Here is a 288358-nt window from a genome sequence, read left to right as displayed (position 1 = left end):
CCTAATCCTACCAAACAGCCCGTCCATGTAATCATCTCTCATGTAGATCACCATGAGCAAATTAGTACTCTCTCCAGCTGACTAGTAGGAGAACACAAAAAATACTGTTCTCTCAGCTCTCCTCCTCCTGAGATAATTTTTTGTCCTAGGGGTAATAAAAAACCTCCTTGGTTTATGTCAAGTAGGATTTTTTTTAATCCTACCATCTCACCTCCAATCCTATCCATGTTATTCTATTGAGAAGGTGATTTAACAGAATAATATTTTGCAGAAAAGAGAGAGAGTGTGTCAAGCCATCTTGTTATTATGACACTCTTCCTTTATTGTGCTTGAAAGTCTCTGAAGGAGAAAGGACAGCATATATCCAGGGCTCTGACCAACAGCTCTAAACCAGTGTTTTTCAAACTTGGCAACTTTAAGATGTATGGACTTCAACTCCCAGAATTCATGCTGGCTGAGGAATTCTGGGTGTTAAAGTCCACACAGTTGCCAAGTTTGAAAAACATTGCTCTAAGCCATGGCTGCCAGCAGCTGGAGGCTGGGAGAGGTAGAGATAAATGCATACTTCAGACTCTAGAAATGAGACATGGAGCCCATATGAGGAGCAAGGAAAGAAATAAGGTGTGTTTGAGTCTCTGAGCTGAGAAGTGGAACTAGGCAGAAGTCCCACTGACGAAAATTCCACAAGCTCAGTTCACCTACAGCACAGCAAAGCAAAAGCAACAACAAAACTGAGCAAAAAAAACAAAAACGCAACCAAACCCCAGCTTTGCTCCAGGTTCAAATAAATTGATACTGAGTCAGCTACAAGCTGATTCAGCCCTCCAGATGAGAATTCATAGTTATCAAATATTATTTGAAATTTAGCTTGTGTTGCTTAAATATTTTGTGTAATTTTACATCGATGGGAAAGATGATTATGTTTTCTAGCTAATACAGAACGCAAGCCTACCTCTTTACTGTTTCAGCTGTACATTCACAATAGAGTGCAATAGTGTCTTCTTTCAGATGGAAATAATAGTGATTTGCTTTCTAAGGATCTCTGTATCCGAGAGGATGCATGAGGCTGCCAAACCCATTTTTAGGGGCTCTGAAGCCCATTAAGATTGAGTCTCTGACATTCAGGAATAAAACACTAGTGTCTTTGGCACAGTTTTGTGTGTTTGTTGTTGCAAAAATTAAAACCTTAATTTTTTAAAAAAATTAATTTTAAAAAATCAAAAGTTGAAAACCTAAAATTACCTATGATGTCCTAAAATACCCCACTTCAGTGATGTCACTGTGTCCACCAGCCTTAGAAGCCAAACACTTTTAAAACATCAGACTACTGTCCCCAAAACACTGACCTGTCTTACTCTCTATGAAAAGCATTGAGGAACCTGCATCCTTTCTTATACATAAAAGACATTCCTAACATTCCATCCTACTGTTCCCACATTCTGTATCAGTCTGCTGGGCCTCACCAGTGAGATCAGGAAATTGTTCTGATACCTGAGAGCAACCCCCCCCACCCCAGCCTTGATTAGCAATATTAGAGGATAAGACTATCAGTGCTTCCTCATCTTAGTGGCTGGTCTATATTACTTCCAGGATCTGAAGAGCAAGTTGGGAAAGATGAATGGGAGAGCATCATTGCACTCATGTCCTGCTTCTAGGCATCCTGTTGGCATCTGACTGAGCACTGTATGGAACAGCAGGCTGGACTAGGGAGGCCATCGATCCAATCGATATGGTTCCTCTTTTGTCCTTAAATCTCAATATATGGTAGTATTATGCAGGGGTAAAGGTATACAGATAATATAAGGCTCAGTTGTCTGTGCTTGGGGTCAGGAATTGTATTAGGTATAGAGAATAATGTTTCACAGATTTTGTACTTAAGGGGACCTTTGCTTTTCCTAGTGTAAGTTGCTCATTTCAAGGTATCTGGAATATATCCTACACAAGGGATCTTGTGAAACATGTGAAAGTCTTATTTGATTGTGGTGAGATATAAATGTAATTAAAAAACAAATAAGATATTACTGTAGTGAGGGTCTTGAAGGATATGCAGCCAATCTCTCATGATGTTCAAGGTCTTTACAAACATTATAAATCAAAACTGTGGTTATGTAGCTGGTAAAAGATACATAAGCATATCACTGTGATGAGAAGGATAGAAGAACAGAAAATGGATCACATCAGAGGTCCATCTCCTCCCATTTCCTATTTCTGAGAGCTGCTTATCTGGGTGGTACCTTGGACCATACGTTTGTCAAGTGGCTGAATACATTCAAACATGAAAGCTGCATCTTAGGTGGAAATTGGATAATTTCTCAAGAACAATACTTCTTTGCAGCCCTTTTCCAGTTTAAGCTCATTATTATTATTATTATTATTATTATTATTATTATTTAAATCTGAACTTTCTTGTTCTGGAGGACCTTTCTTATTTCTTTAAGGGTTTTACTCATATATAATTCCAGAACATTTCTTTGGGTGCTACCCAGTGACCTGTGCATGGAATCAGTGGAAGAGACAGCCTGTATTACTTTGTTTATAAGAACATATTTCCGGTGATTGATGTTGGAGCTACGGAAGTATGTTTGCAAGTGAGACTTTAAAACATGAATCAAACAATGTTTGAAATATGTACACTTCTCTGTCAAACATTTCTTTTAGTCTGGAGTCTGCCGCTAGCCTGCTTCTCCAGAGGTATAAAGGACTGCATACTGGAGTGGAGTCTAGAGCAAAATCTACTATTTTCTCCAGTGATAATCTCTTCTATATGATGATCTTCGCGGAATCCTGGGATAGCTTATAGGGACGTGTGCCCTGTGTAAGATTTATGCAGAGGTACACTTACTTCCTTTGACACTGAAAGCTACTTCTTTGGCACTGACTTGTACAAAAGTGACACATGGCCCCAAGATGCATGGTCATTCTTAAGTCTTTGGAAGTAACAATAATACTCTTCGTGACTTTAGCAAAAGGTCAATGTCCATTTTTAAACATTACTTTTTAAGGATGCAGCTCTATGCAAAACTAACTTGACAGTAAATGCCATTCATTTCTGTAGGCTAAACAAATAAGTACAGTATATATAAGATTGGCCTGTAAAGCATATAACTTTGAAAAAAATCCACTATTTACTGGTTTGCAATATAACAACTATATCTGAAATGTTTAGATGAAATAGACAAATCTGATTCAAACACCACTTTGTATGAACATCCAGTACCACTGTCGGCTATGTGAGACCAGAACTGCAAAAGATCTTGTTCACAAAAAGTAGAATGGAATAATATTAAGCTAATGATAGCAGTAATGAACTCCATCATTATTGCCATGTATACCTTATATGGGGAATCTCCGTCAAATTAAGATACAGTTTCAGTCACTTGAAGTCATCATGTCACTCTATGAATCTTGGCTTATCAAACCATGAAAACTCTTCATTCATTTCTAGTAAATTGTGCCCTTTGCATTAACAAATAAAAATCCCAGATGAAATTTAGTATTTTGTCAGGGCCTTGGTTAATATAATTCCAAGAAGTTAGGATCTGTAAGCTAGCTTCAGAATCTAATTTAAAATTGCCCCTTGTTTCTAGCTTGGATCAGAACAAATAATCACAAACCTAAATTTGATTACAACTTTCAAGTATCTTAAGTCCCTCCCTCACCTAAAAAATGTACAAGCATGGCTATTTAGTTTCCTTCCCCTTCAAGAAATCCAGATCTGTTGTACATGGCTTCTTAAGCTTTAGGTGTTTTTTGTTCATGATAAACTGGTCACCCACAAATAGGTTTCATAATAATAATAAGATCTATTAATGGCTGAATGAGTTACAACTGAGCTGGACAATTTTCATCCAGTCTCCAACTGCCCCTTTCTGGGGAATGTTGTTGAGAGGGTGGTCACCTTGTAACTCCAGAGGATCCTGGAGGAAGCAAATAAACTGGAACCCTTTCAGATGGGGTTCAGACTGGGATATAGGACTGAGATGGCATTGGTTGCACTGATGATGACCTATGGCAGGCACAGGATAGGGGAGTGCATCTATTCAAGTCCTCTTTGGCCTCTCAGTGGTTTTCAACACTATCAATCATGGTATCCCTTTGGACCAGCTCCAGGAATTGGGAGTGGGAAGTAATCTATTACGGTGGTTCTCCTTCCAGGAATGATTCCAGTCAGTATTGGTGGGAGGGGATCAGTCTAGCCCAAGGCCCCTGATTTGTAGGATGCTTCAGAGCTCTACTTCTCCTTACTTTTGTTTAACGTAAGTGGTTTCCTCCTTGAAACCATTGAAGGTAGTCATCTGTTGGTACCAAATGAAGTATTACTTTGCTGATGATACTCAGCTGTACATCTCTGCCCCAGGAGGCTGGATGGAACTGGATGGGAAGAAACAGGCTTTGACTCAATCCCAGTAAGACTGAATAGTTATAGGTTTTGGTTCCCGCAAATCCCAGAACTGGAAATTTTTCAACAGTGGTTATTGGGGGGGGGGGAGTGTTGCTCAGAGCTGGGCACACCATTTGAGGTTTCTCTTGGACTCACAGCTCTTCCTCAAGGAGCAGGTAGAAGTTGTGGCCTGGAGAACTTTTGCACAACTTCAACTGGTTTGTTAACTGCACATGTTCCTGCCTTAATCACCTCCTGGCTGGAGTACTACAATGGCCTCTACATGGAGCTGCCCTTGAAGACCATTGCAAAGCTACAATGGTCCAGAATATAACACTATGAGTAATTATGGGCATACCATGGTACCCCCATGATACCCCCATGGGATACCCCAAGGTACCCCCATGGTAGCCCAAACCAGTACTTCGCTAGCTGCACTGGCTCTCAATAGGCTTTGGGGTGCAATTAAAAGTATGGTTACCAACTATAAAGCCCTACATGCCTAACTTTGGTTATATTGTTCTGTCCTACATGTGCTTCTAAGCTGGGCATACTCCAGGTCCATTCTTTTTGCCAATGTCATCTGGTGGGAACTATGCCTTTTTCATGACAGTACGTGCCATCTAAAATGTTTTCTTCCCCTGAAATTTGATTGGCCCTGAATCTGCTAGCCTTTCAGAAAGCATTACTGTAGAAACCTGGGCATTTGAACTGGGATGTTATATATTCCAGCCTTGGAGATGGATTATATGATAGCTGGCCAGAATGTATGTTTTTTTAAAAAAAATAGTTTTGTTGATTATTGTTGTTGCTCTGGTGAGTGGGTGGCCATTTAAATTGCTTAAATCAATACCTAAAGGCATATTTTTAAAAGCAGGGATGACTTAGGAGTAAGTTGGCCTTCCTAGTAACCTAGATCACTGTAGTGTGCTCTGTGTGGGGTAGCCTTTGAAGATAACCCAAAAGTTACAATTAGTCCAGAATGCAGTGGTGAGAGTCCAAGCAGATTAATCTCACCATTGGAGAATAATAACATTACAGTAATGAAGTCACTGCACTGGTTATTAAAAGACTTTGGGCCCAATTCAGAGTGCTGGTAATGACCTATAGAGCCCTATATGGCCTAGTACTTGGTTACATCATGCACGGCCTTACCAGAATTGAATTTTCCTTCCAATGAAAACATCTTGGGAAGGTCTATTAAGAGTCCCCCATCTATCTGAAGTGAGGAAGAATGGACAAAACAGCAGATCTTCTCTGGGATGGCCCCCACAGTTTGCAACTGTTTACCCTGAGAAGTCCATAAAGTTCCCTCTCTCATGGTTTTTAGAACATCTTTAAAGACAGTTTTATTTCACCAGGCCTTCAAGCTTAGGTATATTTTATTGGCGTCCATCTTGGGGCAAGGTTGCTTTATTATTACTGTTATTTTTTACCATTTGAATTTAGTCCTATTGCTGCTTTTGTAATTTTAACATATTGTAACCTGCCCAGAGACTTTTCAAGTTGAGCCAGCTATAGAAAGGTAAAAATAAATACAGTAAATATATAAATAAGCATATACAGTAAGAAGATTCTAAGAAGACATGGGAGGACATTTTGAAATGAATCAGGATAGACTAACACCAAGAGCTTACAGTGAAAAGTATAATGGAAAGTTGCTCTAAACAGAAAGTAGGTATGTTGGTATTCTATAGGAAGAGCTGGGAATTTTCCTTTTTCCCTACAGGAAACTTCCAAAACAAGTTGCTAGATTCTGGATTTTAGGAAACTAGGAAAGAAAAACAAATGGGGAAAACATACACCAAGGACTCTTGTTCATAGTCTCTCCTAGTAATTCCTCAGTTGTGAGGACACTTAGACTCTTTTTGGGAAAACCAAGATCAGAAAAACGGTTAGCTGGGCCCTTGCGGTTTGCAGGTTTCAGTCCACAGAAAGCCACAGCTGTTATACACCACAAAATCCACTCCCTAGAAATGGCCTGAGGCCCATTTAGCCCCAGATGCAAAGTAGTGCTGGCATTTTCCCGGTTGCTCAAGCTCTTCGGACTCAGACAAAAAGAGATATTAAAAGCATTCAGCTCCTCTTGCTCAATAACTTGAAAACAATTGATCTTCATAAAGACCAGCCGCTCAGATCTCACTTTTATTGCACCCACCATTGGGAGAGTGTCACAAATGTGATGTCTTCAAGGGCTCCTGAAAGGAAACAAGAATTCATGATGAGACCATCATAGGAGGACTAGGGTGGCTTAGGTGCCTTACTCAGCCAGAAAAGTTCAGGGCTGACTTTGGTCCAGTCAGAATCTTTCCACTTGACTTACTTTGTGGGAAGGGTAAAATACTGGTTGAGAGAAGAGTTGAACTGCTTAGAGGAGTGGAGGAATATAGTTATAAAAACATGAAAATACAAATGAATGGATTTAAGTCTAATAGTAACAACAACAACAACAACAACAACTCCTTTTCTTTTGAGAAACACCTCTCCTGTTTTGGCTTACTGTAAGGGAGACCTTGTACCTGGATTACAAATGGTAGATCAGGCTTAACGTCACAGCCTTGTATGATTCTAGATGTTCTCCAGAGGAGCAAATATAAACAGAAATGAAGGCTTGTTAATCCCATTAAATCTGTTAGTCAACTCGCCAGTGCAAGAATGTCTGTGCATTACCCAACATCTGTTTTGGTAATTGGTCACTGTCAAGAAGATAACTATCACTGTCTGTATCATCTGCATTTCATTTCTTTCCGACTTTACTATTTACCATTTGTTCAACCTGCCCACGCAATTATAGAAGTATATTTACCCCTAATTTAGGATAACGGTTCATGCATCCAAGGAAATCATCTGTATTCCATAAAACTTCTGTCAGGGTGCAGTAACAACACCCAGTGCAGCACATATAATCACTGTATTGAAAAATGTACATAAGATAAACACAGGCATGTTTAGAATCTATATACCAAAGACAGTTCTATCTTTGTGATAATATGCATAGCCTTATATGGCAATTCATGATATAATAAGATACACATATACTGCTCACATGCACCCATTTGCTATACAGTATATGTTATCTAAAATTATTTTTATCAAATACATTATATTTTTAAATATATCTATGACTGAGTAACTCACCCAGAAGAGCAGCAAAATTATGCTAGGAAGCTGGAATTTGGCATGCACAAAACCCACAGTGCTCAATCCTGACAAGATTATTAAAAAAATATGTATTTTTTTCCCTCTCTCAAAACAGGAATGATCAAGTGTATCCTTAAAACATTATGATAGACAGAATGTAGATAGTTATCATAAGCTTGGTCCAAAATTACTACAGTAGTTTGAAAATGCTGTGATTTGGACTGATTGAGGTAGATCTTAATGAAATGAATGAATGGATGGATAAATAAATAAAACAAAACAGGACACATTTGTTTAGAATTGATAATATAGGTATGGTTTGTGAGGTTGAGTTGTTATATGGTACCTAGGTTTTTGCACCATAATTATTTTAATTCTGTTTTTTCTATTTGATTTATCAAAGTTTTGTTCCCTACTGCTAGGCCCAGAGTTCATATTTAAGATGGGCAGCTATATACAATTTCTGAATAAAAAAATAAGTCAAAGCTGTAAAGTTGTATCTTCAGAACATAGCACCTGCATGCAGCAAACAAAGACTACATTTCTAGATCAAGATTTAGTTGCACAACTTTGGTTCTTTAGATGAAATCATTTGTAGGTTTGAGGGAGAAAATATTTCCAGCAGCAGCTATGAATTATTTCTGTTGTTGCAGAAAAGGTATTGTGATGTTTATTAGAATGCAGGGCAAAACATGAAGAATGTGTTCTAGGTCAAATCAGATGAGACATCTTAGAACATGATTGAACCAGGGGTAGAAACAGAACAATATCTGATATCAGTTTACCACAGGAGTAGACAACCCCGGTTGCTCTCTGATGCTTTGAACTATAGCTTCCATACTCTCAACCAAAACTTTGGGAGTTGTGTTCTGAAATCTGGAGGTTACCAGTTTGCCTACTATGAACCATCATATTGGCAGTGTGAAGACCAAGGATTTACTACAACTATACTAAATGAGGGGCTAACAGTTCACTGGTTCAGAGGATGAGCTGAGGCATTTTTGGTTAAAATTCCATGTCAGTCATACATTTGCCAGGAAAGCTCAGGAAACCATTATCTCTGAAATTCTGCCATTTATTTATTTATTTATTTATTTATTTATTCATTCATTCATTCATTCATTCATTCATTCATTCATTCATTCAGATTTGTTATAGCTGCCCAGCTCAATGGACTCTGTACTATGAGAATCTTTACCAGTTGAAGTAATATTTATTAAAAGGTATGTTTATGTGAGGAGCACAAGAAATGTTAGAGTCAGCTGCCTAACAATTCTTTCTTTATCTATGACTCAGTTTCCTGTTGAGGAGAAAGGGGGAAAATGGGATTGCTATCTACCCTTAGCTGAAGGGCATCCTTATAAAAATACATTGGGTGTGGCCACTGGTGCAGCTGATTTGGAGATAACCAGGTCTAGTGGAATTAAGTGCCACAGCCCGAGGCCTCTCTTCATATCTCTTTATGGTAAGAATGAGTGAGAAGAGCTGATCCACCTTCCTCATTAGGCTGCAGTTTTAAATCAGTCTGACAAGGAAAGCTCCTTATACTGAGCAAAACTATTTGTCCAGTTAACTCAGGATTGTCTGATTCTGATTTCCCCAAATTCGTATCTTCAGTTGGGCTGGACCACAGTCGTACTCGGCACAACAGCAAGTCTCCAAAGTCTGAAGCTTGAGTCTTTCTCAATATTTATTATCTGAGTCTTTAATTCAAGAGGTCAGGCTGTATATCTGAAACATGTGCTCTGTCGTTGCCCGGAAACTGTAGGAAGCATAGGACCTATTTCTGTGTAAAACTGGACTGTGTAAATTTAGCACAAAATCAATTCTTACACATATCCCATATCAAGACACTTTGTAGTTTGGATACAGTGTGGGCCATACCAATGGGATGCTGCCAAGTTTCATCATTATTTGGTTCATAATCCAGTTTCTTTGGTCTGTCATTCCTGAATGTGTCATGAGCCGTGAGCTTGTTCCTGTGGACTTTGCTGTTTTTGTCATTCTGAGATTTATACACTATATTGACAAAGCATCCAGAGGCTGTACATTTGTGAATGTTCCAATATAACTTTCTTGTAGCACTTTCAAAGGTAGTATTAATGCCCCTTTAATAATGTACATATATTTGGAATGGTTTTATCTGAACCTTTCATTAATTCATTCATTTCTGCATTTGTATCCTGTGTTTTCTCAAAAAGGTCAAGATGGTGTTCATGATAATCTATCCTCTTTTTTTATTCTTGTGATAACAATTCTACAGTATGATGTAGTTTAGGCTGAGAGGGGGCCATTCCCCATTGCTGAGCTGAAGTACTATTCACCAATCCTTGACTTGGCAGAAAACAACACCAGTATGAAATGTGCTGTCCCATTGAAAAGACGACAGAGTTAGGAGACATGGCAACACAGCTATTACTATGGAATGTTTGTACCATTTCGATGCAGGAATGGAAAGATCCAGAACTTGACTGGCCCAGAGTATATAGCAAACTTCATGGTTCAATGGGGATTGGAACTTGGCTCTCCCCAGTTCAAATCCAACACCTGAACTATTGCACTACATTGGCTGCATGCATAAACAAACAAGTCATGGGTATCCACAGGAGCATGTTGCTTTCATTGCAATGCAGACTCCACCCCTTTCTTATCTATGTGTGACATCATGACATAGGGAAAAAAGTGGTGGGGTTTGCATGATGATACCACAATACTTGTTTCATCATTCTTCCCTCCCCCTTGCCCCCCACTTCTCCCTTCCACCCTGGACACCACTGCAAACAATTTAGAATTTGGACATCATACAGAAGGATGAGCAATCAGGTGTGTGAATTCCATAGACCTTCAAGACTGTGTCACTGAAATTTGGCAGCAAACTATAGAATAATAGGGATGTGATTTCCTGCATTTTGGTGGGGGCAAATAAAAAATGAAATAAACTCATTAAGCCTTCACTAGGCTTTACGCTCTTATTTTAGTTAAGTCCTCCCCTCCCCCCAAAAAACCATCAGAAATCCTAACTGAAGGAATAGCCTTGCTCAAACTTCTCTGTGGCACTGCTACTTCTTTCTGTTTTCCAGTGGTTCCACGTTCCTGGATTATAATAAACAAATCCATCATTTGTAAAAACTGCCAATCAGAAAAAAGGACATACAGTGATGCCTAATGCCATAGATTAGAAATTTGGCAGAGGCTGGGCCAGAGGGAGTTATGATTGGCTGTTCTCCCCAATATACACTTTGGGGGACAGATGAGTACAAGAATCCAGAAATACATTGAAAACCTGAATTAACAGAGACAATCTGTCTGAACTGATAGCATCAGAGCTGTTATATTGTGAGCTAATTGTGAGTTCTTACCATTCTTGGGTAATCAGGCAACACTGATTTCTTCATATAGAAAAAAGATTATGAATCTAGGGTATAAAGAAAGAATGAATTTTCCCTTATTAAATATGATACAAATAGATACGCTTGTGAGCAATGGTTAGCCCTGTCCATTCACCATCTGCCACTAATACAGGAATCAGCTTTTAGCATTAACAAGGGGAGTTCTGTTAAATACAGTAGAAGCATTTAAGCATGGCCAAGTGAATTTGTGATTCCGTCAATGCACAGGAAAGTTATACAGTGGGCTGCCACTGACCATATAAGTCTACTTCCCAAGAAGAATCTTAAATTTCATACTTAGAAAGCACTCATTTCTGGTTTGTAATTATTGCAAACATGTAGTTGAACATATCTGGGCAATGCTTGATGACTCTTCAGAATTGTTAAACAAGATTTCTAGAGGCACAGGTTTGGGTCTGTATGTTGTTTGTAGGTTTCCTTGACTCTTCCTAAGGGACTGAAATAATTCTCAGCAACCTGTTTGGATGTTACATCCATCATCAGTGTTCCCAGTGGAAGAATTTAGGCAGGGCAGGGTGACTGGGGGAAAAACCTTCTCAAAAGTAGAAGCATCTGTCTGGGATCACTTCCCCAAGAAACCTGACCAGAAGCCAAATCTGATGTTTTTTTCTGGCACCAGAAAAATATGGTTTTATTTATTTATTCACTAAGACCTTCCAGAACGACATACAGTCATTTTAGCCATGCAGGCAATTTTTATACATTTATTTTTCTGATTTTGGGAGGGGGGGGGGCATTCTTCTCATAATTATCTCCAATTCTGGCCAATAGGGAGATCCATAAATATTTTTACTAAACAAATAAACATAGAAGCAGACTATATTGGGGGCAATAAAGAAAGCATGTACATTTGCTTCCTGCATAATTGCTGGAGATTGCAGAATTCATGTTTTGGCAACTTTGGATAAATGGCAACACACAATTAATTTGGCTCAGCATGTTAGGACTGTATACTAATACTAGCATATACACACCTGTATAAAATCCACAGTGTTTTGGAGCATTATCTGCCCTGCATATTTTTTTCCTTCTGTTCCCTTATTTCTCTCTCAGGAATTAGGTTTAAAAGATTTCAAACCCTCTGTTTTCAGTTCATGATATGCGTATGTAAAAAAGAAAGACATCCATGTTTCCTTAACTTTGCTCATTCAAGAATCTTGTTTCATGCTTAGGCCCACAAGTGACAAATACATATGCCCCCTGCATTCATTGGCCAATCTTATGTCCTGAACAGGTGAGTGTTCATTACTTTTTAGCATGCCCAAGATGTGTTCACTTTGCAGGTATTTTTAAAGGCACTTGCCTTATAGTCAATAATTCCTAGTTTAAGAGACATTATATCCTATTTCATAGGCCTGATGAACTATGGTTGAGTGGACACTGTAATCCAGTATTTGCAGGAGCTTGCAGGATACTGATCCCATTATAATAACCAGCTACATAGGATCAGGTTACATATTGGAAGCACTTCTCAGGGTAATATGTAAGTACCTAAAATTGCTGAATGGGAGCTTTCCTGTTTGCTTCAGTGAGTCTTACAATTCATACCATGTGATGAATGAGGCTTATATCCAAGCCAAGAAGTAGGATCCTTCCCTTCCCTTCCCCTTCCCTTCCCCTTCCCTTCCTGGTGTGTGAGCCCTGGTAACAAGCAACAAAGCTGAGATAAGCAAGCTTTTTTATACCGCCCAGGCCCTGCTTCCCACTTAGAAGGCATTCACATCTGAATCAGTTATATGACTATTGCCCTGGTTAATGTATTGATGCAAGCCTGCCAGGTAACACTAAAATATTGTAGCATTAGGCATAAAGTCATCTGCAGGAAAGAATGTTTGGCATTCTGATTTATGGGCTTTTTTAGGCTATACTGATACTGAATAGTTTAAATGTATGTTGGTAGCTGATTTGTCTCTGTTGTAGCAGGAACAATAAATGAGACGGCACTCTTTCGGTATAATTCTAGCTGTGGGGAGCAAGCATACCTTTGGGAACTGCATCTGCTGCTCTCCTTTGGGTGAATACATTCATTCTTAAATTCTTTTAATTGTTTTAATTAGTAACAGTATTGATTTTTTTCTTTTATTGTGAACTGCCTTGAGTGTATTATTAAGTCAATAAATATCAATTATTAGTAACAACTTAGAGCATAAAGCAGCCAACTAATCTGTCTCTAGCCAAAAATTGTCTCTGCAGCGAAGACAGCAGCCAGATGCCCAAGAGAAAATACATGCAAATATATTTCATGTGGGTTGTAGAGGTAAATCCGGTTTTACCACTAAGGGTACTTTTATCACAGCTACTTAATCAAACAGTCAGTCTACCGGCCAACACACTGAATCAATTAAATGCATGTGGTGGGACTTATATGTGGAGCAATCCTTAACAATGAAGTTAATGGGAACACTGGCTGTATGCACACAGAACCACAGAGACAGGAACTGGTGGAGCTTTGAATAATGCCAGATTATGCCAAGTCTACAAAGGAGATTGGTGTACACAGGAGAAGTGGGAGCCCTCTGATTGGACTGGAACCAATAGACTTGGGATCTGTATGAAGCTGGTCTTTGTGGTGAGTCTATTTAGGCAGTAATGTATTTTCAGGATTTGAACTAATTCTGCCCAGCCAGGTTGGCCAGTGAATCCACTTTTTTTTTTAATGCCTTCCAGTCATTGTTGACTCCTGGTGACTGCCTGGACAGGTCCTTGCAGTTTTCTTGGCAAGTTTTTTCAGAAGTGGTTGGCCATTGCCTCCTTCCTAGGGCTGAGAGAGAGTGACTGGCTCAAGGTCACCCAACTGGCTTTGTACCTAAGGTGGGACTAGAACTCACAACCTCCCAGTTCCTAGCCTGATGCCTTAACCTCTACACCAAACTGGCTGTCCATGAATCCACCAGATAGTGAAATAGAAGATTTCCTGTCGCAATGAATCCTGGATAAATGTCAGATTTGGTAAATTCCTGGGTCCTTTGGATGTTCTTTAGTGTTGACATGATTTGTATTTGGTTCTGCATTCTGGTTTGCCCAAACTTGATTGGCTCTTTGATACTGATTTCTGACTTGCCCTTTGATCTTGCTCCTGTTTTGTCTCCAATCTTGAACTCCTGGCAACAAAAATCATCCCCCATCTTCTGAGGTATCTTGGACCACCATCAATAGTTCTGATAAGTACACATTCAAACATGGATGTACTGCAGTGTTTACTTGTAACTACTTGAACTAATAATAGTTATTGGAAATGTGCATTTCCATTGGCCCACTCATTACAGGCAATACAGGATTAGTTCTTATCATAAATAATATGTTCAACCTACTCTGTGAATCATTTCCACTGTATCAGGAGCTCAAAGTTAAGCAAATGTAATGAAGAAAAATGTGTATGTATGCTATCTTTTCAATTCCCACACAGATAGGATCATATTTATTTATAGTGTTCATTTGCTATTGAGAAACAGCTGAAAGTAGTTTTCCTTTCTATGCTGTCTTCATCATCCCTGAACATACACACTGACACAGAATAGTTGTTTGTCTAAGAAATCTTCAGGGAAAGCCATTCCCTTTGAGAGGAATGTGTTTGTAAGATTTTAGACTCTTCTGATCTGGACAATAACAGACTCTGTCGGAGCGCTGCAGAATAATTCCCCAAAGGTACCACCCAAGTCTGCAGTATTATACTTCAGTACTGTAATTAGGGATCTGCTACTGATAAGGAGGCTGACCTAAGCCACTTTCTGCTGTGGCCAGACTTCAAGAAGAGGGCAGTGAACGGAATGAGCATTAACCTTCTCCTGCTCCTAACAGAATCTCCCTGTTGGACTGAAATGGAAAGAGATGTAAACAACTGAAAATGTGTCATTGACTGCAAAAGTTTTAGATCTTTAATCGGTGGGATCTGGAGATGATAGGAATGGCAGATGGTCCATATAGTGATACAGAATCACAGTTGTTGACATTCTTTCAGTCAGGACTATAAAATGGCATGATTTACAAAAGAGGTAGTATTAACACAACTCCTACAGTGGATAAAGATAAGGTTTGCGTCAGATGCTTCTAGTCTTGTCAAAGGATACCACCAACCAGTAGGATGCAAAAGAACCCTCCTGTGGATTTTCTATGGGAGCAGATTAACAAGTTCCACCAGGAAATGTCATTGTGGCATAAATGAAGTCTGCTAGTCTTTCTTTGGACCAAAAGCCAGCCAAAAATGTTTGTGAGGGATGCATTGTGAGGGTGTTGTGCACATATAGTTTTCTTGCAATTTATGAGAACATCTACGCATGTGAGCAAAAATTGTGCTTTATGTGTTAGGAAAAGTTGCAAATGAAAGCAGCTGCAGAATGTTAAGTGATTTTTTTTAATTGAAAAAATGTAAAACCCTCCATGGACCAGAACATGGACGTACTAATGTAGACAATAAAATAAACTGAATTTATACTAATTTGCACATCTTTACCAATTAGGAAGTTCTACCCTGCCTCTTTCCCATTATTGTAATGATTCTCCAGCCTAATCCTCTGCATATTTTCCTGGAAATACGCTCCACTGAATTTGATGGGGGTTTTAGAAAATGTAAATAAGGCTGCAGTCTTAATTAAGTTTGAGGCTCATATCACTTTGGGGATTTTAAAATGAAATTTTAAAACCTAGTATAAATTAGAACCCCCATCTTACAATGACACATTTTGTTCTTGGTGGGCTCCATTTCTTTTCTTTTCTTGTTTTGTGAATTTTTTTTGTTATTATTTTTGTACTACTGCTTCTCATTTTACTATATCAGTTGAGTATTTTAATTCTTTTATTGTAAAAAGGGAATATAAACTGCTCAGATTCTTATTGGATTGGACTGACAAATGAGCCCCAACAAACAAATGAATAACAAAGATGAGACAGTTGAAAAAACACTATTGACTTTCTTGAGATAGGCTTCCTTTTTTCAGTTTGCAGGAACTAATTCCTGCTTTGCGCTGATGCCTCTTTGGACATGGCATACCAACAGGCAACTGACACATTTAACAGTGAAGGGAATGATGAAGTTTTCTTCCTTTTACAGCAGTTTGTTTCCCATGTGCTTAAAAAAAGTACACTAAAAAGGCCTAGTGTGCGGAGCATAGTTTTAAGAGGCCAAGGGTGATTTACATGAGTAATACTGTCACTTAAAAGGCAGATAAGGAGAAAGTATCACCTGACTTTTGCAAATACTTGTGGCTATTGCATAAGCCCATTGAAAGAAAAAGAGAGAATTCTTGTTCTTCCCCTCAAGCCTTTGTTTGCTGTATTTATCTGTATTTAAAGCATTTATCTGTTATCTGCTTCCACCTTCATGCTGTAGCAAAATAATCAATCATTCTGCATCTCCGTCAATGATCATAGAGTCTGAGGTTAGCTGTAGGTAGAGAATTCAGTTTCAACCTGTACTATACTTGACCCTGTAGTAACAGCTACATAGCTCATGGGGCCCAGAGGACAAATGGGGCAGTCCATACTACCAAGCTTCATATAATGAATACTGGAATATCTGCCTTTGCTCAGGACCTATTTTGGTTGTGCATTCCAGCAGGAACATGCTCTAAGGCAGAATTCCCCAATGTGATGCCCTTAGATATGTTGGAATACAATTCCCATCACTCTTGCATCACTGATAGAAATTGTAGTTCAATAGCTCCATTGGGGAAGATTGCTCCAGCACAGCTGTGCATTTTGACATTAAAATAATGTGCAATGATTTAATGTGCAGTTGAGCAATGGGATGCACACTGTCTATGCAAATGGGGATCACAACATTAAGAATGTTGTTGAATTTCCTGTGCTTTCTTCCACTCTCTCTCTCATACACAGCATTCTATGAAACTTATTACTTGCTTTAGCACTTTTAAAACTTCTAACTTACATAGTTTTCTTCTTGACACTTCTGACTTGTAACAAGGTGCAAATATAGTCTGGGCAACAAGCATTAATAGTCACAGTCCCTACATTATTAAGACTGTTGGACAGCAACCGGGGAAGTCTGGCTTCAAATCTTTTCACAGCCATAAAACTCTCTGGATGACCTTGGGCAACTCACAGCCAGGTTCACACATAGAGCTGCACCCAACAATGACTAGATGGTCTGTGAACAAAATGACCATTGTTTTTAGGGAAGTGATACAGCTGGTTCCTAACATACATAGATAACCATGTTTTCCCTTCCCTATAGCTGCAACTACTGGTCCCCTCCTGTGATAACTAGCCTTGCAGCAGTGGACTTGCGAGTCACCCCATATTTATATTTCCCATTATTTTCAGTGGGTCTTTTTTTGAAGTCTGTATGTGTGGGGGGGTGTTTGTGTGGGTGTATGAAAGCAATCACTGTTAAGCCTTTCATTTCAATGAGAAATATAATTGAAGCATATACATTTAACTTCAGGATTTCAATATCCAACCCTCTGCTTTTGGATACTGCTGTAATTCCATGCCACAAAATGCTTTAAAAGATAAAATGGTAAAAATATTCTTGATTTGAAAAGTATTTAAGAAAAGCTGGCACTTAAATAGATTTAATGATTAAATTATATATTTTTGACACAAGCCTAGTGGCATAAGCCAATGGGGTCAAACATATATTATTTAATCTTTGATTATATGCAAAATGCCATAGATTTCTAACATCCTTGGCCATGTATCTGCATTTTAAATACAAACATCCAGTTTCCACAATGGAAAAAAGAGTTTTCTTTTCCAGAAAATCTGATGTTCATAAAAGTCAATAAAAAACCATTTGTATGGAAAATGTTTGGGGAACTTATTAAAATGTTACAGTATCCCCTCCTCTTTTTCATTGAAGATCAGCCCACAAGGCTTGTAATTGCAAGATATCCTATCTAACCATAAGGTGGGCTTAGAATGGAGGGAATACCCTGCCGAGACCTTATCTGGCTTGTACACTTAATCTTTCTCTTAAGAGGCATCTGCTTAATTACTTAACTTTCCAGCTCTATTGTTTAAAGCAGGGTTTCAGGGAGCAATTCTTAGTGCGATCATTATCAAATTCTCCGCCCTCGTCTCTCCCCCCCCCTTTTGTAATCACCAGCCTGGTGCCAGGGCCCACTTCTCTTGCCTGCCAAGGGATCTGGCAGGAGCCAACCACCGGACGGTTTGGGTCGGTGTTCTCATTCCGCAGCCTTCCCCTGTCTCTTCCACTTCTGAGCTCCACCACTGAGAAAAAGCAGATATCCCCCCTCCGCCCCCAGCCCTCTACTGCAAAGTGAGCTGCTGTCAACGTGATACACATTGACTTCCATGCTGTAGTCTTGCCTGGGAGAAAACAAGGCATGCAGGGGAAAGGGAGCCCATTGAAAAGTAAGCTGTTACAGCACCTTTGTGGCATCACTGGAACCCACATTCCCAGGCAGGGGGTAGCAAGGAATCATCAAGACTTTAATTTATTCCATCAGGCCAACCGTGGAGCTTTAGATCTAAAAAGGGCTGTAGCTTCAAACACAGACCAATGGATGCAATAGAGGTGCTGTCATGGGGAGGTAGAGACATGAAAGCCCAGTGGAAAACAGCTGGATGAAAGGATTGAACAGAGGAGGTAATAATTCACTGTTTTAAACTTTTGCTAAACAAGCTACAAGCTGCTAGGAAGGGCACCTCCCTTTGCTTAGCTCTTCAAGACCAAGCTAGTATTTCACACTACTCTCTGCTGCCCTTCCTACCTCATGCTATCCAGGTCTTTGGACTGCAGTTCCCAGAATTTCTAATCTTTGGCTAAAACCATTGGGTATTATAGTATTATAGTCCAATAGCTCTGAAAAGTACCAGATCTTCATTGGCTTTAATAAAACAATCCCTGTTTTTCATAACTGGAGTTTCTATTAAAATGTAACCCAACCTGTTTGAAGTAAATTTTAGTGCCATTCTATACACTAAACAGCCAATCAGAACTTAACCAGAACAGAATCTAAGCCAAAGAGCCAAATCTAAATGCACAGGTTACATGGAATGTTCTATGGAGTTTCACTTGTTTAAAAAAAAAAGTGCACTCATTTCATTTTGGTTAGCAGGACAGATGTATTATAAAATATAGACTAAAATCAAAGAAATTTAGTTTAAAAGGTTCTCTTGCAGGGGTCATTCCTGTGGCGGTAGTGGGGAGCCAGGTGTACATTCCCAGTGTTGCATAGTTACCTGCGGCCATTGATGCCATCAAGTGTGGCGATGGTGACCAATTTAGGTGGCTGTAAAAGGAAAGAAAATCTCCTTTGACAGTAGCTGTCAGTGACTTGATGCTCTGTCCTGTCTCCTAGTTACAGGCAGCTTATCTTAAATATGGGCTACTAGGAAGCAATTGTGGAAGAGGCTGTGGTCCTGGTGCCTTGTCTCAGAGCCTTTCCCCACTTGCAGTACCCACAGCACAGGTACGCTCTGGTAATATCTTTTTTCTCCACGTCCTCATGACATTGCCTTCGTCTTATTCCCAGCACATGAGTGAAACAGGCTTAAGTCATCTTTAGATATGGTGGTCTTATTTTCCCCCATATTCCAATGCCATCCAAGGGCAACCTTGAGATATATTTAAGTAATATATCTAATCTAATCTAATCTAATCTAATCTAATCTAATCTAAATTTAAGAAATAATCTGTTAGCCTTGTCAACTATTACCTTAGAGAAAAGTCAGGTGACTGCAGTCTGGAACAGAGGCAATAAAGGCAGGATAGTGATCAGCAATGGGGAGAGCAAATGTCATGCTGGCACAGTTTTCTGAAAACTCAAGGATGTGTGGAGACTACCTCATCTCAGCAATGAGGAAAAGCCCTTTCTAAAATTAAAAATAAAAATCTTTCTGTGGAACAACAACAACAAAAAAAAGATGGATGAAGAACTAGGATTATAATATTATATAGACCCCCACTGAAAAATACTGTTCCAAGAATTGTGGGACCACATGATCACTCTTCTGTGTAATCCCATCTCCCTCTCACCATCCTATACAATAATACAGGCTTTTAAAACTATAGATGCAACACAGTGAAGAAAAGTATTAGAATGTCCAACACAAGTTAGAATGTGACCCTCCGAATCTTTACCCTAGGAGTAAGTGGGTTTTTCTTCTGAGTAAACATATATACAGAGGGACGCGGTGGCGCTGCGGGTTAAACCGCTGAGCTGTCGATCGGAAGGTCGGCGGTTCGAAACCGCGCGGCGGGGTGAGCTCCCGTTGTTAATCCCAGCTCCTGCTCACCTAGCAGTTCGAAAACATGCAAATGTGAGTAGATCAATAGGTACCGCTTCAGCGGGAAGGTAACGGCGTTCCGTGTCGTCATGCTGGCCACATGACCCGGAAGTGTCTATGACAACGCCAGCTCCAAGGCTTAGAAACGGAGATGAGCACCGCCCCCTAGAGTCGGATTCGACTGGACTTTACGTCAAGGGAAACCTTTACCTTTTAAACATATATACAGGATTACACTGATAAGCAACATTTAGGCCAACACCTATGTGTTCTTAAGAGCTCCAGGGAACTGAGTTGTACATAATTGTAAGTGGAAATATATAGAATGCTGCTATTTGTCCTACAAACTTCATTAGATAAGCCAAGCATCCAAAATGTAATATGTGTATCTTTAATTGCTTCATACCATGATAATATTTAAAAGTAAAATATTATTAGGTGATGTTAGAAATTCCCCCTAATGTTTTGTTTCCAAGTAAGCAGGGGAAATTATATTTTTTGCCCATAGATAGTGTCATACCACATGCAATTTTTTTCTATTTTGAAAGCAGCATCTCCTTTTCTGTTGCTTTCTGAGAACAGTATTCCCCCAACCCTTTTAGCAAAACAATGTCAGTTTGTGTATGTGTAATGCCATCTATAGCGTACCCACCTCAATGTCCTTTCTCAAAAGTGGACCTAGAAGGAACATGAACAGCTGACTCACATGCCCGTTACCTCTCATGCAATGGAAGCCACTGCTCTTTTTACTGTTGGCTAATGTCCTTTCACTGCATATTATATAAATAACATAAATAACTAGTCCTCAGACTTCAAACATGCCATGTCAGATGTATGGCAGGAGATTACCAAGTTTGTTAGCGCCCAAGTCTTCTATCATCTAGGCAGTTTAGACGCTGTTAACTAAAATAGAGATCAATGCTTCAATTTTATGGGGGATCTGTCCCATGTGACCAGTCCCAAATCTTTTAGTTTATGACTTGCTTATACATTAGTAGTGAAAAAAACAGTTTACATTTTGGGGCTCAGAAGCTCTCCTAAATCAGCTGCCAGGTTTTTGCAGCTGGCAGTAAAGGGAAAGGCTGTCAGCAGGCTGCCCAGAGGTGAACAAATGAGCTGAGAGGTGAGTTAGAGATGGCTTGAACGGGGCACTAAACCATTCTTCTTGGCATACAGGGCTGCTTCCGAGCCCAGCTGTGAGGACAGTGGTGTCATAAAGGGAATTGTTCACTAACTTCCCGGGTAATGCTGAGTTTTCCCACTCCAAAGCCATTACTCATGCTCACGTACCAGAGAAAGCAGCACCACCACAGACAGGGTCATACTGAAGGGGGCAACCTTGAGCTACATAGGCAGGTTTACAAAACTGTCCTATCTTTCTCAAAGGGGGCTACCCACAAGAGGACTTTGACTGCCTAGAGCAGTGTTTCTCAACCTTGGCAACTTTAAGATGTGTGGACTTCAACTCCCAGAATTCCTCAGCCAGCATGGCTGACTAGGGAATTCTGGGAGTTGAAGTCCACACATTTTAAAGTTCCCAAGGTTGAGAAACACTGGCCTAGAGGGCAAGATACTTCTGTTATGGTCATTAAAACAAAAACAAAAACAAAGCAAATGTTAGGCCCACAGCCTCCACAGGCAGAAAAGCACACCTTCCTCCAGCTCTTTTGTATATAGTGATTTATTTTGGTAGTTAAAATAAATGTAAATATGAGTTGACTGTTGTTTGCTTGGTTATGTCACAGTTATTATTCCATCCTTTTAACCTGTTTCCATCTGTTTCCTTCACTTTCTGGGCTTCCAAGGTGGCAACAAAATACCATACACAACATAACAACAACAACAACAACAACAACAACCAAACTGACTCAAAATCTGTTGTGCATCTAACACCATTTTTTAAAATTAAATCCCAAAGTCCCCCAAATGTGAACTGCTTCACTGGCCTTCCAAACACCAGGATGGAAGGCCAGGGAGAATCATTTTTTCTGTGGGAGCTCCCAGGGAAAAGATGACAACAACTTCTCTTCAAAACTTGGAGATAAATCCTTAATGATAAAAAAGCCCAAGGAGGTTCAGATGAGGACACAAGCGGTCCTTCAAAAACTCAAGTCCTTTGTATTTAAAAGTAAATACAAGGATGGCATGACAATGATATGGCAGATGTGGCTGATACCATCTGGTAACCATGCAGCCACTCTTTATTTAATTGTCCTAAACCACCCATATGTGTGTGCACACTCACATACACATTTATGTAACATGCATAGACCAGTCCTTCTGTGTCCCTTCTTTTAAGTGGATGAGGGCTACTAGTTCTGGGCTTCAAAATTCCAGATGACCACTAGATGCCAGCAAAGAGACACATAAGTCTCTAGCTCCTTGTTGCCATGTAGTGGTGAGCCATATGTTTGCAGCTCAGATCTGGAAAACAAAGAATAGAGATTTATAGGACTGCACTGTAATAAAAAAAGGAGACTGGAGTAAGACATTGACTTACCTCCCCAACATTCCACTATTGCTGGAAAAGGAAACCATAGGAGGAAGATGGAAGAACTACCACATACTTAATTTACCCTTAAAAATTTCCTTCACATCTCACCTTTGCTTTATAGTGGAACTTGCGTGTGTCTGATAAACATATACATGCTGCTTTGACCTGAACGTGAAGGATTGAGTTTAGAAAAATGGTTGAGACAGAATCTAGGATAAGTTATTTAAAATCATCAGAGTGATGGGAAAGATAATTGGGTCAGCATTAAGAAGGAATAGCTTGAATTCTAACTACATTCATTTACCGTGTAATACAATTCACTCATCCCCAGTCTAAACTGGTCAGGAAATAGATCACTCATGACCTTAGCTTTTAATTTTCAGAGTGAAGAAAATGTGGAAGGGTATTAGAAAAACACTTAAGAATTTGATTTCTGAGAGTTCAAGATACACCCCTCAGCAGAAACTGGTCTGGAAAGCAGTTGTGTGGTTGGGGGAAAACAATAATGCTGAAGTCCTCCATCTCTTGGTTCATTCTCATCCCATGAGGTATTGCCTTTTCACTTTTTTTTTTTTGGTTTTGGTTTTGGTTTTGGTCAGAATGATGTACGAACCCAATCATTATGATTTGCTAACCATGCCATATAGCTAAACATTAGGTCTATAGCTTGTTCAACCATGGCTAGAACAATTCAATATCAGAATATGAGACTATGTTTGCCTACATTATTGTTCTTTCCTTCAATAAAGTTAACTCTTCTATGTATTGGGTAGACATACCAGAACTGGGTCACAAAAATCATGGCGATCATTAGATGGCAGCAAAGCAATTCAGACAGAACTAACTCTTTGCTGTCATCCAGCAGACATTTTGATGTTTGTATCCAATGTACGGTATACTTAATACTGGGCATGGGAAAGGTGGCCCACTTAAACGTTACCTTGTGGCATGAGAAAGGGTTACTCAGTATTATAGAGCTGTGAGGTAAGAGATTCTATAGCATCAGCATCATCAAATTAATTTTATTTATTAATTTATTTATTTAAATTTGAATAATAAAATAAATAAATAATTTTAGGTCTGATCAAGGCAAAGCCACATTTCTGTTCCATCAATCTGCCTAATCATTGATTGATGGATCTTGGCAATCATGCTCATCATCATCTCTGGATCGTCCTCAGCAGGAGGTACTTAGATTGTATATACTTATCATGTCCACCTCAGTTTCAGCTTATCTCTTATTCCTTTTATTTCCCCCAAATACTATGGTAGTTGTGTGTGTGTGTGTGTGTGCGCATATATACATAAACACATAAACATACACATACATATAAGCTAAACATTCAAGATATTCCTGGTTTTCAGTGCCTTTTGCTTGAATTTGTTTTGCTTTAAATCACTAATTTTAATTTAAATTGATTTGTATCCTTTTAAAAAAAATTTAAGTATGCAAGATGACAAACAATAATTGAAATACAAAGTACATGGAACAAATTTTAAAATGGCAAACTTGCAGCATATGGTAATTTTTTTAAAAAATAGGATGTGCACAGAGGTGCGTAAAACATCTGTATCGATACTCAAGGGAGGTATATCTAGGAGAATGAACAGGAGAAAGGCAGGTTGAGGGAGGACTGATGAGAATTCCTGTGGCAAAATCTATGGAGGCAAAGCACGGCGAAACATCCACACGTGTTTCTGACTAAACAGTCAGTGAAGGCATTTCCATTCAGGATCCATGCATCACTCTACTCTGCACTTATGTGATCTCATTCCATCTCTATTTGGCAGCTCAGCCAATTTACTTTTGGCTCAGCTGAAGTATATTTCAAGCTGTAATAAAAAAAAATAGATTCTCTTTCCCTCTCTCTCTTTCTTTATGGTGTGGCTTTGTGTTTCTTCTGAGTAGTCTGTTACCTTATTTGCAGGACCCTCATCAGACCGTCTCCTTCTTTTTAGCTGTGGAGGGCAAAAGGAAGAGGGGCCAACCAAGGGCAAGGTGGATGGATGATATTCTAGAGGTGATGGACTCGTCCCTGGGGGAGCTGGGGGTGTTGACGACCGACAGGAAGCTCTGGCGTGGGCTGGTCCATGAAGTCTCGAAGAGTCAGAAGTGACTGAACGAATAAGCAACAAAGCAGGCCTTTTAAAAGGAAAAGTGGCTTGCTGTCTTTGCAGCTCCCCTTCATAGGAACTGCTGAGTTTTGTTTTGTTTTTTACATATGGCTTGACAAATACACACACTAGGAAGTAAAGATGTACCTGGGAGAGTGCAAAGTGGGGATGAGGGCATTTTTGTTCTTCTCAGGCTTAGGTAGATCAGAGTAACAATTAAATGATGATCTTTGCTCCTTGTTCTCAGCATTTGGAGAGTGGCAGAAATAATGTCGGTGGATCATCTTCAAACTGATTTTGAGGAATTGGAGGTTGTAACTGCGGGTGATGTGGTACTGCACTTACAAAAAAAAGACAGATCAAATATGGGTTAGGAATAAAGGATGAAATCATCATCATCTGGATGACCTAGGAAAGAACCATAATAAATTGGAAGACCCAAGGAAGGTCTATAATAAATTGCTACCAATGTGTATTAAAAGAGATAGAAGAGCATTCTGTGCATGAACCATTCCATCAGTGGAACCATAGATTTCAGGTGATCTGTGCCCAAACCAAAACACATGCTACAGATGGTTGGGTCTCTGCATGGGATGAAATGGGGCAGAAGTGGTTGGAGGGAGGGAGAAAAATTTGGGGGTTGAGATGAAGAGAGAAAGGAAAGCATTGGGAAGATTAGGTAGTCAGGCAAGGGCAATATGTCACACTGGGATGTTGGTGGTACCACTGGTGGCAAAACTGTTGGAAATGTTAACAAATCAGCATGCCTCATCTTAGCATATGTTTGAGTTGCTCTAGGATGCAGACTCTATGTGCGAGGAAGCTGTTTGTTGCCACTCCCACTTCCTCTCTCTCTCTTCCTCCTTCTTCCACCGACTGAGGAGGCAGCATGCATGCTGCTCTCTCTCCTTCCATCTTGGCCACATGCTTGGGCCTTGAAGAAGGATTTTTCCCATTTTCTGCACACAGCTCTTAGCAGCTATGGGGTCTAAGAGTTCATTAAGTTTAACTAACAGAAGAAACAAAGAATCTTCATTTTTCCACCAAAGATGGATGTAACTGAACCAAGAATAAAATCACTAAGACTTTTTTTACTTTTAAACCTACTTTGTCTAAGTGCGTGATTCTTTATGCTTGGGAGGGCTGAGTGTGTAAGATGAATAACATGTATTTCTCTAACGTGCTCATTAAAGCTATTTAAGATAATATTCTTTTTCTGTCCTCAGTTTCTCCACTGTGTTAAGCTCTGGTCCATTCAGTGGTCCTAGCTGTCCACTAATGGCTTCAAAAATACCCCCCCACCCCACAAACAATATGGATAAATAATTTTACACATGGGTTAATGCTAGTTAGAGCTTGTCTCCAGAATCTGCTTCCCAAATTGCCCATCCTTTGTTTTATTTTTTCCCCTGATTGTTATAAGCATCCAGATTTATGGCAAACACCAGTCTAGATATCTTCCTTTCAGTTTCTTGTATTAACAATATCCAGATTCTGGTCTCATCTAAACCTAGCTCAAATGAAATAATATTAAAAGAACATTTGCTCCTTTCAGATAAATTCCTCCCCCACTCCCCCAGCTAGTATGTTTGGGAGCTAATTGGAGCCAAAGTGTGGATAAAACAAAAAACAAACTCTTTTGCAGATTTTGTTTGCAGTCTGGACAGCTTGCTTATAGCCTATCACAAACTTTAATGTTTTTAAAAGGAATGATCATACACTCTGGCAATTACAACTGGGAAAATAGTGCTGCTAAAATATTTAAAATGCAGCATTTGGGTGGAAAATATAGGAAACACATGTTCTTCCAGATGGCCCCCTTAGTATTTGATTTGCAAAACTAGAGACTAAAATGTTTATGGGCTTATAGAATGGCAGAATTCTCTTCAGGCTATTGTTATAAAAATAGCCTTCAAGAGATTGAGAATCAGTATAAAAGAACATCTTCTGACGGCATAAGCAAAAGGACCCAGCCTTGCATGTGCTGCTCCAATTATGCCACAGAGCTAATGAGAGACATTGGCAAAGGTGTTTTTCTGATCCTCTCCTCATATGAGTTCACCCTTGAGAGAAGGGAAATACTGGTCCTCACTCCTTCCATTTCTTCACTGGGGTGGAAAAGTCTGAAGATAAAACTTCTAGCAGCTTCTGTTGGGATAAACGCCTGGCCCAAGATAGGCTGATTCTGACTGGGAGATGTGATCATGTAAGGCTTTAAAGGCTTTAAAGCCATGTAAGGCTTCAAAGATTAAAAACTGCACCTTGAAATGGACCCCAAAGTTTGTTGGTAATCAATGCAATATTGAATCTACTCCCTCCCAATAGCAGCCAAGCCATGTATTTTGAACCAATTGTACTTTCCAAGTCATCTTCAAGAACAACCGCATGTAGACAGCACTGCAGTAATCCAACAGTACTGGAACTATGAGGGCATGAGTCACTGTGGCAAGGCAACATCAAGAGGATATTGCATGTGAAAACACTTATCAGGGCATGTTCATGGCATGGTTAGGCAATGTGAGGATAAGCCCTTAAATCTTACATTGATTTTGTATTTTGAGGCCTACACTTGAGGAACTGAGCATCTTGGGACCTGCAGATGGTTAGAGGAGGATGGTAAATATATGCCCACATAATACCTCTCTGTTCTGAGTCACTGCAAACTGAATGTCTGGATTTGTGAGTGTGCTGTATCATGGTTATGTTGATTGCGCTGATTTTATCTTTATCTGTTTTTATTGCTATTATAAAGTTTACCTTGTTTTTATTCCCTGTTAGCTACCCAGAGTCATATGCTTTAGATTGGCAGCCATATAATTGAATGAATGAATAAAGGCAAGTTTATTTTCTCTTCTGGCTTTGTTGCTGTCCCTCTTAAGCATGTCACCAGTCAGAAGGGAAAATATTGAAAATGAGGCTGTGCAGGACAAATTAAGTGGGTCTGACTTCAGGAATCTGGTTGGGCTTTTCTTATATCCCAAGTAGGAATCTCCCAAATTAAATAATGAAATAAACAAACATAATGGAAATATCTCAGGGTGGAAATAGCCTCAGAATGGATGGAGGCAGATCTTATCCTGAATATGCAACCAACAATGTCCTGTTGAGTGGGTTCACTGAAACTGACTATATATCCCAGTACAACTGAATTTTTCAGGAAACTGAAGTGGGGGAAGTGATTGTTCTTGACAAATATAGAGAAACTGACAAAAAAACCCAGCAAAGGTTCATCATCCCCCCCCCTTTTTTTAAATCCGTTCAATTGTGTCCAGTTCTCGGAGAGTGCCTGGACAAGTCCCTGCAGTTTTCTGGGCAAGGTTTCTCAGAAGTGGTTTGCCCTTGCCTGCTTCCAAGGGCTGAGAGAGTGACTGGCCCAAGGTCACCCAGCTGCTTTGTGCCTAAGGTGGGACTAGAACTCTCGGTCTCCTGGGTTCTAGCCTGGTGCCTTCACCACTACACCAAACTGGCTCTCTCATCATCCCTTATTGCTGCAGTGAGGAAGAGAGGACTGCTGCATCTAAAGTAAAGATCCCATTTACACCATTTCAGATATTGTTAATATGGAATTATACAAATATGTCCCTATATTGCTCTCTCTCCAGCCCAGCAGGGTTTATATATTTATTTTATTTTTCAAATTTTATCAGCACCCATCTCCCCTGAAAAAGGGGACCCTGGGTGGTTTACAATAAAATTAACATTAAAAACCATAAACATACAAAAATACAAATAGAAATAGCCAAATAGAAATAGAAGATAAAAATAAGTATAAAATCCAAGTGGCAATAAGAACTAATTCAGTGATCTAATTCAGGGTTGGGTCACAGGTTCTTTTATATTTGGAAGCAATGACCACACCACATGAGTACTTCAGATTTTATTTCAAGACAGTATAAGAAAATAATAATCAGATAACATGAGACAGTAATCAAAGAATATACAAGAATACTGAAGAATGTAACATAACCCAAGACAGCAACCAAAGAATATTAACATAAGACAGCAATTAAAAATATTCAAGAATCCAATGAGACAAAGAAAGGAAGACCTTACGGCTCCTCTTCCAGTCAGGGAACCTGAAAGATGATGGCAGGCAGACCCCTTCAAAGCCAGGAAACATGCAGCACCCTCCTGGTTACATCTGCATCAAAGTTCCATCCCATGGAGGTTTCTGACTAACGTATATAGGCACTGAAACGTAATTGAGTGCACCTGCTTTTCAGTGGTCTCATCTCACTGGATTTTACCAAGGACGAGGAGGACTAGCCTATCTTATCTTGGAATGCTTTGCCTTCCTACCAGAAATGAGACCATCAAGGCTAAGGAGTCTTTGTTTATACCAGGTGGGGATGAGATACTCTCAAAGTTAAGAAGTATCTGTTTGTCTAGGTAAATTGGATTGAAGGCCAGAAAGATCGTCTCACTCTACACAGGTGTCTCACCAAGGACAGGGCAAAACAAGGTATAATCTTTATACTATATGATCTATATAATCATATAAAGTTCTATGTGCCATGCACCTAAGGGAAAGAGGTACACACCACTACTCAATTTCTCCTCATCAATCTTCTGGTAGGACCACCAGCCCTATAGCCCCACCTTCTTCTCTATATAAAATACTGGAGGTTTATCATTTTTGCAGTAGTGTTAACACAGATTTGGTCAGATAAATCTTTTTTTTCTTCCCCAAATAAAGTAGCAGAGCTCTGCTCTGTTCTATTTTCCTTTTGTATCAAAAATGGAGTATGGAGGGGTTGGGTATGAAAGGAATTCAGGAAAACAAATGTTAATAGAAATGGCAAATGCTGGGAGATAATGGCTGTGGCAGAGACTGACTAATAATCAGAGAAGAGAGGGCATAGCTGTACCTCCCAATATTTCCAAAATATACCAATAACAGGTCAGTTTCTCTCACTCCCAAGATAATGGGTAAAGAAGCTAGAAATTGTATATACCTTGAAACTATTGCGGGGGGGGGGAGTTTGCTGAAGGGGCACATGCTATTTTTATACCACTACATTTAGTCACAACTTAAGGCTGTTTCACTCTTGGGCTGGGGTTGAGATGAGGCTATAGTCCTGAGACCAGGAGGATCAAGTATGGTGATGCCATGGAAAACTAGGCCTAATATACCCAATCAAGCTACCTTTTGTAATGGGAAAGAGAATGATTTGTAAGATTTAATGTTCAGATTGGAAGATAGGCCCTAGTCTAACTTGCACGTTCCAATCATGTGCTGTTTCTCTAGTCAGATGTTATTGGGCCCTTCATCAAAAACATACAATAGCCATGGCATTTTCTTCAAGTATTCACTGAAATAGAATTAAATCAGCACCCCAATCTTGCCTGTGACCCTACAGTAGTAATCAGGTAACTCTACAGAAGGCAGAGCATTATCTTTTTAGACACTATTTTGTACCAGGGTGTCCTCTGGAAAGTTAAGAGAAGGAGTCCTTCTCCAACACTCCTGGTGATAGCCTAATCAGTCTGGATTCAGGCCAACTTCCTTCTATAGTCCCCATAGCAAGCTTTAACCTTCAACTGAGGATGTACTCTGGAATTGCTACACCCACTGCCATCTTCTTTCCAACTAGCTATGCCTTACTTCAGCCATACTGCTCATACTGCTAATATGTCTGCAGGTTCTCACCAGTCAAACAGAAATTCACTTTTGGTCACAGAGGCATGGAATCAAGCAGGAGGTTCAAGTACTTTCTCCAAAGCAGGATTTTTCACACAAAGCTCACTGCAGAATGACTCCCGTATCCAAAGTCTAAACCATAAAGGATCAGTAACATAAGCAGAGACTTTAAACAAACGTGCTACAAAAGCACAATATGTGGCTTGCTAATTGGGGAGGGTGTTATTTATTTTACTTATGGCTGGCCTTTTCGTATGGCTCCAAACAGCTCTGAGTGTTTAAAATAGAAAGGACAGGAAAGACACATTGGCAATATTTCCCATGTTTTACAGTCCTGTTGTTCATATCATTATGGGGTTGAAGAAAAGAAATGTGAAGCAATCAAGAGTAGCTCTGCACATTTCACCTTGGAGATTGATTGGGACATCTTTCTACATGTGTGCAGGTATATGAGTGCAGACACTGACGCTTGTGAGAAAGCCTGGCAAAAAAGGATTGATAGAAGGTGATGTTTCTGTCCCCTCTTTTTCCCCCAATGGTATCCCCAAAAGCATCTCCAGAACATCTCAGGAACCTCATGAATAAGATACTTCAGTGATGCTGCTTCCCTAGTCCATCTCATTCAAAAGGATCCTTCCAAAGAGGCTATTTGTGGTGCTGCTGGAGAAAAAAAAAAACAATGAGAAAAATATACATTTGGCCAACTTTTACTGCTGGTACAAGATCGAAGCCAATGGCAAACTATGGTTTCTTTCTCTTAACTTTTTCTTTCTTTTCTGAAAATCCTAAGGCTGGTCCTACAGTACGTGCCGATGCACTCTGCTTGCACATAGATACCGCAGCCAGTATATTAAGCAGGTTCCTAGATTTCTTAGCCCATATACCTTCTAAAATACAATAATCTAAATGGTTCTATTTTTCCATGTTAACTTTTTTAAAACTGATTATTTTAGCTCTGAAATAAACTATCAAATGTGAACAACTGTCATAGTTCATACTAGGGCTGTGCAGTTTTGGATTCAAAGGCTGAAAGGTGCTTTGAGTGCCTATTGGCACACACCTAGCACCCCTCTGCAACTCCTTAGCCCTAATGGATTTTTTCCTAGGATCCTGCTCTACCTATGGACTGCAGCTGCATGATCCTGGGAAAAGATGCCATTGCTTTAAGAAGTTGTAGAAAGGTGCTACATGAGCACTCCAGTGCAGTCCAAAGCTTTCACTTTGGCCATTGAATATGAAATGCTGTGTAGCCCTACTCCAAACTCTTCTAAGGGGTAAGAATATTTGGTATTTATGGAGTATTTTTGCTAAGTACTTAATGAACATTATATCATTATCCTGGTTATTTCTATAAAAATCCTGTAAGGTATACTAGAATGATCATCATTATACAATTGGGCAACTTAAATTATTTAAGGTCATCCAATGAATTAGTGACCAAGCTAAGTTTTAAACAAGACTTCCATGTAAGAGCATAAGAAAAAAAATGTTGATTCAGATCTAGGATCCATCTAGTATTCAGTGTCAGGGGTGGCTATGAGGAACATTCAGAAAACCATGGACACTAGGATGATGGTTCTCTCTGTCACTTTCGAGCAGCAAATATGCAGGGGACAGACTGTAGCCTCAAGGCTCATACCCATTATAAGCTTAGTCCTCCGTGAATGTATATAGTTCATCTTGAAGATTATCTAAATTCAAGGCCAATCCCTTTATATGGCAGCAAATAGCATATTGGAACAATATATTGTATAATATGCTCAGCCATAATATACTTCACCAACCTTCTAGACCATATACTGTATATGTATTTTCTGAAGGCATTCACCGTTTCATAAATATGTTTGCTATCTCAAGCTTCAGCTTACTTGGTTTACCACCTTTCTGTATTACAAAAGTAAAATGGGAAGAAGGGAGGGATGGAACTGTGGAACAATCAAGTTGCTGTTGGACAGTATCGTAACTCAATCATCTTATTGGAAGGATAAATAATTGGCCAGTTTCTCTAATTCAGCCACTTTGAAAAAAAATGTTTGTTCTTATCCTATCTGAAACAACTTCAAAGTGGCTACAGTCTAGACTGCGCCAAAATAAATTACAAACCTAAAGATCTGATATAAACCACAAAGGACAGCAGATTATTTGCATGAATGTAATTATAGTAGCAGAAAATATGCATCGTTACAGAGATGTATACAGCCTAAATCCTCACTACAAAGGAAAGAAATAGAGGCAGCTTAAGAGAAATGTGTGTGTCAGAATCAAAGATCTTAGATACCTCCAAACTCATCTGTACTATTTCTTTAAAAAGATGGAGAATGGTGCCTCCCTCAATCAGAATTTTGGCCAGGAAATCAGGCCATACCAAAGGAACCAAACTGAATACCCATCAATTGTCAAGGGATTAAAGGAAGTACAATAAATAGTAGTAAACCAAAACACTCAAGTTGTTCAAGAAAAAGCTGCAATGATTTTGTTTCTCCAAAGTCAGTCACCATTATTCTGCTGTCCAAAGGAGAAAGAGGAGGTTCCATTGACCAGTTTAATTTTAAAATACAATTATTACATATTGCTAGTAGCTCTTCCCACTAAGAAACGCGCAGTGATTTTTTAAAAAAAAATAATGGCACAATTGTGAAAAGGTTAATTTTGATTAAGATTTACAGAAATCAACAGTATTTAAATTAGTCATCATAACCAAATCAGTTTCTGAATCTGACAATCTCTATCTGTAGAATGGTCAGTGTTGGTGAAATGAATTCCTCTTTCCTCCTGCAGTCTTGGTGCTGCTCCTCAAATCTGCTTTGGAAGATTAGATGATACTCAGAATAAACCTGGAATATGTATGGAAGGTGCTGAGGGCAGAAGTGGGAAGGAGCATCCAGCTGCTTAAGCCAAAAGCTACTCAGACAATGCTGAATCTTACCTATTATTGTCAAGAAATACTCATATGACTAATTATTAAATTTTGCAACAACATACAGTGCATAAGAAACAATGATATCTCTATCTCTGTCTATTTTGAATGTGTGTGTCTCTGAGACTTTCAAACCTCAGTCCTGGAACATCTGAAATCAGATTACTGTTTTCAGAGTGACAAGATCACAGCTTCCCTTGAGATACATAAGAAATGTTTGCTACGAAGCCTAGTGCCTTTACGTTCTTTAAGAATTTTACCACTTTCTACCTGCAGCCCTCAATTCCTCAGTATTGCTTCTTGCGTTTCTGAGCCACATAAATCCAAAGGTGATAGGCTTTGAAGTTTCCAATGAGGACAGTTGTTTTGGTTTGTGGTGTTGCTTATCACTCCACTGCATCCTCCTTGTCTCCTTCTCAACCTAGCCTAGTTACTCTGTCCTAGCAGGCCTTGCAGCCAGGGACCACTGCACTGCCAGAAAGCCCTGATAAGAATGATGGATGAGGAGGAGGCTGGCTCCACTCCGGCCCTATGGTTTCCTGGGAGCTCGAGACAGTCTCTCTGCTCCAAAGCCCACTGGAATGCCTTCTTAGAAGCTGGTAAGCAGCTAAAGGAGGGGAGGGGAGGAGTAGGAGCCAAAAGAGTCATCCGTCTCCCCCTGCAGATGAAACCCAGATGGATCCTCAGCCTAAGCTAAGCTTGATTGTCAGTTTCAGCACCCTTCTATGGCAATAACCTGATCAAATGCTGACAAGGTATCTTTTCAGCATGGTCACCCTTCTGCAAGATCCTGCTGCTGCTCCTCCTGCTAGCAGTTCCTTGGTGGTTCTTGTACATACGCAGAGTTTATAAAACAACTAGCCCCTTCCCTATGATAGGATTGCCAGGTCTGGGCTGTAAAAATCAAGATGACCACTAGATGGCAGTAAAGAGACACTTGGGTCCCACCTAGTGGTTATATGGATTTTTGCAGCTCAGACCCAGTAGCCCTATTTATGACACCTCTCCAATGCATCCATATTGGATATATAGAAACCTTCAATGGCCGTCATTTCTATCATTTTCTAGTTTCTACAAAACCATCATGCTTGGCAATTGTAGAAAAGCACAAGTTGTGATTCAATTAATTAATCATGGCAATGAGCCAGATCTAGAATGCAAGCCTGTTCCTACTTACCGATGGGTGTAGGACCTATTGAACTTATCCACAGAATTTTGATTGATTGATTGATTGCAGTTTTATACTGTCTGGTAAGAGGAATTCTGTGAAGCAAATGTAAATGGAAGTAATTGGTCAAGGGTGCTGTATATGCCATTAAAGAGTCTGTGGCATTTTAAAGATTAACAAGAAAGGTATTATTGTATAAGCTTTTGCAGTAATACCTCTTGGTCTTTAAGGTGCCATGGAATTGTTGTTTTTGTTATAAAATTCTGTGGAAACCAACCATAAGCCACAGAGAGTTATGGAAAAGGTGAGATAATAATCATCAGTGAAAAAAAAGGTATTTGCGTACACTGTTTCTAGTGAAATATGTCTCAGAAAGCTGCCAAAGCTTGGACATTCATTCTATAATAGTCAAAAATGCTATAATCAGTACCAGCCAAACGGATGTGTAACCTATGATCAATGAGTTCATTTATTGCTATATGTTAACTATCAAGTTGGGGGGGGGGGTCTTTTCTCTCTCTCTCTCTCTGGCTCTAAGACATTTTGGATCATTTTAGGATGGCAAAGACCCTGCTTTACAATCCTGGGAAAACCACTGTATCCCTTTCTGATTTTATCATAAAGTGCTTTTTTAATCATAGGCTAATTATAAAGATAAGAATACAGGTAAATAATTGCACGAAAATCCAGATGAATGAATGCATTTTACCTGATTTTCGAAAGCTGCATAGGAAGAGAGTAATATATGATGAATAGTCACAGCAATCCTAATAATGTTATTTGTAAGTTGGAAGCAGTTCTCACAGTTCATTGCCTCTTTCTTGTCACTTTTCACAGGGATCCAGAAATCACAGCAGTGTAAGCTCAGCTCTTGTGTGTGGAATCTCTAGAAATCTTGAAATGCCAATAAAGCTGCCCCTGCCCTGTCTATCACAGGGTGGAATGAAGAAGGGCCATGACTTTCATCAGCTGCGGCCTGTGACATGCTGCAAAATGCTGAGCTCCTGACAGGTAAGAGGTGTGTTGCCTGAGGCGCTGACGTGTTGGCCCTGCTGCAGCTATCATTCTGCCTGATAGCTGAAGAGTGTGCAAGGCTATGTGTGGAGAACCTCACAGAAGCAGGAAGACCCTTAGCCTGTCATGCACTGGCTTGCGGGGTTTGCGGGGGGAGGTTAGTTGGCTGCCAAGTAGCTTCAGCTCAGTATGGTATTGTTTTGGCCTAAGGAGAGTTATCCCCACAAGGGCCCACTTTCTTCAGATTGCCTCCATATGTGCTCTTGCTGGCTCTGTGTGACAAAAGGAAGGAACTGTGATAACGTTGGATAAGTTTAGTATGTAGCTGTGTTTTAAGGCTGGCTTGTTCATTTTCTCAGCCTTTCTGCCAACTGTGCTAAATGAGAATTTCTCAGATGTTTGGATATTTTGATTTTTGATTGATGTATGCCATCAAATCAGTGTCAACTCTTAGCAACCTCAAAGGTAGATTTTCTCCATGATGGTCTGTCCCTAACCAGGTCCTTCAGGTCTTCCAAAGGTGCACCCATTGCCACTGTAACTGAGTCCATCCATCTTACTGCTGGTCTTGCTCTTCTTCTTGCTTATACCTTTCCCAGCATTAGAGCCTTCTCCAGAGAGCTGGGTCCTTGTATAATGTGTCCAGATAGGATAGTTTGAGCCTGGTCATTTGTGCCTCGAATGAGAACTCTGAGTTGCTTTGTTTTCTTGGCTGTCCGTGGTATTCTCAGAGGTCTTCTCCAACACCAAAGTTCAAAAGCATCAATACTCTTTCTATCCTGCTTCTTCAAAGTCTCACTTCCATAGAATGTCACAGGGGATACCGTGGCCTGTACACTTCTGATCTTTGTAGGTATAGTCACATCACCGCATCTGAATATCTTTTCCAATGCCTTCATGACTACTCTACTAAGTGCTAGCCTGCAGTGCATTTCTTGACTGCTAATTCCCTTACTGTTGATTTAAATAACTAAAATGATTGGCTCTTTTGCAGTTATGTAACATGGCAACTACAGCAAAATAGCATAAATACTATTAGAACCAGAACTGGACCACTAAGAAGGTGGAACAGGAAAAAAGAAGGGAGTCCCTCCTTCTCTGTCCTCTGATCTTTCTTGAGTAGACACAGGATTGTTGCACTGACTGGAGAGTGGGGTAGTGTCCAAGATTACAAGATGCAAAACTAGATAAATATGGTTCTTTCCAAATAGCTTAGGCACATAAGGTAACACATTTTTTTAAAGTGTAAAGTAATCTTTAAAAATTTAAATCTTTATGTAAAATCAAACTTGTAGGTTGAGATAGATTACTTTACAACAAGAAGAAAATAGAGGAAACAAGAAGAAGAAAATAGAGGAAAAAGACTGATGTGTGTCATGATAAAAACAAATAAAATAAAATTATACAACAGAGGGTTGTTCTAATTAGATTTATATAATGAGGTAGGCTATTCTAGCAAAGACTTCCTGATTTAACAGCATCTCATGAGATGGTCTTACTGGGTCCCATGGATTAGCCAGGGTCTCCAGAAACAAGCAGCCCAGCCACAAATTAACAGAAGCAGACCAGTAACAAGAACAACAGGGCATTTGATTAGTTTTTATACTGTTAAGGAGAGATGGGCCCAGCACCTCCCTGCTATTCATTAAAACAGCCATGGATTCATTCATTCATTCATTCATTCATTCATTCAGCAAATTTATATAGCTGCCTATCTCACAAAAAGCGACTCTGGGTGGTATACAATTAAATAAATAAATATTTAAAAACAAGCATTATTAAAAATACAAATCTTCAGGCACAGGAGACAGTAGATATTAACAATGATGGAGCCATCTTAAAATGTCGCTGGTCCCCTGCAGCCCCCAGGCCTGCTGACATAGCTAGGGCTTGAGGGACTTACAAAACAATAACAAGGATGGAGCTAACCTCCCTTTGGGGAAGGGGGAAGAATGTTCCATAAGGCAGGTGCCACAGCACAGAAGGCCCACCTCCTAGGACCCACAAAGTGTAAGTCCCTAGCAGATGGGATCCAAAGCATGCCCTCTCTGCCAGATCTGATGGGGTGGGCAGATGTAACTGGGGAGAGGTGGTCCTTCAGATAACCCAGCCCCATGCCATGAAGGGCTTTAAAGGTCAAACCCAGCACCATGAATTGGACTCAGAAGCAGACTGGCAACCAGTGTGGCTCATGAAGCAGAGATGTGACAGGTACTGCTCTGGAAGCACACATAACTGCCCATGACGCTGCGTTCTGCACCAGTTGAAGCCTCCAGATACTCTTCAAGGGCAGCCCAACATAGAGCACATTACAGTAGTCCAATCTGGAGGTGACTAGGACATGAGTGACTGTGAGCAGGGCTTTAAGAGTTGCATTAACTGTAATGAGTGGAAAAAGGTCAGGCTACTGTAATAAATAACAGACTGGGCTGCAGTTTCATTTTTGAAGACTGTCCAGTCCTACCTCATACCCAAATCTTTGTCTCTTCCATTGGTTTCCACAGGCCCCTCTTTTCAATCATGAGAATTCTGATTAGAATGTTGAGTCTTTGTTTGACTGTTTTGTATGTTTTGCTGCTTGCGGGGTCTAAGCTCTGCCCATTTTTAATGCAGAATTGTTCCTGATTTTATCATGCCATCTTCAATTTCTATTTCCATTGTCTGTAGTTTTCTGTTTGGGTGTTTTTTTTTTTTTTACTGTTTCTATAGTTGTTATGCTGTGGATAGTTTACTTGGTTTTTATACTATATGTAACCCACCAAAAGTCTCTGGATTGTGGTGGGGTAGAAATGTGATAGAGAGACAGAGAGATAGAACGGTTCAGAGTTGCTTCATGCAAGATGGGCAGTGACGAAATTTGAAATATAAAGAGAGAGAGAGAGAGAGAGAGCGATGCATGGTTGCATGGATAGATAGAGCCTCAGTTGCACATTGTGGCCTCCATCTTGACTTTTTTGTTTTTTACCTACCTTGTGGACATCCTTGTTTTGCTGCCTTCGTTCCTCCCTCCATTGGTTGTTGTTTTTTTGGCTCTTCTGCAAATTTTGTATTTTCACAAGTATTTGACTTCTTCCTTTTGTACTTGGATGGCAACAAAAAGGTTGGCATTAGTATTATTAGATGGAACAGTAACCATATCTAGTATATTAGAAATGTTGTTGCTTTGCTTTCATCAGATTTTCATATCTTTTCCAAATATAGAAGTTGACACATTTCATTTTCAAATTTATTTTGTCTGTTTGTGGGGGGGGGTGGGTGTATTTCCCTAAAACCCAAGAAGAGCTATGTTAAGATGAAACCCAAGGTTTACCAAATCCCAACTCACAGTGGCCAATCAGATGCCTTTAACTTACAAATGAGGGTTATCACCATAGCCCTTCTATGCTGTTGTCTCAGGCTCCACCATATTCAGAGATCTTCAAGTTTCTGATCATTAAGGTATCAGTGTAACAGCCATCTTGGCTACTCACCATTGATTATCTTACCCTTCAGTATTTTTTCCTCTGTCATTTTAAAGTTGTCTATCAATACATTGTGGTCTCAAATTCCATATTTCAGTGGGGTGCTGAGTGAAGGATTTCTTCTGGTTTGTTATGATGCACCATCCAGTTTCATTGGATAGTCTCAGCCAGTACTGTTAGGAGACATGGAGAGAAATGGAAGCGTGAGTCTTTATTCACATTCTTTATACACCATGCATAATTTATGTATTTTTAAAATCGTATTATTCCTCTCCCAGCTTTTGTTCAGCCTTTTCTTGTAGAGGAATTACTCCAGCCCTTCCTTCCTCCACTCATTTTGATTATCCCTTCCCTTTTCCAGTATTGCAATATCCTTTCTGAGTCGGGGTATTATAATTGTGCAAACTAGTTTAAATGTTACTGCATCAAAAGTTTGTATGAAAACATTAAAGAATTTTCATATTTATTTTTTAACTTTTTCCCCAATGAGTCTTATGTGGAATCAGCCTTTCTCACATCTGCACCATAGTGTCTGATTTTATTAAGTTATCCACCCAAACCCTGAATTCTCTTTCCTGGTTTAGCTACTACCAGCTCAGGCCAGATCAGTATATACCTAGTAAGGATTTTTTTTTTCTGTGTATGGGATATTCCAGTATGTACCTTAATGCTCATGGTGAACCTCATTTGCCATTTTAATGCCATTTCTCTTTTTTCCCCTTCCACCCCTCTCCCCCAATTTGGCAAGATCTTGTTGGAGCATATCACAGTTCCTTGTGTTTCTTCTACCTGAATAACCTGATTTCATCAGCAAATACTAGCCATCTCAGTGTTCTTTTTTAGTTCCAATTCATTTATGAAAACATATTGGGTAGTATATATTATCTGCTCTAATGCAGAGAAGCCAGGGAGCACATGAAAGCAGTTTTTGGATACAAAAGCAGCATTGCTACATTCGTCACTACTCCCATCACCAGTCACCTACTATTTTTGATTCAAGTGGTACATTTGCACCTTGCACGGCCCTCAAGCATGCGCCCAACTATTAGATGCAGATATGCTTAGCCAATTAATTTGGCCAATCTTGCAGTGGGTCTTTAACTGACCATCAGCTGTGAAAGTTTGATTCTTTTACCCAATGCCCATTTTTTTGTTCCACTCATTCAGCCCTAATAAAACAGTCTGATGCTTGGACAAGTGGGAATTTCAGTTAATCTAATTACTGTAGCAAAACATGAAAACAGAAATTCTGGATCACAGAATGAGGAAGATGCTGGACAGAAATGCTGACTGAAATGCTTGCCAAGTACTCAGATGTATCATTGGTACCAACAGTTAGAATATATGATAGGCTCTTTTTCCATTAACCCCAAATCTTTTTTCTCACTGGCCAGCAGTGACTGCCCCAGAATATCAGGCAGAGAAGTTTCACATTTCCTATTGACTGGAAATACCAAGGATCAAACAGATTTTTTCCATATGTTATTCAGTTCAGTATTTTCCCTCTTTTTACCCCTCTGGCAACAAACAGTGGCCTGTTTCATGCACAGTACTAAACCATGATGCAGTTTGCTTGTTTTTGGCATTCAGTGATGTACGAATCCCCTTCTGAGGGCTTAATGGTATGTGTGAATCAAACCACTGTGGCTTGTTTTTGGTTTTGGTTTTAAATCACACTTTTAAAATCTTGCCTTTGGGTTTGACTTACTATTCTACAAAATGTAAGCAACTGGAAATTCTGAACACCACCTTATCATGATCCACCACCTATCATGATTTTACTCTTTACTTGTTTAATCCGTCAAATCCCATTTAAACTCTGAGATTGCTCAGCCACCCCAAAACTGGGAGAGTAACATAGCTACACCCTCTGGAAATTGCTCTAATACAAAACCTGTGATAAATTAGTAGCAATACAGATGCAAGGATATCTTTCTTGGGCGTTGCCTGATAATGAGTTAGTCTGCAAGATGCAATTGGATCAGCAATATGGAAACCAACACTACACCAAGCAGAACCGAGTTTTCCCAATTGAGCTAATATTGATAAGATTCTGAGTCTTTGTTTCCAATTGCAGAATTTTGCCACAGCTGAACTCGGGAATTGCTCTTTTCTGGCAGTTCCAGTGTGACAGAATCCCAGCTAAACTAGACGAGTGGTTTAACTGAGGGGGAAATGGCCTTCATTGTATTGTGAGGCTCAAATGCAACCAGCCATCTAAATGGATGCATCTTAAGTATCCTTGGTACAAAATACCTGCACCCCAAAAAGAAGGTTGTGCAATGTACTTTTATGTCTGCCAGCATCCAGTTTAGCAGCTTTGGGAGCCATGCCAATCATACTGGCGTCACTCGTTTCTGGTATCTCTGCTGGCTGTGAAGCTTTCATCTGTGATTCTTTTGTTGCCAATATGCACAGCAAAGAACTGCATTTCTGGGTTCTAATCTTTGTTTCCAAATACATGGGAACTGCCTGCAGCCTCTTAATATAGCATACAGGTCTACTATGAATTTACTGTGCCCATAATCTATGGACTGCTTGTTTTTGCAATAATATTTGCCCAGTTCCCACAAAACAAAACAAAACAAAACAAAACAAAACAAAACACCTTCTTTTTTAGGGCAAATCTAGACTGAGAGTTCTAGTCCCGCCTGAGACATGAAAGCTGCTGGGTGACCTTGGGCCAGTCACTCTCTCTCAGCCCAACTCACCTCACAGGGCTGTTGTTGTGGGGAAAATAGGAGGAGGAAGGAATATTAGGTATGTTCACTGCCTTATTTATAAAGAATAATTAAGGCAGGATAATAAATAAATAAATAAATAAAATATTACTTGGAGAGCCTAATTCAGTTTATGAGGAACATGGACGGTTTTCTTCCAGATTTCTAATATATGGAAATGATGCTCATAGTAAAATAACTATCTTGGCTCTTAGGGACAGGATGAAAAGAATAGTTTAAGACATTTAAAGCAATGACTCGAACAATTCTTCTGATCTTAGAACAATTTGTGAATTTAAACAGTCCTGTTCTAAATATGCAACTTTGCTTCACAGAATCAAATAAAGATGTATGCAATATACTGAAAATGGATTGTTTCAGTTTTCCTTGATGAGAAAAAGCTACCCAACATGGGGAAAATATTAGCATTGTTAAATTTTAGGAAATCATTCTTAAAGTCTATAGAATGCAAACAAAGCTGTAAATTCTAACATTAGCATTTTTTCCAATGGAGCTGTAGCATCATGTTTGATTTTATAGTTACAACAATATAATTTCAGATGTTTTCATACTGAAATCCCTCTCTGGAAGAACTTGTGTGGGAAGAGGTTTCCATGACCACTTCAGTTAAAGAAACTTTTAAGCAAAAGGCAGTTCTGGTTGTGCTTAGCAAACTGAATGCAATGAATAACACAGTCCTGCAATAGATTTAGAATCACTATTCAGTATATTCTCCTGAGTTTTTCTTGTAACAGAATTTTGCCAGAAGAGAGGCTTTAATGTATCACCCAGTTATTTTGTCTTTTCCTGCTTAAAATGCTTTTGTGGACAAAGCGCACACCACGCTACATCCAAGAACAAACCACAAATGTAGTGTTAGGAAAACATGTTGAATAAAATTCAGCAACCATGAGCACAGAAAATAAAATATAAATTATATCTATCTATCTATCCATATAATATTTTCAATTATATATAATATTTTTAAATATATATATATATAATATTTATATCAATTTTATTTTAACAATAAAATGTTATAGAGTTAGAACAACTCAATGCCTTAGAGCAAAAACAGTTATAACAGTCTGAATGCTAGGTAAACCCTACCTACCCAACTTCTTTTGACACTTGCACTTGAGAAAGAATGACATATGGGTTGGGTATATGCAGTACATATATATGAGATGAGATACTCCTCTAAATTCTCTAGTCTTACACCATTTAGAATTTTAAACATAAACACCTCCAGATAATCATCCCAAGATATTGCTGAAATGTTATAAAGCACAAGAAATAAAATAATTTAGGAATGCCATAATATACAGTAGCTATCATGGGATAAAGCAGTAAAGAAACAACCATCCAAGTAAGAGCACAATCCCTGTAAAATAATGCTTCTAACTCTAAATTCTGAAGTGATTCGCAAGGATGCTATGATTGACAGTATCAACAGTTTCGGAAGATCCAAGAGACTCAGCAGAATTACAGTTTTCAGCAAAGCTTGTATCAAGAGTGAACAAGGCAGTTTCCGCCCCAAAATCTAAGCTAACATTGGACTGAACTGGATCTAGACAATCAGTTTTATCCCAAAGTGCCTGGAGTTGGTTGACAATAATCACTCAAGCATCTAGCCAAAAAAAGGAGATTTTTTACAATTAGAACTTTTGGACCCTCCAAATCTAAATTCAAGCTTGACTTTTCAGTTAGGTTTATCTTCCCTTACATTACCATCAGTATGGTAATCCCTACATTGTCCCGAATTATTGATTTTGCTGGCTGGGCCCATGGAAGCTGCACGTTGGGAAAAGCTAACCCAAAAGAAAAATGTGTCTGTCTTGAAATTGTATGTTAGCAATTTAGAGGGCCATTGCAGCCTAATAGATAGAGCATCCAGGATCCTATTGGGCACTGCTAATCTGTAGCTAGAGATGCTGTTAGAAAGAAATTATGTCACCATTCAGATCCTACCTCCAGTATTCCAAGGGAATGCCCTGGAAATGGTGTGTATGTATGGATGCTGAGATCCTAAGTCCTCTTGTGTCCAGGCACGCATTCCCCAACCCCCTGAACTATCCCACTGACCACAATGTGAGGAAAATAAAGAAGAAATGTAGGGAGGGGAGGGTAATGAAAAAGGTCCCTCTGTTCACTTTCTGTTCTGGCTGCAGGAAATGAGGAGAGCTTTGGATTTTGCAGTAGATCTTCCACAAAATTAACCTCTTTTACCGTAATAGGATTGCTTGGGAAGTTTTTGATAAGTCAATCAGTCCATAAAATTCATTTGATATGGCAAAACAAAAGAATGAAGGATTACTGAGGTCATGTGAACTAAATGGGAAAACATCTAATGCTTTCTTGTTCATCCTATATATCAAGGAAGATCAAGTTTATCACATATTTACCACATCTAGAACCCTTTTTATAACAGAATTTTAGAAATAAGTCAGTCTTCCATACCAGAGCAGATCAGAAGGGTTGGCTGATCACTTCCTGAATAATAATAGTTCAGTGCTGAATGCCTTGTTCAGAGAATAGAGTTACTGGGACTGTAATTAGGACTGGTGTAGTCCCTCTTCTTTTGAAAACATTTAAGCCAACATTTTGCAAAGGCTGGCCAAAACACAAGTGGGACTACCAAGTAGTTGTCTTCGTCTTTGGTGGTTAAGAATCCTCTCTTTCACCCATAAATCCAGCCTGAGTTCTGTTTATTCTGTTTACTGCAATTACCTAACCTGTGTAAGTCTGTATATAAATCATGGAGACCAATGATTTATGAGCCAACACATCATCCCGGAGGGTGTGCACAATGTCCCTACACAGAAAGCTTTTATAGAAACCTTTTTCCTCAGAGGGAGGATATAAGAGCAGTGGATGCTGTGTATCTCTCAGCCACATTTCTGTCTTCTTTAAAGAGCTCAGCAGGACCAAGAGTGCCTTAGCAGGCAAAAGAAACTCAGCCTGTTTATTTGTCAATTGTAAGTGATAGTCCACAAACTGAGTATGGCATTATAGTATACATACCAATTGACAAGCCTCCTCTTCTTCCAGATGTATAGGCACCAACTGTATTGACCTCTTCGTAGCAAAATGTCTGAAATTAAATATCATAAAATGAAAATCCCTTCCATTCCCTTCCCTTCCTTTGCCTTTGAGTCAGTTTTTGACTCTTGGTGACTCCCTGGAAAAGTCCCTGCAGTTTTCTTGGCAAGGTTTTTCAGAAGTGGTTTGCCTTTGCCTCCTTCCCAGGGCTGAGAGAGAGTGACTGGCCCAAGGTCACCCAGCTGGCTTTGTGCCTAAGGCAGAACTAGAACTCACGGTCTCCCAGTTTCAAAATGGATGGTTGCTATGGGCAATTTCTTCTCATCAATATGATAGACAGGATTTGAAGAAGAGGAGAATATTTATTTATTTAATTTTTTATCCCACCTTTATTATTTTTATAAATAACTCAAATCAGCAAGCATACCTAACACTCCTTCCTCCTCCTATTTTCCCCACAACAACAACCCTGTGAGGTGAGTTGGTCTGAGAGACAGTGACTGGCCCAAAGTCACCCAGCCGGCTTTCATGCCTAAGGCAGGACTAGACCTCACAGTCTCCTGGTTTCTAGCCCAGCACCTTAACTACTAGACCAAACTGGCTCTTAGAATACATAGGAAAAAGCTAAAATACACAGGAAAAAGCTAAAAGACAACTGAGCAATGAACAGAGGGTGTACAAATTGACAAGGACTTCTTTTAAATATGCAAGCTATGTTAGAGGTAGTCATCTTGGATTAGTTAGCCATGATTTATCAGCCTGGGAACTTAAACCCACACTCTCCTTCCTTGTTTCTGTTTTTCTCTTCTTGTACATCTGGCTTCACCATTGATTTTATGGCTACTTTAAAGCATGGTTTCCTATTACTTTATCATCAATATGGAGCTATATTTATTCTCAGGAAATCAATGTCTGGATCTCTGATGTGTTCCCTGTAGACAAGAAGGTGCCCAAACAGATAAGAGCCCCTGATGATTTTTCTTTGAACGCTCAGATGGTAAACAAACTTTCCTCACCTGATATCTGCTTCTTCCCCAAGAACTGAAACTGATAAGCCAGCCTCTTCCAGAGGACAACAGCCAGCTGTTTCTTACTAGCTTCATTCGCTTAGCAGGGACTCTTTTGGCCAGCAAGCTTGAAAGATGTTTAGAAACCGACTTGATGAGAAAGTTTAGCTAAGCGACACATATGTAACACAAGAAGTGAAAGGAAATAAAGAAATGGTGAAATGGTGGAGATTTTTAAAAGGCTGGCAAAATATGTTGTAGGTTACTCAGTTTCACATCAGCCTTCTGCTTCTAATATACTAAATTAATACAGTAATATAGATTTGTGGTCACGATTACTAAATTACCTAAGAGTTTGGAAGGAAAATATTGTATAAGTGCTTTTATCATTTTTTCAACCATGGAATCATTGCATGGTTGATTGATGGTTTAATTAATCACATGATCAATATACATAGTGCTCACTGAATCATGAAGGTTTTAAAATGGAAGGGCTGTTCTTGACCAATGGAGCTAAACATCTGGGCTTGGAGAGGAGGGGGAATGGCTTAAGTGGGAAGAAACGAATACCAGCTAAAGCTGCTTGGAAAACATTTTAATAAAGTTTGGGATAGAAATCCAACTAAGCAATAAACCTATATGGGATATATATCAACTTTTTTCTTGCTTTCAATATTTTAATGTAATATTTTAAGGCTAACATTATGATTTATCTGTATCACAGTTGATACAAAAACCATAGAAGAGCCTTCCCTACTATGGTGTCTTCCAGATGCCTTAGGGCTGCAGTGGCAGCATGGCATAGAGATTAAGGTGTGGGTCTGGTATCAAGGAGACCCAGACACAAGCCCATCCCCAGCCATGGAAGCTCACTGGGTGACTTTGGGCCAATCACTCTCAGCCCAATCTACCTCACAGGGTCATTGCTGTGGTGAAAAATGGGAGGAGAGAATGCTATGAACACAGCCTTGAGCTCCTGAACAAAATATGGGCTGCAAATTTAACAAATATATAAACAGATGTCCAGGATTCCCAGCCACCTTTCCTACTGGCTGAGCATTCTGGAGCTGTAATCCCAACACATCTGCAAGGCACCAACCTTAGGACATTAAAATCCTGAACACAGCATTACCATTAATTAAACCAAACTTTAAAAAAGATCCCTCAAAAGAGCAACACTTGAAAGCAATCCAAATATTAGTTTAAAGGTCTTCTGAAACAAGATCATCTAGGCTTGTCTAAAACATGGTCAAGCAAGGGCTACACACAGTTCCCTAGGGAGGGAATTTCATAAATAAGGAGACATCAGAAGGCATGTCCTAATATGTTTACTAGGATAATGGACAAATGCCTATAGTCTAAGAAACAAATCCTAAGTTGGTGGTTCATAGAGGTGGGGTGGGGTGGGGTGGGTGGCCAAATATTAATTTAAACCAGTGTTTTTTAAACTAAGCAGCTTTAAGATGTGTGGACCTCAACTCCCAGAATTCCTTGGCCAGCATGAGTTGAAGTCCACACCATCTTAAAGCTGCCAAGTTTGAAAAACACTGATTTAAACTTTCCCCCCACTACTCTTTGCCTCTTACTACATCCCACATCAGTGCAATACTTTCTCCCTTGTTTATCCTCCACTAAAGTCAATTGCCCAGCAAAAAGGAAGAAACTGAAATAACTCTTGTGTTTATATCTCAAGTGTGTATTTCAGATATTGAATTATACTTGGATTGGGTCTCCTTGACGAGCAGGGCTTGGGCAATTTGCTCCTCTTGCCCACTCCACCCAGCAAGGCTGCAAAGGATCTGTTGGCAATGAGGCAGAGGAGCAAAGTATTCTCGAACACTTCCCACTTAGCCGGGTGGCCTGTCTGCTTGGGACTCTCAGGCAGCCAACAGCAACCCTGCCACCAAGCAGCCATCTTGTTAATGCTGTTCTTCCCACTGTGAGACTAGGCTGAAACTGCCATAACCTAAAGATGAAGCAGGCACATAAGTGGAGAGGACAAAAAGCCAGGAATCTTGTCTATAAGATCCCTTCAGGTAGGTAGATAAGAAGGAAGCAAGTCCTTAAGGAAACAAAGGGAAAATGTCACCTGAACCAGACAAAGGAAGTTGGGTCTGAGCACATGGAAACCCCCACCCCAATCCCATCAACAGCTACCAGACTTGTAAATTAACAAGGCAGGAGTAGCTGCCAGTCTTGTGAATCGACAAAGCAGGAACTTTTGGGGATAAAAGGGGTCCCAAATCTCATCCACTCCTTGAGTCATCTCTGGATCCAGACTTGGTGGCTTTCATTCCTCTAGCTAGTGCCTGGCAGCCTAGTTGCAAAGGACATGGGTAAGTGTGGATGAGCGTGTGTGTGTGTGCGCACGCGCACGTGCACATGTGAGAAAGAGCAAATGTACCTTGCAACCAGTAAAGCTTTGCTGTTACTTTAAATTCACTGGGTCTCCATATATTCCAAAGAACCTGTTGTGCCTCAGTGTTCAGTTGGAAGTGATTTGTGTGTCCCTAATTACTTCCCCGGCTGTTGACCAGGTCTGTGTGTCTTGTCTGCTCAAGCCTCACCTATCTAGAAAACCCAGGTAGAAGGCCAGGGGGGCTGACATGATCCCCGTGCCTCAACAGGCAGTGAGAGTGAGAGTGAGTGACCATAAGCCGAACCTGGGAGTGCGTGTGTAACACCACCCCCACCACAAAGGCTTCCCGGTTGTGAGCTGCTGCCAGTTTTGATACAAACCATTGCATGCCGACTCTCCCTCCCCCTTGTTAGCAGGAATGCTCTTGTGGTAATTTCTCCTCAATAGCCTAAGTTGTCTCCTTCTATAGCGCTCGCCTCACACTGGAGAGAGACTGAGCAAAAGATCAGACTGGGTCTTGGCTGTTTAGTCTACCAATCAGATTGGTGACAAGGAGTCTAGCAGCTGGCATGGAGCACTCTGGTCCATGCACATCCGGCTGCCACCTCTTCTTCTTTTATGGGAAGGACAAGGAATGAAGATTTCTTTACCCTTTGGAGGAGGGCTCCCTGCTGGAGTCCATGTTAGAATACAAGTGCAAGAACAATGACTCAAAGCACTGAATCACAACAGGCAGAATATGTTAAAGTGTCCTTCACAAGTTGGCACTGTTGAGATACCTGGGACTACCGCTGCCATTGATCTAGCCAAGATGTGGCCTGGAGATAATGAAAAATGAAGATCAATGCATCTTGATGGCATCATGTTGGGGATATCTATCTATCTATCTATCTATCTATCTATCTATCTATCTATCTATCTATCTATCTATCTATCATCTATCAGCTTTCAGAATTCAAATTTTGTTGTGATATCACAACCATTAACAGTCTTAGGCCACTGGTTTCCTCCTGGATCTCAGCTGGTTATCCGCAAATTATTACAGCTACCTTTCCTGACCTTGGGTCCTTCAGATGTTGGACAAAAACTCCCATCATCTCATGCTTGCTTATAAAATGAAAGGATATATAATAGTATTAGCATTTTCATTTCGTAATGTTTATTTTGCAGCTTACAAGCAGACAACAATAAATATCATAACTTGGTATAAAACAGATTATATATACATGAAGAAAGGAATCAAGTTTACAAATGTTTTCTAACCCTATAATTACCATAATTTAGTTTAAATTACATCTTCTGATGTTTAAAAATGGTCTGTCCTAACAGTCAGAAATCACGCTGAGACAAGGAGTAGGTCTCTAGTGCTTATTACTGCTACATCAGACAGAAAACCCTAACAAACTGAAGAAGCGTGGGAAAAACCCAGACAGATAAACCCCAAAAGTCAAGGTGGGTCTGATCTGTGTCTCTTTGAATGGCTGCTCAACTCCTCACCACTACGCATGCGTTTTCCCCCCTGGATAGGGGCCCCCTCCTGCTCACCATCAGTACTCATGACATGGTCCTTGAAATGCTTTTTTCCTGCCTGGATCTTTCTGAAACTGGAAGAACTTTCCTTTTTGGTGGTACTATCCAACTAGTTAGATAGTTAGATAGTAGTTAAATAGTACCACCAAAGAGGAAAGTTCTTCCAGTTTCAAAGAGATCCAGGCGGGAAAAAAGCATTTCAAGGGCCTTTTTTAAACATCAGAGGATCAGAATCCCAATGTAAGTTGAAGGGGAGTCAATTTCAAAGAAAATGATCTAGATGAGCAATTAATTTTTACTTATGAAGGTGCTGTGGCTTTGCATGTTCTTTGCAGGCGTAACCTAGACAGCCCAAAGTAGGTTGCTGAACAGTGACAGAATTCTGTCATAGCAGTGTGATGGCTACTTGTCTATAAAATGTAGGGATGTTTAGTTGGAAACAACCATGTGGTCACCAGGCACTAAGGCTAAACAATATTTAGCCCAGCAATGTTTCTTGGTTGGCCAAGGAACTTTTCTTATATGGAAGAACTCTGTTGGTATACATATGGGATCCTTTCTCAGCCACTGATCATATTAAGAAATTGGAAAAGTGATATTATTCCAGATGTCAAGGAATGGTTGTCAGAAATGAGTGATCTACCTGTTTTGGAAAAGGCAATATTTTCTACCAATCAAAGGACGCAGTTTTATCTATTGTTATGGCAGAGATTTTGTGATATCTTACAATAATATCTTGTATTGTTTATATTATAGTAGTGAATTCATTAGTAAACCAGTGACTAGCGATAAGTATAAAATATAAGACAGATTTTTTTTCCTTCTTAGTTTGTACCTTTAGTCTGAATTTTTAATTCTTTTTAAGTTTCTTTTTTGTAAGAGTAAATATTGTATTGTTAAAAATAAAAATATTAAATAAAAAAACGAAAGACAAAGTTAATGTTTATTTGTTGGGGCAAAGCTACTCTTACTACAAGGCTACACACATGATATTTTGTTTTGTTTGGGGGAGCAGGGGTTAGCCTTTAATTAAACAGAAAAAAGAGAAAGGAGGAATATATATACATGTATATATCTTCTTTCTCATGTATGAATGGCAACGGATATATGTACAGTAAAAGGTAAAGGTAAAGGTTTCCGTTTAGTCGTGTCTGATACTAGGGGGCGATGCTCATCTCCGTTTTATGGCTGAAGAGCCAGCGTTGTCCAAAGACACCTCTGCGGTCATGTGGCCAACATGACAGTCACAGAACACTGTTACCTTCCCTCCGAAGCGGTACCAATTTATCTACTCGCATTTGCATGCTTTCGAATTGCTAGGTTGGCAAGAGCTGGGGCGAGTGCGGGAGCTCACTCCATCATGTGGCGCTCAGGTCTCAAACCACTGAATTTGCAACTTTCCGGTCGACAAGCCTGACATCTTAACCACTGAGCCACCACGCCCCTTACATGTACAGTATATACGTATAAAATATTTTTGCACAAAAGTTTCAATAAAGGATACATATTTTACTGTAACCTTCAATACACAGTCTACATATGTAAGCAATTTCTTCATTAGTCACAGGTAATATCAGGCATTCCATCCATTAAGTAATTGGAGCCATAAATATTGTTGAATGTGTCATAGTCTAAGATGTATATTTGATGCATTATTTAGACAAAATGGAGATCTAAATTCAGCCTTTGATATTTGCATATCAAGTTGTATTTATTGAGAATTATTTATAAAACTAATTGTAGCTTCTTTAGTCTCATAAGCATGCTGGCCGGGAAATTCTGAGAGCAGACATCCACATATCTTAAAGTTGTCAAGGTTGAGAAACACTGATTTAATGTGCCACTCCTGCTTCTGAGCTCACAGGGTCCTTGAGGCCATTTCTATCATCTGTTTAAAAGATTTACATACCTCCCAGGGAGCATTGTTATGGGATGGCCTATAAAAATAATGTAAGTAAACTTACCAACGAACAGTGAATGCAATGTAAACAACATATGAGGTCAGAATACCTAAGGAGGAAGTTCAGATTCAAAATTTGTCTGAATGTGAATTCATCAACATTTGATGAATGTGCCATTAATTCAATAAAATATGAGATCTGCTGTCATGAAAGGCAAAGAGGGTGGATCGAAAAGTAGGCATTCATACAGGGATACCACTTCTAACACCAATTGGGTTTATGTGCCATAGCTCCCATAGTTCAGGATGTGCTCAGGGCAAATCACATGCCCTCCATCAGAAGACTCCGTTATGGGGGACAACAAATTGAAGAGAACTGGGGGATGCAATCTCTCTCTCCTGCCCATGTATGGTTAGGATTTCCACAACAGTAAATGACTCTTTTAAGAGAAGCTGACCATTATAGTACAGTACATTTATTGTTGTTTAAAAAAGACCTAGCTCTGAGAAGTGGTGCCTTTGAAGATAGAGAAGCAAGGCATGAGGAAACAGATTAATTTATTGTATATATTTCAGTGACTTCCATGACATAAATTACAACACTTGACAATGGACAATTTGTACACTGGAGTGATTTCTGTGGCTATGTGAAGAGTTTCCCATCAACAGGAACTGGCTCTATGCATTCAAATCATTTGAACCCTTCCCTCACCTGAAACATTTTATGTTGAGGTCTCCATTTTAAAAAATACTTAAGGCTTATGAAACTCCATGTTAAAATAAATGTACTGCCTTTATTTTATTTTATTTCCTTTTCTTTTCCACCAGTAAAATACAGTAGTGAGGAAGGGATATGCTTTTAGAGAGGAAGAGGACAAGAGATAGAGAAGCTTCCCACTCTTTATGATATTTGCACACCTATTTTTTCAGATTATACTTCTCAGCTCTGCCCAGATATTTACCTAATTAGGTAAATGGAGATGACTCCACTGAATTTTTCCTACTCCAAGTCTCCCTGTCTGGCCTATGGAGAGTGGAAATCCCTTCCCCATCCTCTTTTCCCAGTCCCCAGAGGAAAGGACTGATTTCCTCTTTTCTTTTAGAGCACAGGAAAAGTCACTATCTCCCCCTCCAAATAAAAGAAGCTTTCTTTCTGCCAAGAAAGGGGTGGAGTTTCAGGGGAACTGGCTGGGTTTCTAGGAAGAAAAAGATCTACTATAGGTCTAACATAACTAGGTTGGAAGGAGCCAGATGACCAAAAGAAGGCAGGAAAGAGAGACAGAAAATTCTTTGCTGCCACCTAGTGGCCATTTAGATTTTTGCAGCCTAGTTATGATTGGTCTCCAGTAGGGGAATGGCCCCTTTGAGCTTCACCTTTATGGTATGGGAAGGCTCTCATAGCAGTGGTGACGGAAGACCTATGAATGGGAGTTAGGAAAGCTCCCTGCCTAGTTCATAATCAGACACTGGGGAAGCAAAAACAGCCTAGAGTGTTGTGTTTAATTATTTGGTGACATTTTTGCAACCCAGTTATGGTAAACCTAAACTACAGCAGCTAAGGAATTGATCTATGGCATTAGCATTATGCTAAGATCTTAAGATCAGGGATTCATTCCATGTTTTCATCAAGCCTAAAAGGTGTGAATGTAAGGCAAACTGTCTGCTTTTGTATAACAACTACTCCACTGGAGAAAGAGAGTGCAAGCTTGAAGACTTCACAAGAAGCTTCTCTTGGTTGACTAGACAAAGACAAGGTCAAATCTGACCTGACTGATCCTGATCACACTCCTTGCTATATCAGCTCAAGGGCCTGCTTTCTAATTCCAGCCATATGAAACTTAGCTGCCCTTCATTACAATCTGTTTTATAGAAGGTTTCTATTTAGTTCTGAGGTCTATGGACATTTCAAAGAGAAGGAGAAGGTGAGGGTGTGGGGAGAGAAAGACTGAAGCCTATTAAACGTTTAAGTTAAACTGATGCTACAAAAAGTCTTTTTCCAGCATGTATGAATGTGTGACTAAGAGCTAGTGCATGAAAGCATGAAAGCATGGATGTTGTTTTATCCAGACCTTATGATTGTAGACTTATTAATAATTTTGCCAGGAGCTTTTAAAGTCTGCAAATCAAATTTTAATACCAAGAAACATGTTAACTTCTCTAGAGTGCCTGATAAAACTTTGAAGAGCAAAATGATGGTGATGATGATGATGAATAATGGTTAAAGATGATTAATAAGATCTGTTAGCATGAACCTGGTGTGCTTAATAGCTGAAGATGGATGCCATGTAGCAGCCTGGGCTAAGAACGGGAATCTGGAGCTCTGGATGAATGACCTTAGAAGCCAGTTAGTCTGACAACCAACTGGAATACAGCACATCTGCATGCATTTGGGTGCATCCATACTTCTGGGATCTAGCCTATGTGTTTGTGTCTTTTCAGCCTATGGTAGTCTCCTGCCCATTTTCAAAGAAAACAACAAGAATGGGACACATGCCTGTTGCACAATCCAAGATAGTCACATCAATTAATGATGCTCACACACTTCTTTGCAGGAAAACATCTCCAAACATCCTGTTCATTATGAGGGATGTTGCCAAAGGACCACTAGTTGTTTTATATAACACAGAATGTGTCATATTTCAAATGTACCAAATTTGCATAGGATGTTTTCCCCTGTTTTTGTTGTGTTTGCTTCATTCTCTGCTCTTTCTTTTTGGGGTGGGGTAGGGATAGGGGCCATCTTAAAGTCAGAATTGTCTTTCTTGGACATAAATGATGGAGTCTATATGCCGCAATCCTTACAAACATTAGTATTTTTGTAAAATAGACTAGCATTTTATTATTACTCCAATATGCAGAAGCGGAAGTAGATATGAAACTGAGAAATGGGTGACTTGCCTTCTGCCCCTTAAATGCAAAGCTTAAAACCAAGTGTAACTTTACAATAAAGAAATTATTTATTGCCCTGTTCCACTTAACTTTTACTTAATTGCAGTCAATAGCATAATCTGGATTAGGATTATCAACATGGAAAGGGAGAAGTGTAATCCTTCTCCCAGAACTCTTTGCTTTTAAAAAGAATTCTTCCCTATGTGGATCCAGAGTTTAAAAACAATGTTTTAGATTAAAACTAGTTTGTGTGTTATCTACTGTTTATAGATTGATTATAAAACATTTTCCAGGGAGATAGACATGTTAGTGCATTGAAACAAAAATAATAAGAACCTTGAAGCAATTGAGATACCAATAATTTATCATTGCATAATCTCTTATGGATCATAGCCCACTTCATCAGTGCACAGAATAAGTAAGTAAGTAAGTAAACTGCATTCTTGGAGAGGGAGCACAATCTCCCATATGAATATTTGCATTCCATCATTTTCTAAAATGGGAAGCACGTGGTGTTGCTTCCTCAATAATTCCTGTAATGCCACAATATAACCCAGAATGGAAATCTTAATCTTCCAAAGAATAGATTTATTTAAAACAGATTTATTATGCATGCTTCCCTGAGAGTACATATTTATAAATATATTTATTTTCAAATACTTGGAGGCCGTCCCTCCACTCCATGACAATTCAAGATGGGATCCAAATAAAAAGACTGAAAATAGGTAAAGCACAAAACAAACAAGGTTCACTTTTCGAATGATACAAACAGAGATGATGAAAACAGAAAAAATAGTATTAACTATGAAAGACTAAGAGGGAAAAAAATTCCATGGTGTCTTCACCAGCCAATTTTTTTTATTAATCATGTTTAGCATTCCACTATCAGTCAATATACCAGAAGTCAGTGTTGTGGCAAGTAGATTTATCTAGCAGGAAAGCATGATTTACTAACAACTTCCCCTGTGAATATTTAACCTCATATTCCAGGAATTATGCTAATTTAGATGAAGTGGACTGTTCATTTCAGAGACCCACTCAGCCACCTGTACCATTTTTTTAAAATTAGATATGTTCAGGGAACACCTATTAATGATTAATTCTATTTATACACTGTAATGCTTAAACTTGTTCTTAATTTTCTATATTGAGCTGGAACTGTCTCCCTTTTCCTCTGCTGAGAATCCCAGATCCAGCTGAACAGGGAAGGGATGAAAAGAGGATGGACATTCTGTAGAAGCAAAAAAGGTAAGAAAAGTCAGGCATACCCTAGAACAGAGAGATTCTTGAAGGACTCTGAATCTTCAAAAGAAACTCCTTCCTCACTAGCCCATTTGAAAAAGGACCCGACTAAGGGACTGGGACTGGCTTTCAGCATTTCATACAAATGGATTCTTCTCCCAGTCCTCTGGGTCAATTTAAAATGCAAGAAGTAGACCATGGGGGCTGCTGAGATAGCCATTTTGCATGTGCATGTGAACCACCCAGCTCTCTCTCATGATCCATCTATTTGATCTGCCCTGGAAATTCCCCATTTATCTTCCCTCCTACTCCCATTCAAGGCTGCCTCCTGGTCCACCCGTCTTCCATGCCTGCCTGCCAGGGCCTCATGAATAAAGGGTTTTATCTGCCCGAGTGGCAGGGCTCTATAATCAAAGAACAGCATAGGGGAGGCAGGATTAACCCTGGAGGTGGAAGAAAATCCCTCTAGAGCCTCCTGTCAGATACATCAAAAGTAACATACCAAATGCTAATCTAGTGTATCATACAATGGTTAATCACAGAGGAATCACAGGGGAATCATAGCTGGACAAAAGACCACTTGGTTAGCTAGACCTTCTGACAGTATTGCTGGGGTGACCCAAGATATTTCACTGCCTTTAGTTAATCGCCTGATAAGAGAAAATATCACAAGCATCCTTCTCCTATTCAAAATACAATAATAATAAATTGAATAACCAAACATTTGCTGCTTTATAGTGATATCCCAAATCAACTATGTGATGGCACAATCATGACACAATTGCTTAGGCCTACACTCAGGAATTACTTTTCTTAACATTAAATATTGCCTGCTATTAAGATATATCCACTCTTCATAATTACAAATATGTCATATGTGATCAATAGGAAATCAACATTTTAGTCATGCATAGGGGTCCCATATCAGCTCAGTCACATAAAGAAACTAACTCTAAGCCACATAGCAAAATATTATTGCTTACCAAATACTGCCAGATGTTGACTATGATCTTCCAAATATCAAAAGCCAGTTATTAAAAACTGCAAGGCATTGAAATAAGCCCTCATATGTTGAATACAAGTGTAAAACGTATTTGGGAAATATGATAGGAAAGTTCACAGAGGAAGATAGTGATGGGAATTGAAGGGGAAATATTAACTCTGAAGAGTCATTGCTGTGAAACGGATGCCATTCATCCAGTCTAAGCCCAATTGGAGTAAAGTGGAAAATAAATTATGTAAATTAAATAAATTAAAAGGAAGAACATAAAAGGAATTCTACTAGTTCAGACTGATGGTCTATCTTGCCATCATCTCATTTTCCATATTGATCAATGAAATGCTTAGGACAAAAGGAAGACATGAGTATCTCCTTCTGCTTGCCTTCCTCTGTAAATGATACTGGATGATAAATAAAGAGACATCAGGACTACTAGCCACTGATAGTTTCTTAAGCAGAAGTTAGAACTTTGGACATGTTCCTATGATCAAAGAATGTCAGTCAGCTTGACATCCATCCATCACTGTCCTGCATTCATGCATGGGCTAAAATTAGACAGTGATATCGCCGAGACTATAAGTTCAAACATCACAGTTGTTCAGACTAGCACCAAGAATCTTCTTACGTACATCCCAGATGAGTAGTGTTCAGTGTTCTCTTCATGGATCCATTCCCTTGAATTGATTTCCTCTCTGAAGGGATAGAACAGCATCCTTGTTCTCCTAAGCAGACATTTCCCTTCCTTTCATTTGGGCAGTGAAAATATAAATACATAGACATACACACACATGCATGCACACACACATGCATCAAACTCAGCAGGTATCTCTCAGGGCTGTAGGGATTTTCTGTTAGGTTGATTTCCTCCCTCCCTTCCTATATAGTACTCCTCCCAGGCAGAGTGTCCCCTAATCAGCAATTCATAGTTTGGGGAGAACCATTCTGAGGACAGGATGAGCCAGAATCTATCATCTCCATTTGCCTTGTGGGTTCAACCTCATCAGAGTAGACAAGACGGTCTGACTCAGTCCAATTGTTACAATGGCTGCTGCTTTAAATACAGTTGGGATAACTCTGGAAGCACTGAGTCAATACTGTTTGTGATTAATAGTCATTGGTGATGAGCAAGATCTTTCTTCTCCCATCCCATCATATCTCCAACTTTTATGAATGTTCATTTTAAATGTGTATTTTTCCCCTTTTGGTCACTGTGCACTAGGGCCATGCAAAGCTGTAGTGGGATGATTCAGTACTAAAGTGATCCAATTGAATCAAAGCAGATCCACAAAGCAAAATGGCACATTTACTTACCAAATTGGATTAGCCATGCCACTTTGCTCTGTCTAGTTCTCTGGCCCTTCTATGATGTACTGCACATGCACAGCCCATGTACAGAAACCACTTGCTCAAAATAAGTAGAAGTCTAGGTGGATGGGGTCCACCTTGAAGCTTTAAAATGCACAGTGTGTTGCCTCCAACAATTTAAATCACATTATTTCTGACACTTGAAATAAGCCACAAGGTAGATCACTTTGCATAGGCCTACTACTAATTTCCTTTCCCTTTATAACTTTATTATGTATTATTAAATCTGTGTCAACTCTTAGCAACCACATGAATAAACCACCAGGATGATCTGTCCCCAACCTGGTCCTTCAGGTCAGCCAATGGTGCACCCATCACCACTGTAATTCAGCCCACCCACCTTGCTGCTGGTTGTTCTTTTCTCACCTCCGCATTTCCCAGCATTATGGGTTTCTCAAGACAGTTAGGACTTTGCATAATGTATCCAAAATACTATAACAAGAGCCTGATCATTTGTCCCTTATCTGAGAACCCTGGACTAATATTTAGGATGTTTAACAACTTTAGTAATATGAAAGTTATGCATCCCTTTTCGGTATGAAAAAGCAGTTGCAGTGGAATTAGAGTGCAGCATGATATGCTTGTTGTATTGCAAAAAAATATCCCCAATAATCTTTTTCTTCAAAAAAAAAAAAAAACCCTGAGAATCTGAGATGAGAAATGAATTACAATCAGAAATAGGGGGGGGGGGTGTTTGCATTTCCTCTGAAGGCCTCAAGATAAAGGCTGTTGTAAATGTTGTAGAGCATTAATTATCTCTCTTTTTAAAGAAAAATGTACTGTTATTTTAATATTTTGCTAGTTCAGTTAAATATTTTAAAATTTTTAAAAGCTGGCCAATTGCACCATCTGTTGGTACATTGATGAAGCAGCGGTCTCATACGAAATCTAGCACAGATTCGAGGCTGTTGCAGATGCCACTCATTTCTGCATATCAGAGTGCTTTGTGGGAAGAATCTAGTACAAAATGCATGCATGTCAATTCTGAAGAGCACTTGCAGGTATGATGTGCTACCTGTCACTCTGAAAGACACAAAGGTGAATAAATTGCTGCCACTTACGAGCCCAAACCAACTGGTGTGGTGTTTTTATTATGTGGAGGGAATGCTGCTTGTGGCATGGATGCAACTAACGCTGGTGACCTAGTCTATCTTTTTCTCTGTCATTCTAAAGAGCATTATGTGATAGGACGGTATCAACTGACCAAAGCCTTGTTGGGGGCAGATAGCACATGGAAACTAGATTTAGTTAGATTTCCTTTTCTTTTCTCCTGTTCCCATTTCTTTAACTTACTATTTCTCACTCTTCTTGTGCACTTCACATAACATTGCTTATCCCAGGGGTATGTACTGTATACATGTATGCAACTAGTCAAAAGCAGTACATGTAAACCAGGAACATCTCACCATGTAAGGTTTTATTTTATTTATTGGACCATTTAAACATCGCCTTTCCTCTTTACCTAGGGTTACCAGATGACCAGCAAAAGGAGAACATGTCCTCCTTTTTGTCCTCATGTCCTCCATCTGGCAGGCATAGCCTTAAAATGAAATATTGTCCAGGTTTTTGAGTGTCTTTTTTTTTTAATGGCCTTTTTGCACAACAGTTTTCAAATTTTCATGTATTGTGACCTTGTAAATTGTCTGCTTCTCTCTTTCCCTCATCCATTGACAGACTCAACAGCCTAGATTTACATCATTTATTTCCTGATTCCAGCAACCGGCTTCAATCCAGCCCCTTCAAATCTATGATCGCTGTTGCCTGTAGGTCACATGACTCGTCATACGTTTCTATGGTGAAATTTGGAAAGCATGTCGTAGTTAATTCTATATTATCACTAGGATATGTTCTTGAAAATAAAGATTTGTTGGAAAAATATTGCCGTTGAAAAAACAGTCTTTCTGATGATAGAAAATGTAATTTCATAGACATGGAGACCTAAGTACTTTTTATTTTTGCAATTTTTTGCTACAATTTGTGTTGCAGTTGCCAAGAAAGCTAAACAGTTAATATGTCCTCCTTTCCCCCCTATTTGTCCTCTTTTCTAATTGTCTGTGTCCTTGTTTGCCTGTTCAGATATCTGGTAACCCTACATTTACCAAGCTCCCAAAGCAGACAAGAACCACGATTTTTTTTAAAATTAAAATTATTAGACCAGTGTTTCTCAATCTTGGCATCTTTAAGATGCCCGGACTTCAACTCCCAGAATTCTGAGAGTTGAAGTCCATGCATCTTAAAGATGCCAAGGTTGAGAAACACTGCATTAGACTATCATCTAATTAGACAGACATCACTCTTAGCACTGAGCAGGGCAAAGAAAGTACAAGTGCAAGGGCCCAGGTAATTCTAAAAAGGCAGAAGTGGCAAAGCCCCCACAACTGGATACTGGAGTTGCTTCAGCTTTACACAACATTTGTAAAGGGGAAAGGTGGCTGTTTGGTTTCTGGATCCAACACTTTTTCCTCCCTCCTGGAATTGTTTTACAGCCCTGCACAGGCCTGCCTATACAGACTATAAGCGTTCACATCTGGTTTCCATCCCCTAGTGGGCCTTAATTGCCAACGATTCTTTAGGAGCCCTTCTCAATTATAAAAATGAAACCAAGGCCTATAAAAAGAAGGCAGCCTGCACCAACAGATCCAGCAGTCAAATGATTTTATGAACTTGCTGGCTGTAAATTTCTTACCAAACAAATAGCAAGTTTTGAGTTTCTCCTTTCTTAAAACCCTTCCTTTGTTCCTGACTGCTGGGATTGTTTTCATGTGCTAATCAGTGCAATCCCAGCCACACCACCATCTGATAGAAGGCCTTCAGCTTCTCTGCTGAGAGGTTGTCCACACACTCAATTTTTCAGCAGCACAAGAGCTCTTAGGCATCTTTTAACTCCTGGGGTCCTATGGAGAATCCATTTGCTGCCTTTGGCCAATGAGGAGTTAACAATCCAAGTGAAAACCATAATACTTGCCTAGCAATATGGTGGAAGAAAAATCTGAGCTGTTTGCTTCATCTTGAGCCCCTATTCACTGAGAAGAAGCAACCATGATGGCAGAGCAATGAAGTTCTTGAAGTATCAGCTCTGCTCTGAGCTGTTCTATGCCTCTGGCACCATTGACATATTAGATATGAAAGTCCATGATGCAAGGAAACCATTTATGCACTGCAAAACAAGCTGATGAACAAATGAATGCAATCTTCTCGTTCTTTATCTCATTCCTGCCCCATCACTTTGCTTTGTTCTACCTTCTTTGTAAATTCTTTCACCCATTTATTTACAACCAAGCTCAGAATCTCTTGATGTCTTTTTCTTTTGGCCCAAGCAAAAACTTCACAAACCTTTCTTTGAGCCTTTCTTTATTAGTTACTTACAGCATCACCAAAATGGCACAACAACCTCAATTTTACTCCTCTCCTCATGACACTGGCTTTGCCTCATTCCCATGCATGATTTTTCTCACTGTTTTCCATACTGTAAAGCACCCACCAGTTTGGCATAGTGGTTAAGGCATCAGGCTAGAAACCAGGAGACGGTGAGTTGTAGTCCCGCCTTAGGCATGAAAGCCAGCTGGGTGACCTTGGGCCACTCACCCTCCCTCAGCCCTAGGAAGGAGGCAAGGGCAAACCACTTCCAAAATCTTGCCAAGAAAACTGCAGGGACTACTCCAGACAGTGGCCAGGAATCAAAACTGACTCGAAGACACACATACACAGACACATGGACACAAAAAAGCACCTATCAGCTGCAAAATACAGACAAGAGTGAAGAGGATCAGGACAATGCACTGTTATGTGGGCAGCTCTTTTATCAGCACAGCAAGGGCTGAGATTCATAAGAATCACTATGGAGAGAAGGCTCTTTCATTTTATTTTCCCCTGCCTGCTGCAGTTTGACATCTGTCTCATGGCACTTTCATATTGCCATTTTCTTCATTCCTCAAATTCAGCGCTGGTGTGGTTGAAACCACTGCAAATCTAGGAGTTCTTTGGAGAGGCTTTTTTTCCCTTTAAGGTGTTACAGCTGTTTCCCCATTGGCAACATTTCCTACTGGCTCCAGCATTTCAGATCCTGTAAGAGAAATGCCAGCTTGGCAGCTTTGCACCTCCCCCTCAGTAGTAGTCCAGAAGAGAAATGAAACAGATAAATATTTTGACAGTTTCCCTATTTTGTTCACTCCCGTTTTCCTTTCATTCTTTCTTTCCCTTTTGTGTGGCATGTGGGTCAGAGATTTCTGTTCCTTGTTCTCAGTTTTTCAAAGTGGCAGAAAGGATCACATATCACTTTGAAACTGTTCCCTTTATGCAGTTCCTATAATCATCTCAGAGTACTTCCATACGGGCAGCCCTCCAATCTGTTTTGAAGCTGGCATAGTTCACTCCAGCAGAACTTGGACTAAAGAGTATAGACTGAGAATCCCATGCAGGAATCAGTGATCTTCCTCCAGTAGGTGGATGCAAGAAACGCATTTAATGAGTGCCCCACCCAAGCTACTGCAGGGCCTGGAGCAACAAAAAATATTTCACCTCTATCAAACACAACAAGGACATGAAATAAATGGTTAGTACGCTGCCTCCCATTCATGTTTCTAGGTCATATTGTATATATTTGTCTTTTTCCAGCGGGTGATGGTAGAGGAAAGAGCATTTGCTGCAAGGATGATAGATGCACAGCCGTCACGTATCTATTGCATTTAAGAGCCTATCGCTAGATATGGTCCAAAAACAAACCAAGGTAACAATGAATCAGGAAGGGACTTTGGATTCAAGGAACTGTTGTTTGAATAGATACAAATAATCAAGTTCATCTAGAACACTATCGGGAGTTTATATTTTATTTCAGCATCATTAAATGCTTTACTATCTCTGAGATTCTAGCCTTTGTGCTTATTCATTGTAGTTTCATACTCTCTGATGTTATGTGATTTGCATGGTTCTCTTTATGCCTCTTGGAACCTCTGAGTGCTTCCAAATAAGAGTAAGCCAGGAACCCGTCACATGAGCTGCTCCACAGTCTTATTTCTCCTTTGTACCATTTGATGGGCAATTATTTTTAATACACTCCTTGTGATTTTATTTATATTTTTATTTATCAAATTTTTATCACCACCCATCTCCCCCACACGGGGGATCCTGGGTGGTTCACAATAAATAATTTTAGCCAGTGTTATAGGAGCATTTTCTCCAACAGTTATCATAATAGGTTGTTTAAAGTGGAAGGGAAAGTTTTATGTTTTCTTTTATTTATAATCAAACTTAATTTACAGTTAAAGCTTATTGTATTATTTTGACTCCCAAAGGAAGGGGTGGCTTTTCCCTAGGATGTGGTTCAAGGAGACATTCCTTACCTTTCACCTTATGGGCCTAGCAGAGGCCATTACAAAATCAATCATATATGCATTTAAAATGGAATCAGCAGGGGATGTGCATTGGTCTGGTTTCACACACACAAAAAAACACGAACAAATCTGAGTGATTCCTGTGCACCAGGACCATCATGTGAAATCATCATGCCACCTTGCCCCTTTAAGGACCCATGAACAGAATTCTACATCAGCTGAATCCCCTAAGATGGGATGAGATAAGAGTTCATTCCAATAGATTACCTAACTTTCAGGGGTTTACTCAAATTACTGTTGTGAAATGTCTAGTAGTTGAACTGCATTGGGTTTGCCATTACTTTTTAATTGTTATTGGCTATGTTTCATGGTTCCACTGAATAACAAAATACTCGATCACATGATGGTCCAGTACACAGTCCAGCCGGTGTACTTTGGTTTGATGTCAGGTGTGAATCAGGAAAATTGGGTTAATTTAATGAACCATGAATAAAACAACATGGGTATGTCCTGAGAACAAACTTCTGGGATCTTTTTAGGGTAACTTAAATTATATTTTAAGCCAATTTCAAAAGTGATTTACTGCCATGGTTAATGGCGCCTAAAGAAACCCTGACAAAACATTCTGTGACAGAGGTCTGAAAAGAGGATTCTTGGTATGTGTCAGCCCTTCAGTGTAGAGCAGATCAGGAAACAGAGTCCACAGGAAAACTAGAGCTCTATTTTATTGAGATTGGCTATGAAAACACAAACAGGCCTGATTGTGTTTTACTTCCCCTCCCTCATAATTCCCAGTGAATCAGGGAGGATGCTGCCTGAGTCTCTTCCAAATACTACCTTTTTTCCCCAGGGCTAAAGAACTGTTTCAACCCACTTTGCTTATACAACAGTTCTTGCCTATTTTCTTCAAGGTTATCTCACTGATTCTCTACAGTGTATCTGGCTCTCAGGGTCTTTTAATAGTTGTGGAGCAAGAAGAAAGAGTTAAGACATTCTCAATTTGGACAGATTAGTTTCTATATTATGTATAGATATATAGATGTATATATGGATGGTGCCTTCCTACGCATATGACTTCAATGCTCCTTATATTTCTACTTGGCCTTGAATGTGTTGGATGAGTATTATTAGGTGAAATCCAGAAGTAGATAGGCAGCATTTTTTCCTGAGCCTCCAAACTTTCCTAAGTATAGAATTATGTACATCAGGTTATTCCTCTCCCTTCTAATATACCACTGACTTTGTAGCTTATAAAAGGAAAATATGTTTAAAGTGCAATGTCCTAAACAAATCATGAAACAAGCGACTTTCAATAGTGGCCCTATTCCTACTGTGCAAGTGACCACAGCACCATCACTCCTTGACAGCACTAATCAGTTGGCCTCATCTCACCCCAGACATAGACTTAACTCATCACTAGGACCTTTTCCCACTACCAAGTTATAACGCTATCCCTGTATTGGCCTAAAATATACCATCATGAAATTTGTTATCCATATCACTGATCCTTATCCTGGCTGTACTGCCGTTGTTCCCGATTACTATACTTACCTGAATACCCAAAGTAACAAGTGACAAAACCTAATAGATGTTATCCAAATTGAGTCTGTCCTTGGATGGTGTTCAGATAAGAGGAAAATACTACTTTAAGACTGATATAGCTAAGAACAATTTAAGCTTGTCTCACTCACAGACTGGAGTGGCAGAAAAATGAGGTTGCTACAACATGTTTGTGCCATGGTTAGGTTCAAGTGGGGAAAAGCCCACAGAAGTACAGCCAAGGAGAATTTGGGGGCTTTCCCCAGTTGCAACATCACAGCACAAACATGCCCTGGCAACCCCATTGTTCTGTCCTTATATTGCTTTCATCTCATCTCCAACCCTTACCTGAATCAGCAATTCTTAACCATTCTAGTGCTAAGGAGGTGCTTTCCCCAGGCAGTAAACAGTGTCAGTTTTGCTATAGATGCAGTCTGATGTTAATTCTGTGGATAGTAGAGGTATTATCAAGCCAGGACCAACTGATTACATTAGGCTGTTGTGGGCATGCCTCCTCTTCTCCAATCTCTGGCACCGTCTTCCAGAGCTATTCTGCTTTGGGTAGTGGGACAGCCTGATTCTTTCAAACCTAATTATATTCCTGTGCGCACAAAATCTGCAAGTCAATCCTCAGCTTGAAAACCTTGTTCAGCCTGGACAGAAGCTGATCGGTGGTGGTGGTGGTGGGTGGACTGCATGGTGAAGCAAATCTGTTTTGCTGCTTCATGGCACACTGTTCTCATGTCTCTCAGCTGTTGTTTGGGCTGGGTTTTTTTTTTAACACAAGTTTAGTTTGCTTCTAGAATAGCATTAAACCCATCTCCAAAAGGCGCCTGACTATCAGTCAGCAGAAGATGGGAGAATGCAGCAGCAAAGACAGAACTTTCTCTCCTGGTTTCACTGTGCCCTTACCACCACCACACATCAGTGAGCTACTATTCAAACTGATCTGGGGCTGAACCAAGGATCAAAATTCTAGCAGGCACAGGAGATAACACCAGGGTTTAGTGCCATTCTAGCATAGCACTATTACAAAATAGTACTATTCTGGAATAGCACTAAAGCCATGTGCTAATGGATTCTTTGAACACACCCCATGCAAAATAACTTGCAGAAAACTAGACTAAACCTGCCATGTGTTCAAACTCACTTCCTTCCCACCCCCATCCATATTAAGGAGAGTGGTTGGTGGATGTTTTTCTACCAGCTAGTAATGTTTGATGGGAGGGGAGATTAAAAAATCCAGGGGAACCCACTAATCCTTGTCCTTAATGTGACCTGTACACAGTACATAAGGGCAACAGCATTTGCTGGCATTGGGCCTGTGGAACACAGGAACTACCACTGGTGGCAGCAAATGTTATGTCGGTATAATTTTCTGCAGGCTGAAGAACCAGTAGACGGCAGCTCTAGTCACTAGCCCAGCTCCACTGTGCCCATTTCTCTCCTAACACTTGCCTTCCGTATTTGGAATTTTGCCAGCCCTCAAGATCTGCAGAGAGGAAGCAGAAAAGATAAGCCATATAGCAGTTTTTCAGCAAAGGGATCACATAAATGTTTCCCAATATTTTTAGAAAGCTGGTGTGATCCTTATTTTCCTTCCCTGCACAAAAAGGCACCAAGGGCATGCCCACAGGCAGCTCCCGGAAAACTCAACTTGAAAACAAATCCCAGCTATACCTAATACCAAGCAGACACAGTTGGCTGTCCTGATCCACACTGCTTTGCATTGGCCACAGCTTTAGCCAATTAACATTCCTGAAGAGTTTTGAGACCCCTTCACTCTCACCTAGTAAATGTCAAAACCAGCAATCTGAACAAGCTATTGCTGTGGGGTAATCCCATCTGAAGCTGGTTGCTCCTTGCCTGAGGCACACACTGTCCCCCCCACCACCTGCCCAAAGGCTAATGATCAAACCAGCCCCAAGAAAGTGTGTGGGCGGGGGAGAGACCAACACAGATGCCAGCAAGGAAAGCTCACATGTCAACATGCAGATTGTTTTGGCTAACCAGTATCAAATGTGTGGCAGGGAAATGTACAACCTCTGGCCTGAAACTTAAAGCCATTGGCTTCCTAGAACCATGACCTAAGCTCAGTAGATTTCCCACAAAGTCTTCAGGTTAGTTTACTTCCTATTGTGGATTGTTTTAGCAGCAATCAGAGAAGGAGAGAAATTGAACCAAATCAGACAAATGACCAATTTTTGGAAACCTGTCAATGAATTATCAGGAAGCTGCACACATTTCTTTCCTTTTTTCATAAATTATTGTCCTTGCAAAATTGGATATTTGGAAAGAATTTCCAGTTTTTGCATTCACAGCAAGCTCACTGGCTGGTTGACGCATCCCACCAAGCCATAATACGATTTGACATTGACTTAGAATAATGCTTGAACATAGCCATAATTTCTAGCTTAGTGTTGTGTATGAATCAGGCCACCATGGTATGTTCAACCATGGGTTCACACAATATGTGAAGCCAGCTAAAGCCCAATGAGATGTACATCCACGGAAGTGAGCATAGGATTCCAGCCAATCAAGAACAAGTGAGTTTATAAAGATTTGAGGAAGAAAAGTTATTTTTTTCCTGATGGGAAAAAAAGCCTGAATACGTTTAGAAGATATACAAGAACCTTGTGAAGATAAAGGATGGGTAGTAACCCTCCAAGTCTGGGGATGAAATTCAAGGAGAGTGGGAGAAATACGGGACACAAGAGTGAAATTGGTGCTTTAATTAACACAGAGTGATGTGTCTTTGCTCCTGAGATAAGGCAGGTAGAAAATAGTGGAGCTACATAATAAATGGGATAACTACAGCTTTTCTTTCACTGCTTTGTTGTTGCTGTTGCAGAGGCATATTTATATCATTTTCTCATTCAGGTTTTCCCAGTGTGTCAAATAAGGAATAGGATACTAGGCTAACTAGGTATGAGTCTGACGTTAGCATGCAAACTTAGAAGGATTTCCCTGGTCAGGATAGTAGAGTTAGTCTCTTTGAAACAGTCCAAGCACTGTTTCTTCAAACTGCTGCTTTAAGAATCTCTGTACTGTAGCAACACAGTAGAGAATATCCAAGTTACAGAGCAAAATTACCTCCTAGCAAGGCCCCTGCGAACTTCGGGGCTGGTTGTTGTCCCTCTAGGGGCTGCAAAGAAATGTGTTTCAGGCTTTTTAGGTGCTGATAATCAGGCAAACGGAGAGAGAGTCACCATGTGTCAAGACTGAGAGAAGCGGAGATGTCGAAGACTGTAATCCTTTACCTGCTTTGTTTACTAAGCTTCATTGAATCTCATTGTAGTAGAACTTCCTTACTGGTGCAGTGATGATCATTTTAAACCAAAAAGGGCTTGGAATTTCAAAGAACCACCCATAAGAAGGTGCAAAGTGTGAGTACTGTTCCTTCTTTTCTTGCTTTTTTTTAACAATCTGAATGAAATATGGATGCACAAGCACTTTTTGATATATATCCTAGGATATTCAGTGAAGAAACTTGATCCGTCCTCAGTTTGATGAGGAGACAGTATTTCTGATCTGAAGGAAAGATCATGGCTCGATTGCAGAGTATCTGCTTTTTGGGCAAATTTTGTGTTCAGCCACTAGCACTACATGCTAAAACGATGTGGTAAAAGGTGATGGAAGAGTGACTACTTGAGAAATGATATCAAGCAGGGTAGATAATAGTTAAAAGAATAAATATTCTCACGTGGTATCAGGCAGCTCTTTCATATGGCTTCTGCATACCAACAAAGCTCTTTAAGCATTTAAAATATTATGGTCTATATTTCTTTTAGAGGTTGTTGAAGTATTCTATTATGGGGCCTTCATTGGTTTAACTAATTAAATGCTGTTGTTCTAAACAAAAACTTCAATTACATTGGGTAAAAAAAAAAACATTCTAATCAATTCTATGAAAGTTTAGGCAGAAATCCTATTGTGAGTTCCATGGTATTGACTCGTAGTAACTGAGCATCCAAAATGACATGTAGCACAAGTGTCTTTTCTCCCCCAGAAATTTATCTCTTGAACTTTGTTTCTCTCAAGATTGCCCACAATTCTGGCATACAAGTGTGCACTCCGCTTATCCCTCATAAATAGATACATTGCTATATGTCCTGTATTATCCCCCTTCCAGCACTGTCCCCCCTTGCAGTGTATCCTATCCCATTGCATCCCCACAAAGCTTAGTCTGCTCTCACCTCTGCCCACCAAGGTGATTTGGCTCACTAATGCCCTTTATTCTCTTTCTATTCTAACCTGGGTGGCTGGACTTCCCACAGATGAATAAGAATGGTAGCTAGATGGAGGCAGGTGGTGTGTGGCTGCCCAAGGTAATAGATTAAAATGAAATAGGCTATAATGATGGGGGGGGGGGAGTGCACTCAGAGAGGAGACTGAAGGCATTGTGCCCTTCTCCCCTTTGCATTAAAGAAAATGGGGCTAGGTTAATCTTCCTTTAGTTTTTCCCCTCTTCTTTGAAGTTCTCCAAATACTATTTGTCTTATCTGATTGAAATGCGTTTTAATTCTTCTAGTTTGGCCTTACTGTGCAGCCCTTCACCTACCAGAGAGAGTCAGAAGTGGAGGGGGCTACAAGAATCTGGATGACCACATCTGGACTTTTTAACCCTGATCTGGCAGTCGTATATTTGGTGTGCAATTTAGCGATGACAAAAAACAAAACAAAACAAAAATTGGGGAGCTCCCAAAGGTGTCATTTTCTGGATGAAAAACATGGTGTAGCTTTCAGGCCAATTAAAATTATGCTCTTCTGTTCTGTTGAATCATTCCCCACTGCTTTTAAGAGTCAAGCAGCACCAAATGCCAGGCATTCTATGTTATTTATAATAAAGCATTTTCAATATGTAACATTTACTTCAGAGACAGCGCAGGGATGGGTTCTAATCAGTCTGGAGGAATTATGACTCTTCGAGTTGTGATATAGGACAGAGGTTCATATATAAGCAATGTTTATCTTCCAGGATTACTATGGGAAGATATTTTTTTGTTTTTCCACTGATGCTCTAAGCAGCCAACATTTTTGCTATGTGCATGCAGCCAGTTCTAGTGAATCTATTGATCTCTCTAATAGATGGATACTGTTGAGTAAACAGCATGGAATTCCCTCTTTTAAATTCAGCAAGAGAGGTTCTTGTTGGAAACTCCAGCATCAGGAAGAAGTACAGTTCTTTGCCCTTCTGCATTTCCAAGTATCAGCCTAAAAGGTAGTCAGGTAGACCTACGGCCTAAAGACAGCCTCAGCATATTTGAAAGCATGAATTAGGGTTCTGAGTAATGTGTCTCTGAGCATACAGTATTCACATTATAAATCACTTTGACATTTGGGCTGGAAATCCTGAGAGCTAGTACAGAGCTAGGTGAGCTGAGGTTTTGACTCACTATCAGATAATTTGTGTTCCATTTCAATGTGCATAATTTTGAGATGGGGATTGTTTGTTTAATGGGTTCAGTTTGCTCTTTGCAGAATTATAGCTGGTCAGAAATCCTGATCTGCCACCTTGTGGGCAGTAAAAGAATACCTCCCGACAAAGTTTAATTCAGGAAAAAAAACCGCTTAGTTTATGTGGACATGAAAGTGGAGGAGCCATATTTTAAGAGAGAGTTGCATAGCCATTCTTCCGTTAGCAACCATATTTCCTCAGAGAAAAGGCAGAGTGTTGAACTAAGCTGGGTAACAGCTCCTTTCTCTTTCTTCCATCCCATCTGAGCTGATAAATTTGCAAAAAGCCCTCCCCCCCCGCCGCTCTATTTATTTGGCTCCGCTCTTTTTTGCCTTCTGCCTCCACCCCTCTATGAAATTAAGCCAAGGCCAGCAGCTTGGGAACCTGCAACCTCCACTTTTCCTGCAAGGATTACTGAAAAAGAGGTAGGGAACAAGGGAAGAGACCTTCATGTGAAGGATTGTGCTTAATGTTTTTGTTGGTGATACTTGGTGTTTTTGCTTTGCTCCCAGCTGGCCTTTAATTAAGATGCAAGCCATGTTAGGAGAAAAGTAACTTCGGGATGTGAACATGGTTGCTCTAGAGCAGTGTTTCTCAAAATGTGGTCCCAGAATCCTTGGGGGTCCCCCAAGACCCTCTCAGGGGCCTGTGAAATCAAAATTATTTACAGACTATGTTGAAAAATAATACAATATTAAAATCCCATCAAACAATTGTGAGAAGTGGCAGCAAATGCATCAATTTTAGTTTTTAATAATGTAAATATCAATAAATGTATCCCATACAAACAAAATATTTTTTGAGGTCCTCCACAATTTTTAAAAGGGGGAAGGGGTCTGAGAGAAAAAAAGTTTAAGAAACACTGTTCTAGAGTAAGTTATAATAAAATTTGACAAATAAAATAAAGTTAAATAATTACCTGTTCCCACATAACGGAGGATTGTCTTAACCATGGTTTGCCAAATAAACTCCAGTGGTCTTACTTACCTCTCATAACTAAGGCATAAACCGTATTTAGTTTAGCACAATGTGAACTCAACCAATTTGTCTAAATGGCTCTTCAGAGACTGAAAATCTTTCTAATCACCAGCTACCTCATCTTTTTTCACATACATTTTTTGGAGATGGAAATGCCAAGGATTGAGCCTGGCCTCCCCTCCTTTGATTCCTTTTGTCCCTGGTGTCACCCTTCTCTTTGTCAATACCACCTGCTAGTGGGAGACTTATACAACTCAGGGGACTGTAACAAGGGGCTCTGCATCTGATCTGATGCCATTTCACTTTTCCTCAGTTCTGCTTTGCATAAATCTGCCTCTTCCCTCCCTTCTTTTTAGTGACTTGTGGTACTTTAAAGCAGGAGCTAAAAATCTTGAACATTTGGAAGGCAAAAGTACCTAGATTACATAAAGGAAAGCTGTTGAAACTGACCAGCAACCTTCGGGCATTTGAAAACATTTCTTTCTCCCTTTTGGAGTTCCTCCATGCCTAATCTCATCTCTGTGTAAAACCACCCCTTTTCTGGATTTTGTTGCAGTAGGTTGTTGTGTTTGTGTATGGGACTGGGGCAGCTAGAGAGAGAGAAGTGGGTTGGACTTAAGTGGGAAGGCCATTTAGCTGATGACCAGAGGGAAAGGAACATGATTACACATCTGGGTACACCTGCATTTATGGCATCAGAAGCAGTTTACCTGACCTGGTTGCCTTGAAATTGGGAAATGGCACAGATTTTACCCTATTTATATTGCTGTAGTATCACCAAGCTACTTCTAATTTGGAATGTGAAGTAGCAAGAGAAGGCTGATTAATTCTGGGCTGAGATCTAGATAAGGCCAGTGTTATAGATCCAAGAAGACTTTTGGAGTTGCCAGGATATATTGGAGCTAGTATAGATTACAAGTGGGTAAAGGCCTCATAAGTTATTCTTCTACAACTCAGGTTTTTGTCATAGGTTCTTACTCTGACATAATTTCCTGTTGATCAAGGGGAGAAGGAAAGCCTTTGTCTGGAACTTGGGTTCAAGCATTCCATAGATGAATGTCCTTGTGCTTCTTATTTATAGATTGGTTTGGATTATGGAGAACAGGCTCATGTCTCCTTCCAAAATTTATACTGGATAGCACAACTAATGGTTCCTTGTCATTTCCAAATACCCCATCTGTCCATAATAGGGCTTGTGAAGTCTTTGTAGCTATCAACCATGTTCATTCGTAGTTTAATATACAGAGATATTGCAAATGAGTGATATGTATCATATTAAAAAGTTACTTCAGATGCTGCAGGTGAAATAACCTATTTCCCAGGCCCCTGATTTACATAGTGTACTGACATTTTCCCCACCAAGCTGTTCTATCCCATAATTATCCTATGAAAGTTTGAAAATGCAGTAATATGTTATAGTTGAAGAACATACATACGGTTTCTTAACTTTGAGTATACAGGTGTACACTGTTACTGAATAGGAAGTCTAATTAGTTCTTTGAAGTATTTTTACTGTTAATCTCTTATTGAGTAAAGCTGATTCTTATATGCATTTTAATGTTTGTATTATTCAAAACAATTTGTTTTTATGTACTTTTATATCCTTAAAATATAATCTGGATAAGAGAAAAAATAAGTTTCTCTGTCTTGTATGTAGGCTCTCAACTTGGAAGCTGAATGAAAGTTTCTTGTTTATCAGGGATATGAGCTTCTGAAAACAATGAAGCCATGCTAGAAAAGAAATGCAGAAGAAGAAAATATAAGGCATTGGACTTCATACTCAGATTGCAATTTCCTAGCCTTTCCTAGATTTTAGAGCTGTTTTGTGGCTTCACTACTGGCTTAACAAAATGATAAAGATAGGATCAGGCTAACATTTGGTGGGATTTATGGATTTCATTAAAGTTGTTCCCCCCATACATGGAGCACTACATGGACTTGAAATGTGTTGTGCCTGGGGCTTCCTGCCCAGATTTAAAACCTCATCATAATGCAGACATCTAGGCTCATTTAAAAGTGGTATTTATGGATGTGCATATCTATACATTTACCCTATTTGGTATATGTTAAAGTAGATGTGTATTTTGAGCTAGAATATAGATAATTGCTATTTTTTATTTTTCTATTTTTTTGGTCGGAAAATATTGCTTTTGGTGCAAACTCAAACTCCGAAATCTCAGAATAGCAGCTTTGATGTCAGTTTAATATTACAGAGTTCATGGATCTGGTGGAAATGTTTCAGGATATATATTTACATTGCTTTTGTTCAACTGTAACTGCAATTTCAGACATGCTTTGTATTCCGGATCAGGGCAGAACTGGACAAAATTAGGGCATTTCAACCTGTACTACAGTACGTGCTTGTGAATACACTAAGAAGGCAGGTTGCAAAGATCCTGGAGCAATTCCTTGTACGATCCCTTGCTCTCCATGTTCATGGGATGAAATTGTTTGGTCCCTTTATGGCATTCCATACTTTTATCAAACTTTGTCTATAAGTCCTTTTAAGTTTTTATCCTCCTCTGTGTTTCTGTAAGTATCTATCTATAAGTATCTATGAAGTCCATTAGCTAAACCAGCCCCCTGCAAAATTGCCATTCTACTACAGTATTTGGAGATTTTATCCCCTCTGTTATCCATGGCAGGTAACTTGCTTTATGATACAGTTTTAGATTTGAAAGGACAAGACCACCTCTCTCTTGGGAATCTTGTAAAAAAAAAATTTTAAATTCTGGGTCTTTTCCCACTCCATATGAATTTACTGACAGTTTCTTGCCATTCTTGTAAGATTTTCTCTGAAATTCTAAGCAGACACCTAGATTTCTAATCTGCTCAAAAATCTACTTACATCTGCTCCTGTTGCATTCTCTTTTTATTTTAACCTCCATATTCTCTTGGCAAATATTTGGGACTCATCCTCATGCTCTTCTCACTGCAGTATTAACATGCTATAGGAACCATTTTTATGTGCCATGTCCTAATGACATTGCTTTTATCTCACTTCTAGCCCATAGCTGGGACAAGTTGAAGTTATCCATTGCTGATATGGTCAGGGTTGGGATATGCCCAGCTTCTACTGGCGATACTAGGCTGCTGTGGGCATGTCTTCTTTCCTCCTGCTCTCCACAGCCATTTTGACTGGGACTGTGGAAGAGACTGAACACCTGGCTTCCACAGAACCAGCTGCCTGAAAATGCCCAAGCAGCATTTTCCAAATGGTTGTTAGATCTCCTCCATGTTTCTAATGTACAAAGGTTTGGTATTCATTTGAAAGTATGCTAGATCTCTGTTTAAAAAGCAGGTGCAGCAGTCTCTTGAGAGCATGCTGCACAGAAGGTCCATTTAAAGAGCTGGGAAAGAGCTGGTTTCTGCCAGCTATCACAGGTGAGTGCATTACTGGTTTTCCACTGCTGACAAGGGTGTTCACATGACCATACTTAAACAAAATACATCCATACTTTTTACTGTTTGTGCTATTTTTGTGCAATGGCTCCGTTGTGCCCACCCCTACATCAGGGTGCCTTCTCTGGTAGCCACAGCCCTTTGTTGTCTTTCCTTGTAGAAGTCGATAGAGATGCAGCTTGCTTGTTACTGATCACTGCTTCCCATTTCACCCCACATCCCTCCATGGCTAGCCTGCTAGCCTGTCTGGCAGGTCAGAGGTGCAGATTATAGACAGGGACTGAAGCAGGCGGAGGGAAGCTCTCCCAATGCCCCTAGTAGAAGAGCTCCCTCCTGCTTCATCCCATATCCCTCCTTCAGGCTTGCCATCTGCCAGCCTGGCTATTTTTGAACATGGATTTAAGCATTATTTCAAAGTACCCATTTACCCTTGCCCACCCACTTTCCTTAACTTTTCCCATATTAAACCCATAAGAGAAGACCCACTTGCCTGCTTTGTTACTGAGGGAGAATAAGGCTCAGCAGGTAAGGCAACAATTTTTATTTTGGCATACAGTATCTTTCTGCCAGCTCATGGACTGCTCTTTAATGTGATTGCTTGGACATGCCCTTATGGAACTGCTGTATGCCATTATAGCCATCAGGTGGCAGCAAAGTCAATCTTCATTTGTATGTCTCTTTACAATATATCTACTTAGCCTTGGCTACCTTGTGTTTTTTTTAAATTTGGGGCAAAGCAGTGGTAAATCAGCCAGGGATGTTCTAAAGGCTTGTGGACTGCAGCTCCCATTTTCCACAGCTACCAGGCCCATCCTGTGTAAGAATATGGGAGCTGTAGTTTGACCTATGCAAAGCACAGCAGGCTGCATAAGTTTGTTCTAAAGCATGCTGAACACATTTGGATGTTATTTTCATGCTCAGTACTGATCACACATTACATTTGTGGTAGCATTCATACTATTTACCAGCACAGCTGCTCCATCAGTGTGACATCTTCTGGTGGAAAGCTGTCATCATAGGAACAGCAAAGAGATTTTGCCCTCTTCCTTATTCAAATCAATGGATCCCTCCAGCATTCTCTGGATCGGAAGATGATAGCTCAGTTGCCAAATTCAATCCCTGAGTCCTCTGATTAAAATACTCTTACATGAGACCCTTGGCAAACTGTTGTCAGTCTGAAAAATCATGCCATTACATCACTTCGACCATGTCAGAGTTGACTTTGCTCTAATAAGAGTGAAATTTACATCTCTTATTTCAGACCTGAAGAATATACACACACTGAAGTCAGCTTCACCTGTGTATATCTCTCAGAAGAAGCACAGTTCCCTTATGAAATACACTTGACACATGGTGATCCACCTTTCCCGAGAGACTTGGCATGATGGTTAGTTGATATTTGTTTTATTGTAGTCACTCATGGATCTGTTTAAGTTACAGGTGGTATCATATGACCAATAACCAACTTGAATTGGTGGGTGGGTCTTGATGGACAAATCCAGAATGTGCCTTCAGCTGCAGAGTAACCGTGGACAGTTGAGCACTGGGTTAAAGCAAGCTCTCTGCAACTCATAAGAGATGGAACAGCCTCTCTCTTGTCGTGATGTTTTCCCTGGAAGACTGCTGATGGATGAGGCCGTAATGCACTATCTTTCAGCTCTCCAATCATCCAGACTAAAATGGCTCTCTGTGTATTATGGCAGGAGTTTGATAAGTCCTTAAATGCTGTCCAATTTTTTCAGACCACCTAGGATCTATCTTTAGCCCTATTGTGTATCCCTTCTCAGCATTTTAGCTATTTATTTGTCAAGTAAATCTGTGGCTGTTCTAGATCAAACTGCAAAGTAGTAATGGATACTGGTAAACGGATTGAAGACCAATGTTTAGAAGATGCCCAGGGATATATATCAAAATATACCTGTTAGAGGAATATTCGTTATTCCTCCTGTATTCAAAGTTTATATCCATTGTGGATAACAGCACAAAAGATCTTGGCTGTGTAGTTATGGATCAAAAGAAGGAAAGCCTCCTTGGCAGTCACTCTTAGGTGCACCCTCTTGGCTGAATTGTGTCATGGACTCTTTCCATACACTGGGAAGCAATGAATGCTCAGCCCTCACAAAAAGCTCCACTGAAATAATGCAATTTATGTTCTGGAGCAGAACAGAGCAGACAAGAGATAGTGTTCCTACCTTTAATAAATGCCTGTTAATCCTGGTTGGTAACAGCATATGCTGAGCAATTCCCAGTCCCAGGAAACTAATCTTCTCAGGTGTGTGTGTGTGTCTGTGTATACATTATATTTACTCAAATGTGCATAATAAACTACATATATGACAGAGGAAAGATAAACTGCACAAGGATAAATGACAATGAAAATAAAGTCATTTTGAACAACCACATCTTGTATAAGACTCTATAAAACCCCTGCTCTGTCAAAATTCTGGTAAGAAATCCCGAATTACTTTCAGATAAGTAAATTAAAATGCAAGTATGCAAAGCACTGATGTTAATTACTCGGTGCAGCATTCTCCAACATCCTGTCTGGATTCTGAATGTCATGTTCCATGATTCCAAAGTTTTTATTCTCTGAGGTTCCTGGGAACTGAAGCCCAAAGTACATTGTTGATGAAAAGCACACCACAATCAAAATGGAAACAATTAGACAATTCTAAAGTGTTATGTACGTTTATGCTTTTCAGTCATCCCCTTTTCTGAACTTTTGAAAACTGCCTGCCCCATCTGGCCTTTGGCAAAGGCACAGCTTGCCTTCCTTTGGACAAGACTTTCCCAACCTACTGCATACCACATGAGCTGGACTACCATTTGAAGCATTCTCAGCCTTCATGGCTACAGATGTGAGGACCAACATATCAACAGAACACTAAGTTGGGAAATATTTGTTATCTGTTCCTCAGTAGTTGGAGCACACTAAAGGAAGAATTGCTTTTTTTTTTTTGCTTCCAACACCCCCTTTTTCTTCATGTATAGATCTAGTATGCTTTTGTCATATTAGTGATGATGGTGGCACCCTTTGACGAAAAGCATAAATATGCAGTCAGCTGCTACTCTAGCAGTTGGTCATGATTAGGTCTTTGAGGTCTCCCTGCTAAAAGGGGCCAGCAGTGTGACATTCTTCCAGCTGTATGCAGTGTCATTGCTCTCCTCCCATTTCTGCCCTGTCCTGAGCTATCTCAGAGTTATTGGATGTTCACTTTCTGTAACCCAACCCAGCCTGATCAGCCTGAGATGAAGTTAACTGTGTCTGTCCTACACTGATTATAAGCTTAGTACGGAATTTTGTGGAGCTGGTTCTTTATCATGGACAGAGTCCTGCTGGTTCTTCCATTCATCATCGTTTGTGGAGCTGCTTTTAAACAACAATATTGAAAGTGTACAAGGTGGTCTTTATCTTCCTTTAAAAAGCTGACATGGAAGCCTGTCTTGAAGAGGAACAGTAGTTTTTTCCTCCTCTGTTGATTTGCCTTCCCCAAACTGTGGCAGCCTTTTCTCCGTTTCCCCAGCATAGCCAACTGGGAATTCTGAGAATTGCAATCCAAACACATTTGGAGACAGTCAGGATGAGGAAACAAACGTTGCCACAGGATAAGGATAGTCTGATTTTACATTAGTATTACTTCAGTGAAATTGCCTGCTATGATGTCATTGTAAAACTGGAGGAAAGCCTCAGGGCAGATTTCACAAACGTAATCCTCATTTATGCAGGGACATAGAATGTGTTGTACATATAATGAAGTTAATAATACATGACTAAACATTTTGGGGATTTTTACTCCATGCAATTTAGAAGAGATCTCTTCCACACACCAATCCTGAATTAACTCCCTATTTCCATTATCCCATGCTGCCATCTGCTTTCAGCAGCTGGGCTAATTTTCTTCAGGCATAACAACTGCAGTAAAAGAAGATGTGCTTTGAAGCTGGTTTTCAACTGGAAATGCTGGAGCTTTGAAAACATTGGGGATGTACCATTCCTGCATTGGAGGGAACTCTTCTGGCTCCTGAGCTACAACTGACCTGACAGGTCCTTTAAGTAGAATGTTGGCTTGACAGCTTTGCATCTCCCTTAATCCCAGTAGCCCAAACTAATCAAGGAGGATAGCATTGGTAAGATTCTTTCTCCTCTCTTCCTGAGAGGAGAGTAATGAGAAATGTTGGGCTGCCTGGGGTTTTTGTTGTGGCAGTTATTTAAATTAATTTTATTAAAATTTTGTATGGACAAGGGGTGAGAATTGTTGTTGCTGTGGCATATTGGAGCAGGACGGTGATTTTTGTTTTTGTTCTCAATGTTTCTGGGTCAGCAAGTTGAAAACATTTGCTGGATATTTTTAAATTGCATTTGAGGGACATGAGAGTAGAATAGGTGGCAGTGTGGAAGTACCCGCAACCCAAGTCAACAAATTATACTAAACATTGTGGTGTTGCAGTTCCATTGCCAAAGATGAGGCAATGAAAAATAGCAGGGATTTGGCATTGATGATCATATACAGTAGTGCTTAATCACGCCATTTAAGCCGGATGTGATATGAGCAGCCTACAATGACATGCCAGCCACATTCATCTCTTTCTCCATATTTCTCTCTTCATAGTACAGACTATCTTAGATAGTTTTCTTAAGGGAAAAAAAAGTGCCTCGTCATTGCAAGGACTGAGGATTCTTAATGCACTTTAGGAATTGGAGTCTGGCTTTTGAGTTATGAATCCTTTGAGGGCTTGGAGTTTACCCGCTGGCAGCTGCAAGAAGTATGGAGGGTAATTGTGAGAGAATAGCCAATTGTTTCATCTAAGCTGGAATTACAGCCAGCATTTGTAAAGCAAAAGGAAGAAGGAAGATTGGGTTAGGGAAGTATTTCAAGGCAAGAGGGTAATGGCTGTTTCCATGGAAAAATCAGAAGGGCAGCCATCCTGAGTACACATAGGGCACCCTTAACAACTTAAAATCTCAATGGGAGTTATAAAGATAATGGATATTTTTCAGGGGGCTAGATTTCATGAATACCTTGCAAATGTATCATAAAAAAATGGAAACCTGTGAGGGGAAAATAAGCTGGAGGGAAGCAATGTAGTGCAGGAAAATGGACAGAAAGGAAAGCTTGCTTGCTTTCCTTCTCCTCCCCCATGTCTATAGTATCAGTTACTTATCAGAACACTGTATCCTGGGGAAGACAGGAAGGAGGTTCCAAATTCACTTTCCACCCACCAAGATGTCTAGCTATCTCACACAAGACTGAATTTTATAGGAATTCCCAGCAAGATTTGGGAGAAATTTTGGTGCAACCTGACGTGTGCCTGTCCCTAATAAGACTGAATTTGCATGTCTGCAGGTTCTCCCAACATCAAAGATTGTAACCTGGGACGGACATGGGTTAAGTAGTATCACATTCTCCTCATTTTCCCCCCTTTCTTTCCTCCCTAAATTTCAACTACTTTACCTGAAGAATTCTTGGAAAACTTGAAAGCTTGAAATTATTTTTAAAACATTCTCTGACCTAATAATGATATTGCCTTGACTTTTTCCCTCTCATAGTCAAACCAGCTGCTGCATTCAGTTATGTGTAATACAGTATGTAGTGAGCCCTGACAATGCAAAAGATGCAGAGGTTTCCTAAGTGCCAAACTCAAACTAATGTAGTTGTGTTGCTTTGTCTGTTTCTGAGAAGCCAAGCACAACAATTGCTGCAGCTCTGTTTGCTGTCCTCTTAAAAGTTCAAAGTAGAATCCACTATTTCTTTTCCCCACACACGCAAACACACACACACTGCCAAGCTTCCTGTTCGTTTGCTTTTGCCAGCTGTCATTGGTCTCTGGCCACACTCAGCTGTGAATAAGACTACTTGGATAGAATTAATTTACTGGATGTTCTTTAGGGTCATCATGTGGGATTCCCCCATATCTTAGAAAAGCTTTTCCCAACCTCATGTTTTCCTGATGTGATGGACTACCATCCCCATCATTCACCGGCTACACTTGGAATGTTGAACCTATACATCATCATTTATGTGCATGCCTGTGTGTTTATTCATTGAAACCAAAAGCAACCAGGAGAATCTGCAACCATAAGTGGGGGACAACCAAAGGTGTTGCTTAACCTTTTCTGTGCCTGATATGATCCTCTTTCCTTCTAGTTCATTCCATGCCTCCAACCCATATAGGAAAAACAATATTTTGATGAACAGAAAACCAGCTGTGGGAGAGGGTTATATGGTACATGCAGCTTTTTCTACCACACCAGTCTCTGATGACTGCTTTTGATTTACAAATAATTGGTGATGGAAACTTACTTCTAAATGTTGATAGCAACTAAGCTAGATGAATCTGGAAAATGTTAGAGAAATTAATGGGAATTTATCAATAGTTGCTTCTCTCTTAAGTTTTTATAGATCACCTCTGTTAGTCTGCCTCTAACATCAGATGCTGAGAAACATTAGTGGTAGTTTGCTATTGTGCTCAAGTCAGGCTCAGGAGCTTCTTGCAGAAATCTGGCTGGCCCTGTGAGAAATAGGATTCTGGACTAGACAGGGCTTTGGTATGATAAGCAGGGTTCTTTGTATGTTCATAAATTCTGTATGTCCTGGGGACAATCCTTGAACCAAACTTTTCCTAAATGATTTGCCAGGGAAATAGATTAAGGGAATATTCAGACTAGTGATGCCATTGAAATTTGCAACTGTCCATCTCATAGACCTAGCTTGACTGTTCCAGATAGGATATAATTACAAAAATTATTTGACACCATCATGTTTTGTCTTGGATCCTTTCTGTCATATTCACAGGGTTTGTTGCAAATGGGGAACTTCGTCTTTTAGGAAGTAGAGGTCACTGAGGATGTGGTGGCGCTGCATGGGTTGTATTGTCCAAGTTAATCTTGGCAGCCTCAGTGATACCTGGCTTGCCCTCATCTTCCAGCTCCTGATATCCTAGCATGGCAGCAGGAACTGAGGACTGCAAGAAGATGCCAACTAGTACAGGAGGTTCAGTGATTTTCCTTCTCTTGACAAATTCCTGTGTTGTTCGTTCTCTCTCTCTCTCTCGGTACAGAGTGAGAAGGAGCTTGTGCTTTCTCATGAAAATGAGAGGACAGTTGAAGCACTCCATTCTGCTGGCTGCCCAGAAAAGGCAAGCTCTGATTGGGTGTCCGTTCTTTGTTAGCACTGTTGACTTGTAAAAAAACTAAGATTCCTGTTCTGGTGAATATAAATAAACACAACAGCCCGTTCAAGGCTTGCTTTGTTTTCATTCTGAAATCACATGGCTTCAATGACCAGAGGTTTGGTTGTCTAGAAGTGCGCCACCTAACTCTGGCCCACCATAACAGTAGTATTTTCTTCATTATAGCTAATATTCTGTCTCCTCCTCCTTCCATGGTTTGTGCATTAACCTACTCAACTCAGCACCCATTGTTTTTGTGCAGGTGCTACTTACCTCAAGCCGTAAGTTACTCCATATCAATCTCCTCACTGTATAAGGCAAACATACCACATTAACTCCAAACAAAGGTGAACTTGGCATTTAGGTTAGTCTCACCAAAAAACAGATTAGACAGAATATTTGATACATCTCTCCAATAAGAGATTTTCAGCTAATGCAAGATAATCCACCCATTTTAAATGTAACTGGGGGAAAACAGTCTTCCTTCCAGGTGAATACATTATGTGAGCAATCAGAAGTTGCTGCCCCATCGCACATAATGTTGTTACAGAGGGGAGCAGTAAAGAAGCAATGCATTAGGCATGCCACCTACTCAAGGTGCACCTTGGCATCGTACATGCACTATAAACATTAGGTATGAATGCTAAATTCAGAATATAGAAGAGTTTTCTTCTAAGATTTCATTTGGCTAGGTTTGTAACTTACAGTCTCAACAGGATCAGCGCATCCATTACTAGTCTTAATACCAAATTTGCAGAATTTGTGACGTATAAGATAGGTTAGCAGAGATTTGATGGAAGCCTTGTTCTTGCTGCCTGCCTCAGTCTGCCAAAAATGGGCAGGGAGATAGTCAATTTATTTAGCTTCTGCCAGATCATAATATGTTGCTAGTTGACTGCATTTAGTTTGATGACAAATTGTCCAAGCCTACTAAGCAGTATCTCTATTGAAGAAATCAAGAGAGTCTTCCTACTGCAAAAAAATCACATGTTGGGATCACCATGTCAATGTATAACCATATCTATCTATGATGATAATTCCAGTATAAATATTAATGTGCTGATATTGCCACTATTTTAAATTTCAGGAAGCTGTGCTATATTAGGTAATTTGGTTCTTGGTGATTAAATGAGCACATCCATGCTGTTTCTTCCAATGGCTTGCCATTGCCCTTTTCTGTTACTTATTTTTTTCATGATTGATAAATAAATAAATAACAAAATGAACAAGCAAGCAACAGGAGGAAAGGAAAAAATGATACAAAAATATATCTATAAATGAACAAAGGAATTACTAAGTTTATACAGTTAGGTTTCAATACATTTTTATGGTTAATTTCTCATCAATAAAGTACACTAAATTCTTTAACAGAGTAAGGATTTAAATCTCTGAGCTAAGTGTCAGGATCTCCATTATTTGTTATTTAAGAATATAAAAGCTACTAAAACAGTATAGATAAATATTAGTTTCTAACTTCCCCTTTGTTGTACTCTGATTAATATACAGTATTTATAGACATTTAAAATTTTTGTGTTTATTTCAATTCTTCAGTTCTTTTTCCTGTTAAAAACTATTCTATAGATACTTATATTTGCTTTCCTGCATAATAGAAGCCATTCTTGCTTAAATTTGGTTAGACTTCTGTTGTTAATATATATGCTGTTAATTTTGCCATTACTGCATATTCTCCAAGTTTAAGTTACGAGTCTGATATCTTCAGTAACATATCTCTTTTCCAATACTCTGGTTTTCCTTCAGATTGTATAAGTCTTTTGTCTTTTACTGAGATTTTTTTACAACTTCCCAGTCTAGCTCATAGTCTTAGGATTCCCTGGTGATTTCCCATCAAAGTATTAACCAGAACCAATCCTGCATAGCCTTTCTAGAATCAGTCTGTTGGAATTATCAGGGGTCAACTCAGCATTGGGGGTCTCATAAGCATAAGGGCGTCTTTCTAGTAAACACATCTCTATTATGCTTGTGGGATGTCACATGAGTCACCTGATTTCCACTTCCTCCTCCTCCTTGGGTTTGGGGATTAACAATCTCCATTACCTCTTGGGCACACCTGCAAGCAGGAGGTGCTGCAGAATGCAGCTCTCGTCCTCTCATCTCACTTGCATGCAGACTTTCTATTTCCATAGAAAGTGTCTACAAAGAACCAGTAATGAATAAGTGCTTTCTACTATTAAGCTACTTGTATCCAGATCTACTGAATAAATGTAAGCTACCTTTTTTTCTCTTCCTCTAACTACTGTGTGAAGACTGAATTTTATTTCTGAATGTAATTAAGCTTAATGTGCAAGTTTCTTTTTGGTTCACGCTTCTACTTTGCAAGATTGTTGTTAGCTGCTTGGAGTTCTTTTATTAAACTTTAAAAACTCCATCACAGTCATGATCACATTAAGGAAAAAAACATTTACAGCATCCCAACATGCAGATGCAGGTAAAGGCAGTTTATTTTCTCATGAGAAAGAAAAGTTTTTCTCTTTCTAACATAGGGGGGATTGAAAAAAGTCAAAAAGGCAGCCACAACCATGTGACTGAAGCCCCACCACTTTTTTACAGGTCTTGACTTTTTTGACTCCCCTGCTGCTAACACCCCTGTTCTTACTTAAAATAGCCCAGTCCAAAGGTTATTTACTGTATATACCTATCCTGGACAGACAGATGTAACTGAATCACAATCACAACCGGAATGCATCAAGCAAAAAACAGGAGGAGGGCCTTGACAAGATCAGAATGTTTTCTCTTCAGCAGTGCAGGTGTTAACAGGTGTTCGAGGCATTGTTGTGGTCAGGTAACGGGAAGGCAAGTTCAGGCAAGAGGGAAAATAAAGCTTTTTAGGAAAAGAGAAAAAGAGAGGATTCAGTTTAAACATTTCTACACAGTCAGCTAAGTGTTGCCAGCTCTTCTGACCTCTTAAGACCTACAAATATGTTTATATTTAATCAAGGGATATTGCTTCATGATTGTCATCATTCCTGTCTTTGCTTGTGTACATAAATTGCAATTGGGGAATAATAATAGCCTGTATAAGAACAATATTAGACTGCCTTTCCCTTCAGAAGACGATGGCGGGGCTCTTCATTCCAGGATTACAAGTAAAGCTCATTGGTGCATCCTCTGGAAGAATGCTAGCCATTTATTGTTTGCAACCCATTCCCACCTCTTAGAGGGAACATCTGGAGCGTATACCGGCATATTAAGAGTGGGAAAGGAACAGAGGGGAGAATGGAAACATGCGTTATGCTCTGCACATTGTTTCTCCTTTCCCTGTATACAGAGAGACAGAGCATTGGGCCAATTTACTCCCAACTCAGAAAAAACAGCCAAGTCAAAGGTTAAAGTCCAATCTGTTGAAGGGAAGACACTTTTAAAGGCATCCCTTTAAATTATTTATCCATGCACCACAGAAAGCACAAAGCACATTTATGCAGTGTCTCATCATGGGAAGTATTAAATATAGATATAACGATCACCTGTTGCATACAGATAAAGGCCAATAATGTAATAAAGATGTAGCTGTTAGTCACTGAGCAATGCCTTCTTTTGAATCTTTTACCATGATCTGCTTGTGGCTCTTTTTGCACCCTAGAAAACATTCTGCTAACACTTGTTGGTAAACCACCAAGAAACAAGGTGAGACTGTGCATAATTTAAAAAAGTTTCTTGCTTACATATATACATACACGCGCACACACCTTAAGAGTTCACTTAACCACCCCTGGAAATCCAATCTGTTTCACTTCAGTTATTTTACCATGGAACATTCTACCCTTTGTGGTTCTTGGCTGCCACCCTGCACCCTAATTAGTAAAAATGTGTACAGTCATAGCTGCAAGGATTACCGAGGTAATTAGATAAAGCACTTTGATAACTTACGAAGGCTGCGAAATGCTAACAGTTGTTAATGCATCTTTATGTTTGTCAAATGGGAAAGTAATACTCATCTAGCCCACCTTTCATGCTGAAAGTATGACATACAATGTTTTTATAGCATAGTCACTCAGGGTGCATTCACATATCCTGCTTAGTTACAAACCATGGTTTATACAACTAAATGGCTATCTTCACACAACAGGCTAAACCAAGAACAACAAACCACACTGCAGCTTAATCTAATATGTGATGCCAGTTCCAGAACTGCATGTATCAAACAGGCAACATCATCCTCCATTTATAACCTTCCCACTTCTTCTGTCATTTTCATTAAGAATACAAACATAAGAACTACAAATGCCTGTTGATTAGTAGCCTTAGGAGCAATTATAGAATTACGGTGTTGGCAGGGACTATGAGAATACCAATAGAAGAGAATATATGTAGCTCAGGGTTGAATTGTGGCATCCTTGGTGCTCTCCAAGCTTGGTTGTTTGCTTGCAGACATTTCATTACTTGACTACGTAACATCATCAGTGCTAATGTGGGGTGTACTCCCTGTTTATATACAGTAGCTTGCCCTTCCAGTGTTGGTGGGGGTATGGTTTTCTCCTTGGTAGTTCCTTGATTCTTCAGCTAAGGATCGTTACCTTGTCATGGTGCTGGAGCTTGAGCACCTCAATGATGCCATGAGCTAAACCGTGAAGGACCACCCAAGACGGGAAGGTCATGACAGAGAGGTCAGACTAAATGCGATCCCTGGGGAAGGTAATAGCAACCCACCCCAGTATTCTTGCCGTGAAAACTAAATGGATCACTACAACCAGAGATATGTTGGTATACCATCGGAAGATGAGACCCCCAGGTCGGAAGATGGTCAAAATGCTACTGGGGAGGAACAGAGGATGAGTTCAACTAGCCCCAGATGTGATGACGCAGCTAGCTCAAAGCCAAAAGGACGGTTAGTGGCCGACGGTGCTGGTGGTGAACGGCGAATCCGATGTTCTAAGGATCAACACGCCATTGGAACCTGGAATGTAAGATCTATGAGCCAGGGCAAATTGGATGTGGTTATTGGTGAGATGTCAAGATTAAAGATAGACATTTTGGGCATCAGTGAACTGAAATGGACTGGAATGGGCCACTTCACATCAAATGACCACCAGATCTACTACTGTGGACAAGAGGACCACAGAAGAAATGGAGTAGCCTTCATAATTAATAGTAAAATGGCTAAAGCAGTGCTTGGATACAATCCAAAAAACGATAGAATGATCTCAATTCGAATTCAGGGCAAGCCATCTAACATCACAGTGATCCAAATATATGCCCCAACCACAGATGCTGAAGAAGCTGAAGTAGAGCAGTTCTATGAGGATCTGCAGCACCTACTGGACAATTCGCCTAAAAGAGATGTTATTTTCATCACGGGAGACTGGAATGCTAAGGTGGGCAGTCAAATGACACCTGGAATTACAGGTAAGCATGGCCTGGGAGAACAAAATGAAGCAGGACATAGGCTGATAGAATTTTGCCAAGACAACTCACTCTGCATAACAAACACTCTCTTCCAACAACCTAAGAGACGGCTTTATACATGGACTTCACCAGATGGACAACACCGAAATCAGATTGACTACATCCTTTGCAGCCAAAGGTGGCGGTCATCTATACAGTCGGTAAAAACAAGACCTGGAGCTGACTGTAGTTCTGATCACAAACTTCTTGCACAATTTAGGATCAGACTAAAGAGATTAGGGAAGACCCACAGATCAGCTAGATATGAGCTCACTAATATCCCACAGGAATATGCAGTGGAGGTAAAGAATCGATTTAAGGGACTGGACTTAGTAGATAGGGTCCCGGAAGAACTCTGGACAGAAGTTCGCAACATTGTTCAGGAGGCGGCAACAAAATACATCCCAAAGAAAGAGAAAACCAAGAAGGCAAAGTGGCTGTCTGCTGAGACACTAGAAGTAGCCCAAGAAAGAAGGAAAGCAAAAGGCAACAGTGATAGGGGGAGATATGCCCAATTAAATGCAAAATTCCAGAGGTTAGCCAGAAGAGATAAGGAATTATTTTTAAACAAGCAATGCGTGGAAGTGGAAGAAGACAATAGAATAGGAAGGACAAGAGACCTCTTCCAGAAAATTAGAAACATTGGAGGTAAATTCCAGGCAAAAATGGGTATGATCAAAAACAAAGATGGCAAGGAACTAACAGAAGAAGAAGAGATCAAGAAAAGGTGGCAAGAATGTACGGAAGATCTGTATAGGAAGGATAACAATATCGGGAATAGCTTTGACGGTGTGGTCAGTGAGCTAGAGCCAGAAATCCTGAAGAGTGAGGTTGAATGGGCCTTAAGAAGCATTGCTAATAACAAGGCAGCAGGAGACGACGGCATCCCAGCTGAACTGTTCAAAATCTTGCGAGATGATGCTGTCAAGGTATTGCATGCTATATGCCAGCAAATTTGGAAAACACAGGAATGGCCATCAGATTGGAAAAAATCAACTTACATCACCATACCAAAAAAGGGAAACACTAAAGAATGTTCTAACTATCGAACAGTGGCACTCATTTCACATGCCAGTAAGGTAATGCTCAAGGTCCTGCAAGGTAGACTTCAGCAATTCATGGAGCGAGAATTGCCAGATGTACAAGCTGGGTTTAGAAAAGGCAGAGGAACTAGGGACCAAATTGCCAATATCCACTGGATAATGGGGAAAGCCAGGGAGTTTCAGAAAAACATCTATTTCTGTTTTATTGACTATTCTAAAGCCTTTGACTGTGTGGACCATAACAAATTGTGGCAAGTTCTTAGCGGTATGGGGATACCAAGTCATCTTGTCTGCCTCCTGAAGAATCTGTATAACGACCAAGAAGCAACAGTAAGAACAGACCACGGAACAACGGACTGGTTTAAGATTGGGAAAGGAGTACGGCAGGGCTGTATACTCTCACCCTACCTATTCAACTTGTACGCGGAACACATCATGCGACATGCTGAGCTTGAGGAATCCAAGGCTGGAGTTAAAATCGCTGGAAGAAACATTAACAATCTCAGATATGCAGATGATACCACTTTGATGGCTGAAAGCGAAGAGGAACTGAGGAGCCTTATGATGAAGGTGAAAGAAGAAAGTGCAAAAGCTGGCTTGCAACTAAACCTCAAAAAAACCAAGATTATGGCAACCAGCTTGATCGATAACTGGCAAATAGAGGGAGAAAATGTAGAAGCAGTGAAAGACTTTGTATTTCTAGGTGCGAACATTACTGCAGATGCTGACTGCAGTCAGGAAATCAGAAGACGCTTAATCCTTGGGAGAAGGTTAGGTTTCCCTTAGTCCAGTCGTGTCCGACTCTAGGGGGCGGTGCTCATCTCCGTTTCTAAGCCTTAGAGCCGGCGTTGTCCCTAGGGGGACTTCCGGGTCATGTGGCCAGCATGACTCACGGAACGCCGTTACCTTCCCGCCGAAGCGGTACCTATTGATCTACTCACATTTGCATGTTTTCGAACTGCTAGGTGAGCAGGAGCTGGGATTAACAACGGGAGCTCACCCCGCCGCGCGGTCTCGAACTGCCGACCCTCCGATTGACAGCTCAGCGGTTTAACCCGCAGCGCCACCGCGTCCCCATTGGGAGAAGAGCAATGACAAATCTCGATAAAATAGTTAAGAGCAGAGACATCACACTGACAACAAAGGTCCGCATAGTTAAAGCAATGGTGTTCCCCATAGTAACATATGGCTGCGAGAGCTGGACCATAAGGAAGGCTGAGAGAAGGAAGATCGATGCTTTTGAACTGTGGTGTTGGAGGAAAATTCTGAGAGTGCCTTGGACTGCAAGAAGATCAAACCAGTCCATCCTCCAGGAAATCAAGCCAGACTGCTCACTTGAGGGAATGATATTCAAGGCAAAACTGAAATACTTTGGCCACACAATGAGAAGACAGGACACCCTGGAGAAGATGCTGATGCTAGGAAGAGTGGAGGGCAAAAGGAAGAGGGGGCGACCAAGGGCAAGGTGGATGGATGATATTCTAGAGGTGACGGACTCGTCCCTGGGGGAGCTGGGGGTGTTGACGACCGACAGGAAGCTCTGGCGTGGGCTGGTCCATGAAGTCACGAAGAGTCGGAAGCGACTGAATGAATAAACAACAAAGTTCCTTGATTAGAGTATTGTTTTCTGCTTGATTGTCTTAGTAATTGCTTGATTGCTAAGTTCCTTGATTCCTTAATTACTACTTGATATATAAATCCCTGCTTATCTGGGTAATTAAAAAAAAGCTAAGAAGGAAACAAAAAGATCAGAACACATCCTCTCCAGCAGCCAACTCCCAGATAAGCAGGGATTAACACCAGGCAAACCCTAACCTTAACCCTAACCCCACACTCACACTGATGATGTTACCTAATTGGATAATGAAACGTCTCTGAGCAAACAACCAAGCTCAGAAAGCACCCAGGACTCCACAGTTCAACCCTGAGCTATGTATATTCTCTTCTAGTTAAACAAAATTAGATAACTGTAACTTATTTTTGGTCTATCTGGAAATACCACTGAGCTTTGGTTTTAGCTATTGAGATTAACACAATCAGATTTATATCGGCTTCTGCAAAATTGTACAGAAACTTGAATGTTCTCCTTCAGGTGGCATTGATGCAATATTTGCAATATATATGAGGAAAATAACAAAATTGCACAGGGTTGTTGTTATGGGGAAAATAGGGGGAGGAAGGAGTATTAGGTATGTTCTCTGCCTTGAGTTATTTATAAAAATAATAAAGACAGGATAAAAAAACTAAAGAAAAATACTTCTCTCTCACACCCAACATGTATCAGAAGAAAGAAGACTGAACTCAAACTCCTAATAATAGGAAACTAAAAATGCAGAGTTCTTCAGTAGCTAAATCATGGGATATATTTACAGATAATGTCACAATAAGACAGTTTTATAACAGCCTCTTTTGTCCAGTTCAAAGCACCTCTAATATTGATAGCTATAATATGGTTGCCACCAGAAGCCCCAAAGGCATCTGGAAATGTAATAAGCCTTAATAGCCTAACACTGCAATTTTATATGTGTGTGTTCAGTAAAAAGCCCTCATGAGTTCAGTTCAACTCATTTACTATCATCAAATAATGATAAATAAGATATCCAAACCAGAAAAGAATTCCATCTACAAATGAAACTTGTTTAAATGTTTCATGAGGACCCTGTCTAACACAATCATTCATATCTGTGGAAGAACTGCAGATGCTGGCTAGAGTTGACCAGTTTGCAAACTATATATAGTTCCTCTATATTCTGTATGTCTATGAATGAGGGAAAACAATTCTTAAAGTGATGGTATGGCAATATAACATCTGTCAGACTAAAAGCAATACACATTTTGCCTTCTAAATTAGCTTTCATTCTAAAAATCACCTAAAGCAGAATTTTTCATTATTTTCTTAGAATGTTCCAATGTTTGAGAGCTTTGCTCTTTCTGTTATGCACAAAGGCTTTTTTTCTTTATTTTTTAAAAATAAAAAAAAGTGTCACATTCAGCTGCCTTACAGTCATTTATATAGAACATACATAATATTAACTTACATTATTGATTGCTGTGAGACCAGACTACCTGACCAAACAAGCTTTTATATGACTTTCTTTTTTCCATATAGGTCAATCCTCTTGATTTTTCCCAGCATTTATTCCATGTAAAGCAAGCAGGTTGCCCTTTAAGACATGCATAAACAACTGTTGATATGGGCATTTCCTGAAATGTTGATGTGATGGCTGGAACCCCTATAACCCCTGTAGGCAGGCAGGCAGGCAGGCAGGCAGACAGACAGACAGACAGACAGAAAACAGGCTTGTGTATGTTGAGGTCAGCTCTTTATGACTGTATCTATGCAGTTTTCTTAGCATAATGGAAGCAGTTTGCCATTGCTTCTTCCTGGAAGTTTTTTTAACACACGCACACCCACAGGAGAGTGATCTACTGTAGCCTGTTTATCAAGATTTGTTTGCCCTTCTTTTAGACTCTTTGGAAGCATTGCATTGAGTCCCAGGTGGAGTCAGCATATGGTGAAGGTGAAAGGCCCCCTGTGCAAGCACCAAGTCATGTCTGACTCTTTGGGGGGATGTGCTTTCGTGACATTTTCTTGGCAGACTATGGCAGGGTGGTTTGCCTTCCCCAGTCGTCACCTTCCCCAGCAAGCTGGGTACTCATTTTACTGACCTCGGAAGGATGGAAGGCTGAGTCGACCTGAGCCGGCTACCCGAGAATCCAGCTTCCTCTGGGATCGAACTCAGGTCATGGGGAGAGTTTCAGTTGCAACACTGCTGCCTACCACTCTGTGCCACACGAGGTTGCTGGAGACAGCATATACCTTCCCTTTTTTTTTCCAACCCTCAGCATGCCACAGAAAGCTCAGTTTAGTTCTTGGCCTAGAAAAGGTTGCCCAACCATGCTTTCAAAATAGTTATCAATCTGGGAGCCCTCTCCAGAGCTAGAGTGGAACAGTGACAGTGGTACCCTGTGTAGCATATAATCAGTGATGCAGTTTGCAATGGACTAGGAAGTAATTGGTGCTGTACTGCATACAACTCAAATTTTTTTGTGCTGCCAAGGTAACTCCTTCCCCATTGTCCAAATTGCTATCGAACCATCCCCACTGTAAAATAATTCCTGACCATTCACTGCAACGGATCCAAAGACTTTTCTTGGTTAATTCTTGTGAATTAACTATTTATTGTAAAAGACAACATATTACAAAATATGTACACCATATGCAATTTGCACATCATCCTCAAATTAATACTGTACAGATCTGTAAACAAACCTTTCAGCCTGGCTTTGTTACACATGCAACATCCATGCAGTACTGTAGCTGCCTTTATTTTCATTAACACCAATGTCTCTTTCCATCTGGAAACTGCCATTGTAGCAATTTGTTTTTAGGAGCTTGTTTATCCTTCACTTTACATTTGAGTTGGGTTTTTTAGAGCTTGGCAAGAGGATAAAAACAAAACAGCCTTCCTCAAACTGCTATCTTCCAGATGCGTTGGATTGCAGCTTTAGTCCAGTACATTGGAAAAACTGGGCTGAAGAAAGTTGATTTAGAGTGTTTATAAGACAACTCTCTTCTGTGCATTTAAAATGTACTGAACATGTAAGATGAAGTAGGGTTGCATTTTCTGGCCAAGCATGATGTTGGCACAATTGGTCCTTGTGCTTCTAGAACCCACACATTTGGTATTTATTGTATATGGAAAAATTCTGTGCCCAAATAGATGCATGCAAGTTCCTTCATGTGAGTGGGATGCAGATGAGTAAGCAACTCCACACTTGAATGGGGATTTAAACCTGGATCTCCTCAGTCCCATTCAAAGAACTTAATCACGACATTGCACTGGCTCTTAACATTGATTTATATTATGTCTTTTCTGATTTATATTTTTATAATGTAATTACAGTATAAACACTGATCTATATTTTTATGTCTTCTCTCATTCTTCCCATGGGGATCAGTGGTCAAGCAGATAGTATCTGCTCCTTTGCTCCTTTGACTCCAGAGTTGACCTCCTGTGGCTTCATTGAAACTTATTCACCCTCCCATTCACTCAAACCTGAGTCCCAACCTGAAAGTGAGGTCCTGTCCTCACTGAGCTATGGCACCATCATACCCTTACAACACCAATTCTGCTGTCCCCATGATATTGTCCTTATCTCACCTCCATCTATGAATGAACAAGCTTAGTAATCACTAGCTGTACCAGGATAAAAACAGTATTTTCCCCTTATTCTGTCCATGATTTGGGGGTTTTGTGACATAGAGTTAACCTTCCAGTCAGCTCAAAATTGAATTAAAGGAATACAGTCTCACTATGTGTAAAAGCTGTTATGTTCATCACCCATTATCTTGGAAGTTGACCAGTGGTGATGTATTAGAGGGGTATTTGAGCATTTTGGGTGGTATGGGCATGTCTTTTTCTTGTGGCTATCCAGCCTCCTCCACAACCATTTCTCTGCTAGCATTTGCTCCCTCTATTAGCACATTATTTCCCGAGTTCCTTTCATTATGTTGACTTCTCTCTAGGCTTCCAAAAAAAGTAGAGGAGAGCAGAGTAGACCTCAGCTATATTGTTCAGGGAAAAAGAAGGGACATATTAGTGTTATTTCACTTTTATAATATTCTGAAATGATCATCTCCGCTATTCAGCCTGAAGAAGAAGAGGGGGCACTTTGCACTATTCCATAGTACCCTTATATGTATTTTTTACCTTTAGATACAGCTGCTGTTTTCCTTACTGCAGTATTGGACTGGGATTTTGTTGCCTATTTGCCCACTTCCCTTTATCAGTTTCAACCACTTCTCTCCACCACTAACCATGAAGTTAGAGACCAGGTTACCAAACAGCCAGTCAGTTTCTTTTCTTTTTTTAATAGAATTTTATTATTTTCAAAATATAGTTAAGATACAAAAAAAAAATATAGGATAGAGAACAGAACTAAAGAAAAGGGAACAAACTATAAAAGTGTCAATAGAAAGAAAACAGAGACGGAAAGTGACTTCTGACTTTCTCAGATACAGATATAGGTCAGTTTACAAGTCTAATCTCTTACAATCAGTTAACCTATCATAACATTATTTCTATTACTACAAACCATTTAATCTCTAAAACCCAAAGTCAAAACATCATTTTTTTTCCTATTACAAGCAAGTAGTCCAAAAGCGGTTGCCAAGTTAATATAAATGTAGAAATAGAGTGTTCTCTTATTAAAGCTGTCAAACAGCTGGCCAATTTCAATGTTTTCATGCTACTGAACCTAGTTAGCTGCACAATCATGTCAGAGCTATTTCCTTCCTCTCTCGAGCTATCTCTAGTCTGGACTCTTCCCAGGTGTCTCTTCATTTCACATTATTTGAACTTGGGAGATATCCACAAAGAGTGTGGGAGGACAAACCAGTCCAGAAAACCCACAGAATCCCAAAGTCAGCTGTCCCCATTCTTATTTTAGTGCCCTATTGTGTGGATGTTTTTCTGGATGGTGATTTGTTGGGGGGGAGCAGGGAGGGATTGCAAAAAAAATCCAAATGAGAACACAATTACTTTGCCCATAACAGTTGGCACACTCACGGATCAAGACAACATTATTAGGCAGTGATTTGAAATAGATGAAATAGAGTCAGAATATGGATTGGCAATGGGGACAGCCAACTTTATGGTGGCAATATTTTGTGCTGATTCAAGAATGGGTGGATGGCACTTTAAGGCAGTGGTAGGGAAAGGACCTGTAAAGGGTGAAGTTGGCAAGGCCTGAAAAAATCATTGTATAAACATTAAGCAGGTGTCAAGGCTGGGAGAAATGGCTCAAAGTCCACTGTCTTAAAAGAGCTGTGTTTAACCTATGTCAGTGTTTCTCAACCATGGCAACTTTAAGACGGGTTGACTTCAACTCAGAATTCCTCAGCCAACTTGATTTCTATGTGCTGCAGCAGGGAGGTATTCTACATAGATATGACTTTTTAAATTTTCTGCAACAAAGCAACGTATCTGGTCATATTGAGACTGGGAAGCTACTGCTGTTGGCTAGTTTTTGAATCAGCAGCTGAGTTTCTGGAGTGAGAGAGATATATTGCAGCGCCTGTGTGAACGCTGACAGGCCCTCAGAGCAATGACAGAGAAATAGCCAAAGTCAGATAAAATAAGGCTACGCCCCTGCTGGAGCAGAGCTGGACTTTTATTGGAGATGACTTTATCAGTGGTCATCACTATGTAAACCTGCTGTCTTTCCCCCATGCACTGTTTACATACGCAAGGACACAATGGACACAGATCACTTAATCCCTGTTCTGGGTCCCATGAATTGTGATTGAACAAAAGCTGCCCATTTGTCTATTGCTGGCCTTACATTTTACTTCACTGCTGAAACCCTTTTACATCAGATCTGCTAATGTTTGCTGACAGGGTGTTATTGGGAGGGGAAGTGAGTTGTTTTATTGAGCATGTGAACTATGCAAAATTACTTAAGGAAAATGGCCACCCCATTGTCTAGATTGGTTGGGCAACAACAAGAGAGCCAGTGTGGTATAGTGGTTAAGGTGTTGCACTAGGGAAGACCCAGATTCTGGTCCACTCTTAGTCATGGAAGCTGATTGGTACTCATTCTGTTTTAGCCTGGCCAACCTCATAGGATTCTTGCTGGGGGGGGGAAATAGGAGGAAGGAAGGAATGCTGTGTTTGCCACTTTGAGCTCCTGTACAAAAGGTGGGATAAGAATAATGGAAATTAGTCTAACACATGTGGAAAACCCCAGATATGGGAAGGCTGGTGTAGTTTTTAAAACAACATTCAGAAATAGGAAATCTGGTTGGACAACTGAATTGCCTTTATTTCTGTTTCTTTGTTTTTCCATTCAATTTCTTCTTCTTGGTTTTTGTTATTAAGAAAACCAAAACATTAATAAAGTATCAATGATTTAAAAGAGAACCAGATAATAAAAATATTTTAAAACCTACAAAGGCGAACACTGAAAACTTGTGAGCAAATACGCATGCATTCGTAATTTTAAGGAGATATACAAAAAATAATGTATTTGATATTTCTGCCCAGAAAGATTTTTTTATGAACAAACATGACCAATTATGAACTACTTTCTTGATATAACTAAAAATGGACACCCAATTAGAATTAAGTAATCCTTAATTGAAAAATTCCTTGAGATTCTTCATTGTGCTAATTTTTCAATCATTTTTTCCCCCTTCATATGGAGTCAGGAGGTTGTGCATTTGTTTCAGAAAGGAGAGGTGCTGTGGCCTCTACAGCACCACTTACTAGATTACAAAAATTAAAATTAAAATTCAGGTTTACCCAACAGTAACAAGAATAAGAAAGAGGGATCCTTTTGGGAGGCTGTATTTCCAGATGAATCTGGAATCTGCTAAGGAATCTACTAAGTTTCCAGTCTGCTCTGGTTTTCGATTTGGAATTAAAGCTAAAGCCACTTGTTTTTGCACAGCTGGGATCTGCCTGCCCTTTCCCCTGAATTCCAGGATGAAATATCACTATTGGTAGTGAGGGCATGCTGCATAAAGGTGCTCTGTGCCACTTTCCAAAAACAGGAGGAGGGATATGTTTGAAAAACAAGACAGAGCTGAGGGAGAGGACAGCATGGCCAAAAAAATGCCAGCTGAGTTGGCCCAAGTAACACCAATGGAAATAGGACTGTTTCTCCATGGTGGGATGCAAGGTGCTTCTATAATGCAGTACAACCACCTTCTCTAGCTGTGTAAAACAGAACAGCTGGAATTATGTGCCTCAGGAAGCTAATCAAGCCAAGAGCTATAATGAAAATTACTCTTCTGGCAAAGAAATGAAGAGGAGAAGGAATTTTGTTAGTTTAATAAGATAGCCATGTTACCATTATTGTGTATATTCCAAAATGAAAAGCTGTTACTGTGAGCAAGATGTCAGAGCAACAACAACAAAAATCAATCCCCAAATATACAGTATTTGTTCTAATGCAGTTTCTTCTGATTCTGTCAGAAGGCCCTGACTGTTTAGTTTGAGAATAGCCAAGACTCTCAAGATGGGACAATCCTGAAGCTGCTTACCATACTGACAATAGAATTCCCAGATTAAAATATTTTTAATAATTTTCTAATGCTTTTATTCAATTTGATTTGTTTACTTCTCTTATGCCAAATTATTAAACAATATACAGTGTATGTATGTATGTATGTATGTATAAAAGAGCCTCGTGTGGCGCAGAGCGGTAGGCGGCAGTATTGCGACCAAAACACTCCCCACGACCTGAGTTCGATGCCGGCGGAAGCTGGTTTCTCAGGTTGACTCAGCCTTCCATCCTTCCGAGGTCAGTAAAAGGAGTACCCGGCTTGCTGGGGGAAAGGTAATTACGACTGAGGAAGGCAATGGCAAACCACCCTGCTATAGTCTGCCAAGAAAATGTTGCGAAAGCGGCGTCCCCCAAGGAGTTAGAAAATGACTCAGGGACCTTTCTTCTTTCTTCATATATACAGTGTGTGTGTGTGTGTGTGTGTGTGTGTGTGTGTATTCTGTTCCATCATGTCCGACTCTCAGAGACTGCCTGGACAAGTCCCTGCAGTTTTCTTGGCAAGATTTTGAAAGTGGTTTGCCATTGTCGTCTTCCTAGGGTGGAGAGAAAGTGACTGGCCCAGGGTCACCCAGCTGGCTTTGTGCCTAAGGTGGGATTACCCGGTTTCTAGCCTGGTGCCTTAACCACTACGCCAAACTGGCTCTCCAACATAATATACTTAACTACAAAAAAGAAATATTCCTAATTTAAATAGTGTTATTGTATCAGTTTCAGAAAATCTGTAGGCAATGATAGATCTCCAAATAATTTTAGTTTTAATGTAGGCAATGATAGATCTCCAAATAATTTTAGTTTTAATTGTTTTAATGTTTTAATGTTTGTATTATTATTTTTTTGTTTCTTAGTACTGGTTGTGTTTTAACCTTGTAAGCTGCCCAGAATGCGATGGGCAGTTATATAAATAAATAAAATATATAAATATATATATAATGGGATAACACAACTGCAACCAACCATCAATGGTTACTCAATTTTCTCTGATACACAGATGGTACCACCGCGGCCTTGAGTTGACCAAATTATATGTTTTTAAAAAGGTGGGATAAAAATATGATAATAATAGATCAGTGGATGGGCTTGTAGTTATTTATTTTATAAATATCTAAGGACTTTATATTCCAGGAATGTTTATTGTGTCCTGGACTATGTTAAAAGGTGATTACACAACCCTAATGTAACATTTCCTCCACCCATCCCCCAATTAGATGTAGGTTAAGACATTCCAAACTAGCTGCATTGTTTGAATAATAGTAAAGAACACGCTTGCATAAAGTATACTAGAAGCAGGGATGCTACGTACATCAGTTGTTAACATGTTCTGTTAGCTATTTGAGGTTGGAACTATGTGGCTCAGATCTATGGGGTAGATGAGCTATATGTCCTACACCCTACTTCATTAGACTAAGATGATCTCCTTGATTAGACCAAACTGTTGGTGGAGGCAAAGTAAGCTTGCCAATTTCACATACTTCCCTATGAGACAAAATAATCAGAACAATATACAAAGAAGATGGACTGTGCCAGGTTGTGTGGGTACATCAGAAGTTCTGAAACAAAAGAGAACATTTTCAGTAAGAGAGAGCTGATTTACCAAAACAATTAGATTAGATGTCTAGGAGCATCACTGTTAAACAAGATCAAAATCAGGATACTTGATAACACTATTAAAATTAGGCATCAGTGACTTACATTTTTATTGGATCACTTTCTTAATGCAAGACCAGTTTTCTGTCTTGTGTTGTAGTGTCAGTTAAAGGAAAAAAAAGTTCCATCATGTAATGCCTTCATTTTTCATATTCTGATTCCAGTGTTGTATAACTGTATTTTGCTCTGATAATTTGAGATCAAAATAATCAAAAGGTGAGTGATCACCATTTTCAATAGTCTTTATACTTCCCCTGAAGAATTCAATTGCTGTCCAATTATATTTGTGTGCCTACTAGGTCTAAACTTTTTCTTTAAGAAAAAGGGTAGGCATCCTTATATACCAGTTCATGCTAAATTATAATGTGGTTTTGTTTTGGTTGCATGCCCTCAACCAATAGTGGCATATTCTATAAACTATATTTAAATCATGGCTTAGCATAATATGTGAACCCAGCCATATCATTCCACAATTTTTTTTTCTGGCTTGGCTTGGCTAATTCTCTGGCTGGGTTCATACTTTGCACTAAGTCATGTTTTTGTTGAACATAGTTTGTTGAGTAAACCAGATTCATATATTATACTATGCCATAGCTCATGGTTTACACACTATAATGGCTAGGTTTGTTTAAACAACCATATTACAGCTTAGTCTCTGCAGTCTCTGATTTGCCCAAATGGGCTGAAATTTTACTTATTAAGCCACATGGTATCTCCATTTTAAAATTATTGTTTCCATTTTAGTAAATGTTACATTTCTTAGCTGCTATATAAGGATCCTGTGCATAAGATACTTTCTGAAAAATTTCCATACACTGTTTAATCAATGAAATGTTGATTATCAGTCAAATAAGTCTCTGTGATAGGGTAAAGACAAGTTTCCCTTAAACTGAACCTGGCTATAGAGAGCCAGTTTGGGGTAGTGGCTAACGCACCAGGCTAGAAACCAGGAGACCATGAGTTCTAGTCCTGCCTTAAGCACAAACCGACTTGGTGGCCTTGGGCCAGTCACTCTCAGCCATAGGAAGAAGGCAGTGGCAAACCACTTCTGAAAAACCTTGCCAAGAAAACTGCAGGGACTTTCCCAGCTGAAGTTCTAGATCAATTGTAACAGCCTTAACATTTATTTAGCAAATTTTTATTATTTAATGGCAAACTCATGTGGCTACAAACCACCAAAACTAGCAACGTAAGAGCATAAATGCATCATATGTGTTAACTATTTCTTTGGGTGCCTTATATCTAATAAAAATGGCACCATAAATTATCAGCAGCATTCCCTCAACTTTTAAGAAGTTAAACAAGGTATGGATAGCATGCAAATATTGTCTTTCAGAATTCTTTCCAACCTTTTAATAGCCCTCAAGCAATAGTGGTATATTCTATAAACTATATTAAACCTTGGCTTAGCATAAAATGTGAACCTGGCTGTATCATTCAACAATTGATTTTTTTCTGGCTTGGCTTGGCTATTTCTCTGGCTGGATTCATACTTAGCACTAAGGCATGTTTTTGTTGAAAAAACATAGCATCAGCTCAACTCTAAGTCACATGACCAGGAAGGAGTAGGCTTAAAAATGGAGCAGTATGGGGTGCTGCCCACCCACCTCTCCCATAGGGAAGCACTTCTTTTTCTCTGCATTCCCTGGCTAGATCTGCCCCCTTTTTAAATGCGATCCTTTTCTTTTCCTGCTACACCATCCTACTCTGTTTTCATAGAGTTAAACTTCTGAGAGGCAACAAGACAGCAGACAGAATTCCATTTTATTCTTTCCAACCCATTTCAGTGGGTTGGAAAGAATGAAAAAGGTAGAGCTCTTTTATATAGGCTGTAGAGATCTGGATGACCACTATATGACTGGAACAAATGTAGGTTTTCTGGATATGTTGGCTGCTATCTAGCGATAGCCATGAAAGCCTGCATTCCAATTATTCTAGTGTTGTGTTCATCAGTGGCTGTGTGCCAGAGTTTGCTTAATCATGGTTTATGGGATTATCTACATAAAGAGGTTGAGTCTATATAATATCCTAAGTCTCATTTATCTATCTATCTATCTATCTATCTATCTTAGCATAGGATATGAATCTCATCCCTCTATTAAAACATGGTTTGTTTTAACCGTGAGTTGTTGAATAAACAAGCATAGCCTAGGTCTTACATAAGCTATGTGAATTCCCTCTTTGTGCTGAATCTAGACTCCTATGCACAAAGGAATTATTGAAATAAATGGATCTTTAAAGCTGACTCATTCTTTAAAGTGCTTTTGGTAGGGCTTCATCACAATCTTCCACACGTCAAATAAAATAGTAATAGAATTTAGTCACAGGAAAAAGCTCCATCCCACTGGGACCTGCTTTCAAGAAAGCACATACGTGTTTGGTTAGAGGGCTCTTTGGACACTTATGGAGCAATGTTATGATTTATTTTATGAGCAGTAATTTATTAAACATATATCCTGTTCTCCCAGGAATATCTCAGCCAATCGAGTGGAATATCAAATGCTTATTTTATTCAAAGGAGCTTTAAAAAAACACTGAAACTATGCAAGAAGTTGCAGGGTGTTGCCAACTGAAATAAATCATATTCTATGTCTACCCAGCTACTCTTGGGTTTTCATCAGGTCAGGTTGGATGTGAAAAATCCAGGATCAATGATCCATTCTTACCAGTAGCCAGATGTGATACTAGAGATGAAATACTCTCAACAGAGCTTTAGGTATTTATTTATAACTGGGGGGACAACCCCACAGCCTGCATAAGGCTCAGGCCCCCTTTTGCCAGCATAGCCAAGGAGCCTCATAAGACTACCAAAACTTCCTGGACATGCAGGTTGGAGGGTTGTTTAGAGTCTGTGATGTGGTCATTATTTATCTAGTTCGGTTTGGCTCCTCAGCTGCTGTTTATGTTTTCTAATTTGTTGTATTGTTTTTAAGTGTTGTAAGCTGCCCAGAGTCGCTACTGTGAGATGGGTGGCTATATAGATCGAATAAACAAACAATTAAAAATTTGATATAAAATTCCAGTGAACAGTGGAAGAAATTTCCACTAATTTTTGACAGTCAGTCAAATAAGTCTCTGTGATAGGGTAAAGACAAGATTCCCTTAAATTAAACCTGGCTATAGAGAGCCAGTTTGGTGTAGTGGTTAACGCACCAGGCTAGAAACCAGGAGACCATGAGTTCTAGGCCTGCCTTAAGCACAAAGCCAACTTGGTGGCCTTGGGCTAGTCACTCTCAGCCCTAGGAAGAAGGCAGTGGCAAACCACTTCTGAAAAACCTTGCCAAGAAAACTGCAGGGACTTGTCCAGGGAGTCACCAGGAGTCAACACTGATCAAAGCCACAGTCGCAAAGAGGTAATATGTGGAGATATTCTATCAGCAAACTGAAAGTAGTTTGCCCTTCTTCCAGCATGTCTCTCAGACTCCCTAATCTAGCCCTAGCCCTAAGATTTCTTGGTGGATCTCCAGACAAGTACCAATCTCATTTGACCTCACCTTTGGGTGATTGGAAAATGTCAATGAGGTACTATCACCCAGCTGAGATAAGACAAAATGGGAGAAAGACAGCTGAAAATGACACTCCTGCTCTTCTCTTGATTAGTGAAGAAATTAATTCTTAAAAAATACATGATTTCTGGTTGGAAAAAGTCGTCTACCCTTGGTTTATCATGTTTATATCCCACATTCTGGGCTGTGGCCTTCCCACTACATGAAAAAAAAAAGTCCTAAAAATAATCTCTGTAACTATAATTTATCCAGGTTAGGGACAATTGATATCATAGCCATGCCATTATGAATTTTAACATCCCAGATAATTTCCAGAAGGACTAGGATATCAGTGACTGAGCAGAAGGCAGGATGGGCTATGGACTGAAAAGCATGGATTTTGAAAGTTTGGGTCATACGGAATGCCTGTGCCAAAATGGGGATTGTTTGTTGGTGGTTTAAGAGACCGAACCCAATCCATTGTGGCAATAGAACTGTTTAACTATGGCTAACCAAACCATGGCTTATCACATGTGATCACAGCTACTAGATGGAACAGGAAAGGGCTGATAAAAATAGTGAAAACAAACCAGGCAACTATCGTGAGATACTGGCATTTGTGCATAACTGTCAATGTGGTGAATCGCAGGTGCCAGACGTCTCAGTGAGTTGACCTCGAGGATGACCAGGCTTCCAAGAAAGAGAGGAACACCAGGGCTTCTACCCCTGTTGCGTTGTGCTCAAGTTGTGTGGTTTTCTTGAGCAAGTCTTGCATAGCTTTCTTAGTTTGCCTTGGTTCTTGCTTGTCAATTTTCCTTAAGTGGCATGTGTTACACCAGGGTTTCTCAACCCAGAATTCTGGGAGTTGAAGTCCACACATCTTAAAGTTGCCAAGGTTGAGAAACCTTGTGTTACACCATACAGTTTTGTGGTTCCTCCTCTCTTTCTTGCTCTTGAGGGTAATTTTGTTTTTTAACCGAGAAGCATCAGTACTAAGCAGAAGAACACAGGTGTTGATTATACAGGCATAGAGGAGCTGGAACCTCAATATTTATGCAGGTCAACTGTAACTCAGTGAGCCTTTCTTCCATGTTCTGAAACTCAGGCCTCACCCTCGTATCATGGCATGAACATGCCCGGGTACCTGTGGTAAGGCTGCCTTTGTCTCATCCCCTGCAAGCAGCTGAGGCACCTTAAAGTTGTTGTTAGCTGTTTCAATTTTAAATTGTCATTCTGCTTCATCTCCCGGCATAGTTTTTGCCTGGGACACAATTTAGCCCCAGTAGGGTTGATGGGGCAGTCCATGGCAGGGAATGTCCCAGTTCCTATTAGCCACTTTAGTCTGTTGAAGGCATGCCTGCCCCCATCCAGTCACTGTCCTCCATGCTAATTGGTTTGGGCTACAAGGAGGCTGGAGATCTGCATTCCTCAGAGGCATCTGCCCCCCTAATGCCTGACGGGCATCTTCTGATTCTCCCTACCCCCACATCTGAGGTACAAAGGGGGCAATGCTGGGGGCCAGAGAAAGGGAAATGGCTTTGTTTATGCTCCAGCGATGGTAGTTGCATGTAGGGATTCATTCATTTCTTTAGTTTATTTTTCCCACAGTGGTTTAGGAGTATGGGAGTGTTTGTTCCCAAGAGGCACCTGATGGGCTGCAGAGACCAGAGCAACATTCAAAAAGAGGAAGGGAGATGAAGAAGATCAGTCATTCTTTTATGATTCCCTACCAGTTACCCATTTCTAGAGAAATGATAATGGCTTTCCAAAAAAAAAAAAAAGGATGGGAGCCAATCTAATCTTGGGAGGAATGTTGTTCCAGAGAAGGGGGCAGTGACTAAGAAGGAGACATCCCTTAGGAGAAGGGAGACAGCCCACCCTTCCCAAACTTATTGGGCAGGCAGAAGCTACTGGAAACAGGTATCCCATAGATATCCATGTCCTAAGGCATGTAAGCCTTTAAAGGTGACAACCTTTAATTCAGTTGCATCCAGAAGATAACTGGTAACTGATCCGGTTCTTACAGTGAGGTATTATACCATTATATGAGTTGCTGCATTTTGGAGCAGTTGAAGCTTTCGGGTGGTCTTCAAAGGTAGCCCGATGTAGAATTCACTGTAGTAGTCCAAATAAGGAGTGACTAAGGAATGGTTGAATGTGAGATGGGCCTCCTGATCTAAGAAAGGTTGTAACTAATACATTGTAGGAAAATGTGCAAGCAGATGTCAGGCTCTGAGTCCAAGAAAACCCCCACATTAGAAACAAGTGGAGTCCTTGGTGCTCTCTGAGCCTTGTTGTCCTCTTGCAGACATTTCATTGCCAGACTAGGCAACATCTTCAGTGCAAAGAGGGAGTGGGCCTTGCTCTCAGTTTATATACCGGGGCTTGCCCTGCTTGTGTTGGTGGGGGTGTTGTTCTCTCCTTGGGAGTTCTTTGATTGGGCTGTTGTTTGCTGCTTGGTTGATTGCCTGAGTTAATAGTTCCTTGATTAGGATGTATTGTGCTGTTTGATGGTTCATCTGGTGTTAATCCTTGTGTTGATTTTTGCATATCTGGGTGTTGCTTGCTGGCAAGGGAGTGTACTGGTCTTTTGGATTTTCTATTGTCTCTTTTGAATGGTATGTAGATGTTGTTTACCTCTATGTGTCTGTTGATGGCTGCTTGGTCTGAGTGCCAGGCTTCCAGGAATTATCTGGCATTTTTGGATTTGGCTTGGTTTAGGATACTCACAGTTTCCCAGTTGAAACTATGGTTGAGTCTGTCCATGTGTTGTGAGATTAAGGAGTTCTCATCGTGCCTTCTGACTGCTAGTTGGTGTTCGTGGATGCACTCTGCTAGTCTTCTGCCTGTCTGTCCTACATAGTGGCTGTTACAGTCTTTGCACTGTATGTTGTAAATAACTCCTGTTTTTTCTTCTTGGGTTATTGGGTCTTTTGGGTTGCTTAATATGTTTTGAAGAGTTTTAGTTGGTTTATGTGCTATGGTGATGCCATGCGGTTGTAACAGTCTGTTGGTGGTTTCTGAGATGTTTCTGATGTATGGCAGTGTTATCCTTTTCATAGTTTCCATTGGTTGGGTTGTAGTGGGTTGGATGGTGAGGCACTTTTTGATGAAGTTGAGTGGGTATCCATTTTGTTGGAAGAGGCTGTGCAGATGATCTTTTTCTTTTTTCTGGTGCTCTGGGTTGCTGCAGTGTGTAAGTGCTCCTCTGAATACTGTTGTTACACAGTTTCTCTTGTGGGAGGTTGGATTGTTCTGTATGTTCTGTGTGGAGCAGTACATTGCCATTCTGAGTCAAAGATGGAATATCCTTGGTATGAGAAGGCTTCCAAACCCACAGCCACTCCAACCTTAGACAAAACACATTTTGGATTCAAATACATGTCAAAATTCTCAGTTTGATTGGGGAAATATAATTACGATATGTGAGAAATGGAATAAACATAATTAATGGGGTTCAGTTAGCAGACCCTGAGAAATTACAAGACAAAAGTGAAACAGAAATATAATTGCATGTAAGAGTTTTTTTCTCCATGGAAATGTTCTGTTGCTATGATACTCCAACAGTGTTTTTTCTTATATTTTGTTTCTAAATGAACAGAATATATCATTTATATCACAAATTATATAAAATGAATTACCCTAACCTTAGAATAGTGCAAGCAATGTTATGCCCTGTGACATTCAATGGAAATGAAAGTTGGACTCTGAAGAAGCAGGACAGGAACAGTGTTGATGCTTTTGAACTTTGGTGTTGGAGAAGACTTCTGAGAATACTATGGACAGCCAAAAAACAAACAAATGGATCATCAGACAAATGAAGGACCAGGTTAGGGACAGATCTTCATGGAGAAAATCTATCTATGTGGTCTCTAAGAGTCAATACTAACTTGATGACACATACTTAATAATCCTATTTTTAAAAAATAGCTTTATTTCTTAAAATGTAAGTATATAAATATTTATAATGCTATCTAAATAAAATGTTTTAGAGACTAAAACAATTGATAAAAACATCCATTAAAATATTGTATAAAAATACAAAATAAAATAAGCAATAAAATAAACACTAATTAACAGTAAAAGCAACAATAAAAATTAAAATATTACAGCATTAACAAAATTAAAAGGCATGGAAGAATAAAAAATTTCTTTGCCTGACACTGAAAGACAATGATGACAGCATAAGGTGTTCCTTGTTGGGTACAGCACTCAAATTTGGGAGGCTACCACAGAAAAAAACAGCATCAGGATAGCCACTTCTTCATGGAAGGGCACCTGCAGCAGTTCCATCTGAAGATGATTTTAGTATATGGTAGGAACATATGGAAAGAGGTGTTCCTTCAGATCTGTGGTCTCAGGTTTTGAAGTTTTGTAGGTAAAAACTAGCAGCTTGAATTGGAAGCAGTGAAATCTCTATCTAGGTAGTCCTGCAGCTGGCACACTAGCCTGAGTTGGTAAAAAGATACTTTGTGCCAGAGAAGCCATTTGTTACACTAATGTAGAGATAGATCCAGAAGCACATCTAAGCTATGGTCTTGATCTTTAGTGAGAGTGCAACACACACTCCTCTGGGTATATAATTGGCAGCAATGCTTTCTTGCTTGGATTAAGCTTCAGGGTTTGGGCTCTTATTGATTCCATTATCATGATTCAGCAGTTTTGCTGCCTCACCTACAGCTGATGAAAAGGAGAGATAGTCTCGGGTATCATCAGCATACTGATGTTATTTTATTTTACATCTCCAGATTATTTCATGCAGTGGTTTCATATAGAAGTTAAATATGATGTGGGATAAATGAAATCTTGCAGAACTCCACTGCATAAAAAGGACTTGAGCAGAAATCCCCCATCTTCTGAAGATTCTCATCTAGTCATGAGAGGAATCACTTCAAGACTGTTCTAATCAACCTGATTTGGACAGCTTTTCTAGAAGGATATAATGATTGATGGAACTACAGTATAAGCTTCTGAGAGGTCCAGAAGAATTAACAGGGTTGTACTTCCTGTGTTTCTTCTGCCAAGATCATCCAGAGTGACCAAGGCAATTTCACTACCAAAACTAGTCCTAAACCCTGACTGAAATGGATCTAGAAAATATACTGTATTTCATCCAAGAGAGCCTGGATCTGATCAGCCATCTGCCACATTGTAAGAGGAGAGCCCCTCCTTTGCTTTAGATTCATTGATGACATTTTCATCATCTGGACCCAGGGAAATGAATTTCTCATCAAATTCCATCATTATTTCAACAACTTCTATCCCATCATCAACCTCAGCCTAGACATCTCTACAGAACAAGTCCATTCATTGAGATCATCATAAAACTAGATAATGGACACACAAACACCACAGATTGTCAGGTATACCTACATGCCTCCATCTTCCACCCAGAATACTCCACCAAATCTATCATCTATAGTGAGGCTCTACACTACAACCACGCATATTCTGACCCACTTGATGGAGTTACTCACCTTATGGAATTAAGCAAGGCATTCAGGAGACTGACCTACTCACACAATGAGATCAACAGACAATTCAGTTAGCCTGATCAGTTCCCAGGTATGACCTATTAAAAGACAGACTGAAGAAACAGAACACCACTGGTGATCACCTATAGATCATTACGCAAACCACTCAAACACTTTATTAATACTCTACAGCTCATACTGGACAATGACACTACACTTTCTCAGGCACTGAGTGGCAAGCCCATAGTTGCATAAAGACAACTACCCAACCTGAAGCATATTCTCACAAACAACAAAAAGCAACAGGACAATGATGCTAACATGGGACATAGACCCTGCAACACATCCACATGTCTACTTTACCCCCACATCTACACCAGCAGCCCTATCACAGGCCCTAACAAGTACACACACAAGATTAGAAGTGCCTTCTCAAGATATTCTTCTAATACGATAGATGCCAGCAATGCCCCTCTGGATTCTATATAGGACAAACACGGCAAACTTTGTGCAGAAGAATTAATGGACATGTTTGAAATCAGGTCTCAAAACAAGGACAAAGTAATATCAGAGCATTTCAACCTTGCAGGATGCTGTATGGAAAACCTCAAATTGATAGTTTGGGAAAAATGGGACTTTAACAGACCCATTGAGTGAGAGATTGCTGAACTCACATACATCAAAAGGTTTCAGGCAGTCTCAGAAGGTCTTAACAAACAAAATGGATTTTTAACACATTACAATTGTTAATTGATAAGATACTTGTAATCTGTCTCACGTGTAACCTGCATCTGTATAACCAACCTGACTTCCCTTCCCTTCCCCGCACCTCATCCCAATTTAAATCCTACATCAGTCCAGCCAATTTATGATCTTCATCTATAACTCAATGAGCTACAGCTAATAAATGTGTGTGCCTTTTAATAAAAGTGGTTGGTTAGAAAAGATGCTACCAGACCCCTTCTGATAAATTGCAATTAATATTGATAGAATATATTTTTCCTTTGTTCTCTAGTTCTAATACTCCAAGTTATCTAAACAAGAGAATGGTAATAACTTTGATTAATACTGAACAAATATCCATGTATTAAAACAATATAAGATTAAGATTTATAACAATATAAGATTATTACAATTTATAACAAAATAATAAAAAGGGGGAGGGGAAAGATAAAAGAATTAACCGCAACATCTGTATATAAAAAAGGGATAGATGAAGTGAAACCTCTTATAAAGTTGAGAGAATATTCACAGAAGAAATTGGAGAATGAAATGAAATGCTCCATACAGTTTATCAGTTCAGTAGATCTCTCCCCCAAAACTCAACTTTTAAAAGGGGCCAATTTTAATATTTTTTTAAAAAATACATTCAACAGAATAATGAATGGAAAATGATGCAGGTCTTGAATATTGTAGGCCTTAAAACAATATGGATAATTAGAAGGGAAATATTGATGGAGTTTTTAAAGGTTAATAAAAGAACTCCAAGCAGCTAACAACAATCTTGCAAAGGTGAAGCGTGAACCAAAACTTGCACATTAAGCTTAATTACATTCAGACATAAAATTCAGTCTTTACACAGTAGTTAGATGAAGAGAAAAAAAATAGCTTACATTTATTCAGTAGATCTGGATACAAGTAGATTCATATTAGAAAGCACTTATTCATCACTGGTTCTTTGTAGACACATTTCTATGTGGAATAGAAATGTGCGCGTGCAAGTGAGATAAAAGGACAAGAGCTGCATTCTGCAGCACCTCCTGCTTGCAGGTGTGCCCAAGAGGTAATGGAGATTGTTAATCCCCAAACCCAAGAAGGAGGAGGAAGTGGAAATCAGGTGACTCATGTGACATCCCACAAGCACAATAGAGATGTGTTTACTAGGAAGACCCCCTTATGCTTATGAGACAATGTTGAGTTGACCCCTGATAATTCCAACAAATATCTGGTGCAGAGGTTTCTAAATTGGATTTAATTTCTTTAATTACTTCATTTCCTTTTTAAATGCAAAGTTGGCAATTTCTTATAAAGTTAGCATTAATAATAACAGCAAATAAAATAAAGGGACACACATTAATGTTAGATTGTATCTGCAACCATTTACACATTGACAACAATAGCTAGGATTGATTAGATACTTTGAAAACGTCAGAAATAAAATTTTGCCATGCAGCCAAATAAGGAACATATATAAAGTGGAAGGAAGATGTATTTGAATGTAATCTTCAAAGAAGAACTAATAGTATGACACATTCATTCCGTAATTTTTTTTTAAAAATGGAGAGGAAATAATTGAGAAGGTTTAAAAGTCAGTTTACATAGTTTACAAATTATAGCATATTAATAAATGCAAGCATCTCAAAACATTCAAGGAACTGTCCAGAAAAAAATGCAACTTTTTCGAAGCATTCTCTGTGTCAATAGGTTGCAGTCAGCATACATAAACAATTCAATTTATTAGTCAACATTCTTACCAAAGACCTACCAACCTCTATTTCACTTTTGTGCTACCCATCCCTAGGCTCTCTTGTCCTTTTTTCATCTTATATAACACAGGATTTTAGATCGTAGGCTCTACCTGTGTAACTGAACTCTTGCCCATCCGATGAAAACAAGATGTAATAACCTTTGGGGTTGGGAGAGTCTTGCCACAATGGTGACTGCCTTATTGGATGGGTGAAGACAGGTGGGTCCAAACAGAGATCTGGCTTAAGGAAGAAGAAGCATGATATGACATGATATGGACATGGTGGAAACAAGGATCGTTTGCAAAGCTAGAAAGAAATGGAAAGTTAGAGTAAATCATGTTGGTGTAAATTAGATTTAGCTATAATTATTCTTTTTTTTTTACCTCATGACTTGATTTCTTTGGCTTGTTGTTTTCTGTGCTTGGCATAACACCAGTTGCCATAAAAGGGAACCACAAGTTGACTATTATCTGTATGTAGTGACCTAACTACTTAGGAAGCTATCTTGATGTAAGGAAATTATCACAGGTTTTATAGTACCTCCTAGTTTTTATTTTTAGAAGATAGATAGATCTTTTTCCTTCTTTTTCTATTCTGCTTTAGTAAATAAAGATTACAAAATTTTTTAAATCTTTTTTTTGGATGAGATAGTGGAATGTATGACAGGGTCATTCTGAACGTTCCCCAAAGGCACAGTTTTCTTTGTGCTTTCAGCCTAACTTCTTGCCCAAAGCCACCTTCATTGGCGGGGGATTTTTTTCTTGACATTGATAGAGGGGCAACATGATTCAGTTCATCTTAGTATCTTGACTATCTCATTGAAACATTAGATGGTGATGGTTGTGGAAGCAGGGCCTTTGTATGATTCCTCTGATTCTTACAAAAGGAGATACTAGGTTGTAAGGCCGTTTTAGCTGACACTTTTCCTGTCATGCTAATGGCTATGAGCTGAGTTGGGTCAGCTTGTACTCAGTTGTTGCCTTTCATTACCACACATATATCATGTGTTTTGTGGTTTTATTTCACTCTGTGTGTGTGTGTGTGTGTGTGTGTGTGTGATGTGCAAACCACATGTTGTTCTGGTGAAAGCAACCTATATGTACATGTGTGTGGCACATTTGTGTTAAAAGTTCCCATGTGCTGCCATTTATCATTTGCCTTATTTCAGAACTGAGTAATTAGAGCCCAGTATAAAAACAGTATCACAGTGAGCAACTCTTTGTGTTGACAGCACATGTGAAGAAAGCTTTTGAACTGCCAGATAATTACTGTACCTCAGGAAACAGTGGTTTGATGGCTCTTTTTCCTGAAGATGGGTTTCTATGGGACATAATTATTCTACATACAACTGACAGATTTTTTTTTTTGTAATAAGACTAAGCATCTTGTGTACATGACAGGTAACTGTGGATAAAGCAGAGCAACTGAGCCCAGAGGGTATACAATAATTTGCAGCTTTTTTCATAATCATCTGATGGAAGTCTTCAACAACAGACAAGTTTTATCCTAATCAAGTTTCAGCAGATGAACTAGTTCTGTCAGAATCAGAATGTAGATGTTGCTTGTCAGGAAACAGAAACACATTTTCTTTGGACATCCCCTACCCCAAACTCTTGATTCAGTGGATTTTATATTTGGACTGCTACAAATGTCCTTTGTCCAAGCATTGTCAAAGCCTATGTTCACATTGCTTCACTTTTATTATGCAGTGATGTAATTAAATAGGTCCTGACTCTGTATTTCCTGGCTTTTTAGCTCAATGAGTAGTCAAAATATTTATCTTCAATTGAAGAAGCATAACTCCCTACTAAATTTGTTCATACTCAGTGGGCCCACCAGTCATAACATTAGAATGTCTCCTCCTCCTCCTCCTCCTCTATAGTTGTTGTTCAAGGTGGGTGGTGAGTCTCAGCCAGTGGCAAAACTTAGCTGATCTTGGCTGATCCCAAAAGGTAAGCTCATCAAAAAATAAAAATAAAAGCATGCGTGATTTTTTAAAAGTAATACTATTGAAACATATGGTGGGCATAAGACTGTCTACTCCCATTCAGACTACAATTCCTATAATCCCTGAGACATGAAAACGATTCATGGAGTATGTAGTACAGTCTATCTGGTTGCCTACTCCTAATTTAGATTTACTTTTAAACATATCTGCATAACAACACTTATGATAAAACCTGTAGTTGCATGATGTTTGTCTTCCATACAAAACAGTCTTGAAATCTAGAGTACTGTATGCTAGGAATTTTCACTTACATTTTCTGTTTTATGTCAGCATTCCCGATGTTTTATGTCACTATTTTTCAATTTGATGCCCTTCAGGCATTTTGAACTACTATTCTTGTACTCTCCAGTAGTCCATGAGTGTCATGAGTACTGATGGTGAGCAGGAGGGGGCCCCTATCCAGGGGGGGAAACGCATGCGTAGTACTGAGGAATTAAGCAGCCATTCAAAGAGACACAGATCAGACCCGCCTTGACTTTTGGGGTTTATCTGTCTGAGTTTTTCCCACGCTTCTTCAGTTTGTTAGGGTTTTCTGTCTAATGTAGCAGTAATAAACACTAGAGACCTATTCCTCGTCTCAGCGTGATTCCTGACTGTTAGGACAATGAGAGAGGGGATGTAGCACAGAAATCTAAAGAATCTATACATACATACATACATGCTTAATTGTTGTTTTTATTTGGTTTAACTGGTAGTTTTATTGTACACCACCCAGAATCACTTTTGTAAGATGGGCGGTTATATAAATCGGATGGATGGAGGGAAAGCCTGATATACATGGAAGAAGTTTATGTACTGAGGAGTACATTCAATCAGTTGAGCATACACCTACAAAGTGGCATGGCATACAGCTGTTTTGTACTAGTACCTAGCCATGGCACTAACCAGCCCTGACAATGTATTTTTTCTGACCACAGTGTTGCCGTCATGTCAGACAGGTTTAACTCATCTTTAGCTGACTTTAAAAAGTGTTTAAAAAGTATTTTCTGGGTACGGCTCCAGGGCATCCACATGATGTATGAAACTTGTTAGGCTTTGTCACCCATTGCTTTGGAGAGAAGCCAAGTGACTATGATGGTAGGGAATACAAGTCAAAGCAGCCAGAGAAGGATTGGTAATGAGGACAGCAAAAGTCATGCTGGTAGAGTTTGCTGTTGACTCAGGATAGGTGGGTCAGCAGCGGGAAAAGGCCCGTAATCTAGAGGGGAGTTTTCCTATCTCAGTAGCAACATTCTAGGTCTAGATTTCTTGAGACTACTGGGACTTAATTCTTTGTCACTACTAAGAAATCAAGAGGTATTAAAGAAGAAAGGGTTTGAGTTAGGACAAAGGAGTTGCTACTGTCATTCTTCCTTTTCTGAGGCCATGTCTCTACTTGCACCTAATCACAGCACAATAATTCCTTGATGACAGCAACTTCCCCCCTTGCCCCCATGATATTTCCTTCATCTCATCTCATCTCATCCCCAGCTCATCAGTAAAACAGCCTTAAGTTTTTGCTAGCTGAACTGGTGCTAAAGTAGTATTTTCCCATTTATTGCACCACTCTGCAAGGATAGCTTCAAAATTAGCAATGTCCACAGAGGTATGTCCCCAAAATCTACAAGATGGCTGGTGCCTACTGTTGTTCTGCCAAAATAATCACAGCAAGAACAGGTTTAATGTTGCCTCAACCAATGGCTGAATGATGCAAAACACTATAAATCACTAGCAGGAAAATGGCCATTGGTAAGTGGATAGCATTTGAATTCAACACTGGAGAATACATTTTGAAAGTTTTTTACTTTCAAAATGAAAGTTTTTTAATTGGTCTGCAAGAAGATTAAAACACCATTGATTACATATGTATAACTGCATATAATTAAAATGTTTTGAAGGAAAAACTAGATAATACACACATTGTCTTAGCATGCATCTAAAAAAGGCATTTCTTCCTGTATAGGAATGTTTCTTTTAAGACAGTGTTTTCTATGTGCAGTTTGTATACATTCTTCAGATTATTTTTTTTAATCTGATCCTGATTAATTGGGGTAGCTTTTTTATCAATGTGTAGTTTACATATTGCTGGGCATTTTTTAAGTTAAATATTGTTTCTAATTTTTCTGGTTCTGGATATGGAAAAATCAACCAGTCCCACACCTCTCATATTCATATGACAAGCTATGTCGATTACAAAAGCAAATGATAGAGATGACGGTAGCTATCCTATAGTTAATACTGCTAAATATTTACATGAAGACAGTTGCAGTTGCACAATGCTATATTCTAGATTCATTTAATTTCTCAGCATTTTGGAATAGAACGTAGTTCCTGTTTATCATATATATAATTTCAAATAAATACATAAATACACACACATTATATGATAAAAGATTTCTGAGATGTGAGGGTTTTTTAAAAGACAAAACACAGTGTCGAGGAAACTCTCGTACTATGCATTTATTAAGGGAAAGCTGCATTACAAATTCTTAATTTAAAAAGAGAATCTTATTACACATTATGAAAGTGGAATACTGTGTATTGTGCCATTATTTATTACCATGTTACCTTTAGATTTTTTATATGAAGAGAAGTATGTTTACAATGATAGAATACAGCTATCCCATTTCAGATCTGTTAAAAGCTAAGCTTATTTCCTTGCTTTTTCAGGTCAGTACTATCTACAGATATGCTTGCTACCAGCACTGTATCTTCTCATAAAACAGTTATACACCTGATCAGCTATCTTAGCATCCCCTCATAACATAGTGCCTGGCTTACCACTTTTATCCTATGTCCCATCCTTTGACAGCGATACAACTAACAGAAATTCAACAGTAATTTAATTTTCTTCCATACAGTATGCTGATTTTTTCCCTAATGTACTCTTAGGAACTCTGTGAAGAAAATATGACAACTGTACTACAATACAGACCTTCTTCAGAACTGAAAAAAAAACCTTAAAATAATTTAAAAATAAACAAATGAAAATGTGATGACTGGCTGGCTGCACTCTCTCTCTCTTTTTTTTAAACAACTTTATTATATTTTCAGAATATAGATAAAAAGATTTAAAAATACTAAAAGAAAATTAGAAAACTAAAAAGGTGCAGAAATAAACAGAAAAGAATACATAAAGAGTGACTTCTTTCTACAGCAAAGATATACATCAAAAATACATCAAACACTGGTTTTAACTATAAGAAACATTATTTCAATCATTCATTTCAACTTACTCAACATTTCCATCTAACAGATTTTCCCCCATTTAAAAAAACATTAAAAAAACCCTCAGTTTTTCACTAAAAACAAGTTTAAACTACATATTGTCCCTCATCCCTATAATTAATTTATCCCTCCCTGCCAAATTCATTAAATTTTAAATTTATCTTATAGTTCCCCTAATAATTTCTACCACTATACCTAAAAAAATATTATACATATAGTACAGACAAATTATTATTCAAAACAAATTACAACATTACAAGGGATAAAATTCTATTATATGATCTAGTTGTAAACCTTTAACATTAAAATTACCATTCTTTAAAAAAGCAAAAAGAAAAAAAAACCCTCACTTCGTTCTTTTTTTGCCATAAATAGTATTATATACAATCTGGGTATTAATCTTAATCTTCATAAGTGTTGATTGCTGAACTCTCAAACTGCCAATTCATACAAGTCACATCTTGCTTGTATGTATTTATGTCATTGCTTCCAATGCAGATTTGAGTCCTACATGGAAAAAGAGATGCCAGATGTTCAAGATGGCTTTAGAAAAGGCCAAGGAACATGAGTCATTATTGCTGATGCACACTGGATAATTAAGAAAGCCAAAGACTATCAAAAAGAAGTCACTATGTGCTTAATAGATTATAGAAAGGCCTTTGACTATGTTGATCATGTCAAGCTGTGGAAAGTGCTCAGAAAAATGGGAATCCCAGAATGTCTCATTGTCATCATGAGAAATTTATATACAGGTCAGGAAGCCACAGTATTGACAGAAGATGGTGAAACAGACTGGCTCCAGGTTGTCAAAGGAAGTGAGACAAAGCTGTATATTCTCCCCTTAAGGAGCAAAGTGAAAAAATGGGACTAAAATTAGACCAAACTAATGACAACAGGTACAAGAACCAGCCTTAGAACTGTGGCAGTGAATATATCAAATTGATAGATGGCTTCTCCTTTTAGGATCAACCATCAGCAGTAAAGGAACAAGCGGTCAAGAAATCCACTGCAGACTAGCACTTGGTAGAACAGCCATGAAGGCCTTGGAAAAGGCATCTGTAGGCCGTGATGTGTCTATACCTACAAAGAGCAGAATCATGCAAGCCATGGTATTCCCTGTGACACTCTATGGATGCAAAAGTTTGATTTTGAAGAAGCAGGATAGGAAGAGTATTGATGCTTTTGAACTTTTGTGTTGGAGAAAACTCCCGAGAATACCATGGACAGCCAAGAATAAACAGATCGTTGAACAAATCAACCCAGAGTTCTCACTCAAGGCACAAATGCCTGGGCTCAGATTATTCTACTTTAGACACATTATGCGAAGACCTAGCTCTCTGGAAAAGGCTCTAGTGTTGGGAAAGAAGTAATTGAGACCAGCAGTAAGGTGGATGGCCTCAATTACAATGGTAATGAGTGCACTATCAGAAGACCTGAAAGACCAGGTTAGGGATAGATCATCATGGAGAAAATCTATGTGGTCACTAGGAGTCAAAAACTACTTGATGGGATATAATCAATCACTTTCAAGCCAGCATCACCTTTTATTTACTGCTGGTCAGATGATTTAGATACATTCTTTTCCTAACTTTTGTGGTTTCCTGTCCCCACCTTTGATAATTATATTACACACTGAAGATTGAAATTAATAAAGTGCCATGCACAGAGGCAGTGCAGGGTAGAGGATAAAATGCTGGATTACAAGCTGGGAAAGCCAGGTTCCAACAATCAACTATGAATGTTACTGAAATGAGTTGGTGTCAATCACAATCAGTTTAGGTTACTTTACAGATTGTTCTGAGGCTGAAGTGCAGGGGAGGACCCTATAACTTTCTTTTTAGGAAGAGAACATGGAATAAATGTACTAATAAGTCAATGAAAGGTTAATAGGACTGGCTTGCTTTGCAAAGGTTAAGATAAAGTTTTTTTCCAGTTGAGCTCAAATACTGGTCATTTCATATCCATGCCCATTTCATAGAGTTTTCTTGGCAGCAGTTCAAACTCCCTCCATATGTTTTTTTGATTTCCCAGTGTGGTCTATAGCCTTAGGACTTTCTGACTGGCTTCCATCTAAGTGGAAGGTCCATTCTGCTTAGCTTTTTAAGACAGATCCTAGGTTACAGGAGAAGGAATGGGTTTTGAATAAAACAGAAGAAATAGGATACAGAGATGTGCACTGTAATCCTAAACACATTTACTAGGGTAATAGTAAGGCTGAATACAACCAATGCACCGAGAGATCCAAAAGCCACGTGAAGATAGGTAATTCCGGAGAATTTATCCATATGGTCGCTAAGAATCGGCAGCTACTTGATGGCATTCAAACAAACCGCCCTAACAGAGCAAGGCTTGTTTCTCAATGGATATACATAGGATCACGATAGCAAAACAAAGGGGGGAGCTGCCAAGAGATAAAATTAATGAAGGAAAATGGAGGGGTATCTCCCCACTACAAGATGATGTCTGTCAATTCAGAGCTTTACATGAAACTTCCGGGAAGAGAGGAGGTTACAATTCTATACCCTTAACAAAAAAATTTTTTGTGGAACCTACTTTAAAGTTAACAGGTTTATTCGGTTGCACATTTACCCTGATCTTGATTATTGGAAGAAAATCTCATTAATTACACGGAACGAAATAAATGGTTCAGAACTGAAGGAAGATTAGTTCTTCTGGAGACAACAGGCCTAGTACCTTCCGAGCCAGTTCAACTGGAAAGCAGGGTGCCACCGCAAGAAAGCAGCGCCCTTCGGCATGAAGTTAACCACTCTTCCGAGCTCTGCCCCTTTAAGAAGCGTCTCCTCTCGCTAAATTGCATCAGGCACGCGCGCGGCCTCCCAGCTCGAGCCGGTCGCCTTCCTCCCTTTTCGAGGCGCGCTCGCTACCGAGACGAGCGTGCACGCTCTCAGCCTTTCTAAGGCGGAGCTGGCTGAGGGGTGCGCGCTATCGTTGGCCAGTCGCGTGGTCTCCTTGCTTCTCCATATTGCTGCGGCGGCATCAGAGGAGACGGGGGAGGGGGGACGTCGGGGTTGGGTTCCCAGGGTGGGGGGAGGAAGCCGGCGGCTCGACCCCCCCTCGCTTTGGGGTGCAGACTTACCTGAGCACAGAACAGCGGAGGAAAAAGAGGGGACAGGGCTGGGCTCGGTGAGGCGGTTCTGGAAAGGGGGAGTCGGGAAAGTTTGGGGCGGGCGCGTGTTGTTCGGGAGAGCCTGGAGGCGGACGAACGAGGCGGCTCTGCGGGCGTGCAGATGGCTACCCAGGTGGAGGCTCTACTGCCCGCCAACCCGCTCCTGCCCGCCGAGGAACACGGGCTTGTTATTAAGCCTCAGGAGAAAGGCGAGCACCTCATGCACCAAGGAGAGAAGGCCAACGCCGATGAGGGCAAGGGGGGCGGCCCCGACAGCTGCAGCAAGGAAGAAGGCGGCGGCGGCAACGGCAACGTGGGGGAGCATCTGCGCCGAAACGGGGCCCCGCTGAAGCCCCCCAGTATCAAGCAGCAGAAGGAGGACAGCAACCATCAGGAAAAAGAGAACCTGCTGTACCAAAGGAGTGGCGGCGTAGAGTCAAACCGGTTGCCCGGCGAAGCCAGCAGCAGCAGTAGTGGCGGCGAAGAGGGCGGCGAGCAGGGAGGAGTTGGGCGCAAGGAATTCATCGAGGCCCCTCCACCCAAGGTGAACCCTTGGACTAAAAACGCCCCCGTGGCGTTAGTCACTCTCAACGGACAGTCCCCTCCAGGTAGGATGAATCCTTTGGCGGCCGAGGTTGGTGGGCCGGGGGCTGGTTGTAGGGTGATAGGCTTATTCTGATACGGCAAGCAGGAGCCAGTCATTCGAGGTGGGGAGTCCTCCCTCTGCAACATGGTGACATGCTCTCCCCCCCTTAACAGAACTCCACCCTGTCTTTGTCCATGTACACCCACCCGGTGCTTCCTCACCCGGCACTCTGGGAGCCTTTTGGCAAAAACTGATTCTAAAGAAGGCAAATGGAGGTCGGTGAAAGCGTGCTACGGGGCTTTCAAAACCAAGCGTGAAATATCTTTAGACCTTGGTCGCTGCAAAACGCGCCCTGTGAACTCTCTTCCCCGCCCCCCGCAAACCCCTCTCCCTGTCTTTATGCTTGATAGAAATTTGCTTTTTTCCTGTAAAGTTACGGCCGGTGTGTAGTGGATTCGCCTATATTCACTTCCCGTTCACAGGAGAACATTCGGCATTGCAATATATCAGATTGTAAATGTTTAATGAGCTTGAGCAAGACAGAGACCCCACGTCGCTTATTTTCCTAAATAGGCCTAGTTAAATAGCGTGCTACTGGGTGAACTCTAAGAATATCCGGCGGTGAATGTAACCCCGTCCAAAGTAGACATGCCCAAGGTCTTTGGTCTCTGCGTGATTGAAGAAGGGAGGGGAGGGAAAAAAAAAAAACGGGGTGGTAAACCAGGGCTATCCTTCATCCGGGGCACCGAGGGCTTAAATACATGCTTATTTTTTAAAAAAATCGGCGTTTTGATTTGTTTGAATTGGGGGTGTGGTGGGGAGAGGCGACGAGCTACCGACAGCTGAGCCCCCTTGAAACGTGGGAGGGCATCCAAAGCGCGTGTACGCGTGTGTAGTCGAGGAGGGCAGACCGAGTGCTGACTTAAGCGAGGCCAAGGCGGCGGTGGGTCATGCGGCTCAACCGGGGCGGGGCACTGGGAAAAGTGGTGCATTTCGAAGGTTCCATGGCGTTGTTGCGGCGTTCTAGGCCCCAGTGCAAACGTGCCTCTGGCGACGGTTTAAGCGTTCCGTCGCCCAACGCCTCGCCGCCCAATGGTTAGGCGTGTGTGTGTGTCGCCCATTCGGAGCTTCCTCCCTTTCCCAGCATTCCACTGCAGTAAAGGCAACGTGGTTTTCTTTGGGTGCGAGCATGTGATTTTCCTGAATTCACTACGGAGCCTTGCTTTTGGACTTTTCGGCTGTGTGCGTAGCCCGTCTGTTTTTAGCTTGGGCTCCGGAGAAAGCTTCTGTGTAAGGCCCCTTCGGATAGTTGTCGTGGCTTAGCGATAGTGAAGCCTGCGCCAAGGACGGGAGGCAGAAAAATAGGCCTCTCTCCTCCTGTATGATTAATGTTTTGTCATTTATTTGTGGAAAGGGCACTTCGCCTTACTCCTAACTTGGTGCACACTGATGGTGCAAGAAGGTCCCTAAAGTAAGTGGGGCAAAGGTCTTCCAAATGTCCACGTGGGCTTATTCCTTTATAGTTTGAGTACAGATGGGCTTTTCTATTGTAGTGCTAGGTCTGTGTCCTGACATTTAGACCTTCAGTTTCATAGTTGAAATCTGACCTAACATTTATCCTGGGAGGAGACTGAAAAAGGGATAGGAGAGTCGTTCATTTCTTCTACTGAATTGACTTTGGGGCTGACAACTTTGTCTTCCTCGTGTCATGTAAATGTATAGCATTAACGAAATTAAAAACAGTACTTCATAGTTGCACAGTACTCGAAAGCTGTGGTACATTTTCTTTGCAAACATACAGTTTGAAGTGAGATAAAAGATTTAATATAACTGTATAGGGTGGTAGTTTATGAATTTGAAATCTGATCTCTTTTTTTTAGTAGAGAGAGAAGGATAATTTAGCAGAAAAGGATACTTTGGAGGAAAAAGTATCTTTATAAAATGTCAAGCCCTCATGGTTGTTTAGCTTATGAATATTGACTATTGTTCAGGGATGTGTGTATATGCAGTCTAATATGATGAATCATTCAGTTTCATTGATACATGGGTTGTGTACCATCTGGTTGGAAAAGTGCTTTCTTTCTCCCTCCAAAATTGGGGAGAAATACATTTTATCACAAGCACTGTGCTTTAAAATTATAGAATCCAGTGTACTGCAGTGTTTCATCTGATATAGTAAAGTTGGAAGAAATCCGATAGTGCTGATTTTCTGTAATATGCTCAAGTACCAGAACCAGGTACGGCAGAGTTCAATCTGTTGGAATAGAACAAGAGAGACCCAGGTTCAGATCGACCCTTAGCCATGGGAACTAGATCATTCACTCTCAGTTCCACCTATTGTATAGGGTTGCTCTTTGGGGGATAAATTAGAGATCTCCACATATGTCTTTGTAGCTTTTGGAGAAAAGGCAGAATATCAATCTAACAAGCAAATAAAATAGACTGCTCTACATATTATCCTGTTACAAGAACACAGAGGTGGGAGGTATTTGGCATGTTGAGCAACTTATGTAAATCTTTGCTTTAACTGGAATTATTTATTTACTTTTATCCCACTTAATTTTTTTTAACTCAAGTCAGCCTAAATGCGTAATGCTCCTGCCTATTTTCCCGCAACAACAACCCTGTGAGGTAAGTTGCCCTAAAGAGAGTAACTGGCCCAAAGTCATCTAATTGGCTTTCATATCTAAGAAGACTAGAACTCTCAGTCTCCTGTTTTTTAGCTCAGCACCTTAGCCACTACACCAGATACTTAAGTTCTATTTTTGTTGAAGGGTACATGTTGCTGATTATGACAGTACATATTTAAAACAAAGTGCAATACTATTGATAAACACTTTTCATATTAAATAAGAATACTTGTTTCCTTTTTCCCTATGCCAGGTTTTGTGGGATTTAGAAGCAAACTCTGAAGAAATTTTGTTTCAAGATATTCTTTAGATTTGTTTAGGCTTCAAACTTTTAAACTCATAATGGGTGATTCATAATGGAAACCTGTTTCTCTCATCACTACTGTTGCCAGTTCATGTACCCATGGATAATTATGGCAGCACACTTCCCAAATCTCTTTCCTTCCTTGCCTCCTACAGAGTACTCCCAGTACAGCTAATTTAACAATAGAGAGAAAAGGTTGTATAGAAACATGGTGTGCTCACGTGTTTCCAGATTGGATTAAGCAATTGCAGATCACCAGATTGGATTAAGTGGATTGTATTGGGGTAGCTAAACAGAACTATCTCTGGTTTTCATTATTTATTTATTTATCTGATTTCTACAGTTGCCCATCTTAACAAGTTACTCTGGGCAGTGATAGAAATCAAATAAATGAAAACAGAGAGAGAAAAAGAAAGGAAACAAGTATTCTTATCTCCTATCTCTTTTTTTAAAGCTTACTATGCTATACTATTGATTGCTAAAGATATATATGGGCAGATGTGATGGGGGCATTTATATTTGTGTGATACTCAACATCTGTCTATATGGCATTGAAAAGAAAAGGTGGTCTTTAGGAATAGACTACAGATATGTGAGTTATGAGAAGGCATGCAATATTGAAGTCTTGCTTTATATGAGAAATGTTTATCGAAGTGGATTGTTGATAAATTATGAGATCCAATCTGATATCAGAGCTAAATTAGATCTCTATTGCTGAGATTCAATGTTCTAATAGAATAATAGACTGAACATATTGGAAGTGACATTAGAGATCGTCTGGTCCATCCCCTTGTCCAGTCAGGATTCTGTTGTTGCAGCATCTGACAGATGGCCATCAAACCTGTATTTAAACACCTGCAGTGAAGAAGAGTTCACTATCTCCTGAGGCAGTAGGTTCTGTTGTGAAATTAAGAACCTGAGCTGATACAGTAGATGTTTATTCAATGTCTTTTGGAACTGAAGTCATCTAAGGAAAATAAAATAAAATTACCTTAAAGCCTATTTGATCATCTAGTCCTAAGGTTTTCACTTACTGGATTAATAAAAATGTGTATAAAAACAGTTTTAATTTCTCACTATAAGTGATAGAAGTCACTGCAGTGTGCATAGAGTACAGCAGTCTCATCAGGGCACTGCTTAATTTCAACACTGTTGCTTCATCCTCAAGGTATGCCCTGGTTCATATGTCATATACTGAGCCATGTTGTGATTCTTTGACTTGGGGTGTGAATATTGTGTGGATTCAGCCATTGTAGTTTTCGGTTACCATCATGGAACCATTAAATTAAAGGAACTATGGCTAAGTATAATGCATGTACTCACTCAGCCTATCTCCTAGTAAAAACATAACACCAAATTATGGTTTGATGCTGCAGTAAAAAGCTTTATGTATTTCCTCTATTTTTTTTCCCTGTTTGCTATTCAGTATTATTTTCTCTTAAATCTAATGTCCCTTGTTAATACAAAACTAAAATAATTTTAGAAACTAGTGAATGCTAGGAAAGAATGAGTTGCCTATAAGCTAGTGTGATATAGTAGTCAGAATTCTGGGTTAGAGCTGGGTTAGAAGCCAAATTCAGATCCCATTCAGTTAAGATATTCACTGACAGATGTTGAGTTAGTCTCTACCTTGGCTTAATGTACGTTGCATGGCTGTTGTGAAAATAATATTGGAGCTGAGGGGAAACTATAAAAAGGCTGGATATAACTATAAGGAATATGTAAGCGGTTTTTTTTAACTTCCAAAATACTGATTTTTTTCAAGCTCTGGTGTCACAGCACAATTTCCAATCCTGTCTTACTCGCAGTATCACAACACATGTATAAAAAGGTCAGGGCTGGTGATGCTACTTCTGTAGTTCTGCCACACACACACACTCACTCTTACTCTGCCTCTACAAATGCCACTTCAGGGGCAGTTATACCTGACCAAATTTACAGTTACAGATATTTGGCAATCAATTCTGTTGATTGAAAAAATAAGTAGGATTAGGATGCATAAATATTTTAAATTTATTTTTTCTATCCTCCCCTTATTATTTTTATAAATAACTCAAGGCAGCAAACATGCCTAATACTCCTTCCTCCTCCTATTTCCCCCACACCAACAACCCTGTGAGGTGGGTTGGGCTGAGAGAGAGTGACTGGCCCAAGGTCGCCCAGCTGGCTTTCATGCCTAAGGCAGGACTAGAACTCAGACTCCTGGTTTCTAGCCCAGCACCTTAACCTCTAGACCAAACTGGCTCTCCACTACAAGTAAAGAGGCTGTATTTCAGAAAGTAGAATATACTGAAAGAGAGGTGGATATCCCTGACAAACCTGCACTGGAATATCTGTTGCCTTAATGATATTTGGGGAAAATGTTAGATTTGAGAGGCCCCCCCCCATAAGGTAAATATGAAAAAAAAATACAGAGACTTCTTTAATACAGGTTAATTTTGCCAATTATTAAAATATCCTTAGTGCACTATTCTATAACATTGACTGGATTGTGGGAATTCTGAAGTTAGGCCATATTTTGTCCAGTTAAAGGTTAAACATACTTGTTTTTGCAAAAGAACTTTCTGTGTAAATTAGTTCTACGAAAGGTACTATGCGATATTTTGGATTCTGTTCTTCTTGAAAGAACCATTACTTCACCTGAAGATATACGTGACATTGGATGTATGAGTCTGTTATACTTGCTTAATCAGTTAGATATTAATTTTAAGATTACCTCATTGTTTCAGTATTGTTTTTCATCTCATATTTCAGGAAGAATATTCTGGTACAATTATCACTGAGAAGAAACTAGACCTTTTAATGCTTGTTAAAAGGTGCTGAATACTCTTTTTCCCCCTCAGTGGTTTTATTCCCTTTCATAAGATGTGTACAGTGTTTTAATTCTTGTCATTTGCCTGGACCTCTTCACTATGATTCTGCAACAGAAAAGTGAGAACTGAAGTGTAGCTGCTTCAGTTCATAACTCATACTTCAGATTTGAAAGAGAGGTGACAACAGCATAGCAGTTCCTTTGCTGATTTTTGCAGTGTGTTAGAGGGCTACAAAATATTCCAAGATTGGAACAAAATAATGCTGAGGCATTTTGTTTCATGTTTAAATGATCCAGCATCCTGTTGTTGACCGTTAAGGGACCCCCCCCCCCCTCCAAGCTATGAAGAGTATGATAGCTAATAAAACAACAGGTTGCCAGTGGTGGGAATGAATTGAAGGAAAGAGATGGAATTGAGGAAGAGTTTGTTAACCATATACTGCTGCCTGCCTGGTATGTAAATTTATTGCTGTTTTGAAATCGTTTTGTTTGGGGAAGGTGGAATCTGTGGGTTGTAATGCATGAATTCTACTTTCCCCATTTGAAGCAATTTTTTAGGCAGGTTGCCAAATGTACAAGTGTATATTATGCATACGTAATACAGTGTTGCTCTACTTTTGAGTTTTCAGGTTACCACTGGAGGAACTAAGTTGCTTTATTTATTGAGTATGGCAGATTTCAAATACCCAAAAATATGCAGTGGGCTTGTGCGTTAGGAAGAAGCTTTAAAGTAGTAGCCAGAAAACTATTTTCACTGTTACGTTGTTTATGAGCTTATTTCTATCTTTTTTTTTTTAAATCCTGCCTTTATTATTTTTATAAATAACTCAAGGTGGGGAACATACCTAATACTCCTTCTTCCTCCTCTTTTCCTCACAGCAAGAACCCTGTGAGGTAGGTTGGGCTATGAGAGAGAGTGACTGGCCCAAGGTCACCCAGCCAGCTTTCAGGTCTAAAGCAGGACTAAAACTCACAGTCTCCTGGTTTCTAGCCTGGCTTAGTTTTATTCATTGCTGTTTGTGCAGTGGGGATGTTTAAAATGTTTAATTCCTTTTAAAGAGAGCCAGTGGTTAAGGCAACAGCCTACAAACCAGGAGATTGAGACTTCTAGTCCCGTCTGAGGCATGAAAACCGGCTGGGTGACCTTGGGCCAGTCCCCCCCTCTCAGCCCAACTCACCTCACAGGATGGTTGTTGGGGGGAAAATAGGAGGAGGAAGGAGTATTAGGTATGTTCGCCACCTTATTTATAAAAATAATAAAGGCGGGATAGAAAATAAATAGTCATCCTTTGGCTAGTTTTTCTGCAAGTTAGGTAACAGATATCATTCAGCATGTACTGCTATTCCAACTACCTAGAACAGAAAATGGGGAAACAAGGTTGTTTCAAGTTCCCATTGTTCTGATGATGGAACACTGAGAACATTTTGAATTATCTTTTACTGGAAGAGAACCCATTTAGAATGTTCTGACTGAGGATTTTGTTCCAAGTTTGGAACAAATCATTTCCCTCCACTTTTACTCATGCGTGTTGTTAACTGTAGTTTCATTTAACTTTTAGCACAGAAAGGATGATGCTTCTGAAAAAAAAAGTCTTTTATGTTATTGTCTTTTTATTCATCGTCTCAGTAAACAGTTTTTGACCTACGGCAGATACGCTTCAGAGTTTGGGGTGGCTCACATTGGAGGGTTTTTTATATGTTACTATTTTTGCAAAGGCTTGAGGTATGTAATAAACTGATAGTGCCTGTTTTACATTTTTCTTAATTCTTGTTTTATTGAATATAAGAATATGTGTTTAACTTTAAATTATTGGGCAACATTAGTCTCCTGGAACATATGAGGACTGAAGAAGTAATTTCAAGGTGATGCAATACAAGGTCCTTGAGAAAGCCTCATCAGAAAATGTGTAGTGAGGTGCGGGCATTCCTGCAATAAAATATCTGATGATCATATTTTAAAGACTAACAAGTAAGTCCTGTATTCTAAATGCTTCCCTAATTTCTCCATGAAATGTTGTAAAACTATTCTAATTTAAGCTTAAGTTTGTTTTAAATGGGTTAATTTTTTTGATGATACAATCAACAGAAATAACAACTGTTTAATATTTGACACAAGTAAATGTAATTTCTACTTTTCCCTTAACTTTAAAATTAATTTTAAATCTTTGCTTTGTGTATTGCTTGTTCATGAAAAATTGAATGTAATATTGAATGAAGACTGATCAACAGGATATTGCTTTTTGTAATTTTTTTCTAATTATACAGAATTCATCTTGTAACTCACATACCATCTTCCTTCTCCTGTTTCTCTTGTGTTCTTTATTTTGTTTTTATGGTACAGCTGGCTTGACATTTGTATGCCAAGTTTAATATGCATATAAAAAGGACCTTGGAGGTCTTCTAGTTCAACCCCCTGCCCAAGGCAGGAATGCTTGTCTAGTCTTTCCTTGAAAACCTCCAGAAATGGAGCACCCACAACTCCAGGAGGCAAGCTGTTCCATTGCTTAATAGTTCTCACTGTCTGGAAATTCCTCATTTCCAGATTGGATCTCCCTCTGATGAGCTTCCACCCATTGCTTCTTGTCCTACCCTCAGGTGCTGTTGAGAATAAATTGATGCCCTCTTCCCTGTGGCAGCCCTTCAAGTATTGGAAGACTGCTGTCATGTCTCCCCTCAGTTTTCTTTTCGCTAAGCTAAACATACGTAGTTCCTGTAGCCATTCTTCATAGGATTTAGCCTCCAGACCCCTTATCATCTTTGTTGCTCCTCTCTGCATTCTTTCTAGGGCCTCAGCATCTTTTTTTGCATTGTGACCAGAACTGGACACACTATTCCAATACCATTCACACACCACCAGTGCGGTATAGAGTGGTACTATCACTTCCTGTGATCTTGATACTATTCCTCTGTTGATGCAGCCCAGGACTGCGTTGGCTCCTGCCTAAGTGTTGGACCTTACATTTCTTGCCACTGAACTTCATCTTGTTGGATAGGGCCCAATGCTCAAGTCTGTCAAGATCCTTCTGAATCTTGAGTCTGTCTTCTGAAGTGTCTGCAATTCCCCCCAGCTTTGTATCATCTGCAAATTTGATGAGTGCCCCTTTAAACCCCTCATCTAGGTCATTTAGGAAGATGTTGAAGAGAACACTGGGCCCAAGACAGAAGGTTGAGGTATCCCACTGCATACTTCCTCCCACACAGATACAGCTCCATTAAGAACCACACGCTGAGTGTGGTTGGTCAGCCAACTGTGAATCCATCTGGTAGTGGTACTGTCTATCCCACATTGTTCTGTCTTACCAAGAAGTAGGCTGTGGTCTACTTTATCAAATGCCTTACTGAAATCTAAGTATACTGTATCCACAGGATTTCCCTGGTCCGCTAATTTAGTCACTTTATCAAAGAAGGCAATAAGATTTGTTTGGCATGACCTGTTCTTAACAAACCCATGCTGACTTCTAGTAATCATCTTGTACATTTCTATGTGCTCACAAACCTGCTGCTTGATTACCTTTTCCAGGATTTTCCCAGGTATTAAGGTCAAGCTGATTGGTCTGTTCCTGGATCCACTTTTTCCCCCTTTTTAAAGATTGGAACCACATCAGCTCTTTTCCAGTCCCCTGTACTCCAGGAGCTTTCAAAAATTTCATTCAGTGGTTCCAAGATCACATCCGCTTGCTCCTTCAGTACCGTGGGATGTAAACCATCTGGTCCAGGAAACTTGAACTTGTTCAAAGCAGGTAGGTGTTCTCTTGCCAATTCCTTACCTATTTTGACCTAAATAATAATAAGCTGATAGTTTCTTCTGTCTTCAACTCTGTTTTTCCCTATTTGTTAAACTGAAAAAAATTAAGCTTTCTTATTCTGCTGCAGCTTATTGTCCTACTACTAGAACTCTGCTTGGGTTTAGGTATTGGGTGCAGAAGAGAGAGTTTACCTTTTTTGAGCATCTTACTGTTTTACATAGAATTCAATATTGCCTATGGCCGTGAAACCCACTGTTTAAATATAAAGCTGTAAGTAGCTGCACTTGAAAGGTTCATAATAGTGGATGCCACTCATTTTGCCTTCCCAAACTGGCTGCTAATTGGATTGTTGTGTAATACGTTGTAACTTGCAAGTTCGTAGGTTAAAAGTTTACATGCAGAATGTTCTGTGCACAAAGCAGTTTGGAAAGTTGTCTACTAGAAGTGAAATTGTGAATGTTTTGTTTCAGATACAGACCAGAACACAATTGTTCTGAGAATAAGTGGTTGGTGGGGAAAGAGCAGGAGAAAGCCAAGTACATTGGTGGTGCTGGCAGCTGAGAGGAGGGAGGAGAGGGAAGAGAAAGTGCTTGGAATATTGAGAGGTGGGTGGGTTGGTGAAAAATGCAGCACTGGTGGAACCTGGAATATCTAAAATGTCCCCCCTGCCCCCCAAGCTGGGACCAATCTGAAATGGCTCGGCAGAACCTCCACAGCAGAATGGTTTGTTTCAAAATTAAAACAAAATACATTTTCTGCTTCATGCACATTCCTTGGTTATGCTAATAATTTTGAGGAACTGGGAAAGTTTTGACCCAGTAGAATGCAAATGGCTGAAAATGCTAAATGAAGAGATTGATGGCTAACTGCATTTGACTTAGATTTTTTTTTTAATTGGAAATGTGATACAGCAGTGTGAATGAGTAGGAATCTGGTTTTTGCATAGTTTTTGAAATGTTAATCATTTCAACCTATTCTGGCTAGGTATATTGCTTTTCACTCATCCAGCCCACTGGCATGGTCATGAACAAAGTATTGTTGAAGTTGCAGTTTAAAACTATAGGAGATCATCCGATTGTGTATCTTTGGTCTAGTATTTATTTATGAGTTACTTTTGTAAAGTGGGATGATTGTAGGAGTAGAATAAAACAGAATTGAAAAGCAAGTGACTCAAGGAAAGAACAAAGGTTCTGTTGGAGAGAGTAACCAGCAACCAACATCCCATAAACACCAACCTCAAGGAACCCTCCACTCACTCTAGCCCAGGCTTGGAGACATAACCAGGTCTTCAGGGCTCACTGGGAGGAAAGCATAGTGGGGTCATTCTAATCTCTGGGGAGATGCTGTTCCATTCTCACTGCTTTACATAAGTGATGATGAAAGTTTTATTTAATAAAATAAAGAAGTTTCAGAAATGCTGTTTATTTGAAAGCTCAGTACAAATACTTAAATACAAAATTCTGTATATAGATTTTGCATGAAGAATATTTTATATATGCAAGGTGAGTTCAAATATTGCGCCAACTCATGGTTTGCTTAACTATAAGCCTCCATAGGTTTCTTCACACATCATACTAAGCGTAAGCCATAATTTACTAACCATATGGGTTGGATTCACACATGAAGTTAAGTCAAAGCCGGGACTTCCGATGGAAGCACGGCAAGCTAAACACATATCATGGTGAGCAGAGATAACGACTGCAGCAAAGACCAAAGAACCGGTAAGTAGACGACTTCTTCAGAACCTCTCCAGACAAGAAGATGGAGGATCACCCATGTGTGCTCCAGACAACTGTTCCTCATGAGGAAACCACAGGTCTCCCGTGGGTTTGAGTGCCAGGAGACAGGATTAATAATCAAGCTCACAACCACAGCAGAGCCTTTCAAAGTTGCTAGCCTTGCTTCTAATCACTTTGAAAAATTGCTTATCTAACCATCGGAAAGCTGTTGGAGATCTTTGGAAGGACAAGTTTGAAAAGCCACATGGTGAGTCTCTTTTCATTTCTGAATAAAAGAAAAAATAAATTTAAAGAATTTGAAAAATGGCAAAAAGCTGAACAAAACTTGGAACCAAGTAAGTTATAAACAAATTAAGAGTCCAGACAAATTTGGAATATTGAAACTTTACTATAAGATTTTGGAACTAACTATATAAAATAGCTTTTTGTGGGAACCGGAATTATTTTGTCTATTATAAGTCATGACAGAGATTAGAAATCTTATGATTGAAGTTGGATACTAGAGGGGACTAAAATCTAGGCAAAAAGTGGGGGGGAAACCCTGCCATTGTTTTTGATTAGGATTGGGATTTACAAAATAATGTAAAACACTATAACGTTTGAAATATAAAAGGAGATCTTTAAAGAAGGGGGCCAGAAATTAGTAGCCACGATATCGACAATATTAGTAAAGATGTCTGCTTCTATAGATAGACTGTGTTTAAAGGATGTTAATGGAGGAATGACAGATGTGAAACAAATCTTGCTTGATGCAGAAATAGTGGAATCAGAAATATTGGATAAAAAAAAAAGTGGATTACAAGACAGAGAAGACATTTAAAGTGAAGATACAAGTGACAGGCAAGATAAGGACTTTTTACTTACATGCAAAAGAAGCTGGCTGAAGTTTTAAAAATTAAAGGGGAAATACAAATGATAAACCAAGAGAATGACCTGGATAATGTTTTTTATTGGATTTTCAAAAGAGGCTTGTTAAAGGCTTGAAGAAGCCTATGTGATGGGACAAAGAAGAATTGAAGAGATCAAATCCTATGATAATATTTGAATGAACTAAAGATTAAGATTTTCAGAGGTAAAAGGAATATAAAGTTGGTTTATTTGATCAAGGTTAAAATATATGTTTTTATGGGATTCTGGCAACCCTTTATGGATGTTTTGCTGACACCAGGATTGAAAAGTTGTCTTAAGGATTGCTTATAGATAAAGGATGGGTTATGGGAAGAAGAGAACTGTTGTAACCTTGAAGAGCTATCGAACTTGTTTATACTTGTGATGAAGACTGGAAGTCACTTCTTTATATATTTTTCTTTATTTCATTCCCTTTTTCCCCCCCACCTTTTCTTCCTTTGCACTTTTTACTCTTTTTACTTTCCTTTCTCTTAGTTTAGTTTGCATTAGTGTTACTGCTTTAATTAAAATCTTTTATACATACACACATGCATTGTTGTTTATTCGTTCAGTGGCTTCCGACTCTTCGTGACTTCATGGACCAGCCCACGTCAGAGCTTCCTGTCAGTCGTCAACACCCCCAGCTCCCCCAGGGACGAGTCCATCACCTCTAGAATATCATCCATCCACCTTGCCCTTGGTCGGCCCCTCTTCCTTTTGCCCTCCACTCTCAGCATCTTCTCCAGGGTGTCCTGTCTTCTCATTATGTGGCCAAAGTATTTCAGTTTTGCCTTTAATACCATTCCCTCAAGTGAGCAGTCTGGCTTTATTTCCTGGAGTATGGACTGGTTTGATTTTCTTGCAGTCCAAGGCACTCTCAGAATTTTCCTCCAACACCACAGTTCCAAAGCATCGATCTTCCTTCTCTCAGCCTTCCTTATGGTCCAGCTCTCGCAGCCATATGTTACTACGGGGAACACCATTGCTTTAACTATGCGGACTTTTGTTGTCAGTGTGATGTCTCTGCTCTTAACTATTTTATCAAGATTTGTCATTGCTCTTCTCCCAAGGATTAAGCGTCTTCTGACTTCCTGACTGCAGTCAGCATCTGCAGATCTTCGCACCTAGAAATACAAAGTCTTTCGCTGCCTCTATGTTTTCTCCCTCTATTTGCCAGTTATCAATCACGCTGGTTGCCATAATCTTGGTTTTACATACATACATACAAACAAACAAATAAATAAATAAAATAAATAAAAAGTTAAGTCAAAGCCAGACTTGTGCAAATGAATCTCATACTGCAGGCAAATGATTTTGAATAGAGAGCTCTCTTTCTAGGAAGAAAAAATCCTGTAGCAGTCAGAGGAATTATTCTCCCTGTACCAGCACTTGCCTTTATGGAGGGAGAATAGGAGATGGGTTCTGTTACTTCTATAGTGCTGGCATTGAGTGTGAACCCCTATTTGTGGTCATTTTAAATAGAATTGGAGGGGGGAGCATATGTGCACATGCGCACACACACATGGTCTGGGAATACATATGCAAGAAGAATCGGAGCTGACGTTACAAAGTAGTCTTATTAATACTTATCTTTGGTGTAATGTACATTACAGAATGGCTGTTATTGCTGGAGACATTTGGGACTGTGCAATTTGGCTTGCATTCAGTAGGATGTTGAGTAAGGGACCTTCTTGCCAGAATGAATTTTTAAGCAATGTGGGATTCTGATATATTAGTTGAGCAGTAGCACAGAAAAGTAACTGCAGCATGTTGTACGTAGTTTAGTATCCAAAAAGAAAATCCTCCATTTCTTCTTTAGCTACCATGGCAGTTCCAAAACATTCCAGGTATTCGTGAAATGAAAGTCTTGAAATATTTGAAGTCATGAACCCATAAAGGAAAGGAATTCAGAATTCTTAAATACTACCTATATATTTATGATAGAATACACACCCTGCTTTTTTCAATAGAATTAACGTCTTACAACTGCAACATTGTAAGTCCGTAAAGCCTATCATAATATGTTTATATCTTTTCTGAAAGGTATGCCTGAATTGTTCCATGTGTACAGCAACTGTTTTTGGGCAACTGTACTTGAATGAAAGCGTGGATGTTTTTGGTGTTTTGGTAATAAATGTTCTTAATCTCGATACAGAGTGAAATAGGATTGTTCCAGGCAAAGGCGGTGGGGGTAAGAGGCGGAGGGGTTTCCTGGGTAACGGTATATGCAAATACATTGGTAATAGTGGCAGAGGGAAGGCCCTGGGAAGATCGGGCAGGTGAACCAGTGGGATATGCCCTGTTTTGAAATTAGGACATGCTGTTTCAAGACACTGGAAGGCGAGGTAGGGACTGAAGGGTAAGAAAGGTGTTGTGAAAATTGGATGATGGTGGGATGGCCATGCAGAGGAGGAGGGAAGAGATGGTTTGATGGGCCCCCACCTTTGCCCTGTTTGAGTCACAAAACCACTCCTGGATCTTTCTGGATATTGTTTTGCCCAAAACCTGGAACAACTAAAACATGCTGGGTTTTGTTGCTGCTTACATGTGACTGATCCAAAGCAGTTGAACAAAACTTTTGAAATGCAGTGTATTGAGAAAGTTACAATAGCATTGAATGGGAGGGACTTACGGCTGTTCGTAGTTGTAGCCATTGCAGAATCCCATTGTCATGTGATTGCAATTTGGGTGCTTAGCAACCGGCTTGCAGTTACAAGGGTCGCAGCATCCCGCAGTCACATGATCACCATTTGTGACCTTCACTGCCAGCTTCGGACCAGCAAAGTTAATGGGGAAGCCAGCAGGAGGTTGCAAATGTTGATCACGGGATTGCAGTTGCCCAGGATTCGCTTAATGATGGCTATTGGGACTGCTGTCGTAAGTCAGCGCGGTCGTGTGATGTCACACTTTATGACTGCTTCACTTAGCAATGGAGTTCTCCCAGTCCCAATGACCATAGTTAAGTGAGGACTGCCTGTATTTAAATCTGACATTTTTCTGTGGGGAAGAAGTTCCAAAGTCAAGAGGCTGCTTACAAAAATGCCCTATTCTTGGTTACGAGTCCTCTTATGGTGAAAGCATCTCTTCTAGATGATACTTCACTGAGTTGAAAAGACTGGAAGATGTTATTCTCTCAGGCATTCCAGGCTGTATAGTCCACAAACAAAGTGACAACTTGCAGAGGCTATCAGCTGCAGTTTCTAGATTGTCTTCAAAAATGGCTTTTGAGAGATTACTAAATCCACAGCCTTATTTTCCAGGAACAGAAGTGAATCGTGTACCAGATTAAACTAATAAAAGGAATTTCAGAAGGATGATCTTGTTTTAATTAAACCTTTTGCTCTGTAGGTGCTGTCAGCTTTGGCTTATATACTTTCAGTAGTGATTCTGCATTTGCGAAGAAAAGGATAGCCGTCAAACCACTTTGGTGTAAACTTTTATTTAATTAAATTATTTACTTAATAAAGTAAGCTGTATAGCTTATTCTTCTGTAAAACTGGTAAGCATGGTTTGTCAGCAAAGATGGCTGATTTTGAGCAATGTGTTTTTGGGGACAAGAGGATACAATAGGTGTATTAAACCACTGCAGAACTTAAGCTTGCATTAAAAGAATCCTTCAGTCTCTATCCTCCACAAAAGAGTGAAATGTTTTGACCTTAGGAGTCATGCTCCATGTGGCCTTCTGAGATAAACAGTTTTTAACCGCATTTCTGTGAGGAAAAATGTCCCCCCCCCCCAACAAAAAACTTTACTGAATCAGTTCTCTTTGGCATTTCTCAGTATGCCCCTTTTATGGCTAGAATTTCTAGTTGTGAATGATGAATGCATCTTTCCCCATCCTCCAAAATACGTCCTTTTGTTGTATTATGTAAAGCCTGCTAAACTCTTCTAAATGTCAGATGTTTAAAGTTTCTTTCTAAAATTTGGTAAACTTGATCTTGAAAAGTTTAATGGTTTGTCATGAATGGTATGTAGGTTTTATTCTTAAATATCAGACTTTCAAAGACTGCTACTGCATTTTTAAAGTGGATTCTCTCTACCATTGTGTAGGGAGTATATATCCTGGTTGTTCAGTTTATCAATTTTACGATAGGCCAAATGTCCTCAGGGTATTTGCTATCCTGTTAATATGAGAGAAGGAAGCATCTGGTGGAACTAATACAGCAGTATCTAGGAACATACAGCACTGCAATCACTTCATGTGCAACCAGCATAAAGTTTGAGTAGCATTGGCACTGAAAGAGCTACTGTGCTTGTTCCTTTTCTTTGCCTTATGATATTTTTATGAGAAGAACATGAATGTAAGATAAAACACTGGAGGGCTTGTCAGCTGGCACAGTCATGAAGGAAAATAACACAAAATGTTGTCTTTTCTCTGTAAATGGAGCTATCAGAAGATATGCAGTGGAAAAATACCTTCTTTTGTTTGAATCCATTGCCTTTTTTCACTGCAGTGGCTGTTGGCAGGTTTGATTTAAACTGTTTGACAAGTTAGTTGCCTTTTTATATCTTACAGTACCTGTGGTTGACAGGGTTTCTTGGTAGACAGGCAGTGGCAACATTCAGTTTATAAGCACTTTTTCTCTTTGAGCAACGTGTTAGTGCAAAGGGGTCACTAGCTGTTTTGTCAGGCCAGTAATTGGATGTTATTTTTCTCTTGTCAATTCTTAATTGATTTTATACTTTCTGCTGTGCCCTTATTTTTGTTTTATTTATTTTCTATCCCACCTTTTATTATTTTTATAATCACTTTCCCATATTAACAGAGGGCACTTGGATGTCTAATGCTGGTAAGAAAGATTTTGCTGCATATCCACTTTGCAGGGCCTTATTGAGATTGTAAGGGTTTAAGGGGGTTAAGACATAGAATATCCCATTCTTTCTTGGGATAAGTAGTTGGGGGAAAGCAAATGTGTTACGTATGTATGTATGTATGTATATATTTTATATTTGTAATTTGTTTTTACTTTTTATGGGATTTTAATGTTATTGTTTATAGTATTAATATTACTGTAAACCGCCCAGAGTCCCTCTTTTGGGGGAGATGGGTGGTAACAGAATTTGAATAATAAATAAATATTATCTGAAGGTATGTATGTGCTGAAACTCAGTCATGTACAGTATATAGGCATAGGGCCTGGATATCTGAGGGACCACTTGTCTCCAGTAGTTTCTGCTTGCCCAGTATATTCTGGGAGAGTGGGTGTACCCCATGTCCCCCTTCTCTGTCATGGCCCCCACCCTCTGGAACAGCATCCCCCTAGGGATAAGGAGTGTGTCCTCTCTCCTAGGATTCCAAAAGCTTTGAAAACCTGGTCCCAGGCTTGGGGTGATGTTTTATTATTTGGCTAAGGGCTTTGTTTTGTTTTGTTTGATTTTGGTATTTATAAGATTATTTCAGTCTGGGCTGTCTGTCTGATTTAATGTTTTAATCTGTTTTTAGGTTTTCTCTAGTTCTGTATGCCACCTAGAGTCCATTGGACTTGGGCAGCTAATAAATTCAAATAAGTAAATAAACAAAACTTGTTCTTTTTAATGTAATAGTTAAAAACTATTGCATGTTAATAACTGCTTTGAATTTCTAAATGAAGATTTATAATTAGTTTAACTTTTGAAGTATTGTCCTAACCATCCTATTCGAATTTCCTAATTTTTTTTAGCTGTTTCTTAAACCGCTGTTTTTCTTCTCCTATATCAAATTCTGTGATATATGTGAATATGGGTTAGATCACTGGGACATCTCTCTGTAGGCTCTGAATGTTGAAATAAATGGGTAAATGATGTTACAGTTAGTATAGAACAAAACTGGTTGTTGGGTGGTATTCATTTGAACTGATCTTGGCAGAAGAAGACTGAAACTGCAGGATACTATGTTGAAAATTGGATGAAAGAATCTAGAAATTATCCCTACCAAAATGATTTCCTGTTAGTAATGGCAGCAGCATCCAAAATGTTACCAAGTTTCCATTTTGATATTATCTTCTACATCATGTGCCCAGTTTAACATCCTGCTTTCTCCATTTCATATTTAAACGTGAGTGATACTATCGTTTTTGGTTGATAACAGATTGTTTTTGTCCATTATAATCACTTCAAATGCTGTACTTCTCAAATGCCTGATTTTATATTCTTTTGATAAAGTAGGTAATCTCATAAGTCTCTAATGTACCTATTAAATTTTAAAAACTCACCTAGCAGTTCGAAAACATGCAAATGTGAGTAGATCAATAGATACCGCTTCGGCAGGAAGGTAACGGCGTTCCGTGTCGTCATGCTGGCCACATGACCCGGAAGTGTCTACGGACAACGCCGGCTCTAAGGCTTAGAAACAGAGATGAGCACCGCCCCCTAGAGTCTGACACGACTGGACTTTACGTCAAGGGAAACCTTTACCTTTACCCCCCAAAAGAAACCTTATAAATTTGGTGTTTATTTTGTATAAGTTAAAGGTTAAATTAGCACATTCCATTCCTTTGCCAGCTCTGTTGCATGATGAGATTCTTGGCCACCTATGGCTATCAGGTTAGTTAGTGTTTAGCTTATTAAAGAGTAAACCTTATTAGAGCTATTTCGTATTGTTAGTTGTGTGTGAGCTTGAATTACTTGGCATCTTGTCATTTTATGTTCCATTGTCCTATGCTGTTTTCATTTATTTCCAAAGACATCTCTCTCCTTGGTTTCTTCCCATAAGTGTCAGGCCTGTTTTTCTTGTTTTCCATGATTGATTATTGAAGCAGATAGCACCTACATCACCACAAGAACCATTGGTTCTTTCTCCATTCTGTTCTTTCCTATGTACTACTTGTCTTCTATATTCAGTTTGACTATGCAAGGGGCAAACAATACGATATGTTAAATATGTAGAGTGCACTCTGTTTATATGAGTGTGATCTAGATAGCAAAAGACCTACTTACTGAGTTGGTATAGAACTAGACAACCCTGTGACCCATTGGGTCATCCTTTGAGAGAAAGGTAGTGCAGTCTGATGTGACCAGAATGAACATTAAATTTTAGGCTGACCATATTTTTTTTTACCTCAATGCTGGACAGTCCCGTGATCATCTAAGAACAGCATATATCATAAATAGAAAAATAATTGTAGTGGCAAGCAAACTTCAATAAGTCAATATTTACTTACCTCAACAGATAAACAGAATTGACCACAGGGGAGCAAAAAAGCAATGGGAGCAGGAGTGACTTCCGGCTTCCTGCCAGCTTCCCCGTTGACTTTGCTTGTGGGGAGCTGGCAGGGAGCATTGGAAATCATGATCATGTGACCACAGGGATGCTGCGATAGCCACAACTTTGGGATTAAAACTGGTCTGAACATAGTGGAAATTTCAATTCCACAGGAGTAATTGGTCCTGGATTTTTTATGCATTCTTTAAGTTAATGGATTTTAGGTGCCTTGATTCAAAAATTGTCGCAGTACAATGCACCGTTTGAGCTAACTTGAGGGTACAAACACAGTGAGAGTTTTAGTAGGATATAGATAGATTCTTGTGGCCCTTTGCAGCATAACAGAAGTAAAATGAGGCTTTATGGTGGGTTAGCTTTTTTTTTTCCTGGCTGGGTGTATTCAAGCTATGTATTGATTTTGGTATTACCGAGAGCGTTTGTCTGATTGTTACACATTTGTGTTTTTAAATGGGACACTTGTAATTGAAAATTATTCCTGTTGTCAATATTATGGGAGGAGTCCAAAATGAAAAATCAGTGTTTAATAAACAAAAGGGAAAAAAGTAATCAGATTATTTTCTATAGAACTACTAAAGCAAAAGAAACAGGGAATTTGGGGGTAAAAACACGTGCGGTCCATTAAATATATCCCTCCAAAGTTTTTGCATATGTTATTTCAGGGATTGTTCCCGACTTGCCCTCTGTTTGCTTTTCTATTTTTCCTTTAGTTGTGCTAGATCTAAGAGAAACTGCTATCGCGTATAGAATATTGCATTTGTTGGTCCTTAGCAAACTAATTTTATAATCTGACACTTGCAGGGGTTGCTTTGTGAAGATGTGTCCCAGTTTTTGAACAAGAAAAACTGTTCAGGCTATATTTATTTGCGAAATTGAAGTATCTTATTAACTTACACTTAATATCACTGGGTTCTGTACTTGGACTTGTTTATTTCTGTAGTATTTTCCAGTCAAAGTATTTTAATCATCCTTTTTGGACTACGAAAAAAGTTCTGGGAAGAAGTTGGAATTGCTAGGAATGAACTGAGAGATAGGAATGTTATATGATATAGAATTGATCAAAGTATCTTCATTTTCTTCAGTATCATAAATGAAATAAACTACTAATGTATTCTTTCAATTCTGCATGTCAGATGGTGTGAAAATTAAAAATATAGTAGCCTTGTTAAAACTTTGAATATTTGATTTCCCAGTTCTTAGGGAGAGAAAGAAGTGTAGACTAAAACACAAAAAGATAGTGGGGCATTTCCACTGTCTGGAAACGCATCCTAGAGCAGTGAACTTAAATAAACCACTTTTCATTGCTTTGCCAGTTATGTCAAAGCGTTTACTTATGAAATAAGATCGTTTAAATAGGCTAAATAGCACTGCTGCAGTGGCACGTTTATTGTAGTAAGAAGTCAGTGTGGGTCATATTGGCTGCTGCTGTTAAGAGACAGGGTTAAAAATAATCACATGGGTACAAATTTGTTATTTAGCAGTTCAAACAAAATGGGACATTTTAAATCCTAAGTATTATTCAATTCCAGATGAACAATATACATAAAATAATTATCCTTATTCTAGGCCAGGCCAAGACTGTACAGTAGAGTGATTGAATTATCATGGTAAGAGAATACGAATCCCCATGAAGAGAAAAAGGGTTGTTATGATTAGGCTCTATCACCTGTGCTATCTTACCCAAAATTGGCTGAAATTTTATGGGGTTGAAAAGTTCTGCAAGATTTCATTGCAAAGGATTGCGAATTCTTACAAGATTTACAAATTTTAAGTGCTTTGTGCCATAATTATTATGGTTTCAGTTCTTATTAAAATTGGAGGGCAATAGATACTCTTTCATTCTTGGTGCTGGCTGTTGACTGCATGCACATTTTTAGTGCTCTGAATTTGAGCATGTTACAGAGGATTGGAACATTGCTTAACTCCTTTTTAAAAGTAACTTTCTTTCCAGTTCTTGTATCTGGATATTGTTTATAGTTTTTATGCTTTTTTGCTATACGCTACCCAGAGTCACTTCTTGTGAGATGGGCAGCCATATAAATTTGATAGATAGATAGATAGATAAATAAATATTGTAAACAAGAGAGGGAAAGTGAACATAGTTGAATTGCTTTTTGATCTCACATAGTATAAATGGACAACTTTTTGGCTCCAATAATGTACAAGTTGCTGGAGGGGGGGGGAAATTACATGTGCATACAGCCTTAGCTTGATTGAAATGAAATATATAGCTAAAAACACAAATATTTAAAACAAAAAAAAACAAATCACAAGAAGTCTATTTTAATATAGAGAGGCATGGTTTATACCTTGTGCCAAGCCATGACATGGCTTACTTCATTTTGGCTTAGGATATGTGAATTCAGCCAATGGTTTATAAAGCATGATTTATGGCATAACATGTTGGGAAACCCAACCAATTGTGGCTTATTCACAATTGCTTAGCATAATTGGTGAGCCGTAATACCCTAAAATTTGTAAATAGCCAGTGCATTATTCTGATGCATCAGTATATTTGATATGTCAGTTTGTTTTTCCTCAGATAACTTGCTCCAGGCAACAGAATAATAGAAACAATTTGCAACTTACAATTTGCATCTTGAAGAAAATAGCTGTGCAATAACAGTAGAAGCATAGGGATAGAGAAATTGATTTTCCACTCCTCTGTAATTCTACCATGTACAAATATTAATTCAAGTTTCCTTTTTTGACAAAATGATAAGAGGTGTTCAGCTCTTAGTCATATTCAGCAGTCCAGTACTATTTTTAATCTTTACCTTCAACAATGGGGTGAATACATGTGTATTCATTGCCATGCATGCACCCAAATTCCATCACACTTTTAAGTCTTTTTCCTTCCCAGTGACCCATTGCAGATCACTGGATTTTGCTGTCAGTTGCAGAAGTTATTAAGCAGAGCTTCCAAAGTTCTGAATACTGTAAAGATATAATATACAGATATGGATTCTGGTTAATACCACCCTAAACTGAAAATTATATCAGTCACCTTGTAGGGGTATTTGTCCGCTGCCTTGTAAGCCAGTTCCGTGTACTGGTTAAGTTTTTGAACTTGGATTCAGGCAATGTTCAAGTCCTTACTCCACTGCAAAACTCACCTGGTGACTTTGGACCCATGGTCAAGCCAACTTACTTTACAAGATTCACAAAGTGGGGGATAATGGTTTATTTATGAGTTTATTATTGCATTTAAATTCTACTTCTTTTGAAAACTCAAGAATGGTGTTCTACCATGAGAATCTTGCAAAGTTAAGTTGGGTGGAGAAAGCTCTATGGGTCAGGAGTCATCAGGTGAGTTGGGTTTGGGTTAAGGTTAAAAGCTGGGTGATAAAATTGGGTATAAATAAATAATGTTTTGTATTGCATACACTTTCGCCCTAAAAACAACAGTTTTACTTCTCATCATACTGATGCTGTATGCTATTTTCCTTGAAATCCATGTACTTTCAGTGTAACTTCTATGTGCTTTAAATAAAAAATGCAAGATAATTTGGTTTTGCCCACAGAGATTGATACTATGGCTATGATTACTCACCCACCCTTTCCTGAATTTTTCATTGTCCTGAATCCCAATCCAAGCTTCAGTTTGAATATTGCCTGATTGACTGTGAGAAGGTAAACATTTACGGAATTTGTGCTTCCTTTTAATTTGAGGAAAAAGTAGTATTCTCGCTTGGGTTATGAGAAAAATATGAATTGGGTTTTTGCTTCTTTTTAAAAGGGGCTTTATTTGTCTTGATGGAAATTAAATTGCCAATGGGAAAGAGTCTTAACTAGGACACCTTGTTGCTAAGTTAGATCTTAATGGAAGGGATGGTTAGAGAACATCAGAAAATGAGGCTTTTTTCCTTTTTCATTCAACAAGCTCTGGAGTTACTTAGGAAAGGAGGAAACCTGCAGCACTTAATCTTTCCTAGTGAAAATAAAAAATCAGCCACATTGGATTTTGACATTGAGAGATTTTGATATTTTATATTTTTTTCAATAATTTTACTTGAAAAGTATGGAAAACTTGGACTGTTTGTAGAATGACTGCAATCATATGCATATTGATTTAATGCAATTTTTAGCCTTCAGCTTTTAATCAGAAATGCAATCCAGCTAAGTGGAGTTGACCATTTAATTGCTGTTCTGAAGCAGAAATACTGTTAGTGACATAAAACACATTTATTTTTAACTGCACCTCTAAGAGTTGCAGGTGAAAAAAGACCTGGGGTCGCGGTGGCTCAGTGGTTAAGATGCTGAGTCAGAGGACCATTAAGGTCGGCAATTCAGCAGTTCGAAACCTGAGAGTGCGAGCCGCGTGATGGAGTGAGTTCCCGTCAATTTGTCCCAGCTCCTGCTAACCTAGCAGTTTGAAAGCATGCAACTGCAAGTAGATGAATAGGTACCACTTCAGTGGGAAAATAACAGGGACATGAAAGGAGCCCACTTGGGCGTCCCCCGGGCAACGGTGACGCCACCGGCAAATCTTTTCAATACAGAAGTGCCTTGGTAGGTGCTTCTGACATGAAAAAAAAGGTGAAAAAACGATTAAGAAAGAGAATTTACATTCTAATTTTGCTTTTACTCCAGTTTCTCTATTTGCTGCTGTTGATTACATTGATAAAATCTAATATTCCTCTATCTTTTCAACTTCTCAGTTGACAACCAGATCTGAAAGCCTTGTTGTCATACTACTCAAACAAAGCAGGGCCAAACGCCATAATTACTACTCTAGGAAATGCATGGCCTTGGTTCTCTGAATTTTAGGATTCCTTAGAATTCTAGTAATATTTGATACCTTTCACCTAACATTCTACAGAAAGTTTCTTATGTAATACAGTCTTCATTGGCTTACCTATATTTTTTTTCTGATAATTGCTTTTACTTAGTTGAAATGATTTGTATTCTGATTCTGCATGCTTCCTGAAGTTGGAGGCAGTATTATTTTATTGGATCTAAATATTTTCCTTGGCATGTAAGGGAGGACAAGAGTTTTGGCTGTGCTTTATAACTTGGGTTTCTAAGTTATAAAAGTTATGGAAATCTTTCCCCTTCATTTTAATTTTCTCTTTTAAAAGCATTGTGTGGAAATATGTGACAGATTAATCTGCCAAATGCCCCAAGATAAAATATCACATTTATTGGTACAGTGGTGAAACAATGGGCAAATATCCATACTCTGGCTTGAATTAGTTATTTGAATGCAGTGATTATTGTGGAAAGTTAATGTGGTTGCTTTGTTTTATATAATATTACTGTATTTATTCATTAAGGATCATTTTACCTGAAAGGCAGTTTAAAAACCAATTTTATGTATATGTATATGTGAATGTGAATCAACAGTCTCCTTGATTTGTGTGATTAAATTATTCAAGAAGTGACTGGGTAGTTTATTCTTGGAAGGCTTCTGGTAAATCCTGTAACTCATTTAGGTTTCAGCGTGGCTCAGAGGAAAAGGACATTAGTCCTGGACGATACCACTGAGTCGTAGGTTGCTTTTTACAGCTCTCCCATCTGGTAACCGCTTTAGTATCCATTTGATGCCAAGGAAATGTTTTCTTATTTTCTCTGGATATAAATGAAAAATATGCTGATATGTTTACCACTTTTACAATTTCATACTTACCATTACAGAAATTTACATTTTGATTTTGTTGTTGTTGTTAAATAAAGGCCATATAAAATACTTCAAATAAATACATAGCATATTGTAATTCTTGATTTCCACAAACTTCATTTCAAAGAATGGGAAAAAAATAGTTACCTTTTAGTTATGATTGTATACATACCCCTGTCCTTAAGTTATAATCACTTGAAACATCAAGCCAAATCATTAACTTTGCCATGGTTTCTGATGTTTATGTTTTGAAATTATGGATTGAAGTAGATAATCCATTCATACTTTTGCTTGTGGAGAATACATTGTGTTGACTGATGAGAGTATGCTTTGCTATGTGACTGCTCTTACTGTTGGCATAGGCTTAAGATACCATTCCTGCAAATGGATTCAAATACCTGCTATAAGATTTGAATTTCGGTAAGGAAAAGGTTTGGACTTAGTGCAGAGTATTATTTTACTTAAGGTAGACAGTAAGCTGCCCAGTGAAAAATAAAATGTGGGATCCTTGGTGCTCTCTGAGCTTGGTTGTTTGCTTGCAGATGTTTCATTACCCCACTATGTAACATCATGATGTCACATTGATGATGTTACCTAGTTGGGCAATGAAATGTCTGCAAGCAAACAACCAAGCTCAGAGAGCACCAAGGACTCCACAGTCCAATTCTGAGCTACGTGTATTTCCTTCTATTGAAAAATAAAACCCTCAACATTATTCAGTCTATTTGAACTACAGTTCACAGAAACCCTGGCTATTTATCTATAATTGATTGAAATTGAAGCCCAAAACTTCAGAGCACCCGGTAAAGCATGGTTATCAAATTATTATGTATTCAACTTTTATGGCTGTCCAACTCACATTAACTCTGAGCAATGTCCAGACAAATTAAAAACAGTCATTAAAATACATATCAAAATCACAAAGAGGAAGAACTTGGGTTCTGAACGGAATTTTTATAGATGAAATTTTGGTACTGCATTCAGCTCTACTCGCTGGCATACACACACAAATACATGTGTGCTTGTTGCTCTGTTTCATCCTTCTCAGGATGGCCTGCCGCAGAACACATTGCTCTGATTTCCATTGCAGCTTGTCACTCAATTGAAACCTTGCATTTTCTGCATAGTTGTGCACCTTAGTAGTAGAGATGTAAGATGTCTAATGAGAGGAAGATTTCATTTTTGGGGGATAAAGATAGGTGGTTGACATGGATGACACTAAGGACGAAGCATTATTTTTAGCACTGATATAGTTGACTCTGCTTTAATAGAGCAAGTTTTGAGTCATGTGATCATTCCTGGCTTTCCTTGGCTGCCAGTCTGTGCAGAGATCATGTATCTGAATAGGTAATAATTAACAGTTAACAGGTTTTTCATTAGAGGCCAAGCCGCATATGTGCATGGAAGCAGAGCCAGGATTGAGGAAGAGATTTTGTTCACTCTTGTCAAAGCAATAGTGCTCTTAGGCAATAGTCATTTGTTTTAAATACTTTAGACATTTTTTTGTCAACAAATAATATTGATTCAGTTATTCCTGTACTGCAGCATTGTTTGAAGTACTGTGCATGTATAGCAATTAATGAGAGTGTTCGTTTTTCTTATTATGAATAGTCTATGAGGGGAGAATACTAGTGTGCAATGCCTTGCATGCAAAATGCTTCAATCCCTCAGTGTTTTGGGTAGTGCAGGAAAACAAACATGTGCCTGAAACCTGTAAACCTGCTGTCAGTCATTTTGCAGACAGTACTGAACTAGATGGAACAATAGTCTGATTCTATAAAAGTTAAGTTTCTGTTGCTTTGATGGTGGTGATGCCTATAAATGGAGACATTGCTCAATTTAGATATAAAGAAATTTTGACATGTTATTTTTAGGTCCTTTTGGGGGTGGGAAGGTAGTACAACTATTAGAAAGCTCTGGATTCAAAATATTAGGGCTGTGCACTCCTCTGCATGGTACCAAGGATTACTTTAAGGAGTTACAGACAAGTACAACATTTGTGTTCCTGCATGCTTTGAAGCAACTTTTTGGAAGTGAAGCCCCAAAGCATTGCACAGCTCAACTTCAGTCATTGCTTGAAATTCTGGGCAGGTTCTCTTATAAGGTTAAATTTTCAGAAGGTGGTTGCTTTATATTGGTTGAGGTGTATTGTGACAGCTGAAAAAAATATGTAGTTTTTCTCAAGAGTTCTAATCCAAGGTTATGATAGACAAACACAGGTGGAAGGATTAACAACTCTTCAAAAGCCAGCCCACTCCTGGGTGTACTTTCCCTCCTCCCCCTTTCTTCTGTTAATAATTTTTACTTTTGACTGTATGTTTGAGATTGGATTAGAAATTCGGACACGCAAAAGCTAAGTATTTGTCTGAGCTGCTGATTAATGTATGTTTGACTGTTTCTAAAAAGGCAGTCAACTTTTGGATTTTCTTGAGAATCCTTTTCTTCGGTTTAACATACTGCAAATGAGGAGGTACAGTAAGTTTGCTTTCTTTTCTCTCTTCTCCTGTCTTTGGAGTGGTTGAGAAGACAGTGACCTAGCTGTTTGTTTTTCTTTAAAAGGGGGACTGGAATGCCCTTTGAATTAGAATGAGAAATATAATCTTTTAAACAAATGACCTTGAGCGTGTAAATCATTACCTTGCTGTTTTCCCTTTCCAGCACAAAAAGTATTTATATGTGTTTAATACCAAATGTATACCAATGTATGCTAATACCAAATTTATTTTATAAAAATAATTTTGTCTGTTTTTAGTCTGTTTTTTTTTTTAAATAAATGTGACATGTTAACATGGGATTTATACAGGGATAAGAAGGTTAATAGCGGATATTTTTCTATTTGTTGATAAATCCTTTGTAGGAGGATCTTATTTTAACTGCATGCTGGAGTTTTAGAATGGTGGTAATATTACAATATTTTTTTTAAAAAAGAACTCTCACTTTGCTGTTGCTTCGGTAACTGAAATGTGACTCCAGTGTTACTGGTATTGCAGCATAAGGGAGCTTTCAACTTTTCTTTTCATAAAATGTCCTTTTATTTGCCGTTTTAGATCTCTATAATATACTCTGTATGTAAATTTTTCTATACTAGAATTCTGCAAGCTTTGATCCTCCAAGCATATTGGAATTCCAGCGTTCTAGAGGACTCCCAACAAGATGGTTTTCCCAACAAATGCTGCAGGGCAGTAGTGGGATTCTGATTCTGGAACAAAATAGGAATCTTAAGTACAATTACCTCTGTGTCTTGTTTCGATTTGTGATTGCATTTGATATCCTATGAAGTATCTTGTTTTTATATTTTTATATAATTATACACACACACAAACACACATAGTAAATATATAATACATTATATCTTGAGGCTTAAATTTGTAAAAATGTGTAATTTTCACTGGGAAAAAAGCAAATAAAATTTATTCTTACACAAATATGTATTGCTCTATGAGTTAAAAGATAACTAATTACTTTTTAATAGTAATTTTATTAAACATTACAATTAAAAGATAAAAACTAATGCAAACTAAAAATAAAAAGAAAAAATAGTGCAGGAAAGAAAAAATAGAAAAAGAAAAAATAAATATAATAAAAAGAAAAATATATATAAAGAAATGCGTTCCCCTTCATTACAAGTATAAACAATTTTAGTAACTTACCACCTTCTCTTAAAATAAAACAACTGATCTCTTCTTCCCATACCTCATCTCTTAGCTATATACAAATCCTTAAAGCCTTGTCGTTCAGTCCTGGTCAGCAAAAGTCCATTAAGTTACCAGAGATAACATATCTATTTTAACCTTGATCAAATAAACCAATTTTATATTCCTTCCTTTTAGTTTTAACGATCTTGATCTTTAATCCCTTCAAATAATGTCCTAGAACTTACTTTCTTTTCATTTCTTTTCATTTTTTCTTTGTCCCTTCTCACAAAATCCTTCAAAACTTTAACAGGTCTCTTTTGTAAATCCAATATAGGAAAATGGTCACTCTTTTGGTTTGTTATTTGTATATCCCTTTTAATTATTAAGACATCAGCCAGTTTCATTTTTTATATCCAGTGTAGCATCTTTTTCCATATCATTCCTGTAGCCTGTCATTTTAAAATCCACTTTCAGATCAGTCTCAGTCTTGTCCAGTAAAACTTGTTTCTCTTTCATAACATCTTTTAAAGACAGTCTATCTGTAATGGCAGATACTCTTAAAATTAACTTCTGGGTCCATTGTTCACAAATACCCTTCAATAAGTCCAATGTCAAAGTATTTTGCTGTATTCTATATTAGTAAGTCAAATTTAAGTGTTGTTCTCCTTTAATTGTAATCTTTAGTTTTTTCTGGGTCCCTCTACTATCTGACCTTCAACCCATTCTGTCATTTTTTTAAAGAACTCAAAAGCATTTTCCCACAGGAAGGATTCTTATAATTAATTCAAACTCTTATTTCAAATCCGTCAGGACCCTTAGTCCATTCATAACTTTCCAAAATCAACATTCTAATCACTTTTGCTGTTTATTCCAAAAAAAAAATATTTTTTTTAAGTCTTTAAACTTGTTTTTAAAACTTCTTTTGCTAAGGATTGAAGGAAACTCACCTGATGCTTTAAAACCTGTTGATCCAAAGGTTTCTAATAGTTGAAAAACAGTTAAAAAGCAATTTCTGAAAGTGATTGGAAAAGAAAGTATGCGAACTCAGTGTCCATAAAGGGCTGACCACAGTTTGAACAAAGATGGCTTTCACTCTTTTCCCAGAGCTCTTAACCTGCTGGAGACCGCTGTCTTGCAGTCTCCTTGCGAGGAGCAACTGTCTGGAGCACTTGTGGGCAATCTTATGTCCTCTCCTTGTCCAGAGAGGAATTACGAAGTGCTTGTCTACTTGCTGGCTCTTCATTCTGCCATGTTCATCAAAAGCAGAGCCATCTTCAGTTCGCCATTTCTTCCCTGGAAGTCCAAAAGATAAATAATTACATAACATAAGATAACTTATGGCAGCCTTTTCTGTCCTGCCTTCCAGATAAGGACTACAGTGCCAAACTTCCTTAACCAGTATTAAATTTCTGTGCCCTGTTTCCTTGACCAAGTTGGAGCTAGTATCACTCAGTCAATATAGAGATAGCAGAAATAGGCATTGGAAGACAGACAAGTACCTTTTTAACCAAATGTAAAGAGCAGGACATAATTCCTAAAGGACTTCCATTATAATCTCTGAACCACATAATATGATTAGTTTCTTTAAAAACAAAAAAAAAAGTTTGAGCCATCCGATCAGTAACCTTTGTAGCAAATAGAAGATGATCAAGAATGAAGTATCTCCACTTGTATCACAGTACAGGTAGTCCTCAACTTTTGGCCACAATAGGGACCGGAAAATTTGTCATTAAGCAGTGTGGTTGTTAAGCAAGGTATCACGCGACTGCACCTGATCTTACAACATTTTTACAGTGGTCATTAAGCAAATCACTACGGTTGTTGAGCAAATCATGTGAATCACACAGTTCCCCATTGATTTTGCTTGTCGGAAGCCAGCTATGAAGGTTGCAAATGGCGATCATATGATCCCGGGATGCTGCAGCCATCGTAAATACATGCTGGTTGCCAAGTGCCCGAATTTTGATCACATGACTGAGGGGACCCTGTGGTGGTCATAAGTGTGAGGACCACACAAGTCATTTTTCTGGTGCCATCATAACTTCAAATGGTTGCTAAACAAATGGTCAAAAGTCAAGGACTACCTGTAAACATTCCAAACAAGGCAAGTAACCTATTACTTTGTTCCACTAACACCAACCAGAAAACCCTGAATCCTCCTAACAGTATTGGGACTGTTCAGCCACAAATTGAACTAGGCAGAAGAATGTGGTTTCAGAGGGCTTGTTCTTCCGTATTCTTTATGTATGTGATATAACTGTTTCAGACAATTAGTGTAATACCACACAATGAAAATTTTTCCAGTACATCTTGGAACATTGCACTGACATACACTAAACATTGTTTCATTTTAGATCATCAAAATACTGGATTAGATTTTATTAAGAATGCCTCTGTGCTAAGGCTGGCTGAATCATCAAACAGTACTGTTTTTCACGTAATTTGAACAGTGTTAAATATACCATTTAACCTTGGAGACAACATTAACATAATTAAAAATGGGCTTAAAATTGCAGTTGGGGCTCAAGTTATATATGAACTCCATATATGGACTCATAAGCCACCAGCATGCCAAGTTACACTGATGAGACTTTCTAAGTGAACTGAAATCTGTTCCAATTCAACTTTCACTTCCATAGAAAGAGGGAAAACAGTTGCCTGCATGATTCTGATCTTAGACTCATCTAAGTCATTTCCAAGGCCTTCATTACTACTCTGCCAATGCTAGTCTGTGGCATGTTTCTTGACTGCCGGTTCCTTTATTGATAGTTGGGTTTAAAAGGCAGGAGCTATCCACCACTTCATTATTTTCATTGTTAGTTCTTAAATTGGTTGTTGTACCTGTTACTAGTTTGGTCTTCTTTATATTTAATCTTACTCCAATTTTTTTACTGTGCTCCTTGATTTTCATTACTAGAGCTTGTGTTTGCATTTTCAGCTATTGGAGTAGTGTCATCATCATGGTACAAGTTATTGATGTTTCTTCCTCCAATTGTAAACTGCACTCATTTTCTTCCAATCTAGCTTCCTTAAATATATATTCAGCCTATAGGTTGAATAAAAAAGGGAGAGTATACAGCCTTGTCTCACTCCTTTGCCAATCTGGAGTCAGTCTGTTTCACCATGTTCTGTCTATACTGTGGTTTCCTGACTGCTTGTAGGTTTTGCATGATGATAATGAGATGTTCTGGAATTGCCATTTTTCTAAGCACATTCCACAGCTTGACACAATTGGCCTTTCTATAATCAGTGAAGCACATAGTGACTTCTTTTTGGCATTCTTTGGCTTTCTCAACTATCTAGCATGCCTCAGCAATACTGTTTCTTGTTCCTCAGCCTTGTCTAAAACCAGCTTGAATATCTGGCATCTACCTTGTCATGTAGGGTTCTAATTTGGGTTGGATGATCCTAAGTATTATTTTAATAACATGTGGATTTAAGGATATTGTATGATAGTTTGTACACAGTTAAGTCTTTCTGGTTTTGGTATTATTATGTAGATTGGCCTCTGGTTTTGGTATTATTATGTAGATTGGATACCTGTTGGCCGCTGTGTTGTTTTCCAGATTTGCTGGCATAGCTTGGTTAGAACTTTTACTGATTTTTTTTCTGCTTGCCATATTTCTATAGTATTCCATCAATTCCTGTAGTCTTCCAACTCAATAGTAGTAGGAGTGCTGATCTATATTCTGGTACTAGAGGTTCTTGTAAAGAAGCAGTATCTTGGATGTTGACATTTCTACTGTATAGCATTTCAGTATACTTCTTTCATCTTTGTTTGATCTTCTGTGAACCAGTTGCATTGGCATTGGCATCCTTTAGCATATCAGTTTGAAGGAGTTCTGAGTTCAGAGATCTTTTGGAAGATTTTCCTTTTTTCCTTGTCTGTTTCCATCTTCAGTGTTCTAACAGTGAATTCTGAAATTCTTTGTAAGTTCCTTCCTGAGATCTTTGTCTTTCTTGGCTTTGGCTTCTCTTCTCTTCTTGGCAATTTTTATAGTTTATTCTCACATCCAGTTTGGTTTTTTTCGTTTTTTTTTTTTTTTTTGCTCTTTGGCAATCTCTTTTCATATTTATCCTTAACAGCTTTTTTGCATTCATTCCACAGTTCCTCTGATTCCCTATAATGAAGTTCAGTACTTAAAAGCAATTCCCGATGTTCTTCATGAAAATAGTGAGTATATGCTCAAGATCATATTGTGGAAACCTGTTGGCCAGGAGCAATTTGTGATCTGTTCTATAGTCAGCCCCTGGCTATGTCTTCACTGTTATTTTTCCACCTCTGTATGAATAATATAGTCAGTTTGATTTTTGTGCACTCCATATGGTGATCCCTATGTATATAGTTGTCATTTTAGTTGTTTGAAGCACAGTCCAACTACATTTCCCTCCCTATTATTTCGAACTTTTGCATTCCAGTCTCCAACCTCAAGCAGCACATCTTGCTTGCATGTTCTGTTGATTTCAGATTGCACTTGATCATAAAACTCATCCACCTTCTCTTCTTCTACATCAGTAGTTGGAGCATAAACTTGGATAATTGAGATATTAAAAGGTTGTACAAAGTCTAATTGATTCTGTTTGGTCATTAAATGCACAAAATACTGTTGTTGCTACCCTTCCTAACTATAAAAGCAGTGCTGTTCCTTTTTTGTTTTCCATGTCCTGAGTAGTAAACAGCATGATCTTTGACTGAAAGTGTCCAATTCCAGTCCATCTGAATTTGCTGATGCCTAACATGCCAGTGTGCGGTGGATTCATTTCATCTTCCATTGTGTTGAGCTTTTCCACATTTACACTTCTAAGGTTCCATGTTCCCACTGTAATTCTCTTTGCAGCTTCAGATTTTCTTTCCTGCATAAGTAACACAAGCAGTTACATGTTCCAAAGGCTTTATCTACCTGTGTAATAAACACTAAGCTCTTCCTCAGTAGCATGTTGAGTGCCATCCAACCTGAGAAGCCCATCATCCAGCACTGTATCATCACTCATTTTATACTTTCTATCCAGTGGCTTTCTTGGTAAAATACAGGAGTGATTTACCATTGTTTTCTCTTGTGCAGAATGAAATGATGCCTTTATCATTGACGCTAAAATGATTGTCCGCCTCTAGCATCTTTCTGTATTACTGCTGCCCAATATAGGTACCTAGTTGTTTCAGCTGATGTGAGCTGAGATGACCTTCATGCGTTAGGTGACCCTGCTGAGATTATATACTCTTGACATACACTCCCAGTGTTCTTTGCTTCACTGTACACACCCACCATGATGAGGCAGCACAGCAGGACTGGGGGATGGGGAACAGTTCTTAGTAGCCTGTTACTAATACATGGGCTAGCTTTTATTTTTTATTTTCTTGTGTAGAGGTTTCTGCCTTTATGGTGTTAGCCAAATTTGGGACAGCTCTAATGATATTTAATCTTCTACTTCTAAATGCCTTTATACTGATTTTCAGTGAGAGATGTTTTATTGGTTGGCCCCAAATTGGAGAGTCATCCTTAGTAAAGAAATATGCAGAGGAACCACTGGGAGGACAGACTCTGTGCCTGTTGTTTCAGTATGCAAATAAGAGGTTTCTGCTTTTCCAGAATCCTAGAGAGAGTTGCATCCTTATAACTAACCTGCAGTTGTTATGTTTTGTTGCTAGGCTGTTGGTATAAATAACTGCTGTATTGTGCTTATCTGCAAAAAGTATCCTGCAGTGTAGAAGTTCTATGGCAGTTCTGTTTTTCAGTTGCAGATTCTATGTTATTGTTCCTATATATATTGTTCCTTTAACATCTACCTGAAACCACTGGGCGAGATCATCAGTCACTACTGGGTGAGGTGTCATCAATATGCTGATGATACTCAATTATACATCTCCATCCCGGGTGAAGTAAGTGATGCCGTGACCTTTCCAAGTGCCTCGGGGTCCTGGATGGGGGACAACAGGTTGCGGCTGAACCCAGGGAAGACTGAGTGGCTGTGGATTAATGGCTCCTCGATTTCTGGGAAATTGTCATCTTTAGTTCTGGATGGGGTCACACTGCCCCAGACAGACCTGGTGCATAACTTGGGGGTCCTCTTGGACTCACGACTCCTGCTCAAAGAGCAGGTGGCAGCTGTGGCCAGGAGGGCCTTTGCGCAACTTTGTGTTGTGCGCCAGTTACGCCCCTTCCTGGAACGAGGGGTCCTTCGAACAGTCACTCATGCCCTGGTCATCTCCTATATAGACTACTGCGATGCGCTCTACACGGGGCTACCCTTGAAGAGTATCTGGAAGCTACAGCTTTTGCAAAATGCAGCCATGCAGGCGATCTTATGTGCCTCAAGATCAGCACATACTATTCCTTTGCTCCATGAGCTACATTGGTTGCCAGTATGCTTCTGGGTCCAATTCAAGGTGTTGGTTACCACTTTTAAAGCCCTACATGGCATGGGTCCAGGTTACCTAAGGGACCGTCTCTTCCCCATCACATCAACCCATCCCACCTGGTCATGCAGGGAGGGCATGCTGTGGACCCCGTCTGTAAGAGAATTCCATCTGGTGGGGTCCGGGAGGCGGCCTTCTCTGCAACAGCTCCCGCCTTTTGGAATATCCTTTCCTCGGAAGTGAGGTTGGCCCCCTCCCTCCAGGGCTTCAGAAAACAATTAAAGACCTGGTTTTGTTACCATGCCTGGGGCGGGAGGGAGAATAGTCACTTCTGGGGATGACTAGTTCCTTAGAGTGGCCCTGTTTGGCTTGGGGGTTATAGAGAACCTTTAGCCGTCAGATTCCCACCATATTTATATTTTATTATGTATTTATTCTGTAGTTTTATGTGGTTTTTATCTATGTTTTATTGTAAACTGCCCAGAGTCCCTTCTCCGGGCAGATGGGCGGTGATAAATTTGATTAATAAATAAATAAATAAAGTTCTAGGTTTATCACAGTGGGTGTTTTCTGTAGCCTGGTCTCTCTTTTGAGTGTTAATGTTATCTTACTAAACTTTTTTTTTAAACAATAATTGTAAGCATTTAGCAGAAGGATCCTGATGCATGTTGAGTATAGGTTTGGGTGTGTATTTGAGTTGCTTACTTCCCTGGTTTAATTTGAAAATAAATTCTGTGGTGTTATAAAAGAGGTGACAACCTCAAAGGATCAAGAAACATTCTGTTTCATTTTTAAAAGAATTGTCCTGTACAAAAGCAGGGAAGTTAAACCTTATTAGAAATATTTTTGTATAAAACAGTCTGTATTCTGCTGTCTGATTTGTGGCAGCCTTTGCTTTATGGAGTAGATGATTGTGTCACAGATTATTAGGATTGCAGAAGGAGCTTGATTAGATTCATTAGTATTCATTATCTATTCTTCCTAAGCAGAGGTAAGAGAGTAGGAAGAGAAGGAGGTATGGTTATGGTAACTATAGTGTGGAACAGCTTAACACTCTGTCCAGAATTGCTGATTTGCAACAGGCGGACTTGTGACCCAGAATTGGATTGGGTTATATTTTAAGGTGCACAGCTGCCTGCTGCAAAGGAGATTGTAGACATGCTTCAGATGAAGGGGCTGTCTTCAACTTCTGCCATTTGGTTACTGTAAAGTGGCCTACATCTCTCCTTAGGGAATATGACAGTCTTTTTTAATGTGGTTCCATGGTGGTGGTGAAACTTAAAGGGGTACATATAAAGTTACTGTGAAGTTGTGTGAGTAAGAAGGCTGGGGGAAGAGAGATTGAAGTGAATGCTGTGTGTGTGATATACGCTTATTTTTCATTTTGCGAGCCAGCTCTTCGTTACCTCACCTGACAGTGTCATCCTTGAAATTATTTAAATGTTTCTCTGTTCATTGGAAATACTTGTTCCTAAACTTGTAGCAGATAAATCCCTCATATGTCATTGCTTCCACTTCTAACCATCCCTTTAAACCTGCTTGGCATTTTTATAAGGCACTTTTCCAGAATAGATTCTGTGTTGGGCATACTGCCTTTTTGTCACACTGTTTAGCTTCATTGAAAGAAGACAGAAGAAGTTCAAGAACTATTGAATAAAATGAATTCAAGACCTATGTTAGCAGTACTTGAAGTTCTGTTAGTTTGACAGAGCATCAGCTATTTGATTCCATCCAGAATTTTTCTTCAGAATTCTGGTGAATGTGGTGTATTTGCTTCTGGTTTTGAACATTGTGAGGCTTAATTCTAACCTTTGGAACATGAGCAACTGACAGGGACAGGCAAGATAATATTAGCAATGAACATGTTTTTGAGGTTCGAGATACTTTATGTGCATGTGCTGAGGTGGCACTTGCGTTCTCTCTCTGAAATCCATGTAAACAAGCAGTAGAAGAAGAAAAAAATAACTAATACTAAAATTCATATGAACTGTTGAGAATATTGTCACAGTATAAATGCCTTTAATTACAAAGGTTTAAATGGACAAATACATTTTATTTATTTTCATTTATTTATTTATTTATCATATTTTTATCACCGCCCATCTCCCACATACAGGGGACTCTGGGTGGTTTTGCAGTAGAAGCAACAGAAGCTTGTATGCAGCTACCTCTTTGGAAACTGTAGTAAATTTCTCCCAGCTAGGGCTTTGAATATAACTGTTCTAGATCTGTAAGCAGAGGTTACTTATCTGATTCTGTGTAAAAATCAGCATACTACTTAGCTATCTGGCTGGAATGGATGGAAGAGTAGAAATGTTTCAAACGTACTACTTTTCTTTATAGGTGACACAAAAAGTGCATATTGAAATACAGTTGAAGTAGAGTAGTTTGTGACCTTGCTGTGCCAACTGCACGTTAGTTCAGACACAATGTATTTGAGGTTCTTATGAGCAGTACGGAGAAGGAAGAAAATGGTATCTTATAGATGGCACTCTACTTAAGGAAATCTGTGAAAAATATTATGTATAAGATGTTCTCCTTTTTTTTTTAAACCATAGTATTATTATGAATAATTCTAGTACTGTAATTTATAAGCTATTTCATAATGGTAATGTATTATCTACCAAAATTGCTAGAACAAGTATTATTCTAAACTGGTTGCCAAATATGAAAACGATAGCATAGTCAACTGGTTGTGTGGTATCATGTCTGAAACTGTGTGTTAGCTGTTTTGCAAATTCACAATCAGTGCAGAACCACAGTCAGGGCCTTCTATTCTTCTCTTTTCTGTTGGTGAACAAAGTGTATTCTTCCATCTATCCATGCATAGTCCATTATACTGTAAGATAATGCTTTTGAAACTGAGAAGAGAGCTAAGAAAGTGTTCTGAAATTTGCAACATGATTTGCTTTTGAATTTTGCCCTGTGTTGGTGGGGACTGCATTATGAGATTTTGATTTATATTCAATTCTAATACCATTGTTTCTGTATTCAGCATCAGTAGAGGCTTTGCTGGTAGTTTCTGCATAGAAAAGATGGCAAATGAGGATGATTCTGTCACTGCCCAGGGATTCAGACGCTGGAGTTCTCTCCCCCTCCATCCACTAGGAGGCACACCCTTTGAAGAAAGACTTTAGTGGAGCTTAAACTCTGAAGGCATGCTAACTCCCTAGAGTCTCCCCCCCCCCTTTTTTTTTTTTTTTTTTTTAGTTTTTTAGTGAACAGATGCAATTTATAGCCTGGACTGTATATCCAATCCCAGTGTTTCCCAGCTCTACATATTCAAATTGGTGTAAAATGAAGCATGATATTCAGTCTTCTTATTTTGGGGTGGAGTGAGGAAGAGATACAAACCTTGCGCCTTGCATAACAGGCAACTATGAAATGTGATTGGGTACTCAATAAGAAATGGAAACTGTATTTTCTTTAGAGAAAGCTAGATTATCTCAATACTCAATATAGTATTCTAATGTTTGACTTTCCTCCATTCCTATCAGAACATTCAACTCCAGCCAAAGTGGTGAAAGCAGCTAACCTAAGGCAGCGGAAAGGAAGCAAGGTATGTGCTAACATGTTCTTAATATCCAGTGATACCTACATTTTAGGAAAGAAATGGAGACTTGGTATATCCGACTGAACCTGGTTAGTTCTGGGCAGCTCAAAATCTAATGTCACATTAGGATTTTTAACCTCAGTATGCATCACTTTACATTTGCTCAAATTGAATCACTTTATTAAAACACAGTTGCAATTTTAACAATTACTTTTAGTTTTCACAACCTTGAGTGGCTTAGTAAAATCCACAAAGGCCAGCTGCCTGCTTTACCCGAGTCATTTAGCAAAAGGTTAAAAACAGTGCTCCAGCTTGGTTCCTTAAGGGACTCTACTTCTTTCTTCCCTCCATTGATAAAATTGCCCACTTATTCTTACTTTGTGCTTTCAGTCTTTTTAACTAGTTACGAATCTGTAAAAAGACAGATCATCTTACCACATGATCACCATTTACTCAAGAACCTTTGATGAGGAACTTTGTCAAAGACTTTTTAAAAATCCAAGCATACAATGTCAACAGGCTAATCTTCATCCATGTTCCTGTTGACACTCTCAAAAATCTCTAGAAGGTTGGTGAGACAGTATTTACCCTTCCAGAACCTGTACTAATTTTTTATGATGTGTTTCATTATTATTTTTTCTTAAATCACTGTTTCTAGCAACTTACTTGGAACAGACTTTGTTGACTGACCTATAACTTCACAAATCTCCCCAGATCCCTTTTTTAAAACTTGGTGTTGCATTGGCTATCTTTGGGATTCACATTTGGGATTCCCAATTTAGTTCTAACAACTCTGGTGGATCCCATCAAAGTCTGGAGATTTGTTACTGTGTAGTCTCTCAAGACGTCCCAGAATCTCTTGTTTCTTCCCGTTTTCTTTAGTTGATTGGATTCCTTCCCTGAGAGAGTCAGTATAGGCACAGAAATCAATCCTAAATCTTTTATAATGAAGACCAATAGGAAGAATTCATTTAGTTTCTCTATGATCTCCATATCCTCCTTGAATATCTCTTACACCTTTTGGTTATCCCAACAACCCAGCCTGGCTGAGTTCTGGCTTCAATTATTTTTAGATAAGTTGTTACTATCCTCCCCCCCACCATTTTTTTCTATTGCTTTCCTCAAAAGATGATGATGATCTTCCTTTTCCTTCTGCGCTGCTTATTAAAACTTGACACCTCTTCTGCCAGAGTTTGTGCTTTTCATTCTCTTTCTTAGGGAAGGATTTCCATTTCTTGAGGGAAGCCTTCTGAAGTTTTACCACAGTCTGAGTAATACTAGAGAGCAATGCTGGCTTCTTTCTGAACTTAGGTGACTCTTTTTTACATTGTGGAATACTTCCTAGTTAAGTCCTAATCATTGTGTTTGTAAAGAACTTCTGAGCATTATGAAGAGATTTAGCCTTTTTGGCTCTCCCTTTCAGTGTCTGTTTTCACTGTTCCTCTAATTTTTAGAGATTTTCCCTTTCATACTCAAATGTGGCTGTTGGCAGTTTCCTACTTGCATTTATGCTAACTGTAATAACATTATGGTTATTTTCAATTTTCTTTTGTTTCCTCAACACTTAAACATTTTGTACCAGATCATGGAATTAAATCTAAAGTTGTCTCCCCTCTGGTTGTTCCAGGATCAATGTTCTAAAGCACATTTAGGATTTCTAGAAATTTGGATTTGTCATGGCCTGAACATGAATGTACTTATTATTATAAAAACTTATCCTTTGTATGGTTGATATTTTTTCACTATCTCAGTTATCTCTAGGAGTGACCAAATTCTTTTCATTACCTCCATTCTACTAGTTTTTTTAAAAAAATACCTGCTATAAAGTTGATGTGCTTGCTAGTTCCTTCAAATCCCTATCCTTTTGTGCTACTTATTCCATGATAAGTATGGCACATAGCTTCTTTAAGGACCGAGTGATAACAGGAACAGTTTTAGTCTTTTTTAAAAGTGCCTATTAAAATCCCAGATTAGTCTTGTCTGAATTGTTGCCCACAGGTGTTTTGGAGTGCAGTTCCATTATCATTCAATCCAGATGATGATTGGAGACTGCATTCCTTACTAGCCCTGTGTGTGTGCGCGTGTGTGTGTAGCGATCCCCACACATTAGTGCCAAAGCTTTCTGTAGAATAGCCTGGTGTTGAACTTTTTGACAAAAGCCCACTCTGCACACTTATACAACATTGTTTCTGCTTAGTCGTTTCATGTATGCTGTAATGGGGCATTCTCTCTTCTCAGAAGTAGTGAGTAGATACTTACCCTCTTTTTGCTTCTGTTTTCACTTTCCTTTCATCCCTCTTTATTTTCAGTATTTATTCTGTACACTTCTTTCTCTTTCTTTTTGCAATTCTGGATGCATCTTGTACACCTTATTTCTTTTTGTATTGATACTCTTATTCCATAAAAGCATAAAACACAAGAGTCAAATCCATTTATGGAAGGATATTTTCTGTTTCTTCTTTGTTTAGTGGAGGGTCATTTAGTGCCATCCTCTCATTGCCAAAATTATACCAGGGAGGCTTTTTGTATCCGTTTAAGACATCAAACATTTCTTGATGAGTGTGCACTTCATGTGATCAGCTAGCAGCTGAGACCTACTCTGCAGCCTCAACAACATTGGATGTTTGTTCCATGTCAACACCAGTTATATTTTTCATGGCAAGAAATATTGTGACTTCAGCTTAGTCTCTTTGTTCCACTGAAACCAAACTTACCCCCCGTTTCCATAAATCCTTCATGGCTTTTTCAGCTTCTTGATTCAGTTTCTATATTGTTGCTTTTTCAGCTGGTTCAGTCCACACTGAAGAAATCAAAATTGAAGAATTCAGCTCTGTCAGCAGCAGGGAAACAAAGAAATAGAAATGTAAGGAGAGAGAACCTAATTCTACTTCAATGAACTGAACTAAATTATTGGTCTTCTAACCAGTTGAAATTCCACAATCTTTCATAATTCCATTCCAGTCTTGCTGGCTGTTGTTCTCCATTTATTCATGTTTGTTTTCTGCCATAATATTATTCAAGAAACTCCAGTGAGAATTTCATTTCATAATTATCATAATTGTGAATTGCGTATATTGGGGAAATTTTCAGGTTTGCTCTTCCAATCTCCCCTTCTGCCTGTAGAATCATCAGTCTTTGTTTGTCTTGCTACTTCATTCTTTGAGAAGACCATTGATGTTAGAAGCCTGGTTCTACCTGTCTCTCATTCTGGGAGAAAGACTAAATCAGGAAGGAGTGAGTCTCACAGGTGATATAATCAGTTGCCTTTTTTATGCTCTTACCTTGAACAATCCTGCATCAGCATAAGCTCCGTGCTGTAAAGGCAGTGATCTGTGATTTCTATGACAGGGAGACATTAGAACTAAAAACTTTAGTTTTGATAAACCCTAAAATTCCCAGCAACTGTACCTGACACACCACAATGTTCCATTATTTAGCCAATCTTAACTCAGTTTGCACAACTGCACTTCTGTTATTTTGCCCATTCAACTTCCCTCTCCACTTCTAATCACTAGTTCTGTAAAATCAGTTCCCTCCTGCAGCATAGCAGGACCTATGCTTATACTGAAGTCATCCTTTAGAGATACTACCTACATATTTTAGCCCAGAGGATATATTTGCCAGATTGACTCCTAGTCTTCTAAAGGATTATTTTTTCTTCACCTGATGAAGAGAATGGTGATTAAAATCCACAGAGGACATAGTGCTTCACTTCCGGCATATTTATTTAGTATATAGATTCATATAGCCTCCCAATCAAGATGCAACTCTGGGTGGCTAATAATCAATAAAAAGAATAAATTGAAAAAGAATAAAAAAAAAAACCATTGCACTTCTCACCCACCCCCCTTTAAAAAAAAAGGCAATAATCACACTGAGACTGGTTCACTCCAAAATTGGCCCAATGATCAGAGAAAAAGCTGGGTCTTTAACACATCACAAAAAGCCATCAAGGTCAGGGCCATCCATATTTTGCAGGATATGCTTTTCCATAAGCCTGGCACCATGAAAAAAAACACACTTTCCTGGTCCTATTAGATGGCATTGTTTAATAGGTGGGACCTCGATCATCGTCACAATGCTAGACCTTGTGGGATGAGCTGAAGTCATTGGAGACAAGCAGTTCTGCAAATAACTGGGCCATGTGCTATAAAGAGCTTTATAGGTGTTAACCAGTACCTTGAATTGCACCTGGAAGTCCACTAGGAGCCAGCGCAGCTCACAGAGTAGAGGTGATACGTGTGTAAACTGAGGCATGCCCATAACTAACCATGCTGCTGTATTCTGGACCAGCTGCACCTTTGGAGTGGTCTTCAAAAGCAGTCCCATGTAGAGTGCACTGCAGTAGTCCAAATGGGAATTATCAAGGTATGAGTGACAGTAAATAGGATCTTCCAGTCTAAGGATAGGAGCAATTGGTACACAAGATGGATGAAAGGCCTTCCTAGCCATACCTGTGACCTATTTCTTGAGCAAGAGCCAGTAGTCTAGGAGGACCCCCAAATTGCACACCAGCTCCGTTGGAGGGGTGCTACCCTATTCAGTGCTAAAGATATTTAGTCCCTGGCTCTGGTCCCAAAATCCATAGGCATTCAGTTTTATCAGGGTTAAGCTCATGCCTGTTCCTTCTGATCCAGGCTTCTACAGTTTCCAGACACTGAGAAAGCATTTTGACAGCATCACTTTGTTGGGCCAGTGAGATGTATAGTTGAGTCTCATCAGCGTATATATGACACCTGGCCCCTTGATGTTGGACAACCTCACTCAGCAGCCTTATGTAGAGTTTAATAGCGAGGAGACAGTAGAGCCTTTTGGAGCTCCATACCTTGGGGGTTTAGGCTAGGGCTCTCTCCTATCACCGACTGGACCCAACTCTGGTAAAAGGAGAACCATTACAACATTGTGCCTCCCACTTCCAACCCCTAAGTCACTCTAGAAGGATACTATGATCAGTAGTATTGAAAGCTGCTTGGGAGATCAAGGAGCACTTCCTTGGAAACAACAAGCTCAAATTCATCTCAGGTAATCAGACCAAACCGTTTCAGTCAGCTCCACTGGACTTGAACACCTGGAGTGCAGTTCAGAGCTGATCCAAACAATTTATCTGACAGATGCCTAAAATGTTCCTCACAGCAGCCTTTCAGGTGTTCATCTAGCCCTCTTTTCCCCAAGAGGGGTTAAGTCACCTTAAACAGAGCTACTGGTTGGCAATCTGCAGATGTGATACAAGCAAATAAATAGTTACATTTTGCCACTCTTATTACCTTGAGGTAATCCTTAATAGAACCCATGTTCAGTCAGATTCACTTGTCTTCCTCCAGTAGTGCTCTGTGTGTTTCTTTTGTTGTTTTATCTCTCAGAGCACCTCCAAAACCCAAAAGCTGTCTAGGATCCACAAGCAAGGAAAGGCTAACAGTGTGATCTGATCCAAAGCCATTGTTTTGTTCCAAGTTGTGACTAAGGCCTCAGTCACCTCAGGTACTAGAGTGTTAGGACAACCCCAAGCTCCCTCTGAAACCCCTCTGGTATGGACTGATCAAATAGATCCTACCTCTCTGAGTTAGGGGTTAGGGAAGAACTCCAACACAGAAAGTGATCTCACTATGATGAGGAATTGATACTCATTTATTCCATATCCAGGATCGTATCACGTTGCCTCTGCCCTGAGACAAAAACCAGATCCAGTGTGAGCATTGCTGTGGGTCAGGCCTCTAGTCATCATGGTGGCCATGAATTCTGAAGCCATGTCTGATTCCATACCTAGAGAAGGCGGGTTGAAGTGTCCCAAGTCTATGCGTTTAGGAAATTCTACTGCCAACCTCTCTGCCGAGTCAAGCAGCTATAGCAGGGAAGCTGATACAGAAGCAGTAATCCCAGCTGAACCTTTGAACCTAGTTTTACAAGCAGGGTTTCACATCCAGTTACCTATGGTGCAGCATCCCTGAAAGCTAGAAGATTCTCCCTGATACTGATAGATACACTTCTACCTATACCATGGCAACACATCTGATGCCACACTCAAAACCCAGGAGGCCTCATTTCTGAGTTGTGGGGGGTCCCCCCTCCAGCCCAACCAGGTCTTGGTTTCACATGCCAGCTTGTCCCTTCCACCCATGATTAAATTGTGGATGAAAGAAACCTTATTACAAGCATTATTAATAGTGCAAACCATCTGTCTATATGAGAAACAGCTCATCCAGCAATAGGTTTACTGTGATTGTCATTCTTGTGTTCTGGAATTCTTCGCCATAACTTCCTCCCTGCATCCTAATTCCTGATGCACTGGAAACTTTTGCAGTGTTCAGTGGTACAAGTGTCCTTCTTCTTCCATGACCTTTTTTGTGGTGCTGTCATCTTAAGGATCCACTTAATTCTTTGCATCTTTGAAATTTTGCTTTCCTCCTGATGCAAGCCATTAAGTTTTTATAAACGAACCTTTGGCTCCCACTAAACTGTCCACCCAGCTGCACTCAGAATAAATATTCAGAGGGGAAAAAATGGGCAAATCAGGCATTAAACATAATGGATTAAAACCATTCTTCTATACATTAAGGAGCCTAGTCTCAATTTTGCTGTCTGCTGCATTGGTCATGAGGACCGAAAAGGAACAGCAGGACCTTTTCTCCTTGTGCATATGCAGTAACAATATAGAATCTGTGCGTGAGGGCATTGATGATTACTTGGATAACTTATAGTTAAATATAAGCAACTGATTTTTCTCTAACCTATGGGAAATACAGTAATTAACAGTTACATTTCTAAATGAGAGCCGGTTTGGTATAGTGGTTAAGGCACTAGGCGAGAAACCAGGAGACTGTGAGTTCTAGTCCTGGCTTAGGCACAAAGCCAGCCGGGTGACCTTGAGCCAGTCACTTTCTCTCAGCCCTAGGAAGGAGACAGTGGCAAAACACTTCTTAAAAACCTTGCCAAGAAAACTGCACAAACTTGTCCAGGTAGTCTCCAAGAATGGGACACAATTGAATGGACTAAAAATATATTTTTAAAAATAAATGATACGCCTCTTTTTCTAAAAATATAATTCAGTATTCTATTTCAGATATTCTCTTTCCATTGATAAGCATCTATGTTTACATTATGGTGATTCTGTTACAAAGTTATCTTTAAAGTAGTGTGAAAAAATCATATTGGAATTATTTTGATCTGTAGTTAGAAATGCTGAAAGAGAAAGCTCAAAATGTGCTGACAAATCAGGGATTCAGCCAACCTAGATTCTCTGATAATAACACGTACATGCAGCTAGCATTCCTAGGCCTAGGTAATGTTACTTAATGAAGGAACATGCTGTCATTTGAAAGCAGTGGCGATAAAGCAGCAGGAAAGCTACCTTAGGGAAATGGCTGGCAGTAAACTTTACTGAGACAACTAACCAAGCCCCTCTCCATTTTATGTATAAGGACTTCACAGAATGAGAGCAATCTTATGTGATACAATAAGATACAAAAATAGATTTGATTTTAAATAACAGCTGATTTGAACATCCTGTTCTTGTGAAAAATTGTGAAAGGAAGGATGCAGAATTTTGAAGTTTACCCATCTCTTCAATCATACATGCCTTGCTCCAAATGCATTCACGCAGGCATTTGATTTTGGCACTTCCTGTAATGTATAAAAATTCCCTTGAATTCGAAAATCCCTTCAGAACATAACCTTAAAAAATAAAGAATATGGGTAATGTTCATTAGAGCTACCTTTTGAAATGCTCCTTCATTTTATTGGGGTAGTATCAGTTAATTCCCAAGCTTCTCTTGTTTTTGCGATGTAACTTAAAATGACTTGGTAGAATCTCTACTGCTATTGTGTAAGCTATCATCCTTCTCACCAGGTGGCACTGTGTCTGGGGAAAAAGAAGTAACTTAAATCTTAAATTTATTACATATATTTTATGCTGTTTACTATGCAGTCATCTGTAAGTTGTATACAAATACTAGAATAAAAATATTAAAGTACAACATTACAATAAAACAAAAACTTTTAATATAAAAGTCTGCAATAAAAGGTGGTGGAAACATCCCTACACAGGCATACACAGAGTAATCCATAATGTTCATAAAGGGAAAACCAGCTTTGCTTTCATTCGCATTTTCAAAAGAATCAGTTAAGTGGTATCTCACAAAAGAAGAAATTAAAATTAGAAGCTTATGAAGAAGTGAGATACAGTTACAGGTGACTGAAGATGAAAAATAGATAAGCTCTATGTGAAGCAGAAATGTAAAGATGGCAAAGTAGATGTGCTTGGCTTTCATACGAGCAGTTCTAGAGCAAATAGACATTTGTGGAGGGGTAAGAGCCAGGTGGGGATGGGTGGGGGAGATATTTTCCATAATTTTAAAAGTAAAAACTCTGGCATTCGGTATCACAAGGTAACAAATGAAGCACATGCAACATAAAAGAGGCTGTACCTGGTTGGAATACTTAATGTTTAATACTTAACGTTTTTATCCTTGTTGTAAACCGCCCAGAGTCCCCACTTTGGGGGGAGATGGGTGGTGGCATGCATGCATGCATGCATGCATAAATAAATAAATAAATAAATAAATAAATAACTCGATAATGGTATTGCACATCTGAAGTGTTGTTATTGGTCACTAGGAGGATAGAAATGGTAGGTACTTAAATCTGGACTTGTATAGAAGGTCAAAAGTCGAATTTACAGAAAGGAACTTGATTCTGTATTCTGTTTGCTTTACTAGGTTGGTGACTTTGGGGATGCTACAAATTGGCCAACACCAGGTGAAATAGCTCACAAGAGTGTACAGGTAAAAAACATTCTGACTCAGGGGAAAAAATTCCCATCTGTTCTTTGGCTTATTTGTGAATTGATGGAGTTGCTGAATGAAGAATATTCTCCAACTCAATAAATTCTGTTGTTTAGGAGGTGTGTTTCTTATTCATGAAGTAGCTTGTTATGATAGTATCAGCTCGCTCCTCCTGTTTGTTTTTTAAATTGATTTTATCCTTTTGGTTTGTTTTCCCATTCAATTCTATCTAAGTATTTGGATCTCATGTCCGTACCACCTACTTTTCCCTTTAGTTTTCATAGCTTTTATCTTCTCTGTGGGCATGTTAAAAGCACTAAAAGCTATTTCTCCCTTTTGTGGGGAGTTTGGCAGAGATAGAAATTTGAAAAATGAATAAATAAATGTTTGAGAACTGTTCTGCTCTTATGGGAAAAATACTTATTTTTGGAACCTGATGTACCTTCTGAAGTCCTGTTTCATCTTCATGTTTTGTGTTTATTGGTTGCTTGTATTTGATTAAAATAAAATACTGACTTTGTTTTAGAAGATACTTCTCTATTATACTGGAAGGGGGTATATTTGGTTTTTTTACTTTTTTTTTTGTTGATCATTGTAACAGCTACTACTGCAGATGCTTAATTTGGCTATCAAACAACTGTTCAAGGCAGCAAATATTCCAAAAAAGTACAATAAAATATCTAAGTAGTTGAATTGGCTGCTTTGGCTGCTCCTACATCATATTATTCAGTGCAGTTTACATCTGACAGTGGATATTTTTCACTTCATTCTAGGAAGAATGATGCCCAGAATTGGCTATTGTTGGGGCTTTTGCTGTTAAGTGTACATATGGGTAAATTATAATATAAATGTAGATAGAGATAGGTGGATAGAAAATATGCAGATATGTATGTATTTAAAAGGTTTATATGGCCACTCATCTTACACAGTGTAACCCTGGGCAGCTAACATCAATCAACCCCCTATAATATATTAAGAAATATAAACAACTTTCTTTACCCCCATCCAAATTAAAAACCATCACACTCTTACCAGGCACCATAACAATTTCACAGCACTACACATGTGCTGGACTCAACTCATATCCTGGCCCAGCTCTTGGGTGAAGCTTAAGATCTTCATGGCTTTCCAGAAGACCAAAAGGGTATGGGCCCTCCAGAACTTGGGGGAGAGAGTATTCCTTAGGGCAGGCACTACAACAGAGAAGGCACATCTTCTAGGTCCTGCCAGATGACACTGTTTGATAGAAAGGATCTGGAGCATACCTACTCTGTGAGATCTGGTGGTACAGGCAGATAACGTCAGGGAGAGGCAATCCTGCAAATGTCCTGGCCCTGTGCCATTTAGGCTTTAAAAGTGATAACCAACATGTTGAATTGCACCCAGAAGGTAACTGGGAAGGCAGCTTGCACAACAGCAATGTAACACAGGCAAATCTTGGAGTACCCAGCACTATATGGACTGGTGTATTCTGGACCAGCTGAAGCTTCCAGGAATAGAGCTCATTTCCATAGTCAAATTGGGAAGTATCTAAGGCATGAGTGACCATGAGAAGGGCCTACCGGTCCAGGAATGGTACAATTCATGCACAACATGGATTTGTGCAAAGCCCCCCTAGCCACAGCTTCCACATGCTGCTTGAGCAAGAGCTGTGAGTCCAGGAAGACTCCCAAATTGCATACCAACTGTCACCACGGAGTGCTACCCCAAGGAGACTTAAAGATGATGGATCTCAAAATCCTGAGACCCCAAACACAACGCCACTCCATCTTGCTAGGATTGAGTTGCAGCTGGTTCTTCCCCATCCAGATCTTTACAGCCTCCAGGCCCCAGGTAAGCACCTGGACAACGTAATTCACCTAGCCCAGGGTGGAGATGTCCAACTGACATAATGCACCCCATGCTGATGAATGACCTCACCCAGTGGCTTCATGTAGATATTAGGGTGACAACAGAACCAAGCCCTGAGGCACCCCACATAAAAGGGACATATAGTTATATCTCTTCCCCTCTACAACTGGAATCAACTGTGGAGGAAGGAGGAGAACCACTGCAGAACAGTTCCCCTTCCCACTCACAACCCCCTAAGCCAGTTTAGAAGGATACCATGGTAGGTAGCATTGAAAGCTATTGAGAGATCCTGGAGGGACTGGATGGATTCACCACTCCTATCCTGAGCCCTCCAGAGGTGATCCACAAGCATGACCAGTGCCTCTCAGGACTATAACCCACCCTGAACCCTGACTGAAAAGGATTCAGATAATCTGCTTCCTCCAGGTCCTTTTGTAACTGGGCAGCTATTACCTTTGCAGCAACCATTCTTTAAAAAGGGAAAGTTGTCTGACACTGTTGGATGGACTCTTGAGGAAGGGGTGGACCACCACCTTCTTCAAGGCAAGTGGAACCATCCCTTCCTACAGAGAGGCATTACCCACATGCCCTCTCCCAGGAGTCCTTAACAAGCCCAGATGGGCATGGTTCCAGGGCATAGGTGGCAGAACTTGCAGCACCAAAGATCCTGTCCACCTTTCCAGGGCTAACCAGCTGAAACCAATAGATACAGACCTATTAGTAAGTTAATTGCAAAAACAGGTTAAACAATAACTCTTTTGTAGTGGGTAAATTGCTATTTTTAAATATCAGATTCTCTACTGCTTGATATTCACCCATGCTTCCATTTTTGTTAAGTGAAAAGAAAAGGAAGCCAGGTGTCCTTTGGTTGGTAATGTGGTACTGGCATTACAACATAGAGCTTAATATGAAATGGAGAGGCCTATCATCCTGTATACCTCCCATCCTTTCTTCATTATTATTATTTTTTTGTTTCTCCTTCTCTTTGTTATTTTTTTCTTTAAAATAGACAAAACCTTTTACTTTGATTTTCCTGTTATTTACTTTGGACTTCTGTGTGATGACTGTGCTAAGCCCTTTTTTTCCTGTTGTATATGTAAGCACCATCTAGCTTGTCACTTACATATCCAAAAAAGAGATCACCACTAGAGGTCCTCACTGCTTGAATAACTTTTATATCCACCAAGTTTCTTTGTTTATATAATTTGGATATATTTGGAGTCTCGTTCCAGTCTTTCATTTGCATATTTCCTATATGGAGCCTCCTTGGTATACCAAAGCCTTCAATATTCTTTTAGAGAATTTCCAAATAATATGTCGCAAAAGGAAGAACTTAAAAAAACCCTTTTTTCTTACCATTAAAATTAATTTGCAGAGAAGTCAAGGTTTAGAAAACTGCACACATGTGAGTGCATATATATGCATTGACAAAAAATAGGAACAAAGTATCTAGATTCTTGCCGATCTTCATGTATGCATCGTTGTTATATCAAAATTAACAGGTTCACAAAAAAGTTATCTGTCTAAAAATGGTCAGAGATTACCTGGCCACTTGTGTATGGGGAAGAGAATGAAGGGAGAATGCAGGAATAACAGTTCATGTTTCAACATAGATACTACTTTTTCTACATCACGGAGCTTAGAGTTCAGGCCGAGCAACACTTTTGGGGGGTTGCTAACTGTGTGCTTAGGAGAACGCCAGGAATAGCTCATTGCAGGTTCCAGGCAGAGGATTTCCTTTTAGGGTTTCCCTGCCCACCATCATCCCTAGCTCAGTGATGCTATTCTGGGACAGGAGCCTGGAACTCATTCTAAAACCTAGCCAGAGTGAATGATAGAAGAGAAGATGGATGTACTTACTATGTGGCAACGTTGAGATTGCTGTAAAAAACGGGTAAAAATGTATAGAGTGGTAAAGAAGCTGAACTTCTTAAACTGGCAATATGCTCTTGGCTTATTCTCTCCTCAAAGTGGATGGGACAAATACCCAGAAGTAGGACATGAATGCAAAAGTGCTTAAAGCACACTTCTGCTTTGGGCTTCCATCCCTTTTGGCAGTAGAATCTCAATTTTGCAGCTTTGTAAAGTACTCTCAGCTTTTCTCTGGCTTGGTCTCCTGCCCTGTCTTCATTCACTAAAATTAAGTTTCTTGTTAGGTATCAAAATAATTCAGAAACTCTGGGGAAAGCCTTGCTTTTGTAGTGCACGTGACTCAAGTATGTACATTCCCCTCTACTGTGCAAATAGTCACTCCTAAAAAAAAATAAATCCTCTTCTTTGGGAACAGACTATACAGCAGTAGAATATTCAACTTGAAGCCAAGCTATATGATGCTACTGAAGGTAACCAACGTTAATGGCTTCCCAAAACCATAATATCTTGAGGTGAGAATGTCAGTAGGATTGTTACTAAGTCATTTGCAATTGGCTTTTCCTCTACCTCAGATGTCTGATTTGTCATTTTCAGCAACTGTCACAAAAATCCCAATCTCTCCGGAAGCTTCATATTAAGAAAAACATGAGGGAGCAGGAGAAAGGGGAAGGAAGCGATGGCAAAGAGAACATGAAAACCCGATCCGATGAATCAGGGGAAGAGAAGAATGGAGACGATGACAACCAGAAATCGGCTCAGAAAAAAAAGGGTGAGAAGAGGTTGTCCTGAGGTCTTAGCCAATGTGCTGGGACGGCAACTCTTGGCTTCCTATCAGCATTGCCATTGGCCGGGCTCACTATTGATAAAGAGGGCTTTAGTTCCAATGCATCAAGAGTTCATGACTATACTTCACTACTGTGTGGGCATTAACATTAGGGAAAACTTTTAGTAATGAGAGGAGGAATCTCCCTCCCCAAGTGTTTTGTCTTTACTTTTCTTAAATCAGAAGTAAAGCTGTGGTTGCTAAGATAACATTAACAAAGGCATATAACATTTCTGTGGTGTATCTTTCATCCTTGCAAGAACCTTCTGAAGTAGGTTAGGCTGAGATAAAATGACTGGCTTATCATCATCCAATAAAAATTCAGGGCTGAAAGAGGATTTGAATCTGTGACAGTAGAACAGAAGAGAAAACATAAATTCAGAATTCAGCAAGACAAAAATGCTTTATGTAACATCAGAAGGAACAGTCTGAAGCAATCAAAAGGAGCAGATACTGAAGCAAGCCAATTTGAAGTAGAGCTTCACATTCAGGAGAAAAGATAAACTTGCATTTCAGATGTTATGTAGAAATCACAAAAATGTCTATTTCTTTGAGGGGGAATTTCCAGAGAAATAACAGAGATTAAATTCAGCACAGAAAAATGTTAACATGCAAAGATGAAATCTAAAAACAATGTTCCTTTCCTTCTGTGTTCTTAAGAACAGTACCAACACAAAAAGGCTACAGCAAAAATATTTGTATGCATGTGAAAAAGAAATAGAGCAAAGGTAGGGTCTGATTAAAAAAAGGTTTTGCTTTCCAACACCTTCGTTGCTTTCTAACTGACTCCTTGTCTCCCCCTTTTCTGAAAATTTATATTTTTACTGGTGAATGGAAAGCGAATATACTATCTTCCTATACGGGTAGTTCTTGGTTAATGATGGTAATTGGCACTGGAATTTCAGTAGCTAAGTAACGTGATTGTAAAGCGTGATGCCACGTGACCGCATCACTTAGCGATGACAGTTCTGGGGTTGCGATCTTTAAGCAAGGATGTCACGTGGTCACCATTTGCGAGTTCCTGCTGGCTTCCCCATTGACTTTGCTTGTTGGAAGCCGGCAAAGAAGATAACAAATGGTGACTGCAGGACGTTGCCACATTGTAATTGTGAGCCCGGTGCTGAGAACCCGGATTGCAATCACGTGACCACGGGGACACTGCAAGGGCTGGAACTTTGAGTATAGGTCATAAGTACCACTTGTTCAGTGCTGTTGCAAGTTCAAACAGTTGCTGAATGAGTGGTCATTAAGCGAGGACCACCTGTAGTGCTGAGAAACAGTTTTCTATTATCTTGAAACAATATAACCTAGAATCTTATCACTTTGTCATTTTTTTCATGCTGGTCCATTGTCTTGTATCTTGGCCAATATCTGTTTACCACAGCAACCATTTATTTATTTTTTCATAGTAAGCAAAGGTCTAGGACAAAAGAAAAGATACGCTCTGTGAATTGAAGCACGAGCAATATTCTGGTTCAGTCTTTCAGTTTAATACATTCTTCTGTAGGTAATGTCGTCAGGACCCACAAAAGAGAACAGGAGTAACAAATCATCTTGTTTCTAGGCCAGCATTCTGGTCACCTTATTATAACTGGCTTTTGAAGTCTCAAGTTATTCATTGCTGTTCTAGAAGTCTGAAATATTTTGACAGTTTGTGTCACACATTTTTGAGGGTTTTTTTTTCCTGAATTTTGTTGATTTGGTGCAGAATAATACATTCCTTTGAAGATTAGTCCTAGACAGTAATTTTTTTATTATAGGCAGCAGACACAAATGGGTACCTCTGCAAATAGATATGAAGTCTGAAGTGCCAAGGGATAAAACCGCTTCTCGTAACAACAGACAGAATGAGCAGCACCAGCACCCTTCCAACAACCGAAGTGAATCAAAAGGTATGAGTTGGATGTCTTTAAAAGCAGTGAAATAAAAAGGAAACTGTGTTTGGTGTTGTTTAGATTATCATATCCTTTCATCTGTCCTGTAGACAAGTTAGCAAAACATTCCTAGCTTGAAATTGGCCACTTTGGGTATTCTGACAAAATAAGTTTCTCCTCCAGCAGTGGTGACTTGGAGAAGTCATTACAGGTAGTCCTCGCTTACCAACTGCCTTGTTTAGTGACCGAAGTTACAACGGTTGGAAAAATTTGCAACCAATCCTCACATTTATGGCCATTGCAGCATCCCACAGTCACGTGATTGCCTTTTGCGGGCTTCACAATTGGCTTCCAACAAGCAGAATTAATGGAGAATGCAGAAGCGAAACCACAAGTCGCAGTCACATGATATCTCACTTAACAATTGCAGGATTCACCTAACAATGGAAGCAGAAGTGACGTTGTAAGGCCAGCACAGTCACATGATTGTTCGCTTAGCAATGGAGTTGCCCGTCCTAACTGTGGTTGGTGAGCAAGGGCTACCTGTAGCCAGTAAAATAGCGGGCACAGTTTTTTCCCTTGTTCCCATTGGCTGAAACTAGTTCAAGGAAGATAGGATTGAGGGAAAGTTGATTAAGCATATGTTAAAGTCAATTTTGACCTAGAAGGCTATAAAACTGCCTGATAAGTGAGTTTACTGCTGACTTTAAAATACTGCTGGGGAGAATTTATAACAACAATGTTGTTGTCCTTGTGTTGTATACAGTAGTATGCTTTCTTTTTTAGGCTGCTTTCCAAATGCAAAAGAATGCATCGTGCAGTGCATGTGCATCACAGATCATTGCACTAAGTTTTCAGATTGTAGATGCAAAACCTATATTGTTTTCTTTGCTGAGCCTTGTAGAGAGATTGCCTAATGCAGGTGTGCATTTTGTTTATGCATTAAACAGAAGCCTTAACAGATACATGACTTTTATGCTTGTTCTTGCTATTAATGAGGATTGTGTGGGAAAAATCGATTGCTGATCTGTTGTTGTTTGCTCAGCTCAGTTCAGTGGGTATTTATGAAGGTCAAGCTGCAAAAGTTTTGCGTAATTGCTGGTTCCATGATTTGCTGTGGACATTATAAACATGTTTTAACTGTAGGTTATTTATTTAAATCACCCCTTAGAACATGGACTCTTACCCTCCTCTTTTTGTAGAAGTGAGGGGGGGTCTGTTTCAAATTCCTGTTCACTGTTGCAGACCAATTGAAATGTTTTGGCTTTTTAGTCTTTTGGGATACAGAACGTCAAGACATTCTGAGTTTTGTTCTAAGTTTGAGGACAAAAACTTTTCCATTTGACGGACTCTTTTACCCATAAAATATTCTAAGCTCTACATGGTTTATAGTATAGTCTAAAAAACTAACCAGTTTGATAGGATATTCCTTTTCATATGGCAAAGTTTCTGCTTTGTGGCTAGCAATGGAAATAATGAGTAAGGGATTTGGGATTTTTAATGTTGCTGTGTCTAGTTTATTCTTAGCTAAGCTTTCTTCATCTTTGTATAATAAGGATAGAAGCAGATTGATTCTATTAACTTCCATGATTGTTCAAAGATGTCTGAGCATGTCAGTTCACAGTTGTTGGTTTTTAATCTCAGGCATATTTACTCTTCTTCATTTTATTGCAGGATGGCATTTAGATAACAAGCATGAACGGAACTGGCCTGACCATGATGAAACTTCTAGTGTTAAAAGCGAAGGAGCAACTGTGCGTGGTGCTTTCAGGGGCAGAGGACGTGGTCGGGGACGAGGGAGAGGGAGAGGAAGAGGAGGTACTCGCTGTACGTATAATACATTTATAACCACACTTCCATGTACAGAATGCTGCTGCAAAAAAAAGAACTGGCAAGCAACAGACTTTTACTTCCACTCTGAATGTCAATAACTGGGGACAGCTGATTTGTTTGTGCTAGATTATGACGGAGTACAGTTGGACCCAATATGCTAAGATAAAAGAATTTGAAATTTTTTCCAGAACTAATGTCTTGTTTTTATTGGTTTTTAATCTCCATTTTTAAGCAAAGAATAATACTCACAATGCTAGCAGTAAAAATAATACCCAAAACAGTGTAATTAAAAGATAAATAATCTGTGTGCTGTGGTGATCAAGTATTGGAGTAGGGCTGGGGAGAAGCTCTCTAGGCAACTTTGGGCTAGCCATGCATTAAATGAAGGGAGATCCCTGTGAGGAGCAAGATATAATAAATATAATAAAATTAACACCAGTGTCTATTAATTACAAAAAGAAAGCTTAAAGTGATTGGTTCTGATGCACCCTTTTGAAAAGTCAAGACAGCTGAGCAATTCTAAAATAAGTTTCCCTGTGTTGTGAGAAAAAAAAGTTTCTTACAGCATCTTGAAGACTGCAGTTTTACTGTAAATGATATAATTAAAAGTAAAATGTGCTTCAAGGATGGCATAAGAAAAGACACACTTTAGAAGGACTTTGCAGATCTAGAGTAGTTTTGTAATAAGAGAGGTTGTTCTGCAGATAGCAGGCCTTTAACCCATGACCTCAAAAAACACTTGTGAACTAGATAAGATAGTTTTGTTTGGGTGTGATGTGGCAGTAGTTAACAACTTACCTGCCATGTTTTATACCACTTGGTATCTCTGGATACCAAGAGGTATAACACGTTGAGTGCATTGCCATGTGACCAAGGCATGGAGGAATGTTAGCAGATATGACTCATTCTGAAACAGTCATAGCTGGCACGCTGAACATAAATGAATTTGCTCATTATTGTATTTGGGGTGCAGGCATTCCTGAAGAATAAATCTGATTTTTCAGTGGAATGGGCTGAATCTCAGTTCTTGAGTCTGACTTTCTACTGACCAGCAGCACGTTTGTCAGTTTTGGTTTTAAATTCAGCCTCCTTGTTCACACCTCACCATTACTGAATTCTGGTAACATCATGATTATCTACCAAAATCTTGGAGTTATATGACAAGGAACAGTAGAAATGAGTATCCTATTGGTGACACCTTACTCCAAACCTCAGGGTGACCTTTCCCAGTACTTTTGTTATGAACAAATGAACATGGGGAAAAATATAGAACTCTGTAGATCACCATAGGTCCCCCCTGCTTGGCTATCATAATTCATCTTGGTTTTGTTTGACCAGTGCAATACAGATTTTGTTTGAGAAGAAGAGGCTTTAAAAAGTTTTCTTTTTCTCTTTTTCCTTCTACAGCTCACTTTGATTATCATTATGGGTATCGGAAATTTGATGCTTCTGATGGCTCACGTACTCAGAAATATACCAGTAATATCACTTATTACTTTGACAACATCAGCAGCACTGAGCTCTACAGTGTTGACCAAGAATTGCTCAAAGACTACATCAAACGACAGATGTACGTATTGGTTTTGGTTCTAGGAGTAGTTTTTCAATCCTTTAAAAGCCCTGTTAGACATTTGACAAATCAGATTATTTCTCTGGCAAAAAGCTGATTTTTATCAATTAAGAAATTGTCAAATGGTTTTTAATTTATATCTTTATCCCTAGATATCCTGTCCCCCCCCCCAAGCTAAAATGACAATTACTGCAACAACATCACAGCCTATAATGATACCCCTACTTCTGAAGTTGTTTAGGAGTAGGCAACTGAAAACATTCAAAATAATGCCTGGTTCTTAAAGTGGTGGTTGCAGCAGAAGACAAGGTTATGCCCTGCAATCAGTTGAGAATATAGAAGGAAAAATAGGTAATGTGTAATATAAGATACATCCTTGGAAATGTACCAGCATATATCTGTCAGGGTAGTGTTAGTTATGTCACTTGCAAGAGGAGGGATAGAGGAAGAGAGTTTACCTCTTTTTTGGTATTTGATTTCTTTATTTTCAGTACTAGCAAACTGCCTAATAATGGAGAGGAAGTGAGTGGCAAGTTTAAGAAGTTGGTACACTCTGGCACATAGTATGGCAATGGAATGGGGACAATTTTGATACAATTACTAAGATTATTCTGGAACAGACGTATCTTCTGTTAGTATCAAAAAGTCTTCCCTTACCCATATAATACATATAAAAGTAGAACTATCTTAGATTGCGACCAGTTTAAGAAATGATAGATATGATAAAATAATAGTTTTCTTATGCTTGAGTAGAAACTTCTGAGGTGAGTGAAGTGATGTTAGTGTAATTTAGCATGTGGCATAAATAACTACTACAGTTTCTGTTACTTGCTGTTTTCAGAGAATATTACTTCAGTGTCGACAACTTGGAAAGAGACTTTTTCTTGAGGCGGAAAATGGACTCTGAAGGTTTTCTTCCCATCACTCTCATTGCCAGTTTCCATCGGGTACAGGCCCTAACCACAGATGTTGGCCTTATCATTAAGGTGAGGGATAATCTGTGCTCACCTGGCTACCTATGCATTGGAGTGTGTTGTTATCTCAGTCCTGGTTATGCCATACTATCCCTTTGAAACATGAATTAAAAAATCTCTTCCATTGACATACTGAATGCTTGTCACTGAGTTTGACCTCATTAAAACCCTTAATGTTGCCATTTCATGGTTCTTGGGAGGCATCCTGATAATCAAAGAAATGTTTAGATCTCCCTTTCCAATACTGAAATGAGAAGGACAACTTCATAAGGCTCCGGTGAGAACATGGAAGGATCTGCAGGTGATATTTCTGTTTCCTCTGGTTTGAGAGCTCCTTGTTACCCAGATGTGCCCTGGAGTAAGGAAACAACTATCCCATCACTAAAGTTGGCATTGTTCCTTTGCCTACTATTGGAATAAATGGGAGGAGAACTTTAAAAAAGACAGGAAAAGGCCAAAAATGTTTAAATAAAAAGGAAAAAAGGGGTGATTTCCCCAATTTCAGCTATGCTAGAATGTCACTGGAAAATATGGTTTCTCCATGCATAAAAATAAAAATTAAATTATAGGCTGCCTAACTCCTAAATGACTATATGTCTGACAACTTTCAAATCATTTAGTTTCCTCTACTTACTGTTTCAGATGTGTTTAAAACTCCCACTTTACTATCAGAGAACATGTATCTGCTGGATATTTGCAATATTGCTCTTTGCTTTGCTTTGATATATTAAAGCTGAAAATAAGGGCTTGCTTTCCAGGCGTTAAAAGACAGCAAAGTGGTGGAGATTGTGGACCAGAAAATTAGGAGAAAGGAAGAACCAGAGAAGTGGCCTTTACCTGGCCCTCCCATGACAGACTATGCACAAACTGACTTCTCTCAGCTAATCAACTGCCCAGAGTTTGTGCCCAGGCAGAGCTTCCAAAAAGAGACAGGTCAGTACAGATGGAAAAAATGGAAATCAAATATGTTCCACAAAACGTAATTATTTTTGTTGTTCTACTTAATTTGAGATGAAGCCAAACATTTATTTTACAAAACAGCAGCTTTACAAAAGAACAGCATTTCAGAATTTTATCCAGACTCTGGGCTATTAAAATTACCTTATATGGGCATTTTTTAATGTCTTAGTGTTGCTTAATGTCAGGTCAGCCCCTAATAAAGCTCATTTCATCTAGGATTTGACCCTGGATGAGCGGGCTGACCTGGCAGGTATTACCAAGACATGGCTGGGCAAAGGGGGGGAATGCCCCTCAGAAATGTGCCCAGTGGGGTTTCGGGCGTGGTGCTAGCCACAACTCCGTGGTGGGGGGCTTGCTTTTGTCTATTGGGAGATTCTGAAGATTGCTGGGGTGCTGCCCCACAAATGGCCAAGGGTGAGACCCTACTTGTGAGGCTGGGCCTGAGGGTCAGTTGGGAGTTTGCTACTGTACCAGCCTCCCAGGCTGTCTCCCACCTGGCAGTGGAGTTCCCCAGGCATGGTTCTGGGTGGACTTCAATCTGCCATCTTTGGGGGCAGACCCAGAGACTGCATGGAAATTCATGGCCACAATGACAACCATGGACCTGACCCAGCAGGGGTACATGTTGGACCTGGCTTTTGTTTTGGGTCACTGGCTGTGTGATCTGGAGTTGGGGGATGTTATCGTCTGTCCCTTGTCATGGACAGACCACTACCTGATGACTCTGGAGTTTGCTGTAGCTCTGAAAGATGGTGTGGCCCCTCCTCAAGAGGCCAGCCCTGGATCCATCCGATTTGAACAATTTTCATCCAGTCTCCAACCTTCCCTTTTTAGGTTGAGAAAGTGGTTGGCCTCCAGTTTCAGAGGGCCCTGGAGGAAGCAGATTATCTGAATCCTTTCCAGTCAGGATTCAGACCTGGGTACAGTTTAGAGACAGTTTTGGCTGCACTTGTTGATGACCTATGGTGAGCTCAGGATGGGGGTAGTGGATCTATCTTGGCTCTCCTTGATCTCTCAGCAGCCTCCAATACCATCAACCATGGTATCTTTCTGGACCAGCTAAGAGGGTCAGGGATACTGTTCTGTGGTGGTTCTCCTCCTCCTCCCAAGGCTGGTTCCAGTTGATGTTGGTGGGGTGGGAGCGATCAAGCCCTGGGCCTCTGCTTTGTGGGGTGCCTCAGGGTTCTGCCCTCTCCCCCCTCCTTTTTAATATCTACATGAAGCCTCTGGGGGAGGTCATCTGTCAGTTTGGGGTCAGATATCATCAATATGCCAATAATACCCAACTATACGCCTCTGTCCACAGCCATCCAAGTGAAGTTGTCGAGGTTCTTTTTCAGTGTCTGGAGGCTGTGAGAGTCTGGATGGGGAAGAGCAGATTGTGGCTCAAGCCTGCTAAGACTGAGTGGCTACGAGTTTTGAGTCTGATTGCCCCTGCTCTCTGGAACAATTCCCCCCCCCCCCCCCCGATAATGACAGGCCCCAGCTCTCCTCGCCTTTAGGAAAGCTCTTAAGACCTGACTCTTCCCCCAGGCATTAGGGGTCAGTAGAAGGGGAGTCCCTCTTGGGTGGTTTTGTTGTGTGCTTGATTGCCATTTTAGATTTTGCAATTATATGTTGTTTGTTGTTAAGACAGGTTTTTTCTTTTTTCCTTTTTGATTTATTGTGTATTTATGTTGTACGCTGCCCGGAGTCACATAGTCTGAGTTGGGTGACCCTTGAAATAAATAAATAAATAAATTCTGATTATCTGATAGCAGCAGCTGTATCTGAACATTCTGTTTATGAATCCTCTTACGATAAAATAGTACTGGATTGTGCATTGAGTAGCAGTAGGTAGTGAGAACAACTTACTTGCCTCACTCATGCAAGTTAATGTCACAGTTGGCTTCTGTTACCGACATCTGAGCAGGTATTCAGGATAAAGAATATCTCAAATGCATTTTTGTTTGTCTTTGAAAGTTCCCCATTTTGAAATCATAATTAATCAAGTCATTGGAAAGTACAAACTTGCTTCCTATGCTCATGTTGTGAGTATGCTGCTAAGATACACTTTTTGCAGTGATTAGACTGGATTCTCTGTTTCATAATATGTTTCCCAAATGTATTTTTCTGGTGAGAATAGCGCAGTGTTAGGGTAGGGTTGGACAGGTTGTCATGAGTGCCGTTGAGCTAAAGTCATCAGCGCAATGGCACTCATGACAATGACAAGGAAATAGGTGAAGGGGTACAAGTTAAGTAGCCATCAACCCACAACGACTAACGGCTAACAAACAATAGCTAAACGGATCACGGAGCCACCCAAGCCATCAGCGGCAATACAACGGGGATCGCCCAGCTGAAAGCAATCAGCAGAAGAATGAAAACCTGAGGATGGGCGATCCTGGAAACCCTCAACCAATGGCAGGGCAACGCATGGGACAAAGGGGGGTGACGTGACCGAGAGCGAGGGGGCGCTGACCGGCGCGGGGTATTTAAACCCCGCACCGGCGCGCTCCTGTCACTCTCAGCTTTTTTCTACCAACGTTGTACCTACCCTGAAATAAACCAGAGCCTGCTTTGCAAACCAGTGTCTGAACGTTATTCAGAGGTAGGCAGCGCATGACATAAAGCTGAGAGTCATAAACTCAGCCTCGCCGAGCCCCACCGGACGACAACGAGCCGCGGGAGGAGTAGACGGCGAGAAGACCAGCAAGATGAGGCCGGAACGACGCGGGCAAGGAGGGCGAGCCGCGCGGCAAGAGACAGAGGAGGACCGACCGAGGCCAGAGGCACCGCGGACTCCCGGAGCCATGGACGCCCACCCCACCCGACCCGAGCCTCAGCTCCAACCCCAAGGGGAGATGGCGACGGAGGCAACCCGACCGCGGGAGGGAGCAGCACGACTTCCGAAACCAGCGGAGGACCCCGCGCCCCACATCGCACCCCAGCAACGGGCGTGGAGCGACAGCCCCACGATGCTCGACACGGAGGAGGACGACGGAGACACCCATCAGACGGAGGAGGAAGCGGACCCGCGGCGGAGGGACGATGAACCCCACCGGCAACCCACCCCCGAGGACGCGCCAACGGAACCGGCCCCAGCGGCGGCGCGGGCTGTGGACGAGGAGGCACGAGCTGAACTCGCGGCCATGCGGGCTCAGCTGACGGAACTCCGGACCATGCTCCAGGCGCTCATGCCCCCCGCGCCACCCAATGACGTCCCCGCACAAGCCCACACCCCGAGCGAAGCACCGAACCCACACGGGCCAGCGGAGAGCCAGCAGACGGCACAGGCGGCCGACACCACACCCCGGGAAGCGAGAGGCGGGGCCGCACAAAACGCCCGGGCCCCAAAGGACTTCCCCATCTTCTTCGATGGGACCCCCTCAAAACTCTCGTTTTTCGTGACCAACGCTAGGGAGTTCATGGGGAGGCACGGACACTCCTATGACTCCGAGGCCGACAAGATCGCCGCCGTGGCGATCAAACTCCAAGACAGGGCGGCGGACTGGTACGTCCAACTGTACGAGTCCAGCTCCCCCGCCCTCGCCACCTTCCCTGCTTTCATCAAAGAGATGAAAACCTACTTCGAAGACCCCCTAGCTAAAGTACGGGCGAAAAGCGCACTCCAGAGACTTAAACAGGGCACACGCACGGTCCCTGACTACGCCCTGGAGTTCAAAGCCCTCGCGGGAAAGGTCTGCGACTGGTCTGAGACCACCCTGCTGGAAATCTTCAAAAGGGGGCTCAACCGCGACGTTCTCCAATGGGCCCTCTACCGCGACGACCCAGAAACGTTACACGGGTGGATCCACCTCGCGGGGAAAGCCGAACACGCGCACCGCACCTTCCTGATGACAACCACGGAAGACACAAACTATGTCGGGAAAAAGGTACCCGCACCACACGGGGGGATGGCCGGCCCCATATACCCAAAAAAGAAGTTCAACCGGGAGCCCTGCGGGAGGTGTGGCAAATTAGGGCACAAGACGGCGGATTGCTTCGCCAACCGACCGCCGACCAGCGCGCCCAAGCCCGCCCCGAAAATTAGCCCCAAACCACCCAACCCGGGGCCGCCCCCTCACCGCCGAATGACCGTGGCCACAGCGACACCGGAAGAGGGCTGGGACGCTTACTGGGGGGAAGAGGACAATACCGACCCCGACCAGCCGGCGGGAAATGCTCCCCGCTTGCTCTGAGACGCGTGGCGAGGCAGGCGGTGGGACAACAACGCGGACCACCTCAACGAAACGACAAAAGCTCCGTAATATTGGCAGCAATTCAACTCTCTGCCGGCAACGGAGCCACCACGGCCGCGGCACTAGTGGACTCGGGGTGCTCAAAAAACCTCATCCACCCCGACCTAGTCGCCAAACTCGACCTCCGCTGCTTCCCCCTCCCCACGCCGCTGGCATTCCACCAGCTGGACGGCTCTACAGCGGGAGGGAAACCAGCCACGCTACAAACCGAGCCGGTCACCCTGCAAATGGGCACTCACACCGAGCGCACAGCGTTCGTAGTCACGCCCATCGGACGGCCCATTGCAGTCCTGGGGATGCCATGGCTCGCGAAAAACAACCCGCGGATCAACTGGGCGACCCGCACCTTCACATTCGGCGACGGCGAGTATCGAGCACCAGTACCAGCTGGCAAAAGCAACCCCACGGTAGGACGAGCGGAGGCGACCACACAAGACAATGCCGCTACCACAGCAGACCTACCAGAACAATACGCCGACTTCTCCGAAGTCTTCGGAGAGGCAGAAGCCGACCAACTACCCCCCCACCGCAAGACGGATTGCCGGATTGACCTACTGCCCGACGTCCCCTTACCTAGACCAAAGATTTATTCGATGACCCCGAAGGAGATGGCAACCCTCCGGGAGTTCATCGATAAAAACCTAGAGAGGGGATTCATAGAGCCAGCATGCTCACCGGTCGGAGCCCCCGTCTTATTCCGGGAGAAGAAAGACGGGACCCTACGGCTCTGCACCGACTACCGGGGCCTAAACGCGGCTTCCCTGTCCAACAAATACCCCTTACCCCTGGTGAAGGACATGCTCGCCCACCTGTCCACGGGCAAAGTCTTTTCCAAATTGGACCTTCGCGAGGCGTACTATCGCATCCGAATCAGGGAGGGGGACGAATGGAAGACGGCGTTTAACTGCCCCCTAGGCGCGTTCCAGTACAAGGTACTGCCCTTCGGACTCGCGGGGGCCCCTGGGGTGTTCATGCAGCTCATCAATGAGGTACTGCATGAACATCTGTTTAAAGGGGTCCTGGTCTACATCGACGACGTCCTCATTTACACAAAAACGCACGAGGAACACGTAACCTTAGTCAGGCAAGTCCTCGACAAGCTCAGAAGGGCGCAGCTCTATGCAAAGCCTACAAAGTGCGAGTTTCACAAAGAGCGCCTAGACTATTTGGGGTATCGAATCTCCGGGGACGGCATCGAAATGGACCCCGCAAAAGTCGAAGCGGTGCTAAACTGGGAGCGGCCCCGCAACAGACGGCAACTACAGAGCTTCCTGGGATTCGCGAATTTCTACAGGTCATTCGCCCGGGGGTTCGCTGAGATAGCCCTCCCCTTAACGGACCTCCTCAAAACCAAAGGGGTGGGGGACACCCGACGCGCCAAGAACCCAGGCACAGTGCTGAATTGGACTCCCGCGTGCCAGACCGCATTCGACAAGCTGAAAGCGCTGTTCACGACGGAGCCAATCCTCGCGCACCCGGACCCAGAACGGCCGTTCGTGGTCCAAGCCGACGCCTCAGACTTCTCCCTGGGAGCCATCCTGCTACAAAAAGACTCCACGGGGCTCCTGAAACCATGCGCCTACCTGTCAAGGAAGTTCTCCGAGACAGAGAGGCGATGGCACGTCTGGGAGAAAGAAGCCTTCGCGGTGAAATCGGCACTAGAGACGTGGCGACACCTACTCGAGGGAGCCACCCAACCATTCGAGGTCTGGACGGACCACCGGAACCTCGAGGCCCTACGAACGCCTAGACGCCTTAGCCCAAAACAGGTCCGATGGGCCCAATTCTTCAGCCGCTTTGATTTCCAACTGAAGTTCATGCCGGGCAAGAAGAACTTCCTGGCCGACGCCCTCTCCCGGCTGCCCCAAGACGAAGAGCCCGCCCCAGACACCATTGGGACGGTCCTATCCGCCTCGCAACTGGGGATGGCCGTGACCACCCGAAGCGGCGCACGGAGGCAGCTCGACGCTACGGCGCAGCCGACGGCGGGACAACCGGCGACGGAAAGAAGCCAACCGCAACTACCAGGGGGAATGCGCAAGGACCTCGCCGCCGCCCTCAAAACCGACCCCTGGTTCCTGGCAAACCCCGACAAGGTAACGATGGCGCAAGACCTAGCATGGGGGGAAGGCAGAATCTACGTCCCGGACTCGCAACGCCAGGCGATCTTGCATAGGTCACACGACGCCAAGCAAGCGGGACACTTTGGGTTCCTCAAGACCCTACACCTCACACGGCGCCAATTCTGGTGGCCCGCGCTCAGGCGGGACGTAAAAACCTACGTGGCGTCCTGCCCAACGTGCGCTAGGGCCAAACGGGCACCAGGCAAACCCGCGGGGCTACTGCAACGGGTGGCAGAACCCTCCCGCCCATGGGAGGAAATCTCTATGGATTTTATAGTGGACCTCCCACCCAGCCAGAAGAAAACGGCTATTTGGGTGGTGAAGGACTACTTCTCAAAGCAGGCCCACTTCATCCCCTGCACGTCGGTCCCATCCTCACAACAACTAGCCAAACTCTTCCTCATCCACGTGTACAGGCTACACGGATGTCCCGCACGTGTGGTGACCGACAGGGGCACACAGTTCACCTCCAAATTCTGGCGGGCCTTCCTGAAGCTGACGGGGACCCAACAGGCCCTATCTACGGCTTGGCATCCGCAGACGGACGGAGCCACTGAGGTTCTTAATGCCACCTTAGAGCAATTTATACGATCATATACGAACTACCACCAAGACGACTGGGCTGAACTGCTCCCGTTCGCCGAAGTCGCATACAATAACGCCGTCCACACGAGCACGGGGAAAACCCCGTTCGAAGTAGTCTCGGGGCGCGACTTCGTCCCCATCCCGGAGCTACCTCAACCCCCGGAACCCCAGGTGGACGCCAGCGACTGGGGACGGAAGATCGCGGAAGCATGGCCAGTAATCACGGCGGCGCTAAAGGAGGCACAGGCTGCTTACAAAGAGCAGGCCGACAAGCACCGGCGCCTACAACCGACGTTCCAGGCGGGGGATATGGCCTATCTCTCCACCAAGTTCCTAAAGTCAACCCAACCCTCGAAAAAACTGGGGCCTAAGTACATCGGGCCGTTCCGAGTCACGCAAATAGTGAACCCGGTAGCAATACGCCTGGACCTGCCACACAACCTCCGGAGGCTCCACCCGGTGTTCCACACCAGCCTCCTAAAACCGGCAACCACCTCCCGATGGCACCCAAGCACGCCACAGCCCGCACCGCTCATGATCGACGGGCAACACCACTTCGAGATAAGGGACATCCTCGACTCCCGCAAGCAACGAGGAACCCTACACTATCTGGTCAGGTGGAAACACTTCCCCCACCCGGAATGGGTGGCGGCGCACAACGTTAACGCGCCTGACCTGACCAGAGCATTTCACCGGGCATACCCCGACAAACCGCAACCAAGGTCAGCAAAACCAAACCCCCCCCCGCAGGCCTCCCCCCGCCTCCCGTGCCCCAAGGGAAAGGGCCCCCCCCAAGCCCGCGACTTGGGTGGACCTCCCCCCCCCCCGGGACTCACTCCCCCCGCCCCGGGCCCACGGGGTGGTGACAAACGATCGCCAGCACCCTCCCCCCGCCCCCCGGCCGCGGGGGAGTGGCAAGCAAGTCAACAGGGCAACCTGGGGGCAACGCCCAAGAGACACAACAAAGGCGACGCACTCTAAATAAGAAAAGAAGGGCCCTACCTGGAGCTGAGAAGCACCCGACCAGCCACGCCTCTCGCCTCGCCGAACTGAGCCAAACAAACAGGGTGTGGCTGGAGCATGCGCACGCCAGGTCAGAACCCGAGCGTGCGCACCATGGACACACCCTGGGAAGGCACGTGGTAGAGGGAGGAGCAAAGGGAGGGGCGACAACTACTCCGGCGGGAACTTTGAAAAAAAAAAAAAAAAAGGGCCTTTTGACAGCTCTATGGGGAAAACCCAGAAACCCGGGGGAGAACACTATTCGGAAAGGGGGCAGTATGTCATGAGTGCCGTTGAGCTAAAGTCATCAGCGCAATGGCACTCATGACAATGACAAGGAAATAGGTGAAGGGGTACAAGTTAAGTAGCCATCAACCCACAACGACTAACGGCTAACAAACAATAGCTAAACGGATCACGGAGCCACCCAAGCCATCAGCGGCAATACAACGGGGATCGCCCAGCTGAAAGCAATCAGCAGAAGAATGAAAACCTGAGGATGGGCGATCCTGGAAACCCTCAACCAATGGCAGGGCAACGCATGGGACAAAGGGGGGTGACGTGACCGAGAGCGAGGGGGCGCTGACCGGCGCGGGGTATTTAAACCCCGCACCGGCGCGCTCCTGTCACTCTCAGCTTTTTTCTACCAACGTTGTACCTACCCTGAAATAAACCAGAGCCTGCTTTGCAAACCAGTGTCTGAACGTTATTCAGAGGTAGGCAGCGCATGACACAGGTGCTGTATGATGTGGCAGGGGATTACATTAGAAAAGTGGATAGGGAAAAAGGGAAAGTAGGCAAGTTCAGGGTAGAAATGGAGAGAAAATGTATGTAAATATTACAGTATTAGTTTACTTCATTGTAAGGAAGTTGACATCCCAGTTGGTAAGAATAAAGTTGGGCTGGTTTTTTAAAAATTAAATGCCAAGTAAGACTGACAAAAACTACATGACATAACCTACACTTTTTCATGCATAGTTAATACAGCGTAGAATTAAAATATGTAAACTTCTAGTCCATTTACCTTAAAACTAAGTGTTGGCTCTCCAGTAGGAGTGCCACCCCTTCATTTCCTTTTCATCCAAGGCTAATTTACAGTTATTTTTTGTTGATATTTTGTAAAGCAAGTCATTTGCATGTACAGATACTTAATTTAAATACCTGTTACAGAATCTGCTCCCGGTTCTCCCCGCTCTGCCAGTCCCATGCAAAGCAAGACAGAAGAAGTTACTAATCTGAAGACACTGCCTAAAGGCCTTTCTGCCAGTCTGCCTGACCTGGACTCGGAGGCATGGATTGAAGTGAAGAAGAGGCCTAGGCCGTCTCCCATCAGACCCAAGGTAATCAGTGGGTTGCATTGGAGGCCAGGCTTTCCATAGGACGTGATGATAGATACAGAAGACCGAAAGGTTCCAAGAGACTGACTAATGTAAAACTCTAACCTTAATTGCATTAAATGTGCTGGATGGGGATGTGCTTCTCCACTCCTGGGAATCTGATTGGTTTAATTCAAAACGGAGTAAGTCTGGCTTGGACTTACTTGCAAAAGGCTGAAATGAAGCATTGTTACCTGAAAGTGGCATTTGAGAAGGTGCAGCATAGGGGGAATGCTTGAAAAATGGGTTGTGTTTGAGTCTTTCCCTTTTATTCTACACTTTACATCTAATGGTACAGCAAGAAGGAGAAGCAATCACTCCTACCCTGTCGAAACCTTTAAAGACTCCCCATTTAACAGAAAGATGACACATTCTGAAATCTTGCAGAACTCATAGCTAGGAATGTTTTCTGCCCTGTTTATAATTTTCATAATAATTGCTTACAAATAAATTGGAAGTTAATCTTTTTTCTTTTTCTTCTTTTTTTTTAGAAATCTCAAAGCTGTAAATGATGCTTTTCCTTAACATGGGCGAAGCAACTTACCTGTTGATTTTATCTAATTCATAGTAATAATAAACTAAATTTTAAAAAAAACCAATAAACCCCCCAAACCCCAATAAACTAAAAAAAATCCCGGGGATAGGTACACTTTCTCTTTTTTAAAGCAAGCAGTAGTAACCAATTGTGAAATATAATGGCTTCTAGATCAAAAGTTGTGACATTTTTGTCAGTCCAATAAGGGATTTCCAATATAATTGTTTGGTATAGTGTTGTTTTTCTCCCTACTGAATTGTACAATTTAATTTTTAGAAATGATGACCAGTTGATTTAGTGAATCTAGCAATGAATTTGCAACATTCATTGAATTCAACATTCATTGAATACAATGAAGTATTACTGGGTCTCTCTTCCTGGAGTGGCAAATGCATGGCATGTATTATGGGCCCCTGCCCCTTTTCTTGTAGCCACTGGGTGCCACCAGAATTTAGCACACATGGTTTTCTTGTATAAATAAAAAGTAGTGGTAAACTCAAATTCTAAATGTTTTGTGCTTTCAACTTTACTGAAAATGTTCTGATGCTACTCCAGCCATTCCAGAAGTATGCTAAGCTTGAAAAATTCCTTTGCTTGGAACACTTCCAGTAAGATCAGAATTATCCTTACTGTACTTAAAGCAGTTGTTTGGAATTTAAGCCATTTTGTGCAACTCCAGCGGTGGACTTCTTTTACTTCAGACAGAGAAACTCAGGCAAAGCCACAAATAAAAAAGGGATGACAGTCACCTCACCCAGTGTCATTGTCTTTTACAACATTTGGAGTCTGTGGGTTTGTTGGTTTGTTTTAATGTAGCCTTTGGCTGCCAAACATTCATACAAGTAGTCCTTGCTTAACAAGCATTTGTTTAGTGACAGTTTGGACTCACAGTGGTGCTGAAAAAATGACTTGCAAGTGGTCCTCACACTTACAACCATCACAGCATCCCCCGCAGCGCGTGGTCACGTGATCACAATTTGGGCACTTGGCAACCTGTTTGCATTTATGATTGTTGCAGTGTCCTGTGGTTACGTGATCATCATTTTCGACCTCCCCTAGCTGGCTTCTGGCAAGAAACATCAGTGGGGAACCTCATGATTCACTTAATTACCATGAGGTTCGCTTACCATCCACAGTGATTTGCTTAACAACTGCTGCAAAAAGGTCGTAAAATTGGGACCGATTCGTTTGACTGCTTCGCTCAGCAACCAAAGTTCTGGTCCCAATTGTAGTTGTTAAGCAAGGACTACCTGTACAGGTAGACCTCGACTTATGATCACAATTGAGACTGGAATTTCTGTTGCTAAGCAATGCGGTCATAAAGCACGATGTCATGTGATCACATTGCTTAGCAATGGCAATCCCGGCACTACCCATTGCCATTGTTAAGCAAATTCCACTGGTTATTAGACAAGGACCCACCCCAATCCAAGTCATTCTGGGATTGGTCCCTTCCAGCCCGAAGCCTCAGTAAGGTAAGGGGCTGCCTCCAACTCCCCCCACTTGCCTATCTCCCCTCCATCTCTGTCCTTTGGGTGCCCTGCACTCTGCCTTGTGGAGTGGCAAGCAACCCCAAAAGCTCGGCTTCTTGGTGTGCCAAGGCTCTGGGACTGCCAGAAGCCCCTGAGCCACAGTGCAGTGTGAAGCCACAGCCACTCCTGGAAGCCTCAGCTGCCCCAGCCCAGTCCCAGCCACAGTTGCCCTTGCCAACCTGCACTCCGGGACCCCTGCTGCCCTGCATTCTGCCACCTCAGCTGACCTTTGCTGTCTTCTTGCTCCCACTGCTGATGAGGCGTGCCCAGCCCTTCTCACCAAGAAGTTGCTTGGCAAAGGGGCTTCTTTGCATGCTGCACTTCTGGGATGGCAAAAAGCCCCAGAGCCACAATGTGCCAGGAAGCCACTTTGCACCACACTGCTGGGCCGGGCTGGGGCTGGGCTTCACGGTGTGCTGTGATTTGGGCTGCTTCATAGCACAGCATGAAGCCCAGCTGCAGCCCAGCAAGAAGCAACCCCTGAGCCACAGCGTAGCACGAAGCCTGGCCCAGCAGCGCAGCACAAATGGGCTTCTTGGACTCGGCAGCGGGAGCAGGAAGACAGCAACCCAACCTGCTCCCCGTACCTGCCTATCTCCCCCCATCCCTGCTTTTTTGGCTGTCCGCCTCCCTGCTGCCACCAGCTTCCTTTGCCACCTAACCCTGCCCGCCTCTACACCTGCTGCACTGTGTGCCACCACTGGGCCTTCTTTCACACCACCACCTTTTGTGGCGGTGGAGCCAGGGCTTCTCTCGTGTCCTACCCAGGCCTCCATTCAAGTGCCAGCCAGGGCCTTTTTCTTTTGCAAAAGAAGCCCGGCGTGTGAAAGAAGGCCCTGGCTGCTCCAGCACGAAAGGAGAATCCGCTCCACCTTCTTTCATTGCTGGGTTTCTTTCACGAAAGAAGGCCCTGGGCAGAGTGTGCATGGAGGCCCTGGGCAGGGCACAAGAGATAATCCAGCTGCGCTGGTACAAAAGAAGGCCCCAGCTGGGCAGCTGGCGGCAGCGGGTGGGCAGGTGGCCAAAAGGTGGTCGTAAATGTGAGTGGCCTGAATTTTTTTCACGTGACTGCAGAGGCACTGCAATGGTCGGAATTCCAAAGACCCTTCATTCAGCGCTGTCATCACTTCAAATGGTTGCTGAATGAATGGGCGTTAAGCAAGGACTACCTGTACACTTCTGCCCTTCTCTTAGCCTTCCTGTCTGGACAGGTATGTGGTGTGATACAGCATTAAATGAAACTGACTTTGTTTTCGAGTCATGCTTTGTTTGTGAAGTGTTGAGGGCAAAACTGAGAATTCATTGTAGTTTTCCTGTTAGTTTTGTGGTAAAGCTTAGTGTTCCACCGTCTCACTTGTTACTAGAAAACAGAAGAGTCTAGAACACCTTTGAAGCAGAAGGATCAGGATGAACCAGAGGAGCTGGACTTCCTTTTTGATGAGGAAATGGAACAGATGGATGGTCGTAAAAACACCTTCACTGATTGGTCAGATGAGGATTCAGACTACGAGATTGATGACAGGGACGTGAATAAAATTTTGATTGTAACACAGACACCCCCTTACCTGCGCCGTCATCCAGGGGGGGACAGAACAGGCAACCACACTTCCAGGGCAAAGATGAGCTCAGAATTGGCCAAAGTGATCAATGATGGACTGTATTACTATGAACAGGACCTGTGGACAGAACAATTTGAACCAGAATATTCTCAGATAAAGGTGAGAATCAGGACTTATTATTCTACTCCAGGTGAAATGAGTATAATTTAAATAGAATTAAGCAAAGGTCTTGAGTGCATTATTACAGTCTGTACCTAATACACTAATACAAAATCATTTTGCTCGCCCACCTGTTTGAACATGTGTATCAAGAGAACGTACTAAATGGTAGATTCAGCAAGCAGATGTTTACCCCAAGTCCATGGCTGACTTCAGGCATTTCTTTGATGGAGCCCATTCAGTCATCGATCAGCTTCCTCACATCCATCTTAATACCTTGGAATGCCTTATCAGGTATCATAGGTCAGGAATTGATTACAGATGGATTTATGAATTCCAGCTCATCTACAAATAGGTTTCTACTTTGAGTGCAGCTTCCTTTTGATTAGAGCTGTTCTCCTTAAAAGCCCCATACTCTCAGACATGCGCATGTATTTTTTGTACAGACTGTGTGACAAGCTAACAACAGTATTTGCGGAGTGCTTTGGAGAGGGAAGTTCTGCCAATTGTCATGTTTCCTACTATCTCATGGATTATGATCTCTCAAATACACTAGCCACCTGATCTTCCTTGGTGACAGAATATTTTTATTGTCTTTTCTGGGTATGCATGAGTGTTAAAGGTTTTTTTAACCCCACAGTCTCATATTAGCGGGCAGATATTTGCCTGGGTTTGTTGCAGTGACTTACTTTGTTCTTTTAATGTAATTATGGTGGTTATTTCAGTTTTAATGATGGTTTTATTGTACACCTACTAGAATCAGTACGATCACGTGGTATAGAAATAGTATAGACAGCTGATTTTTGGGGAACAGTTTTCCTTCTTCCCTACTAAGGTTCTGTATTCTGATCCTGAAAATGTGAGGGCAGTGTTGCTACATTTATTTCATGTCACTGGAGATGAAATCATCCAGCTTTTGGCTATAGATTTTAAACAACAAAAGTTACCATCAGTTCATATTCTACAACAGAATGCTATTACCTTAAATTGATCCCTTTCAATCAGGGAGCATGTCAAACCCATATCTTCCTTTTTTGTCACTTAAATATTTTAAATGTGATGTTTAGTTTGTATTTGTTGAATTACTGGTACAAATTTCCATCACCTTGACCTATAATCTAGATTGATGGTGTTTGTTCTTTTATATGCCAGCATTCTAATATATATTCAGGCAGAAGTGACTCTGTTTGTATGTGACTCTAAGCATGTCTATTTCCAAATAGAAATTATATTCAGGAATTTCTTTTATCAGCATTCTGTGCTAAGCTTGAACTTGCAACTTATGGTGCGTTATATTGCATTTTTTCAGTCCTTCTCTGCAAAGTAGATCCTTATATAATTCTGTTGTTGTGCTATTTTGCCCCTTTAACTTTTGGTTGCTTCTTCCTATCTTGGGCATAGTCAGAAGCAATAATATGTCAATTGTGGTTGGGCTATGTGTAAAAACAAAATAATTAGTGTAAGTCCTAATGTTAAATAAAGTACTTTCTACTTCTATTTTTGGAAATATGGGAGAAGATGCTTAATTATAGGCCCAAAGTACCATTTGCAGTAGTAGAGCTAGAATTTCATAATCATCGCCATACCTTTGGTGACATCTTTTGACTATATCTTTGTGTTAGGCTACACAAAGATCAGTTTGAACTTTCAGTCAACTATTCTTTAAGATTGTAATGGCTCATCGTATTCTGTCAACTCTGCTGTCTTTGTAGAAATGGTAACTTCTTCCTGCAAGAATATCAGATATGTTTGAGCTTGCTGGGATAAATGGATCTGGCAACCAAAGTTTTGGTGGGAGTATTTAATTCATTTCATAATAGGTATTGATCCATCTTCAACATTGGGAACATATTAAAACAAGCAAGATTATTTTTGCTAGCTACAGTACTGGGTTGGGTAGGACACCTGGCACTAAATTGGACAGGTAAATTTGGATGCTGTTGGAATATTTCAGGTTTAAAAGAGTAATGCTAAACATGGAGCTGTAGTTAAATTTGTGGTGTTTGCTAGGCTTTACTTGAGTTTTCTGGTGGTTTGCAGCAAATCAGAATAGTTCTTTACAGGTAGTCCTTGGGTTACAATGGCAATTTGGACTGGAATTTCTGTCACTAACCGATGTGGTCGTAAAGTATGATGTTACCTGACTGCATCGCTTCGTGATGGCAGTCTCAGTTGCCATTGTAACCCCGGGGTCACCCAGGTCGTTAAGCAGGAGGAGGAGGGAATCCAGGCAAGGTGCATGGGTGCTGTGGGGAGGCACTATGGAGTGCAGGGGGTGCCACAGGCAGGTGGAGTGTGGGCAGGCTGGTGGGGGCTGTGGACAGGTGCTGCGGGTGGGGAGGTGCTATGGAGGACAAGTTCCCTGGAATCTTGCCCTCCGTAGCGGGGCTCCTCAGGAGAAAATGTGGGAGCAAGTTATGGAAGTGACTTGCAACCTTCCCTGCCGGCTTCCCCATTGACTTTGCTTGTGGGAAGCTGGCAGGGAAGGTCGCAAATGGTGATCACGTGACTGTGGGATGCTGTAATTGTTGTAAGTGCAAGCTTGTTGCCAAGTGCCCAAATTGCAATCACGTGAATGCGGAGGTGCTGCGACAGCTGGAACTTCAGGGACTGGTCATAAGTACCACTCTTTCAGTGCCATTGTAACTTTGAACGGTTGCTGAATGAGTGGTCTTAACCCAGAGAATACCCGTATTGCTTACCAGAGACAACAGAAAGATGCTTGGAATAATAAAGATTTTCAGCACTTCTACATTACTTCTAGCTTGATAAAAGGAAATTCTCTCAGTGGTGAATGCATGAGGGATTTGTGCAGTACTTTGTAGCATATTGTTGGAGAATGTTTACTGAAATGTAATACAGAATCATTAGATAGTTGTGGGCCCAATAAAACATAATTGGGCCATTGTATTTGATCTGTTCGTACATAAAGCAGAGTGGATGAGACAAAGGCATTAAACTGTTCATTTTGTATGTCACCTCCCCATAGTCAGTTGCTCCAGATTGTTTCTCAGTTCCTGATTGTGACTCCAGAGATGAGTTGGCTGAGCATGGAAAAAAGTAGTTAAAAGTATATGGAGAGGAAGTCAGAACCTTACTTCCATGAACTCCTTTTATTAACTTCTTACCTGTCTCTGGTTTATGTGAATGGGAGGCAGACATAAAAGAAGAACATCTGTCACAATTACATTAATTTTAGCCTCATATGGAATTCCTTAATTAAACTGTACACAGACGCTTTGTTTTGGAATTCTGACCATCTTACACTGAGATGGTGAATTATATGATCTAGTGATATTTTGAAACTTAATGTGCAGTTACACCTGATAGCCCCCTGTTTGGGAAGACACTTTCTATGTCCCCAGTTACTGAGATTCTTGTGGAAGTTTTGGTACTGCTTTGATTTGATGGACGTAAAGTAGAAATCTCTTCTAGGCGTGTGTTTTAATTTCCATTTGTGATCTTTTGAAATGCAGCAAGAAGTAGAAAACTTCAAGAAGGTGAATATGATCAGCAGAGAGCAATTTGACACTCTGACCCCTGAGCCTCCTGTTGATCCAAATCAGGAAGTTCCTCCAGGACCACCCAGGTTCCAGCAAGGTACGAGCCTGCAACGATCCACCTACTAAATTCCAGTAGAAGGAGACTTCCCCATGGGATCTTTTGACCATTCAGTCTTCACTGCTGTATTTTTAATCCACTGCACTCTGTTTTTCAGGGGTTAGTTTTTCTTGCTTGTAAAGCATCTAGAAGGACTTACTTTATTTTACTTTACTTTACTTTACTTTATTTTACTTTAGTTTGTTTATTTATATGGCCGCCCATCTCACACAAGGTAGCTCCGGGCAGCGTACAATAAAAATCTTAGCTTTATTTCATGGCCCAAATCCATCATTTTATGCTTGGTTTTTAAAACTTAGTTGCTTTCACTTCTTTCCCCTAAAGGGGATTGGAAAGCACTGTGTCTGAGCATGGATGCTGATTTTTGTTTTTGTTTTTTGTGTATAAACAGCAGTTTAATTGTTAACCAGTTTGATTTTTTTGTTGTAGTTCCAACTGATGCTCTGGCAAATAAGCTCTTTGGTGTGCCTGAACCTTCAACCATTGCCCGATCTTTGCCAACAACTGTGCCAGAATCCCCAAACTACCGCAATGCAAGAACTCCTCGGACCCCTCGTACACCTCAGCTGAAGGACCCTACCCAGACACCCCGGTTTTACCCAGTGGTTAAGGAAGGCAGATTGATAGATGCCAAGGTAAGACCTGCACATCAGCTCCTTCTGTGTGGCTACGTCTTTAATAGATACTGTGTATCTCTTGACTCTTTGTGAATCTTCAGTGTTGGTAGAGAACTCTCATATGTTCCTTCTGCTTCTTATAGACACCCCGGAAAAGGAAAACACGGCACAGTTCGAATCCTCCAATGGAATGCCATGTTGGTTGGGTGATGGATTCCCGGGAGCATAGACCTCGAACAGCATCCATCAGGTACCAGAAGGCATAGTGATTTTCATTGAAGTTGAAAAACAAAAGATTGAGGGAGCCTACTGAAGAAATTGATTGCATGAATCCTCCTCTTCCTCATAAGTCAATGCCCTCTTTACTCAGAATAATTCCTTAATTGGTATTTAAGACTTTCTCAGAGTTTGTCAGATTGAAATCTGATTGACTGTAATGTATCTGCATCTACTTCTGAACATTTGAGCAGTTGGACCCTTTATTGATGTGATTTTTTAAAATTTATTTACCTAGTTCCAGTCCTTCAGAAGGCACCCCAGCCATAGGCAGCTATGGTTGCACCCCACAGTCATTGCCTAAGTTCCAGCATCCTTCCCATGAACTCCTGAAAGAAAATGGCTTCACACAACATGTCTACCACAAGTATCGCCGGCGCTGCCTTAATGGTGAATTGTATAGATAATGCTGAAGTAGTTAGATATTTGATTTTTGTGCAGGCCATAGGGAATGGAGTGGGCAGTTTGTTTAATGTCTTGGCCAAATTCAGCTTCTTGGCAGTGATACTCTTTGCAAGCCTTCATTATTGCTTGAAGTAGTAATCTGTAGACCAATCTGCACATATTGCAAAGAGTATGACTTCTTGTGAATTGGAGAAAAAACTTCTCTGTTCTGGATGGTTATCTGTTCACTTGTATAAAGTTACAGGTAAGCATGTGATTTAGTCAGTTCTAATTGATGTGGGCAGTTTTGAAGATAAACTTTTCCTTTCATTTAAAGCCAGGCTTCTTCTGTTCACTATATGATGACATTTAAGATTGCAGTCCCTTGGCTGCTTTATAGATGACACTGTAAGTTACAGAAATCTCTCTCTACCTGGCTTCAAGATCCAAAGGACTGGGCATTCATGTGCTGGGGGATAGGCAGATTCTTATTTTTTTTCCATGTTTAATAGAAGCATAATGATGCAGGTTGTGTGTATTCTGTCTTTAGGACAAAGTGTAGTATTTTAATTGGCATACACTTTAAAATAGTTTTTAAGAGTTCTCCTCCTTTTTTCTTAACCAGAACGGAAACGACTGGGCATTGGCCAATCCCAGGAAATGAATACTCTCTTTAGATTCTGGTCATTTTTCCTTCGTGATCACTTTAACAAGAAGATGTATGAGGAATTTAAGCAACTGGCTCTGGAGGATGCAAAAGAAGGGTACAGGTAGGTCCACATCTATTTATTGCATCAACATGGTTGGCATTTTAAAGATGGAAAGGGGAAATATGGATTGATCTTACTTTAGGTAGCAAATATGGTGACAGCCCTTAAAGGGATATTAGATGAGTAATTTGTCTGACTTGATCAAATAAACTCTTGTGAGAAAAATTAAAGCATTTGAAGGAAGTAGTGATTGTACAGATGGTATGGTCTTGCAGGTATGGACTGGAGTGCCTCTTCAGATACTACAGTTATGGTTTGGAGAAGAAATTCCGACCTGACATATTTAAGGATTTCCAAGAAGAAACTATAAAAGATTTTGAGGCTGGTAAGTTATGTCTCCTGATAGCACACACAGTGGCTGATATTTCAGGGGATTTTTAAGCCAGTGAATTGTGGGGCATTTTTCCAATAATTATGTGACCCTTCTTTAGAATAAATAGTTGGAGTTTTGACTATACTGCAATTCCAGAACCGTAGTATGAAAGGACATTTTGAGTATTATGCATAGGGAAAACTGCATTAAACAGTTGTGAAGTATACTGGAGTTGCTCCTGCCTTCTGAGGTGAAGATTACTTTTAACTTTATGCTCTTTTCTCCCCCTTAAATAGAGGGCCAGCTGCTTTCTTGTCCCCTCTGTCTCTTTCCCCATCCTTATTCTCTACGCATATTGTCAGGTAATACATATATATGCTGAAATGTGTAGCTAATGAAAAGTTTGTTCTGATGTCTTGCTAGGTTGCCAGTGTTTCCTCATTCCAGCATTTGCTGAAATGAAATTGTTATGGCTTCCTAGTTTTTTGTTAGATGAGACTTACTCTTAGCTTTTTGTCCCTTGTTAATAGGCCAACTTTATGGGCTTGAAAAATTTTGGGCCTTCTTAAAATATTCCAAAGCCAAAAACTTGGACATTGACTGCAAATTGCAAGAATACCTCAGCAAATTCCGCCGCCTTGAAGACTTCAGAGTTGATGTGGGTACAAGTAACTGTTTCTTCCTTGTAATACAGATACTTGGTTGCATTTTCTCCAACTTTTATGGCTATATTAGGCATAGTGTGGTTTATGGAGGAGTTGAGGGTTTTGAAGAGGGTTAAGAGACATCTGGAGCGCCGCTGGAGGAAGACGAAGACTGAATCTGAGCGAACACAAGCTAGAGCCGCTATTAAGGCCTACCTTGTGGTGGTAAGAGTGGCAAAACGTGGGTATTTCTCCGCTCTTATTGCATCCGCAGAACGCCGCCTGACGGCCCTGTTTAAGATTGCTTGATCTCTTCTGGGTCAAGTAGGTTCAGGGACCCATTTACAGGGCTGTTCGGAAGAGTTTTCAAAGCATCTGCAGGATAAAATCACTCAGATCCATTCTAAGTTGGACTCTAAGCGTGAAGCGGAGTCTGGGGAGATACCAGGGGAATGTACTTACCCTGTTATCTGGGAACAGTTTGATCCTGTTGGGCCTGAGGAAGTGGACAGGATCCTCCGGACTATAAATGCAACCACATGCTAGCTTGACCCATGCCCTTCCTGGCTGATAAAATCATCCTGGAAGGTGACTTGTGGTTGGGCCCAGGTGATGGTTAATGCATCCTTGAGGGAGAGGGTATTTCTGGCTGCCTTTAAGGAGGTGCTGGTATACCCCATCCTCAAGAAGCCATCCCTGGACCCTACTATACTGGGCAATTTTCACCCTGTCTCCCCCACCTTCCCTTTTTGGGAAAGGTGGTTGAGAAAGTGGTTGCGTTGAAGCTCCAGAGAATTCTGGAGAAAACGGATTATCTGGACCCCTTTCAGTCAGGTTTCAGGCCAGGATATGGGACGGAGACCTCATTGGTCACACTTATGGATGATCTCTGGCGGGAGCGGGATGGAGGGAGTGCATCCATCCTGGCTCTCTTGGATCTCTCAGCGGCTTTCAATACCATCAACCATGGTATTCTTTTGGGGCGGCTCAGGGGGTTGGGTGTGGGTGTAGTTTTGCGTTAGTTCACCTCCTTCCTCCAGGGCCAGTCCCAGCCGATGGTGATAGGAGAGGAGAGATCCGACCCTCGACCCCTCTATTGTGGGGTGCTGCAGGGTTCGGTTCTCTCTCCTTTCCTATTCAACATCTACATGAAACCACTGGGTGAGATCATCAGTCACCACGGGATGAGGTATCATCAATATGCTGATGATACTCAGTTATGTATCTCCATCCCGGGTGAAGTAAGTAACACGGTCACCACCCTTTCCAAGTGCCTGGGGGCTGTGGGGGTCTGGATGGGGAACAACAGGCCTCAACTGAACCCTGGTAAGACAGAGTGGCTGTGGATTGATGGCCTCTTGGTTTCCAGGAAGTTGTCATCTTTGGTTCTGGATGGGGTGGCACTTCCCCATTCGGAATCAATGCGGAACCTGGGTGTCCTCCTGGACTCACGACTCCTGCTCAAAGAGCAGGTGGCAGTCACGGCCAGGAGGGCCTTTGCACAACTTTGGGTGGTGTGCCAGCTACGCCCATTCCTGGACCGAGATGCCCTCCGAACAGTCACTCATGCCCTTGTCATCTCCCACATAGACTATTGCAATGCGCTCTACGTGGGGCTACCCTTGAAGAGTATTCGGAAGCTTCAGCTGGTCCAGAATGCAGCTGCGCGGACAGTCATTGGTGCTGCAAAATCAGCCCATGTGACACAACTGTTACATGAGCTGCATTGGGTACCAGTTCGCTTCCGGGTCCAATTAAAGGTGTTGGTTATGACCTTTAAAGCCCTACATGGCATGGGACCAGGGTACTTGAGGGACTGTCTCATCCCCATAACATCGACCCACCCCGTCAGGCAGGGAGGGCATGCTACGGACCCCATCAGCAAAGGAATTTAATCTAGTGGGGTCCAGGATGCAAGCCTTCTCTGCAGTGGCACCCGCCCTTTGGAATATCTTGCCCCCAGAGTTGAGACGGGTCTACTCGCTCCCGGACTTCTGGAATAAATTGAAGACCTGGTTCTGCTGCCTTGCTTGGGAGGTGGAGAGTGATAGTTCCACCTGGGGGTGGCTGGTGCCATAGCACCCCTTATTGATTATGGTTCCACCTCTGCTTGGATTTTATATTTATTTTCTTATTTATATTTTAAACTATAACTTAGGTGGATGTGTTTTTACCTCTATTTTATTGTAAACCGCCCAGAGTCCCCCGTCAGGGGAGATGGGCAGTGATATAAATTTAATTAAATAAATAAAATAGTGTGCACAGAATCTGTTAATAATAATGTGTTTGAAACAATATGAAGTGATAGGGAAGTTCTGCTGGTAAATTAATTGTAATCACTGGCTGGGTGACTTTGGGCTAGCCACACTCTCTCAGCCTAACCCATCTTAGAGGGTTGTTGTGGGAAAAATAGGCAGGAGAATTATGTATGTTCGCTGCCTTGAGTAGGTAGGTAGGTAGGTAGGTAGATAGATAGATAGATAATCTAATAATAGGCTTTACGACATACTTTTAAGGCTTGATATTGGCTTACTGTATTGTATGAACCCTGCTAATTGTAGTTTATTTGGTAAGCTATGATTGAGCAAACTATGGCAGACTTTAATACTGAACCCATCCTAAATCTGTAGCTTCTGGCTGAGGTTAGTTGTATAATAGATGAATTACAGCCAAATCTGACCCAAGAGTTTGCACCAGACTTTGGCTAAGAAGAAAGCAGATACGACCCTAGTTTGTAGTTGAATGGCCAGAAAATCCTGTAGCTTAGAGTGAGAAGTTGAAAAAACATACTGGAAGAAGGCAAAGGAAAATCACTCCAGTGTTATTGTCAGAAAACCCTATATGGATAGATCCATGTAATCCCCAAGAGTAAATCTTGCCTGGAAGAAGTCTTTCCCTTTAGAGAATGCTTGCCTCAACATGGTGCTGCAGATATTTCAGATTACAAGTCTTACTATGCTCTTTGATTTTCTCCTAAAGTTCTCTGCTAAGTGCCTATAAAATCTTCCCCATAACATTTCAAAAGAGAATGAAAAGACTTTAAGATAATCAGTTTTGAAAGTGTAGGCAAAGGAACAAGTACTAAGGGAAGCTGGGACTTCGAGGTAGTTTTACTTTAAAAAAATACTGTAACAAACAAAGCTCCATATATTCTTTATAAATATATATAAATCATGCTTGACAGCAGTATTGAGGTGCTACATAAATCAGTTTAATGGCTTTTTTTCTTGTTTCAGCCTCCTATAGGGGAAGAAGGCAACCACAAGAGATATGCAGCCATAGTAGGAGTAGATGGAAGGAAGCGATACCCATCTCAGTCTTCTAGCAAGGCTGTTGGTCATACTCCATCCAATCAAATGTCTGCCTCATCCAGCCAAGTCACCAACTTATCAAGCCAGGAAGATGCCAAAAACCTGAGCCAGCCACATGCAGTTTCCACAGCCACGGTGGAAACCCAAACAGTGGGGAAGTAGACGCACTAGGACTACCAGTGGAAAAGGGGGCAGGGAGTTGGAATGTAAAAGTCCAAGACCAGGCTGCTTGCAGGAGGTGGGGATAAACAGTGCATATGATTTTTCTTGTTGGCTGGAAAAACAAGATGATCCAAGTTGAATGCATCCTTTTCCTCGCTGTGATTAAGTCACTGATTGGAGCCAGACCTTCACTTTTTCATGTCTTAGCGCCTTTCATGGGTTAGGTTGGGTTGGGAAACGGGAGATTTTTATAAATATAAATATATATATTATATATATATAAATATATATATCAAGTTTTAAATTATTGATAGAAGTTTGTTTGGATAAACCAAAATTATTCTGCATCATGCAGCCTCACAATCCAGCTCCTTCTCATCCCTCTGAACACTTAACAACTATGCAGCCCACTTGGTAAGCTGGAAGTTTGGACCGAACAATGTAGTGTCATTTGGAGAACTAGCCTTTGGCTTTCCAAGTTCAGCAGGCACCGCCCCTTCTGGATATAGCAATGCACAAGAGGAGTTTCTGCTACCATCACGTGTACCACCATCACTTCTGTTGTGGCTCCTTCTATGCTGCTCATCTTTTCCATCAGAAACTGACGACTGGAAATGAACCAAAGGACCCTGGCTGAAAGTGGGCCCACTTTACATTGGGCTTGCCTAGTTCTTTTGCGTGATGGGTAGAACATAAACTTGCACAGTGTCTCCCCTCGCATAGGAATGCTAAGACGTTGCTAAAACAGCTTTCACTTAAAAAAAAAAAAAAACACAAAACACACAAAAAACTTGTTTAAAAAAAAGTCTGTTTCTTTGCTTCCTTCCTTGAAAATAATAAGTTGCCTTATTGTGGAGTTGGGAACTTGTAGGCATCCCTGACTTGAGCAAATTGGGAAAATGGCATCTGCTTGGGACTCTGCCAGACTGTGATATATTTCTGTTCCCTGTTCAGTGACTCTTGTCTGCAGCAGCTGGTGACTGTCTTCCCTTAACCCAGCTGTGATCTGCATCAACTGGAACAATACTGTTGAGATCTAGCTGAATGTTGGTTCAAACCACACGGACAGCTTCTCTCCAGAGCAGGGGATACTGGGGCACTTCAGCCTGCAACTTCTGCTATTGTGTAGTTGATGCTGATATATATATGTATCAACTGTTTTAGTGTCCTTTCTGGTACAACTGCATCTGCTTTTGCTTCACTTAGACCTCCAGGTGCACCACCATTTTCCTCCCTCTCCCACCAGGGCAGGCCAGGAATTCGTTCATTGATTTCATGAAATCTTCCTATCCCAGGGCAGGCAGGCAGGTGCGCCAGGAAAAGAGTGAAGATGTAAAGGCATGCATCCTTGCTTTTCATCTATGTGGTTGAAGAATGTGTATACAGGAAAACAGCTTTAACCTAAGCAAAGTAGGATTTTTACGTCTGATGGTTTCCAAATTTGAGGTAGCTTACTAGTGTTAATTACTTGCACAGGATTCCCCTTCTGTATTCTTTTCTAATAACAGGTATGATAACCTGCCTCCCTTCCCTGGATGATTATGTAGCCAAGGATGCAGGTGTTTAGACTGTTTGCTAGCTACAGGCATCACTTTAATGTTCTTGCATCACCCCCCCCCCCAAAAAAAAATCACTTCATGAATTGGAACCATGTCAGCTGTGTCATAGAACTTTATACAAAGCACCAAGCTTATCTTGGCTGCTATTGGGCTAACTGCTGGAACTTTCGAAGGCTATTCACATGGCTGTAAAAAACAGCTGTCCTGAACTATAGGAGTGAACAGCAGAGAAGAAGGAAATACAAGCTACAATTAGTTTCTGACAACCTGGTATGCTGCTCCCTGCATTTTGTTACTTTTCTAGTGTACTATCCATGTTCTGCAAGTCAGAAATCGGGGGAAGGAAGATCATTATGCCACCCCTGCATACCATATAGCTCCAAAAAGGGATAAATAGTAGCAAAAGGGTGCAATACTGTTTATGTGGTCCTACGTACTATGGTTTAGGGTAGAGCAGTCGTCTTCTCCTTCCCCAGTTAAACACGTGCAGAGGGCCTTTCCATAATGCTGAGAACCGATTCTTCTATTCCTTGCATCCCTGACACCTAGAAAAAGTTGGGGAGAGTTGCTTCAACTCTTTTTGTGGAGTCTGCTGCCAGAACTGCCAGATGTCTTGGCTACTTCTGCATTTTAGAGTTCATGTTTCAGGTATGTCCCTGATAGTAACATGCTGGAAAGTACAATTGTGAGACAGTAACAGACCACAGGCCCTGCAGTTAGTCAACTGGAGCGGTTAAGTGTTAATTTAGTGTTTCAGGGAGTGTGGTATTAGGGCGCTTCATTGATTAATAATTCCTCTTGGATGGTTTGGTACTATATATGTAGATAATTAAGGAGACTGGACTTTTTGCCTAGGGTTAGTGTTGCCTGATGTTACTACTTTTAGCTGTATCAAGCTTGCTTTAATGGGAGTTTGCTACAGAGCATTTTTGGATGACTACAATGCAGTGAGCATAATAAGCACACCCTATGGTTCTAGCATGGCTGAATAGCATCAAGGTATTGCTTGCTTTTTTTGCTGCGCCAGTTATAACAAATCTTCATCCTGTCATTAGGGCATGAGAAATGAAAATCAGCCACTGTTTCGCCAGGTGCAATTACACTGTGATATTGAGTACGTTGCATTAGGCGAAGCATGCTAAAATGGAACAGTTGGAAATAACTGGCTGTTCTTTGGATTGTTTAAAATCCTTACCATCCCAGGATTTCAATTTGTAGTGACCTGGAATGCCTATATTTTCATTAGGACTACTACATAAATCTGGGCAACTACAAGATGGCAACAAAGATGTGCAGAAAGAACAGCTAACTTTGCTGCCATTTAGTGGTCGTCAGTATTTTTCCCACACAGATCCAGTAGCCCTAAATATCACAGTTGCAACATGAAATAAAGCATACGTTTGGGATTATCAGGCAGAACAAGTGCTTAGGTGTTTCAGATAGGTTGAGCCAATGGATATTTGTTCAAAAGCATTCTTGGAAGCAATTCTGGAAATTTGCTCTGCTGGTGACTAAGCCTGAGGGGTTGAGCTAACGACGACTGGTTTCACTTAAAAGCTCTTCTGAATGAGAATGCTGCTATACATGGTTATACAAACATCACTTTGCAAATGTAAGATGAGCACTAAGAAGGCAATAGTAGATTGTAGGGGAAGAAAGGTAACCGGTTAAAAAAGCCTGCAATACCTATAAGAGTGCTATGTGAATTTCTCTATACCTGACAATGTTAAGAGGTTGAACTGTATAAAGTTTACTGGTTGAGAGAAACTCAAGTTACTTGCCACCGAAGGAAGATTTTTGGAGGTTTACTGATGACAGTCTCTTGCACCAGCTTAGAAAGACATTGGTAGAATATGTTGTAGGTGTGTAATTATAGGCTGCCAGTATGTCAGAAGGCATGACGCCAATCCTATAAATAGATTTCTCCAGCAAAGACGGGTCTTGAAATTGAATATCTTGTTGGGAAGAGAGCAGGTGTTAATGAAATTAATCCATTGTGACTACCCTGTGCTCTGATAACATGCGTGAAAATATCTTCTAGGAACAGGCTTTCAGCTGAAATCTGGAAGCTTTCTGTGGCTACCTAATGTCTGAGATTACTAAAGCTGAAAAAGTTTCTGTTCCCCAGAATAAAGCAAAAGGCTTTTAAAACATAGTTCTGGTCATCCTGGGTAGGTGTAAACCTATGGCCATGTATGAATGGGGAATTTGAAATTGGTTTGGAACAGGTGGGAAAGTAAGTGACCTTTATTAAGTGTTGGTGCTGTCATCTCTGTCTACTACTCGTTCTTCCTCCCAACTTTTCAGTTAATAGTGTAAAGTTTGTACTTGTCTTTCTTGCTCCTGGTAGCTTGATTGTACTATTCATACATGACACCATAACCTTATAGTGCTGCCACACATTTTTTGTTTGTTTACTTGTTTAAACAGGGCTGGGATGGGAGTTATTCATGCCTTGCTTATTTTCTTTTTGTTAAACCATCAAATCTGTTAATACAACAAATTCTGGTATTCTCTGTCCATATGAATCTTCTAAAACTTGGATTTGTCAATAACTAGAAGAACGATTAGAAAGGTTTTAAGAGGGAATGGGTAGTTAACATTGCTAGATGCCTCCATAATTTTTAATCAGTTTCAAATGAGTGGTTTATTGGGGGTGGGAGAGTTCATCTCAGCAACATGGGTTTGGACACTTTTTTTTTAAATCTAAGGATACCTATTCTGCTAGTTTACATTTTCACTTTCTGAAGACACTTGAACATAGGACCGACTTATCTGTGATGAGCATATGCTATGACTGGATACATGAAAAGGGCATGGGCTTAACCATTCCTGTTTGGTTTTACAGATTTTGTTCTTCCAGATCTGGCCCTCTATAGCCCTCCTTTTCTTTGGTGACATTGTTTTTGCATGTATTCATCCTCCCTCACAGAAATGACTTGTGCATTTGTTGTTCTCTTCTCCACATTATATATCATGGTACAAGAGAATGGCTTGGGCCACTGAGATCCCACAGCTAAGGATATGATGTCCTTGGTTGAAGCCTTTGCCCTCCAAGACCACTTTCTGATAATAGCATTTATGTGGCTGTGGAACAGGCATGGCCAAATCTTTCCCCTCAAATTGTTGGTTCGGTTCCTGCAGTCGTGCACAACCATGATGGTTGGAATTTCCATCCCATGAAACTGTAAGTCAGCACAGAGTTTTAAATGGTGAAGGTTGGAGTTTCATTGGTGCGAAGCCTGTGTTAAGCTGCTGAAAATGTCAGATGAGCAATCTGGAAAATAATGCCGTGATTGTTTTGTACACATAGTTGAAAGTCTGTCACAGTAGAAAAAAGAACCTGGTATACCTGCTTTCCATGAGCAGGTTGTGTATGCGTGTGCTTGCTCCAATCTAGCCCTTTGTGCTAAAGACAAACCAAATAGTGTAATCACTTTCAGCTGTATTTATTCTTGAAAAAAACTTTAAAAACAACTGTTACCATATATCATCTGGGAGGAAAAGATCTTTATATAGCCTACCATGCACAATCCCATCTCCTGTTAATAGTATATAATTCTTGACCCATGTGCTAGGATCACCACATTGGGGAGGGGGAAAAGGAAGAGGAAAAATTGTAAAATACTTGAATGAGAGCCTGTATTATAAACAGTAATATTATTCAGAGTATCTGCTTTATAGGCTGATGTGATTCATTATTCTAGTAGTGCTTTAGTCCTTTGTAATTTGTGGTAATTATGCTTTTTTCTTTTTAATACAAAAATGTATAAAAATAAAAACCTCAAAAGACAATGTAGTTTCATTTTCATTTGAGAATATGTTCAACATTCTCAGCCCAATGTGGAAGTCCAATCCTGTCTTCCATCCTATCTGATTGTATCTTTCATAGGATAAGACAATTTGATGCAGTGTTGTCTGGTAAGAAATGAGGCTTGATATTTTAATAGCTGTTCTGTGTGGAATGTCCCATTGTACCTTCACTGCAGAATGAGTCTTGACTGCCAGAGTGTACTTCAGTTATTTTCAAAACAGAACTTGTGGCCAGCTGGAGACCCACACAACTCTGTAGCAATAATGGATGTAAAGTGCTAACCATAAATAGCATTTCTTAGATTGTTCAGAATAAAAGAAATACCAGTGTACTAGCTTGGTTGTAAGAACTGACACCATTAGTCCCAAAAATTACCTGATCCATGCATAGTTAGAATATGCAGAATTCAGATTTAATGAGATCCAGTGTACAGAACAAAAGAAAAGCTGCTGTTGATTCCCACCTAAACTAGCTCATTAAAACTTTCCAGTACCTCGCTCCCCCCTCTTACTTCCCTCCTAAGCTCTAATGGTCAGCCATACCAGGCACAAATGTCTCTGGCAGTATGACCTTTACTCCCCCCTTTCAGCACAAACAAGGATTCACACTCTGCAATTCCCCCTCCCATCAGGTTCTCGACACACACTGACTCAGCATGGCAGGCGAACATGATAGACAATTCAGCAATCATTTGATTGTGGAGTCTGACATACTGCCCCTCGGGGGGGGGGGGAATTAGTGACTTAAGCATAACTTCTTTTTTTTTAACCAGCCATTGCAGGAAAGAATTGAAAGAAGAAAATTTAGTCTTTAAGTTTCTCAGGGTACTTGGTATAATATTTAACAGCTCTGTAGCACAAACATGTTTGCTTGCTACCCATTCATGCTCCGGGAAATGCTTCAGGTGCTGAAGTTCTCCCTTGCATCTGCGAGCATCTAAAATCTTAATTTTGAAGGGCTGCTCTCCTTCAATCATCGTAGGTGCAGGGGAAAACAGTTCTGGAGGACTCTTGCACTTGCTTCAGCAAGCTCCAATGGAACACTGGATGGATTCGCCTCATGTTCTTTGGACGTTTCAATTGCACAGTGACAGGATTTATTATCTTCAATAGCAAAAGGTCCCACAAATTTTGGCCCTAGTTTCTTTGCTGGTTGCAGTGACTTTTGTATGGCATACCATACAAAAGTTCATACAGGTTCCAGGCCCCAACCAACACACCTCTAACATCCCCACAAGCTTATACATCGATCCATTAATAAATTAAACAACCAAGATAGCTTCACACATTCTTGTCTTATACCCTGCTTAATGTTGAACCGTTCAGTAAGCATTTCATTTATTATCACTTATGCTTTACTTCCATCATATTTCACTCTGATTACATTCAGCAACCAATCTTCAACTCTATGTTCATATAAAACATTCTGTAATTCAAACCTATTTACCTTATTGTTTTGCTGTCTTTAAATCAACAAACATTAAACTTTTCATGGCCTATAGAATTAAAATCTGTTTTGCATCCCACCTGCATGGCATAAAGCTGCACCGCCCTTCCCACATTTTGCTCATTGTTACCTCTTGTGCTCTTTTGATCAGAATTCTGCCAATCACCATTCCAGACACATACAACAAACTCACACAGTCTTTAAATTCACTTTTGTTACTTTTCCCTTTGTATAGGAAAACACCAGTAGAGTTCTTTTCTCATCCTTACCATTTTTCACTGTTCTTGAAGCATTTATGACTTCCTTTTCATCATTTTCCCCTTGTACACTGAAATTTATGGCTCACTTCCATTCTTTCATAAATCACTATAATCCCGATATAAATCTCTAAAATTCTTCTTCCATAATTTCCTTATTTAAGTTTCACCCACATAATTTCATCTGTTCTAATTCAATTCACTTTGCTGGTCTCTCCTTGTTTAGCTTTCTTCAGCCACTTTCAGGTTTTTTCATTTTCATTTCACTCTACATTTTCTTTAAAAATATTTAAAAACACTGAAGGAACAAAATAAAGGACTACATAAAAGAAAAAGAAAGCAAAGAAGGACATAGTGGGTAGAAAATCAAGTATCAGCAAAGAAACAGAAAACATAATTGGCATGAAATGTAAAGTTTATTATGTCTTCGATTGATCAATAATGTGAAACTAGACTAAACTTTAATATATATATTGATGTCACCACTTTCTCATTGTTTCTAAAATAAATGCACATGATTTTGTAAATATAGAAAGAAAAATGAAAAATAATGAAAAACAATCAGTAAAAACCATTAAGTTCTAAATTCACACAAGTACCCAACTGGTGATTACAACAAAATATTTATAAACATTAAAATTGCTTCTGGTTATTCTCCACCTCTTTTAATCTTAACTGTTAATTGCTCACATGAACTATATTCTTTGTGACTATCTTTTTCTGTGTATACACATTATATAATACCTTCCTGTCTCCCTAATTTTGGCAGCAGTCATTCTTTCTTTGCATTTTTCTCATCCACAGCCTCTTTAATTTCATTGCATTGAGCATCCTTTTCCATACTTCCCATTAACCTTGGGTACCACTGACATAACTCCATATGCTTTGGTGGCTCTCTGTCACATGATTTCACATGGTTCTAAGCCCTTTCCATGCCCAATTTCTATTCCTTTTATTGAGAGATTTACCCTTGACATTAGCAAGAAGCTCTCTCTCCCAAATTCAGAACTTCTCACTACCCTTGCATCCTTAAATAATTTTCTTAGTCATCATCACAAATAATTAAATCAATAATGTTTTTAGATTTATATTCATTCCTTTGCTATGTGTACATATGAACAGAGACATGCTTAAACCTTGCATTCAACAGACCTTTTTCTAATCAGATACTCATCCAACAGTCACATTCATTCTTGTGTCTGCAAATGGCCCAAATGCTTTTTCTGTTCTGACTCTCCTTCCTTCCACTCATCTATTCATACCACTTAGCAGAATATTTTTCTCCCTGATTTCAGAATGTTGGAGTTTCCTCAACACAACTGCCTGGATCAGGGTTTCTCAACCAGGGTTCCATGGCACCCTAGGGTTCCGTGAGAGATCACTAAGGGTTCCCTGGTAGATCACGATTTATTTAAAAAAGTATTTCAAATTTGCGCAACTTCACATTAAAGAGGTTTCATTATTTTTAGTTTAAGAACACTGTTAATGAATATATACAGGCCCACATATAGCACCCTTTATTAATTTTGGTTTTATCTCATCTTAGATTTTATAGTTATTTATGTTTTTAGACTGTAATTTAGGTTTTTATGTTTTTATTATTATTTTTATTGCAAACTGTTGGTATTTGGTTGTTTTGCAAATAGCAAGCCACTAAGTTACTATGGCCTTCAGCAAAGGATTGTTACCTTGTGGTGCTGGAGCTTGAGCACCTCAATGATGCCATGAGCTAAACCGTGAAGGGCCACCCAAGACGGGAAGATCATGACAGAGAGGTCAGACTAAATGCGATCCCTGGGGAAGGTAATGGCAACCCACCTCAGTATTCTTGCCGTGAAAACTAAATGGATCAGTACAACCAGAGATATGTCGGTATACCATTGGAAGATGAGACCCCCAGGTCGGAAGATCATCAAAATGCTACTGGGGAGGAACAGAGGATGAGTTCAACTAGCCCCAGACGTGATGACGCAGCTAGCTCAAAGCCGAAAGGATGGCTAGCGGCCGACGGTGCTGCTAGTGGTGGACGGCAAATCCGATGTTCTAAGGATCAACACACCATTGGAACCTGGAATGTAAGATCTATGAGCCAGGGCAAATTGGATGTGGTTATTGGTGAAATGTCAAGATTAAAGATAGACATTTTGGGTGTCAGTGAACTGAAATGGACTGGAATGGGCCACTTCATATCAAATGACCACCAGATCTACTACTGTGGACAAGAGGACCACAGAAGAAATGGAGTAGCCTTCATAATTAATAGTAAAGTGGCTAAAGCAGTGCTTGGATACAATCCAAAAAATGATAGAATGATCTCAATTTGAATTCAGGGCAAGCCATCTAACATCACAGTGATCCAAATATACTGCCCAACCACAGATGCTGAAGAAGCTGAAGTAGAGCAGTTCTATGAGGAACTGCAACATCTACTGGACAACACGCCTAAAAGAGATGTTATTTTCATCACGGGAGACTGGAATGCTAAAGTGGGCAGTCAAATGACACCTGGAATTACAGGTAAGCATGGCCTGGGAGAACAAAACGAAGCAGGACACAGGCTGATAGAATTTTGCCAAGACAACTCACTCTGCATAACAAACACTCTCTTCCAACAACCTAAGAGATGGCTTTATACATGGACTTCCCCAGATGGACAACACTGAAGTCAGATTGACTACATCCTTTGCAGCCAAAGATGGCAGACATCTATACAGTCGGTAAAAACAAGACCTGGAGCTGACTGTAGTTCAGATCACGAACTTCTTCTTGCACAATTTAGGATCAGACTAAAGAGATTAGGGAAGACCCCCAGATCAGCTAGATTTGAGCTCACTAATATTTCTAAGGAATATGCAGTGGAGGTGTCCTAACAGTCAGAAATCACGCTGAGACGAGGAGTAGGTCTCTAGTGTTTATTACTGCTACATTAAACAGAATCCTAACAAACTGAAGAAGCATGGGAAAAACCCAGACAGATAAACCCCAAGAGTTAAGGTGGGTCTGATCTGTGTCTCCTTGAATGGCTGCTTAATTCCTCAGTACTACGCATGCGTTTTCCCCCCTGGATAGAGCCCCCTCCTGCTCGCCATCAGTACTCATGACAGGAGGTGAAGAATAGATTTAAGGGACTGGACTTAGTAGACAGGGTCCCGGAAGAACTATGGACAGAAGTTCGCAACATTGTTCAGGAGGCGGCAACAAAATACATCCCAAAGAAAGAGAAAACCAAGAAGGCAAAATGGCTGTCTGCTGAGACACTAGAAGTAGCCCAAGAAAGAAGGAAAGCAAAAGGCAACAGTGATAGGGGGAGATATGCCCAATTAAATGCAAAATTCCAGAGGTTAGCCAGAAGAGATAAGGAATTATTTTTAAACAAGCAATGCGTGGAAATGGAAGAAGACAATAGAATAAGAAGGACAAGAGACCTCTTCCAGAAAATTAGAAACATCGGAGGTAAATTCCAGGCAAAATGGGGTATGATCAAAAACAAACAAGATGGCAAGGACCTAACAGAAGAAGAAGAGATCAAGAAAAGGTGGCAAGAATATACAGAAGACCTGTATAGGAAGGATAACAATATTGGGGATAGCTTTGACGGTGTGGTCAGTGAGCTAGAGCCAGACATCCTGAAGAGAGAGGTTGAATGGGCCTTAAGAAGCATTGCTAATAACAAGACAGCAGGAGATGACGGCAACCCAGCTGAACTGTTCAAGATCTTGCAAGATGATGCTCTCGAGGTAATGAATGCTATATACCAGCAAATCTGGAAAACACAGGAATGGCCATCAGACTGGAAAAAAACAACTTATATCCCCATACCAAAAAAAGGAAACACTAAAGAATGTTCAAACTATCGAACAGTGGCACTCATTTCACATGCCAGTAAGGTAATGCTCAAGATCCTGCAAGGTAGACTTCAGCAATTCATGGAGCGAGAATTGCCAGATGTACAAGCTGGGTTTAGAAAAGGCAGAGGAACTCGGGACCAAATTGCCAATATCCACTGGATAATGGAAAAGGCCAGGGAGTTTCAGAAAAACATCTATTTCTGTTTGATTGACTATTCTAAAGCCTCTGACTGTGTGGACCATAACAAATTGTGGCAAGTTCTTAGTGGTATGAGGATACCAAGTCATCTTGTATGCCTCCTGAAGAATCTGTATAACGACCAAGTAGCCACAGTAAGAACAGACCACGGAACAACGGACTGGTTTAAGATTGGGAAAGGAGTACCCTACCTATTCAACTTGTACGCAGAACACATCATGCGACATGCTGGGCTTGAGGAATCCAAGGCTGGAGTTAAAATTGCTGGAAGAAACGTTAACAATCTCAGATATGCAGATGATACCACTTTGATGGCTGAAAGCGAAGAGGAACTGAGGAGCCTTATGATGAAGGTGAAAGTAGAAAGTGCAAAAGCTGGCTTGCAGCTAAACCTCAAAAAAACCAAGATTATGGCAACCAGCTTGATTGATAACTGGCAAATAGAGGGAGAAAATGTTGAAGCAGTGAAAGACTTTGTATTCTAGGTGCGAAGATTACTGCTGATGCTGAGTGCAGTCAGGAAATCAGAAGATGCTTAATCATTGGGAGAAGAGCAATGATAAATCTTGATAAAATAGCTAAGAGCAGAGACATCACACTGACAACAAAGGTCCGCATAGTTAAAGCAATGGTGTTCCCCATAGTAACATATGGCTGCGAGAACTGAACCATAAGGAAGGCTGAGAGAAGGAAGATAGATGCTTTGGAACTGTGGTGTTGGAGGAAAATTCTGAGAGTGCCTTGGACTGCAAGACGATCAAACCAGTCCATCCTCCAGGAAATAAAGCCAGACTGCTCACTTGAGGGAATGATATTAAAGGCAAAACTGAAATACTTTGGCCACATAATGAGAAGACAGGACACCCTGGAGAAGATGCTGATGCTAGGGAAAGTAGAAGTCAAAAGGAAGAGGGGCCAACCAAGGGCGAGGTGGATGGATGATATTCTAGAGGTGATGGACTCGTCCCTGGGGTTGCTAAGGGTGTTGACGACCGACAGGAAGCTCTGGCATGGGCTGGTCCATGATGTCACGAAGAGTCGGAAGCGACTAAACAAATAAACAAACAATTTACTATGGTAACAAATCACTTTGGAGGGTGAACAGGTCAAACTTAAGTATCCTCAGTTTGGGGTATCAAAAGAATGACCAAATAAGCTAAAGCTGCTCGTTGCCTAAGGGGAAGCTTGCCACCAGAAAGTTTTTAGTTTTTCTGTTTAGCTCAGCAGCAGCAGCAGCTCGTTCTCCCAGCTTATTTCTACTCAGAGCACATGTGCATGTATGAGCTTATAAAGCTTTTGTGCCTATCCAGGATATCTGGATATGAAACTGTTTATCTTTTTATGCTTTCTGTAAATACATTTATTTTTATAGAAATGCCTGGTGTGTGTTTTTTATGATCTCTTGGGCCAAATGCTTTCCAGCACTCTAACACAAACTGCCCAGAGTCCCCTGTTGGTGGAGATGGGCGGTGATACAAATTTAAATAAATAAAATAAAATAAACGAATATAATAGTTTTGTAACTTCTGGCCTATATTTGTGCCTGAATGTGCAGGGGTTCCGCGAAGCCTGAAAAATATTTCAAGGGTTCCTCCAGGGTCAAAAGATTGAGAAAGACTGGTCTGGACCCTCCATTATTTGTCAGAATGTAACAGGCAACTATCACTAATCTATGATTCCTATTTTCATACGCACCCATAATAACAATAGAGATTACATCAATTTGTATGACCCTTCTCAAAATAATTAAATTTAATGGAAAAATGCAACATTTTTTCCTGAGGAAACAGGAAACAAAAATCAAATGCAGAGGTATACTGTAGGATGTGGAATAATTTTCTTAGTATTTTTTTTTTTTTTAAGTTCTTGGAATTGCAAGCTGAAAACAAGTCAGCAGTGTGATGTGGGTAGAAAAAAGGCACATAGCATTTTAGATTACATCAACAAAAGTATAGTTTTCAAATTATAGAAAGTAATTATTACCCTTTATTCTGTGCTGGTCAGACTTCACCTTGGGTACTATGTTCAGTTTTTGCACCACATTTTAAGAATGCTTCAGACAACCTGGAAGAGGTTAGAGAACAACAAGAATTGGATTGCATGAGAGTTAGGGAACTAGAAATGGTAGAGTCGAGTTGCTGGGCATGTTTAGACTTGAGAAAAATTGGCTAAGAAGGACTGATAGCACCCTTCAAAAGAACAAAAGAATGAGAACACTTTTAATGTGGAACCATCTGAGAGGCTGAAAGAGCTGGGCCTATTTAGACTTGATACAGTTGGCTAAGTGTGATGGTTGCCCTTATTCCAATAAAGCACAGACTCACTAGCCAGGGCTAAGGATTTCCGGTTTATTGAGAATAGAATGCATACACTGAGAAAGACGGGAATGAGCACATGGCGTGCGAGGTAGCTGGTAAATACCCGTGGTGCGGACCTGATCCTTCCCCACCCCCCATTGTCCCAATGTCCTGATCCGGAGTCTCGATGGGCGATCAGGGTGCGATTCCGGAGTCTCGATGGGCGATCGGGGGATTAGCGCTGATTGCCTCTGTCCTCTTCCTGTGTCCGGAGCAGGTGTGTCCCCCGTGGTAATGCAGAGATGTTGGGGAGATAGGATTTTCAGGTCAGGACAAAGGTATGGTTCCTTTGTCCTTTATTTGTATTTGTCTTTCAGTGTTATGAGATGATCACTGATTCCTTCCTCCTTCCTCCCCTTCCCCGGGAAGGCATGTTCCCCGTTGTGATGTATGTATGCATCGCAACGGGGGACATGACACTAAGGGGGATTGATAGCACCCTTCAAAAAATCAAAAGAACGAGAAGACTTTGAGCATGGAACCATCTGAGAGAACTGGTGGCCTCCCTTTCACTGCATGTGTTCAAGAAGAGGCTATGCAGCCATGTGTGAAAGATGCTTAAATTTCCTGTTCTGAATAGTAAACTAGATTCCATGCCCTAAAGGGCATGGGGAAAAAAAAACAGGTTTTCTTTCTGAAACTGGAATTCTTTAGAGTTCTTGTGTCAGATCAGACCTAAGAGGCCAAAGGACGATTTCAAAACTAGTTTATTTACTATAGCTGCACAGCTGCTCCCTGTCCTCTAAACATACAAGTAGTCCTCAACTTACGATCATTCATTTAGCGACCGTTCAAAGTTACAACTGCGCTTGAAGACCATCTGAAAGTTACAGCTGGTCCAAAATGTAATGTCAGTGTTGGATGCCCCTTTGTTTGTCCCAACAGTCGCACCACTGCTGTGCAAGCTGTACTGGCTCCCAGTCTCTTTCCAGGTGCAATTCAAGGTGTTCTTTATCACCTTTCAAGCCCCAGATGGCATGGGGTCAAGTTTTTTGCAGGATCATCTCTTCTTGAGAGTATTTGCCTGTCGCACCAGGTCAGCTAGTGGCATGGTCCAGGTCCCTTCCCTTGGATATTGCCAACTAGTGGGACCTAGGAAGCATACCTTTTCTGTGGCAGCCTCTACTCTCTGGAGTGCCCTTCTCCCCCAGCAATCTGGCCGGCCTCCACCATTTTAGTCTTCTGACAGGCAATAAAAGGCTGGCTCCTCCCCCAGGCTGGGGTAGAGTGAGATGGGAGCCTGCAGGTGGTTTGTTGGGGGCATCCCAGGAGGATGGCTGAGGCCCTGGGTTTTGCTTTTTGTTTGCATGTTTTTAATTGTGTTTGTGTAGTGAGCTGCCCAGAGTTGTGCTCTAAGATATACAGCCATACAAATAAATAAATAAATAGAAATATGTAAACTTGAGCCAAAATCTGAAACTGAGAGTTGGGTAGAGTAGCAATAATGCTTATAAAAAGAATTTCAAAGATGCAGGAACAAAGCAGAAACCACTGCTGCTTGCACAATAAGTCTGTCCGTGTGTGTGTATGTGAAAGAAAAATTAAACGGAGTTCAAAAATGATTTTTACATCTCTCATAAAAGTAAATGTAGGTCATACAAAAAAAAAATGTAAATACCAATATGGGCAACCAGTGTGTCCACCTCCAAACAAAAGATAACAAACGAAAGTGTTTATTCATAATAAACTTTTGTCAATAATTATTTTAAATTATTTTAAAATGTTAAATTATTTAAAACAAAATTTTAAATGTATTTGCTTTTTTAAGCAATTACTCATAAATACTTATTTTGCAGTTTGAGAGGGAAACATAGCTAGAAAGAAGTATAGTTTTCATCAAATATTGTAAGGTAGAGTCATCTTGAATTATTTTTGACAACCTCACAGTATAGTCCAATGATAATATATTCTACTTGCAGATCAGGAATCAAGTTGAAAGGGTTACTTTAAAATGCTCTGTCATACAGTTGATTATAAGTCTTTATAACAGGTTGAGAACTATGCTGATTGCTTATAAAAGCAGTTTTGTTGTTGTTCAGTTGTTAAGTTGTGCTGCTTACATTTGTTTTCTTGGGAAGGGTACACTTGCTCAGGGAATTTCTCAATTATTTTCAATAAATTTCATTTCCTCCCTGGGAAGGTTTGTTTACATACTCCAAAACATTTTTGCCTTTGAATCCAAAGCACTGCATAGTCCTTATCTACATCAGTTATTTGAAAGTGTACCCACATAATTTATTTATTTATTAATCAAATTTATCACCGCCCATCTCCGAAAAGGGACTCTGGGCGGTTTACAATAAAAGATAAAAATATAAAAATATAAAACCCTATAATACAGATACAATAAATATAATAAAAACCTTGATGGTTAAAAGTTCTTCATGATTTGCAGGCAGAACTGGGTCCTTCTAAGAAACCAACCATCCCCAGAAATGGCTACTCTCCCTCCCGCCCCAGGCATAATTACAAAACCAGGTCTTTAGCTGTTTCCTAAAGTCCAGGAGGGAGGGAGCCAATCTCACTTCCAGGGGAAGGATATTCCAAAGGGCAGGTGCTATTGCAGAGAAGGCCCGCCTCCTGGACCCCGCCAGATAGAATTCTCTTGCAGACGGGGTCCGTCGCATGCCCTCTCTACATGACCAGGTGGGACGGGCTGATGTGACGGGGGGGAGACGGTCCCTTAGGTAGCCTGGACCCGTGCCATGCAGGGCTTTAAAGGTGATAACCAACACCTTGAATTGGACCCGGAAGCATACTGGCAACCAATGCAGCTCGTGGAGCAAAGGAGTGACATGTGTTGATCTTGGGAGACCCAAGATTGCCCGCGCAGCTGCATTAAAAGGTAAATTGGAGTACTGCAGAGTGACATCTGTGTGTGGGGGAGATAGAGAGGATGGCAGGTTGCTCTCTGCAAAACAGTGCTTTGTAACAGAACATCCCCCATTACAGCTACTTTATGAGCAGCAAGCCACACCATCTGGATGCCATGACCACAGTATGTCCTCAAAATTGCTAATCGCCACCCAAAAAGTTTGGGGACTCTAAGTAGAATTTTATTCTATGAACCTGAAACAAATTCCACTGGGATTCAAAAGTTCTTGCTTCATGGTAAGGATGACAATTTTTGTGTGTGCTGTCAAGTCGGTTTTTGACTCCTGGCAACTGCCTGGACAAATCCCTGCAGTTTTCATGGTAAGGTTTTTTGGAAGTGATTTTCCCTTGCCTACTTCCTAGGGCTGAGAGGGAGTGACTGGCCCAGGGTCACCCAGCAGCCTGTGTGCCTAAGGTGAGACCAGAACTCACTGTCTCCTGCATTCTAGCCAGATGCCTTAACAATTATCCCAACTGGCTCTCAGGGTTGACATAATTCTATGCAGTTACTTCAGAACAGCCTAGGTAGGATTTACTTCCAAGTGAGTTTTACTTCTATTTTAAAATAGACTTCAAAATAAACTTACTAGGGTTTACAATTAACGAAACATATGGAATGACAGCTAGACACAGAATCCAGTTGCACGTGTATTTAATACGGACACACAGCCCAATCCTTTCTCCCAGGGATAAGCCCCCACGGAATTCAGTGGAGCTTGTATATTCCCAACCTTGGGTGAAAACAGCTTTAACTGCTGCCTAGTTTACCAGAAGAGGAAACAGCTCACTTCATAGCTTTCCTGGGTGCGAAGAAGATGGCCTTCACTGCTGCGGCGTACTACCTCAAGCAGGGCCGCAACTAGGGTGGGGCAGGCGGGGCATGTGCCCCGGGCGCCGCACTAGGGGGGGGCGCCAAAATGGGCGTGGAATCCATGTTCGCCACGAGTGACAAAGACCCTAGTTGCGGCCCTGACCTTAAGACTACCAGGTACATGCTACGCATACCCCGAGGACTACTAAGTGCAAATCTAGCGTTGCGTAGCCCTATATGAGACTCACGCAACATCCAAACGTGGCTATAATCGGCGCGTTTCACTGGTTGAATAAACACATGACAGAGCAGCGCGCGCAGTAGAACCGTCACTGGGTGGCCACGCTGGCTGTGCGCATGAGCAACACCGTAGCCCTTTTGTCTTTCCGGGATCTTCCGGGGGGCCGGAAGTTTTCTGCCCGAGGAGGGTCAGTGGGCTCTCTGCAGGGCGCATGCGTGCAGGGAAGGGGGAAAAGGGGAAAAAAATCCCTCAAACCACTGAGTGATGTAAAAGGGCCAGGCTAGAGCGGCTTCCAGCTGAGACCACGAAGGCGGCGGGAAGGGGGTAATAACGGTCCGGCGCTCGATTCTCCTGCGCTCCCGGTGAGGCGGCGCGCGCGGGGCTTCCTTTTCGAGCGCAGGCCGGGAGAGGAGGTTCAAGGCAGGGCGGGAGGGCCTGAGAGCCTGGGGCGGAGCAGATGTTTTGTTTGCAGACCGGATGTCCTGGGTCTTAGGGAAGGCGTTTTGGTTTGCTCGCTCTCGTAGTCGACTTCCCAAAGTTGGGGAGGGGGGGAGGTTGGGGGGAGCAAGTCCAGACAGCCCCGGGAACTGGTCACCGCGGTGATTTGGCTGCCTCCTGCCTACTAAGCCCTCACCTTCAGCAAGCCAGGGCAGAAATTCAAAACCCATGTCCTCTGAATGGAAGGAAAGCATTAAAATGGAAGGTTGTGTTTTTAAAAGAGGAAAAAGAAATGCTTCTTGTTTGAGGAGAAATAAACAGTGCCTTACAGGGCCATGTTGCAGCGGACATAACACTTGCTGAGGTGATGGGGATTGTCGTAGTAACGATAATCCTACAGTGTAGTCTCTGGTTAAATTTCCCATTCTCTCCCTCCGTAGATGATTCCTGCAAAAAGATGCGCGCGCGGGTTTGTGTAAGAACAGAGAAAGGCTGAAAGTGGACATTAAGGGCAGGAACTGGGGTGATCTTTGGAGAGGCGGAGTTTCCTGGGCCCAGTGATGTTGGGATAGAAGAAGCAAGCTTTGCTATTGAGGTTGTGGCCGATTGCCAAGGGAAGGTAGATTCAGAAAAGGACCTAAAAAGTCTGAGGTTGTGTTGGGATTTGAGGCCATCGCTCAGAAACAGATTAATCGCATGGGAGGGAAAAAACAAGCCGTTGTCCCTATTTCGTTCAGTTGGGTGGTGCATTCCTTTTTCTTCTTGCATTAAAATAATACACTTTATAGATACATGTATTTCCAGACGTCTAAGAGAGGGGAAGGGGTTCCTTAAGGGTGTCTGCTGAAAACACAAGTGTGTGTGTGTTACATGTATGTGTGTGTAACAGGATAAACACTAAGTTTGCTTCAAAATTTGAGAAAAAGGTAATATTTATGTATTTATTCATTTACTCAGTTTACATCCCATTTTTCTGCCTGAAGAGCAAGTGTGGTGGTTGACAAAATTAAAAATTAAGGTCAGGTAACAACTGGTGAAAGAGATGTATCTTTACTAATTTTCTAAATGCTGAGAGGCTGGGTCGAATGCACCTCTAGAGAAGGTGTACTCTAATGCCTGGGAGCAACATAGGAGAAGGCCCTTTCCTATCAGATACTGTACATGACATTCTCACAGTGGGGACATCTTCAAAATGAGTGTTCTTTCAGATATTCAGGCCTGAAGCCATTTAGAATTTTAAAGGTTAATGCCAACATCTTAGTTTCTACCAGTTAAATACTTATCATCTACTGCAGACGTTTCAGTGCAGACATCATGTGGTCTGTATACCGTGCATTAATTAGCAGCCTAGCTATTGCATCTTTCCAGTTGCAACTTCTAGACACGTTTCAAAGGTAACCGCGTATAGACCACATTATAGTAAAAGGTAAAAAACAGAAGTAATCAAGGTGTATATTAAAGTCACCCAGTTAGCTGCTGTGGGTGGACTAGAAGCTGGGCCTCCCTATTCTTTGTCCAGTAGTTCAGTCATTACACCACATTGGCTCTCAACTCAGGCATGCATTGAACTGTGCTCTGCCAAGAATTCATCCTGGTTACTCTTAAAATCCAACCATATCAATGAAGAGAATGTGTGCCTCCAAATCATTACCTTTACTTAATTAACACTTGTAATTTTAGTTTTTGCCACCTTGAAAATTTTTTTGTAATCAGTAAATTTCATCTAATTGTTGAACTCTTAACAAGCCATCTGTATAAATAAATTAAATAACATCCTAAAATATATCCTTAATAAATCTCACTTATCTCCGACCATTTTCTCCCAACTTCATTGGTTGTGTTGTGCATCACAGCTATAGAATTCTCTCCTATGCTGTTCACGTAACTTACTACACTGCCAATTATCAAGCTCTCTCAAATTAAAATCAGACATACACATAGACAAACCCAATTAAAACCAATTAAAAGCTTGTACAAAAATGATTTTACAGTTTTAAGCAAACAAAAAGATCTGTGTGTGTCTATTTATTGTGTTGTGGTTGTGACTACACTACTGGAGTGGGCAGCTAGCAGCTAAACACCTCTTTGGAGAATATTTCAACTTGTAAGTCTGAGGAGTCAGGCCACTGCAAACAAATTATGGCCAAAAATTAACCTCTTCAAAGCATTGATTTATACTCAGAACAATTACCCCATGTCCTCAGAAGAATTGGCCTCCCTAAATGAATTTATTGATAAATTACAGAAAGGGCTATTAAATATTTTTTTTCTATGCTTCACTAGCATTCTTTGGCAAGAAGAAAAATGGCAATGACGGTGGTCCACAATTTCAGATTTTTGAACTCTGTTAGGGATATCTTCTTATTTCTGAATTTCTGGTATGTCTGCATACCCTGATTTTTACCAAGTTGGATCTCAGGGGAGCTTATCACCTGACTCACCCAAAGGAGAAACATAAATAAATTGCTTTTGACATGCGCTATGGAACATTTTGAGTCCACAGTGATGGCTTATCGTTTGGAGAATGCTTCTTCGATCTTTATTAGATTTTATAGATGAGATTTTTCATAACAGTTTGGACTCTAATTTCGTTGTCTATTTGGATAACATTTTTTTTCCAAAGATTCAGTTTTCCACACAATGTGTCCAGACTGTATCTGAACAGCTTTGCCAACACAATGTGTATGTTAAGCTTGAGAAATGTGTTTTAGATCTGTCTGTTTTAGGGTATTGCATTCTCAGGGCCTCCAGATGGAACCTGTCAAAGAAAGTCCACTTGTGCTGGTAAAGCTTTGGGTAATTTTTAACTTTTATCAGCACTTAGTACCTGATTTTGCAGCTTGCAGACGTATGTTAACCCATCTTACTGAGAAGGTAGCCCTTTTCAAGTGTGATTCAGACTGGCCTTTCTATTATTAGAACAGGCATTTGCCTCCCAGCTCCTTTTTGCCATCCAGACCCCACTTGCCCCTTTTGTTGTTCAAATGGGTGCTTCTGATTTTGTTTTGGGAGTGATTCTTTTCCAGGCAGCTGAGGAATTTTGGACAATAACTTTTGCCTTGCTCCATTTATTCTGGACAGCTGCTAGCTGCTGAAAGGAACAATGATGTTTTTAAACAGGGACCCTTGGTGATGAAAAATGTTTTTTCTGATGCTGCCTTTTGAAGGGTGTCTCAGACTCAAACATATTGCTGTCCAACATTGTCAGGAGGGCCCTCCCATTACTTTGGGAAATGAAGTGTGGCTCTCTACCAGGTTTCTACCATTCACACATCCTCCAAAAAAATTGGGCACCAAACTTTTTGGGCCGTTTCCTGGATCCCCTCGTATCAACCCAATTACTGTTATTGAGGTTTGTTTACCTGAAAAGCTAAGTTTGTTAACAAGAGATTTACTGCTCTGGTTGCCTAACCTTTTTGCTGCATAACATATGATTGCTTACTGTTTTGCTCCTCACTTTGATACTGGTAGAAACTGCTGTTATTTTGCCATCTGCGCTGGTTGCAAGTCTGTTTTCACACCTAATTCAAAGTGATAGTTGTTACCTTGAGGAATTTAAATGTCTTGGGGACAGTTTTCCAATGTACTCTTCTTATACCTACCTAGATTCTAAGACCTTATACTTACCTCTCAAAATGAAAGGAAGGTTATAGTAAAGCAGTTATAGTTGTGGAACCCTCAACTGTGAAATACTTCCCCTCAAATATTTTCCTCATATCTCTGTTTTGTCTTTTTGGTATATATAGAGGTGTTTATTATGTGTTGCTTTCATCATTGTTCATTACTCTTTTACATGTACATGCTTAGAGCACTCTAATAATTGAGTTGTTTAGGATTTATTTGTTCATCCTAAGTGCGGCTAAGTGTGATATTCTTGTCAGTAATGAATATTATATTGGCTTTGTTCTTTATCTACAATTGTTAGATACTTTGAGATCTTGGAACACTCATTTTCCATTGTGATTGTGTACAAATCCTTCAAGATGCCAGCAGCACTTGCTGAAAATAGCCAAGTGATCTGTGAAGTATGGGCAAACAACCTAGAAGAAGAGATGAGGAAAATTCGGGAAATTGTTCTCAGCTACAGCTACATTGCAATGGTAAACCTATACTTTATGTACAGCATTTACTCTGACTTACATTTTTGTTTAGACAAGTCAGTTATTCTAGTTTAAATCAGTGTGTTCAGTCTGGAATCCACTTGATATTTTAAAGAAACCTCTTTCAGCATTTTTAGTTCTATTAAGTATTTCATTTAAGTGGCTTATGGAGTTCAAATCTGCAAATTTAGCATTAGTTCCTAATATTATTTCTATGGAGTCCCTACTTAATTTAAAAGTAGATATTTATATAAACATTGATATATTTGACATTTCTGTAGTAATATTCTAGACTTCAGCATTGTATAAACTTACTTGTAAAATCTTGGCCCATTTGGCTGGATGTTTTTAGAGAATGCTGGCTTACATAGATCTGCCATTCTCAGAAAAATCTATTTAGTTATCAGAATGGGTTCTGAGGCATCCATCCATTCATGAATTCACTCTGGATTAATTATTCTTCTGTTTGTTTTTATTCCATGTTATTAGCACAGAATCCTTTCTGAAACACACTAGATATATACAAAATCATTATAAGGACAAAACATCTCAACCCTAAAACACCCTGTTCCAAATTCACCAGAAATATTTCAACATATGAATGAGCTATTCCTGGTTTTGATTTCAGTGACTTAGCAGGATTAGGGTCCGTACATTTTGAAATTCATCTTCAAGACTTGGAACTGGCTTAGAATCCTGAGATTCTCAAGAGACTGAATTGTGTGATAAAACTCCATGCTCTGGTCTCTAGCTGTGAAAAATAGCCCTTGTTGTCTTCTAAACTACCAAAAGAAGAATCAGGTGGTCTTTGATGCCCATGGTTTCATTACCTCTAATTTCATGCATAAGTGGTTGCTAAAGAAAAACCAGATCTCAGTATCCACAGTAAAGGTATTCATGTATTGGCAGTTTTTGGTTTGCTTTTTGGAACTTTGCACTTGCCCAAGATGGCAGATGGCCTTTTGCACATGTGTCAAGTACTTTTCTTAATGTCTTGTTAACTGTGGTTTCATTATCTATGGTTGCTAGCCTGGAGTGGAACCCCCATGAAGAATGAGGGTAACTTATATTGTGCTACAGTTATAAAGGTGACCTTTAAATAATTTAAAACTCTATGTATTTTGCAAATGAGTTAAACTCTATTAGATTGTATGCAACCCCATAAAGCACAAATCATCCTTTAGAATAGTGTGATAGGGCAGATCTTCACTGGTATCACTTATGGTATGTGCAGTAGGAGTATGCAGCTTCAGATTCAAGGCAAGAAGGTGTTCCAGAGTTTGTTAGGGTGCAGATAATGCTTGTCTTTAAAGCAATTTCATGACTTCAGTAAATTGAATACAGTGAAAATGGGTTACTGAAGAAGTGTCTGTGGTAAATCAACGAAGGGATACATACATATCCATCACATTCCTTTTGGGATAAGCACTGTGATACGAAGTGCAGAAAAAGTGTAAGAAGCAGTAATAATATGGTAAAGATTTAAATGCATGAGATTAAAAAATACTGCTGTTTAATTTAAATATGGTTTATGTATCACCATTTGCTTTAAATTTCCCATACCTTTCTATACTCCTAACACTTCCTGCAAATCATTTGGGGTTGTAGCCAACAGTATAGCATTATTGTCATACAAAAATATAGATGCTCCCAACCAGTGTTCCTCTAGCCTCACCACAAGCATATATGTATCCTGTAAATACATTAAATAATCACAGAAACATTGCGTATCCTTGTCTGTCTTTCTGCTCAATGCTGAATCAGTTTGCTAAATATTTAATTTACTTTTATACATGCTTTACTTCCATCAAATATCACTCTTCTTGCATTCACCAACCTTCAACTCCATATTCATGTAAAACTTTCCATAATTCAAACCTACTTAATTTCTCATATAAGGTAAAGGTAAAGGTTTCCCTTGGCGTAAAGTCCAGTCGTGTCCGACTCTAGGGGGCGGTGCTCATCTCCGTTTCTAAGCCATTAGAGCCAGCGTAGACCCGTCCGTGGGTGGCCGGCATGTGGCCGGCATGACGACACGGAACGCCGTTACCTTCCTGCCGAAGCGGTACCTATCGATCTACTCACATTTGCATGTTTTCGAACTGCTAGGTGAGCAGGAGCTGGGACTAGCAACAGGAGCTCACCCCGTTGCGCGGATTCGAACCGCCGACCTTCCGATCGGCAAGCTCAGCAGCGCAGCAGTTTAACCCGCAGCGCCACCGCGTCCCTGTAATTTCTCATATAGTTTCTTCTAAATTAATGAATGTTCAGTATAAATTCTTACTTACGTTTACACAGTATATTTACAGTTTACTCACTAAAGAGAAAAAATCTGGTCTGCAGACTCCTTGCTCAGCCTGAAAGCACATTGCACCTCCCAGATTGTGCTCATTGAAAGGGTTTATATAATCTCAAATCTGAATTCTGCCAGACACAATCCCAAGATTACTTAACAAATCCCTTTATATTTTAGGGAATTCCCCAATCAGATACAATCTACCCACACATTAAATAAGTTGTATAGCTGGACTGTAAGAGGACCACATATTTTAGCTTTTTTTCTAATTACACCATCTACATCTGCAGCCTTACTGTTTTTTAACATTCTCACAGCATTTGTAGCTTGCTTTTCTTTCTTCTTTTAATGGGATACTAACATTTATAACATTTGTTCTAATTTTACTCTTCAACATATTACTATTATTCCCCTACAGACCTTGAAAATACTACTTTTAGCATTCCCTCATTTGAATTTGATCCCTAATCTCTCTTATTTCTAATCCTATTTAATCTTTTTCACCTATCCCCAAACTATTTTTTATTTCCAGAAAAATTAGTCTGCATTTTCTCCACCCTGTCTAATCTTAAAAATTCCTTGCTCTTTGACTACAGTGCAGTTGACTTTTTATCTGGTTTCTTCAATGTCCTTCCTCTTTCTCTTAGTTTTACAAACATGTAACATGTTTTTCTTTTATTTAATCCATCAATTTGTGCCCTACCATTCTTATATGCTGTTACAATCTTCCATCTGTCATGATCAGCACCAGATGGGCCTGTAGATGCTGTTTTCAGTCACCCTTCATAGCTTTGGGCAATCAAGGCTTTCATACAATACTTCTATTAAAATAGTAGCCTAGCCAAAATTATTCCTGTACCGCAGGCAGCTTTCTCTGCTAATGGTGAGGACATTACTGATCAATTTTGGCACATATTGACCAGCATACCACATATAACACCAAAGCCCAGTTTTACCCTAAGCATACTCAAGCCATTATGTTCAAGCTAGTGCCATTGGAGACTACCTTGCAAGCCAATATAATTTTGCTTCCATCCCATCAATTAGAAGTTGCATGCAGCATACTGACACACAATCAGAAAAAATACAGTGATAGCTGAATATGGATTCAGTACAAAAGTAAGAGAAATACTGCAATGGTTTGGTTCTACAGTGTGAACAAGGATTGTATCGCAAAATAAATATAAGAACATAAAAAATAGTGAATTAATTTAGAGGAAGGGAAAAACCAAGGAAGTTAAAGTTGGATGGAGCTAGTGAGATCCTGAAAAAGAGAAGTGAAAAGTTTAGAGAATAAAAGACAGTGTCTGAAGCAGTATGTGGGCATGATGGAAGCAAGTACAGGTTGCAAGGATAGAAAGGTATGGAGAGATATGCTGTGTGGTTTTGTTGTCCGAATTTGAAATAATTTTTTAAATAAATCGTGATCTCCCAGGGGACTAGTGACCTCCCGTGGAACCCTGGTTGAGAAACCCTGTGTTAGTATGTAACAGAGAAGAATACATTATAGCTGTGAATGGAAACTCTGCTCTTCGGATTGTTTCCATGCAAGTTAAATAAATAAATAAGTGTGTGTGCGTGTGTGTATATATAACCTGGATTTTATTGTTGCTTTGGGTTTCATTTTTTCTTACCTTCCTTTATAGGACACAGAGTTTCCTGGAGTTGTTGTTCGACCAATTGGTGAATTTCGCAGTTCTATAGATTATCAATATCAACTGCTCCGATGTAATGTTGACCTTCTTAAAATTATCCAGCTTGGCCTGACCTTCACAAATGAAAAAGGAGAATATCCTGCAGGAATCAACACCTGGCAGTTTAATTTCAAGTTCAATCTTACGTAAGTCTGAAGAGCTGGCAGAATATTTTCTCTAGTTTGCTGCAAAGAGTTGTGGCCAAAGAGAAACAAGAGATTTTTGCCAATTTCCCATTCCCTTGTAAAAGAATATTATTTGAAAATCTGCCCAGCAAAAGGTGTTAATGTCTTTAAAAAATGTATTACTTTGTAATAGAATAATTTTGAAAATAGCCTGTTGATTTCAAATACATCAGGCCATTATCAGATAAGGGAAATAGGATGTGTTCCCACACTTTAATGAAATGAAAAGATAATACAAACTATTGAGTTTTTTTGTGTGTGGGACAGATGATAAAATTGTTCCACAAACTTATTAAACCATGTCATGGTAAAAAATGAATTGGAAGTAATAGAGAAATGATATCCAGTGAGTGTTTAGGAAAAATCAAAAGCAGTTTTAACATTTATTTGTCTTTCTCATTAGGGAAGATATGTATTCTCAGGATTCAATAGACCTCCTTGCAAGCTCAGGATTACAATTTCAAAAACATGAGGAGGAAGGGATTGATACCTTACATTTTGCAGAACTACTTATGACCTCTGGTGTGGTGCTCAGTGACAATGTCAAATGGCTCTCATTTCATAGGTTAGTCTAATTTTTCTATATGTCAGTAAGCTTTATTTGCCTTTTTATTTGATCGAACATGAAACAGGGAGATATAGATTGTGTGTTGGAATTGCTTGTAGAAGTGAATGACTGGGTGAGTGGCCTTAGTGTACAGTTGTTGTAGAAAAGAGTTTGAGAATGATCCTCAGTGGCAGAGAAATTTGAATTCTAAATATTTTATGGCTTATAGATCACCAATGCTTTGCATCCAGGTTTTTGGAAATTTTTAGCTTCAGATCGTCTCATTGTGAATGGTGATTTTGTGACAGTACTCATTACATTTTTTCAACATTTTAAACCTGCCCATAGTGGTTAAATTCTAGACTTAACCTCACCTATCCCCAAATCTAGTGACTGTTATATCAGATAATGATGAAGGCAATTAATACTTTACTGGTTCAACATATTTTACTTTTCACAGGCATCAGCTTTCAGCTGTTTACTTGTTGCTGGAATTAAACACATGACTCAGATTATATGACCACTTGAGTTCCAGCTTTTTTCCCCTTCTGTTTTATTACAGCCTCCTCCTGATTTGTTCTTACTAAATCCCTGTAATTATTGAGGTGCATTGAAGAAGTACTTTTTGTTCACAGCCATTTATTTGTATATTTCATTTAGTTCTACTTGTTCAGGAGCTATCTCCACTTTTTTTTCCACTGCCAATAGTTATAAGCTGAACTGGAAAAGATTGAATTAAAATAGATCTTAATAGTGAATTCTGCTGTATCTGGTCATATTGTTGTTAACTAACATGTGCCATTGCACTATTACTTCATCAGTGGCTATGACTTTGGTTATATGGTGAAACTGCTGACAGATTCTAGGCTTCCAGAAGAAGAACACGAGTTCTTTCATATCCTGAATCTTTTCTTTCCATCTATATATGATGTTAAATATTTAATGAAGAGCTGCAAAAACCTGAAGGTACATTGTTTTATCATTGTAATTGCAAAACATGAAACATAAAAGAAGTTGCTTTAAAGCTGAACTAAAACAAGGAATGTTTAGATTTATGATAATTTAATAGGCAGTATAAATAACAGGTTATATATTTATATAGGTATACAAGGGTTTTAATTCAGTAGTTGATTTTAATTTTACTGTAGTTAAACATTCTCTGAAAATCAAATGCCATTTCGGAAAGTGGGAGCCAATTTTTGCATCATGGTACCATATGATTGCTTGGCAAGAATATATGCTGTTTATTCCCAGTTTTCCCATTTTTAGCAGCTCCTGAGCAGAAAGAAGTCTTTTCCTTCTTCAGCTCTGGCTGTTTGTGCTATTGGAGTATATAATTGCACAGGCAATCTGTGACCAAGAATATTGAATTCAGGTGGGAAAAATTTAAATCCCAAGCAGTTTTTTTTCCTCACTGGCACAGGGTTCAAGTACCCAGAAATCAAGACTGCCGAAGAATCCATTACATTTGGTTTAGAATTATGGTTACTATGTCAAAAAGGGGTTGCTTGCAAAAATCCAGGTGACCACTAGAAAGCAAAGATTTAATTGTGTATCTCTTTGCTGCCTTCTAGTGGTGATCTGGATTTTTACAGCCCCACTGGGGCATATGAAAAAAAAAGTCCAGGGGAAATATGAGTCAACTTATATTTAAAAAGTAGGTGGTATAAATAATATTTGTACTATATTATGAGGAAATAATGCTCTTTAAAGAAATTCTTATCAGCTTGCTAGGTCACATGAGAGTTCTGAAGTGATCAGTAAAGAACCTACTTGGGTATGCAACTTAATATATTCAGGTTCTGTGCAGCTATGATGTAATCAGAATGGTCAAAGTTTTTGAAACCTGTTTTGTATTAGTTGCATTTTTTTTAATGGTAACTCGATAGTTTATTCAAACTGTGTAGTAATTCCATACTTTCAGTGATATTGCTTATTCAGTAGTTTGTAATCACTGAATTATTGCTGGAGATTAATTATGTACTTAAGTTTGAAGCTTAGCCTTGGCAGTTTCAAAATTCTTTTAAAATGCTGGTCTCTACTACTTATTTCTGTTGCCCTCAACCAGCAGTCAGAATTGGTGAGATGGAACACTGGCAGGTTGGGTAGACTCTGGCGTTTCAGACTTCTTTCTTTGTTGCAGGGAGGTCTTCAGGAAGTGGCTGACCAGCTGGATCTGCAGCGAATTGGCCGGCAGCACCAAGCGGGGTCAGATTCCTTACTTACAGGGATGGCATTCTTCAGAATGAAAGAGGTATGCTCATTTCGCTTCCTCCCAAATGTTTGCCTTGTGCTCTGAGGCTATTCTTGGTAACCTCTTCAACACTTTTTGAGACTCAGTACTATTTTCAATTCCTTTGGGTTATGCAAGTGTCAGCTACTGTTGAAATGATTGGTTTAAATCTAAATATATGCCCCGGAATGCCTTAGGTGAAATGTTCAACCACTTGTATGCTTTTCTCTCCTAGCTGTTCTTTGAGGATACGATTGATGATGCAAAGTATTGTGGGAGATTATATGGCCTTGGCACAGGAGTGGCTCAGAAACAGACTGAAGATGTAGAAACAGCCCAAGAGAAAATGAGTATTTTGGCTATTATCAACAATATGCCACAGTGACAGATTGGTGCTTTATGATATGACATGGGTCCACAGAGGTAAACTTCCTTCTTAAAACTGTTTCACATCTTTCCAAGAAATGGTGAAAGAACTAGTGTTTTTTTGAAGAGGGAAAAGCATCTTTACTTTGAATCTTGGTAGATTTTAATTAAGTGATTTCATAATGGCTGGAGCATTTTGTCTTCTGTGTAAAAATCAGATACAAGCTACATACAATGTATATAACTCCTTTTTATTTTAAACTTTACTGAATTTGCAAGGAGTCGTTATTTCAGAATTTTCAGCAGAGCTGAAGTTCTTTCATGCACTTGCAGATTTAGTTTTGACAGCTTATTTTAAAACTTCTTTTGCTCTCTGTGAGGGTGACGTGTTTCTAAGCCCTCTGCTAGTTTTTATCTTTTGTGTAAGTCAGTCCGTGAAAGCGATCCATTCAGCCCTGGTGGTGGAGACAGTGCATGAACATAATTTAAATCTATGCCAGAAGCCACCATAATGGTGGTTCTGGATGGTATTATGACTAGTTCCTCCTTCCTTTAGCTTGCTGGGCCATGATATCGTATTGGCAACTTTCATCTTAACAACTTTAGAATAGAAAAAACTGTCAGCATGCTTGAGACTGCGATAATAATTGGGACCAAACATAGTAGTTCCGTGCTGAGTAAAATACTTTAACCCTTCTGTGAATAGGATGCTCAGTAATTGGGTAAAGTCACAAATATCTAGTAATAATGGGCTACTAAAACTTTTAGATTACCATTTTATACTACTTTGAGGAGGAACCCCCGATTGTTCAATGGTTATAGACTAAAAGTTCATTTAATAGTTCGGCAAGTGTCATAATCCTGAAAACAAAAATCCTGTTGAGGGAGGGAAAATCTTGACAGTGTGAGATTTTAACAAGCTTAAACTCCCCATTATGTAAAGCATTACAAACTGCTGTTAAATACACCTGTATATATAATTGGTTCTTAATTTTGTAAAATAAAGAATTTTCTTAAAGCATGAGACTTAAAGAGTTCTATTAATTTTTTAAAAAAGAATGTTCAGTATTTGTTCTTGTGTCAAAGGGCTGTCAGCAAAAGGAACTTAAGTCACTAGATAGCAAGCCTTTCAGCTACAATGCCTAAGTTTTATAGAGGTTAATTCTAATCCTCCTGCTTACACAAGTTTTCGTTAAGGTTCCCGGGTCTAGACTCGTGTCACTTTTCATGTTGATAAAAAATGTTTTTTAATCCAGTCTTGAAAAGTGAGGTTTTCATCAGAATTCGAATTGTAACCATTACTTGCTAGTTCTACTACAGTAAAAACATTTTCATCTCTGCATGAGTTTTCCTGCCCTTCTAGTGATATAAAAGACACCTTTGTATAAGGCTGCAAGCATAACAAGCAATATATATCAAGTGATGCGCTACGCTTCTAATATTTCCTCAGATCTACTATATTTTTCTTAAATGCGAGTCTTTTATCTACAAATATTGGAAGAACTTTAGACCAGGAAGAGTATTTCAATGGCTTTAGAATGTATATTATTTTATTGATTAGGTATTCATAGATCACCTATCTAGGAAAGATGACCAGATAGTTCATATAGTATGTATGTTTATTAGAGAGGTACTACGCTATGCAGAGTTTCCTTGTGAAGTAGAAAAATATTTGGCAGTGCTTGAAAAAAGTAGGGAGGAAAAAAAATAATGTTTTTTTTCCACATTATTCTATTATACTCAATAACTGTCCAGTATGACTGTATAACAGTAGTCTTCCAATCATTCATTCTAGAATGAAACATACTTCATAACAGTCCTTAACACCCAGGGGAAAAAGATAAGGTGTAGTAAGAATTTCATGTAAAGAACTTCTTGGAAGCTTCTTTATACATGTGATTTCCTCCATATTTCTTAAGTAGATTTAATGACTGCTCCTGTAATTCTGGAATCAGATCCACTTGGCACTGGGCACCCATGTGAAGCACAATAAGGCAGCACTCCAATACATCAGGGAAAGGGGAAACCTATAAGTAAGTAAGTAAGTAAGTAAGTAAGTAAGTAAGTAAGTAAATAAAACTAGAACCTCCAAGAAGGTATCTTATCCTGCAGTTCATTGAGTCTAACCTTCATTATGCTTAAATAGCAATGTATTAACATTATATATAACTCTCATACACATTGCAAAGTGAGTAAAAATATGAAATTAAAAGTACCCTTATGCCATTCAAATAGTATCAGTTTTAACAATTTAAAAATAGTTTGAATTATTACCAAGTTAGAGTTAGATAAACACATCCTCCCCATCAGCTACTTAAAATTTGAAAGTTATCACACCTGTCTATTCTAACAGTGTTCAATCATGCTAGTCTTCATTTCAGTTTTCCAAGTTGGAGATAACACAGAACACTGTTGATGTTTTTTGTCTGAATGTGAAAAAGAACCAGAAAGACTATTCTGCAAGAAACTGTTTATTAGTCAGTCTTCAAGAGACTCAGACCTCTTCTGAATTCTTCAGGTCATGTGACTTGCAGGCTTTTCCTAGTCAGATTGTCACTGTCAATAAGCAACATTCACTGCAAGCAGGAAAGGCACTGCTGAAAAACAATCTGCTTTTAAATCTTACCTTCATGGTTTCTGGAAATTCTGCTAGTTTCTGATTTGCTTCTGTAAGTTGCTTTGTCAGATCTGGCAGAGAAACTGGTTCCTTCATTTGTTCTTTACTGTAAAGAGATCTAATTTAAGAGATCACATTTCCAAAAATATATTGAGTTTACACTATGTATTTCAGCAGTGGAACCCAAAGAAACTGAACAGCGCTGTGACAGAGAGAAGTTATTTTCAAAATTCTTTATAACAATTAGTACAGAAGTATTCCAAATGGTAAGGTTATGTTTGAAATAGTGCACTTATACTGCTTGCAGTCTCTAAAGCTTTTTGGTAAATATTAAGAGTTTCAAGGGCTTTTCTCTTGGAGTTAGAATAGTACATATTTAAAGCTGAAGCTCCCCTTGAAAATATCTATCACTATATGAGTCCAGGCCCACAACAGTTCAGGTATCAACTGTTAACACATATTCCCTATATCTATCTCAATTAAGTTTGGAAGCACTATACAAGTAGCCTTCACCTACCAACCATTCATTCAGCGACTGTTCGAACTTACGATGGCTCTGACAGTAGACACTTAAGAATGGTCCTTGAAGTTGCAGCAGTTGCAGCGTCCCTGCAGTCACGATCATGATTTGGGTGCTTGGCAACTGGTGCGCATTTACAATGGCTGCAATGTCCCATGGTCATGCGACTGCCGTTTGCGACCTTCACTGCAGGCTTCTGAGGCAAAGTCAATGGGGAAGCAAGCAGGAATTCGCGAGTTGCAGTCACATGATGTGCTTAATGACGGTGCTGCTTAGCGATGGAGTTGCTGGTCTCTCTTGTGGTTGGTAAATAAGGACTACCTGTACTGTATTTTTCATAAACCTATGACATATATGATGAGCTGGAATCCACAAAGGGCCTCAGTGACCTTGTGGGCTTCCAGATGATGGAGTTCATTTCATTCCATTATTATGTGACTATTTTCTGATTTTTTCTTAGCATTTACTTAATGAGGGTGACAGATACCTCTAGTGAAAGAACAGCTAGCAAAACAAGTTGATCCACTGATTAAAAGTAGGTAGCCTGCTACTTCTTAGGTGTTCCCAAGAGGGCTGCTAGAGAGCCAAATAGATTTTTAAAAAATAATTTAGTGCAAAATAATCTAACAATAATTACTTAAGCTCTTAAAATTATGTCTAAATATGCACTGTCCAAATAGTATCAATGCTTTCCTATGCCAATGTAAAACCATTAAGTCTCACAAAAGAACAATTGCATCCTATCTAATATAAGCATTTCCTTTTCTTCTACTGAAAGCAAACTGTTTTAGGTTGCCCCGTAATTATCAGGCATGACCCAATTTTGTCTGCTATTTTGTGTCCTGGAGGGTAGGCCCAGGCCAAGACAAGGTGAAGTAGAAAGGAACAATGCCAGAAAGAAGCAGAAAAGGCAACATGTCCAGCGCAGATTCATATATTCCCATTATTTAAAAACTGTGGTGGCTGTTGGTTATAAATTGACTGAAAGAAAGAAATAAAAATAAGAACTTGCATAGAAATATTTTAAAGTAGGGTTGGGAAACTGGTGGCCCTTGATATGTCACTGGGCTCCAGTTTCCATTTGTCCCAGCTATCATGATGTAAGCCAAAGCTCTATGATATAGAGAAGCTATAATGTCTGTATACATAAATCTGCAGTGTAACAGCCACTCAGGTAAATCCTGAGATACTGTGGTTGAGCAGAGATGGGGCTCTGAAAGGGAAGAGGTGTTTTGCTCATACTGCACCTGTTGGCAACACCTTAAAGATGCTGAATCTATTCCTCATGTGGTAGCAGCAGAGCAATCCCAGGGTCAACATGCACATCACACATTCCCCCTTTGAATTCAGATCACCACATAGCCTTGTAAAGACATCATGTACAGTCACACAGTTTAGCCTACCTTTATAGTACCCAAATTAATAGCCTCATATAAAGGCCAAACACTGTGGTTTGCAGATACTGCTGGGATGAGAAATCTCAACCATGCCAAAAGCTAATACACTGCAACAAATAAATTATGAGTTGAATCCAGGACACTGGGATTCTGCCTCCTTTGGACATGATCATGATCAGCATATATCCTATCCCCTCTACAGAAATTATTTAGTAAATCTTACTTCAGGTCCTGGTTTATTGGGGATTTAGCCTCTAATTCCTGCCTGTCAGCACTTTGATGGAAGTTGGTTTTCTGATGCTCATAAATCATTTCTGCCAAAATTTGTTGAACTCTAGAAACATCCCTCTGTATACTCTGGACTTCAGCATGTTCTTCTGAAAGGAGCACTCTACATCCCCTCAGTTTCATCTGTCTCTCTTCTAAAAAGCTTAAATGGGCTGCTGAGTCAGTTTCTGACACACCACCAATAGAATCCACATAAAAGGGATATTCAGTCTTGATAGTGGGCTTGACTACAATCTCTTCAGTCAAACAGATTCTATTAACGTTCTGTTCAAGAGTAGGAGAACAAGCTTCAGAGGTTTGCTTCAGTGATTCTAAGACAGCATTCCCAGGGGAATTCCACCACAAGTTGTATAGCTGTCCATAAGCCACAAATGCTTCTAAACTTCTGAAAGCTGCCATGCTCTTGGGGTTTCTGCTGTCCAGCTGGTCTCTCACATGATCACAACCTACTGAACAAGATAAACATAATTAGTAATACTGTGCTTTCCAATCTTTTTCCAAAATCAGTATTGCACCTCAGAAAATCCAATGTTCTGTCCTAAAGATAGAACTGTTTAGAATTGCATTATGACATTTTGCCACTACTAGGAAAATAGTTCAGAGTCATAAAATCTTACTTTATGAAATGGATTCAGATATTGAAAACACAATTTCTTTAAACAGTGCTGTAATTGGACATAGAAAACAAGAATGAATGTAACCGTCTATTTAAAAAAATGTGTACACAGCCAGATGCTTTTTGGCTAGAGAGTGGTATGTGTGAGTGGGTATAATTTTATATATGTTTTTGTATATTATCACTCATTTTCAGAAGGAAGAACCAGCTTTATTCATTTCATATCATATATCACAGCAGCACGAAAATAGTATCAAAAAAATAAATGCATACTCAACTATTATTCAATGATGCAACAATCAATGATACGAAGCTTAGTTGGTTGTGTTGTTAAGAGTTTTCCAAGCTAGGTTTTTATTAAAACTCACTTATTAGATTAGAACTTCAGCCTAAAGCACACATTAGAGTCAAAGCTCTGCCAAATACAGTGGAACGCTTTTGAATATGCATAAGGTTATATTACACAGCACAGAAACCTTTCTATGCTTCAAAAAGTTTGCCTTCTCCTCCAGAACCTGCTAACAAGAAGCAGGATCATCACATATAATTTCTTAGGCTTTTACTAGAATATTCTTAATGTATAGTTCTTAATGAGGCAATCCTTTAAACAGAACTGATGCCAAGTGAGATCTGAATGCTGTATCCACATTTTTTGGTCAAGAATCAAACGGGATTCATGGCATCTGGTTTGATAACTTGAGATGACAACATGCAGTTTTGCTGATTAAGGCATAGAAACATGTAAAAGATGCTCTCCTTTTACTACTCAATCTTAGCAAGCTCAAGGAGCCAAGGCATACTCTGACTCAACCATACTCAGGATGGTAAATACCAAACGTGATTGTGAAGAGTTTCAGAAGCATTTTTAACTAAGTGGATGGTCAGTCACATGGCAAGAATAAAAAATTTAAATAAGTAAGTACAAAATTTTCTGCGCTAAAACTGTTCTATGCACAAATAGCTGTGCCCAAACCAAAGCACGCGTGGGGTGTTTTGGTCCATACACAAACCCAAACGGAGCTGTATTTATTCTTTTGGACAATTCAATTGTTCTTGGCAAGGTGGTTCAGGAGGAGAGGGTGGGAAAAGCTGAGGACATCACTGGTGCTTGCAGTTGAGGGGAGGCAAGGGAAGGGAAGATGAGCAGATGGCTAGGCCAATGGGATGCACAGCCCCAGTCCATTGGTGATGGCTGAAAGGAGGGAGACAAGAGAAGGTACCGGAAAGGCTGGGGACTGGGGAACCTGTGGGTTATGGTGTGCTAGGAACCGCTGAGGGGAAGAACAGACAATACACACCAGCCTAGAGGTTTGAAACAAACTGCATTTTCCATTTTGTGCACATTTTAAATTTAAGTAAGTGCAAAGTGCTGCACTTACTTCAAACTCGTAATTTCATATACACATTTTGAGGTCTCACTATCTGTAGCTAACAAAAATATGGATCCCAGTAGATGGCCCTGTAAAGATACTAACTTGCTGTGCAGCAGCTGTGAAAAAGCCAAGTTCCATGCTAGAACTTTTTCCCCAGCTTCCATGTGAGTGAAAGTCAAATTGCTAATACTGTTGTGCCCTTTTACGGTATAAATACATGGAACACTATGTATAGTTCTCATTGCCATGTTTAAAAAAGGATATAATAAAGTGGGAAAAGGTACAGGTGAGGGCAACCAGAACAATCAGGGGGCTTGAATGCCTTCCTTACAAGAGTCCCCTTATATCTGCAACTTCTCAGCTTGGAAAAGAGCAGCTGAAGGGAACAGCATATAGGATCATTCAGCATGGAGAAGGAGGTCAGGGAGAAGCTCCTGCTTCTCAAAATACTACAATCAGAGCTCATGCAGGAACACTTATTTACATGGTGCACAATTACCCTGTGAAATTCATTGCCACAGGAAGTGGCAGCCACTAGCTGGAATGACTTTAAAAAGGGGCTGGATACATTCATGGAGGACAGGCTCCTGAAGGCCCATTGATCATGAAGCTTCAAAATGCTTCTTCTGGGTTGGGGGCAGCGGGCAACCATGGGAGAGGGGCAGATCTCTTTCCTGCTTGTGAGCACCTCAGAGGCATCTAGCCATTCTAATGTTTTTATGCAATCCTGCCTGCAGGAAGAAAATGGGGTCAGGAATGTCCCATCAGACTTCTCTAAAGAATGAGCATAATGGAAGTTCAATCTTTACCTCTTTTTTCTCAAAAGGCAGAATGGTGGTCGTCTCTCTAAATGAACTACTTATAGAAAAAGTAACCGCCCAGGGTCCCCCATGTGGGGGAGATGGGTGGTGATAAAAATATGATAAAATTAAATTTTAAAAAAAGTGGAAAAAACACTGCTCTAGCTAGATCAGGAATTGGTCACAATCCTTATCAAAGGAGAAAAATAGCTTTGTGCCATGACTGGAGTGCTGTAAAGTTCTCAGAAGAATCTCTGTTCCTTAGGGAGCCTCATACAATTGTATGACGACTCCTTTGCTGCCATCTGGTGGCCTCTGAGGGAAACATCATCCTAGGCAGTTGGGGTCCTCAACACAGTGACGTAGACATCAACGAGTCCATAATTATGCTCCTTGTTGCCTTCTGGGCTTTCTCAACTCCTGAACTCATTTTATTTTCCCACCATAAGAAAGCAATTCAAAGATTTCTTTTTTCATGCCTTGGTGGTAGGAGGCAAGTTAGGGTTGTCTCAGAAGTTACCTTCTGCTGCCTCCTACCCCCTGGGATTTTGAAGGAAACCAAACAGAGATTATGAAAACTGGAGGCTTCATCCTTGGACCAGTGAAAACACCGAGCAAAGGAAAAATAAGCCATCACCTGTAGGGAAGCAGAGGCTGCATATCTCTTGCATAAGACTGAAGTTTCCAGCGTCATAACTGCAGATCACAGCTCCTAAGGTAGCTTTCACGGTTTCCTCCCAGGAAAACATCTGAAGGCTAAGAAGTCCTAGTGTCAACTCATGGGAAATGTGGAACAACAGCTAGAAGAAGAAAGAAAATGCAGAAAGATTTTACATATCTCACTTCATGAGGGGTGGGGGGAACAGCAACACCTAAGGGCAGTTATCAGCTCGCATCCACTACAACAGTCCATTGACTTTATTGTCATTTTAAGCCAAGGTCATCCCAGGAGCTGACAAACTATGCTTTGGCCTTATTTTTCACCAATAGCTTAAGGTAGATAATGTGGTTCTTATTTTGTTGGAAACCAAAACTGTATTTGTCACATAGTCTTCTCCCCCTCCATGCTTTTATTACAAAACCTTCTTCCTTTTCAATCAAATGTGATGTATGAAACTTTTTAGGAACATACAATAAAGAAATGAGATAGGTACATTCTATCCAGAGGCAACTCCCACTGAATTGTGTCACTTAACTCTGCATATTACTCATAGTTTTATTCTTCCTATGCTTTGAACTACTCAAAGTGTTAAATACTTTGAATAACCAAAGCTTTAAAAGATGCCCAGATCTCATACTCAATCACAGGACCAGAATACAGATCAATGCTAGGAAACAGAAGAAAACATATCGTGATGTAACTGCTCTATGGAGAGTAGAACTGTGTGCCCTCCAAATGTTTCAGGCTTCAGCTCTCATCACCCTCAGCCACCATGACTGATGACAAGTGGAGTTCTGACCAAAGCATTTGGAGGACACTAAGTACAACATCACCCCAGAGGTGAGGTTAGCCCCATTGCTCCTGGCCTTTCAGAGATACTTGAAGACCTGGCTCTGCAAGCTGGCCTGGGGCGGGGAGGAGAGAAGTCATACCTGGGGTTGGCTAGTGCCTTGAAGCACCCCTTCCATGTGAAGACTGAATGAGATATAGCCATCTGGACTTTATTTTTATCTATATTATTAATAATATGTAATTTTATATTGTATTTTATATAGTTATTGTTTTATTGAGGATTTTGTTGTAAACCACCCAGAGTCCCTCCAGTGGGAGGAGATGGGTGGTGACAAATTTGATAAATAAATAAATAAATGGATGCACTGCCTCCATCCCGCTCCTGCTAGAGATCATCCATAAATGCGACCAATGCTGTTTCTGTCCCACATCCGGGCCTGAATCCTGACTGAAAGGGGTATAGATAATCCGCTTCCTCCAGGATCCTCTGGAGCTGCAGTGCCACCACCTTCTCAACCACCTTCCCCATAAAAGGGAGGTGGGAGACTGGATGAAAATTATCTAGTACAGTAGGGTCCAGTGATGGTTTCTTGAGGAGGGGGTGCACCAGTGCCTCCTTGAAGGCCGCCAGAAACACGCCCTCCCTCAAGGATGTATTTACCATTAACTGGGCCCAACCACACGTCACCTCCCGAGCTGCCTTCACAAGCCAGGAAGGACACAGGTCTAATTGACAGATGGTGGCATTTACAGTCTGGAGGATCTTGTCCACTTCCTCAGGTCCAACAGGATCAAACTGTTCCCAGATAACTGAGTAAGTACGTTCCCCAGGCATCTCCACAGACCCTGTCTCACACTCGGAGTCCAACTTAGAGAGAATCCGAGCGATTTTATCCTGCAGATGCTCCGAGAATTCCTCCGCACAGCCCTGTAGGTGATTTTCCAGACCCCCTTTCCCCAACAAGGATTGGGTGATCCTAAACAGGGCTGCCAGGCAGCATTCTGCGGATGCTATAAGAGCGGAGAAATATTGATGTTTCACCTCTCTTACTGCCACAAGGTAGGCCTTAACAGCAGCTCTAGCTTATGTCTGGTCGGGTTCGGTCTTCGTCTTCCTCCAGCGGTGCTCCAGGTGTCTCTTAATCCTCTTCAGAACCCTCAGCTCCTCCGTGAACCATGGGGAGTGTCAGGTTCAATGGGGTAAGAGAGGCTGCACAGGCATGATCCTTTCCAAGGCCCTGGCCGCCTCCCTATTCCAAGCAGCAGCCAGGGCCTCCACTGACTGTGCAGCGGGTCCTCGGGTATAACCCCCAGCTTCCTCTGAAACCGCGTTGGGTCCATCAGTCGCCAGGGGCGGGCCAATCAAATAGGTCCTGCCTCCCTGTGGAGGGGGTGGCATACGAGAATCTCAAGGTCACCAGCGCGTGATCTGACTATGACAAAGGGGGAAGATGTAACTCTCCCCTCAGATCACATTGCCACTGCTCTGACAAGAAAACCAAGTCCGGGGTGAGGCCACTGTCTCAAGTTGGGTCCCGAATAATCTGAGTCGGGCCCATGGCTGCCACGGTGGCCATGAACTCCCGAGCTGCCTCCGAGACTCACCCCAGGGATGGCAGATTGAAGTCCCCCAGGACCATAAGCCTGGGGAACTCTACCGCCAACCTCGAGACGGCCTCCAGCAGCTCAGGCAGAGAGGTTGCTACGCAGCAGGGAGGCTGGTACAGCAGCAACACTCCCAACTGCTCTTGGGCACCCAACTTGAAAAACAGGGTCTCGCAACCAGCTACTTGCGGAGCAGGGCCCCTGAAGGCCACTAGAGACTTTCCAATGATAACTGCCACCCCTCCTCCCCTGCCTGGCATCTCGGCTGGTGCCACACCTGAAACCCGACTAGGCACATTTCTGACAAAGCCACTCCTCCTTCTGGGCCCAGCCAGGTTTCGGTAATACATGCCAGATCTGCCCCCTCCTCTGTGAACAAGTCACATATGAGGGGGGCCTTGTTGTTAACTGACCTGGCATTAAGCAGCAGCAGCCAGAGGTCAGGGCAATCACGAGTCTGCTGTCCAGGGCCTGGGTTTAAGTGCGGAGGGTTGGAACACGCTACAGGTAATGAACACCTGGGGCGTCTTCCTCTATGACGACTCACCCTCTGGCTTCCATCTTAACAAATATAAACAAAACCTTTCCGGTGGTAAGATCTGTACAATAATTGGAATAGTCTACCTATCAAGGTTGTGGGTTCTCTATCTCCGGAGGTTTTTAAAAAGAGGCTAGAGCTAGACAGTCACCTCTCATGGATGGTTTAGCTGGTTTTTCTGCAAATTGTAGAAGTCTAAACTAGATCCTTTTTGTCCTGCCCAAATTTATAATTCTATGATTCTAGACTCTCTGAATTTGTCAGGAACAGTTGTGAGTCCAACACAATTACTATGTGGTTCCCTCACTGTAAATCGCCATTTGAAAATTATACTCACAAAGCTCATAAACAAATTACCTGCTTGGGAGGAGTATTGCTGGTAGCAGGAGGGTACTCAAGAGTTCTCAGCTGCTCAAATAAGTTCTGAAACTGTTTGGTAGTGTTCACACCAAACTCACTCTGCCATACGCTGTTCACCATTTCTATGAAAGAGCCATCTTGCTTTGCTGTCCAGCTGTTGTAGCAAGGTGTGGATGGGCCTCGAGTTCCCACTGGATTCCGTTCACTAAGGCACTTGTGAAGCAATTCATTAAGACAGAATACCAACCTCTGCCCCTTTAAGTGAAAAAAAAATGTTTTAAAGGGAAGCCAGCTCAGCTTGAGAAAATCTCCCTTAAAACTTGATTAAAATATAATGTGTGTGCGCATATGATTGAAAATAGGTATTAAGATTATAAATAAAATAAAATAAAGAGCTAAAGAACAATTTACTCTAGAAGCAATGGAAGATACTGATCAGCAAACTCTTGTTGCAACAGAAACTAGATGGATTGATAGAAATCTGATTTATATCACAAACAAAAAAGGCTAATCTATTAAAAAAGCATTTGTATAGTGATAATATGTGATATTCAGTAATATGACTGAAATGTTAGTGTTAACTCAAGCTTTACACATTTAAGGTCATTATCCAAACTCACTGACATACAGCGTAAGTATCAAGATCTGTACTATCTCTAATCCAATGTATGACTGTTTCATGTTAGCTATGTCTGACCTCAAACATATGAAAGCTAGCCCTTCATGTAGTAAAACAGGTATTAAGTCAACATGTATGTTGAAAGCTCAGAGATTTTATTATAAGAGATTACAAATTAGATTTTTATATATAAGCTGTCTACAGATATTAATTTACACTGGGCTAATACCTAAAGGATGTAAACAAACCATTTTTGAAAAAAAAAATCACTAGTTTCTATCTTTCTTAAGAAGAAATGATCACTTAGCCCTTTTTCACAAAACATTCATTTAGAACTGGGCAAATGACATATGCTGGGTAACTCTGCCATTGTAGTGAATATTTGCTATTACTGCATGTAACAATAGTGTAATATATGTGATGGTGAAAGGTCCCCTGTGCAAGTACCAAGTCATGTCTGACCCTTTGGGGGACACTGCTTTCGTGACATTTTCATGGCAGACCATAGCGGGGTGGTTTGCCATTGCCTTCCCCAGTCCTAATTACCTTTCCCCCAGCCAGCTGGGTACTCATTTTACCGACCTCGGGAGGATGGAAGGCTGAATCGATCTGAACCGGCTACCCGAGAATCCAGCTTCTGCTGGGATCGAATTCCGGTCGCGGGGAGAGTTTCGGCTGCGATACTGCCGCCTACCACTCTGCGCCACATGAGGCTCAGTATAATATATACATGATGTAAATAATGCTCACTGACCAACAAGCTCTCATGTTGCTGGAGAACCTCTTGTGCTCCAACCCAATTCTTAGATGAAAGAAGCTCCTGGGCACATCTCAAGGAGAAGGTCAGAGACAAGTCTTTCTCTCCAACTATCAGAGCCAGTTCCGCCGCCGTTTTAAGGGAGGTGGTATCTCCTTTTTTAGCCAGTACTTTGGCAGCGTCATAGGGAGAGGTAGCTCCAAGGTAACTGAAATGAAACCATTCATACAAAGTATTAAACTTTAATTTGGATCAAATTCTCAACTTACTAGGCATGTTTATTTAATGCATTTACAGTTGTGCTCATAGGTTTACATACCTCTTCTAGAATTTGTAAGATGTAGACCATTTTGTGAGCAAACATGAGGGATCAGAATTTTTTTTAAAAAAAAATTGTAAATGTGATTCAAATTATTAGGCATCACAGAATAGCACAATCATTAAACAAACCATAGCAATAAATAATAAAATGGTCCTGTTCAATGTTGACATATTCTTGAATGTTTGGGCTGATAATACAGTATACACTCTCAGTACTTTGTATCATTTATTATTTCTTCCTGTATCTTATGTTGGCTATTCAAAGGCTCCCAGAGAAAAACATACTTTCTCTTTATGTGTGTCTGTGTACGTGTGGGTGTATATATTTTTAGAGAGAGAGAGAGATTGAGAGACAGAATATCTTGCTTACTAGAAAGACAACAACATACTGAAGAGACAACATTTTCTGGCAACTCATACCATTTGGCTGCCATAGAATAATGACCATCCTTTTCTAGCACAGCTGCCCAGCAGATATACAGATCTTTCAGAACTGGATCTTCCGGATGTAATCTAGCTTTAGCAATTACAATGGCTTCTCTGAGACAGAAGAAGAGAGAAAACTGCTTTTAAATAAATCACACTATTTAACATAAGGCTGCTGAAGCACTATCTCTTTCAGATGAAAACCAAGTTAAATTCAAAATCATTATTGTGGTTATTTCCCCAATAAGATGCCGAGAGAATCAGTAAGGCAGCATCCAATCTCTGCTTATAAAGACAAATCCACGCCCAACATATTCTTGCAACAGGTAAATGAGCTGGTATCTCATCTAAATTAACAGTTTATGATCTTTAGCTGAATATGTGAGAGAACTATATCAAAAGAATTGTCTGTGGTAACTGAATCACAACAGTTTATGCATATATGGAAATATTTGCTTGATGAATATACATGTAAGAGTTAGCCTGAGTGCCATATAAAGTGGAAGAATCCTGATACTCAAGTTAGGAAAACTGAGGATTAGAGAAAACTAATGACTGATTCTATTAAATGTGATAAAAGTAACTGCATCAACTTTTTATAGAACACGACTGCAAACATTTCTCACATGCTTAGGCTATAATATGATCACACGCTATCAGCTGCCATTAAAATGTTTCTACCAAAAGACACAGAATATACTTCTTCGAAGTATCCCTAGTCACGGATTTACAACTACATTTTCCTATTTTAAAAAAATAATTCCTATTCTTCCTTCATTTTACAATCACTTTTACTTGGTTTTGCATTAATGGAAATTTATTCAAGAACATATACTTCCACAAGCAGGACTGGATATGGAGATGAAATCAAATTATCTAATGTTGATTCCCATATAAAAACAGTTGGAATAGAGAGAAGCATCACACTGTTAATACAAAACAACTAGATACACAAACTTTAATGTTAAATAATAGAGACTACAGGTGAAATTAGTAACGCTAAACATGACCTTAAACTAAAGCAATCCCTTTACAGCACTGACTCTGCTGTTCGGTTCTTCTGATATACGTGAAAGGCTACAAGACAATAATTTCTTTCTCCAAAAAGATTCTCCCCTCTATGCTAGAACTCATCGAAACAATAGTACCGTAACAACCTGAAAAAATTATGTGACTTCAGTAGTTCCACAGCTTCATACACTTTATGAAGAGAAAGGAGATGCGAGGCAGCCTTGACATACTGCTCTTGAAAACACAACTGCTTTGCAAAGGCTTCCACAGTGGAGGCCCAGGCTTGGTAGCCAGCTGAAGGGAAGAGAGGAACAACAATAAATAATATAACACGGAAAGGAACGAACACGTGGTTTGTTATTCGTTGCATTTACATCCTATCTTTCTTTAGTTCATACACAGGTGGGAGGGCCCTTCCCAAATGACATTTCAGTGAACTCGTGAGATATGTTTGGCTGAGAGAGGATGACTAGCCACACACTGAATGGTCAACTGGAGACCTGAACGTGAATTTTCTCAATCCTAGCCTGACATTTCTGACCGCTACAAACTACAACTACTTTTGTCCTGCAGTTTAAAACCAATGTAAGATTTTTAAATTATGGAGGGAAAGTACTTTAGAACAATGCATCATTTTTACAATACTGCCTAGTATTGGGTGCAAAATAGCAGATTTGTTCTGTGTTGTGCATACCCATTGGTGAGATGGCCACTAGTTGATCTGTCAGTTCTCCCCTTTCGGCAGCTGATTGAAGAGCACCTCTAAGATCTCCTTTCCATAACATGAGTTGTTGAAATAGCTCAGGGTGTCCATTTCCTAAATGACCTTTTCCTGTCGGATGTAAGCACTATGCATAATATGCTTTGAACAATGTGTACGGCAGCATCAACAAAGACCAATGAGAAAACCCATATAAATCTATACTTTGCAACTCACTCTATGCTGTCTGCTATTCAGGTCCTCAGTTTAATAATGTTTTGGAATCCAAGTGACTATTTACATCACATTCTATTTGTTATGCAGTTCTGTAAATTTTAGATCTCTCCCTAATTCAGCTCCTTTTACCATTTCTTAAGTTCTGCTTTCCTGATGAAATTAATTTGTTACAATGTAATATTGCACAGCTTTAATTCCAGAGCTACCCTTTGTAAATATCTAGAAGCTCTAGCAATTAAGGTTATCACAGCTAGACATAACACTGAGGAGGGTTTGGAGATGGAGGAGAAAGGAAGCAAGTGAGGTTGAGGGTATTCTGGGCAACAATAAAACTCCAAAAAGTAACTGAGAATACAGTGAAGATTTCTGAGGCCACAATGAAATCCTCCAGAGACAAGGACGGCCTAAGGAACCTGGAACATTTGGCTAAGCATGTTGTGAGAATGGTACCAATACATCAAGCATGCTTTAGAGCAGCAAACAATTTGAAACTAGGTTTTTGTTGGTTTACTGACTACAACTGTAGTTTAGCATTATATCCTAATAGAAAGTCTGGTTGTGTTTTCTCAGTTTATTGCTACTATGTTTATTCCCAAGCCTCTAACCAATCCACAGAGGTTCAAGGCAAGAACAACTGAAACAGAGAGAAAACAGTCCAGGAACAAACATCCCATGATTGTTTTGCTTATCTGGAAAGTGATCCTTGTTTGTTCCAACAAACCATGGTTATAAGCCACGACTTAGCAACTGTTCTTACCAGTCAAATATTATACCCTATTTGCTGTTCATCCTTACCCAAACCAAGTGACTAAAGATTCAAAGACGAACCTTCTGCTTCCATCATGTTATACAGGGCAGGTCTATCTGTGAACAGGCCCAAATGGACAGGATCTCTTGGAGAAGAGGTCACATCTTCATTCAGCTCTACCAGGAAAGTAACAAAGTAAGTTTTATCATATTTACGATCTTCATGATAAAAGGAAAGTGCTTCTTATAGTTTAAATAATTCTTAACATGTGTTACTTAATACCTATATTTATTTCTTCATACTGCAAGAATCAGTAGCATTGTATAAACTGTTCTGAACCTGCTGCTTCAAAGGTCCTCTCCCAGTCTTCTGAGCGTCTGTGTCCATGGTCAAAATATACCTTCACTAGGATTGCCACTAAATCAAAATGTTTTCCATGAACAGGTGCTCATATGACCAGGCAGTAATGGCTTCAAAGCAGCTGTACCAAGCCTTCAAGAGACAGGCTACACTGACTGCATGGTGTGAATAGATCTTCACATGTTGTTCTAAAAAACCATCTACAACAGGAGAGGTTAAGTCTTTTAGCCAAAAAGCCTTATGCAAACCCAGGTAATGGAGACACCACACACATACACACAGCCTCTTCCAGTTGAGGTGAGAGGGAGACCGCTCATCATGCTTGTAGGGAGAGATCATGGTCTGTTTAGTTCCCCAAACAGAATGGACTGAAAAGAACAAGATGCGTCTGGGGATGAGACTGCTGGGGATGTGGCATTAAAGCTTTTCCCAATTAAGATTACTCTTTTCCTCCTGAACTGCAGCTAAAAAGCAGTTTTGATAAAGATCATTCGGTAAACTGCATGGGGATTTTTACTCTCCTCCAGCAATCTTACCAAGATCTCCGTTTTTGATGCAAATTCAAACCCTTGCTGGCAATCTAGCCTCTGGGTCAGAACAGGTTCCCAGGCCCAAATATACATGATAACATTTATTTTTGTGACATACAATTTTCTTATATTACTAATGTAAATGATATGGGACTAATGTAAAGGATATGTAAATGAAATGACACAAACATGATGTTAATATATTCTACTAAAAAGCCACTATGTATTGGTGCAAAAAGTCACGAGGTCAGGCTAAAGGTCTATTTAAGATGTGAAGTTACCTGAAAAGTCTCAGTAGATTGTATGCAGCATATTTCCTGTCTTACCTTTGGAATGTAAGAAATGTGCTAATCTTAGACAGTCCTGGTGCAGTTCCTCCTTTGACCTGTGGTCCATAGACGTGCTTAGAGGCAGGATCGACCGAGGCTTTTTCCTTTTCACAGAAACATCTGCTCCTGAAGAGAGAAACTCATATCATGACTACAACTGCTGATCACTATGCAGCAACTTCAAGGGATCCATTTCCAAAAACATTTCCTAAACCCTGAAGACAGGGTATAGCAGCAAAATACATTTACATACTCAATGAAAAGGGCTAATTTTCAGATTGCATTTAGGTATCACCATTTAAGAATCAGAGAACAGGACCCCTAGGTTAGTGAAGCAACAACACATAGATAAAAATAGGAAAGAAAAAGCAACAGATACTGAGGCTACTAAGAAAGCAGTATAAAGCACAAAAACCTGACTGTTTCCATAATCTTAATGCTGGACAAAGTAATGGCACTTCATGTCAAAGCTGAAGAAACGTTATCATTACAAAATGCAGCTTAAGAAACATTACATGCAAATAAGACAGCTGCCTCTTCTTTAAAAACCAAAAAACCAAACAAATGCTAAAAAGATCAGTATGCCCTTTGCCACAGAACCCACCTTAGATACTCACTCACTTATATTTATTTATAAATCATATGAATATGATAAATAAATATAAATAAATACTCCTATATTTACAAATAATGTGTACAAACCTGGCTTAATTGGATCCTTCCTTATAAATTGAGTTCTAAGCAAAACAGGAGGTTTCAGGCTGTCTGGCCCATGGACAGATGGTGGACAAGCTGTTGAATCACTGTCAACTGCAGTGAAGGAACAAATTAAGTTTGTGCAATGCCTGGGAAAAAATGATTCAGCTACAAACATGTTAAAAGGGAAACAAACAGCCACAGAGAAACTATAGGAAGATACTGGATAAAAGTAGTGTTGATGCTCATGCATTCCTCACTATCTTATCTAAATTCACTACCTCTGGCTTTAAAGCTAGTTGAAAACAAGGGAGCTGCATGAGAGCTAAGAAAAGGCTACCCTCTCAGTGACCCAGCTAAGCAAGTCTGGTTTCAGAATTAGGAAAGAAGACATGATAACGTGATGGTAAGTCATCTGCTTTCCTTCATCTCTGGCTCCATTAGATAATTAGAACGGTGTCTACTTCAAAAACAGACATTACGATTTGAAGGAGGAAGGAATTAAGAGATTCTCCTCTGGCTGAATGTCAAGCATTTGTCTTTGTAGTGGTGAGCAATACAACAGTCGCCTCTCATAACCAAGTTAGGTTTCTAGAGCTTGAACACTCGTCTCCAGCCTATTAAGACAATTACTGTACCCATGACTATAGTTGCGGACAGGAAGGGATCTGTTATGTACCTTCTGTGGAAATTCTCTCAACCGTCTCTGGCTCCTGCTGCTCCTTTTCTCCTTCTTGGTCAGAAACCCCATTCTCTTCCAAGGGAGACTCTTTCATATTTTCACCACCATTCATGCAGTCATTTATATTCTGGGCAGAAGGCAACTTCCCCAATGGCTTCTTCTTTTTCTTCACTTTCTGCTTAATCTGAGTGCTTCTCTTTTTCTCCAACTCAATACTCTTCTTGCCTAGTAAATAGAAATGCTTTTAAAAGCTTTAAAAGCCTCTCAATCTTTCCTTCCTTCCCTCCTTCCTCTTTCTCACACATTTTGAAAGGAATTTTTTTTGGCCTTCGAGTCAGTTTTTCACTCCTGGCAACTTCCTGGACTAGTCCCTGCAAGAAAAACCTTTTCTTGGCAAGGTTTTTCAGAAGTGGTTGGCCATTGCCTCCTTCCTGGGGCTGAGAAAGAGTGACTGGCCCAGGTCACCCAGCTGGCTTTGTGCCTAAGTAGGACTAGAACTCACAGTCTCTGAGTTTCTAGCCTGATGCTTTAACCACTACACCAGACTGGCTCCTTTGAAAGGATTACCACAAACGAAACAGTGCAATATGAGAGATGGTACACTAATTTTCTGCTTTTTCTATTTTCCCCACAAAGTTCGGGGGAAGCAATATTTTCATTGCCAGAGGACCTATTTAACATTGGGAAGGGGCAAGACAAGGACAGTAGATAGGACACTGATGCACAATGAGAGGGGTTGCACCACACACAGGAAGGGAATGAAATGTTCTGTTCCCCTGCTTAATTCTGGATCAGAGATTTTCTTAGTCTTTCTATTTGTCAGGCGCTACTCTACAGTCAACCATACTGCTGATTTTCAGTGATCGTGGTTAGATGGTGCTTGAAGGGGCATTTATTTATTTATTTATTTATTTGGCTGCCCCTGTCACCAAAGTGACTCTGGGCAGTAAAAAAAAAATTAAAATTAAAACAACAATAAAAATAACTATAGATACAATATATAATCCCCTCCAAATGAAGGAAATGTCAGCAGAAAGAAACATGCAGACATGATAGGGGAGTTACTACCTTCTAATCAAAAGAACTGCAGTGGGAACATGCTCTCTGTTCTCCCTGCCTCTTTTCTTGGATCTTTGTCCATAATTCAGTCTATGATTATTTATTCATTCATTCATTTATTTTTATTTATTTATCAAATTTGTTACCACCAATCTCCTCCCACCAGAGGGACTCTGGGCGGTTTACAACAACAATCAATAAAACAATAAATATACAATAAAATTACAATATCTAAAAATACAGTATCTAAAAATACAGTTATAAGTAAACAATAATTATAGATAAAAACAGAATCCAAATGGCAGATCATAACTCAGTCCTTGTATGCAACGAGCACTCTAGGGCACTAGCCATCCCCAAACATGATGACTCCCCTCCCTGCCCCAAGCCAGGTGGCAGAGCCAGGTCTTCAAATTCCTCTGGAAGGAAGAATATTGCATTTTTGGGGGAAGCTTCAGTTCCTACTAACTCTGGAATGCTAACACTATAGTTGAAGAATAATGAACTTAATAAAAGAACAAAGATTACAAATCTGAGGATTTCTTTGCTCTTCTTACTATGTCAAAGCATGAATTAATAGCTTACTGACCTTGGGGAGGGCGAATGTGCTCCTGCTTCAAAGTTACCCATTTATGAACACAGAAGTCATCACCCCCAGTGTAAATGGACTCTGCTTCCACAGGTGACCACTGTGCGCAGAGCAGACGGCCTCGATGTCCCCTGTAATTGTGCAAAGGCTCTTCTTTTAGCGCATCCCAAACCTGTAAACACATCTCTCATCAGTTATTGGCCCCACAGGATTTTCCCACCAAAATAATCTCTGATTTCTAAAGAAGTGGTATTAAACTAAAAATGAGATTAACAGCTGTATTTTTCTGCATAATATTCTAACTTACCCTTTACATACTTTTTACCTTCTTATCAAGAGGACAATCTGTCCATTGCAGGTTGGTTAGATCAGGTAAACCCCCAAACCTGTTCTACTTCAGGCCATAGAAATCAATGATTTGAAAGAGCCTGTACAAAGCTCTAGTCTACCACCCCTGTAGACTTGCTCCTTATTTGTATTATGCTTTTAAAATTTGGCTCTGGCTTTTTATATTTGTACCAGAATTCACTCACTCTTTCACAGTCATAAACATACACAATGAAAAAGAGTAAACAACACATTCTGCTCAGGTGCCACTAGCCACCAGAATGACAATTTATGCAATGGGTGCTCTGAGTTCCAAACAAATACAAAATGCAGCATGAGAATCTGCTTCTCCAAGTTTTGCTTTCTCTATTTTTTTTTAAATCAAGGCATTCCTAAATCCTTTATCTATTTGATTTGATTAGTTCAGGGGTCCCCAATCTCTTCAGCTCATCAACATACTCTTCAGATTGTTCATCAACCCCCAAACATTATATGAAAATAATTTAAAAAATACTACTTTAACTAATAGTACTAAATATTTTTTTTAATCCATTAAATCATGTCTGATTCTTGGAGACTGCCTGGACAAGTCCCTGCAGTTTTCTTGGCAAGGTTTTTCAGAAGTGGTTTGTCATTGCCTCCTTCCTAGGGCTGAGAGAGAGGGACTGGCCCAAGGTCACCCAGCTGGCTTTGTGCCTAAGGCAGGACTAGTACTCATGGTGTACTAGCCTGATGCCTTAACCACTACACCAAAGTAACAATAATAATGGATAGCCCCACTGATACTTGGGAGGTTGATATTGACCATTTTGGAGAACCCTGGCTTAGATTAGGAAAAGTATTCTAAAATAATTTCACAAGCATACCTGGGCAGTGCCATCATAGCAAACAGATACCAGTCTTCCATCATGATGTGGGCTCCAAGACAAGCTAGTGATCTTGGCTGTGTGCCCAGCCAGAGTACGAAAAGGCTCTGTGATTGTTATAGGCCTCTCTGGAGAATTCTCTGAAGAGAAAACATAATGTTGGAAGGAGCTCAAATCTTACTACTTACTTTTTACATAATTTTAAAACATGTTTACAATATTAAAATACAGAAAACCAAAGAAAAAACAATGAATAATATAGAAAAATGTAAAGAAATAAAAAAGATAAAATAGAAGAAGACAATTTGTTAATGCTTTGCTGTATCTTCCTGAGTAATATTCTGACTCTTCTTATCAAGAGAGCAATCTTGTCCTTGTGGACTGATTACAGGAGGTGAACCTCCAAGCATGTTTTATTGTCATGGCTTTACTTTAGACCAGAACAATGATTCACACAGTCTTATTCAACCAAAATAATAGAGAAGAATGACCAACAAGGGGAGAAACAGCAGTTTAAACAGTGTCTGCTGGTAAGAATTAGAAACATAGTCACCTATGACACTCTTGATATTATGTACATAAATAATAGCATTATTTGAGCCAGAAGCTATCATATAACTCAGTTCTGGTTGTGTTCCATAGTCGTGATGCCAACGAATCGCATTGATAAGTTTATGATGTTGCTGGATGGTACACAACAGTTTCAAATCAGGAGCTTGAAATATTTCAATTGATCTACAACATTAAAAAATAAGGCATGATCAATTAATGCATAAACTGATGGGAGAAATAAGAACTTTAGACTCTGTTCTCCAAAAACAATTCATACATATACACCACAATCCCACCTGAATATCCTACAGAACTGGAATAGTTTATTACAATAGCAGAGTCATCTCTATTTCTAAATATGAATACATTCTTGGTACGTGTTATATCTGTTTGCATCGTATGCTAATTTTATGAAAGTAGAGATACCTTAAATCAAGTTAAGGTTGATGAATATAAAGGTTTGACAAATTTTGTTCCAAAACATTAAAATGGAATGATATTGGATAGACACAAAAAGTGCTCAAGCCAGATAGAATCCAATTATTAACCTTACCAGTTATATATTAAAACAGTGATAAGTCAAGGGAAAAACTCATCAATCTATTTCCCATTCTCTTAATTTAATCTATGTAGGCTCCAACTGAACCTCCATTTTATAAATGCTGATTCAATGGGAATACTAATCACGTTCAACATCATGCTAAATCAATGTACTCTGATGAAAGTAACTTGTAGCAAGTTCACATACTCTCCACACCAGTGTGACTGTATGGAATTTAGATGTGTTTGCTTCCATTTTAAGTTGCCCACAGCTTCCTATGTTCTCACCAAACTGGTTAATTTTGATTATGATTGGTTTGAAATAAGCCAGTTTCAAACTGTAACTTATAAAGCTGGCTTCTTTAAACAGCCATAATATTAGCCACGGTTTATGGTATGGTCAGTAGAATAAACTATTTTAACTGAAATCAAAAGACATTCCTTGAGGTGGCACTGAGAGAAAGGAAAGACTTGCTGTGGCTCATCCATGTTATCTTCTCCTATGGTTTAACTCAGTGTTTCTCAACCTTGGCCACTTGAAGATGTATGGACTTCAACTCCCAGAATTCGCCAGCCAGTCATGCTGGCTGGGGAATTCTGGGAGTTGAAGTCCACACATCTTCAAATGGCGAAGGTTGAGAAACACTGGTTTAACTCATCTTCCCTAACTAGGCACCCTTCAGATGTGTGTCCGACTCCCAGCATTCTCAGTAAGGCTTATGCTATGTGAGGAATTCTGACACTGAAGTTTACATATTATAGGACACCTAGCTTGGAGAAGGCTGGTTATACTGAATACAGGTGTTTTTTTCCCATATATCTAACATCTGACTACAACTGCACACAGTCAGGCACTCTAAACACACTATGACAGTACAGTCAGTCAAGTATTTGGAGATGTAATTTTGTCTGCTCACACTTCACTTGCTCATATCTATCGGGGAAATTTCTCTGTGAACTAAGTAACTATTTTTTTTAAATCACCAAAGAATTGTATACTGCTTCTATTGCCCAGTAAAGGAGTTCAACATAGTAGTTTCTGTCATAAAAAAAATGAAATGAGGAAGGCATTATTATGTTTGATTTTTACCAGTGACTCTCAACCACTATGCCTGCTACTAAATGGCAAATTAGCATTGAGTTTAAAATTTCAGCACATACCCATCTTCATTACCAAGAGCCAAGAGAGTGCCATCTGGTTTCCAGCTGATTTCTGTGTGTGTTGGTAATTTGTGCTAAAAGAAAACAGACAAAACTGTAGAGCCTTAATAGTACTGACATCCGTTCAATAAATGTTGTAAAAATTGTCAAATGAAGGTTTTCAGGGAGAATAGAGGAGTCAGGGAATTTTATGAATTTTCACAGTTATGGCCACAATAATCTAGCAGCTACCACAAGACAGGAAAAAAACCAGCTTGATGTAGTGGTCAAGGTACTGGACTAGAAACCTGGAGGCCATGTGTTCTAATCTCTCCTTAGGCATGAAAGCTGGCTTGGTGACTCTGGGTCAGTCACATTCTCTCTCAGCCCAACCAAACTTACAGGGTAATTGTTTTGAGAGGTGGGAGTATTATGTACACTGCCTGGAGTTATACAAAGTAAAGGCAGTGTATCAATCCAATAAATAAATAAATGACAAAAAAAGTCACTATATAATTTCTACTTATCTACCCTTGCAAAAATTGGTTTATTTTTTCAGTCCACAGGCAGACTTTTCTAAAATCTTAAATCAGTCATAAGATTATAATCAAAAACTACTCTATGGGGAATGTTTGACTACGGAGTTTGAACAACTTATTTATTTAGAATCTGTCTACCTACCTACCTACCTACCTACCTACCTACCTACCTACGTACAATACAAATACATTATCTGTAAAAGAACAACTAAAGCAAGTCTGAACTTGTCATGCATCCCAGCATATATACAGGGAATCTATATAGCAACTGCAACATCTTGCTGAAAATAGATGTGATTACCACAAAAATAGCCAGGAAAAATTCAAGAAAGAGATTGGGATGACAGGGTGCTGTCTATGGAAAGACTTGAAGATGAAAGTAATCTCAGCAGGAGATCAGAAACCATGTTTTCATTCAGCTGTTTGGCTCCACCACCCCCTCCGACTTCTGAAGTACAGTACTGGACACCCAACAAGAGGTATACCTATCATTAAAATGAAATATGATGGTGTAACACAATAAAAAACATCTGGCTGAATGCAACCCTCTTGCTTATCTCAAAGCTATTCCGTTTAAGCTTTCCTATGCAAGTAAGTTGCAGAATCATAATGATAATGGATAGCAATTTTGCCACAATGGATAATACAGTAATTTGATATAAAGGAAGTTCCACAATTGATGGACCTGATCAATCTACTTGGAAGGCTTTTAAGTATTTTCTGAAGTTGTAACAGAAGAATGAAACTTTCAAATGTTTAAAAGTTTTAAATTTATACTAGATTTTCAGTGAAGATGACGACAGAAAACGAAGTAACATCCTATGCCTTAAAGACTATTTGGGAAATTTGAGGCAGTCTTGAATTTATTTATCAGAAGTTTTATGCTGTTCCTTTCTTACAGGCTCTGAGTAGTATATGAAAGTCAGACCCTCCATCAACACAATTGTTTTGTTTTTGCCTTCTAATGATTACTAGATCATAACCGTACAATAATAGCCCATGCCCACAGATAATAGCCCATGTCCACTGCTATCCCGGTTATTCGCACTAATTCTTTCTCTCTCTAATGCCTATTCTATTTTGCTTCAGTCCTACTTTAATCAATGGTTCCTTTTTTCAGCTGTATTTCACCCATTGTTACCTGTGTCTTCAGACCACTGCCTACACTGCATCTTGATTAGTTTGTCTAACATTCTGTTCTTTTGTAGTATACAGTTCGTACTGACCTTAACAATGCTGGGAAATTTCTTCAGAAAGTTTAGCCTTCCTGTGGTTTTGTTTAATTGTTCATTGCTTAAGCTTTGCCCTTTATTTATGTACAATTCTTATAGACCAACACATTCCAAAGCATCTTATCACTTGCTTGGAATCAACAAGCTGAAATTAGTTCCAGGTAATATTGCATGATGCCACCCCAATCACCCCATCAATGTATTCCAGACTCGAGCAAACTGGAATAATTTTATCAGCAAACAGGTTGCCTGTGGCAACTCATGGGAAGTTCTTGCTGCTCATTGTTCCTCAGAAGGGTGCTAGTCACCTTAAACAGGGCTGCTGGGGCACAATAACTAATGTAGTAAGGGCAGAAAAGTAAGTATGCTTTGCGATGCTTAATGCCACAGTGTAAACTTGACATGAACTCTTACCCTTCTTCAATCAAGTTCAGTTCTGAACTTTCTGCTATTCATTTGTGGTCTTCGTGCCCCATAGCCTCCCAACATACTGGGACCTCTTCCTTACCCACACTTTCTATCTGTGTTAAGATTTAATCTCAATCTGACTTCTTTCTATTTCATTACAGAAGGTAAACTGCCAAGAGCTTGGTTCATGTAGAGCTGAGTATACTATGCCAGTGTGCCAAAAGATACTTTGGGGTCAGACATTACATCTCAAACTTGAAACATAATACAGATGGAGAAGTAGCAAGCAACTTTCATTCCTAGCTCTAAATTCTTACTTTGATTGAATTTGTTTCTCGGATGACTTTGTTGATATCATGAGCTTCCCCATTTAGATTCCAAGGATTATGTTGGAAAACAAGTCCTTCTCCTGCGCAGCTATACAAGGTTATGGAAGGTCTATCACCATCTCCCCCTACAATAAATAAGAAAACAGTGCTATTGTTTCTTAAAGTGTATATTTTAATGCAATTGGCAGAAAAATAATCTAAAACATATTGTTTTTAATATTTCTTTTAATATAATACTACTATCACCCTTTATGTTGCACTATCATGCAACATAACTGATGACCTAAATAATCAAATTATTGCAGAAAGCAATGGTCAACTGGGGTATTCCTGATGTTAGTAATGATATTACGAAGGAGTTTCAAAACTTGTGAAGATCTTAACACCTTACATGTTTGAACATGCCCATTATAAGAACATGTTAAAAAAATTAAGTATTTATTTGATTTATCTTGCCATTATTTTTTGTGAATGTAAGGCTGTTCACAAATTCAAGACTGAAGGCCATTCAGGACCTAGTCCGATAGCTTTGAAATTGGCTTCCTCTTACTCTTTGGATTACAGACTTTTTAATCCTTAAATCAAAGTTTTTGATTCTGAGGAACAGGTGCTCCTATAATTAAGAGCCATTTTGGTCTAGTGGTTAAGGCGCCAGTGGCTTACAGTCCAGTAGTTAAGACTGTGAGTTCTAGTCCCACCTGAGGCATGAAAGCCGGCTGGGTGACTTTGGGCCAGTCACTCTCTCAGCCCAACTCACCTCACAGGGTTATTGTTGTGGGGAAAATAGGAGGAGGAAGGAGTATTAGGTATGTTACCCGCCTTGAGTTATTTGTAAAAGTAATAAAGGCAGGATAAATAAATAAATAAATAAAAATGAATAAATAAATTGGGGATTTGTAGCTTCTGGATTGGCCTTAGTAACAGGTTTCCCTAGCTTTTATGATGTAAATTATTTAATTTTACAGGTAGGCCTCGCTTACTGATGGTAATTGGGACTGGAAATTCCATCACTAAGCAATGCAGTCGTGAGGTGCAATGTCACTTGACTGAGCTGACTTACAATGGCACTTCCAGCAGTTCCAGTTGCAATTATTAGGCAAATCCTGCATGGTCACAGCATCCCGTAGTCATGTGATCGCCATTTGCGACCTCCTTCCAGCTTCCCCATTGATTTTGCTTGTCAGAAGTTGGCAGTAAAAGTTGCAAATGGCAATCATGTGACTGCCAGATGCCGCGACATCATAATTGTGAGCTGCTCACCGAGCATCTAAATCACGATCACGTGATTGTGGGGTTGCTACCCATTATAAGTATCCCTTGTTCAGCGCTGTCGTAACTTTGAACAATTGCCAAACAAGTGGCTGTCAAGGGAGGACTACCTATACTTGATTTAATTAGTTACATATTATCAGTAGATTTTATATGGTCTACTCGATCTACTCTTTTTATCTTAAATACTTGTTTAGTATTTCACTTTTCTTTTAGATTAGAGCTGCCTAGGTTTATAATATGTAATATTATAAACAATAATACAGGACAACTATATGCTTGGTACGATATAAGTATGATATAAATACGTTGAAGATATAGCGTGTGTATTATATAAATAAAATATACAGACTGCATGGTGGTCATGCACATCTTAGATACTGAAAGAGAAGTGGCTATAGTTAGTTTGAGCAAGCTCCCTCCCCCCATTTCTCAAGCACAGCTGCAGTTGCTTCCACTGAGAAAAAAACAGGTATGTGGAATGAGCTAGCTAGGCAATGGAGAGAAGAAAGGACAAGCGAAAAAGAAGCAGAATGAATTACATCAGTCTCTCTAGAACACACATCCTTTGTAAAATGTTAATTTTCTAGAACTTTCACTTGTTTCCTGACCCTGTAGGCACATGAAAGGAGTTTTCACTTTCCCCTAGGTCACTTGCCTCCAGTGTTGTATATTCCATTCAATAAGCTTTGACTCCAGTCAAAGGGTGGGCTGTCCGTTGCTCAAACCTAAGAAACAATTTTTCCCCAACAATATACAACCAACTCTACCTATTAACTGTCAAGTCTAGAGAACATCTGAGAAACCTACATTCCTTAACCTAAATCAAACTCTGCCTGTGAGTTATGAGTTCAGAAGTGAGCCATCTGTCCTGGCTACAGTAGTCCATGGGACAGTGAGGACAGAAAAAAGGAAACAATCTTATCCTTGACAGATTACCCCTAAGAAATGCATTCTTCAAATTTCCAGTGTTTTGAAAAGAGGAAAGTGAATGTGTAAGTACTACAAAGTCCTTTTTGGGGGAATGTGCCCAGGTTTCCAAAAAGAATACCTGGGGTGGGGGAGAAGATCATGTTATTTCTAGAGCATTATCAAAATATCTGGACCAAGTAAAGGCCATTACAAGAATAATAAATTTATTTTTAAGACTTACGTGAAGACAGCGGAGGAACTGGAGGTCCCCAGACTAGAGTGTACACAGTTTTCTTATGGTATGTACTAGAGACTTGTGGAGGCCTAATAGGAAAAAGTAGATGAACTTGGAGTTATTTTTAAAGAAAGCACATGACAATACCTAAAGTAACTCCCCTCAGCATTATTTAAAATTATTAATAGAAATGAGGAAAGATTCAACCATTCCTTTAAGCTAGACCAGCAACATTTTTCACAATCCCTCTGCACTCCTTTTTTTACAAGTTTAAAAGTATATCTGGTTGCCCACAGAAGAATACTAGATTTTCTCAGTACAAGAAACAGTAACAACACTGATGACCTCCTCTCTCAATAAAGTTTGCCCTTTTCTGTGACTTCTAAAAGGATAAGAATGGACACAGAAAATGCATTCTAATTAAAGAGTAATACTAACATTATGAAGTAACAGAACAAATTATGAAGAGAATTGAGAAATAACTGAGTTTCTGGAAGATTTTGAACCAGAACGTACTCTGAAAAAGTTGTTTCAGAAAGTTTTCTTAGAATGAACTTGGATTTGGTTTGTATGGTTTAATTTAAATAAAGTAATTAAATTAAAACAATACTAAACTATTAATTCTATGTTTTTATCAAGTCTCCAGCTTTACCCCTAATAGCCTATGGAATTAGGCTGCCATTGGCAAAGAGTCTTGCAACAGAAGCTTATCTTCATATGTTCTAACATCCTTGCAAAGTGCTAGCTTACTTTTGATCAACCCTCTCACTCTGGTCAAGTTCATACTAAGCTAAAATCTGGGCAGTTTTGGCTTATCAGCTATTGTCATCTGTGAACCATGGCTTATTGAATAGTGTTACATGATCCAGCCATTTATTGATTGTTCAAAAAGATACAATGAAAGCTAACCATGGTTCAACATTATATATGTACCCAGCTACTAACCAACAAAAATAGTTGTATCTTACTTGTTGGAGTAGATGTCATAAATGCCGACTTTTCCATCATCTGTTCCAAAAGCTAAACAGCCTTCCTTCTTTGGATGCCAAGCCAACTACAACCAGAAAACACTCTAAAGATCTCAACACTACTGTTGGTATTGTGGATCAATGCAAATTGTATCCAATTTGCAATGTGTGACATTAACACAACTGATACACAAAGATACTAAAAGGATATCTATATCAGCAGAACATGTAATATATACAAATGGACATTTGTTAGCATTCTCCATAAGCCATGTAGGAGTTCACTTGTGGAAAGCACCACAAACAGAAAACTAACAATGTTTAAAGTTCTCTGTGATTGAAGCTGCTTATGAGTAGGCAAGGAAGCAAGCAAGCAAATAAACAAATAAATAATGTATTGCATGCAGTATACCGACAATTTAAAATAATTAGATCTGCATTCTCTTTAGATAGATTTGCAGGTGTACTATTTTTACAGTCTAGTAACATAGTAATACAAGCCTCAGCTACTGCCAGTAATGGAATGAAGTTATTAAGCTTAACAATTCATGATCATAGTTAATTCTAGTTCACAGCAATTCATAACATTATTTTTAAACACCCCTTTCTAGTGTTGTTCTTAAAAGCAATTTTTGTTAATAATGTTTTTCATTAGCTTAACATCTTTGCTCAAATTATGCTGATAATTGTTTTCTTATGTCATGGCCATGACATAAGCAGTGACTTATAATTAGCATAACCAATAGAGCAAGCTTTAATTTATTATTGTTAATATATTTAAATAACATGCTTAAAATGACATGTATTTTAAATTAATTTGTTTATGACATTTTAATAATGTATATAATTAGCATGCACAGTACATAAAGCATAAGCAATATCCAATTTAAGAAATCATTATTTTCAGTCTGAAAATCAAATGTATATTGAAAAACAGGAGCAGAAGCACACTTACAGCTGTGACTTTGGATTTAATGCCCTGCCAGAAAGTTTTCACATCATAATGGTTGTTGATTGACATGGTGTTCCACACTCGGAGCATGCTGTCCCCGACTCCAATAGCAAGACAGCCTGTATCCACGGGGGAAAAGGCCAGGCTGTAAACAAACCCCCCAAGAGAAGGCATACTCCAGCAGCAATTTGAAGTTGCCAGATCCCAACATTTCACCTACAAAGAAAGAAACGGATGGAGCTTCAGTAAAAATTCACCAAATCAAAAGCCGCTGAAAAGTTAAGTGGGAAAATTATGAAGACTTTCCACAGAATTTCTCCTTATTTTCAAATGGAAGCCCCAATCTGCTCAAAGGCTGAGTAGATCCCTGCTGAGATTCTAGGGACAGATACCCCAGAATTACTCCCCAACTTCTACAAATACCAGGCACAAGACTAGATTCAAGGTTAAAAAAGCCAATGCACTATTTGATTCAACATATTTTTCTGCATGAGAGCTGAGGGGTTAACTGTTGAAGACCAAAGTAGAGTGAGGCCAAATGAGTCCTGGAAGGCCCAGTTCCAAAAACTGTGAAAAATGAGTCAAAGTGAATTATAATGCACCAAAGCAAAAAACAGATATCCTGAATCATTAAGTGGAAATGCCATCAAACTTGGAGAAACCCCTTGATTTTGTTTGATAACCTTTGATTAATTTTTCTTTGTACCTAGATCATTTATCAGCAATGACATGGGAAGGAACGGAGGGGGAACTCTCACATACACCTAGAACTAGCAGGGTCTAGGAAAGATTGATCAACATTGACAGTAGCCTAGCAGGGACATTTGTGGAACCCTTCAGTTCAGTAATTCTGGAAGTTTGTTTGCTTGTTTAAAAACATGACATATGATCCTTACATCTCTGTCCATTGAAATGGAAAAAAGTAGTTCTCTGTCTTCCACTTGCAAAGTACACAAGTTGAACACTATTCTAGAATGGTTTTGTCCTTCAGATGAACTCCCCAGGAGTTCCCATTTTCGCTTCCCAAGTTGGGTCAAATCCCACTTCAGCAGTTCACCTCTATGAAAAGAAAACATGCAGAAAGCAAGAATCTGTTTATGACATAGGGTAGGTTGTTTTTTAAGTATATAATCTTTTACACAACACTAATATATTTATAGAATTACCTTGCTATTTACTTTAGATGCAATATCATAAACTACCATTTTTATACAAATATTAACGACAATGTTTTGAAGTCCAATAAAATTATACTAAAAGAAAATTCAAAGAGCTTTATCTCACATGCACAGAATGATCATTATAATTCACAGGGAAATCTTTCTGGATCTTTTAAGAATTGGGAAAAAATGTATCATATAGGTATAAAGACATATACCAAATGTCCCCAAACTAGTACTCTCCAGGTACGTTGAAGATGCAATTCCTAGAATTTGAGCCTACATGTCCAAAGCCTCAGGATTCTAGGAGTTGTAATCCTGACACATCCAAAGGGGGCTTTTTGGAAATATAAAGGAAACTGCTTAGAAAGAAGAAAGGCAGTCTTTTGAATATATACTGAGAAAACACAGAAGACATATAATGCCAAGGAATTAATCCACAGCTTCCCCAAACTTATTTTCCTATACTTTTGCTTTCCACTCAGCCAATTTAATTTGAGAGACTACTCACCCAAAGCAGCTGGAGAGAATGTATGTGGGCTGATTTGGGGGCCAGTGTAGTGTTAACCAAAGACGCTCTTTGACCATTGGTTCAACACCTCCACCTCTTCTTTTCAAAAAGGGCAATTTCAAGGTCATTATCACTACCAAAAAGGAAAAAAATTAGAGATTTCAAGCCTGCATTGATATCAAGACAAAGGAGAGATTCCAGAATGAAAATGGATGTCAGCACCTGTTCATTCGAGCATTCACACAATAACAGTCAGAAGGCTGTGTTCCTTTAACTGTTTTAATGGAGCGAAATGAATGGTACAAAGGTAAAGCTGCAAATGGAGAGTTCCCGCTTAAACCTAGATTTAAAACTACATTCCCTTAACTGGTTCCCTTTCCCATGAAAGTATGTCATCCTCCCTCCTATCCAGGTGGTGTTTCTGGTGTATCTCAAGCCATTGTCCTTGATGTCTCCCATAGCCATAATAATACACTTCACACTCCAACCTCACACCCCCTCCCATCTGGCGACACAGAGTCTACACCCATTGAGAAGGAAACGATGGCAGATGCTCCGATAAGGGGTTCTGTGAATCCTTTGATTGGGGGGATCTGACAATGGAATCGTTCCACATAATTTTTATTAAAAAAAAAAGTTTGCATACGTCTATGAGACAAAGACTGATACAGGTATAAATACTATTGAATACAACGGGTCTTATTTCTGACTGAACACACACTAGCAACCAGTGCAGCTTGCAAATCAGTGGTGTACATAGGCATACTGAGGCATGCCCATTCCTGCCTGCCCCATTGCATTCTGGACCATCTGTAGCTTCTGAGGGGTCTGCAAGGGCAGCCCCATGTAGAGTGCATAGCAATAGTCCATACATGTCACTTCACAAGGCAAGTGACCATCTGAAGGGCTTCCCAGTTCAGAAATGAGCATAACTGATGCAAGGCCTTCCTGGCCACAGCTGCTACCTCCTCTTTGAGCAGGAGTTGCAAATCCAAGAAAACCCCCAGACTGCACCAGTCCTGAATAGTGAAGTGCTATCCAGAACTAAAGTCCATCCAGGACTAAAGATGAAATGTTTCTGGGCTCAAAGGGCCCAAATAGCCACAGCCACTCAGTCTTTCTAGGCTGAGCCTAGTCTGGTCTTCCCTATCCTGACCCTTACAGCCTTCAGATACTGGGACAAGATATCAGCAGCATTTCTCGGGCAACCTAGAGCTGAGATGTAAAATTGGGTATCATCTGATCATCTGTTAGTACTAGACCCTGAATGATGGATGATCTCATTCTGGCAGCTTCTCGTGGATGTTAAACAGAAGGAGCATCAAGCCCTGAGGTACCCCACTGGCAAGAGACCTTGGGCTCAAACTCTCCCTCATCAATACTGACTGGAACCACATGGAGAAAAAACCAAACCAGAACATGGTGCTCCTATTCCCAATCGCTGTTAGCCAATCCAAAATGATGATCAATGGCACTGAAAACCACTGAGAGATCAAGAACCAGGATAGTTGCACCACTCCCATCCTGGCTCTGCCAGAGGTCATCTACAAGCATGATCAGCGTTGTTTCATTATGTGCCCTTGTCTGATACCTGATTGAAACAGATTAGATAATTCATTTCCTCCACGACCCTCTGGAGATGAAGTCTGACTTCCTTGGGGGCCAAAGTTGTCCAGAATAGCAATGGCACACCATAGCCACTGTTAAGCCCAGCAGAACTACCCCTCCCTCAAGGAAAGTGATACCAAACGACGGACCCAGCCTCAAGTCAGCTCCTGAGCATCCTTAATAAACCAGGAGAGGCATGGATCTAATAAACAGATGGCCAAGGCCACAGTCAGAATGATCCTGTCCTATTTCTCAGGAGTTACAGGCTCAAACTCATCCCAGCTAAACCTGCAAGACTGAGCTTGGTGCTTCAGCAAGACTTGCCCAATCAGAGTACAAACTCCGAGGGGATCTGAGCAACTTTAGCGTTGTTGGCTTTATTATAAAGACTATGTGTCATTTCAACAGATTTCAGCTCTTTTATCCTATTTCATTCAAGATTGGATGCTATGTAAAATTACAATTGAAGAGGCAGCTCTCTTCTTCAAACCATTAGAATTTTGCAATTACATTTTTCACCTCTAACTGATAACAGTTAACATAATCAAGCACAGAGAAAAGAGAAAAATAATGCTACACTGTATTGTCAAAATAAAGTATGATTTCTCCAGACCTACCTCTATTCGTACTACAGCTCCACACACGAATGGTCTGATCTTTGCTTCCTGAGGCCAAATAATAGCCTTTTTCTTCACCCACTTCTTCTGTTATGCCTCCAGTAATGGCATCTTCTTCCAAAAGTACCAAGAAATCAGATTAAAAAAGTACCATTTTATTTTCAAATGAAAACTACATTGTCTTTTTGGCTCCATTATAGAAGCTAATATTATTACAAAACTGCACATTTCTTTTTATACTGCAATACATATGCTTTGTATGTACCTTGGAAATCTTGTTTACTGAATATAGCATCTTCACCAAGCACAGGGTACCATGCCAAAGAATGTATTTCATCATCATGACCTCTCAGGCGATGAACAATGTTTCCCTTTTTGCTGATGTCCATAATAATCACAATCCCATCCTTATAGCTTGGAAAAAAAAAATTATACTGAGGAAGAGATGTTTAATTTGTTAGCTAATAAATCATGTTCAGTAAATAATCCCTATACTAGATGCAGCCCATTCATGTTTGTAATATAATCTTTCCATATCTTACTTCTTTGCTATTTATAAGGGCAGAATGGGAAACATAAACCTGAGTATAGAAGTGCTTATGCTGACTAATAAGTGGGAGAAATCAGTGAGATTTCAGCCAATATGAATTGTAAACAAATGATAATATTTTAATCAAGTTTCATAATCCAACGTAGAATGTTAAGAGTTAATTGTTTCTGCATGAAATTAATGAATCTGAACAGCAAAACTTGCCAGTTGGAATATTTCCCAGTCTGCCAGGAACTATATACTGAACACAACAGAAAACACGGGCTGAAAATACATGGTTCATGGGGAAAACAGATGCTTCTGAACATAAAGAATCCACTTTCTTGGCATTACATCAGTTTGTAAAACTATACTTTATGCAGATATGGAGCAATGCATACTTCAAGTTAGCCTGTTTCCCCCCCCAATATTCTTGAAATATACAACATTACAAGAATATAAAATGGAATTAATTTGCATTCTAGATTCAGACTAGGGCTGAATTCTCTCTCTCCATAACCAAATATTTGTTTCATAAATACAGTATGTACCTCATCAATGAAATATAAAGCATGTTAGGATGATTCATGTCTGCCAAGTACAGGCTGCAACCTGTACTTAGCAAAACCTCCCCAGATATTGATATGGTGTATCTAGATAAAAATCTTTACTGTATATTAGAATGAAGCCAGCTAAAGTAATTTATTGCCCTCCAGCAACATGAGAGTACAATCTCTTTTAAAACTTATTTATTTTATTTATTTATGAATGTATTCACCGCCCATCTCTCCCCAACAGGGGGACTCTGGGCGGCTTACAATAAAACAAAATTAAAATATAAAACCATTACAATTAAAAATACAATAAAACTGTAAGTATAATAAAATCTGCATGGCGAAGAGATATTAATCAGACCTTCAGTGTGGTAGGTCCCTCTGGATCACTTCATGGCACTAGCCATCCCCAGGTGTAATTATTTGCCCTCCCATTCCAAGCCTGCCTACAAAACCAGGTCTTTAATCTTTTGCGGAAGTCCAGGAGTGAGGGGGCTTGTCTCACCTCTGGGGGAAGGATGTTCCAAAGGGTGGGAGCTACAGCAGAGAAGGCACACTTCCGAGACCCCTCTAGATGGAATTCTTTTATAGATTGGGCCCATAACATGCCCTCCCTGCATAACTGGATGGGGCGGGTCGATGTAATAGGGATGAGACGGTCCCTCAGATATCCTGGTCCCTGCCATGTAGGGCTTTAAAGGTGATAACCAACACCTTGAATTGGACCCGGAAGCAAACTGGGACCCAGTGGAGCTCACGCAACAAAGGTGTTATGCGTGCAAACCTTGGAGCACCCAAGATTGTCCATGCGGCCGCATTCTGGACCAGCTGTAGCTTCTGGATATTCTTCAAGGGTAGCCCAATGTAGAGCGCATTACAGTAATCTATATGGGAGATAACCAGGGCATGAGTGACTGTTCAGAGGGTCTCTCGGTCCAGGAAAGGGCATAACTGGTGCACAACACGAAGTTGCGCAAAGGCCCTCCTGGCCACGACTGCCACCTGCTCTTCGAGCAGGAGTCGTGAGTCCAAGAGGACCCCCAAGTTATGCACCGGATCTGTCTGGGGCAGTGCGACCCCATCCAGCACTAAAGATGACAAATTCCTGGGACACGAGGTGCCATTAATCCACAGCCACTGCATCTTACTATGGTTCAGTCGAAGCCTGTTGTTCCCCATCCAGCCCCCCACAGCCCCCAGACACTCGGAAAGGGTGGTCATGGCGTCACTTACTTCACCCGGGATGGAGATATACAATTGAGTATCATCAGCATACTGATGATACCTCATCCCATGGTGACGAATGATCTCACCCAGCGGTTTCATGTAGATGTTAAAAAGGAGAGGGGAGAGTACTGATCCCTGCGGCACCCCACAAAGAAGGGGCTGTGGGGCTGATCTCTCCTCCCCTATCAACACTGACTGGGACTGGCCCTGGAGGAAGGAGGCGAACCAGCGCAAGACTACACCGCCCACCCCCAACTCCCTGAGCCAACCCAAAAGGATACCATGGTCGATGGTATCGAAAGCCGCTGAGAGGTCAAGAAGAGCCAGGATGGATGCACTGCCTCCATCCTGCTCCCGCCAGAGATCATCCATAAGTGCAACCAATGCTGTTTCCGTCCCATAACCGGGTCTGAAGCCTGACTGAAAGGGGTCTAGATAATCCGTTTCATCCAGGATCCTCTGGAGCTGCAACGCCACCACTTTCTCAACCACTTTCCCCAAAAAGGGGAGGTGGGAGACTTATAGTTATTTGATTACGGCATTTATTTTTCCTCCCTTTCTTGAAGTTTAACAAACATTTTGTCTTCTGCTTCTCAGCCCTGGAACTAAGTGACTGTTGGTTGCTGACGTAACCAACAATTTTGCACTAAGAAACTTTAACTGCCAACTTAACTCCCACAATGTATAGAGCAACATCCCCCCAAAATAATACAAAAATTAGTAGCAGGATTGAAACAGCAGCAAATAAAATAATTTGTATTCAACAACTTAATTCATCACTTGGCATAAACACTATGTAACTAAAAAAAAAGATTTCCCCTAGTATTAATCTACTTGGTATTAGCAGAGCAGTTTGGTGAGTGGTGAAGGCACCAGGCTAGAAACTGGGAGCTCATGAATTCTAGTCCCGCCTTAGGCACAAAGCCAGCTGGGTGACTTTGAGTCACCAATCTCTCTCAGAATGACCAAATGAATCATCAAAATAAATCCAGATTCTATATTCCCTATATAGATGAACTAACTTAGTAACAGAATATTTTTGCTTATTATTAATGAAAACATTTCTTCCCAACACACTGATCACATTTTAAAAGTCTTAAGAATAGGGCACAGAGAAAATGGAAATTGTATTTTGTTTCAAACCCCAAAAGAAATCAGTTGAGCTTATTACTTTAGCCAACTATCAGAGCTGGCTGCAGTTCAATCAACTGAAACCTGGAACAATTTGGCTGTTCCAATTTTTACCTAAGGCAAAATATGGAGAAGTCTTACAGGGCAAGTATGGTAATGCTGGGGTGCCTTGTCCCTCTCTCCCTGCCTCTTCTACATGGCTTCGTGCCAGCCAGCCTGTTGATCTGAGGTCCAAATGTCTGAAGCAGATTTCAGAAGGCCATGCACATAAAATGAAGGGGAATCTGACCCACCACTGATAAAATGGACACCACTGATAAAATGACACTGACTTCAACTGCTTACTCATGTTTTAGCATATAGTATTTAAAAAATGTCAAATTTATAAACATATGGTACTTACCCAATGGCTACCAGATTTTCATGGTGAGGAGAACAAGTGAGACAGAATATAGTTCTGGGCTCCGGAAAGAACTGCTGACTATCATTTCGATTATGCCAGTAACAAATCACTATCCCTTTCTCATCACCAGACACAATTAGATCTTTTGCTCTGGGTGACCAGTGCAATGCAGAAATTGTATTCTAGAGAAATAAAGCAGCACAGTTAAAAGAAAATTAAATATTGACATTTTTGAGGTTTTGTGCAACACTTAAATATGGAAAGCTAGAATTTGCAACTTCCTCTCAGTCACCTTCCAGAATCCAGTGGGCTCACCAGTTATCAACCAAAGGCCAAGGAGATATGGAGGAGGTGAGTCTGCCCCAGATCTTTTCTAGGGTGGAAACTGGGACAATGACCTCTATCTCTTCCTTCCTAGAAGTGGTAACCAGCTATTGACCAGAGTGCAGAGTATTTCAGGAATAAGTTATAGAAAGAAATTAACAAAAAACATTTTTTTCCAAACAATTCAGAATAACTGTAACACATCTTATTTAATCTCTGGATCAGTCATCACAACCTATCAACAAGGAGGACTCACCAGCCAATCACAACCTATCAACAAGGAGGACGACTGATTCACTGGACAATAAAGATGTCTATAACGATCATTTGACTTTTTTTATTCCTAGGACAGCAGAATTATCATTATTGATATTAAACAAAAGCTTTCAGCTGGAAAACAAAACTTCATTGATGAAGTGCCTATCTATGCACCTGAGTGATATGAAAATAAGAAGGAACAAAGAAGAAAAAAGATAGGTAGCAGGATTAAATAAGATAAACAGACTACATAATAATATTTCTTCATTAACGTCTCACAGCCTGCCACTCTGACAGTGTATACACAGAATAAATCTTGCTAAAACAAAAGTATACACAGAATAAATCTTGCTAAAACAAAAGTTTAATTCCATGTTCCTCCTAACAAAGATTTCAGTGATGCTTGGCAAACTGAAGTCCACAGTTAATGAAAAGTTGCTCCAGAATATAGTAAAATGTGTACCACAATCCAATAAGTGATCAAGAATTGCCTTTCCACATCCATTTTACCTGATGCAGTGTATGTTCCATCACGACAGTCAATGTTTGGGAATTCCAAATTTTCACAACTCCATCATCAGAGCTGCTGGCACAATAGTAGTTTTGTCCAGGGTAGGGACAAAATGTGAAGCCAGAAACTCTTTCAGTGTGGCCTATCAATTCCCCTGCAATGAAAAACACATTATACTTGCAAAATAGATCAGCTTTTGTTTTGAACAACTCCCAGTCAAATGGGTTATTCAAAGGAACCTTCCCATCTCCATCTCTCTTCCTCATTCTTTTAAGTCTGCTCTGGGGAGAGATGTAGATGGCTTCAGGGGAAAATTACCCTTTCTTCATTACATTGATAAAAGTGATTTCACTGGAGACAGTGCTAACAGACTAATTTTTATTTATTTCATACATTTTTAATCTGTCAAGTAATTAAAGCTGTCTGGATGAATTACAAATTAAATGAACAAAGAAAATGCAATTAAATAAAAATAACATGCTTAAATAGCTTATATGGCTTAAAACCTGTAATGCAGGTGAATATCAAACTAGATCTGAAGTTACAGTTGTGGTACCTGTATTGAGAATGCCTTTTTGAATGACCAGGCTGCTAGCAGATGGAACACTTCAAGATACCATCTCCATTTGATCCTTTAGATATGTAGGCCCTAAATCATATAAGGCGAGCCAGTTTGGTGTAGTGATTAAGGCACCAGGCTAGAAACTGTGAGACTGTGAGTTCAAATTCTACCTTAGGCCCAAAGCCATTTGAGTGACTTGGGCCAGTCCCTCTCTCTCAGCCCTAGGAAGAAGGCAATGGCAAACCACTTCCAAAAATCTTGCCAAGAAAACTGCAGGACTTGTCCAGGCAGCCGCCAGGAATCAACACACACACACACAGACACAGTGTTTATTGCAAGTATACTGAAATTAGCTTACACATCTTCTCCTTCAGGGCAGTGTAATATCCTTAATTCCCAGCCAGAGGAACAGCCCACTCACAATGCTGCCATCTTCTTGGGATTTGGATTCAGGTTCAATTTATTTTAAGATACCAGCTCAATATAACATACTAAACACATTTAAAATTAGGAAACTAAACAGCAAAATGTCCACAATGGCTGGGATAGGAAGATCTGGCAAAGCCTTTTGGGCAAGACACTTTGTAAGTGAAGAGCCACACATGATGAAGCCCTTTCCATTATGGCCAGCCACCTCATTTTATTTGGTAAAGTGAGTAAGAAAAGGACCTTTGGACACAGATAAAGACTCTAGCAAGGTACATATGGCATATTATGTTTTTCTCAATGACTTGGCTCCAAGTCATTAAAGGGTTTAGCTCTCTCCCAGTATCTGAATTCAATTTAGAAATAGACAAGTCAGAGCAAAGCCTATTGTTCACACAGTGAGACTTACTTCTAAGCAAACGTGGATGAACTCAAGCTGAGTGTTTCCCAAATGTAAACAGGTATGCCTCCTTCACCAAATATAATGAAGTAATGCAATGCTTCTTTGTACAGGGCATACTTCATATAAGTTAGATTAGCAGGTATTACTGAGTCAATCTGCATAACTTACCTATTCACACATTTTTCTCTCTATAGCCAACCCTCTAAATTTAGTAGCAGGGGAGCAATGCCAGTCTATGGTGGCAAGAAATCAGGAGTGAGAGAGCACCTTTTCCAACTAATTCATTTTATTAAAAGGCATAAGCTTTCGTGAACTCACAAATGCTTATACTTTTTCATAAAATTTGTTAGTGGGGAAAAAGTGCTATCACACTCCTGATTTTTTGCCTTCTGTGAGTCACCCCTTAGAAAACATGGACTTCCTTGTTTGGGCTGACTAAAGTTCTATACCATTAGGGTATGGTAGCATTGTTGGGATACCAGAAAGAGCCATTTTGGGGTCCTGGTGAAGATGCTGGCCTAGAAGTCAGGTAATTGTCAGTGCTGGACCTCCCTTAGGCATGAAAGCCAGCTAGGTGACTTTGGGTCAGTCACTCTCAGCCCAACCACCTCGTGGGGTTGTTATGGAGAAAATAGGAGGCAGGAATATTAGCTATGTTCACAACCTTGAATTATAGATAAAAAAGGCAGGATAAAAATCTAATAATAATAATTGTCCAAATATATTGGACTACAACTCCCAGAAGGCTGGTCTTCGTAATTCGAAAACTAGGCAGATAGCCTGCTGAAAGCTTCCCCATTTGGCCCAGGAGGATTTCGAGAAAGGAGGCTGTCCTGGCTTTTAACTCGGAAGGCGGGAACGCATTGCTGCCCTTTCGCAGGACCGGCCCGAGAGAAAGGGTGCAAGCGGCGTGGGCACCACAGAGGTGCTGATGGGTGGTGGAGGAGGACCCCGCCTGATGACCCTCAGCCCGGGGGCCGTACCATAAAAGGTGGGAGCGGTAGCGTGGACCTCCAGGAGACACACGCTGTGACGAGCCGCGAAGCCGAAGAGGCGCCCGTCCTCGGAAGCGTCGCTGCACCGGCTGCAGTACCAATTAGGGGAAGCGGGCAGCACGCGCTCGGCGGCCCCAGCGCCCAACGCCCCCGTTGCCATCACGCGAGCCCCCGAGGCAGCGTCGCCGTCACGTTGCGCTTCCAGGAGGCTCCCGGCAGCTGTCACCACGCACCGCCGTAAAGCCCGCTTTAACCTCTCCCACGTGCTGTCGCAAGGAGAAGTACTGTACGGCAGCTGTTTTAGGTCAACCCCCTGCTGCTCCGGCCTCTGCCGTAAAAGCGGTCGGAGGGTTGCGAAGATGGCGCTGCTGGGGATGCTCTGTGGTGAGCTTGGCAGGGCGAGCGGGCTGCGAAGGGGAGGTGCGCGGGGATCTGACGACCCACATCTTTTTTCTCTCTTGCAGGGATTGCCCGCGCGTGGCGCCTTGGCGGTTGCCCTCGGGCCGAGAGGTGAGCTTTGGTACCTGAGGCTCGCGGAAGTTAAGAAATGCATTAAGGGACAAAATTAAAATCTGTGAAAATAGTTACAAGTTCTTTAGGGTACAGCCTGGCTTCTTTTGGTATTTTTGGCAGTGCTGTAAAGACGGGATTAGTCTTGTTGACCTCAGGCCCAGAGCTGATGAATGTTTTGGGAACAAGATGTTGCCCGGAAGATCTGCGCTTCTCTTCTCCCCTTTTTTTGTTTCTTTTTTCCCCCAATTTCTTTCAGTGATTTTTTTTCACCAGTGCTGCTTGAGAAAGGTAGCTGTAATTATCATCATTGTTTTTGAGTTTTAATGAAATTATCCCATTCAACATTGCTTGCATTTTCTTGATTACCTCCAAGTATTTGGTCCTTCTCTCTGTATCTGTCTCAACTACAGGTTTTTCAAAATGGAATACAAATTACAAAATGAAATACAAATGCATAATACAAACATCCCCAGCAGTGTGCCCTCAAGCTGTGTTGGACATCATCTTCTAGCATATTGAGCCAGCATTTCTAATGGCTGTCATAACACACTTGATATTCTTTAAGATGATACAAGACTCTTATAGTTGATCAGAAATATTTTTCCTGAATTCTACTTTCCTGAAGCAATGGTAGTGGGAAAACCATGATTCTTTGCTCCCAACATCCACTTCACTTCCAGTAAAAATCCCTATTTGGAACCAATGTCAGTAATATACAATAATAATTTTAATTCCAAAGCATGAATCCCAAATCTTCACAGAATCAAGAAAAATGATAGAGATGAAGCAACAGGAAACAATATTTATGGAACCAGACAGTTCATCAGTTTTAACCGAGGGCAACAAATTTATCTTCCAAATTTAGATGGTTTTATTGTCACTAGCTTTTAGATACTATGACTTGTCAAATGCAGGTGTCTTCAACCTGAATTAAGAGGGCTAGGCCATTTATTATTATTATATTATTATTATTATTATTTCAAATTTTTGCCACTGCCCATCTCCCCCCACAAGAGGCACTCTGGGTGGTTTACAATAAAAACGTAAAATTTATGGCATCACGGCCCACGCTTTCTCATATTGCATTTTGTGTCTGTCTGCTTAGACAGATCAGGAACTACTAGGTTATCTGGCCTGAAAAATCTATGGTATGACAGTAGGTACTGATTCCTTTGGTGACTTCCTCCTGTAGTCAAAATAATAAGTTTACAAACTGACTGTTGCTAATATTGCTATGAGATGCTGATCATTCAAAATCCCTCAGAGTTGAGTAGTCCTGTGGTAGTAATAGCCAGATGCTTCTCTCCACTAATTCCATGCAGGACTGACTTAAACATTAAGCACAATAGGTTCAGTGGGGGCCAGTGAAATGTTTTAATTTTTTAAAAATCAGAAATAATAAAAATGATTTTTCATGTCTTTTAATTAAAAACATGGAAGAAAAACAAAAAGATCAAACTGATCATTTTATTTGTAACCTATAGATGTCGAGTGAATACTAAAATTTTCCTTAGTTCTACTTTTCCTTGGCATATTTTTTATGTGATCTATTTTATTATAAATAAATTTTTCCACCTCTGAGTGGAAAACATTTTATAACATAACATTTTATCAACTTTAATCAATCAAGTATCATTCAATTTATATTCAAAAGAGAAAACACTGATTAGGAAATACATTTATTCTGCTAGGTTTTTGTTAGATTTTTTTGTTGTTCCACTTTTTTGTTATTTCACCTTTAAATGTCAAGAGTTCTTTTCATATCTGTTTCGAAATTAGAGGTACTATGCAGCATATTAAAACTTAAGGACAAATTAATATGACAGAAATTACTATTTCCTTGTGGTTTCATTCTAGTGCTAAGTTTTATTCTAATTTGTAATACTATATAGTGCTCTTTGACAGAGCCTCATGTAGCTCAGAGTGGTAGGCAGCAGTATTGCAGCCGAAACTCTCCCCACGACCCGAGTTCGATCCCAGCGGAAGCTGGATTCTTGGGTAGCCGGCTCAGGTCGACTCAGCCTTCCATCCTTCCGAGGTCGGTAAAATGAGTACCCAGCTTGCTGGGGAAGGTGACAACTGGGGAAGGCAATGGCAAACTACCCCGCTATAGTCTGCCAAGAAAATGTCACGAAAGCGATGTCCCCCCAAAGGGTCAGACATGAAACAGTGCTTGCACAGGGGACCTTTCACCTCAAAGTACTGTTTAATGACACTTGAGATTCCTGTAGATCTTTTGCTATGGTTTTTAAGTTACTTTATGAAATTGTCAAAATTAGCATTTGGCATAATGCCATTATGAATTCTAATAGGTTTTTTTTTTTTCAATGAATGTCATTTGCAGTCACTGATCAAAGAGCCTTTGGGTGCCTAACTATTTCAGAGAGAGAGTGAGAGAAAGGAGAAAGAAACTGATTGAGTTTATAAAAGCTCAGCATTCATCAAGTGCCTTTCCACATAAAAATGTTTTCATCTGATAGTGAAATAAAAACAGAAGCCTTCGTTTGGGAAGGCAAATTGCATTCTAGATGATATGCAAATCAGAAAGTATTTGAGAAAATTAAGGAATATTGACCTAGTCTAGTCCTTGGTATCATATTTAGGTGAAATCAAATTGGACTATTGTGGTATATTATATTGTTTTGAGATTTAAGACTAGAGAGGGAGCTCTTGCGTATTCTCTTCATTAATTGTTTTAATACAGAAAGGAAAAAGAAGAAATAATGGAAAACAACTAGGGTTAACAAGTGCACAATGCTATCATCTGGATGCTTCTGTGCTTAGATTTATGTGAATGAGGCAGATCATTACATAATAAAAGCCTCATTTGGAAGGCTAATATAGGAATCAGGCAATAGTTTCACTGTGCTTGTCCTGCTGATTCTAAGAACAGACATTACAGGTAGTCCTCACTTAACAACGCTAATTAGGACTGGCAGCTCTGTTGCTAAGTGAAGTGGTAGTAAAGCGAAACATTACGTGACTGCTCTGCTTAGCAATGGCAATCCGTGCAGTCCCTGTTGCTGTTGTTAAGTGAATGGTTGTTAGGCGAGGACCTACCCCGATCCAAGCCATTCCCAGCTAGGTCCCTTCCAGCTCCAAGCCTTGGTTCTTCCAAGGTAAAGGACTGTCTCTGCTTCAATTCCCCCCACTTGCCAACCCTCCCTCCATCTCTGCACTTTTGGCCACCTCCCTACCCGCCCCCATCACACCTTGTGCCATGGCTGGCTGGGACAATCCTTCCCGCTGCGCCTCGTCGTGTGCCCCTACTGGCCAGGAAGATCCTTCACACTGCACCTCACTTCATGGCACTGCCGGCCAGGACGATCCTTCACACCTTGTGTGCCACTGCCAACGGGGACAGTCCTTCACTTTGCGCCTTGCTGCTGTCCAGGATGATCCTTCCACGCAAAAGTTTGTCTCAGCTGGCAGGGGCATGCGGCGAAGTGCAGCACATGGTGAGGTGCAGTGCAAAGAATCATCCTGGCTGGTGCTGACATGCAGTGCGTAGGATCACCCTGGTCAGCAGGGCCCCAGCCCCTTCACGGTGGAGCAGCAGCACACGCCTGCCTGCGCTGCCTAGTGCCCGCAGCATCCGCCCCCCTGCCCTTACCTCTCACCTGTCAGCCTGTGGGACATTTCCGCAGCGGCTCTCCTGCTCGTGGCCAGGACGGTGAGCCCAGTGGAGAGAAGGCAAGTGAAGATGACAAGGAAGGTCAGGTGGATGGGTGGGTGCAAGGGGGCGGTTGTCAATGTGGGCAGGCCCAAATTTTTATCACATGACTGCGGGGTTTCCGTGACAGGCATACATTTGAGGACTGGTCACAAGTCCATTTTTTCAGCACTTTTGTAACTTCAAACAGTTGCTGAACAAATGGATGCTTGATACTCAAATAGCAATTTGAGGATCCAAAGTAAAGATACAGTTATATCTTTTGGGGCATTCTTTTTTGGGAAAGTTGAACATAAATTATAAAATTTTAATGGTCAATAACTGCTTGATAGTATTACTTAAAAGAAGAACACTTTCAGTCAGAGGTCTGTCAAATATTTCTGCAATTGTGAAATATATACTTATTTATGCATTTATTTACATTTGAATGCCACCTTTTCTCAGTTTTAGGCTGCTGTGCAATCATTCTTTTGGCAGAAGTGCCTTCTGAGCATTTATCTTCTGAGCCAAGAAGATTTTGAGTGGTCTCACACTCTAATAGTGTGAGAGCATTATATATTTGTGATCACTAGATGGCATTGTAACATCCTAACATGGGGTTTGTTTGCTTTACAGACTAGGTTATTGAAGGAAATCTTTCTTCCCTTGAAATTAAAGAGTTGGTACAGAGCCAGTAGAGAAGATCTAAAGATCTGTATAGAAATTCTAGAACCTAGAAGACTTAGGGTTTACATTTACATTTCTTAGATAGTAGCCAGCTGACAGTTTCTTATGAATGTGAGGGAATTTTCAGAAGCTCTGTGATGTTCCATATTTTTTAAATAATTGAAATCAAGAGTATTACATAGAACATTTCAAAAGGAGATTTCAAGGGCACTAGACATGAGCCTTGTGTAATTTCATACTCAAATTATTAAATAACAGGCATGAGTGCCTTTATGTAAAACAACAATAAATTTAGCATTCCTTCTGCTTTTCTCACAAAAGTGTAATCATACGTACACCATCTACACTAAAGAGTGTTTATGTATGATGCAATATTCCCAAGGTGTGTGTGATATGGATGGATGGATGGATTAAAGACTGGGTGGCCAGCCCCTGACTAGGCAATTAAAAAGAACAAACTGAAAACTGTATGGGAGGAAGAATGGAATATAGTAACTATAAAACGAGGGGAGAATCAAGAATGACTGATAAAAGTAATAATAAGAACCATCTTATTGGCTGGATTCACACATTGTACTAAGTCATAATGTGTTTTGATATTTGCTTAATATTATATACCAACTCAGCCAGTGCAGTTTTAAACCATGCTTTATGGCTTAACAGGTGAGTCAAGTCACTATTGATTGATTAAAAAAAAAAACTGCAGTTAAAACAAACTGTTGCTTAGTACAGTGTACAAAGCCGTGTTGGTTGGTATGGATCCCTTTCTAAGACACAATAGGCTACTTTTTAATGGGTGAAAATGAGAGCTGTCACTGAAATAACAGAGAAACTCAGTATTTTAACAGTGGTTGAGTTTAGGCACAAGTAGATCTACTCCACTTTGCCCCAAAGAGTTATGCTGGTGGTTTAATCTTTGGGTTATACATAAATGCAAGACACCTGTAGATAGCTTTATATGTGTGTGAATATATTCATCTTGCAGCTGAGGTGGTTGGCCTAAAGTCAACATTGTACATCCTGTTGAGTGCTAAGTTATGGAACTATAATAAATATGCATGTTAAATTGGGATGAGTAGCATTTAGCAGTCAATATCTTAGTAATTATTGCAACCAGTGACAGGATTTAACTTCTGTAAAATGATAAAATCTTGTTTTGTAGGGTACTGGCATCTTCCAGCATTCCTCTTCTATCAACTATTAATACATGCAGATGTTTTGGGTACAGCATAAAATGGGATAAGAGGAACAGGATCACCTATCCGCCACAAGGACCAGACGAGCCTCGAAGGCCAGCAGTAAGTATTTGCTTCAATTTCTTTTCCATTGTTAGACAACGGCAGAGCTAAGAATTCCTGTGTGTCTGACATACTTTTATAAGGAGTAGTTTCTGAGATCTGTGTTGGAATTGGCATTTACAATGAATTTAATGAAATAAATAAGTGTTGATCTTTTTGTAGCATCTCATTTGGATTAAAATACTGGGTTTTTCTGTTATTCACTCCCTGCAGCTGTTTGGCATCTTTGGGGTGGGGTAGGGTGTGAAAAAACATAGAAGGCAGCCATGTCTTCTTTCAAAATTGTTTACCTAGTGCTCATCACCGTGACAGTTCATTAGCATTCAGTTTTTGGGGAGGTGCAAACTTGAAGGAATGCATTTCATTTTGTTAGCATCTAGGCCTTTCTCTTTCAATGATCAGCTGCAAATACCTGAAAGGGAAAAGTAAGGTCAGATGGAAGACATAATGGTAATAGAGAAGAATCTCAATAGCACAGTTGAGTGGACTCTGGTCATGGGCAGTTAATTCCCATATATCTTATAAAATTGTGTTACAATTTAATTGTTTCAGTATATCATGCTAATGATTTATATTTATGTGAGGGATTGTTGTTCAGTAGTAGGCAATTTATTTTATATGCAGTGGTATCTTCAGTTAAAATAATCTCAGTCTCAGAGTCAGGATTTTCTTAAGATACCTGACAGCCTCTTCTAGCTAGAAAGTATTCAGTTATGACCAGTAGTATAAAGCTGATCAGCCTGTGATCTCAGGTGATTGCCCAGTCACTTCGCATGATATTTCAGCAGTCTTGCCTAGAAATCCCATGAGATTCAGCTGAGTTTTATTTTTTAAACTGTAATTTAAAACAGCCATGTGTAGTGTCTCAGATGTTAGAGGATGCTTTGGTGTTTTGGTTTCGTTGCTGGTACATACTATAAAACAACTCCCCTTGAAAAGCTACAGTTGAAGTTCCAGTCTCAAATGATCTTGGCTCTGTGCTCAGGTAGGGATGCATTCATTTTGGGATAAATTGCTGTGTTTCCCCCTGAATTACTGTAACCATTTTATATCAGCTAATTCTACATAATAAACATTTCTTTTTTAAAGGAGATATACCACTGTCGAAGAGATATCAAATATGATAAGGATAAGATGTGGTACCTGGCCAAATTGGTAAGAGCATTTTTGGTAGATTTCTTAGATGTATGTTTGTATGATCCTGATAGCTTTTCCTGTGTCATCAGTTTATAGTTATCGTGCTACTTCAGTGTGTGACTCAGACCCCAAAGCAGTAACTAAGAACCAATATGATAAAGGTAGTCCTTGCTTACTGACTTCCTGTTCAGCAACTGTTTGAAGTTACAGTGGCACTGAAAAAGGAGACTTATGACCAGTCTTTCAACTTGCAGTCATTGCAGCATTCCCATGGTCATGTGATTGCGATTCAGGCACTTGTCAACTGGTGCACATTTGTGTTGGTGATAGCTGTCACATGATCACCATTTGTGACCTTCACAGCCGGCTTCCGACAAGTGAAGTCAATGGGGAAGCCAGCAGGAAGTCACAGGTTGTGGTCACGTGGTGTCATGCTTAACAACTGCAGTGATTCGCTTAACGACTGCAGCTGGAACTGATGCCGTAAGTCGGTCACGGTCATGTGATGTTTCACTTTAAGACCATGTTGCTTAGTGACAGAGTTGCCAGTCCCATTTGTGGTCTGTAAGTGAAGACTACCTGTATTGTTCTTTTACACCAAAATATGTTTGCCATTGAAATCATTATGAGATTTATTTTTCTGTACAAAATATACTTCCTTCCGTTTCAGATACGGGGAATGACCATTGACGAGGCACTGGCTCAGTTAGAATTCAATGATAAAAAGGGAGCAAAAATAATCAAAGAGGTATGTTACTGTTTTCTTTAAAATGTGATTCTTTCCAATCTTGCTTAAACCCATGTATTTGAGAGCTTTTCTGAAGTTTATCACTCAATATATGCAGAGTTTTTATCTGTATATTATGTGGAACTCTAGTTTCCCAACAAGATTTTGTACTTTGGAAAATATGACCATTTGATAGTGATTAAACTTGGTATATGAATAGGTGAAAGCAGGGAAGGAATCCCAGGAGATAGAAAGCAAAAGGATCAAGAATCCTAATGCAAGGAAGTTGAAGAAAGTTTGCTAAGCAGTAATGGATTGAAAAAAAAATATGGGTGACTTAAGCTTTGACAAAAAGTAGAAATTGAGGTAAGATAGAAATGAATCTTGGAAAAAAATTGTATGATGCTTAATGCAAAGGTGGAATGGACTATCAGAGAAAGGAAAACTGATTACAACTGTAGGGTGGATTCATAAAACATGCCGACCATGTTGTGTGAATCTAACCATTATGGCTAAGTATGTTACTGAATAAACTACAATTGTTCCATTTGTTAGTGTGTTGCACTAAGTTTCCTTAACTATGGTTACTCAATAAATCACAATTTGTTCAGTTTGCACAATGCATAAACATGGTTAGTATCAGAAACAAAGATTCTGGATAGCCAGAGAAAGTAGAACAAAGTTATATGCAAAGCAAAATTGTTTGAGAAAATGTGGAATTAAAGAGGGAAGGAATATGATTGTGCAGTATAGATAAGTTCTAGGGATGAGGCAATTGGGATAACCATGCAATTCTGCATAAATTGTATGGCAGGTGTGCATATATGAGGGTATCAAATTTAAACTAACAAATTATTGGCTATAGGCTCCTTGAAAATTAGTTAATTTTTTCTTACTTTTTAGGAGGTCTAATTATCTCGACAGGCCAGTAGAGTGAATAGAATAATCCTGAAATTCTAGGCATTTAGAAAGGCCTGCCAAATATTGTTGGGTAATGGAATTGAATTAAAGCACCCTCCGTTGTGAGGATGTTGGTGTTGGATGATGGAAGTTGTAGCTGAACATACATACCTACATATCCTCAAGTTGGGGAAGACCAGCTTCTACTCCTCTAGGGTATGGACTTGTTTGAACTTCTAAAGGTTAACTAAGGCAATGTTCTGCTCAGTGATCTGGGAGTAAGGCTCACAGAATAAAAATCTAATTGACTAGGCTACAGAAGATTTTGCTGTGAAGAGGAGAATAGGATTTTCAGTGTGCAAGCTGTTTTGCTGAGATTAATATATTCTTTTGTTTCTCTTTATGGAGCTATAAAGCTCTTAAATTAAAAACATTCATGATCTCTGTGACTAACATTATTTTTCCTTTTTTTCGTAATAGGTTCTTCTGGAAGCTCAAGAACTGGCAGTGACAAGATATAATGTAGAATTTAAATCCAATTTATACATTGGTAAATACTTTATAATTGTATGAAACTTCCTCAAAAAAAGCAGTGTTATTTACAATAGCAATAGTATAAGCCAGTTTAGATACGTGCATTTTTAATTTCACAACTGCTCTAATCATACTGTCCTGTTATCCTAGACTGGGTGCGGGCACCCTTTTTTGGGCCAAGCATTTCAGTCTGAATGATGTGCCAGTGGCTGCACTAAAAAAATGCAGGTGGACAGGGAAAAGAGCAAAAGGAGAAAATGTTCACTGGATATAAATTATTATTTAATACATAATTTTATTTATTTATTTAAACTGCATGTGTGTGCCCACACATGATATACTCACAGATATTTACATCCATTTGTCAGGGGTCAAAATAAAAGAAACAGGGGCAGTATAACTGATTTGGAACAAATTACTTCCAAAATACTTCTGAAATAAATGTAGGTATATACTTTCTTTAACAGCTTTCATATATCAGAAACAGATACTGGTAGTCCTCACTTAATGACCATAATTGGGACTGGCAACTCCATTGCTAAGTGATGTGGTTGTATTGTCCTGTGGCATCATGTGACGGACTTATGAACTCACTTCCACCATGGTCATTAAGTGAATTACCCACAGTCATTAAGCGAGACATCATGTGACTGTGACTTGTGATTTTACTGCCACCTTCTCCACTGATTCTCTTGTTGGAAGCAATCTGTGAAGCACGCAAATAGTGATCATGTAACTGGGATGCTGCGACAGTCATAATTGTGAGGACTGGTCATAAAGTTACTTTTTCAGTGCCATTGTAACTTTGAACAATTGCTAAACAGGGCAGTCTTTAAGTGAGGAGTAGCTATATTTAGTGCTCATGAATATCAAGTTAATTGATGGATGGTCTTATGCCTGAATAATCTGTTGCAAATGACTAGTGAGTTTCATGATACACAATTGTGTAGCCACAACTCATCATTGTTCATGCTACCAGACCAAACTTGTCCATGATTTCTTCCCAGCCAAGCCACAATTTACCAATCTCATACATTTAGATCATCTGTTAACACAAAGAGGCCTCTTTTGGGGATTTTATTTATGAGGCTCTGGAATTCAGTGTAAAAATGGTCTTTTTTTATCATCACTGTCCACCTTTATTGGTGCATGGGTTGCGGTTATAGCAATCAGTACAGTTCCATGGAGGATTGAAATGGCAACATGGTCTGAAACTGCTTCAGCTGATGTTATTGATGTATTGCACCTATGAATCCTATGCCCAGCTGCAGTTATTTACCACCACAGTAGTAAAGATGCACATGTTTAGAACTGTCTGCGTTGGAAACCACCTTCTTTTCAAATCCGAGCAGTCCGTTTAGTGAAAATAGCCAGCTCAGTGTTGTATTTTAGCAGTTTAGTGCAGCTTGCTCCAGTTTCCTCATTTGGGCACCACTTAACATCAAGGGACGCGGTGGCGCTGCGGGTTAAACCGCTGAGCTGTCGATCAGAAGGTCGGCGGTTCGAAACCGCGCGGCGGGGTGAGCTCCCGTTGTTAATCCCAGCTCCTGCTCACCTAGCAGTTCGAAAACATGCAAATGTTAGTAGATCAATAGGTACCGCTTCGGCGGGAAGGTAATGGCGTTCCGTGTCGTCATGCTGGCCACATGACCCGGAAGTGTCTATGGACAACGCCGGCTCTAAGGCTTAGAAACGGAGATGAGCACCGCCCCCTAGAGTCGGACACGACTGGACTTTACGTCAAGGGAAACCTTTACCTTTACCTAACATGTTCCACATGGCAAAGTTAACAGCATTCTTTAGTGTCACCAATTTCTGGGTTGCATCTAGTAGCCCAGGGTTGTACAGTGGTGCTGCCAGCACTGCAAAAGAGATACCCACTTTTACACTTTTCACCAGTGACTTGCTGACTGCCAATACTGACAGGTTGGCTGCTTTAGACAGGATAGTATCGTTTGAGGTTTGTAGGGAGCCATGGAGATGATCTTGGAGAAGCTGTCCAGAAGCTGTTAGGACAACAGAAGCATGCATTAAGTGTGGGGAGGCGGGCAAGCATTAGAAAGGGATTCAGATTGGCTCCCCCTGACTCCCTGGGGTATAAGAGGGAAGGAAGGGAAAACGCAGCAAATTTGCAAGATTCTGTTTCTGTAGCCTATTTCAGTAGAGTTGTAGTCTTCATAGAATCTTGAAAGCCTGCTTAAAACCTTTTAAGGGCAAAAAAGTGAAGTTGGTGCTGTTCTGAGTCTTTTTCTACTTTCCCATGGTGGAGCAACTATTTTCCCTGTCCCTAAGCCTTCTCAAGGCCAGAGCTAAATTCCTTCACATTTCATAACCCTTCTGGTGCTATGAGCCAACTGTGGATGGAGGAGTTCAGTCATGATTGCTGGAAGGAAATATAGGGCAGTGTTTCTCAATGTGTGGTCCAAGAACACCTGAGGGTCTCCCAAGACCCTCTCAGCGAAATAAAAATTATTTGCCAGCCTGTGCTGGAAAATAATACAGTATTAAAATCCCATCAAACAATTGTGAGAAGAGATAGTGGCAGCAAATGTGTCAATTTTAAATTTCAATATGGTAAATATCAATAAATATAACCCATACAAACAAAAGTTCTTTTGAGGTCCTCCATAATTTTTAAAATTATGGAGGAATGGGTCCTGAGAGAACAAGGTTTAAGAAACACTGGCATACGGTATAAGTGAGATCTGACAGATGGTTTATCATGTTAGGCGGTGCTTAGCTACACATTTTACCTTTAATATTTTAGTTTTATTATGTTTTCTTGTTTAATGTTTTATATAGAATTCTGAATTGTGTCAAACAAGGTGAGCCAATGATGTCACTGATGTAAAACAGTTTCCTAAGTTTCCAGATGCAGCAACACTCTTGGCACAACAGCAGTAGGCAGAGGTACCTGATGAAACAAAGGATCTTAAAAAAGATCGCTCTGTTAGTTCAGAATGAAGGGCAGCAGCTGTTATGTGTTTTACAGTGTATTCATCCATTCTTACTGTTCGGTGGTTCAATTATCCATCTAGAAGACTGAACCATTTTCTGTTTTCATTGAGATGCATTAAACAGATAATGAACACTGTTGAATTGACTGTTCTAATAAGTGCTTCTTTGGATCTCTGTTGTAACCACCGTTTTCCTTTATATTCTCTAGCTGAATCATTTTCTGGAAAGGGACATTATCTAAAAAGAATCCGCTACCATGGCAAAGGCTGTTTTGGGGTAATGGACAAAGTCAAATGTCATTATTTTGTGAGATTAGTTGAAGGACCACCTCCACCTCCAGCACCAGCAAAGACTGGGTTTGATCAAGCTAAGGAGTATGTTGAGCAACTTCGTAAACGAACCATTATTAATACACTGTGATAGCTCTCATAATGTATTTGTTTTTCCTTTTTGATAAAAATGTAAATAAAGTACATTTCAAAAATAACTTTTCAATTTCGTATTTCTGGAAATAGTCATACATCATATATTGGTATTTAGGAAGGGGGGTTGTGTTAATGGAGAACTTTCAGAATTGGAATGTTGGTCAGAAAATACAGATTCTTTTTTCAGTATCTGGGTGGGAAACTATTTGGGAGTCTTGTGTAAAGATGAATTTCATCAAAAAAGAAAGGTGGGATGTAAATAAAACAATTCTCAATGCTGAATGAACAAAACTCTAGGGAAAATGCACCTAATATTCCATGTAGCTTTGGCCTTCGATAATAAATCATTAAAATACAGAAAAGACAGTTGTTTGGGTGATAATTGGAATTTGGTTTCAAGATTGTTCATTATCTCTTCAATCTTCACAGAGGGAATGTGTGTTTTTGAACAGCTGCATACAGCAAATGAGCGATGCAATGAAATTTCAGTGCAATAAATGTGATTACAGATGGCATTCCTGTTTGTTTATTCTACTGAGTACACAGAGAATTCTGTAGAACTTGCAGCCCTTGAAATTTGCCTGCTGGTACTCAGTTACATTAATAAGATTCCTTCAGAAATGCATAAGCTAGCTAACCTCAGAAAGTAGACTGTTTAGTGGTAATTGCATAGCATGTGTACTTAGATTTCAAAAGGTATTGGAACATGATTTTAAAAAGTTCCCTTTGTTTTAATGGCAAGCAAGTTTCTGTCTATACATTTTCATATCATTGTTAGTTGTAAATTTTAGACCAATATTCTCTCTCCATATTAAAATAATACCATTTATTGTTTTGTGTAATGGTTGCCTAATCCCAAATACTCAGTCTCACAAGCTCGGGCTTAAAGATAACTGATTTATTAAAGGAATAGTATGCAAATACAGAGAAAGCTGAGAATGAGCAAAAGCGCGCCAAATACAAACTTAAAGCTTTGCCTGTGAGCCAGTCCCGCCCCAATCACCCGTCAATGCGCACCCCCTCCCAGGTGCTAGGAACCGTTACACGCGCCTGGGAAAGTAACCTTGAACAGGAGCGCAAACCCAAACACACATTCCAAGGCTCCAAAACAACGGAGGGCGGAGGAATGGAAAAACCCTGAACGGGCGAATGAACACGGGAAAGGAGTTGACATGTGAAACGTTACAATGTTAACAGAACATTGAAATGGGAAACATGACATACCGCCCCCCCCCAAAGCAATGCTATGGAGCCGGTTTGTCGGGGTAGGCAGAGTGAAAGCGTGCCACTAGACGAGGGGAGTTTACATCAGGGGCAGCCACCCATTCAGGATGAGGGAAATGTTTCCAACGAACGAGGTACTGTAAAGTGGAGCGCTGGCGGCGAGAGTCCAGGACGTCTTTCACCTCGAAGTGTTGCTGGTTGTCAATCATGAGAGGAGGTGGTGGAATGGGTTGGGGATGCCAGCGGTCCGATGGCAGGTAGGGCTTGAGTAAACTACAATGGAAAACAGGATGTAAACGTTTTAGGTTGTGGGGCAAGTCAAGTTTAAAAGTAACAGGGTTAATTTGTGCCACAATAGGAAAAGGACCCACAAACTTAGGGCCAAGTTTCTTGGAAGGTTGTGGTGATTTGATAAACTTGGTTGACAAGTAGACTTTGTCCCCTACAGTAAAAGCAGGTTCAGGTGAGCGCTTTGCATCTGCATGACGTTTGTAAGTGGTTTGGGCATGGAGCAGAGCTTGCTGAATGTTTAGCCATGAGTCTTTGAGAGAGTCAGCCCAGTCAGTAAGGGAGGCGGGTAGGGGTTGTGGATGAGGGAGTTCAGGGATTGGGACGAAGTCCTGACCGAAGACAGTTTTAAAAGGAACCTGGCCAGTGCTCTGATGTAAGGCATTGTTATAAGCGACTTCTGCAAAAGGGAGTAGGTTGACCCAGTTGTCTTGTTGGTAATTGACAAAAGCTCGCAAATATTGTTCAAGTGTAGAATTGACTGCCTCTGTAGAGCCGTCCGTCTGTGGATGCCACGCAGTGGAGAGGGCTTGCTTGGTGCCCAGTAGTTTTAAAAATGCCCGCCAAAATTGTGACGTAAATTGTGTGCCTCTGTCACTCACCAAACGGGCGGGGATACCGTGAAGGCGGTACACGTGAACGAGGAAGAGGCGTGCCAGTTGTTGCGCGGTGGGGATAGAAGCGCATGGAATGAAATGGGCTTGTTTCGAGAAAAAATCTTTGACCACCCAAATGACGGTTTTTCGTTGACTGGGGGGTAGGTCAACGATAAAGTCCATGAATATGTCTTGCCAGGGGACTGATGGGGTGGCGACAGGTTGAAGGAGACCCTGAGGTTTGCCTGGTTTGCGCTTAGTTGCTGCACAAACAGGGCATGCTGTGACATAGGTTTTAAGGTCCTTGAGCAACGTTGGCCACCAGAATTGCCGCCGCACGAGGTGGAGTGTTTTTAAATAACCGAAATGCCCAGCCAGCTTGTCATTGTGGCAGCGCTGGAGGATTGTTTTACG

General features: G+C 40.2%; 4 protein-coding genes across 6 annotated transcripts; 3 read left to right on the top strand and 1 right to left on the bottom strand.

The window, feature by feature from the left end:
• Positions 1-118729: 118729 nt before the first annotated feature.
• Positions 118730-205878, top strand: LARP1 (La ribonucleoprotein 1, translational regulator). The gene is made up of 19 exons (XM_063292148.1): positions 118730-119419; positions 157822-157883; positions 166589-166654; positions 170972-171146; positions 172961-173092; positions 174749-174901; positions 176315-176477; positions 177319-177463; positions 178210-178384; positions 187533-187702; positions 191170-191523; positions 195000-195123; positions 195574-195779; positions 195905-196011; positions 196276-196427; positions 197047-197191; positions 197407-197516; positions 198035-198162; positions 201385-205878. The coding sequence occupies exons 1-19, from the start codon at positions 118933-118935 to the stop codon at positions 201619-201621; spliced, it is 3291 nt and encodes a 1096-aa protein (XP_063148218.1). The 5' UTR covers positions 118730-118932; the 3' UTR covers positions 201622-205878.
• Positions 205879-219179: 13301 nt separating this feature from the next.
• CNOT8 (CCR4-NOT transcription complex subunit 8) lies at positions 219180-231912 on the top strand. 2 transcript variants are annotated; one of them, XM_063292146.1, is made up of 7 exons: positions 219180-219389; positions 223391-223565; positions 227508-227701; positions 228144-228305; positions 229109-229253; positions 230431-230541; positions 230756-231912. In XM_063292146.1, exons 2-7 carry the CDS (start codon positions 223449-223451, stop codon positions 230903-230905), a joined length of 879 nt encoding a protein of 292 aa, XP_063148216.1. In that variant the 5' UTR covers positions 219180-219389; positions 223391-223448; the 3' UTR covers positions 230906-231912. The 2 variants fall into 2 exon arrangements, with proteins under 2 accessions (XP_063148216.1, XP_063148217.1); XM_063292147.1 differs by lacking the exon at positions 219180-219389 and adding an exon at positions 219590-219829.
• A 502-nt stretch (positions 231913-232414) lies between these two features.
• On the bottom strand, positions 232415-273253 carry GEMIN5 (gem nuclear organelle associated protein 5). The gene is made up of 28 exons (XM_063292145.1): positions 272994-273253; positions 270619-270773; positions 269527-269708; positions 265948-266096; positions 265683-265796; positions 263458-263590; positions 262683-262845; positions 261790-262002; positions 260835-260920; positions 259873-259955; positions 257439-257575; positions 254964-255037; positions 253264-253445; positions 252711-252850; positions 251518-251689; positions 249867-250094; positions 249194-249301; positions 248489-248617; positions 247353-247448; positions 246282-246419; positions 245734-245881; positions 244571-244690; positions 243827-244037; positions 242451-242708; positions 239135-239297; positions 235644-236154; positions 233513-233609; positions 232415-232913 (listed from the first exon to the last, which is right to left on the bottom strand). Exons 1-28 carry the CDS (start codon positions 273163-273165, stop codon positions 232746-232748), a joined length of 4530 nt encoding a protein of 1509 aa, XP_063148215.1. The 5' UTR covers positions 273166-273253; the 3' UTR covers positions 232415-232745.
• A 102-nt stretch (positions 273254-273355) lies between these two features.
• MRPL22 (mitochondrial ribosomal protein L22) lies at positions 273356-285898 on the top strand. 2 transcript variants are annotated; one of them, XM_063292144.1, is made up of 7 exons: positions 273356-273389; positions 273470-273515; positions 279071-279155; positions 280245-280310; positions 280963-281040; positions 282400-282469; positions 285620-285898. In XM_063292144.1, the coding sequence occupies exons 1-7, from the start codon at positions 273365-273367 to the stop codon at positions 285829-285831; spliced, it is 582 nt and encodes a 193-aa protein (XP_063148214.1). In that variant the 5' UTR covers positions 273356-273364; the 3' UTR covers positions 285832-285898. The 2 variants fall into 2 exon arrangements, with proteins under 2 accessions (XP_063148214.1, XP_063148213.1); XM_063292143.1 differs by having other exon boundaries at positions 279020-279155.
• Positions 285899-288358: the final 2460 nt, after the last annotated feature.

The sequence above is a fragment of the Candoia aspera genome, chromosome 2, assembly GCF_035149785.1.
Source record: "Candoia aspera isolate rCanAsp1 chromosome 2, rCanAsp1.hap2, whole genome shotgun sequence".
Classification (NCBI taxonomy): domain Eukaryota; kingdom Metazoa; phylum Chordata; class Lepidosauria; order Squamata; family Boidae; genus Candoia; species Candoia aspera.
The sequence above is the reverse complement of the archived record's forward strand: the minus strand, read 5'-3'. Positions and strand labels throughout refer to the sequence as shown.

Bases quoted from the DNA above. Each gene is read 5' to 3' on its own strand.
- LARP1 (XM_063292148.1), top strand. From the start codon at position 118,933: ATGGCTACCCAGGTGGAGGCTCTACTGCCCGCCAACCCGCTCCTGCCC. The intron at 178,385-187,532 runs GTCAGTACAGAT...TACCTGTTACAG, and splicing joins GAGCTTCCAAAAAGAGACAG to AATCTGCTCCCGGTTCTCCC. The intron at 197,517-198,034 runs GTAAGTTATGTC...CCTTGTTAATAG, and splicing joins TATAAAAGATTTTGAGGCTG to GCCAACTTTATGGGCTTGAA.
- CNOT8 (XM_063292146.1), top strand. From the start codon at position 223,449: ATGCCAGCAGCACTTGCTGAAAATAGCCAAGTGATCTGTGAAGTATGG. The intron at 227,702-228,143 runs GTAAGTCTGAAG...CTTTCTCATTAG, and splicing joins AATTTCAAGTTCAATCTTAC to GGAAGATATGTATTCTCAGG. The intron at 229,254-230,430 runs GTACATTGTTTT...TCTTTGTTGCAG, and splicing joins AGAGCTGCAAAAACCTGAAG to GGAGGTCTTCAGGAAGTGGC.
- GEMIN5 (XM_063292145.1), bottom strand. From the start codon at position 273,165: ATGGCAACGGGGGCGTTGGGCGCTGGGGCCGCCGAGCGCGTGCTGCCC. The intron at 246,420-247,352 runs GTTCGTCTTTGA...TACATCCGACAG, and splicing joins TAACATGATGGAAGCAGAAG to GAAAAGGTCATTTAGGAAAT. The intron at 244,691-245,733 runs GTTGTTACGGTA...CTTCTGTCTCAG, and splicing joins AAGTCACATAATTTTTTCAG to AGAAGCCATTGTAATTGCTA.
- MRPL22 (XM_063292143.1), top strand. From the start codon at position 273,365: ATGGCGCTGCTGGGGATGCTCTGTG. The intron at 279,156-280,244 runs GTAAGTATTTGC...TCTTTTTTAAAG, and splicing joins ACGAGCCTCGAAGGCCAGCA to GAGATATACCACTGTCGAAG. The intron at 282,470-285,619 runs GTAAATACTTTA...TATATTCTCTAG, and splicing joins TAAATCCAATTTATACATTG to CTGAATCATTTTCTGGAAAG.